Below are 288,358 nucleotides of genomic sequence, written 5' to 3'. Positions count from 1 at the left end.
GGATCGGGTCATTGGTCTGCTCATTAGCATCGGCTGTGTAGTTCTTAAAGTGGTCATTTTTAAAATTGTCATCCCCTCTCTAATTGCTGTTTTTTCTTTGTGTGTGTGCGGGTGCCTGGAGATTCGCTGTTCATCCATTCCCAGTCATCTGTCCTCACCCCCTCATTAGTCTTAGTGTGCCTCTGTATTGCTGCGCTGTCTCACATGCGTGCTTCAAGCTCCATTCTTCTATTTGCCAGCCCTGCCGCCTTCCTTGCCCATGTGTAAACTCCTGAGGGTTGGTTGTCTCATTGTTCCTGTTTCTTATCCCCTTCCTTCTCTCTCTCCCTAACAGGTGAGCTCCTCTGTGTGCTAATGGGTTGCTAACTGGGCATGTCTTTGGAATTGCTCCACTAATTGTTATCTTCATTGCCCCCTCGGTACATATATGGGAGCGCAGGAGGTAACCATCCCATTTGCACTCACTATTATTCACCTGTTGTCCCATTGATCTGGGCTGTGCTTCTATTGCTGAATCATTTGCAGGGCACGCCTCCGGTACATTTCCCCAATCCTTAAGTTCTATTGCCCCTCCCCTGCATCTATAATCATCTGGGGGGGTGTCCAGGTGCTTTTGCCCTACATCTGCTACCTTCCTCGCTAGCAGGTGCGTCTGTCTGGCCAGGTGTCATCAACAGGGTATATCGGATCTTTTCTCTTTTCTCCGGTGTGTATGTATGCCCCTCGGGGGAAGCCATCCGGTGGTACCTGTTCATTGGTCTCCTTCCCTCGTCCTGACTGGATTGAGTTGTTTGTGCTTTGGATGCCTGTGGGATATATTTCCCTCATGCTTTTTCTCATCCTCCTTGTTACTCCACCAATCTGGATATCAGCCCCTGGGGGTGGGTTGTCTGCTAGCTTTGTGTCATCCCTCCTCTCCTCTTTCATATATAAGTGGATTGGAGATGTCATTTTACTTGTTGGGTGTATCCCCAGTTCACCGCTCTCTCTCAGGGTTGTGGTTACCTTTCCTGTCATCCCCTCTTTCTGATCTTGTACAGAGTGAGTTGGCCACCTGCATTTCCAATTAGCACCCCGTCTTTCCCATCCCCTTAGTATGTGATATGCTGGAGGGAGCTCTATGTGGCGATTGATGGAATGTTTGTCTGACAGCCAGGCTTCCTTGAGCAGGTGGCCTCCCTTGGTGTTATCTTGGGATGTGGCCTCAATGTTGGTGAGGTCAAACCCATGGCCATAATCGGCCATGTTGGTCCACACCTGTGAATATTGCTGTCTTCTCTTAACTGCCAGCTCATGCTCATGGACCCTAGTCTTAAGTCTCTTGGAGGTTTCACCAACACAATTGCAGGGGCAATCCTTGCAATTGGTTTTATATATTACCAAGGACTTTTCTCTAGTGAGGAATGGGTCCTTGGGGCGCATGATCCTTGAGAGTCTGGTCTGGTTTGTGGGCTACCTTCACATTGAAGGGGGCTAGCAGTCTGGTCGTTGCTTCTGATACTCCATTAAGGTAAGGCAAGGTCGTTTGTGTGGGCTGTGTGCATGTTGCCTTATCTTGTGCATCCACGTGTGGTCGATGTGGTCTGCTGTGCCATTTAATAAACTCCATCGGATAGTCATTACGTCTGCATACACGGTAGACGTAACTTTTTTCTTCCATCCTAGGTCTGTCCGTGTTGCAATGTGAGCCAATACATTTAAATAAGGTCTTAATGCAGCTAATCTTGTGTGCTACCAGATGGTTGCTTCTATAATGTAGCATCCTATCCATGTGAGTTGGCTTCTGATAGATGGCCATGTGCAGCGATCCATTGGATTGGCGTTTAATCCACACGTCTAGAAAGGCAAGGGCACCTTGATTCTCCTCCTCTGCTGTAAACCGGATATCCAGGTAAGCAGAGTTCAATTTATCCATAAAGTCATTCTTGTCTTGTTTTTTAATCACCACGAAGGTGTCATCAACATACCAGACCCAAAATTTGGGGCGGTAATCTGCCATCACCGCAGTCTCTAGTTGTTGTAGGACTGCCTCTGCCACAACACTCAAGATGGGAGACCCCATGGGTGTTCCTTTAATCTGTTCATGTAAATCCTTGGAAGGTGAAGTATGTCTTAAGGCATAAAGTTATCAATTGCACTAAGTCCTCGGTACGGAGATCTTGTCGTTGTCCTTGTGTCTCTTGGAGGCGATCTCTCAATACTGTGATCACCAGTTCTTGTGGGATGGAGGTAAAGAGTGAGGTGACATCATACGACACCATCACCTCATCATCCTCCACCTTCAGGGCTCTGATTTTCTCCAGGAACTCCTCTGCCGATCTTACGGTGGTCTCATTATTGTCCACAAGGTGGTTAATTCGGCCACTCAGCCATTTGGCCAGTCCCAAGGTTGGGGTGCCTTTAAATGAAATGATGGGGCATAGAGGCACTCCTTCCTTATGGCAGGCCATAGAATCTGGCTATGGCTGAATCACTCAGGCGTATTTTCCTTAGCGTATCATCATCCACTCTTCCAAGGCACTTCAAGTTGTTAAGAAACTTATTAATATGATTCTTAAGTGCTACAGTGGGGTCTTTGGTGATGGTTTTATAAGCCTTGGCATTGTTAAGTAGCATCCTGGCTTTGCTTACATATTCCATTCTGTCCATAACGACAGTTGCCCTACCCTTGTCTGCTGGGAGGACAATGATGGTATCATTTTTTCTCAGATGTTCTAAAGCCTCCTTCTCCTTCCTAGATAGTATCTGGCAGCATTGATGGCCCATCAATAGGCCTGTAACGCACTGCCTGACAGAATTCTTGATTTCGTCTCTGGCTTCAATGCATTGCAGTGTAGATTCTAGGGCTGCTACAAAATCCATCGCCCAAGCGTCCACCAAGTTATGGCCAGCATCTCACTCCAATACAGTGGTCTGTTTGCGAGTTAAAGTTACGGAGGAGAGGTTATGGACTAACCTGTTGGAGTTTCTCTGGTTGTCTAGCATTCGTAGGGCGTCCATCTTGTGTTGAAGCACCACGGACTCTTGCTGACTTGCCCTTATGGTGGCCTGGTGAATTTGCAGCTCTAGCGTCCGGAAATGTTGGCATGTTAGCATCCTATTGCAGTATGCGCGGCAATCTTGGATTACAGTCTCCAGGGTTCCTATGCATCTATGCTGGTCGTTCATTAGGGCGTGCATGGTGCGGCACTGGAATTGGCGGACAACTAGCTGGCATTCTATGGAATCAATCAGCGGCTTTCTTCTCAGTGACTTGGGGGGAAGGTCTCCTTGGACGCAATCATGTACTGAGGGGGCAATGAGGGTAACAAGTAGTGGAGCAATTCCAAAGACATGCCTGCTTAGCAACCCATTAGCACACACAGGAGCTCACCTGTTAGTGAGAGAGAGAAGGGGGGATAAGAAACAGGAACAACGAGACGACCAACCCCCCAGGAGTTTACACATGGGCAAGGAAGGCGGCAGGACTGGCAAATAGAAGAACGGAGCTTGAAGCATGCACGTGAGACAGTGCAGCAATACAGAGGCGCACTAAGACAAATGAGGGGGTGGGGACAGACGACTGGGAGCGGATGAACAGCGGATCTCCAGGCACCCGCACACGCACAAAGAAAACAACAGTAATTGGAGAGGGGAGGACAACTTTAGAAACGGCCACTTTAAGAACTACACAGCTGATGCTAATGAATGGACCAATGACCCAATCCAGGGTCAGAGCGCAGAGGCAGCCAGCCACATAAAAATGGACTCCCGGATCCAGCATTTTATACCCTGACGATGTTGGTAGTGTGACCAATGAAAGCTTGGTTTTATAAATTAAACATTTTTGTTTATGATTTCATCCTGGTGATCACCTTTATTTATTTCACATTATGTGTATACCTGGGATTCGTATTTTTAATATTATTAAGGACACACACACACACACACACACACACACACACACACACGTGTGTGTGTGTGTGTGTGTATGTATGTATGTATGTATGTATGTATGTATGTATGTATGTATGTATCTTATCTGTTTGGTGAGGCACCCGGTCTACCAAATATAAATCAGTCTGTTCTGCATTTCGCTCCAATCTAGAAGCATATAATCTAGGATTATATATATATATATATATATATATATATATATATATATATATATATATATTCTTAAAAACTTGAATCCCAGGTATATTCATTAAAATACAATAGAACCACTGAACTCTAGATAGGATAGAAAAAAGTTTGCATTTCTAATAATTGCATTTCTACTGTACCTTTCAACTACAATGAAAAGGAAACCATAGACATTAAGATTTAGTTGTCATTGCCCACTTGAGGTCTTTACAATGGGCCCAAAACTTTGGGTTTAGGAATATCTGAAGATTTAGGTTTTCTATATGAATCTGGTAAAACGTGGATGAAACATTTCTAGAGAAAAAAATTAAAGTAACAGAGAAAAAAGCAATTTATAATATGGAAGAAAAGGAATACTTGGAGTTCTCTCAGTTGTTTGCAACCTTTCTATTAACTAAAGTAAGGAGGTATTTACTGAAGCATTGTACAAGCATTTTATGTATTTTAGATATCTATAATTCACACACAAAGTTTTAAATTATAACAATTTTATAATATGTAAATATTAAGTGAAAGGTAGGAAAAATATTTATTAATTCCAAGAAAGAAAGAAAATTCCCACAATTTAGTGGCATGCACATGACATCTTACTTATATTCTGGTTATATATTATAATCAAAAGCCAACATGGGTTTGTCAAAAACAGATCACGCCGAACAAATTTTATTTTATTTTATTCTTTGACAAAGTGGCTAAATTAGTGGGTCAGAGAAATGCAGTGGACACAGTAAGGCATTTGACAAAGTAGACCAAAGCCTCCTTCTTGGTAAACTAGAAAAATGTGGGCTAGACAGCATCACCACCAGATGGATTTGTAACTAGCTGACAAATCACACTCAACGTGTAGTTCTTAATGGAACTACATCTACATGGAGGAAAATAGCAGTGTAGTCCAAGGTTCCATCTTAGACCCAGTACTCTCCAATATCTTCATAAACAATTTAGATGAAGGGGCAAAAGGGGAACTCATCAAATTTGCAGATGACACAAAATTAGCAGGAATAGCCAACACCCCAGACAATAGGCTCAAAATCCAGATGGATCTCAACAGATTTGAACACTGGCCTCTATCCAACAAAATGAAATTCAATGTACAGAAAAGTAAGGCCTTACACTTAGGGGAAAAAAACCCAAAAATACAGGTACACATTAGGCGAAACCTGGCTCAATAAATATAACTGTGAGAAGGATCTTGGAGTCCTAATGGACAATTATTTAAATATGAGCCAGCAGTGTGCAGCAAGGTCTCTTTTAACTTTGATATTCTATATTCTAATACTTTAAACAGTAGATTCGGTCTTGTAAAGCATATTATTGCACATGTAGCTAAAATACAGCAATTTGTACTTTTTACTTATCAAAGAAATAATGTGAGATAAGTTACTTAGTGGTAATAAGTACAGTTAAACATAGCAATGAGTCATTATAGTGAATAGCACATTTGTATTTGGTAAATTTAAATGAAAGAAATGCCTTGAATATTTATTTCCTAAATAAATAGAGGGGAAAAGAATTGAGGGGGAGGGAGAATCCAATGCTGTGCTGTAGCAATGCTGCAGTTGCTATGGAAACAAAAAATACTTGAGTCTCTTTTATCACCTTTGTCTTCCTCAAGCATGCCCTTTTTATATCACTTAGATGTAATCCCACACCTGCTTATCAGAAAGTAAGCCCCACTGACCTCAATGAAGTCTAATTGTGAGTACAAATGTATTGGATTCTTCCATAATAAAGCAATCAGTAATAGCAAGACATTTCCCTGTTCCTTTTTGCTGAAACCATATCCATTTGTTTCATTATGTGTTTATTTTAGAATTGTTTTTTTATTGATTCTATATGTTTTAATTGATATGGCAGACAGCTGTATCTGTCATTTCTAAAGGCAAGATATATTGTAAATATGTACAAATGAGAATAAAATATTTTCCCTTAATGTAACCTATCATTATGTTAAATCAAATAAATCCTTACTGTGGTCATTAATAGCATCAGCTAATTATACAACCAACGCTCAAGAAACGTATAGGGGTAGTCCTTGACTTAAAACCTTTCATTTAATGACTGTTCAAAGTTACATTGGCACTGAATATACTGATATACTGATTGTATTTAAGTACATATAAGAACATTGTTTAGTCATAGCAAAAGGCTAAATGCATTCACTGCCTTAAGCAGATAAAAAGTTAGGTTTATCTGTTTCCATGCACATATGTACTTTCTTGTATATATCTACCACAGTGGTTCTCAACCTGTGGGTCGGGACCCCATTTGGGGTCGAATGACCATTTCATGGGGGTCGCCAAACAACACAGTCCGCCATTTTTTTTCTCCTTTTCCTTAGCTGTGCTACTCCCTTTTATTCTATTGGCTTTTGAAAGCCAATAGAATAGACTCTCTTGAATAGAGTCTAATTCTATTGGCTTTAAAAAACCAATAGGAATTGCCCAGGCTGTCTCTGCCCTGCTGAACCCACCAAAAGTCCCATTCTGCAAACGGTGCTGCACCAGTTGAGTAGTCCTCGACTTACAACCAGTTGAGTAGTCCTCGACTTACAACCAGTTGAGTAGTCCTCGACTTTTAATGCCTTGACTGGGGGTCGCAGCATTAAAAAGTTTGAGAACCACTGATCTACCATGAAGTAAAATTTAATGAATGGAATGAGAGGCAGAGCAAAACTTTGAGAACATGTTTAGAAATCCATTGCTGGTGTTTGCCTGCCTGCCTGCCTGTCATGTACATGGTGCCCACTCTTAAAGGATCAGGGCACTTTTCCCTACAGATACATAAATTTAAATAATAAAATATACGAACACCAGGAAATTACAAAACTATAAAAAGTTTTAATAGAATAAAACCAAGCTTTCGCTGGCAACTGCCAGCATCATCAGGGTAGCATCCAGTCGATGGGAGAAGCTATTTATAAATGTGGTGCTCTTTGCGCCCGGCTTCTTGACCTCGTCATAGGTCCCAGCCAATCCACCTGCGTTTTGATCGTAGTTTCTGTATTGCAAGCTGTATTGCTTGTGCCGATACCACAACTCTTCCTCCCTTCTTCGTATAACTGTAAGTCGGGGGGACCCTTTAATTCTACATAGTTAAATGTGCACTGTCTGTGTTTGTGGGTGCCACGAATTCCAGGGAGGATGTTAAAATTACCCCCATTGAAGAGAAAATAGAAAGGGGAGTTAACAGAGTGATACGAGAGATCAGGAAACAGAATGATACGAACACAATGGAATCCTGGGCTACAGAGACAAACAATGAGGATATAGTTGTGAAGGAGGATCGTAGACAGAGAGATAGGGGGAGGAGAACAAAGATAGGGAATACTAAGAGGGAGGATGAGGAGAATAAACAACATAAACACAGACAGTGCACATTTAACTACATAGAATTAAAGCGTCCCCCCGACTTACGGTTATACAAAGAAGGGAGGAAGAGTTGTGGTATCGGCACAAGCAAAGAAAGTGAGGAAATTACAGCTTGCAATACAGAAACTACGATCAAAACGCAGGTGGATTGGCTGGGACCTATGACGAGGTCAAGAAGCCAGGCGCAAAGAGCGCCACATTTATAAATAGCTTCTCCCATCGACTGGACGCTACCCTGATGATGCTGGCAGTTGCCAGCGAAAGCTTGGTTTTATTCTATTAAAACTTTTTATAGTTTTGTAATTTCCTGGTGTTCGTATATTTTATTATTTAACATGAATCTACCCAAGAATCACCGTTTTGTTTTTAATATTCTTAAGATACATAAATATTAAAATCATATATGTGAACATTTAAAACTGAACTGCATAAAATCAGCTGGGGGAATGACTATAGTAAATAGACCAGACATGTCAAACTTGCGACATCACATGACGTCGTGCGACATATCAGAGCTTTTTTCCCATTGCTGGCAATGGGGTGGGCGTGGTTTCCTAGTGACGCATCCAGCCCATGGGCCAGCAGTTTGACACCCCTGAAATAGACCCTTCAGCAAAAAGCTGCCATTAGCATATTTTTTTAAAAAATTACATTTATTTACATCTGATAAATACCATTTGTCAGACTAAAGCCACTGCTCCAAAATGATATCTGCTAATCTATCATTCCTTCCTTCCCAGACATCAGGCCAGCTTCTAATATTTTGTATTCTTCACTGGTATGATGTCTTAGGATTTCCATACTGTACAAGGCATATACAAAAAGAGGAGAAGGTCAAAGAACACGAGGCGGACCCAGAAGATGGAGAGTCAACATCAAGGACACACAACAACAGCATCAAATAACAATGGTTGAGGCCACCAGAAGACAAAAACCAGAACAATGTATTTCCCTCAACACCCTAAGTGGTAAAAGAGGAAGTAAGGAAGAAAACTGGCATGATGAGATTCAAGAACCATTCTTCTACTACCTTTAGTTGAATGAGGAAGAATCTGATATACAAGTTCTCATGCACTGCATTGTTGACTATGAAGTAGAGGAATTACTAAACTATTCTAGTGAACAAGCAGTGTATTGTGGGGTTGCCATAAAAAGAGCTCATATTCATCAATCACTAATTACCCAATATAGTTTCTACGAATAGCAACAGTGGGCATATGTCCTGCATCTATGGTAGCAAAGTTATCAATGTGGATTAATCATGTAGACATAATACTAAAAATACGGCCTAAGAGAAAATCTACACAGTATAATATGAAATAAATATCTACTTATAAATCTTTATTATCAGGAAGCTAATTAATGAGCTGAAACTCTATAGAATGTTGAATGAATAAACAGACTGTGAAAAAGAACTGTTATTTTTCTTTTACAAAAACTTATGAAATCGAGTGCTCTTCTATATGTATCAGAAGAAAATATAATATTTATTGAAAGCAATACCATAATCAATTTGAAAAGACAAAAACAGGATGAAGAGAGGCAATAGAATACCAGATTTGGGGAGAAAAAAGACAGATTATTCTACAAGTACATTTTTACAAAAGGAACTGTAAATCTATGTAATCAAAATAGAATACTCATAGAACCTAAACTAAAATTAACAATTTATATAGAAGAAACATACAGGTAGTCTTCAAGTTATGACTGTAGTGGAGCCTGCTCATTATGGTTGCAAGTTGTGACAGTCATTAAGTAAGATTGCCTTACTTAATTACCTCCCACCCCTGCTCTCCCTGTTAGTCATGAAAATCATTCAGAGAAAAAGTTAGAAAATTTTCAAGAGCTTCTTAAAATACTGTGTGGGTCATTAAATGGAGCAAGTATGCCTCATGAGTGGGGGAGACCCTGGGAGACCTAGCACAGGACCAGAACTGTCTGTTCTGAGCCTCCCAAGGCCAATCACCATGAGACAGCCCATGCTTTGCTTTCCGCTTCCCAGGATCCCTGCAGGCCTTGAGTCTGCTTCCCCTCAGGATCAGTGTTGGAATACATGTAAGAATATATTTTGTATTGCAATAACTATAGAATTATTCAGCCAGTAGATGGCAGTGCTTAGTTTGCATCTATGGTTATTTATATTCTGAGGAGAGTTTCATGTGACAGTTGAAACCCTTAAGCAGCAAGGCCAATGGTTACTGTACAATGTACACTTTATTTGATCTATTTGGCTACGTAACCATCCCCTGCTACCAATCTGTATGGATATATAATAATCCTCTGCTACCATTTCTATATAATAAAACAGAATTTCTAAACGGTTATGGGCCCAGCCCAGGTAAACTAGAGATAAATCAGGTAAACCAGAAATGAAACCAGTATAAACCCAGTACCCAGAGATAAACCCAGAGATATAAACTCAGACTAACCCAGCTTCAACCCAGTATAAACCCCAAATAAACCCAGTATAAATCCCAAATAAACCCAATGTAAACTCAGTATAAGCCCAGATTAGAGGAGAAATATAAAGTTCAGCACAGAACAGAGCAAACTGCTCGGAGCCAGTTACAGCAAATAAGTGCAAGATACAGCAACAGAAAAAGAAGACTATCAGAATAAAAAAAAATGGCCAGAAACAAAGCTGAAACAAAGATTTAATTTGCAAATCGGACAAATCAGAACTACCAGTCTTGCAAATTCAAGATGGGAAAAGTTACATGGAAATGTATAAATGAAGCTAGACCCAAAAACCCTTCAGGTGAGTGGATAGAGAAAGCTTAGAAAGCTCAGAGCACAATCTCTCTTAGCATAGAAAATGATCACATCATTACATATACAATATGTAAATGTGAAACTGCTAAAGAAATGTGGGGAAAATTACAAAAGGTGCATGAAAGAGCTAATCTCAGTAATGAACTATATTTGATTAGAAAGCTATACCAAACCAAGCTGATGAAAGGCCAGGATATGCAGGATTATAGAAGGCACACCTTGGAAATGGTTGAATGCCTGAGAGGTATAGCAGAAGAAATAAAAGATTTTCATGTCACAGCACTATTAGTGGTTTACCAGAAAGTTATGAAACACTTGTCACAGCACTTGATGCACATCCAGTTGATGAGCTAACATTGGAATATGTTAAGGGCAAGCTTATAGATGAATATACGTGTAAAACAGAAAGCATTAATAATGATCGTGCTTCTGTCGCAGAGTCTGTTTTAAAGAAGAAAAATAGGAATAAAAATAGTTATATGAAGCAAAAAACATGTGAATACTTTGTGTGCAAGAAAAAGGGTGATTTAAAACCAGATTGCAGAATCTGGAAAGCTAAAATGCATAAACTACAAAAAGCGAAAAGTGTGAAGGAAGAAAGTGATTTTTCTTCAGATAATGAACATATTTTTAATCCATAAGTTGCACCTAATTTTTGCAGGCATGATATGTTGATTCAGGAGCTACAAGTCACATGACAAATGACAGAAATTTCTTTACTCATCTTGACCAGAGTAAAACAGAAAAAAATCACCACAGCTAGTGGGCAAATAACAGAAGAAATAGGAGAGGGTTTTCTTTACTATTGTAAGGACCCACCCCACTTTGCATCTTAAGAAGACAGAACTCTTGGAATAATTCTTCCAACAGGAATCCTTTATTAAGAGAAAATGGTTGCAGGCATGCTAGACAGGACTTGGGGTTCAAGCTCTTCCATTCAAGGTTTTAAGGGGTTCCCCAGTAGTCCCACCCAATCAACCCCCCTTCCAGTGATAGTTTCAAGTATCACAATTCCGCCCCCTTTCTTCTTTCTTCCGTCTGGATGGGGACTTCAGATAACTACATGAAAGGCAACTACCCTCCTTTGGTATGCTAAAGCTTCGAGGTTACAATAAACACACATTCAGCATTCCGCTCTTTGAAGTGTAAAGAAGGAAGTGAGGGCCATAAAGCCCCTTTGTTCTCCCCCTTCTCTCCCTCTTATGGCAGAATCCAGAGAAGGCAGAATTGGGAGTTTCTATATTTGATAATTTAAAGATGAAATATAATTGGATTCTGACATCCGGCCCCTCTTAACAATAAGAGAGATCCACCTGAAAGAAAACACAAGTATAAAATTTAGTCAGGCTTGTTAGGATACTCTGTGTGAAACTTCTTCAATAGCTTCGGGGCTCTGACATGACGTTTATGGATCCACTCATTTTGTGAGGGAGGTAGGTGTTTCCAGGCAACTAGGTACTGAGTTGCCCAATGATATCTCCTAGGATCAAGGATTTCCTTTATTTCGAAGTGTTGTTCACCCTCCACCATGAGTGGAGGTGGTGGTGGGGGGATTTTTGGCTGTAGATGTGACTGATGCTCTCTTTTCAGCAAGCTGCAATGAAAAATTGGGTGTATTTGCCTGAGGTTTTTGGGTAATTCTAATTCTACTGTTATTGGATTTATGATTCTTTTAATTGGAAAAGGTCCTATATATTTTGGTCCAAGTTTTTTACAGGGCTGTAGGGACTTTAGGTATTTTGTAGATAAGTACACCATTTCTCCTATAATGAATGGTGTAGGCTCAACCCTTTTTTTATCGGCTTGTGCTTTGTATGCCCGCCTAGCTTCATCTAGTGATTTCTGACTATTGGCCAGGTGTTTTGTAGGTTTTCCATCCATTCTTTCAGTGAAGGGATCGTTGGTTCTTTTGGGGTTAACTCTGGCATAGGGTTGAAACTTTGACCGTTGGCTATTTGAAAAGGAGTGTAGCCTGTGCTGGAGTGGACTGCATTATTGTAGGCAACTTCTGCAAAAGGAAGTAAGTCCGTCCAATCACTCTGTTGGAAATTTAAAAAACATCTCAAATATTGCTCAAGTACCGACTGGCAGCGTTCCGCTTGTCCATCTCCTTGAGGGTGGTGGCTAGATGTCAATCCCTGAGTGGTCCCTAAGAGGGATAAAAATTCCTTCCAAAATGCAGACGTAAATTGCACTCCCCTATCAGAGATGATGCGTTGGGGTGCCCCGTGCAATCTGTAAATGTGCTGGATGAAAAGTTTTGCTAAGGCCTTTGCAGTGGGAATTTTTTGGCAAGGGATAAAGTGCACCTGTTTGGAAAATAGGTCCGTGACTGTCCAGATAACAGTATTCCCATTGCTTTCTGGCAATTCCACTATAAAATCCATGGCTATTTCCCTCCAGGGGGCTGAGGGACTTGCCACTGGTTGTAATAGCCCTGGCGATTTCCCTTGCAACCTCTTTGCTGATGCACAGGTTGGGCAGCTGGCAACATAACTTTCTATGTCCTTTTTTATTGATGGCCACCAAAATTGCCGTTTAATTAAGTGTAAAGTTTTTACAAATCCAAAATGCCCTGCTGATTTTGTGTCATGGCAAAGTGCATGAAAGTTAGTCTTTGAGTTGTTGGTATATATAACTTTTCCCCTACCCAAGGCAATCCGTCTCTCATTGTGCACACATGTTTGTTTTTCTGGAACCAATCATCTGTTTCCAAACTTTTTCTGAATTCAATCCCAGTTTGGCTGTCCAGTTGTGGTTTTATTTTGGCTTGGGTTCTTGTGGTTACTGGCGCTGCCAGTTGTGACTCTGCCATTATTGGTCTAGAGTCTGTGGTTCGTGCGCTGTTATATTGGGGCATGCGAGATAGTGCATCTGCCAGGAAGTTCTTTCTTCCTGGTAAATGTTTGAGCTTAAATTGGAATTGGTGAAAATGCTGGGACCAGCGGGCTTGTTTGGGATTGAGTTTCCTGGAAGTTTTCAGGGCTTCTAAATTTTTGTGATCAGTCCACACCTGGAAGGGGATTTTGTTGCCTTCCAGGAACTGTCGCCACGTGAGTAATGCCCAACGTATCCCATAAGCCTCCTTCTCCCATACGGGCCAGCGCTGTTCTGTTTCCGTGAGTTTCTTGGATGTATATGCACAGGGTTGCAATACTGCATCATCATTTTCTTGTAATAGCACAGCCCCCATTGCCACATCACTTGCATCTGCCTGTATTATGAAGGGCTTGTCCATGTCTGGGTGCCTTAGTACTGGTTCGGCAGAAAAAAGTCTCTTTAGTCTCTCAAACGCTGCTTGGCACTCCATTGTCCATGTTAGTGGCTGGCTAGGTTTTACTGAGGATGTTCCCTTCGTTTTTAGTAAGTTAGTGAGGGGCAAGGCTATCTGTGCAAATGAGGGGATGAATTGGCGGTAAAAATTTGCAAAGCCCAGGAAACTTTGTAGTTGCTTTCTTGTGCGGGGTGGTGCCCAATTTAGTACTGCTTTGACCTTCTCGGGTCCATTTCAATGCCCTGTGGGGATATGCGATAGCCTAGGTAGTCTATCCTTTCCTGGTGGAATTCGCATTTTGAGAGTTTGGCATATAGGTGAGCGGCTCGCAGCTTCTTTAAAACCGCTCTGACAAGTTTGACGTGTTCTTCTTTTGTTTCGGTAAAGATAAGAATGTCGTCCAAGTAAACAAGGACCCCCTTAAACAGGTGCTCCCTTAGAACGTCATTGATTAATTGCATAAAGACTGCAGGGCCCCCTTATAATCCAAATGGCAAGACTTTGAATTGATAGCACCCCATGGGGCAGTTAAATGCAGTCTTCCATTCGTCCCCTTCCTTGATTCTCACGCGATAGTAAGCTTCCCTTAGGTCTAGTTTAGAAAAAATTTTCCCTTTCGATAGGTGTGACAGCATGTCTTTCATGAGGGGCAGCGGGTATAGGTTGCTTTCACTGATTGTATTCAGGGCCCTATAATCCACGCATAAACGTAAAGAGCCATCCTTCTTCTCTCTAAAAAGGACCGGGGCAGCCACTTTAGGCTTGGCTGGCTCAATGAAACCTCTCTCCAGGTTTTTTTTTATAAATCTTTCCATTTCCTCCTTCTCCTTTGGGCTCATGGAGTATAATCTGGGCTTCGGGAGTTTTGCCCCAGGCTTGAATTCAATGGTACAGTCTGTGGGTCGGTGGGGGGGAAGCTCATTCGCCCTCTCCTCACTGAAGACTTCAGCAAGGTCCCTATATCCTCTGGTATTTCTTACTCTTTTTTCCTCTCCTATGGATGCTTTTTCTATTCTTGATTCTGGTAGCCTCCCTTGGGGTTTTAAGTCCATAGGGTCCCCCTTCGGGAATTTGATTTCTGTCGTCCTCCAATTTACCCAGGGGTTCCATTTTTTCAACCATTCCATCCCTAGAATCATTGGGCATTCCATACCTGGGGTCACCACAAACGTTAAGTCCTCTTCATGGTTGCCCAGGGAGAGGTGTATTGGCAGAGTGGCTAGGGTAGCTGGCACCCCCCCTGCTATGGATCCATCTAGCTGGCCAAATGAGATTGGTTGTTCCAGTCTCCTGGATGGGATGCCCAGATTCCCCACTAGTGTTGGGCTAATGAGGCAGCGGGTGCAGCCAGAGTCTATTAAGGCTTTCACCTTCACAGCTTCGGGCATGGGGGGGATTAATATAGTCACTGTTTTGAAGATGGGTGTGATGCATCCACTTACCAGGGGTTCGCCCTCCGAGCTGTCATCTGAGGCATCCACCGTCCCTGTGGTGTAGGCTGGAGTTCTTTCCCCTTGGTGAGCAGAGGTGGGGGGTTCTGCAATTTCCATCATTCTCATGGCCGTTTCTTTTGGCTTAGCTGAAGACTTTCCGGGTTTGTTGATTGGGATCTGTCTGGGTTGTGCTGGGGGGCCTTTGAGCGGCATTCTACAGCTCGATGCCCTTCTCTTCCGCACTTGAAACACCCCATTTGCTTCTTGGCTGTATCCGATGATTTCACCGGTTGGTGTGTCAGCTCAGGTGGGGGGCGGCTCCATTGTTTTCTTCGGCGGTGCCTCTTCAATATGTTGATCTCTGCTTCCTCTGCCAAGACGTACCATTCCTCAAGTCGATGTGGGTCCCCTCGGGGCAGGCAAGCATCATATAGATCATAGTTTAGTCCGTCTTTGAAATGGCCAAGGAGGATGTTTCTGGCCAATTCAGTTTGCTGGCAATGGCCCGGAATTCTTGTGTATACTCGGCCACTGGGCGTTTGCCTTGCCTCATCGTTGTTATTCTTTCACGGGCTTTGCGATCAGCCAGGGGGTCTTCAAATCGTCTTCTCAAAGAGGACATGAAACGGTTGAAGTTACTGAATTCTGGGGCATTGGAGTCATGCAAGTTCACTACCCAATCCGCAGCTGGTCCATCCAGGGCAGATTGCACGATCCGGATGCGGGCTTTGTCGCTGGGAATGTCCTGCCCATATTCCTCCATGTAGCTGAGTACTTGGGTTAGGAAAAACCCCAAGCGTGTTGGCTCCCCTTTGAATTTCACCTCCAACGGTGGACGTCTTGGAATGGATCGGTGCCTCCGTTGTGGGTGGTAGTGTCTTCCGTCCAGATTGCCATCTGTGGTCCGGTAGGGGGTGGGGGCTCCTGGATCAGTAGATGTCCCTGGGGTTGCAGGTTCCACGTCCCCCTCGGTGTCTCTCCCTTTGTGGCTCCAGGAACTGGGGCGGCCGTAGGGCTCAGTATTCTCCTCTCCTAGGGAGCTGAGAGTTCTCTTCATCAGGTCAATAGCTTTCTCTAGGATCCAGTCTGAGTACGGTGCCCAGCTTCCTCCCTCTTCACTTGCGTGCAGGGATTTCTCCATCTCCTGCTTCCATTCTGGTTGCTTGGTCCCCCGTCTCAGGGTCACCTTTCTTGATTCCTTTCTCCACTCACTTTTCTTTCCAACGTTCATCGACCAGCGAGGCTTGTGGTCCTGTGTCTCCACCACTTCTTCTCCCGAGGAATCTGACCTCTCAGATCCCAACATCTGGCAAGGTTCCAACTGGGTCAGCGGCTCTCTTTCCAGGGAGTTTTCCCCCTCTCTTTCTCCATTGTCTGACATGGTAAATTTTTTGCAAAATCCCCCGGCAAGGGTCTCCCTTCCAGGTGGATTAATTTTGCAAGTCCTGTCTAATGTAAGGACCCACCCCACTTTGCATCTTAAGAAGACAGAACTCTTGGAATAATTCTTCCAACAGGAATCCTTTATTAAGAGAAAATGGTTGCAGGCATGCTAGACAGGACTTGGGGTTCAAGCTCTCCCATTCAAGGTTTTAAGGGGTTCCCCAGTAGTCCCACCCAATCAACCCCCCTTCCAGTGATAGTTTCAAGTATCACAATTCCGCCCCCTTTCTTCTTTCTTCCGTCTGGATGGGGACTTCAGATAACTACATGAAAGGCAACTACCCTCCTTTGGTATGCTAACGCTTCGAGGTTACAATAAACACACATTCAGCATTCCGCTCTTTGAAGTGTAAAGAAGGAAGTGAGGGCCATAAAGCCCCTTTGTTCTCCCCCTTCTCTCCCTCTTATGGCAGAATCCAGAGAAGGCAGAATTGGGAGTTTCTATATTTGATAATTTAAAGATGAAATATAATTGGATTCTGACAACTATCCTGTTTCTCAGAGTATCACCAGAAAGATGCTTGTGAAAAAATGTACTGTATGTCCCCGCTCTTGAAACTAATCTTTTGTCAGTGAAGAAGCTCACAAAACAAGGCAATGTAGTGACCTTTAAAATGGACAGTTGTATCATCATAAAAGGGGATATCTTACTTGCAAAGACTAAAATTACAGATAAACTGGTAGTTAATACTGCCAAGGAGGAAAAACATTCAAACTGCATTCAAACATGTGTGGGGGGAAAGGGTCTATTGTTTTTACAGAAACTGCAGAAGACATGCTAGCCTGTGAAGAAAATACATTGTATATATTTTAATCCTATGAGCCTAGCTGAAGCTTGAGAATTGTATCCAGGAAGGTCTCTGCTACACTGAAAACTGGTCTTAATCAGAATTTACTGATATGGTAGTAACTTTAGAGACAACCCCTAGGAACTAACAACCATTAAAGGTAATTTGTAAATAAGGACAGGGGGTGAGAGAATTAGAGTAGTGGGAGATGTACTGGGGGCGGAGATAATGTATTCACTTTAGGCCACAGGTCGGCAATCTGCGGCTCTGGAGCCGCATGCGGCTCTTTGAGCCTTCCCCTGTGGCTCCCAGCCTCCTCTGCCTTTGCAGAGAGAGACAGAGAAAGGCAATTGCACTTCCCTGCTTCTCTCTCTCTCTCTCTCTCTCTCTCTCTCTCTCTCTCTCTCTCTCTCTCTCTGTGTGTGTGTGTATGTGTGTGTTTGTGTGTATGTGTGTGTGTGTGTAAAAAAGAGAGTGCACTCACAGTGTTCTCCGAGGAGCTGAGAAGCTTAGTGGGCGGACCTCCTCCCTTTGCTGCGTCTCTGCAGGAAGCAGGAAGCAGGGAGGGCAGGAGAGAGCTAGCTAGCCCAGCTAGGCTGACTCAGGAATTCTGGGAGTTGAAGTCCATGAGTCATAAAAGAGACGAGGTTGCCTACCCCTGAGCTTGTTGGACAACAGCTTGAAGCTTGCCAGGTGAGCAGCAGATAGGAGGGGGGGAGAAAGAGAGAGAGAGAGAGGGAGAGAGAGAGAGAGAGAGAGAGAGAGAGTGGGGGAAGAGGAGTGGCAGACCAAGGGCAGATAGAGAGGGAGGGAGGGAGAGAGAGAGACAGACAGAGAGAGAGAGACCCTTTTGACATCTAAAATGAAGATAACACTGCATATATCTTTTTTTTACCTTTGTGTGTATGTAATTTTATTCTCTTAAAGTATTCTCTTGGTGATCATTGTTTTAATAGTATGGATATTCCCAAGAGTGATATTTTTACTTTTATTTTTAATGTGTGTGTGTGTGTGTGTGTGTGTGTGTGTGTATACACACACACACACACACCTATAATAAAGGTAAAAAAGGATATATGCAGTGTTATCTTCATTTTACATATCAAAAGGGTTTTGCGGCTCCCGGTGTTTTGTTTTTGGTGGGAAACGGGTCCAAGTGGCTCTTTGAGTGTTTTGGGTTGCCTACCCCTGCTTTAGGCAGTGGTGGGACTGAAATATGTGAACAACCGGGTTCTCTATGTGGATGCTGCTTCCGGAAGTCCATTTTGGGCCTGGGCAACAAAAAATTAGCTACTGGTTCTGCTGAACTGGTGCAAACTGGCTGAATCCCACCACTGGCTTTAGGAGCTTTGGATAGGTGTTCACAACAATTACAGCATAATTACTAAGCCAATGAAGAAGAGGTGGGAGGTAAATTTGTAATGGCAATGGGTAATATAAAGAAATAATATTGATGATTTAAGGTATGTCTACTATGTGCTTGCATGTACAAGGAGTACCGTCTTTGCAAAGGAGTATAAATAAATTACCATTGTTTTGTCTTGGAAGTTTTGGCTGGTGATTGTTTATTTCAACTAGACAACGAATCCCACACATGGCACAGATGACTTGGGCACAGAAGTCCTGACATAATAAATAAATTAACTAAGAAAGACTATCCAAGTGGAATAAGAGAAGAAACCAGGCCACAAAAGGTTTCAATCAGGAGGTCCACCACAAACAATAAAGGCATCCCAGCCAAATGTCTGCCCTGTGTTGCTTGCAAAGCATTAAAACCCAGAGACAGGAAGGAGAATCCAAAAGAGACTGCAGCCGCCACCCTGGTTCCCCAGCCCAGCCAGAGCTAGAGCCAGAACCCCAGCAGCTCCAGTGCCAGCTCTTTGGCGAGTCCAGGCTGAAGCTGGAGCAGTGCAAGCTCAATGGACAGCCAGAACAGCAAGAAGAAGAGGAAGAAGAAGGACAACAAGAAGAAGAAGAAACAGGAAACAGAATTAAAATCAGAAATGGGACTATTATAAGGAGTAGTTGTTGAGTAGGGGTGTTAATACATGTTAGGATATATTTTGTATTGCAACAACTACAGAATTATTCAGCCAGTAGATAGCAGTGTTTAGTTTGCATCTATGATTATAATCTATATTACTTTATTTTCTGAGGAAAGTTTCATGTGACAGTTGAAAACATTAAGCAGCAAGACCCATGGTGATTATATAATGTACACTTTATTTGATCTGTTTGACTATGTAACTATCCTCTGCTACCAATCTGTATGGATATATAATAATCCTCCGCTATCATTTCTATATAATAAAACAGAATTTCTAACAGTCAGCATGCTGAACAGAACAGAATAGAGCTGGAAGGGACCTTGGAGATCTTCTAGTCCAGCCCCCTGCTCAAGCAGGAGAACCTATACCATCTCAGACAGGTGAATTTCTGGACAAATAAATGTCCAGTCTCTTCTTTAAAATCTACAGGGATGGAGCTCCCACAATTTCTGGGGGTAAGCTGTTCCACTGGTTGATTGTCCTCACTGTCAGGAAGTTTCTACTTAATTCCAGGTTGTTTCTCTCTTTGATCAGTTTCCAACAATAGTTTCTCATCCTTCCCTTTGGTGCTTTGGTGAACAATCTGGCCCCCTCTGCCTTGTGGCAGCCTCTCAGATACTGGAATACTGCTATCATGTCTCCCCTATTTCTTCTTTTCTTTAGACTAGCCAAACCCAAGTCCTGTAGCCATTCTTCATGGTGTCATCTGCAAATTTGATGAGTTCCCCTTCAGTTCCCTCATCTAAGTCATTAATGAAGATATTGAAGAGTATTAGGCCTAAGACAGAACCTTGTGGTACCCCACTGTTTACTTCTCTCCCTGTGGATGTAGTGCCATTGAGGACTACTCATTGAGTACTGTTTGTCAGCCAGCTACAGATCCATATGGTAGTGATGTTATCTATTCCACCTTTTTCTAGCTTACCAAGGAGTAGCTTGTGGTCTACTTTGTCAAATGTCTTATTGAAATCTAAGTATACTACGTCCACTGCATTTCGTTGGTCTACTAGTTTAGTCACTTTATTGAAGAATGAAATAAGATTGGTTTGGCATGATCTGTTTTTAACAAACCCATGCTGGCTACTAGTTATAACTTTGTTTGCTTCTAGTTGTTCGCACTCCTTCATGGATTACTGCCCTGTTGTGGCGAAGGGGCTTATGTAACTCAAGCTATGAGCTATGCTGTGCAGAGCCATCCAAGATGGACAGGTCATAGCAGAGAGTTCTGACAAAATGTGATCCACTGGAGAAGGAAATGGCAACCCACTCCAGTATCTTTGCCATGAAAGCCCCATGGACAGTACCAAAAGGCAAAAAGATATGATGCTGGAAGATGAGCCCCTCAGGTCGGAAGGTGTCCAATATGCCACTGGGGAAGAGCAGAGGGCTAGTACTAGAGGTGCCAGAAAGAGTGAAGCGACTGGGCCAAAGCTGAAAGGACGCTCAGCTGTGGATGCATCTGGTGGTGAAAGGAAAGTCCGATGCTGTAAAGATCTTTTCTCCACAGGAACCTGGAATGTAAGATCCATGAATCAAGGCAAACTGCACATGGTCAAACAAGAGATGACAAGACTGAACATGGACATCTTAGGAATCAGCATACTAAAATGGACAGGAATGGGTGAATTTAATTCAGAAGATCATCAGGTATACTACTGTGGGCAAGAATCCCTCAGAAGAAATGGAGTAGCCTTCATAGTCAATAAAAGTAGGAAAAGCAATACTGGGATACAATCCCCAAAATGACAGAATGATCTCAGTGCGAATCCAAGGCAAACCATTCCATATCACAGTAGTCTAAGTCTATGCCCCAACCACTGGTGCTGAAGAGGATGAAATTGACCAGTTCTATAAAGCCCTACAGCACCTCATAGAATCGACACCAAAAATTAATATCCTTATCATTATGGGGGATTGGAATGCTAAAGTAGGAAGCCAAAAGATAACTGGAATAACAGGCAAGTTTGGCCTTGTAGTACAAAATGAAGCAGGGCACAGGCTGATAGAATTTTGTCAAGAGAATATGATGGTCATAGCAAACACTCTTTTCCAACAACCCAAGAGATAGCTCTACACATGGACATCACCAGACGGTCAACACAGAAATCAGATTGACAATATGCTCTGCAGCCAAAGATAGAGAAGCTCTATACAGTCAGTAAAAACAAGACCAGGAGCTGACTGTGGCTCAGATCATGAGCTTCTCATTGCAAAATTTAGGCTTAAATTGAAGAAAGTAGGGAAAAACACTAGGCCACTCAAGTATGAATTAAATCATATCCCTGACGAATATACAGTAGAGGTGACAAATAGATTTAAGGAATTAGATCTGATAGACAGAGTGCCTGAAGAACTATGGAAGGAATTTCACAACTTTGTACAAGAGGTAGCAACTAAAACCATCCCAAAGAAAAAAAATGCAAGAAAGCAAAATGGCTATCTGAGCAAGCTTTGCAAATAGCTGAGGAAAGAAAAGGGAAGCGAAAGGCAATGGAGAAAGAGAAAGATACACCCAATTGAATGCAGAATTCCAAAGAATAGCTAGAAGAGATAAGAATGCCATCTTAAATGAACAATGCAAAGAAATAGAAGAAAACAATAGAATAGAGAGAACCAGAGATCTCTTCAAGAAAATTGGAGATATGAAGGGAATGTTTCATGCAAAGATAGGCATGATAAAGGACCAAAATGGCAGGGACCTAACAGAGGCAGAAGAGATTAAGAAGAGGTGGCAAAATTACACAGAAGAACTATACAAGAACGAGCTTAGAGTCCCTGATAACTATGATGGGGTGGTCACTGACCTCGAGCCAGACATCCTAGAATGTGAAGTGAAATGGGCCTTAGGAAAGCTGAGCAACAACAAAGCTAATGGAGGTGATAGTATTCCAGCTGAGCTATTCAAAATCTTAAAAGACAATGCAATAAAAGTGGTACACTCAATTTGCCAGCAAATTTGGAAAACTCAACAGTGGTCACAGGATTGGAAAAGGTCAGTTTACATTCCAATTCCAAAGAAAGGCAATGCCAAAAAATGTTCCAACTATCGCACCATTGCACTCATTTCACATGCTAGTAAAGTTATGCTTAAAATCCTACAACCTATATTCCAGCAGTATATGGATCGAGAACTTCTAGAAGTACAGGTAGGATTTCGAAGAGGCAGAGGAACTAGAGATCAAATTGCCAACATACGCTGGATCATGGAGAAAGCTAGGGAGTTCCAGAAAAACATCTACTTCTGCTTCATTGACTACGCTAAAGCCTTTGATTGTGTGGATCACAACAAATTGTGGCAAGTTCTTAAAGAGATGGGAATATCAGACCATTTTATTTGTCTCTTGAGAAACCTATATGCGGGGCAAAAAGCAACAGTGAGAACTGGACATGGAACCACTGATTGGTTAAAAATTGGGAAAGGAGTCTGGCAAGGCTGTATTCTGTCACCCTGCCTATTTAACTTATATGCAGAGCACATCATGAGAAAGACAGGGCTAGATGAATCAAAAGTTGGAATTTAGATTGCCAGGAGAAATATCAAGAACCTAAGATATGCAGATGATACCACTCTAATGGCAGAAAGTGAAGAGGAACTAAAGAGCCTCTTGATGCGGGTGAGGAAGGACAGTGCAAAAGTTGGCTTGAAACTCAACATTACAAAAAACCAAGATCATGGCATCTGGCCCTCTCAGTTCCAGGCAAATAGATGGGGAAGAAATGGAGGTAGTGACAGATTTTATCTCCCTGGGCTCCAAGATCACCGCAGATGAAGACTGCAGCCAAGAAATTAAAAAACGCTTGCTCCTGAGGAGGAAAGCTATGGGAAATCTAGACAGCATACTAAAAAACAGAGATATCACCCTGCCAACAAAAGTATGTATAGTCAAGGACATGGTTTTCCCAGTTGCAATGTATGGCTGTGAAAGTTGGACCATAAGAAAAGCTGAGCGCAAAAGAATTGAGGCCTTTGAACTATGGTGCTGGAGAAGACTTCTGCGAGTCCCCTGGACTGCAAGGTGATCAAACCAGTCAGTCCTAGAAGAGATCAACCCTGACTGTTCTTTAGAAGGCCAGATCCTGAAGTTGAAATTCAAGTACTTTGGCTACCTAATGAGAAAGAAGGACTCACTGGAGAAGAGCCTAATGCTGGGAAAGATTGAGGGCAATAGAAGAATGGGACGACAGAAAATGAGGTGGCTGGATGGAGTCAATGAAGCAGTAGGCATGAGCTTAAATGAACTCCAGAAGATGGTAGAGGACAGGAAGGCCTGGAGGAACATTGTTCATGGGGTCATGATGGGTCACACATGACTTCACAACTAACAACAAAAGTTGTTCTCAGATCTGTTTTTTAATTATCTTTTCTAGGATCTTCCCAGGTATAGATGTTAAACTGATTGGTCTGTATTTTCCTGGGTCCGTTTTTTCCCCTCTTTCTTGAAGATGGGGATTACATCAGCCCTTTTCCAAACCTCAGGTACTTCCTCGGTGCTCCAGGATTTATGAAAGATGTGATGCAACAGTTCTGAGATAACATCTGCCAACTCTTTCAGAACTCTGGAATGTAATCTGTCAGGTCCTGGTGATTTATATTCGTCAAGGTTGGATAGGTGTTTTCTTACCATTTTCTTGCTTATTTTAATTTTTGTTTCTAGTATGTCTTTTGTTGTGGGTTTTTTTTTTTGGTATGTTGGGCTATAATTTCTTTTTGTGTGAAGACTGATGCAAAGTATGAGTTAAACAGCTCGGCTTTCTCCCTGTTGCCTGCAATTTCCTTGCCATCTTCTCTCTTTAGTAGGCCTACAGTTTCCTTGACTTTTTTCTTTTTGTTAATATGTTGGAAGAAACTTTTCTTTAATTGTCCTTGATTTCTGTTGCAAGTCTTTGTTCATTCTGAGCCTTTGCTTTCCTGACTTCATCTTTGCATGTTCTGGCTGTCTGCTGATAATCGGCCTTAGTTATGTGTCCCTCTTTCCGTTTTTGGTATTTGTCCTTTTTTAAAATATATATATATATTATTGGATTTTTTAAGGGTGGGGAAGGAATAAAATAGATAGGGGTATAACATAGGGTAAAAAACAAGGGTTAAACCCAAAATAGGGATAGATACAATAACAGGGTTACCCCCAACAACAAATCAGCGCTTTAGCAAGCAGACTGTCATCCGGGTATACATATTGAATGTCAATAGTTAATATAATGCTAAACAGCTATGTTAAAATAGATTTATCATTAATCCTAAAGATGAGAAATTAACCAATACATATCATTCATTCTAAAAAATAACAATGATTAATAAACTATTAATAATATACTATTAATTGAATATTATTACTTATGAATACTGATATACTGCTTATTAATTATAATTACTTATAAGTAAATTCGGAAATGTAAAAATATTCAAAACAATCAGATAACATAAAAGTTGAATAAAAAGTATCATTTACCCTATTTAATTTCATGGCCTTTTCTCGTTCTATCGTCTTGCTAATAATTGATAGAATTTTTCCCAAGTTTTAAAATAACTTGTGTCTTCTTTCTCTTTGATTTCTAAAGTTAATCTATCCATTTCTGCACATTCCAATATTTTTGTAATAATAATCTGGTCGGATGGTAGCTTTTCATTTTTCCAAAACTGGGCAAATACTATTATCGCAGCTGTTGTATTTGTCCTTTTTGTGTTTCAGTTTGTTTGAGAGATCTTTGTGCAACCATGCTGGTTTCTTCTTGGATTTCTTGTTTTTCTTTCTCAATGGTGTTGTGCTGGTCTGGGCTTTTGTGATCACATTTTTTAGGGTTTCCTACATTTCTTGAGTTGTTTTCCCCTTTAGGATTTTCATCCATGGGATCTTTCCTAGGTTCTCTCTGAGTAGCTTTCCACCTAGCTACTTAGCCACCCATGGGAGCCTAAGACCGATGACAGAAGACACCTAGGAACTTGCAGGACTTGGCTTGCTCCTCAGCCAGCTCAAGTCACTCACTTACCTTTCTGTTTTTCACAGAGAGGTGTCTGGCTAATGCAATGCAATATGATTGGACCCTTCAGTTTTCCTATAGAGGCTATGTCATGGCAACCACATGCTCTTCTGGAGCCTCCTTAAAATGGAACTCTTACAGATCACAAGAATAGCACCTGTTTGCATAGATTGACTCATTTCAGAACTATTAAATAACAGGGAGCTTCATTAGCTGAAGAACAGACTCAAAAGTCTATTAATCTTAAGTGAACACCATCTCTTGCGATGAAATGATAGACACATGTAACTAGCCTTCATTCACTTGTAGCCTACTTCAGTCTGCCATCTTGTTTAAAATATCCACCCCCTTTTTCAGGGGCCAATGCATCTGCATAAACAATAATCCCTTTTCATAGGCGCTGGATAAGAAACAGAAGGAAAGGAAAAGAACTGATAAATCTAAGAAAGATGGCAGGTCCTTGCCTATCTCCTTGTATATAATTGCTGTGTAGGGTTCTGTAATTGGAACCGGAAAAAGAAATAAATTGTGTTGCCTAGTCTAACTGTTGCTATCTTGCTTCTGTAATCAGTGTTTGTGTCAGGGACAAATTTCATGCAAGCATGGGAAACATGTACATGGATGTGATGTTCTGAAGGTGGGAATATGGGAGTGTATTGGAATGATTGCTCTCTTCCTTATTGTCATGTTTCTGATTAACGAAACACTTCAAAGAACTTTCAGGCATTTTTTTTAACCTAAAAGCCTTTATTAGTATTACAGAGTGTCAGCACAGCATGGTGGATGCTAAGATCTGAATTTCCCTTCCTTTGCACATAACATTCCAGGCATTTCCCCTCCCCTATTTTGGGGTCATGATTCACATCTTCCAATTAACTTGGAGGGCAAAGATTCACTTCCATTTCTTTTTCCCGGACTTTCCTTATATTCTCCTCCCCTTTCCCTGTCACCTGATTTAACTCTAAAAATACCAGACAGTTCTGCATATATTGTCAAAGCAAGAATATTCAATATTAGCAGTGTTGACATCCGGCCCCCCTTACAAAAAGGACAGATCCTGTAATGTAGACAACGCATATGTTAATGACTAGTTCTTGGTTTGTTGGGGTATTTCACATGAAACCTTTTGACGTGCCTGTCAGCTTTCACCTCACTGGATTTCACCCACGTGGCTTCAGACAACGGGTATCCCTTCCATTGTACTAGGTACTGCTAATATTGAATATTTTTGCTTTGATACTTATACTGTAATAACTCTGATGTCTGATTTTCATTGGCTAAAAAAGTTTATAAAGCAATGCTACTAACTTTCTAAGGTGTGGCACTTCTGAATGCAACTGCTGCCATTGTTCAGATTGTGTTCCCACCCAGGATTTATTTCGATCGAAAATAAAGTGCTGTACCTTTAAGAAGCCTCTGCTTGAGTTTTCATGATTGGATTTTTATGATTTCTCAAGTTTTGCCAAGGGCCAGTGACCTTACATATCTGGTGCATCAAATGGGGACTTGAAGGTTTTTTCCTTCAAAGTGGTCCTTCCATTGGGACCCCCTGTGAATGACTCCCTTTGTGACTTACAACCTTCAGCTATGACATGGCATAGCAAAAGAAGGAGGTTTTTGTGGAAAGTTCAATTTGACAAACTGTTGCCGCCAGATTGATGTCCAGGAAAAAGCAATCGAAGAGATCACTGATCCTATGAGGAAAATAGCCCATGTCCTAGTTCAAACCTGGACAGGTGTCATGGACACAAGCTGGTTTGGAGAGATCTTTGGTGATTGGTGAAGGGTAGTTTTTCTGATTGTATTAGCTTTTGGGGATCTTTTGGTTTTGCCATGTTTGATTCCTGTTATCCAAGGAACAGTTATCTCTACCATCTTGGGGATGATGGTCATAGCATCCTCTGTAAGGAGTGACAAACTCCATAAGCCAGCCAAAGTCCTGACTATCACCGCAATAACAAAAGAATATACGTCATTGGTCACCAAGTAACAGAAAGCATTCTGTTGCAAAATTAAAAAGGGAGGAATTTAGGGTTCTGTAACTGGAACCAGAAAAAGAAACACATTGTGTAATCTAGCCTAACTATTGCTATCTTGCTTCTGTAATCAGTGTTAGTGTCAGGGACAAATTTCATGCAAATGTGGGAAACGTACATAGATGTGATATACTGAAGGTAGGAATAAGGAAGTGTACATGAATGATTGCTGTCTTCCTTATATTGTAATAACTCTGTGGTCTGATTTTCATTGGCTAACAAAGTTTATAAAGTAATGCTACTAACTTTGTGTGGCACTTATGAATGCAACTGCTGCCATTGTTCAGATTTATTTCGCTCGAAAATAAAGTGCTGTATCTTTAAGAAGCCTATGCTTGAGTTTTCATGATTGGATTTTTATGATTTCTCAAGTTTTGTCAAGGGCCGGTGACCTTACAGCTGCTATACAGAATGCTGGAATCTGGATCTGGAAAACATCCATAGAACCACTGGGAATTAAAAGATTTTAATGCCATATTTTAAATTCTCCTCCAGTAAATTCTGATGAATGAAAACCCACTTTTGAAATCCTTCAAAGGAAAAGAAAAGAAAAATTTGATGGAAGTTGTCAAGAGCTCTAAGAAAGAAGAAGGAGAAAGGATTCTTTCCGAAGAGAAGCAAACTTTTGAGAAACATTGTTCCTCAAGATTATGATTGCCATATCCCCTGTGATCACATGATCACATTTTGGGGTACTTGTTAACTGGATCACATTTATGAATGGTTGAAGTGTTCCATGGTCATGTGTCCATAATTTGTGACATTTTTTGCCAGTTGTGGCAAAAAACATTCAGGAGAACGGATTCAGTTAACAACCACATGATTCTCTTAATGAAAACGGTGACTTGCTTTAAAACTGTTGCAAAAATAGTAAAATTAAATAAGTAAAATTGAATAAGGTTACATGGTGGTGACTTGCTTAACATCTGCAATGATTTATTAAACTTCTGGGTTCAGTTGTGGTTGTTAAGTGAGAACTACCTGTAGTTTCCATGCACAAGAAGCCTGTCTGCATAGTACCTTACGTAGTAAATGCTACAGCTGAGCATTCTGCTGTTTCAGGAGCATAGACTAGAATATCTAAAGTGCCTTGGGAATTTGGCTCCTCACTATTGTAACTGAAATACTCCTCTACACTTTGAACTTGTAAGTCCCAATTCAGCATATTATATATATTTAAGGTGTGCCAAGGCTTTATTTATTGATAATGCTAAGTAATGGTGTTACTTATGTTTTCATTTTCAGACACCTTCTTTTTAAGTTCCATTACATCATCTATTTTTTATTGTTTAGATGGTTTCAGTGATATCTGTATGCCAGAGTTCATTCTTTGTCATTTCTTCCTTTTTTCTATTCTGTAATCTTCATCTAGAATAGGGGTAGGCAATTATGGCCCCTTTATGAGCTGTGGACTTCAAATCCCAGAATTCCTGAACTAGCCATGCTTGCTCAGGAATTCGGGGAGTTGAAGTCCACAGGTCATAAAGGGGGCCATAGTTGCCTATCCCTGATCTAGAACCTTATGCATATCTACATCAACAACCAACAACCATATACATCTATGTAGGTTTGTCATTTGTTAAAACTAAACTTCTTTATATTGCTAAAGTCTTAATAAACTGTGGAAATAAAACATGTGGTTTCTGTTAAAATCAAGTGTATCATCTATTCTTTTTCCAAATGTGCTTTTAACTATATTAATCATCCTATTTGTTGTAACTGTTGTGTCACGTTTAGAAGCAGAGTCCTGCCGGTGTGAAAAATATTGATTTTCAACTTGCCAACAAACCTGGAGGGAGGGAAGGGATTGGAATGTGAGCTGTGAAGATCAAGAGGCTAGACCATGAGATTCAAGGACATTCTACCAAGTGTCTGGATAGCCTTGAAGATGCTTTATCATAACAACATGTTTCTGCTTGATTGGGCAATGTGACCTGACCAAGAGGGAGGAGGAAGAATGGGGATGTGGGTGAGGTCTGGCCAGAGCTGGTTTTGCTTTCATAATGTGCCAAATTGGTGAACTTAATAAAGTTTTATATTAATAGATTAGAATGTCTTGAAGATGTTTGCTTGGTTGGGTTCATCAGTTGAAACCATGACATTAAACCAGCTCTCCTTTAAAAAGACTTTCTTAAGGAGTCCTGAGCTCCTGCAGCTATCTGGCAACCTCCAGAAGAGCTGTGAAGATTCAGGAAATGATGGCCAGAATGGTTCTAGTAAAGAATGACCAAGCCACAGGCCAGATGGGCTCACGCATTGGCTGTAGGAGTAGTCAGCTCCCTGAGGATCACCATCCCTCAATCTGGCCCAACCCTTGCATAAGAAGCTGCCAGACCTCCACCAGCAACCACCCAGCAACAGAGGCTGGTTGGTCAGTCACTTCTCCAACCTGCAGTTGCTGATGCCCAGCATTGGCCTTTTCCCCCTGGAGGGGGGTGGTTGCCACCGTACTGGGCTACCCCAGGACCCTTGGGTTCCTCTGCTGGTCAAGGTGCTGCATGAACTCCTATACAAAGCAGTCCTAGTGTATTTAGATGACATCCTCATCTATTTTGAAATGATGAAAGAGCATGTGAAGTTATTGTGGCAGGTGTTGAGAAAAATTTTGGACACTAAGCTATAGGTTAGGCTGTCAAAATGCAAGTTTCACAAGACCAGTTTGGACTGTCTGGGCTATAGGGTATCTTGTGAGGGAATGGAGATGGATTTGGGAAAAGTGAAGTCTGTCCTAGAATGGCAAGCTCCCCAAACCCATAAGCAGTTGCAAAGCTTTCTAGGGTTTGCAAATTTCTACTGCCAGTTTATCCCATCCTTTGCAAAAATATCCTTGCCAATCATGGAGCTTTTGAAAAGGGGGGGGAGGGAGATCCTGTCTCAGCCAGCCATTGAATTGAACAATGTAATACCAAGTGACATTTGAAAAGTTGAAAAGACTGTTCACTGCAGAGCATGTCCTAAAGCACCCTAACCCTGAGGAGTCATTTGTAATTCAAGAAGATGCCAGCAATATTGTGGTGGGGGCAGTGCTACTTCAAAAGAACATAGAGGGACATCTGCAGCTGTGTGCTTACACTACTCGAAAGCTAAACGAAACTGAGAGGCAATGGGCAGTATGGGAAAAGAAAGCCTACACTGTGTGGTGGAGACAATTCCTAGAGGGGAGTAAAATCCCCTTTGAAGTTTGGACTGATCATAGGACTCCCCAAAAATTCTCTCCTAAGCAAGTTCGGTGGGCTCAATACTTCAATTGGTTTGACTTCGTTTTGAAATACATCCCAAGAGGGACTTCCTAGTTGATGTGCTGTCCTGCCTACTTCAATACAAAAGTACTCAGGAAGAAGTGGTGAACCCTGTTATCTCCATGAGGCAGTTGGTAGCTTAAGTAACCACCAGGCAGCAGGAAAGAAGAAAGACAACACTCCCCCCCCCCGGTGATGCAGGCTTGGAGCCCACCAAGGAGAGCTAACATTGAGAGAGGAGTTTACCTGGAAGGGAGCAAACTGTATGTTCCTGACAGCCTATGACTACAAATTCTACAGAGAAGTCATGATTCTAAGCAAGCTGGCCACTTTGGATTCTTAAAGACATTGCACTTGACTAAATGACAATTCTGGTGGCCCGGAATGAAGAAGGACATAGAAAGTTATGTGAAAAGTTGTGCCATGTGTGTGGCCATGAAGCGCAGACCAGGGAAGAGTCCGCGATTGCTACAGCAAGTGGCTGACCCGACCTGGCCTTGGGAAGAAATAGCCATGGACTTTATAGTCGAGCTTGCAGAGAGTGGAGGAAATACAGTGATATGGACAGTGGTGGACATGTTCTCAAAGCAGGCCCACTTCATAGCATGCTCCAGTCTCCCATCAGCCCAGAGACTGGCCAGGATGTTCCTGCAATATATTTACTGGCTGCACAGAGTGCCTAAATGCATAATCTCAGATTGAGGGGGTCTAATTTACTGCCAAGTTTTGGTGTGAATTTGTAAAGCTGATAGGGTCCTCCCAAGGTCTTAGTTAGTACCTGCATTGTTATGTCAACTACCAGCAATCTAATTGAGCAGAACTCCTGCCATTCGCTTAAGTGCCATACAACAATGCTGTATACAGTAGCAGGGGTCTTACCCCATTTAAGATAGCTTCAGGAGTGGAGTTCGTGCTAAAAGTAGAATGCCCAAGAAAGACCTCCTCATCAGTGGCATTGACTGATTAGGTAGACTCCTTAAAAGGCACTTGGGATAATGTGAGGAAAGCACTAGCCAAAACAACAGAGAGTCAAAAGAAACAGGCAGATAAGAAACGAGCTCCCCAGGAAATGTTCCATGTGGGGGATAAAATGTATCTTCTATTAAATATTTAAAACAGAGAATTACCTGTAAGAAGCTAGTACATAAGGCCTTTTCCAATCATGAAAATTATTAACCCGGTGATGGTAGAGTTCAAGCTGCCCAAAATATTGGGTAAAGTGCACTCAGTATTCCATTGTAGTTTACTGATGCCGGCTAAGGGGTCTTGTAAGGACCCACCTCAGCTAACCACCCAAGAAAGCAGAACTCTTGAAACAGGCATTGTCTCAAAAGGAAACTTTTATTAGGGGTTTAGTGACAGTAGGGAAGTCAAGGTGAGATTTGGGGAAAATCCCGCTGAAACGGTATAGTTAACCAAGTAATATTCCTCCTCCCACCAAAGTAATAATGTTCATTTGAAATCCAGCCAATCCACAGATGGTATGATGTGCGGATAACTGGCACAGTTGGCACACATCTCAAAGTCTTCTCCAATTTTGTTTCTTTGTAGCCATCTTCCTGATTAGGGAGACACATTCCTTTCTCAAGTGTATAGAGGTGGAAGAAGAAAAGCAGAAAGCGAAAGTTATCCCAAGTGAAAGCAAATACCCCCCCCCCCAGCAGAATGGCAGTCACCAAAACAAAAGCACAAAAGTATATATGCAAGGAAAACAATAAGGCTTTGGTGACCTGATAGGTCTAGGCCTGTGGTGGAGAACCTGTGGCACGCGTGTCACGGGTGGCATGCAGAGCCCTCTATGTGGGCACATGTGCTGTCGCCCCAGTCCTAGGCCTTCAGCTGGGTTTTATAAAAGCTTTTCGCTTTAGGCCTCCGCTGCCATGTGCAAAAAAAAAAATGTTCATCAATCAATTTCAACTTCTCGTGGGGAAAAAAAAGATCTCACAAAGTTGGAATTGATTGATTGAACTTTTTAGTCCCACCCAGTCAGCTGTTGCCACCGCAGCCACGTCCACCCAATGGGCCATGCCCTCCCAATGGGCCACACCCACCCAATGGGCCATGCCCACTCGGCACCCGATGATACATAATTGGGTTGTGGTTTGTGGGTTTGGGGCACATGGTCTCTAAAAGGTTCACCTCACTGGTCTAGGCTGAGGCCAGTTGAAAAGGAACCTCCTGGACCAATAATAGTGGAGGGTGAGAGGCATTATAAGATTATGTGAATCCTAAATTCTAGGATCCATAAGGGGAGACTACAGTATCTAGTAGTACTGCTTCTTAACTTGCCAACAAATCTGGGGAGAGGGAAGGAATTGGAATGTGAGCTGTGAAGATCAAGAGGCCAGACCATGAGATTCAAGGACATTCTACTAAGTGTCTAGTTAGATTTGAAAATGCTTTATCATAACAATATTTTTCTGCTTGATTGGGCAATGTGACTTGACCGAGAAGGAGGAGGAAGAATTCTATGTTTTTACTATGAGGATGTGGGTGATGACTGGCTAGAGCTGGTTTTGCTTTCATAGTGTGCTGAATTGGTGCACTCAATAAAGTTTTATATTATGAGATTGGAATGTCTTGAAGATGTTTTCTGGTTGAGTTCACCAGTTGGAACCATGACATTAAACCAGTCTCCCTTAAAAAGACTTTCTTAAGGAGTCCCGAGCTCCTGCAGCCTATCTGGCAACCTCTGGAAGAGCTGTGAAGACTCAGGAGAAGATGGCCAGAATGGGTCTAGTGAAGAGTGTCCAAGCCACAGGCCAGATTGCTTTGGAGCTCGTGCGACAGCCGTAGGAGCAGCCAGCCCCCTGAGGATCATCGTCCCTCAGTCCGGTCCAACCCCTGTGCAAGAAGCCACTGGACCTCTGCCAGCAACCACCCAGCAACAGGGGCCAGCTGGCCAGCCACCTCTCCAACTCATAGTTGGGTTCATCAGTCAGAACCATGACATGTTGTTCATTTCTTTTTCCACTTCATAACAGGCTTCTATTTTGTCAAAGTTCATTTTTAAAAGCACTTCCCCAGACTCTCCAAAGAATCTTAAGCCAGAAACAAATAAGAAATTTCTACTAGGTTTTAAAATAATATGGTGGGTCCATTCATAACAAAGGAAATATATACAAATAATTTATTATGATAGTTTCCATTCCCTTCCTTCCTTTAAAAGAGAGAGATCCTATTTCATGTAAAAGTTGTTACCCTCTATGAATATAGTTAGAATTTAGGGAAAATATAAAACAGAGATGTTAGATTCTTTATCCAACATATTCAGGTATAACTTACCCATATCTATACAGATAGTCCTCATTTAGCAATTACTTTGAATAGTGCCCATTCACAATTACCATGGTGATGAAAGTGTAATTGGCACCAATTTCTGCATTTATGACAACAAAATCCTTCAGTGTGAAATTGATTAAGATCTGGTCAGTTTCAAGCAGCAGCTGCCTGGGAAGGTTTTAATTAACTAAGGTCACAGAACTGAATTTGTTAACTAGTAGTTAGCACTTTTTAGGGACTGCTGCACAGTGAAGAAAAGCAGCTCAGAAAGAACTTGTTTAAACTATCTCTCTGCCCTCCAAGGGAACAAAAAAGGGGGGGGGGGAAGGGAATAATGAGTGAGGCACAGGCCACTGTACCAGAGAACTTTAAATGAGATGACAGCCCCCAGCAATCTTCACAATGCCTCTGTCTGTCTTTCAGTCACATAGTTTGCTTAACAACTATTTCACCAAAACCAATTGCAGACACTGAATGAGTATTACCTGTGCACATTGTATAAATCTATTATGCGTTACTGGAAGATTATATTCTTTTAGGGATTAATAAAGCAAAGAAATTCACATGCTATTTCTCAGGTCTTAATCCAGCAATTCTATTCTATTTGCTTTCATCTTTTTCCATTTTATATGCCAGCTTTCACCTCTTTTTGGCCTAAATCCTTGGATTCAGTTCAAAGCCTTACTAGATTTCATTTTCAATGCATGTAACTGGCTTCTATCAGTAGAAAAGTAGTTTTTCAATTTGTTTGAAATAATTCAATAAAAGGTTTAAACTGAATGAACAAGGATAGGGCTACCCACTGTGAGCTGCAGAAATTCAGATGACCACTAAATAAAAGATATAAGAAATTCAGAAAACATTAACTCTTTGCTGGCATCTAATACCTGGACTTTTACTAGCCAGATCTGGTAGCCCAAAACAAATTGTTTGTGAACTAAAATAGACTTGCAATACATACATGCAATGGTGTATGAAAATATAAAAGGAAACCAGAATGCCCAAGGATAAAGCTCCAAAGTTTTGATGATATAATTAGGATTATCCTGGAACACAGGGACAAACCTGCAGTTTCTCAAACTGCCATTTTTCGAATTTTCCATGGCAAATGGTAACTGAAGAGTTATGGCCACTATACACCTTCAGACAGCTTTTACGGTCTTTAGGATCTTTGGGAATCTTGACTAATGTTTTAAGATAGCCAGGATCCCTTGAGATAATTATGAGTAGTGGAAAAACAGAATGGGGTGAGAACTTTTTTTCATATCACTGCAAACTCCCAGTGTACAAAAATAGATCAATGGGACAGACCTATATGCCAGACCTTCACATTTATAATGTGACTGAATATTATGCACCCATTACAAATAAAAGAGATAAATATGTTTTACTTTGAATCATCAGAATTTCATTTTTAATGTGTGCCTTTGTCTACATCAGTGTTTCTCAACCTTGACAATTTTAAGGCATATGGACTTCAACTCCCAGAATTGTGCCATGTGTGTGGAATTCTGGGAGTTGAAGTCCACATGCCTTAAAATTGTCAGGGTTGAGAAACACTGGTCTACATGGTGACAATAAAGGTTATCTCATCTCATCTCAATATATCCTACCCTACCCTACCTTACCTTATCTTATTTTTTTAAAAAAATAACTATATCTTCACAGTAAATTAGTAGCGTATGGACTTATTTTTTGGTGAAAATTTATTTACTTTAATTTACTATATTTTTTTATACCGCTACACTCTACAAAGACTCATAATGATTTGCAGTTAACACCCAGTAATCACCAAAACATTGTAATACATAAAACATCAATTATTTACAACAATAATTATTAAAGTTTAAACATTTAAATTATATAAAGTTTATTTCTAAAATTCAGCGTCTGGGAAAGGCTATTGTAATCCAAGATTACCTGTAGCTAGTAACCACATGTAAACCAAAACTAAGAGCAGACTAGCTCTCCTTCTTGAAATTGGTATCCTCTTTGGTACACTAAAAATACAGGAACAAGAAAACCAGACTCTGGTGGTTTTTAGCTGCCCATCAATGAATTCCATGCGTGAAGGCAGTCATTTGCTGGAATTCTTGTATTAGCACGGCAACTTTACTCCTAATAAATCTTATTATCCCAAGCTTAGAGAGAATTGGTCCTTGTTTTTCTTCTCCAGGCCTGTTTGTTGCTAGGCTGATATGACAGCTATTCCTAAGGGATGATACCACAACAGCAAAGCACAACACATCATGCTATAAATTTAGGGTAGAAGGCATTATTAACCATTATCAGTTTTATATTAAGAATTTTATATGAGCTCTGGAAATGTTTAGTTTCTAGTATGCAAATGTAATTTGATGATATCACATGTCCCTACCATTATTCCCTTTTTTCCCTTGTGGCAAAATGTGCATTTGTGATATTAACACACATGATATATTGCATGTAATTTAATTTCAACTGATATTTACAGTCATTTCTGTAATATCATTAACTGTTATGAGAAATCATTTGCTATTTCCTTTTCTCTAAATACTAAGAAAATCATAATTAGATTGTAAGATAGTTTGGCATTTTTTCCTCTTCTCCCTCATCCCCATTTTGTTTATAATTGGCTGCTATTATTCTTTGCAAAATAAAGATGCTGTCACTAGTAGTATTATCACCTAGGAATAATGTCCATGGGTTTTGTATGTATGTTTATAGATGAAAGGTATCAAATAAATTCATGAGGGGCAAACAATGAATGAATGACAATTGACAATTGAAAAGAGAAGCAAAAGATATGAATTTACATTTTGGCAATAGAATAATCCTACAGTAGGAATACCAGAATTGGGTTGCCACTGATTCAATATGATAGCAAGCAGTTCAATGTTTCTACAAGTTTTTGCACTATCTGGTGATCATTACGATTTTTGCAGCCCAGATATTTACAAACCTGCTAATTTATTCCGAAGAGTTCATCATAGACATCCAGAACAAACTATAATGATGAAAAAAATGAGAAAATGTTGTGATGTAATGCCACAAATCCCATCCTTTGTAAATCACACGGTTTGCATTGCAATGCACATTTTATCAGTTGTCCTGTTTTTTCCCCACCCTACCTTAGAAAAAGTGCCCATTTTTCAGACAAGTCATTTAGAATCTTATGATTACAATGGTCTAAAAATTGAATAACAAAATGAAGAACAGCCAGATTGTTTACTGAGAAACCCAAATACTTCAGGGAGTTAGAATAAACGTACTGAAAGATAAACTAGAGAGTCAAAATGGAAATGTTATAAGGTAATCTAGGTAAAGTATCATATATATGTCCATAGGGTGAAGAAAATGCAAAATAGATATCGGTTGCCTGAGTTTCCAGATTTTGATACCCTGAGATTAACTTCAAGAAACTAAAGAAACAATCTTCTGGCTCAGTGGGTTTGGTCCCTAAGAAGAATATTAGGAGAAAAAAGTGTAACTAAATGAAATGAGTTGGAATTATCTGCAAAATTATAGGGTTAGAAATTCTAGAACATGGATGTCAAACTCAATCGCATCACATGATGTATTGTGATGTATTGCAACATTTGTTGCCTTTGCAGAGCTGGGGTGGACATGGCCTGTGCGTGATACATCCGGCCCTGTTCTAAACCAAGAGATTTTTAACTATAGTCCTTTGGTATTGGGAAATTTCTTTGACATAGCCCAGTGATTCAGTCACTCTTGGAAGACTATGTTGTCTTCAGAACACATAGCAAGTGTTTTATCTTAAACTTCCTATTATTTCTCTCCTTTTGCTTGGTCTTTGGCTGAACCTGCTAAGAATTATTATCCAGATATTTAATGTTCAGAGTCACATGTATAAGGAGATAACTTAACTATGTCTTCATATGAACCTGGAGAAACTGTACAGGTACATAACAGTCAATAGGAAGCAGGTGACCTGGGTGAGAATGTTATTACATGAGTTGAGTTTCAGTGAGATGATGTTGGCTTTAGATCTAGGGATAGAAAAGTTCCCTGTTCTGGATAAGTTTGCTTTCCTGCAGAGGAAGCAGGTATATAGCTTTAGGAGACTCATTCATCCAACATATCATCATGGCAAAAAAAAAAACCAATGCCCAAATTTGCCTGGTGTGTGAATAGCAGCCTACCTGGATGGAGTAACCTAACAATGGCATGTCCTAAAAAAATTACCATTGCATTTTTGCATTCTGCATGGAGCAATGCTTGAAGGTGGCCTGGAAATACAGCTGGTACAGCAAGCAAACATCTGATTGCCAAGAGACTAAATGAGACTATACTAATTCTTAAATTCATCTGTGAACTATCAAGCTCAAGTGAAGGTGTTAACATCAAATAGTAAAACTTTTAAATGGCTTAGGACCTAAAACTGTAGAGGACCCCTCCCCAATTATCTCCCAATTCATGTTTTAAGAACAGCTAGAAAAAGGCTTCTTGTGGTCCTAATTCACTGTATAGTAATTAGCACACAGCATCTTATCCTAGAATGCTTTTGTCAGTGCTGTAAACATTGGATGTTCCCACTCTGACAACTGATGAAAATTGCAGCCATTTTCTCTTTTCTTTTAACATGCTTTTTCTGATATTTAGGTGCAGAAGGGGGGGTTTAGATGAAAGCTTGAGCTCAGCTAGCCATAATAATAACGCTGCTTTGTGGGAACTCAAGGATGAGCTGATAACTTTTTGGCGGGCTGAGGAGCTGGCAAGAAAGCCTGCATTTTAAACTAATTGGAGAATGTAATTTATGACAGCTTATAAATGGGAGAATTGCACTTTGTTATTTTGTATCTGGGGAAGGGAATTTAGTTTTTGGGTTCAACTATGTAGTGCCAATACTTTGTTTCCTGAATAAAATGTTCTTTTTGTTGTTGTTGTTAATTGCGAAGTCGTGTCCGACCCATCGCGACCCCATGGACAATGTTCCTCCAGGTCTTCTGTCCTCTACCATCTTCTGGAGTCCATTTAAGTTCACACCTACTGCTTCAGTGACTCCATCCAGCCATCTCATTCTCTGTCGTCCCCTTCTTCTATTGCCCTCAATCTTTCCCAGCATTAGGCCCTTCTCCAGTGAGTCCTTCCTTCTCATTAGGTGGCCAAAGTATTTGAGTTTCAACTTCAGGATCTGGCCTTTTAAAGAGCAGTCGGGGTTGATCTCTTCTAGGACTGACTGGTTTGAACACCTTGCAGTCCAAGGGACTCGCAAGAGTCTTCTCCAGCACCATAGTTCAAAGGCCTCAATTCTTTGGCGCTCAGCCTTTCTTATGGTCCAACTTTCACAGCCATACATTGCAACTGGGAAAACCATGTCCTTGACTATACATACTTTTGTTGGCAGGGTGATGTCTCTGTTTTTTAGTATGCTGTCTAGATTTCCCATAGTTCTCCTCCCCAGAGCAAGCGTCTTTTAATTTCTTGGCTGCAATCCCCACCTGAGGTGATCTTGGAGCCCAGAAAAATAAAATCTGTCACTACCTCCATTTCTTCCCCATCTATTTGCCAGGAATTGAGAGGGCCAGATGCCATGATTTTGGTTTTCTTAATGTTGAGTTTCAAGCCAACTTTTGCACTCTCCTTCTTCACCCGCATCAAGAGGCTCTTTAGTTCCTCTTCACTTTCTGCCATTAGCGTGGTATCATCTGCATATCTTAGGTTGTTGATATTTCTCCCGGCAATCTTAATTCCAACTTTTGTTTCATCTAGCCCTGCCTTTCTCATGATGTGCTCTGCATATAAGTTAAATAGGCAGGGCGACAGTATACAGCCTTGCCGGACTCCTTTCCCAATTTTGAACCAATCAGTGGTTCCGTGTCCAGTTCTCACTGTTGCTTCTTGACCCGCATATAGGTTTCTCAAGAGACAAATAAGATGGTCTGGTATTCCCATCTCTTTAAGAACTTGCCACAATTTGTTGTGATCCACACAATCAAAGGCTTTAGCATAGTCAATGAAGCAGAAGTAGATGTTTTTCTGGAACTCCCTAGCTTTCTCCATGATCCAGTGTATGTTGGCAATTTGATCTCTAGTTCCTCTGCCTCTTCGAAATCCTGCCTGTACTTCTGGTAGTTCTCGATCCACATACTGCTGGAGTCTAGCTTGTAGGATTTTAAGCATAACTTTACTAGCATGTGAAATGAGTGCAATGGTGCGATAGTTTGAACATTCTTTGGCATTGCCTTTCTTTGGAATTGGAATGTAAACTGACCTTTTCCAATCCTGTGGCCACTGTTGAGTTTTCCAAATTTGCTGGCAAATTGAGTGTAGTACTTTTACTGCATCGTCTTTTAAGATTTTGAATAGCTCAGCTGGAATACTGTCACCTCCATTAGCTTTGTTGTTGCTCAGATTTTCTAAGGCCCATTTCACTTCACATTCTAGGATGTCTGATTCGAGGCCAGTGACCATCTCGTTGTGGTTATCTGGGACGTTAAGCTCATTCTTGTATAGTTCTTCTGTGTAGTTTTGCCATCTCTTCTTAATCTCTTCTGCCTCTGTTAGGTCCCTGCCATTTTGGTCCTTTATCATGCCCATCTTTGCATGAAACGTTCCCTTCATATCTCCAATTTTCTTGAAGAGATCTCTGGTCCTCCCTATTCTGTTGTTTTCTTCTATTTCTTTGCACTGTTCATTTAAGAAGGCATTCTTATCTCTTCTAGCTACTCTCTGGAATTCTGCATTCAATTGGGTGTATCTTTCTCTTTCTCCATTGCCTTTTGCTTCCCTTCTTTCCTCAGCTATTTGCAAAGCTTCCTCAGACAGCCATTTTGCTTTCTTGCATTTCTTTTTCTTTGGGATGGTTTTAGTTGCTACCTCTTGTACAATGTTGCGAACTTCCATCCATAGTTCTTCAGGCACTCTGTCTATCAGATCTAATTCCTTAAATCTATTTGTCACCTCTACTGTATATTCATTAGGAATATGATTTAGTTCATACCTGAGTGGCCTAGTGCTTTTCCCTACTTTTGTCAATTTAAGCCTAAATTTTGCAACGAGAAGCTCATGATCTGAGCCACAGTCAGCTCCTGGTCTTGTTTTTACTGACTGTATACAGCTTCTCCATCTTTGGCTGCAGAGCACATTGTCAATCTGATTTCTATGTTGACCGTCTGGTGATGTCCATGTGTAGAGCCGTCTCTTGGGTTGTTGGAAAAGAGTGTTTGTTATGACCATTGTATTCTCTTGACAAAATTCTATCAGCCTGTGCCCTGCTTCATTTTGTACTCCAAAGCCAAACTTGCCTGTTATTCTGGTTATCTTTTGGCTTCCTACCTTAGCATTCCAATCCCCCATGATGATAAGGACATCATTTTTTGGTGTTAATTCTATAAGGGCTTTATAGAACCGGTCAATTTCATCCTCTTCAGCACCAGTGGTTGGGGCATAGATTTGGATTATTGTGATATTGAATGGTTTGCCTTGGATTCGAATTGAGATCATTCTGTTATTTTGGGGATTGTATCCCAGTATTGCTTTTCCTATTCTTTTATTGACTATGAAGGCTACTCCATTTCTTCTGAGGGATTCTTGCCCACAGTAGTATACCTGATGGTCATCTGAGTTAAATTCACCCATTCCTGTCCATTTTAGTTCGCTGATTCCTAAGATGTCGATGTTCAGTCTTGTCATCTCTTTTTTGACTACCTCTAGCTTGCCTAGATTCATGGATCTTACATTCCAGGTTCCTATGGAGAAAAAATCTTTACAGCATCGGACTTTCCTTTCACCAACAGATATATCCACAGCTGAGCGTCCTTTCGGCTTTGGCCCAGTCGCTTCATTCTTTCTGGCGCTACTAGTACTAGCCCTTTGCTCTTCCCCAGTAGCATATTGGACACCTTCCGACCTGAGGGGCTCATCTTCCAGCGTCATATCTTTTTTCCTTTTACTACGTCCATGGGGTTTTCATGGCAAAGATACTGTAGTGATTTGCCATTTCCTTCTCCAGTGGATCACATTTAGTCAGAACTCTCTGCTATGACCTGTCCGTCTTGGGTGGCCCTGCACGGCATAGCTTATAACTTCACTGAGTTACACAAGCCCCTTCGCCACGACAAGGCAGTAATCCATAAAGGGGAAATGTTCTTTAAGGAAGAATTTTTGCCTTGAAGTTCTTTTGATGGGTTTCATCTATCGGAAGCATGACAGCTTTACTGGTAAACTGACCCCCATCCCTTCAGGCTGAAATGGCAACTGAATACCACTTATTTATATCACCATTTACCAGTAACAGGACACCAAGAAAATGATTCTTACAGAACTACATGCAGTATTTTGTCATTCTATTATATGTTGGATTTCTTATTTTTATTATCTTACTCCATAACAGATCTTTTTATTGCTTTCATTTGTTGTGCTATTTTACTATTAATTTTGCCTCAACATGTGGAAGCATTTGGTCAATTTTGTTTAGCATCAGAAACTATTAGAGGCAAGGATAGTTTATACTTGGATGGGAAATCCTTCCTAGGATCTTCCAAGGTTAAATATTTGAGCTGAATAAAGCATCGTAAGAGAAGCAATAGCAAGCTACCTGTGTACTATTATGAAGAAAGCTGCTGGTTGTATCAAACCTAATCTGAGGAAGTAATTTTCATCAACATATAGTCATTACTGCAAAATTGCTATGACACTAAATTGACTTTTCCTTGGAAAATTGCTGACTGAACAATCCAGATTCACTTGTAGAGAATTATCTTTATGAGTGTATATTGCTATGTACACACAGAACTTCTGCATGGTGAATGAGGATCATAACAACTGATTGGATTACCAGCAGAAAGCATGTTGTAACTGGGGAAGAACAGCCTAATGGTCTCAACTGCACACTCATTCCATGCATAAGAGGAAAGCTAGGTAGATTTCCCAAGATGAAAACTCATTTACAGCACAACTAAATCCATTATATAGCAAGGAAGGAGAAACTCTTTTCATTAAATTAAATTTGGAATTAAATTCCAAATAAATTATAACTCTTGTGTAAGATTGAGAAAAAAATATTGTGAAACAATTAGTGCTACTGCTTTGAGGCTTGTTTATTTACTAAATACATCTCCATCTATACACAGCCTAGGGAAACATAGTTAACTCAACATTCAGAAAGGTATTTCATTATAAGCATATCTACATAAATATTAATATAAAGAACCTATCATCTGATAGCTGCATTACATATCTGTAACACAAGGAATTGCATGTCAGACTTATTTTTTTCTCAAGAGGGGTGTGTATCTGTGTGTGTGTGTGTGTGTGTGTGTGTGTACCCACACTTAATAAACCTTGCAGCAAGTCCTAAAATGACCAGCTGTGCAAATCTTCTTTGATAGGACCTTGCTACTGCAACTTGACCTTGTTTTCTTTCGATTAGCCTGTGGCACATACAAGCACAGTTCCAGGAAATAAGGCAGCAGGTGCAAGTTAATTGAATAAAAGAACCATGCTGCTTCCTACTGGAAGAGGAAGGGTCTGCTTGGGTATAAGCCAAAGAATGTTCATTTAGTTATCAGACTCATATCTATACTGCATCTATATCTGTGGCTAGAGTGCACTTGCAGGCAAGGGAAGAAAAAAAATGGTGTGATGTAGTAAATATTTTAATATCTCTTTAAAAAGATCTCTATTGATTTTCCAACTTATTATTGCTCAGTATGAACAGCAACCTTATACACAATTTTGTTAGAAGATCTCAACAGCAGAAAGAGGCCAGGTTTTGAAGAGAAACTGTTTTTCATACCTATGATGATCCAGAAGATATTTGCTACATTTACAGCTTTCTAATTTAATGATGAATATATATAACGATGTATTCTTGAATTCCTTACAAGGTGAATCCCTTGACAAATAAAGAAATGAAGAACATGATGCTCCTACAACTGAAATCATTGCTCCAGAGGAAAGAGTAGAGCATACTGAACTCCAAAGTAAATCTTTCAGATGCAGACCCCAATGGTAACACAGATCAGCCCATCCATCAAAAGCTGCAGCAATTGAAAGGATGTGGGGGGAAAGGGAGAAGGATAGTCACATGACTATTGTGGGTCCACTGCTGCCTTATTATCAGTATCATCAGTAAGGCTGAGATCCATGAGAGTCTCTGTAAGGTCCTGCCTCGACTACTCCCAAGAAAGCAGAACTCTTAAAACAGGCATTGTTTCAAAAGGAACTTTTACTGAGAGATAGTGATAGCAAGAGAGCAAAGCAAGATCTAAAGTTTTTCCACGTGAAATGCTACATTAAAACTTTCATTTCACCAAACCCCACCCAGAGTCCAACTGTCCAGATCGTGTCCAGCCAATCCACAGTTGTGAAGTTGTTATAAGAACCGGAGCTGATAAGGGACAGTTCCCAGGCACTTCACCAGATCTTGCAATGGACTGGAGATAAGGCAGATGGCCCCTGGCACATTCCATTCCCCTTTTCACATCCAAAGAGATATATCAAAGTTCAGGAAGAACAAAAGAGAGGAAGTACAGCCCCAAGCTCCCCTCCCAGCAGAGGAAAACCTCTCCCCTCCTACTAGAATGGCAGAGCCCTGAAAAGAAACATTGAAGGGGTTTCTGACATGCTGCCCCCCTTAAAAGAAGGAGAAATCTGCCTGTAGTCTGCCTCCCTAATATAATAGGAAGGAAAAAGAGAATAATAGGTTAAACAGGTTTATCTGGATAATGAGCATGAAAGTGTTTGAGTAATCTAGGGGCTCTAATATGTTTCTTATATACCCACTCATTTTGGGAGGCTGGAAAGTCTTTCCAGCCACCAAATATTGGACAGCACCATGGTGCCTACAGGAATACTGTCTGGCAGTTCCACAATAGAGTCCATAGAGATCTCTCTACAACAGCTGTTCTCAACCTGTGGGTCACGACCCTTTTGGAGATCGAATGACCCTTTCCCAGGGGTCACCAAGCCCCCTCCCTATTGTCCGGACTACACTGGGGTGGGAGCTTCTTGCCGACCGCTGGAGGGCAGGTGGGGTGACTCTGCCCCGAAGTGCTCCCAGTCGCACCAATCTAAAGGCAGGATATTGGGGAGCTCCCATCCCATTGCAGCCCTTGAGTCTCTTTGCCTGAGCGGCCCTCAGTAGCTCACCGCTCCCGCAGACTCTTTCGCCCACGGCAGTGATGCCCGTTACTTCACCTAGCCGCTTCCCCTTGTACTGGGCCGAGAGGGCGGCGGGGCTGTGCGGAGCAAGCGAGGGAGCCTCCTTCCCTCCGAGCTTGGTGAACCAGCCTTGCCCTTTTTGCTCCCCCGGTGATGATTCTGCCTTTTAATGCCACTGGGGGAGAGGGACCAACCCCCGCCCCCACCTTTATTGCTGCCAACTGAAGAAAGCAGCAGGTGAGAACCGCCGCTCGCCCGGGGAAGTCGGCGTGCTTAAGAGATGGGTGGGCCACTTGCTCCCTTGCTCGCACCAGCCAGCTGGCCAGCCGGCCAGCCAGCCTGCTCACCCTTGCTTTACTTGGCAGCTAGAGAGGCTCGGAGCTTTCGTGGACTTCCGTCCCAGGTTCTCCTCCAACCTTTGTAGGCTGTCTGGGCCACCCAAGCCTCCCAGACTGCTCATACCCAGTCAATAACCTCCACAACAGAGGGTCGGAACTGGTCAAAAGTTCCGCACCTCCAAATCGATCCCCAATCGGACAGAGAGGGAGGGAGGGAGGGAGGAAGAGAGGGAGAGAAACAGAGACGGAGAGAGAAAGAGAGAGGGAGAGAAAGAGAGGGAGAAAGAGAGAGGGAGAAAGAGAAAGAGGGAGAGAGAGAGAGAAGAAGGGAGAGAAAGGGAAAGAGAGAAAGAGAGAAAGAGAGAAAAAGAGGGAGAGGGAGAAAGAGGGAGAGAGAGAGAAAGGGAGAGAAAGAGAGGGAGAGAGAGAGAGAGGGGGAGAGAGATTAAATTAGTAACATGGTTCTTAAGTGAATCTGGTTTCCCCACTAACTTTGCTAGTCAGAAGGTTGCAAAAGGTGATCACATGACCCTGGAAAATGTGTTTGTGTATGTGTGTGTGTTGTAGGGCAAGGGGAGAAGAGAAAAGGTCAGGTTTCCCTTCAGAGCCATAGGTGGAGCAGCTGAAGGTGTGATTCGGCACCCATGCTTCAAGACAAAATTTCATTTATTTGTAATTAGAAATAAATATTTCACAATATATAATTACATATTGTTTTTGTGATTAATCACTATTCTTTAATTATGTTCAATTTGTAACAATGAAAATACATCCTGCATATCAGATATTTACATTATGATTCATAACAGTAGCAAAATTACAGTTATGAAGTAGCAACGAAAATAATTTTATGGTTGGGGTCACCACAATATGAGGAACTGTATTAAAGGATCGTGGCATTAGGAAGGTTGAGAACCACTGCTCTACAGGGTGCTGAAGGGCTCGCTACCGGTTGTAAAAGGCCAGGTGTTTTTCCTTGCCTTCCGTTTCTCTGTGGTGCAAATGAGGCAGCTGGCTACATAACTTTCAATGTCCTTTTTCAATGATGGCCACCAGAACTGCCTCTTTACTCAGTCAAGGGTTTTCACAAACCCAAAGTGTCCCACCAGTTTTGAATCATGGGAGGCCTGCATAGTTTTTAGCCTTTGCGTGGCTAAGACATACAGTTTTCCTCCCATCCACCTCAGTCCATCCCACATTGAGCAGAAGTTCTTGTGCTCTAAGAACCATTCATCTGTCTCTAGAGCCTGTTTGAACACTGTTTTTAAATCTATATTTTATTAATAATACAAAATTTAAAACACATTGGACATAGATATGACATCACTGGTTCCATACATGTTCCGTCACTTTACAGTAATATTAGTACTCATATAGACATATAGTTCTTGAGCTTGCTCACTATTTATAATATAATAATAAACCTTTTCCCCTTATTTCTGTATATTTATTTATCTTTTAAATACACATTTGTCTATAATCTATATTTTATTATAACACTATACATTTGTCTTGGCTACCCTGTTATCTATCCAATCATAAAATTGTTCCCAGATTTTGTAGTACTTAGTTTCACTTTTATTCTTGAGTTCCAATGTAAGTCTATCCATTTCTGCAGAATTGAAAATTTTCAGTAATATTTCCTCTTCGGTTGGAATATCTTTCTCTTTCCATTTTTGTGCGAAGACTATTCATGTCGCTGTTACTATATGCAGTAATAAATTTGTATCTTTCTTATATTTTCTTTCTATAATTCCCAATAAAAAAAATTCCGGTTTGGCCTCTATATCTATTAGCAAAATTTCTTCCAGCCATTTCTTTAATAAATTCCAAAATTTTTGTACCTTTGGGCATTCCCACCATATGTGGTAGTAATTCCCAGCGGTCTCTCCACACTTCCAGCATATCGAGGATTTCCCCTTATTCATTCGTGCTAATCTTGTGGGAGGGAGGTGCCACCTATAAAACATGTTATAGAGGTTTTCCTTATAGGAGGTTGCTAAAGTAATTTTTAGGTTTTATTCCCATAAACTTTGCCAATTATCCAAATCAATATTGTGCCCAAAATATTTACACCAAATTATCATCGTTTCTTTCATCTGTTCCTCGATCATATCTTGCTCTAATAAATATCGTTATAGTTTACTTATGGTCTTGCCTTCCCTAATAAATAAGATTTTATCTAATTCTAAAACGTCTTGCTTTATGCAAGATTTACCTGGCAGGGGAGACACCTTGATCACGAAGGAGGTTTTCCCAGGGTGAGACTCATCCATTGCACTTCGGGTGTGCTGACCCCTGCGATTTCCCCAAATGCGGGAAACTCGACTGCATAATTTGTGGTAGTGGGCCAGGTGGGCGGGGCCACATGTCTAGAGAGAAGGCTGTGCGGAATGGCTCTCCATCTATGAAAGTCGAATACATAGCCTTTTCCATCCAATTGGCAGATTCTTTGGAGTCCCAGATTCCTTGGAGGGGAATCAGAAGAAAGAGGCACCCTGTAGCGCAGCTCACAGCGGCAGTTGAGAGTGCAGATGGCAGGAAAGCCTCGGAGAAGTCGAGCGGCAGAAGGAAGGCCGCCCATAATGGTGGCCAGGAAGAGACAACAACGGGCAGCTGGACAACATTAGCGGCGGACTAGCTGGACAACAGAGAGATGGACCCGGGCAAAATGATCCTGGCAAACCTCTGTGAATGACCAGGGGTGAAAATCTTCTTGGGGGATTGCAAAGAGGGAAGAATCAGAAGGAGGCCTAAGGAAGGAGAAAATTTCCTCCATAGCAAAGTGGCAAATAGCAAGTGGGGGCAAAGAAGAGATCATTTCAGCGTGTTAAATTTTCACTGGGGAATGAGGGAAAAGAGGAAGAAGAAATCTACTATTATTGCTGATAATTTAGCTCGGGAGTGAAAGTGCTGACTAATCGGAGAGCACAGACATGTTGAAGCAAGATTGACTGTTAACTAGGATGATATGGAGCAAGAGACACTTACTGGCTGAGGGAAAAACTGGTGAAAATTTAAATAAGAAGAGGAAATTTAAAGAGAAACAAGACCTATTTTGGATGGCCTGCTAATAACTGACTTATAAATCAAGGAAACTCAAGGAGTAATTTTAGATGTGGGAAATTTAATAAAATAGTATAGTGGAACTTTTTTCAAAAGGAAATCATCTTTTTAATTATTACTGTTCTTGTTATGCAAGCCTTAGATTACTAGTTTATTAATTTCACCACCTACTGCACCAATTATTGATATCATCAAGGGATCTAAATATAGATTTTGTTATTAAGTAACTGTTGACTAAGGGGAAGGTTTGCAACCTGTAGTTGGGGTAGGAAAGATTAAGAAAGGAAGGTAAAGAATATATAAGAGCTAGTTGAGAGAGTGACAGTTGAAGGGTGCTGGAGGATATTAAGAGAAATATAAGGAAGTGGAGAAGTCAATTTAAAGCGGTATTAAAAATGATAAGTATCTCAAATTTGACAAAAATTGGTGCAGGAAAGAGGCAAGGAATCCAAACTATAACAATGAAACCAAGCCCAGCAGGGCAAAGATCTATGGAAGGACTTTTACAGAGAGAGAGAGATCAAACTCATTTAAGGATCTACAACAGATGTTACAAACAATGCAGGAGGTTATGTTAAAGAACCATGAGGATTTGAAACGAGAGATAGGAGAAGTAAGGAATGACACGGGAGAAATGAAAGAAAAGATGAGATCGATGGATGATAAATTTGAATGCTTCCAACAACAACTTTTAAAAAGTGATCAAAAACTATAGGAGATGGAAGATAGAATGGGAAGGGAAGAAAGAAAAGTGGAGGAGATGGAAGAAAGACTAATTCAAGCTAATAGAGACCTTGAACAGACAATAATCCAATTGGAAATAGACAAGGCTACCCATTTTCTACGATTTCAGAATGTGTGGGAGGGAAAGAATGAGGATCTTCCGGAGATGATGGCAGAGCTATTGGCAGATGACTTCCAAGGTCCCTTCCAACTTTATCAAAATAATACAATATAAATTCATGGGCAGACCATAATCCCATTAAAATTAAATGGAAAGGGCAAAAAAAGATAAGCAGATGGACCCTAAAAAGAGCAATTTTGAACCAAAATGAATTTAAATTAAAGATGGATGATCAAATGAGTTTGTTCTTTCAAACTAATAAGAAAGAAGATGCAAACAACCAAAATCTGTGGGACACAGCAAAAGCTTTTATGAAGGGTATTGCAATATCATATATGGCCAAAGACAACAAACAAAAAAGACAACGGCAAAAAAACTTAGAGGACGATCTTAGCAAACTGGAAATGGAGTTGCAGGAAGAACCCATAAAACGGGAATTGAAACATCAAATAAACATAATTAAACATAAATTAAATATCATCAAAAAGGAAAATATGGCACAACAAATTAAAAGTATTAAACAAAATTTTTTTGAAAATGCAAATAAGCCGGGAAGATGGCTGGCTTATAGACTAAGGAAACGGAAAGAAAAGAACCAGATTAGCAAATTATATAATGAAGAAGGAGAGTTAATCTAACAAAATGAGGAAAAGAGGAAGGTAGCGTATGAGTTCTTTAAAAACCTTTATGAGGATAAGGAGAAGGTAGAAGAAGGCAAGATGGTGCAATACCTTCAAAAATCAGATTTGCCCAGAATCTCGGAGGAAGGTAAAAATTCACTAAATAATGAGATAACAGCAGGGGAGATATCTGAGACAATTAAAAAACAAAAAAGTAACAAAACACCAGGCCCAGATGGTCTACCTTCAGAAATCTATAAAAATCACCAGAAATTATTAAGCCCACTGTTATTAGAGGTTTATAATGATGTACTGAATAAAGCTAAGATACCTGAATAGTGGAAAGAAGAAACAATCACACTGATTCCCTCAAAAAATTCTGATCTGACTTATATTAAAAACTATAGGCTGATATCTCTACTAAAGTCGGACTATAAAATCTTTATGACAATTATGGCAGATAGATTAAAGAAAATTTTAGAGAATTTTATTCATACTGACCAAAACGGCTTTCTTCCTGGACGGCATATAAGGAATAATATTAGGATTATTTTGGACACGATAGAATATTATGAAGCTCATAATGAAAAACAGATGGCGTTGATATTCATTGATGCGCAAAAAGCATTTGACAACGTCAAATGGGACTTCATACTAGAACAATTAAAATATATGGATTTTGGAGGAAAATTTATAAAGATGTTCAAAACAGTCTATTCCAGACAAGAAGCTAGAGTGGTGATAAATGGGGAAACGACAAAGAACTTTTTAATCCAAAAAGGCACAAGGCAAGGCTGTCTGCTATCTCCACTGCTTTTTATCTTATCATTAGAGGCTTTAATTAGAACAATTTGAGAAGACAAACAAATCAAAGGTTTAAAAGTAAGAAAACAAAGTTTTAAGGTACATGCATTTGTGGACGACCTTGTATTTATTATTGAAGAGCCTGTACAATCTGGTCTTAGGCTGATGGAAATGCTGGAGGACTATGGGGAAGTAGCAGACCTGAAAATAAATAAGGATAAAACAAAAATGATAGTTAAAAATATGACTGAAGAGCAAAAAAAAAAAAGAAAGAATTGGAGGGAAAGATAAATATGCAGACCACGAAAAAAATAAGATATTTGGGAATCCAGTTGACAGCAAGATGCACCACACTGAAAGAAGATAACTATGATAAATTAATGGTGCAAATTAGGTCTGATTTGGGAAAATGGGGAAAACTACAGTTATCTTTAATGGGTAGGATAGCCACCATTAAAATGAATGTTCTTCTGAAAATGTTGTTTCTATTTCAATGCATACCAATTTGGCTTAAAAAGGATTTTTTTTTACAAATTTGGATACACTCATTTCAAAATTCATATGGCAAAGGAAACGACTGAGAATCAGATTAAAACTATTACAAGATGCTAGAGAAAGAGGAGGATTTGGCCTACTAGACTGGACAAAGCCTACCAGTCTAAGGCAACGGTGTTGGTTTGGCTGAATGAGTGGATGCATCTCAAAAATACAAGATTATTAGCACTAGAAGGTCATGACCTACAGACAGGGTGGCACGCTATTTTATGGGAAGAAAGACATTTAGCCCAGCAGTGTTTCTGGAAGCATTATATTAGGAGAGCATTATTGGATATCTGGAAAAAAATAAAAAGAAATAATTATATGAAAATTCCCAGCTGGGTGTCTACATTAGAAATGTACATATATCCAAATTTGATAAAAACTGGGGGTGCTGCCACCTATAAAGATATTTTGAATGAGAAAGGAGAATTAAAAGCTAGAAATAATTTAAAGGAAGAAGGAATTGAATTGGAATGGTGGGCGTATCTTCAAATCCAATCCAAATTTAATAAAGACAAAAAGGAACCGGGCATAAAGCAAGGCTGTTTGAACATTGTTGAGGCAGCACTGTCCAGTTGGGTGAGGGTTCTCTTCTGTGATTTTGTAATGACTGGTGCTGCCAATTGCTGGGTTGGTAATAGAGGTTTGACCACCTCCGTTTTGGTGCTGTTATATTGTGGCATCCTAGAAAGAGCATCAGCTAAGAAATTCTTTTCCCCCAGCAAGTATTGGAGAGTAAAATTGAACCAGTGGAGGTGTTGTGTCCACCACACTTTGGGGGACAACTTCCTAGATGTCTTTAGAGCATCTAAATTTTTGTGATCAGTCCAAACTTGGAAAGGAATCTTGCTCCCTTCCAGAAAGTGTGTCCAGGTGAGGAGGGCGCAGCAGACTGCATAAGCTTCCTTCTCCCAAACTGCCCAACGTTGTTCAGTCTCTGGTAACTTTTTGGAGGTGTAAGCACAGGGCTGCAGTTTTCCTTGTTCTGCTACATTGCTGGCAAAGCCTGCATTATAATTGCCTTTGCTGGGTCTGGGTGCTTCAAAATTGGCTCTGCCAAGAAAAGTCTTTTTAAGTTTTCAAATGCCGCTTGGATTCTATAGTCCATTTTAGGGGCTGGCTGGGTCTCAGTTTATCCACTTCTTTTGTTTTTAGCAAGTTTGTGATAGGTAAAGCAATCTGGGTGAAACAGGGGATGAACTGTCGGTAGAAATTTGCAAAGTCCAGGAAGCTTTGTAGCTGCTTTCTGGTGTGTGTGGGGGGGTGCCCAATCTAGGATGGCACATACTTTCTCCAGGTTCATCTCCACCCCGTCGTATGAAATCCTGTAGCCTAGGTTGTCCATTTTCTCTTTGTGGAATTCACACTTTGACAATTTTGCATAGAGCTTAGCTGCTCGGAATTTATTTAGGAGTGCTCTGACCAACTTCACGTGTTCCGCCTTCGTTTCAATATAAATTAATATATCATCCAAGTATACCAAAACTCCCTTATACAGGTGCTCATGGAGCACCTTGTTGATCAGCTGCATGAACACAGCTGGGGCTCCTTGTAGACCAAAAGGGAGCATTCTGAATTGAAAACATCTGAGGGTGCAGTTGAAAGCAGTCTTCCATTCGTCTCCTTCCTTAATCTAAACTCTATAATACGCCTCCCACAGGTCCATCTTAGAAAATACTTTTCCTTTTGATAGGTGGGCCTGCAAGTCTTTCATGAGAGGCAAGGGATACACATTTTCCATGCACACAGTGTTCAAACCCCTATAATCCATGCAGGGAGGAAGAGACCCATTCTTCTTCTCCCTGAACAACATAGGTACAGCCACCTGGGATCTGGTTAGTTGTATGAACCCACAAGCCAGGTTTTTGTCAATGAACCTACGTAGTTCACCAAATTCCCTGAAGGTCATCAAATACAGCTTTGACTTTGGTAACTTCGCCCTGGGGACAATCTCGATAGCATAGTCTGTGGGCCAGTGGGCGGTTAGTTCATCAAACCTCTTTCACTGAAAACCTCAGTCAGATCCTGCTACTCCCTGGGTATGGTTTCCATGGCCTCACCGCTCAAAGTGGCTGCTATCTCCCTGATCTGTTCTCTTCCCAGGCAGATTTGTTTGCTCAGTAAGAGATTCTTTTCTACGGGGAATTTCAAACATCCCTCTCTCCAGTCTATCGGTGGGTTCCATTTTTTCAGCCACGCCAACCCTAGGATGAGAGACCACTCCATTCCAGGTGCCATGATGAAGGTTAAAGTCTCTGAGTGGCTCCCTATGATTAACCCAGGGGTTCTGTAGCTAGCATGGCTGGGACACCCCCATGACAGACCCATCAAGTTCACAGGAGATGGGATTTTTTAACCTCCTTAACTGGTCATCTGGTGCATCCTGAGTCTAAAAAGGTTCCTTCTCTGCCCAGAATTAACAGTTCTATGGGCATGGTCATTGGTGCGATCAGCCCATTTACCAATGGGTCATTGTCGTAGTCACTTTCTGGTGCACAGATTAATCTTCTGGTGGGGTCGGCGTTCCACCCTCTGGTTTTGGGGCTGGACGGAACTCCATGATCTCTGCACTCCTCAAGTTTGTGTCTTTCTGGCATTGGCTGGGCTTAGTCAGCTTTCCCGCAGATTGCCAATCACCTCTTTGGGTCGGGGTTTTTCTGTGGCATTCCACAGCATGATGACCCTCTTTGCTGGACTTGAAGCAGGCGGGGGGACAAAGTTGAGGTTTTTGCTGTTTCTCTCTTCTTCTTCAACAGAGATTGTTTCCATGTTTTTCTGGAGTGGAATGGGTTTCGGTGCTGGTCAATCACCTCCTCGGCCAGGAGGCACCAGTCATGTAGCCGAACCAGGGCATTTCTAGACACATAGGCATTGTACAGGTCATCATTCAGCCCATCCTGGAAACAGCTATTTAAGAGGTCTTCATGCCAGTTAAAGTGGCATGCCAGGTCTCGGAACTCCTCTGTGTACTCAGCTGCTGCTCAACAGCCCTGCCTCATGGTCTTGATTCAATCCCATGCCTTCCAATCAGCCAGGTGGTCTTTGAACCTCTGTCTCAAGGAGGTCATGAAACGGTTAAAGTTTCAGAGCTCAGGCACGTTGCAGTCATGCACGGTAACCATCCACCAGGCTGCAGTTCCTTCCAGGGCTAGGGTGACAGCCCTGACTCTGGGGAGGGTTCTCCCATACTCTTGCATGTAGGTGAACACATGAGCCATGAAGAAGCCCAGTTGCTGGGGATCTCCATCAAACTTCACCCTTAGGGGAACCAGTTTTGATTCCTCTGGTGGGGCTCTCCCTCTAGGGGCTGGTGGAGCATTCCCCTCTCTGGGAGCTGCAAGCTGTTGTGCCAATGGGCTGCCATCATTTCCATAGCTCCAGTTGCCCCCGCTATGGCTTCAGTGGTTCCTGACTCACTCCCCCCGCATTTGGTGTTTTCCGGTTGATCCTTCCTTTTGCTTCTGCATTTGCCTGGATTTTGTCTTTAGGTCCTGAAAGGCTTCCACCATGTATTGCATGGCTTGTTTCAGGATCTGGTCAGTTGACTCCTGCTCTCCTTCAGATTTGTCCCCACCATTGAAGAGCAGCTCCATCTCCCCGCTTCCAGCCCTTTTTCTGGCTGCCTCGGATCAATGTTACTCACTGGGCTTTCTCTTCCCAATCTTCTCTCTTCCCTACTCCAACCAACCATTCTTGGAGCTTTCTGTATTTACTATTTCTTCCATCCATCCAGAGGAACTTTCTTTTGGGTGGGTCTTTGCAGTGGACTCTCTCCAGCACTTGGTCTCATCTTGTTTGCTGCCATGGAGGTATATGATGCATGGTCCCCATGTTAGGGTGGCTGCCTCTCCAGGTTAACTTTTTTGCAGATCATACTTAATGTAAGGTCCTGACTCGACTACTCCCCTGAAGAAAGCAGAACTCTTGAAACAGGCTGTCACGGTTCTGATAGATCAGGAGTGTTAAACTGCCGGCCTGCGGGCCGGATGCATCACATGGAAGCCCACCCCATTGCTGGCAATGGCAAAACCGGCCTGATATGTTGCACAACGTCACATGACGTCGTGAGTTTGACATGCCTGCGATAGATGAAACCCATCAAAAGAACTTCAAGGCAAGAATTCTTCCTCAAAGTATATTTTATTCAGGAAACAAAGTATTGGCACTACATAGTTGAACCCAAAACTAGATTTTCTTCCCCCAGATACAAAGTAACAGAATGCAAGTCCCACCCCTACAAAGCAGTCATAAATCACATTCTCCAATTAGCCAGGAGCACGGGCTCTCTTCCCAGCTCCCCAGCCTGCCAAAACATTATCAGTTTGTGTCTTTGAGTTTCCCACAGAGCTGCATTGTTATTATGGCTAGCTGAGCTCAAGCATTCACCCCATTCCCCCCTTCAACATCTGATTTCTAAACAGAAGAAAAAGCATGTTAAAAGCAAAGTAAAAATGGCTGCAATTTCCATCAGTTGTCAGAGCAGGAACATCCAATGTTACAGTGTTGACACAGGCATTGTTTCAAAAGGAACTTTTATTGAGAGATAGTGATAGCAAGAGAGCAAAGCAAGATCTAAAGTTTTCATGTGAATTGTTACATTAAAACTTTTGTTTCACAACACCCCACCCCAGAGTCCAACTGTCCAGATCACGTCTAGCCAATCCACAGGTGTGAAGTTGTTATGGGAACCGGAGCTGATAAGGGGCAGTTCCCCGGTGCTTCACCAGATCTTGCAATGGACTGGAAATAAGGCAGATGGCACATTCCATTCTCCACTTCACACCCAAAGAGATACATCAAAGGTGAGGAAGAACAAAGTAGAGGAAGTACAGTCCCAAGCTCACTTCCCAGCAGAGGAAAACCTCCCCCCAGTAGAATGGCAGAGCCCCAAAGAGAAACATTGAAAGGGTTTCTGACAGTCTCCCTTGAGAACACCCAAACAAGCTTGGGTCATTCTCATTTAGATTCACCACATCTAGGCTGCAGTAACCTACACTAAGTGACAGCAAAACATTTTCTCTTTCTATTTTTCTATTATTTTTGCTGCATTCTACTGGTTGGGTTGCAATCCAAATATCATCAACCTATTTTCTTGCTTTTGTTTCTTCATAAGAGGAAGGAAAAAATAGAGCAAGAACAGGTAACAATGAGCATCTTGGAAGGTTTTCTCTTTCTTGGCTTCAAGGCATTTTTCATCAGTTTTCACCATATTTGCACTCCTACATTGTTCAAAAAGTTTGCTTCTGTTTCTTGATGGATTAAGTGAAGCCACCTTAAAATCCAGCTAGTTGTTGCAATATGCCCAGTAGCAGCTACCTATTGTTACCCTGTTTATTAATTCCTTTAGTAGCCATATTAACATTGTTTTCCTGTGTTATGCTGCAGTTACAATGCTCATGATAGACTTACAAAATATTGTTCCACCTAACCACATTCTGAAACTGATAATTGGATTTTCACGAATAATTAAGAAAACAAATTTTCACATTTACACAGAATTTGATATTGGAATGGAACGGAATGGAATGGAATAGAATAGAATAGAATAGAATAGAATAGAATAGAATAGAATAGAATAGAATAGAATAGAATAGAATAGAATCTGGAAGGGACCTTGGACCTTCTAGTCCAGCCCCCTGCTCAACAGGAGAACTTATAACGTTTCAGACAAGTGACTGTCAAGTGTCTTCTTATAAACTTCCAATGATAGAACACCCACGATTTCTGAGGGTAAGCTGGCCCACTGATTGTCCTCACTGTTAGGAAGTTCCTCCTTAATTCCAGGTTGTTTCTCTCTTTGATCAGTTTCCAACCATAAGTGCTTAATAAACAACATGTTGTCTGGGTTAATAACATGTAGTAAAATCCTAATATCTACCCTGTTTTTCCAGCCATTGATAAAATACATTCCATATTTGAAAATATTCTGTCTTCTTTTTCTTTGATCTTCAATGTGGACAGGCAGCAAAGGCTGTAAAGAGCTCTTCCAAAAGTAAAAGTTTTTTTTCTTAAATTTTTATTTTATTCTATTTTTATTTTAACTTTTTACCCCTTTTTAACTTTGCATTTTTAACCTACTTTTAACCCATTTCAACCTATTTTTAAACCCATTTTAACCCCTGCTTCACTTTTTATAAATGTCACAGACTTTTTATAAAAGCATAGGAAAGAGCCCAGAAGCTGGAGTCTAGTGGAATTATAATGCAGCTGACTAAATGGACATTGGCCTGATTGGAAAAACATGACTGCAACAATGCCCAGACAACCCAAGATAAAAGATTTTTTTCAGATAATGGATACTGCAGGTAAGTCTCCTTTTCTCTTTTCTTCCCCCCTTGTGACCCTGGCAAACAAACCTAGCCCCCTTCTAGACTGGGAAAAGGAAGACTGCTTCTCTGTGGAGGAGGGAGTTGAAACTCCAGGGGAGAACAAGAATAATACCAGGAAAAATTCTAAAGGAGACTTGGAGTTTGTTCCTAAAAATTGTCTGCTAACAGTACAAACAGTCTCTGCTATATTTGACCAGCTCCTGGAAGCAAATGGAGGGATTAAAGAACTAAGTCTCTAATGAGAAAACTCATCAATGAGCTAGCTGAAGAAGTAAATAGCAAAGCTCACATTCCAAAGCTTACTCATGATGTTCGGCCAGCCTGTGTGGACTGGGGGTCTCAGGGCGAAGAGGATGCGGTAAGAGGCTGGTCTTGCAGAGACACAGGATCTTACTCCAAGTTGTTAACACTCCTCTGAACAGGGGCAGGTGGCATAACAGGAGAGTGGTTTTGATCTCTCTATCCCAACTCTTACGCTGTAGGGTATATTCTAACGAGCTAATAGAGATTTCTTGGCTCCCCGATAGACAAGACTGCAAAAGAATATTGCTAACCTTTGGGCAGATTATTTTGCCATCAATGTTATTCAGGCTTGAGACCTTATTAAAGAAATTTGGTATTTGGCCAAGACGGGTATTTCATGCCACTCAAATTCAGTCCCTGTTAAAGTCTGGGCAGAGAGCCAAGACAGTGAGGGAGGTTGACATTAATCTTGGGAACTCCAAAACACCAACAGCCAAACAAACAAGCCCTCAATTAACAAGGTTAGGAAAAGACAAGGACAATAAAAAAGAATATTTAAACCTACACAATGGAAAGCTTCCGTTCATGGATGATGAGGAAGAGCTAGTTCACCAGTTTGCTACCCTCTGACCAGAAGATCAGGAGATGGTATTGGAGAAGACTGATACAATTAGTCAAGCATTGAGGTTGGCAGCTGGTGTAACAGAAAGCTTGAATGTTTTGCTTCCTTCTGGTAGCTCCTCCATGGAATTGCTATCAAGTCTGGCTTCTGAAAGCACTCAGGCCCCAACAAATAAAAAGAGAAGGTGTACTAGCCCAAAACAAAAAGAGGAGGAAAGGGACATCCAACAGGACTTGGTACTACAATTCCAAATTGACCATCCAGCATGTCAACCAGACAAGGAGAGGGAAAGCAGGAGTACCCGCACACCTGGAGAGGTGCCAGTCTTGGAGCAGAAACAGAGGCATGCTGACAGTCAGGATAGAGAGGAGCAACAAAAAGCTCTGCAACCCACGAGGAGAAATATTGAACCGCACAATAACTGTGTTTATATGGGAAGCATAGTTGATATCGGCCCTGCTCCAACATCAAGTTGACATCTGGCATTTCTACCCCCTAGCCAATCAACCAAGCCAGACCACTTTGCCCCTTGGAATCCCATACAGATGCTGACTTGGAATGTGGCTGGCTGGAAAAGGAGGTTGATGGTGGTCTAATGAATTTCCTCTCTAGATTTGATGTAATAGCCTTTCAGGAAACCTGGTTAATTGAAATGGATGAACCAGTACAATTGTCAGGCTTCCAGGGATGGACTTCCCCAGCCCAAAAAACAAAGGGACACTCTCTGGTGGGTTATCCATTCTTATAAAGCAAGAATTGCAATGGCAGGGGGGGAAATTATATAACGAAGACAAGTATTCGTATTTCCTAGCTGTTAAATTTGGATATAAAGAGTTCAAGTTAATGTGTATATCCCTCCAAACGCATCCCGGTATTATAACTCTGAATACTGGAAGTTATCCTAGATGATATATATGTATTGTACCTTCAGTCCATAGTGGTTCTACTAGGAGATTTTAATGTAGGTTGGGTCCCTCTTTGTATAAGCTAGCCCAGAAGAAGGGAGTCCCAGGGGAGTTTTTTGATAACCATCCTCAGTGGTTTTCGAGAGACCACAAAAGTAACGCTGCTGGCCTGGTCTTAGTCACCTTAGTTTTTAAGGGTAATCTCCAAATTCTGGGAGGTAAGGATAAGAATTACACGTATCCTTACACATACAACTCAGCCCATTCAAGTAGCATACTGGATCATTTTTCTGTGACTAGAGACAAAGTCGATCTCTTCTTGGAGGTCACAGTACACTTTAGTGACAATAGTGATCATCAGTTTGTAAGTGTGATATTGTGAGGCGCTCAGGTTTGAGACATATAACATGGCTGACAGATGGCTCACCAAAAATGTAGAGGTGACCCAAAACAAAAGGATAACTTGAGCCAAAGTTAACACTAAAGCAATATTAGACTGCCTTATAGCAGAGACTGCTACCAACTGGGCCAGAACAATCCAGTCACCTACTACTGACTAGCTGTTGGCCTTAATGTGTTTTCTAATCTCTGTAACTCCCTAAAGAACACCTAACAACTAAACCTGCTACAAAAAGAGTCCAAGTGGGTAGATCCTGTTGGTTTGATCCTGAATGCCAGCGCCTAAAAAAGAAATTGAAGGTAATCATGAGGCTCGCACAGAGGAATCCTACTGCTCATACACAAACTGAGATGTTGCACACAAGAAGGGAATATAAAAAAATTATAAAATTAAAGAAAAAAAGTTTTGCCATTTCAATCTGGTCAGAACTTGAATTGGCTGCCAAAAGTCATAACTCAGTAATATTCTGGCACTCTGTAGCAGGAATCCTAAAGGAATGGAGATTTGCATTTGATATGCCAATCCCAGCTGAAGACTGGGAAAAATATTATCAATGTCTGTTTGCTTCTACGGAACCTATAGAGAAACTGTTTTTGAACAGTGACTTAGTAAATACTAGAACTCTGCCCCTTTGGCCCCAGTCTAGGTAAAAGAGATACAATCCATCATTAAAAGCCTAAAGAGTAATAAAGCCCCAGGTGAAGATTTTTTTGCCAGCAGAATTATTTAAGAAATTCCCCGACTAAAAATGGAAAATGTTTGTATAATAATGTATAGTAATAATAATACGTATTATTCTTAATATGAAGTATAGTATGAAGGAAGAAAAATGTAAATAAGAAACAACAGGGCAACAAGGACAAATATTCTAAAGAAGAATAAGGGGGAAAAATGTAAATAATAGAAGACAGCGTTACGAAATCGCTGCTAAAAAAAAGTGAGGAGTATACACTATGTGTGTATGTGTGTTATGTTTTGTTTTGTTTTGTTGGTTTTAAAAAAAAATTAAAAAAAAAAAGAAATTTCCCAACTGGTGGGGTCCAGTACTGACAGATCTTTTTACACATATAAATAATACCTGCCGTATACCAGATGGGTGGAAGATGACAATAATTGTCCCCATTTAAAGAAAGGGAATAAAAAGGATCCTAGTAATTATAGGCATATTAGTCTTATTGACATTGTAGCAAATATATATGCTAGATTCCTTTTGATTAGAATTGAAATCTGGGTAGAGGAAAATAATATCCTCACAGAAGAACAAGCAGGTTTTAGACAAAACCGATCTACCATCAATAACCGCTTTGTCCTGAACCATCTAATTGCCAAATATGCCTATAAGAGGAGACTCCTGCTTGCTGCTTTTATAGATCTTACAGCAACATTTGATAGAGAAGTACTATGGAGTAAATTGATATCTCTTAAAATAGAACCTAGATTGCTAGCTTTGATTAAAGCCCTTTAACACAAGTACCTGTTTGAAGGTGCAGTAGGGGTTAATGGGGCCCTGACTAACAGCATTCACACAAATAAAGGGGTAAGGCAAGGGTGTATCCTGGCCCCATTATTATTTAATCTATACATTAATGACCTGCCATTAACCATTAACCATCACTGCACATTCCAGTATTTTCTTAATTATGTCATCTTCAGATGGTGTTTCTTCATTTTTCCAATTCTGTGCAAAAACAATACTTGCTGCTGTTAATACATGTACCATTAAATATACATTTTCTTTCTCATATTTTCCTGAAATTATACCTAATAGAAATCATTCTGGTTTAAAATCTACATGCTTTCCTAACATGTTTTCTAACCAAGTATGAATTTTTATCCATTTTTTTTAATTTGGGGCACATCCACCAAAGATGATAGTATGTGCCTGGTTTTTGCCTACATTTCCAAAAATTGCTAGACATATTTTTAAACATTTTTGCTAGTCTGGCCTGTGGTAAGTGTCATCTATAAAACATTTTATACAGATTTTCTTTATATGCAGTTGCCATTGTTATTTTATAGTTACCGGTACTTTCCCAAAGATTATGCCAGTTTTCTAACTCTATATTGTGCCCAAAGTTTTTAGTCCATGTCATCATTTTTCTTTTACTTGATCATTTTCTATCTTTAAACTTTACAAAAAAAATTATACAATTTCTTAATCAGTTTTTCATCTGATGTTAATAGTACCTGGACAAACATTATCTGCTCTGTATAGAAACCATATATTTGGTTATCTTTCTCATATATTGTTTCTATTTGTTAAGTCGGTGCCCTGTTTTTCCAACTCTTGTTTGGTTTTTAAGTTCCCTTTGATATTCAAGATATCTTTGTACGTTACAATTTTATCAGGATTAATTAAATTTGGGTGAGTGAACACTTCCATTGTTGAAAGACACCTTGGAATTTTCATATATATTTTCACTTTTATCTTTTCCCATATTAAAAATAAATTATTTCTAACATAATGGTTTTGAAAGTATCTATGAATTTTGTTCTTCCCATACCATAAAAAGCGTGCCATCCCAATTGTAAATCATGTCCTTCTAGGTATAGTAGTCTTTTATGTTTAAGAGTAATCCATTCCTTTAACCATGTTAATGCACATGTTTGGTAGTATAAAACCTAGTCCAGGAGTCCAGAGCTCCATTTTCTTTAGATTCTTGTAACAATTTCAATCTAATTCTAGCTTTTTCCCCTTGCCAGATAAGTTTCAAAATCAATGTGTTTAACTCATTAAAAAATGTTCTCTATTTTTATAGGTATTGTTTGGAATAGAATCAGTAGTTTTGGAAGAACATTCATCTTTACCATAGCTATTATTCCTAACATTGACAATTGTAAATTTTTCCATTTTTCCAGGTCTAGTTTTATTTGTTTTAATAGTTTTATATAATTGTTGCGCATTCTTTTATTGTTGCGCATCTTGCTGTGAGGTCTATTTAACTTTCTTGACTATCTGGAGATCTATTTTTCCTGACAGTTGGCTTTTTTGTTTATCTGTATGGTTCTTAACTATAATCTTAGTCTTTTCTCTATTTATTTTCAATCCTGCTTGTTCTCTGAATTCTTTCATCTTTTTTAATAATTTATAGCTTGTCTCCAAGGTTTCTTCTAGTATAAATACTAAGTCATCCGCAAATGCTTGTAGTTTGTATTTTTCATCTTTTATCTCCATTCCCTTAATTTCTGGGTCTTGTCTAACATCTTCATCAACGATTTGGATGAGGGGATAGATGGGGAACTCATCAAATTTGTGGATGACACCAAGCTGGCAGGAATAGCCAACACTCCAGAAGACAGGCTTAAGATACAGGAGGACCTGGACAGACTTGAACTCTGGGCACTATCTAACAACATGAAATTCAATGGTGAAAAAAGTAAGGTTCTACATTTAGGCAAGAACAATCAAATATACACGTGATCTTGATTACAGTAAGTATTTAGGATCATCAGCATATGTACCATGGGATCCTTCATTAACCCTGGCAAGTCATTGATATATAAACTATCGTCCAGGTAGCATTGCACTCGCACCGGCATCAGTCTGAGATGGGCCACTAATACCGCCAATAGCTTTGTGAACACCCGAGGAGCCGATGAGAGGCCGAAGGGTAGAGCCCTGTACTGATAATGCCTGTGCGCATGGCAAAACCGAAGGAATCTGCGGTAATGCAGTCTGAACATGAAGATAAGCCTCTGTCAAATCTATGGAAGAGAGGAAATCTCCCTTCCTGATGCTGGCCAGAACGGACCTGAGGGACTGCATCTTGAACCTCCTGTAGGTTAAGAAGTAGTTTAGTCCCTTCAGATCCAAAATCGCTCTCCAATCCCCCGAGGCCTTGGGGACCACAAACAGAATGGAGTAAAACCCCTTTCCCCTTTGGTCCAGAGTTACTGGTTCTATGGCCTCTATTTCTAACAAGTGGGATATGGCCTTGGACACTAACTCAGTCTTGCTTGCGTGCCTTGAGGATGGGCACTGAATGAAGCAGTCTGGGGAAATGGATCTGAATTCTAGGGCTAGACCGAATCTTATGGTCTCCCTTACCCAGGTATCATTGGTGGTAACCTCCCAAGTGTTGCTGAACAGAGCTAAGCAACCGCCTATAGGAGGATCCATTTGGCATCACTTAGACTTCCTGTATGGGCAGCCCCCAGTTCCTCTGAAGGGACGCTTGGTTTGGAATTGACCCCTGGTTCCTAAAGTTTGGCGGTCCTGTTGGCGATCCTGTCTGGGGGAAAAGGATCAGGAACCTCTGGGCCAATCCCAGGACTGCCCTGTTCGAAAGGGCTGCCTCCATTCCCAAGAACTTACGGAGCCACATAATGGAAGTCCTCGCAAAAAACAATGAGGACATTGCCACCTTGATTGCCCAGGCTGAGGCCTGGTGAGCTCTGCGGAGAGAAAACTCGAACCTTTTATCTTCCGCTTTGACAGCCTCCGCCATATCTCCAGGAATCGTGGATGTGGAGAACAGTGAGGTTAAGGGAGTGTCTACTGTAGGTACCTCTAGGAGGGAAGAAAATGCAGATGAGACATAAAACAGTTTCTTTTCCATGCTATTGGGTGGAGGTAGAGTGGCCAATGAAGTCCACTGCTTCTCCACTGTAGTGCAGAAAACAGCTGGGCAAGGGACCTGTTTTTCCTCCACAACCTGTACCACAAACAATGGATTAGACTCCTGTGCAGGGGAGGTAGATGGTTTAGGCTCCTGCTCTGTAACCAAATTGGCCGTGGTGCATGCTTTTAACAATAGTGACCTAAATAGAGAAGGATCAAAAAGACTCGATAATGGAGTCGGATCCGGGGCCACCTCTTCATCCTCTGACATAGGGATGTCAGTTGTCTCCAGGTCCACAGATTCCGCTTCACCTAGCTGAGACGAAGTCTCAGAAATACCCGAGCCCGCTGACTGGACCTGCCCAGTGCAACCTACGGACAAGGGTGGAGGAGGCGGTATCTGTGAAGACCTTTGTCCCATGGAAGATGCCATAAATTGATCAAAGACCTGGTGCATAAATGTCTGGAACTGTTGTGCCCATAAGTTTTGCTCTGTAGAACCAACACCAGCTGCAGTGGTTTCAGGAGCCTGTGGAGTGAAGGTAGCAGAAGGAACCGAAGGAGTAGGAGGAAGAGGTGGAGGAATAGGAGGAGGGAGACCAACCTGTTCAGTTCCCCCTTGAGGAGACCAAGCTCGGGGAGCCTGATAAGACAGCACCAGTGGAGGCTCAAATGGTGAGTTATTCAGTGAAGCAGGGGGAACCACTTCAGTTTCACTGGACCTGAGCCTTTGAACTTTGGAGAATTCTCTCTCCAGTGCCAGATGTCTCCTCGAGGCCTCTTGCTCAGCAGCCTTGGAGGATTCTTTGGTGACCAAATGCTTGGTCTTAGCCTTTTTCTGTCCCCCCATGCTCAAATCAGAAGATCTGTGTTTAGATTGTGTGGGGGGAACATCAGAACCCTGCGATGTCTGAGGAGTATCACTATCTGCCATTGCGCACTGGACCTTCCAGACAGGAGAAGCCCAGGAGTGGGGATAAAAGCACGCAGATCTAGTTGTCCGGGAGGGAAGCTTCCCATGCCCTGAACAACCGCAATGACAAACAGCCAGACAGTTCACTAGAACTGTCCTCTTAGGCCCTGCAACACAGCGCCACGAGCTAATAAGAACAGGTCTTCCAAAATTCTCCCTCAGAATTATCAGCCAATAATATGTAGGTGATCAAATAGATATCCTCTAATGAGGCTCGCACCTCCGTTCTGTTGAATCCTTATGGAATAATGATATTTAATATCTTCTAGAAACCCCCCTGAGAGCCTAGCATAGCAGGCTACTTGAAAGAAAAACAGCCAGATCTAGGCCTCAATCCACGTTTCTTCAAGATGGCGGCCACACCCAGGGTGTGGGTCAAAATGGCAGCCGCTAGTTTCTTCACCACCCAAAATGGCGACATTAGAGAGAATCTCAATTAAGTCTCCGCAAGCCTTCTTTCTGTTCTGGAGCCCAAAGGAGCCTTAACAAGTCTCTATTTCCCCTTCTTAGTTATAAGGCAACAAGACTTGTGGTTAAGCTGCGCAGCCCTCGCTGTGGTCAGATTCTTGCTGGAACCTCATGGCCATGAGGTAGGCAGGCTGCAGCCCAGCTGGCCGCTCCGATCGCTTCCCTAAACACCGACAATGGAACCGCATCTGCTTTGCTCATCCGGAAACCTCCATCGTCGCGAAAATCAGCTGGGGAGAGCTAAAATTGACTAAGTCTCCTGCGTGGCTCCAATCGATCCCCTGAGGCCAGGCAGGCCTCCTGGCAACGAAGCTCTAACACTAAACAAAAATCCTACTAACTTGAACAACCACAACTATCGATTAAATAAAAGAACATTCTGAAACAAAAACTCTTCTTCCTATCCTAAAACAACTTTTTTTGAATTAGCCTAACTGAGGAGCTACAAAAATTGTGTCCTACTGAGCTGAGACTAAGACAAAACTGGGGAAAGGACCAAGGCATGGCTAAAGTTCTGTCTTAGTCTCAACTGAGCAGGAAGGCTGAGATTACCCACTGGTGGATGCTACATCTATCATGCTGGAGAACATTATATTTTCTCTACAGATTTAAAACTCTTTCCCTGGAAAAGGATTTCCCAAAGGCAAGAAAAGCCCCCTGACGGTGCTTGGGTCTTTTCAGCCTTGTCTCTGCTGTGGTCAGGCCTGCCATTCAACTTTCCAGTCAGCTCAGCTCTGCTGTCTGGTCTGCTCCACTCAGCTGGCAACTCAGCTTTACAGATCAGAGCTCTCTAGCTCAATGCACCTCTACTGCTGCTGTTGCATTTCTCCCCTTCACTGATTCTGCTGCTGCCTTTCTCCCCTCTAGAGATTTTGTCACCAATTTCTCACGCCACCAGTTCCCTTTGTTGGACAGGTTGCTCCAGGCCCTTTGTCCCCCTGCTGGGCTAGCAGGAGGCAGGGGGGCTGCTGAGTTCTTTGGGGAGGGAATGTTGATCAAATCCTCCACAAGTCCTCCACCTGGGATAGGTCACTGGGGATGGCTGGATTATGGGTCTAGGCAATTACTGAATATACTGTGACCCAATGGTTTACTGCCTCCAACATCCTCCCTTCTTGTCTGCTGTTCAGCCACTGGTTTGCTGCTCTCAGTTGGATCTATCATTCTCTGTTGCCGGCTGCCTCCAACTCCATGTGCAGCCATTCATTCGCTGTGCTGTTTTGCTGGTGTTTTCCTCATTACTCCAATTTCTTCTTTTCCTTTATCCTTTCTGTCTTCTTTATTTAACTTTCTGCTCCTTTTTCTTTCCTTTTCCCCCCTTTTCTTGTATTTCCTACTTAGTTTAGTAACTTCTTTCCCCGTGATCTGATACTGCTTCCTACGCTGCCACCATAATCCCCAAGGACAATTATACCTGCCCCAAATGTCTAGCATTTTGTACTAGAAATGTTACTGCTACTATCTTTACCTAATCTATAGACTATATTATTATTAAAAAAAAATTCCATCTGAAAAAACAATATAACATTAACATCACCATGGTCTATTATGGTTATTTTATTTTCTAAATGTCACTGTTGTAGTTTGCAGCTATGTATTTTTATGCTATTATCTTTATATCTAACCTTATATTCCTATTAAGTGCATAGCGTATACATGGAATGTACAGGTCTTTAAATGAAGACTGTTTTATCTTTTTTGCTGACCCATTTGATTGTAATAAATGATATTTGCTATTTTAAAGCCTGAAATTCAATTTTTCAATATATATATATATATATTATCGGAAACAAAAGGACAATTCTGAGCATCTTGCTTCTTTTTCTTGTGCTATGTTCAGCAGTGCAGTGAGGTAATAGATTCATAAAGATGCAACATGCCTAGGGATGATCAGGACATCAGACAAAAGGTCATCCATCTTCTAGCCTCAATTTCTTAGGAACAGATATGACATTTAAATTGTATATAATTTTGTTTATAACAAAATACCATGTCCTACTGGGATCATTTTACATACATTATGTAGTCTTATATAAGCTATTTGGATAACTCATTATTTACTTCATAATATAATGTCATGTGCCATCAGCATGTCATTAGCTGCTAAGCACAATAAATATAACTCTTCTGAAACTGGCACTGATTGTAGGAGCTGTCACAGACTGTGCCAGCATATTCTGAGATGTCAAACATCAGTTTAGGAGGATTTTTACATACACAGCTGAAAAATAATAAACTGATGAACTAATCTATATCTGGACTGTGAAATGAGACTGTTTAATTTGTAGATATATTTGCACATGAAACCAGACATTCAGACATTTCCTGAAAAGTACCATATATAATCACATTAGAAGGATTGCCAAGAAAAAACAGGCTTTAATTCAAACCAGTAAAGATTTAAAATTGTATCTTTCTTCTATGTACATTGATTTAGAAATCACATTATAGTACTCTAAAAAAAACTTCATAGAACTATACCTTAGAGTAGACAAAAGTGCAACACCACCATTGAATTTATTTGAATCCACTCATGAAGCCATGAGTCTTTCTTTTCATATTTACTCCTTTGTCTTTTGTTACAACTCTTGATTTTCTAACATGAATTGTTATAGTATAATGAATTGTATAGTTTTTATTGCTGCTCAGTTTTCAGTTGATAGTACTTCCAAAAATATTTCAAAAAATGTTATAAAATGCACCCTGATTATTAACATGTATCACAAAACTGACCCATTTATCTGAAAGCTTTGGAAGAGATCTACAAAACGGAACAATGAACATGGCATTTGGATATAAAAGAAAGCTTTCTCTCTAGGATTATCTAATAAAGAGATAATTAATAGGATTGATACAATTGCTAAATAATGTGGATTTAAGGGAAAAATATTATTTTTTCAGCAATGGATGGCATGTAGTCTAAAATAGAAATGAGAAATGTTTGACCTCCAGAAATTGACAGCTTCTACCAGTCATATCAATATGGTCAAGAAGAAGAATAGTGTTAAAAGTATACTGTTCTATAAAGTTTCTGTAAGAGTGGTCCACAAGTAAACCTCTATAAGAGTGTATCCAGTTATATTGAAACTACTTTCAGAAATCTTTTTTTATTCACCTTGGGAGTCTTGAAATCAATAGATTATGAAATGACTGTAGGATATAAAATTAGATTGCATCCAAATTCTGTTGCTGAATCACTACTTATGACAGAAATTTACAATAGGTTATTTATTATTGTGATTAAAAATGTATTTTCCTATTATAGCACTAATTGGTATCATAAATTCTGTACTAATTAGGTAAGCCAAGGACTGCTAGAAGTGCCTGGTTACATATAGGCCTGGGCATCCACATATGAAAAATAATAGTTTTCTATACATTTTTCCCAGCATTTTACAACAGTGTGTATCTTTTAAAAAGATGAGACAAGAAAAATTATTAGAACGTTATGTTGAAATCATCCATAGAGCAAATAATAATAATAATAGTAGTAGTAAAGTTGGAAGGGACCTTGGAGGTCATCTAGTCCAACCCCCTGTTCAGGCAGGAAACCCTACACCATTTCGGACATGTGTACCCATAATATCAGCACACAATAACAAATAGCATGTGTACCCATAATATCAGCACACAAATAATGCAGTTTAGAGGCTTGAACCAGATGTTGTGACACATTCACATTATTTTCATCAAGACATATATTTTGTCACTTTAATATCATTGCTGAAAATATTCCATGTATTCTAGAAAGGGAAAGAGAAGTAAATCAGAAGAATTAGAATGCTGATTATCCATCCCAACATTACCTGGACAAAATGGTCCAATTCCATAAATCATATTAACAAAGTTTGCTTTCTCTAGAGCAGTGATTCTCAATCTGTGGGTCGGGACCCCATTTGGGGTCAAACAACCATTTCACGGGGGTTGCCAAACAACACAGTCCGCCATTTTTTCTCCTTTTCCTTAGCTGTGCTACTCCCTTTTATTCTATTGGCTTTTGAAAGCCAATAGAATAGACTCTCTTGAATAGAGTCTAATTCTATTGGCTTTCAAAAGCCAATAGGAATTGTCCAGGCTGTCTCTGCCCCGCTGAGCCCGCCAAAAGTCCCATTCTGCAAAGGTGCTGCAAGTTGTCTGCAGCGAAGGCGAGCTGTCTGGAAGTTTCCACCCCTCCCTGCTGAGCAACTACTAAAAATGTAAGTAAAAGAGGGCCAGGGGTGGGAGGTGGGAGGCCGGCGGGTGCAGGGAGGGTTGCTGGCACGTGTGGGGCCCGGCGGGTGCCTTACCTCCCTTGGGCTGGGCCAGCTGGTGGCCCAGCCGGTGGTCGGCCTGCGCCATCTCTGCCGCTTGCCAGCTATGCCTCGGCCGGTGCAGGGGGCGGCACCATGCATGTGCGGCGCTCCCAGGCAGGGAAAGTCCTCGACTTACGACCGGTTGGGTAGTCCTCGACTTACAACTGGTTGGGGGTCACGGCATTAAAAAGGTTGAGAACCACTGCTTTAAAGTCAGTTAAATTACCCTTTTCTTACTGTTTAGTAAAAACTTTAAATAAATAAGCAAACTTATCCATAGCATAGGAATTTAGGAAGAAATCTGGAGCAATATTTTCCTCATGCTAGATTGTTTCCAATTGCCATAGACAGAACAGTGTCACATGCATGGGAATTCCATTCCCATTATTATACCCTTGCTTACTGCTTTGTTGAATTTGTTGAACTTCTTTGTTGAATTCAAGTGTTTCCCAAAATATTGTATTATGCTATAAATATTAGGAAAAGGGGGAAACTTCAGGGCTTTCTGCAATGTATCCATTTTACTTTGTTCCTCTTTTGCTTTGATGTATCTTCCTGGGAAATGGGAGGGGGAGGGATGAGCCTAGGGCCATGTGCTTTGTCTCATCTCAGAGAACCAAGGTCATGGTGCCTGAGAACAACTTATCATCTTTTCAGCTTAGAGTTCTCAACACTTTCGCACCTCTGGATTGGCTCCCGATGGACTGGGCAGTTGGGAGGGGTCTGAATAATAGGGGTTTAACCTAACTTTTTGCGTGGGAGTTTTAGATCCTGCTTGTCTTCCCTGCAATCACTATATCTCAATAAAAGTTCTGTCAAGATTCCAATAGACAAGATCAAACAAATCAGAACTCCAAGGCTAAAGATTTCCTCAAAGAACATGTTTATTGGTTACATAGTATCAGCACAGTCAAAGTGAAACCAAGTCTGAAATCCTCTTCAAAGAGAAACACTATTACAAAGTTGAACTTCCCACTCCATTGCTATGCAATCAGCTACATTACCCAATAGAACAGTTTGGCGGGCTTTCTCACCAAATGCTCAAGTCCCCCCTCGAACCAATAGAAATTACTTTGGTTCCCACAGGACAGTGAAATGTTTAGATTAGCAGAAATCCTCCATACCCTTTCCCAATTCTGTGGCAACTTAGAATGAGCAAGATGGCTGCAGCCAGGTTCATTGTAGAGTTGACAGTTGGACTCCCCCTAGGAAGAAAGCAAACATAGGCACAGGTTAGGAATTCCCCTGTCTTCTGAGGATGCTTATCATGGAATTTCTTTATTAATCTGTCTGCCTTCACATCGGTATGTTTTACCCAGGTAGCTTCCGACAAGGGGTAACCTTTCCATTGCACCAAATATATTTTTCCCTTATGTAATCTAGAGTCAAGAATGTATTTTATCTCATAGTGAGTTTCTCCCTCTACTAAAATGGGATCAGGTGGTTTCTTAAGGACTGCTCTTAAAGAAGACTCTGTGATTGGATTTAACAAGCTGCAATGAAACATGGGGTGAACCTTCCCTAATAACCATGGAAGTTTTAACTGAACTATGACAGTATTTATAATTCTGATTATGGGAAAAGGACCGAGAAACCTAGGTCCTAATTTCCTACTTGGTAATTTTAGCCTTATTTAGTAGAGAAGGAAACCTTCTCTCCCACATGGAACGGCTTCTGGGGAGATCGCTTTTTACCAGTCTGTTCTTTATATGTCTTAGCAGCCTTCGCTATAGCTTTTTTTTACATTTGCCCAAACAGTTTGTAAAGAGGTCACCCACTGTGAAGCAGGAGGTTCTTGGGGGTATTTGGGCATAGGGACAAAGTCCCAACCAGTAGCTATCTTAAAAGGAGTAAGTAATCCTTTTCGGTGCTGCATGGAGTCAATAGATATGTTTTAACAATCTGGCTAGTTTGGGGGCAGATGGGAGTCCTGAACAAGTGATGAAATGAGCTTGCTTTGAAAAGAGATCAATTACAGTCCAAATCACTGTATTTCCCCTGCTCTTGGGTAATTCCACAATAAAATCCATGGCTATCTCCTTCCAGGGTTGGCAAGGATCAGTCACTTGTTGAAATAAACCAGGAGGTTTTCCCAGGCGGTTTTTCATGGCTGCGCAGGTAGCACAGCTTCACACATAGCTTTAAATGTCTTTTTTCATGCCTAGCCACCAAAACTACCACCGCACTAAATGCAAAGTTTTGCATCATGACTGCGTTAAAGGGCTTGAATTCTGAGGGATGCCAGAAGATATAGTTTTGACTCCTTCCAGGCTAGTCCATCTTGAAAAGTCAATAACGATCTATTGACTCTGAACCAGGGGTCTGTTTTAATCCCTCTTTGAGGTTTTTTATGAGTTGACTGTCTGGCTCATCGAATTTTCTGAGTTTGCCCTCTCATGGTTACTTGAGAGGCTGATTGTAGTTGAGGAATGATGGAATTAATAATTTCCTCCCGGCAGCTTTTATATTGGGACATTCTAGACCAGGGGTAGGCAACCCAAAACACTTAAAGAGCCACTTGGACCCGTTTCCCACCAAAAACACAACACTGGGAGCCGCAAAACCATTTTGATATCTAAAATGAAGATAACACTGCATATATCCTTTTTTACCTTTATTATAGGTGTGTGTGTGTTTGTGTGTGTGTGTTTGTGTGTGTGTATGTATGTGTGTGTGTGTATATATATATATATATGTATATGTATGTGTATATATATATATACATACACACACACACACACACAGGTAAAAAAGGGATATATGCAGTGTTATCTTTATTTTAGATGTCAAAAGGGTCTCTCTCTCTCTCTCTCTCTCTCCCCCTCTCTATCTGCCCTTGGTCTGCCACTCCTCTTCCCCCGCTCTCTTTCTTTCTCTCTCTCTCTTTCCTCTCTCTCTCTCTCTCTCTCTCTCTCTCCCTCTCTCTCTTTCTCTCTCTCTTTCTCCCCCCCCTCTCCTATCTGCTGCTCACCTGACAAGCTTCAGGCTGTTGTCCAACAAGATCAGGGGTAGGCAACCTCATCTCTTTTATGACTCATGGACTTCAACTCCCAGAATTCCTGAGTCAGCCTAGCTGGGCTAGCTAGCTCTCTCCTGCCCTTCCTGCTTCCTGCAGAGATGCAGCGAAGGGAGGAGTTCCACCCAGTAAGCTTTTCAGCTCCTCGGAGAACACTGTGAGTGCACTCTCTTTTACACATACACACACACACACACACACACACACACACACACACACAAACACAGAGAGAGAGAGAGAGAGAGAGAGAGAGAGAGAGAGAGAGAGAGAGAGAGAAGCAGGGAAGCGCAATTCCTCTCTCTGTCTCTGTCTCTCTCTGCAAAGGCAGAGGAGGCTGGGAGCCGCAGGGGAAGGCTCAAAGAGCCGCATGCGGCTCCGGAGCCGCAGGTTGCCGACCTGTGTTCTAGACAGAGAGTCTGCCAGGAAGTTCTTTCATCCAGGGAAGTATATGAGGGTGAAATTAAAATGGTTGAAATACTGTGCCCATCTTACTTGCCTGGGAGACAATTTTCTAGGAGCTTTTAGTGCCTCTAGGTTTTTATGATCAGTCCACAATTCAAAGGGCATTTTACTCCCTTCCAAGAAATGGCACCAAGTTAACAAATCCCATCTCACCATAAAAGCCTCCTTCTCCCAAACAGCCCATCATTGTTCTGCGCCTGAAAGCTTCCTTGAGGTGTAGGCACAAGGTTGAAGGTTGCCCTTTTTATTTTTCTGTAGAAGGAGAGCACCCACAGCAACATCACTTGTATCGGCCTGAATGACAAATGATTGCTCTGGTTCGGGATGTTTAAGAACGTGTTCTGCTGCAAATAGTCTTTTTCAATGTTTAAAAGCTACTTGGCATTCCATTGTCCATTGTAAAGGCTGACAAGGGCGACCCCCCTTTCCCGGTATTTAACAGTTCAGTAATTGGCATAGTGATTTTCGCAAAAGAGGGGATGAATTGTTGATAGAAGTTCACAAACCCCAAGCTTTGGAGTTGCTTATGGGTTCGCAGAGGTTGCCATTCCATCACTGCTTTGACTTTGGCAGGGTCCATCTCCACTCCCTCACTAGAGATTCGGTAGCCCAAAAAATTGAGGCATATCTGGTGAAATTCAAATTTAGAAAGCTTAGCATAGAGGCTGGCTTTTAAGCACCTCTCAGACTAACTTGACATGGTCTCAGTGTAGGTGAGGATATTGTCAAGACTAACGTGACATGGTCTCAGTGTAGATGAGGATATTGTCAAGGTAAACCAAAACTCCCTTGTAAAGGTGATCACGCAACACCTGGTTTATCAGTTGAATTAATATAGCACGGTTAGGGTTAGGGGACAATTGAAGGCTGTTTTCCATTCATCCCCCTTCTTAATTTGCACCTGTTAATAAGCGTCTCTTAAGTCCAACTTTGTAGGCCAAGTAGGCCAGTATGTCTTTCATCAGAGGGAGTGGGTACATATTTTCTATGCTGAAAATATTTAATCCTTTAAAATCCACACAGAGCCCCAAAGACTCATCTTTCTTTTCTTTGAACAGCACTGAGGTAGGCACACGTGATTTAGCAGGCTGGATAAAGCCTCTGGCCAGGTTCTTGTCAATGTATTCTCTCAGTTCCTCCATTTCTCTAGGCATCATAGAATACATCTTGGGCTTTGGGAATTTGGCATTTGGTAGAATTTCAACTGCACAGTTGGTGGTTCAGTGAGGAGGAAGTGCGTCACACTCTTTCTTGCTAATCCCCCCCCCCCCGCTAAGTCATGATATTCATTGGAACAAGTTGGAACCCTGGGCTCTGGCTCCCAACTGCAACAGCCCCCTTTACTTTGCTAAAGTCAGTGGGTGGGAGGAATCCTGTCACCAAGGTCAGAATCTTCACACCGTTCTCCCACCAGATGTTTGGTTGCCACTTATCGAGCCATGCCAAGCCTAGAATCACTGTCTCTTTCATCTTAGGGATCACCACAAAGCGGATGATCTCCCAATGCTGTCCCTGTCTATTTATTTATTTATTTATTTATTTATTTATTTTATTTATATGCCGCCCAATCCCAAAGGACTCAGGGCGGCACACAAAATTAAAACAATCATCTAACAATAAAACAATAAAATAATACAATCATACAGCATGTCTGATCATATCCCGCCCCCCCCCAGGGACATCAGCCCCAGGCCTGCCGGAACAGGAGAGTTTTAACGGCTTTCTTAAAGGCCGGCAGGGTGGGAGTAGTTCAAACCTCGGGGGGAAGTTGATTCCACCAGGTTGGAGCCACCACAGAAAAGGCCCTTCCCCGACGGCCCACCAGCCGACATTGTCTGGCCGACAGGACCTGAAGGAGGCCCAATCTATGGGACCTCACCGGTCTCTGGGAACTGTGTGGCAGTATGTGGTCCTGTAAGTAACCTGGCCCTATGCCATGAAGGGCTTTAAAGGTGATAACCAACACCTTGAATTGCGTCCGGAGACCCACAGGAAGCCAGTGGAGCTCGCGGAGGATAGGTGACATGTGGGCATACCTTGGCGTACCCACAATCACTCTCGCGGCTGCATTCTGAACCAACTGCAGCCTCCGAACGCTCTTCAAGGGTAGCCCCATGTAGAACGCGTTACAGTAATCCAGTCTTGAGGTGACAAGGGCATGAGTGACCGTGAGTAAAGCCTCCCGGTCCAAATAAGGCCGCAACTGGTGCACCAGGAGAACCTGGGCAAAGGTCCCCCTGGCCACAGCCGATAGATGTTGTTCCAAATTTAGCTGCGAGTCCAGGAGGACACCCAAGTTGCGTGCCTGCACTGAGGGAGGTAAATTTGCCCCCCCCAGGACTAATGATGGACCATTGGGAGGCAAGACCCAGAGCGACTCGGTCTTGTCAGGGTTGAGTCTAAGCCTGTTCACCCCCATCCAGACCCTCACATCTTCCAGGCACTGGCACATCACGTCGACTGCTTCACTGAAAAGACACGGGGTGGAGATATATAATTGGGTATCATCCACGTACTGATTATACCTCACCCGGTGTCGCCGAATGATCTCACCCAGCGGTTTCATGTAGATGTTAAAAAGGAGGGGGGACAGGATCGAGCCCTGAGGCACCCCATGATCGAGGCGCCTAAGGGTTGATCTCTGTCCGCCCGCCAACACCGACTGCGACCTGTCAGAGAGGTAGGAGAACCACCGCAATACAGTGCTGCCCACCCTCACCTCTCCGAGACGACGCAGAAGGATACCATGGTCGATGGTATCGAAAGCCGCTGAGAGGTCAAGAAGCACCAGGATAGAGGAATGACCCCTATCCCGGGCTCGCCAGAGGTCATCGGTCAATGCGACCAAAGCAGTCTCAGTGCTGTAGCCGGGCCTGAAACCAGATTGAAAAGGGTCCAGATAATTGGTTTCATCCAAGGATCACAAGAGTTGGGACGCCACCACCTTCTCTACAACCTTCCCCACAAAGGGGAAGTTGGAGACAGAACGAAAGTTCTTCAAAACAGCTGGGTCCAGGGAAGGCTTCTTGAGGAGGGGCCTCACCACCGCTTCCTTTAAAGGTTGCAGGAAAGACCCCTCCATCAAGGAGGCGTTGATTATCGCCTGGAGCCAGCCTCGTGTCACCTCCCTACTGGCAGAAACCAGCCAGGAGGGGCACGGGTCCAATAAACAGGTGGCGGCATTCATTGCCCTCACAGCCTTGTCCACTTCAACAGGGGTCACAGGTTCAAACTCGCTCCAGATAACATGAGTAAGACCAGCCCCCGGCAACTCGGCTGGCACTGCCCAGTCGGAGTCCAGGTCTCTCTGAATCTGAGCAATTTTGTCCTAAAGAAACTGAACAAACTCCTCAGCTCTCCCCTGCAAGGGTTCCTCCGCCTCCTCCACTTTAAGAAGGGAGCGGGTCACCCTAAACAAGGCGGCCGGGTGAGATTCTGCGGACGCAATAAGTGCGGAAAAGTGAACATGCTTTGCCGCCCTTATCGCCACTAAATAAGTCCTAAGATAGGCTCTTAATAGTGATCGGTCAGATTCAGAGTTACTGGCCCTCCAACGTCGCTCTAGACGTCTCTTGTGGCGCTTCATCTCCCGGAGCTCTTCAGTAAACCAAGGTGCCCTCCGGGGACCACCACCACAGAGAGGTCACAAAGGCGCAATTCGATCCAGGGCCCCGGACGCCGCCTCATTCCAGGCCGCAACCAGGGACCCGGACGAGTTGTGGACAAGGGAGTCAGGTATTTCCCCAAGCTCCTCCTGGAACCGATCTGGGTCCATTAGGCGCCTGGGGCGGAACCACCTAGTCGGCTCCCTCTCCCTGCGATGGGGGAGTGATGCTCTGAAGTCCAGCCTCAATAGGAAATGATCTGTCCATGACAAGGGCGAGATCTCTATTCCCCTTAATTCCAGATCATGTCTCCATTGCCCCGAGAGAAACACAAGGTCGAGTGTGTGACCACCCCTATGAGTCGGATCCTGAGTTACCTGGGTCAGGTCCATGGTTGCCATGGAAGCCATGAACTCTTGTGCCGCCTCTGAGTGATCACCGAGTGATGGTAAGTTAAAGTCCCCCAGTACCATAAGTCTGGGGAACTCCACCGCCAACCTGGCTATTGACTCCAGCAACGCAGGCAGGGCTGTTGCAACGTAGCTGGGAGGTAGGTACGTCAGCAGCAAGCTCAACTGAACCCGTGAACCCAACTTCAATAGGAGGGACTCACACCCAACAACCTCCGGGGCAGGAATCCCACGAGGACTCAAGGACTTCCGAGCGATGACTGCCACTCCCCCACCCCTGCCCTGATGTCGAGGCTGATGAAGCACCACAAACCCGTCCGGGCATATCTCCGAGAGGGAAACACCCCCCTCAGGGCCCAGCCAGGTTTCGGTTATACATGCCAGGTCCGCCCCGCTGTCCAGTATTAAATCACGGACAAGGGGGGGCTTTGTTGACAACGGACCTGGCATTAAGGAACAGCAGCCTACAACTAGGGCCCTGTACTCCCGTCACCAGTACTACAGGATGAGCCTTTTGAGGGGCCGGAACAAGAAATCGCTCTAATATAGCGAGTCCTCGTTCCCCAAAGATGGCCTGCCCCTCAGCTCCCGCCATATCTGCCCATCCCAGTCATAACCCGGATGCTCCGACCTTCTCCCCTCCCCAGAGTACCCCCACCCTCACCAGCCTTCTCTCTTCCTGACCGGACTAGCTTTCCATACAGACCAAGCCCAAGGGTAAGTCCTGCCCCCCCAATTTTGCTATTGCACTCAGCAGAGGGGGTACCAGGCTCCACCCTCGACTCCACCATTCTCATACCCCAAACACTCAATACACATTCACACTCAATTTATATACATAAAAATAAAAATATTCACATTCATACGCCCTAAATACAATAATAAAATTTATACCTAACAGGGCCACCGTTCATCTACATACATACACATACCCACAACAAACATTCTCTAAAAAATATTGCCCCTCTGTGTCCCAGGCTGGTGCAATGTGGCCGGCTAGGTGATCATTAGGTATTTGTCTTGGGGCAGCCCGTACTTGGCCTTATGCTCCTCAAAGAGCTGGGTCAACTTCTCCAAGTACCTCTCGTGCAGCTCATCAATGGCTTCTCCGGACATCCAACAATTGTGTAAAGTCAACCCAGCCACAGCGGGACTGAAATTCGTCTTCTTCCACGGGGTGCCAGTGTAGGCCGGCTCCTCCGGCCTGCTCGACATCCTCCCCATGGGTCCGTTCCCCAATGCCGGCCCGCCGCTTTCCCCGGCAGGACCCAGCAACAGCGTACAATTGAAGCTGAAGGTGCTGGCCTTGTTGTCGCGCTTCCTCTTGTTGCTGGCCGTCACCGCAACGGCGGCGGCGGTGGTTGCCGCCGGGGCAGCGGGCGAAGTCACGCGGGGAGCCCAGGTCACCAGAGAAGGCCCCGCCGCGGAGCCTGAGGAAAACGACGGGGCGGCGGCGGCGATGATGGCGGAGAAAAAGGAAAAGGAAGCCGCGCGCGGGGCAGCGAGGGTCGGCTGAGTGCCAGGCCGGATTGCCCAGGCAGGCGGCTGCGGCGAGGCCTGCCGCCGCGGGGGAGGCTGCGGCTGCTGGTGGGGCAGGCCGGAACTCTCCAGCAGCAGAAAGTCGGGCCGTGGGTCGCTGCCACACGGGACGCGGGACATGCCGGGCGGCAGGGACGAGGCGGCGGCGGCCTCCAGGCACAACGAGGCAGCCGAGGCGGTGGACAAAAAAGTCAAGGAGGAGGCCGGGGTGGCGGGCTGGGGCAGCGGCAGCGGGCTGGGGCAGCGGCGGCAGCTGCTACTGCTACTGGCAGGCGAGCTGGCTCCGAGGCCTATCTCCTCTTCCCTCGGCCAGCTCTTCCAGCCCTTCCAGCTCAGCGGTGGAAGAGATCTTCGGGGTCTAAATGCAATGGTTTGGTTAGGTGCGTCACAGGGGAACCTCCGATTAGGGACCCATCTGCCTGTTCAAACTTCATGGCTAGGGGCAACAGTTTGGCACAAATTCCCAGCTTAAGTACTGTAGGTTGATTAGGCACCTAGTGCAACCTGAGTCTATTAGAATGTCTACGTCTATTTGGGCTCCTGTCTTTGGCACTATAATTTTAGCAGGGATAGCGAAAGATGGAATGGGTTGACTTACCATCAGATCATCTTCACCATTTTCATCACTCTCATAAGGAGCCAGAAGGAGCAGGTGTTCAGTTGGAGCTCTTGCTTCTCCCTGGGTCAGAGAGGAAATTTTGAAAGCTTGTTCTTGTTTGCTCCAATTAGACTTCTCTCATCCTGCTCGTGGTGGTTTTCTCGACTTGGCAGCTAGAGTGGGTGCACTCTTGATTTGAGGGGCAGGAGCTAGGCACTCTGCAGCTCAGTGACCCTACTGACCACATCTGAAGCACTTGATAGGAGCTTCAGTGGGTGCTCGGGAAATGCTAGCTGCAGAGGCAGGTTGGAGGCCATGACCAAATAAGCATTTCTCTGGTCCTCACTTTAGCTTAAATTCCACAATGGTCAGCTTGTTGGGTCGATCCAGCTCGGTGTTTATGGTCGCTGCCATGCTGTACCACTCTTGGAGTTGATTTGGAATCCCCTGGTAGATACATGGTTGGAGTAGGTCATGGTCCAGCTCCTGCTTGAAGTAATGAATCAGCAATCGCTCTGACCACTGTCCCAAGTGACCAGTGACTCTCTGGAATTCCTGGACATATTTTTTCTCTGGGCAACCAACTTGTTTTAAACAGTAGATCTCTTTTTCCGCCTGCAAGGCTTGGGATGCATCCTCAAACCTTGCCCTCAATTGCTCCATAAATAGGTTTGTGTTCAGCAATTGTGGAGTTCCCTCATCATGCATGCTGGTCACGCACTCAGCTGCCTCCCACTCCAAGTTAGCTGTCACCACATTCACCATTGTGGCATTGTCAGAGTAGGCATAAGCATAGAGATCGAGGTGGACCCATATTTGGTTTAGGAAGAAAGGTAACTTTTTGGGATCTCCATCGAACGTTGGCTTGATCAGAGGTGGCTCGAGGTGTTGCGGTGCTAGGTACGCTGTGTAGCTTGTCAATCCTGGAGCTGTGCTCATATTACTCTCTGGAACTCTCTCTGTTGGGCTCTTGGGCTCATGGCCCAAGGCTGCAGCAGCGGGCTGAGTTGTGATCAAGGCCTTGAGATAGCTGCTGACAGGGGAGCGGGCAACACAGCATGGGCCCCGGCAATGGGACTGGGACTTCGGCGAGGAGGTGGCTGCGACAGATAGGGCTTTGCTTTAATCCCCATCGAAAACTCGCATTGGGCAGCAGGGGCCACCTCTCTTCCAACCGATTGAACTTATCCTTCAGAAGCTCACCTGAGGGAGTGTGGACTGCCATCTGGTACTTCCAGTCCATAGAGTCATCCCAGCCAGTTGGCCCCTTCCCCTTCTTCCATGCTGCAGTCGAAGAACCTTGGAGCAGAATCACCAAAAACTCTCTTCCGCAGTCTTGGGGGTGGTTCTGCGCTCTGGGGCTGCCTCAACCTGAGAGCCGCTAGAGTTGTGGTTCCCTCCTGTGGTACCAACTTTCCAGGTTGAATTATCCTGCTCTTCGGACAAGCCCCTGTCAAGCACATCTTCAGCAGCCGAAGCAGCCACTTGTGCTCCGATGGCAAAATCCCCACTGTGACCAGTGGCAGATGCACAAAGATCTCTCTAACAAACTAAAAGACAAAAAGGACAAATACAAAAAATCAGCAGACAGCCAGAACATGCAAAAAAGAAGTCAGGAAAGAAAAGGCCCAGAATGAATAATGACTTGCAACAGAAATCAAGGACAACAAAAAAAGTTTCTTCCAACATGTTAACAAGAAAAAAGTCAAGGAAACTGTAGGCCCACTAAAGAGAGAATATGGCAAGGAAATTACAGGCAACAGGGAGAAAGCAGAGCTGCTTAACTCATACTTTGCATCACTCTTCACACAAAAAGAAATCATAGCCCAACACACCAAAAAAACCACTGCAAAAGACATACTAGAAACAAAAACCAAAATAAGCAAGAAAATGGTAAGAGAACACCTATCCAATCTTGATGAATTTAAATTACCAGGACCCGACAGATTACATCCCAGAGTTCTGAAAGATCTGGCAGATGTTATCTCAGAACCATTGCACTGTAACAATGCTAAGAAAAAGACTCAGGCATGTCTTGAGCAGAGGTTTGAAGCTGCAGAACACAGCTTCACAAAACTGAGTTTATTGTTTCTTATATACTTTTTACATACATAGGCTTTACCATTAACTGCTGACATTTTACATTTAGAAGTTTAATCTTTAGCTGTTGACATAAAGTAATTGAAAAATTCCTTTATATAAGCAATTATTTTCTAGTAACATATTACCTGCTGAGAGCAGGTAAAAACAAATACAGGTAAATTAGAAAAGGAGAAAGAACTGATAAAGACAAGAAGAGATAAAGATAGGAAGAGATAAGGGGAAACTTAAAGCATATTATTTATTTAGGTAGGTAAGATATTAAGTCAAAAGGGGGTGATCTTTTGGCTGCTTCCTTGGGACAAAGGGTATCAAAAGGTTATGAGGTTTGTGGGGGGGGAATGCATGGCAGTTTGCTGCGCGTGCAAATTCCTCCACATCTCACTTTCCTCTATTTTATTAATGAAGACATTCCAAGCAGTAGTAGTTAGTGGGTCTTAGCTTAGTATGGAAGATTGCAAGACATCTTATTAAGTAAAGAAAAAAGACATTGAAATAAACAACAACAAGGATAGCAACTATTATAATGAGATATTGAACAATCTTTCCAAGAAGGCCAATGGGAAGCCATGACTATAGAGCACTCCACCAATTTCCTAAGGTATCAATTTTTAAATCCGAAGCCAAATTATGTAATTTGTTTTTGAATAACGCCAGATTGATCAGAAACATTGAAACAACACATAAAACTGAAGCTGGGACACACACAGGTATAAGACAGGTAGACAGTAGATTTTCCATGTCATATGATTCAGAAATACAAAAGTCTGTCACTTGTGTTACATTAGCTAATTGCACCCAAATATTATATTTCATCCGTGATTCTAAAGGATGAGGTGGGAGAGCTTCACCCCCCACGCAGCAATTAAGAAGGAAAGAGAGGCAAAGAATGACTAAGGAATTTGCAGTCAAAATCGCAAATATGGCAGCACATAAATTCTCTGGTGTAGGTTCTTTTCCCTGTTGTCTCAGAACCTCCTGCGCTTTGGATGTTAGGTTCTTCACATCGCCCCAGGTTGTTGGCCGACTGTGATGGTGAGAGCAAAAGGGATGTTGTGCTGTCTGAAGAGTCACCTTCTTCATTTCCAGTATTGGGTTCTGGACTTGATGCCACAACATCTTTGGCTGGTCACACACACTGGGCTGGAATCCAGAGAGGGCCTGTAGGAGCAAGCACAGCCGCATAGCTTCGTCCCCATGTTAATAAAGGAACTGGACCTAGCCAAGTTTTATCAGGCAATTGCCGATAATATACCAATGGATTAGGAAGCACAGTTTTCTGCTGAAAGTGACGCTGGTAGGCAGTAGTGTTTTGAAAAGAAATATTTAGCTGGTTTAAAGTTATTAAGACTTTATTGACGTGATGCAAATTGCAAATTAGGTCCCCTTGATTCCTCCTTTTTTAATTGTTTATGAAGGCAGTCCTTAAAGGACCAATACATATGTGAGAAACAAAGGATAGCTGCTATAAAGTTAAAAACAAAGCCATAAGATTGGAGTTGATCCTGGGTGTGATGTAAGCACCTATAAGATTAAAAATAAGTTGGCACACATAATGAGAATCAGAGATTAAGTTAAAAGTCTGTTGAGAAAAGGTGTGGAAAGCTAAAATAACAGCAGATAATTCTGAGTGTTGTGATGAGGATTGCACTGCAGTGTAGGCAGATGATATGAAATACAGCCTATATATTCAGCATTGAAGAGATAAGTTATTCTGAAAATAAAATTGAAAATCAAATTTTGGGATAAGAAGAACAATATTAATTAAATCAGTCCCATTTTAAGGACAAGCTTGATTGTGTCCTAAGGTTATTTCAGCAACAGCCTGGATAAAAGATAAAACATTTTGGGATGGGATAAGTAAAGCCATTCAATACAATATACTTTTTTGCGGTTCTAACACAGTTAATACTCCTGTAAGTATCTTACTAGTAAGAAATATCAAAAGTGTTAAGTGACAATTCCTATGTTGTTTTCCTTTGGTCAATAAGTTAAATTCCAAGTTAATCAAAGATGGAAACAAATTTCTATTAAGTAGGTTAAACATTTACAAAACTTAAGTTTTGCTAGCTGAAACTGCAAGAGTGGGGATTAAATTTCATCTCCATTCGCAAACTGGAATTCTAAGCAGAGAGGGGAAAAAAAGTTTAAAACGAACAGTTCCCCCCCCCTTCTTTCTTTTGCTCTCTCTTGCTCTTAAAGCAACACAGCCAATTGAAAAACAAAAGAGACAGGAAAAAATTTTGTTACAAACTTCTCACTACTTATTTTTGATAACGAAAACTGGAGTGTTCCATGGAGTAGTGGAAGGGGCAATGTGTTTGGCTTGTAATTGTTCTTGAACAAGAATTTTTAAGGCCTGTAATTTGTACAGAGGAAGAGGCTATTGTTCCACCCAAACAGGGGTAGTAGTTAACCAAGTTAAGGGTAAGGCCTACTTTATTCATCGAAGGTGACGGTAGCTCCCCATTTACTAAGCAAGTCTCTTCCCCAAAGGTTGACATGAATGTCAAGAATGAAAGGACGAAGTTGAACAGTTACAGTAGAATTAGGAAGACTTGCAGAAAGAAATTGTGTACTTTGTAGTGCACCTTGTCGCCCTCCTACACCCCAGACACTAGGGCATGGGTCAGTGGGCCAAGATGCAGGCCAATCTTTAGCTGAAATTACTGAAACATCAGCCCCTGTATCAATTATGCCCTCAAAAGGCTCACCCTGAAAAAAGACTGTCTGACGGGGTTGCTGGGTGGTGATTGGGGTGGTTAATGCAATTACAACAGGATCTGTGGAACCAAACCTGCCGTCCCCTCGATCCCTATCACGACCCCCTGCAGGGACAAAATAGGGCAAATGGAGTAATTGTGCAGGACTAGTATTACTTGGCAAAGTCTGTGGCATGTTAGTCCATAATTGAATAAAGATGACACCTGTATAGTCAGAATCAATTACTCCAGGTATTATAAAAATTCCCTTTTTTCCCATGCTAGATCGAGGCAAAATTAATCCAACATATCCAGAAGGGAGAGGTCCAGAAAGTTATGAAGGAACTACTTGTACTTCTCCTGGAAATTTGAAACACACTTCTTGTTGGATAGCTAAATCTATTCCAGCACTCCCTCTAGTGGCAGCAGGGCTATTGTTAATTGTTGATGGAATTACTGAAGGGTCTCTGTTTGGATCGGGGCCAGAGACCGGCCCGCTTTGAAGTTTCCCGACCGACATTCATCAGCCCAATGAAATCCCTTATTACACTTAGGGCATTTTGTTTTTGGACGTCTCCCAGCATTATTTTTAAATGGTAGGGAGGCATACTTTCCTCCCCCAGGATTTCTGCAATCCTGTTTAAAGTGTCCAATTTTACCACAATTATAACATTTCCCCTGAGGTTTTGTAAGAGCTGCAGCTAAGAGATTTGTTTGAAAAGAAACAGTCCCTATGTCCTGACATGCTTTGATCATTTCTGCTAAATCTGGTTGAGCTCCCAATCCAATAATGTCCCGTTTACATTCAGAGGTGGCATTTTCTTTAGCCAATTTCATAAGCAATTCAGCTTGGGCTTCAGGATTATCAATTTGTCGTCTCAAGGCATCTTGCAGACGGTTAATAAAATCTGCATATAGTTCATTTGCCTTTTGACGAATATTTGAAAATGCTTGAGATGGTTTCCCAGTTATAGGAACTTTTCCAAAAGCTTTGTAAGCACATTCAGAGGATATCTGAAGAGTAGCTATAGGCAAAACAATTTGTGCATCCACTGGAGTGTAATCACCAGAGCCATATAACTGCTCTGGGAGGTAAGCACCTCCAGAAGTTGTTGCTCTTAATGCACATTGATGTCTAAACTCACTATCCCATACCACATACTGAGCTGGTGTTAATAACATACGAATTGTTGTTTTCCAATCTTCTGGTACCAAAACATGATTCCTCATTGTTGCTTCTAACATACCTTACACATATGAACTACCTAACCCAGTATCTCTTATACCCTTATGCAATTCTGTTAAGATTGCATAAGAAAGTGGTCGATATTCAACCACTGGGGCTCCATTTGCATCTACCTGCCCAGTCAAATGTACAGGACAAACTGAGAGCATATCTACTATTTCCTGCATATCTCCCTCTCCTTTTGCCATTTGATTTTCTAATACATGGCAAATAGAAACATAAGATCTAGAATTCTTTTGCTCTGAAGGTGTTACATCTATCGTGGAAGATATAGGAGCTGATGGAACTGAAACCTTTTCATGATTAAAACCTGGAGAGGGAGTAGAACTTAATTGTACTGCATCAGCCCCATATTTTTCCACTGCATGGCGACATTGATGCCAACAATGCAAAACATCCACTGAGGCTCGGGGTTCCTGATGAAGGGTGTTACCTATTCTTTCCCAATCCTTAAGTTGGAGTGTCCCCCTTTCAGGATACCAAGGACAGTTTTTTCCTATCTCACTCACCAGCTTCCTAAGCTCCCTTTCAGGCATGGTCATGCCCGATTTGTGTAAGAGAAATTTTAACTCTCTTACATGCTTTTGCTGATGATGAGATATATCGCAGCCCATACTTACAGTTTGAGAAATCTCGCAGGACGAGAAGACGAGAAGGTGCACCAAGGGGTCTGTTCCAGACGACTGTAAATATGTTGGTTGCTGCTTTCCCTTGGAAGGGGATGTCCCAGTTCAAGGCGCCATTTGTAACAATGCTAAGAAAAAGACTCAGGCATGTCTTGAGCAGAGGTTTGAAGCTGCAGAACACAGCTTCACACAGTTTCACAAAACTCTGAGTTTATTGTTTCTTATATACTTTTTACATACATAGGCTTTACCATTAACTGCTGACATTTTACATTTAGAAGTTTAATTTTTAGCTGTTGACATAAAGTAATTGAAAAATTCCTTCATATAAGCAATTATTTTCTGGTAACATATTACCTGCTGAGAGCAGGTAAAAACAAATACAGGTAAATTAGAAAAGGAGAAAGAACTGATAAAGACAAGAAGAGATAAAGACAGGAAGAGATAAGGGGGAACTTAAAGCATATTATTTATTTAGGTAGGTAAGATATTAAGTCAAAAGGGGGTGATCTTTTGGCTGCTTCCTTGGGACAAAAGGTATCAAAAGGTTATGAGGTTTGTGGGGGGGGGGAATGCATGGCAGTTTGCTGCGTGTGCAAATTCCTCCACATTGCATCACATCTTTCACAATCCTGGAGACTGGGGAAGTACCCGAGGACTGGAAAAGGACTGATGTGGTTCCCATTTTCAAGAAAGGGAAAAAAGCAGACCCAGGAAACTACAGACCAATCAGTTTAACATCAATACCTGGGAAGATCCTAGAAAAGATCGTCCTTTTCCTGTAGTAGTTCACATAATTTGCATCTGATGCATGTATAATTTGGGGGTTCTTTGGGCATCAGTGCATACATGGAACATGTATTGCATACCATAATAGCCTCAGTTGCCTGTTCCATGAGTTTGGTGTTTGATAGTCTCTGTTGTGCTGCTTTGCCGCCACCTGTAGGCCTTTGGTCCACCATTGCCTCATTGCCACCACCTGCAGGCCTCCCGGTATGCTGCTGCTGCCTCGCCTCCCAGTCTTCCCGGTATGCTGCTGCTGCCTCGCCTCCACCTGCAGGCCTCCCGGTTCGCCACTGCTGCTCACAGCGGGCCTCCCAGTCCACCGCTGCCACTGCCCGTCTCTGTGCTACCCCCAGCTGCCTCACTGGTCAGCTGCTTTGCACTGCCATTGGCTGCCTCCTCTCCACCATTTGAGCTGCCGGTACATCACATGGCCTGGTTTGCTGTGCCGGTTGTCGCTTCATTGTGCCAGGTTGGGTTGCAGGGCTGCCAGGCCTTTCAGGTAGGCCTCCATTGGCCTAGAAGTCCTCCAGTGTCCTCTTTATTATCCTGTGTGGCCATTGTGTTGGATGGGGGGAGGCGCTCTGGTTCCAGTTTGCTGCTCTTGGTTGCCTTTTTTCCAGCATTGAGCTGCTTAACTGTGCTCTTGAACTGGATCTCTTGTTCTCTGCTGCTAGCTGCTCTGACTCCACGTGCAGCCGTTCGTTCGCTGAGCTCCTGTTTGCTGGTGCTTTCCTCCTTGCCCCAATTTCTTCTTTTCCTTTGTCCTTTCTATCTTTCTTAACTAACTTTCTGCTTCTTTTTGCTCCCTTTTTTTCCTCCCTCTCCTAGTACCTTCCTACTTAGTTTGGTTACTTCTCTCCCTGTGATCCAATGCTGCTTCCTACACTGAGTGCAGACAAAAGGAAAACTTTCAATAGACAGTGATGTGACTTCCATCCTTAAAGCTGCACTAACAGACGACCAATGGTTCAAGACACATACTGTGCTTCCCCAAAAATAAGATCCGGTCTTATATTTTTTGGCCTCCAAAAAAGGCACTAGGACTTATTTTGGGGGGATGTAGTCTTTTGCTGCCACCATGCAAACCCAAGCACGAGCAATACTGGTAGCAGCTGCACCTTCTCTCTTCCAAAACACGCCACAATATGATCTGAATAACACCCAGCTTGACCTGCTATTGAAACATTTTCTGGCTCTTTCCCAAAATGTGCTTACAGCGGCTGCCTAAAACATGCTTGTAATGGCTGCTAGACACGGAGCGGGCAGCCCCATGCCTCTGCCTCTGCCTGCTGCAGCCCGAAGCGGTTCCAAAGGAGGTTTGCAGGGGCCAAGTGCTCACTCTCTCTTTTTAAAATAAATCCTGCAGTCTCTTGTCACCACATGCAAACCTGAGCACAAGCAATAGCAGCTGCACCTTCTCCCTTCCCGAAATGTGCTTGTAGTGGCTGCCTGAAATGAGCTTGCAGTGGCTGCTGGACAGGGAGTGGGGGGCCCCCAATTTTTTTGCTGCCTTCTGCAATGCAAGGGATGGCGGGCGAGTCCTGCTTTTCAATTTCCATGCCCTTGCCGCTCGCTTGCAACTGGGACCGCTGCAGGTGGCACTGGCAGCAGGTGGAGGCAGAAGCATGGGGCTGCCCACTCCATGTTTGATGCCCTGATTTCTATAGGAAGTATACAGTTAAACGACACATCAGTTTTCAGTTTCAACTTTTCAGTGAAACTGACCATGGCAAACTTGTGAAAACATCAGCATCAGATATGTAAACAAAGCAACCAGCTGCTTTTTTATGTATTTTAAATTAAGAACAATGCCTTAAGCGAGAACTAGATTTGATTATTTCTGACATATTTCAAGTACGTTTTAGGTTGTTCTTCTTTGTGGGCAGCCGTTTAATATAGCCAATGAAGCAAGACAATTGTAACATGTCACATTCAAAAAAATCTAACATAGCATTATTCTCTTGCAAGACAGGGAGAAATTATCAGGTAGAGTTTTTGCACGCAGAATTCTTCAAATACAAGCCTTGCTATATGCACAATGTGGTGGTTCAGTGGTAATCATGACCATAATATAGCAAGGGCTAGAAACTGCCCAGTACTACAGGCATATTCCCTCTCATCTTGTCCTTGATGACTTCCCTTCATAGCTATTTTGGTTTTGATAGGAGTGAACAAGTACTATACATCTGCTCTCATATGCTTGCCCAGTGCCTCACACTCTGGTCAGATATTATGTTATCTTTATATCATTGTGTGCAAAAACAAAAAAACCCTGTGACCTAACTTTGTTTCACATAACAAAGCATTGCTTTGTTGCCAGGTTGTTTTTACACACAATGACTACAGCAAGAGGGTGAGCAAGTGAGGGAATGAAAGAGTGCACAAAACAAATAAGTAAATGAAAGAATGAGCAAGACATATTAATACAATGGGACAGACAAGCAAGTGAGAAAGAGAAGAAAATAAGAGAGAGCATCAGAAACCATAGAGTAAGTGCAAGAAACAGAAGAGGGAAAAGTAAGAGCAATAATGAAACAAGAGGAAACATGAGGGATGAAAAAAGCAAGTTAGAGAAACTAGAGAGACAAATGAATGTAGAACTAGACATAGGAATAAGGGAGAAAAACCTTAACAAATGACAGGATGAGAGAGCAAGCAAGACAGAGAGATAACCCAAGAATATTCTGTGGGATAAGAGCTCTTTTGCAGTACATGACAGTGCATGGCAAGGATCTTGTGGAAATATTACTACCATCCACTTTCCTTTAACATGGCCTGCATTAATCTTTAGGGAAGCCCCACTGAGAGGTGCACTAGTACAATAGGCTGGAATTACTATGGATGTTACCCTATAGCAGATGTCACCAACCTTTCTTGGTTGGCAGACCAGAGGGAAAGGAAGGGGGCAGCATTTTACACGCATGCAAGAATGTGCTCACGAATAGGGCTGTGAGCATGCACACGATGCAAATGGGGTGGTGCTAGCACCCATGTGACACTCGCAAGCCCTGCCCCGTTCTTGCATGGCTTGGCATCCTATTTTCGCACCCCATTTTTGTGCCCCACGGCATGGCAGCATCCCATTTTCACAGCCCAAGGTGCGGCATCATCCTGTTTTTGCGCCCCATGGCTGCGGCATCCTGTTTTCACACTCTGCGGCCATGGCGCTAGCATGAGTGGGGGGTGTACACACATGTGTGCGCACTGACCAGCCTGTCCCATGGCCAGCAGGCCACAGCGCAGTAGTGGGCTATGGCCCACAGGTTGGAGACCCCTGTCCTATAGGCCACTGGACATAACAGGCTCCCAGAAGAACTCAGTCCAATGATAAATCCTCTTACACACAGGTTTTTGGAAACATGTTCATCTAATTCTTTTTCTTATTATGCTAATGGTATCTTTAATCAGAAAAACTGCTATCTGCAATGGTACTTCTGCAATGTATAGAAGGTCTAGAGCAGAGGTCCCCAACCTTTTGGGCACAAGGGAGAGAGGTTTTTCCGTGGACCAGGGGGTGTGTGGTTTTGTGTGCTGCCTGCATGTCGCGGATGGGGCTCTGCTTGTTTGTGCGGACCGGTTGCTGGCATGCCACGGTCCAGTACTGGTCCATGGACCGGGGGTTAGGGACCTATGGTCTAGAGTCCTAAAAATAAGTTAGTTTAAGTGTGGCTAGAATGATTCATCTTACTAAAACAGAATTTATACTAACTTTAGTTTATAAACTATCTTGGGCTATATTTTCAAGCAATTAAGGAAAGTAGCAAACATCCCACCGCTGAGATAGCTTGCCATGATTGTGTACTACAACACATTATGGGAAGATTGGAAGTTGATGAAATTAGATAGCCCAGGCGATTTCTCGTAGTGATTTTTAAGGCAACAAATCCTTCGCTCACATATACGGGCCATTCCAAATAAAATATACGACCTCTGGGTATCCCTATGGTGACCATTTCCAGCTTTATAGCCATTTCTCTTTACTTTGCCTCGCGGTCGTTCCCCTTTTCTTCCGGCTTCTTTTTCGCTCTGCCCTCTCGGTCCCTTCTCAGAACATCAGCAAAGAAATACAATCCTACCTTCCTCCTCCTCCACGGAGTAACGCCACTCTTCGCAATCCAACTGTCTCTCGAAAATGCATTTGCCTGGGAGGAGGGGGAGGAGGGGAAAGGGCGCGTGCCCGCCTACTGCTTGCGCGCCCCAAGCAGAGGTCAGTGGCGCGTGCCAGCTCCCGCTCTAGCCTTAGCCTCTCCCGCCGATGGCAGGCATGCGCCCTAGTCATCCACCACCAATTTGGAGGCGGGCACAGGCGCTGAGCTTATTACTGTCCTGCCCCGCCTCTCTTCCCTCCCCAGAGAGAGCGAAAGACTGACGGAAACCAGGGTTACTCAGACGTCAGACAGCAGCGGTGGTGGCAGCAGTAAGAGGGAGGAGGAGGAGGAGGAGGAGGAGAGGAAGACAGCAGGCCTGGGCAAAGCAGGACAGGGAAGGACGCCTGATAGTGGACGTATATTGGTTCCTCCTTCCCAATCCGGAGCCGCTGGCAGAGCCTGACAGATACGTATGCTACAGGGACACGGAGGGAAGGGAGGGGGTCCGTCATCTGTTCCAGCTGCAAGAGGGGAGAAAAGGCTGCTGCTGCTGCTGCTGCTCTGTTGGCGAGGTTGCCCGGTCCACTGAAACAGCTAAAAAAAAAACCAAACCCAGGCGAAGAAGCGGAGGTAAGGGGCTTTGAGATCGGAAACAAATGGGGGAACAACTCCGGAGCTAGAAAAGAGAATTGGGAGATATGTCGCCGCCGTTCTCCTTCCCTTTCCAACGCCTCCCCCTGCCGACGCTGTGAGCTGGGAAGGGAGGAGGACTCGGGAACTGAAGGTTAAATCAGGCGGAGCAGGCGCAGGTTTGCCTGCTGCGGGGACGGAGTGATTTGGTGCTGAACTGGGCAGACCCTGCAGGGCGGAGTGGCGGACAGCCCGTGAGTGACAGGTTGCTGAAGCTCAGGGCGGAAAGAGCATTCCAGCTCCGGGCCAGAGGATGCTCAGTAGAGACCCGGGAGATGAGAAGGCAAAACTGTTTGTGCATTTGAATGGGACTAGATGAAACCATGGTGGAGGAAGACCTTGCCCACTGTAATTCAGACTCATCTTCATCCGATTTGGTCTGGGAGGAGGAGAGTAGGATTGTTGTGAAGCATCCATTTTGCCATATGATGGGTCTTGAAAGAGGGCAAGCTTAGTTTTCAAAGGGATGCTTTGGACATCTCTAACTGCCTGTTCCCTGAAGATTCTTTCTTTGGCAGGCATTGCTGTGAAGTTTTATTTTTGCTAAATTATTTGGAGAAGGAAAGGGGGTAAACTCCCAGCACCTGACTTTTGATGTAGTAGTCCCAAATTTGATCTGAAATATCTGCATGCATTTTTCAAGAATGGGTCTTCTATGCTGTTTCTCAGCATAGAATGAGGAAAGAAAAGAAATCTAAAAGGTAACTTTAAAATATGAGAACGACATAGCTTTTACTGAAACAATGTACATAATCAACTAATTATATTGTATCTTTCCATGGTTATGCTTCTATGGTAAAAAGTTGAACCAATGAATTTGGATCCACTTGTGTTTGCCCCCCACCCCCAATGAATTTATCTAATAAAATAGCGGTTATTGTTTCTCGCTCTTCACTGAAAGAGGCCTGGATATTTAGTGAAATGAAATCTGATTGCATTTGCTGTTTAGGGTTAGAAATGTTGCCAAACAGCTGCTGCTTTGTGTTTCAATTGCTGAGGTCCCAGGAGTGGGTTTTGGACAGGGGCATGGTTTGTAAACGATGAAGTCAGGGAGACAAGGGTCAAGTGTAGATTTATGGGTCAATAGTTCTCCTTCTGCTAAACTTTAAGAAATAATCATTTGGAAAAAATGGTAAAATACCACAGAAAAGGCTTTTAATGTGTAACATTTTACCAATAGTAACATTTCCTTTGAATTTGAATTTGCATTCATAGTTTTCCTTTAATTTCACCTTGGGTTTATTTGTTTGTTTTGGACAAAATAATTGTACAGTTTTGTTTTCTTATATTTAATAGATTTAATGTTCTTTATTTTGATGATTGAAGCATATGTAAACACAAGAAAATGTTTTTAATAATACCTTGCGTAATAAATATTGCAGAAAAATAAACATTGCATTTATCACATTTTGTCTTTTTTGAGCTGTATTATGTTCTTTTATTTCTAATGGTATGCATTTGCTTTTTAAAGTAAATTGCTTTTAAGAAAAAATATTTTAGGAATATTTTGTACTAAATTTCTATTTTTCTTGCTGCATTATATTTTATTCTTGAAAGGTTTTAAAATAAGAATAGTACTTAGCACTAGATAAATTTATTTTAAAATGTTTCAGAAAGAGAACATAATAGCACCCATATATTCCCAGTTTCAGCACATCTTGCTTACTATTTTTGTTCTTAAAAGTATATTTGGTTTGTTTGGTTTTTCTATATTATATGTTCAGGAATGGAGATAAGAGGTCTTGTCTGTGAAATGGAATATTGAAGATGAGCACAGAAAGTTCTGTTGGATCCAACAAAGCATGGAAGTTGTTTACAAAATAAAAATATGTTTTATCAGACTTGTGATAGTCTGGAGGAAACAGCAAACTTAGTCATTCCCTTTAATATCTGTACTACAGATCTACTGCCAGAGACCTACTGAATTGTCCCTTAGACCAAATTAAAAATTGTAAATATAAGAGAGTCAGAAGGTGAAGTTGTGGTCTTCAACATTTCATAGCAATGAAAATGTGTCAAAAAATCTGGGCTATTTCCATTGCAAAAATTGCTAATTGAAGAATAGAGAAGCCAGTAGAAATAAAGTAAGAATGCATATCATTATCTTTTCCAGAGAAGGAGAAATGGATTTCACTTACAGGTGAATCTTGAAAATAGTTGCAGTTTACATACAATAGCATATTCTATTATCAGGGAAGAAAACAATTATGTTAAAATTGTTACAAAGCAGCACAGTATGCCAACCAAAAATAGGGCAGCTCAAGAATAATATTAGATGAAGATCACCAGGAATTTGGTTTGTCTTGAGTGAAATCAAAGTGCTCCCACTTCTAACATTGCAACAAGTACCCAAGACTAGATAAAAATTACCATAGTAAAGAATATCCTTGAAACTGGACAATTAATGTTTGGTTTCAAGGATAGCCATACATTTTTGGAAAATGACTTCAAATTTCTCCGTGAATCAAGGCTATGCCCAAGAAATGCTGAATTATGAGCAATTAATTGCTTGATTGTTAACTTGACCATTATGCAGAAAACAGCCTAGTTAGTGCAAAAAATGCTACTGTTATTATGGATGTCCTGTCACCATATACACTGTTAGAAAAGTGATAACTTTTCACACTTTCCACTTCATAACTGTGGATTGACCAGACTAAGGTTTTTATGTCTGTTTATTAGCAGTATGGCTGCTCTTAATCAGTTACACATTATAAAATGATATTTTGGGAAGTCCCTATTAGGTTATGATTAGAAGGTATCAATGATCTTCTTAATGCATGGAAATAACAGATGAACAATCAACACATTTTGTTCCTAATGTCACCAACTTTTTATCAGCTGGAACTACTACTTTTCAGAACAAGAAGCTGATGACAAAACTTTGAGCCAAAGTTTCTGAGGAATGTAATTAATACAAAGAATGTAATTAATGTAATCAAGGTCCCTTCCAACTTATTATTGTTGTTGTTGTTGTTGTTGTTGTATGTATTGAGCATCAAAATGCAGAAATCCAGTTTATCTGAGTTCTTTAATACCAAAAATGCCAATAGTCTATGAGAGTTGGTGATATTTTATTATTTATTTGAATTTATTTGTCTAATGAAGTTTATAGTGAACAATTGGATTTTCAAAATAATAACATAATGATAGCTACTGATTCTTTTTTTAAATAAACAAAACTGACTCCAGTTATGCCTAAACTCAATTAAAAACCACCTAGATTTTATTGATACAAATTTATATAAGATGTTTATATATGCAAAACTATAAATAGATTTGAGGAATTTTGTGCAGCAAAAATATATACTACAGTAATTATTGCACATAAGCCATATGTGTAATAATAATAATAATAATAATAATAATAATAATAATAATAATAATAATAATAATAGAATAGAGCTGGAAGGGACCTTGGAGATCTTCTAGTCCAGCCCACCGCTTAAGCAGGAGAACCTATACCATCTTAGACAAGTGATTGTCTAGCCTCTTCTTAAAAATCTCCAGTGATGGAGCATCTACAATTTCTGGAGGCAAGCTGTTCCACTGGTTAATTGTCCTCACTATCAGGAAGTTCTCCTTAATTCTAGGTTGCTTCTCTCTTTGTTCAGTTTCCAACCATTGTTTCTTGTCCTTCCCTCTGGTGCTTTGGAGAATAACGTGACCCCCTTGTCTTTATGGCAGACCCTCAAATATTGGAATACTGCTATCATGTCGCCCCTGTTTCTTCTTTTCTTTAGACTAATCAAACCCAAGTCCTGCAGCCATTCTTCGTATGTTTTACTCTCCAGGCCTTTGATCATCTTAGTTGCTCTTCTCTGAATTTTTTCTAAACTCTCAACATCTTTTTTTGTGATATGGTGATCAAAATTGGCTGCTGTATTCCAGGTGCGGTCTTACTAGGGTTTATAAAGCAATACTAATACTTCACGTGATCTTGATTCTATGCCTCTGTTTATACAACCCAGGATTGTATTAGCTTTTTTGACTGCTGCTGCACACTGCTGACTCATGATTAAGTGAGGACTCCAAGGTCCCTCTCACAGTTACTGTTTTTAAGCCAGGTCTCGCCCAGTCTGTACTTGTACCTTTGATTTGTCCTGCCTAAATGTAAAACTTTGCTTTTCTCCAGATGTCAGCTGTGTAGAGACTTGACCCTCATGACTGATTGTTTCATACAAGTGGTCCTTGGTGCTATCTAGGCTTGGTTGTTTTCTTGCAGATGTTTCATTACCTAAAATAGGTAACATCAACATGATGGTGTTACCTTGTTTGGGTAATGAAATGTCTGCAAGAAAACAACCAAGCCTAGAGAGCACCAAGGGTTCCTCATTTCAACCTTGAGCTACAAATATTCTCCTTTATCAGTTTCATATGAATGCTTGAGTTCCATGCCATATGACTTCAGCAGATCACACCCTTTTTTAAATTTCTTCCACTTTCTCTTTTTAATAATAATTCAAAGCATTTTAATACAGAAATAAGTTCTGTTTTTAAGCTTTATTTTTATGCATGAAAATTATTTGTAGCAATATGTCTTTTCTCCAGGTTTCTGCTCATATATGTGTTTCTTTATAACTTTTTTAATTACTAAGCTATTGTGGTCTGAAGTTCCATTTTACTAGTTATTCCTTTCTGCTCTACTGCTCTCTGACACAAGTATCTTAAATGTTTAGCAACTAGAGTCCCCACATCCCTTGATACATTACAGAATAAGTATAGAAAGATTCTTTTATATTTCATGTAAGGGCCAAATTTGTCTCTTGAAGGATGATAGAATATTGCTATATGCTTTCTGTGGAAAAATTCCACAGATGTCATCTGAAGAAGACTTTAGTTTTTTAGAGAATAGCTCAGAAGGCTGAGCAGGAATGTGAATTAATACTGGAAGGGATGAAAGCATGTTAGCTGGATAAAAGCTCAATTTAGTGACATACAATTAATGCTTTTCAACTATATAATAATTTACTATGTTTTGTAAATCTTTGATTAAACACTGATGACTTTAATTTGAAGAAGTTTGGGTCAAAGTAAAGATATTTCATTTTCATGCAATTGACAATGGAAAATTTGATTATATTGCATTGAGAATTAATATTTGTAAAGGAGATCATAAGTAATCTGAAATCAAGTTCTGTAAATGGATTCTGTTTTCATAATAAACATTAGGCTGCCATATTTGGCAATTGAACCATTCCTCCCAGGTGCACTTTTATTACTATGTAATAAAAATCACTGTGTGGCTTGCTAAAAGAGGGAATGGTATCTAAAATCCTTGAATTATGTAAATATTTCTGCCAAAAAGCATTGATTATCTCTAACTCAATAATCTCTAATTCATCATGCAGTAATATTTTATACCACTTACAGCACAGAGTATCAGAATTCATAATTTACTGAGTTACTTCTGTGGGGTTTTGTTTTCTATTTTTAGGTGGGGAAAGAAAGAATTAAAATATTTTATCCAAATGCAGATTGTATTTAATATTCTTTAGCCATTGCCTGAATCCTCTTGTGTCTGAATGTCTTGGGAGTTCAACTCATAGCTTATTTTAAATACTGAGAATGCCAGCTTGGCATTCTCAGATGCGTGGAGGTAACAACTCTCAAAATACCCAGGTAATGCAGTCTTCAAGGTTTGCATCCAAGTGACATAGATTTTTAAGTAAGTTGTTGCTACTACTATCCAAAATTTTTTTCCTCTTAACCTAACATTTTAATGTTATGATTGGAAACAATTTTCCTCCTATAACATTTGGTTTTAATGTGCCCTGATAGGCTTGGACTTTAAAGTGATTGGAAGAGTTAACAGTATAAATATAGACATTTATTTGCTTGCTTCTCAGTTTCTAATTTATTTTAACAGCTAGTTTCCTTGGGAGACAATGTTTGCCCATTGAGACAATTTCAAGAATTCAATCTCCTTTTTGAAAGATATTCAGTTTCCCTTTTGACCTTGCATTAGCTAAAATTTTATTGCATATTTAAGGCTAATTTTTGTCTCTTTCTTCATTAGGTTAAGAGTCCTTCTTTAAAATTATGACTGAAATTATGCTCATATAAATATATTATAGGTAGCCCTTGACTTATTACTGTAATTGAGCCTGGAATTATAATCATAAGTCATGCAGGTTGTTAAGTGGGTCACCATGTGACTGTGCTCGATGTTACTTTTTTCGTGGCATCTATTAAGCAAACACCATGGTCTGTAAGCAAATACAATGGGCTTTTTTCCCCTGGAAACCAAAAGTAAGTGCCAATTTATTATTGATGGCTAATTTGTCTGAATACCAGGCCTCCATGAATTCACTAATGTTCTTGGACTTGGACCTACCTAGATCTTCAACAGACACAATCCACAGGCACATAGGAATAATATCTATATACCATTCAAAATAGACAATCAAAAAACCAAAAAGGAAATAAAAAGATTAAAACACCTCCTCACCAGCAATCAACATCCAGATGAGCAGAGGTTATCACCAATATCAGGGGTCGTCAAACTTGGCGCTTTTATGACTTGTGGACTTCAACTCCTAGAATTCCTCACCCCTGACCAAGATTAACATTAGACCAACAATCAAGAAGCAAACAATATTTCAATCAAGGAACTATCAACAGAATGGTTGTGCACAACACAAACACAAACACTCCCATGCATGATAATTGCATACATTTGTTACATAGGAGGTTAGGTCATGCAAGTTTAGAATGCTGCAAAGAATGCCAGGCCTAGCAGAAGGACTACACATTAAGCAATGCAACACATATTTAGATTGTGCTATTTGTAAGGAGTCAAAGTCCAGAGTATATCTTATAAGTAAGAAAAGCTCAAAGCAAACAAACCAGAGTTTTGCAGTTAGTGCTCGCTGATTTAATTGGTCCTATGGTACCCTCTCTAGGAGGGGCTAGGTACGTACTAGTCTTAGTACATGACTACATCAGATACGGGTTTTGCTATTTATTAAAGAACAAAACAGAAGTTCTACAACAGTTCAAGCAATGGTGAACTGTGTAGAACGAACATATGGCCATAAAATATGCTAGCTGCAAACAGACGGGAACAGAGTTCATGTCTGACAATTTCCAAAAGTGGCTGAGGAACCTAGGCATAAGGCATAGATGTACGAATCCGTACTCACCAGCAGAAAATGGAGTGGCTGAATGGAGGAATGGCATATTACAAACCATGAAAGACTCACTGCTGGCAAATGCAGGAATGAGTAAAACATACTGGGGAGAAGCCATGAAAACAGCAAACTATCTAGTAAACAGGGTATGGAATGTTGTTATCAATGAAACTTCATATTAACTGTTATATGGAAGGAAACCTTCATTGGCTCACCTAAGGACATTTGGCAGTTATGCTTGGATGCATATTCCCAAAAGCACCAGAAGGAAGGGACAGAAAAAGGCCAGGAAACAGGTTTGTTGGATATGAGCCAGGTTCCAAAGGCTATAGATTCACAGATGGAACAAAGAAGGTTGTGATTTCAAGATCTACTAGTTTTGCAGAACAAAACAATTGGGACAGGGTGCATGCTAACATTGAGGTGTTCACGCCAACACGTAATGCTAGTTCTGAGGAAGGAGAAGCTACACAAAGCCCAATGAAGGAAAAAGAGAATAGCAGGTCAGAAATAATAGGAATAGAAGAGTATAGACCTGAGGTAAAGAGAGAAGTCACAGAAACACAGGAACAGATGATACCGAGGTGGTCTGAACATAGCAATAAAGGTGTACCTCCTGATCAGTTCTCAGCAAATGGGGTTAGAGCATGTAGTGTAAGGTATGAATCCCATAATTACCAAGAGATGTTATCATTGCCTAATGTAGAACAGGATAAATGGGAGGAGGCTATGAACAAAGAAATGGAGTGTATGAATGTGCATCAGGTGTTTACCCTTATGAGATTAACAGAAGGAAAATGTTGAATGCATAAATATGGCAATGGGAGAATGTATCGGGAGCTGAAGCAAACATGTAGACATAAAATACTGTAACGTCAGGGAGCTGTAAAGGATAAATTGATAAAGTTACAGCATTGTTCCACTGACAACAATATAGCCGATATATTGACTAAGTCTTTAAATGCAGGCAAGCATCAAGAGTGTATAACAGCATTTGGGTTAACAGCTGTTTAGCTTTAAATGTGAGGAGTGTTAAGGTACTGATTTAACAGCTAACCATTGTAATGTATGCAATGATGGGAATGACTCAGCAGGGTCTGTGTCTCTTTAAGAGCCTTTGTGTAAAGGGAAGGCTCTGCTGATGTGTTCTTTCTTCTTCCATTTCCTGCTGGATCTTGCTGTACTAGCTCGTGTATGTATATTGTTCCTGGTGTATGATATTGTAGATAGTGTAAGATAAACCACCATTTACTATAAACCAATGTTTACTATGTTTACTTCTGAGTTATCTCATGCAATAAGACTGTGCACGCTCTGATAGAGAGGAAGTAATTAACTCCATTATTCCTCCACCGCAATCTGCTTCTCAAATAACAACCAGATCACACAGAGACCCCCTGCTGGTCCTGATGATCGCTCGCTAAAGGAATTAAAGGAGAAGTTAGAGACTGATGCCTGGTTTAAAGATAACAAATCTATATTAAACTTAAGGGGAGGGCTAGCTTGGAAGGGTTCTAAGTTATACCTCCCAAATGGCCTCAGGCTCCAGGCATTGCAGTGGAGTCATGATGCTAAGCAAGTGGGTTACTTTGGTTTTTTAAAGACATTGCATCTGGTGCAAAGGCAAGAATGAAAAATGACATTAAGAGTTATGTTAACAGTTTATTTTATTTATTTTATTTAGTTTATGAGACTTATATACCACTTTAAGTGCAAGCACTCTCTAAGCGGTGTACACCAGTAAGCAATGTATGTATATATTTTACATTGCCCCCAACAATCTGGGTCCTCATTTTACCTACCTCGGAAGGATGGAAGGCTGAGTCAACCTTGAGCCAGTGAGATTTGAACCGCTGACCTGCTGAACACAGTCAGCTAAAGTGGCCTGCAGTTCTGCACTCTAACTGCTGTGCCACCTCGGCAGTTGTGCTGCCATGAAAAGGCATCCCGGAAAACCACCAGGTTTATTACCAGGTGGCTGATCCCTCTGAACCTTGGGAGAACATAGCCATGGATTTTATAGTGGAATTACCTGAGAGCAAGGGGAACATTGTAATATGGACTGTGATTGATCTATTTTCCAGACAGATGCATTTCATTGCTTGCTCGGGTCTTCCCTCTGCCCAGAAGCTAACCAAACTATTTTTGAAGCACATATACCGACTCCATGATGCCCCAAAGCAGATTATTTCTGAAGAGGGGTCCAGTTTATTGTGAAATTTTGGAGGGAGTTTGTTATAATGATTGGGTCCTCCCAGGGGTTATCATTAGCTTTTCATCCAAGTACTAATGGAGTTTCTGAGAAAGCTAATGCAATGGTGGAACAGTACTTTAGATGCTATGTAAATTACCAGCAGTCCAATTGGGCTGACCTGCTGCCTTTCGCATAGGTAGCCTAGAACAACACGGTGCACAGTAGCACTGGACTCACCTCATTTAAAATAGTAACAGATCGAGACTTTGTGCCCATGTCTGAGCATCCACAGGAACCTCCTACTTCCCAGACTCTGGACCCATGGGTGACATCCTTCCAGGGGGTTTGGGTGAATGTGAAGAAGGCATTGACCAAAGCTACCAAGGTTTACAAAGAACAAGCTGACAAACGACACTCCCCTCAGAAACCTTTTCATGTTGGACAATTAGTTTATCTTTCAATAAAATATTTAAGGTTAAAATTACCCAGTAGAAAATTGGGGCTGAAATTCCTTGGCTCTTTTCCTACCAGTAAAATCATTACCCCTGTCACAGTGGAATTGAAACTACTACGACTGTTGAGGAAAGTTCACCCTGTGTTTCATTGCAGTCTATTGAAACCTGTGTCAGAATCCTCTTTGAGACCTGTCCCAAGAAAGCAACCTGGTCCAATGGTGGTGGAGGGGGAGACACATTATGAAATTAAATGTATTCTTGATTCTAGGTTGTACAAGGAAAAGTTACAATACCTTGTTCAGTGGAAAGGTTACCCCCTTTCAGAAGCTACCTGGGTGAAATGTACAAATGTGAAAGCAAATAGATTGATAAAGAAGTTTTATAATAAATACCCTCACAAGCCTCAAGGGAATGCTTAACCTGCTTTTTCTTTTCCCTTCAGGAGACTCTCTCTCTTTCTGATGGGGAGCCAACTGTCAACTTTAAAATTGAGCATGGCTGTAGCCATTTTCCCTATTCATTTTTGGTTGACACATAAAAAGGGGAGAGGGGGAATTGCCAGGTGTTTGGCTAGTCAAAATATTCTTTTGTCCCATGGGAACCAGACTGCAGGCTGGGGTTTCGTAAAAAACCCGCCAAGATGTATTGGGCAATGTAGTTTCTTGCATAACTTTAGAGGTGGGTTTTCTTAACTTTGTATTGTGGAATTGTTACGTGTGTCTTAAGACTTGGTTTCACTTTTGACGTGCCAATACTTTGTAACTAATAAACATGTTCTTTGAGGAATTTCCAAGCCTCGGAGTTCTGCTTTATTTGTCTCTCTCTGTCAGAACCATCACAAGTACTACATCTACATGGAAGGAAGGAAGCAGTGGGTTACCACAAGGTTCTGTCTTAGGCCCAGTATTCTTCAATATGTTCCTAAATGACTTAGAGGAGGGAATAGAAGGGGATCTCATTAAATTTGCAGATGACACTAAGCTGGCAGGAATAGCCAACTTCCCAGAAGACAAGCTCAGAATCCAAAAAGATCTTGACAGACTTAAACAATGGGCCCTATCCAACAAAATTAAATTTAATGTGGAGAAAAGCAAAATTTTACAACTGGGCAGGAAAAACCAAAGTTACAAGTACAGATTAGGCGAAACCTGGCTCAAAAACAGTAATTGTGAGAAGGACCTTGGAGTCCTAGTAGACGATCACTTGATTATTACCAGCACTGTGCAGCAGCAGCCAAAAAAGCTAATACAATCCTGGGTTCTATAAACAGAGACATAGAATCAAAATTACCTGAGGTATTAGTACCGCTTTATAAAGCCTTAGTAAGGCCACATCTGCAATACTGCACATTACAAAAAAGATGTTGGGACTTTGGGGAAAAAAAAGTGCAAAGAAGAGCAACTGAGATGACTAAAGGCCTGGAGACTAAAACATATGAAGAACAGTTGCAGGATATTGGAATGGCCAGTCTAGAGAAAAGAAGAACTGGAGGGGAGGACATGATAGTAGTATTCCAGTATTTGAGAGGCTGCCACAAGGAGAAGAGGGTCAATTTATTTCCCAAAGCACCAGAAGGCAAGACAAGAAACAACCAATGGAAACTAATCAGGGAAAAAAGCAACCTGGAATTAAGGAGAAACTTCCTAACAGTGAGGACAATTAACCAGTGGAAAAGCTTGCCTTCAGACATTGTGGGTGCTTCATCACTCGTGGTTTTTAAGAAGAGACTGGATAACCACTTGTCTGAAATGATATAGAGTCTCCTGCTTGAGCAGGGTTATGGACTAGGAGACCCCCAAGGTCCCTTCCAGCTCTATTCTGATTGATTGATTGATTGATTGATTGATTGATTGATTGAAATTAGATCCCTATGACTTCACTTCACTTAAAACATTGTATAAGAGCTGAGAAAAATCCCCCTAACACTTGGAGAAAATGACTTGAGTTAGTTCCTAATAACCACTTTTATTACTATTCAAGGATGTGTATATATAACAAAATTTTAAAAAAATATGTCTGAAGCAGCAGCTAAAGTAAATCTTTTGTGTGCTGCTCAACTCTTTCTGGAGAGAAGATTGAAGAGCGTCATAAATAAGAACAAGGTCTAAGAGGAGATAATCAATCAGGCTTTATCCAGAGGTGGTTATTTTTTATCATTTTCAACCAGCAATGGGGGAGATGAGTCTCAGGCTTTTGCCTTTGTGAACTATGACAGGCTGTGAGATAGCCTTTTCTATTCTATTTCCTCCGTAGTCCTGCTGCAACCTTCACACAATTCATTTATTTTCATGAGAAAATCAGCTTGCTCTCCTTGAAAAATTCATAACTTTTATATGGCTGTTTGGAAAAGTTGCAAATTTATAGTTTGAGGTAAATCTAGCCTTTTACCAAAATTGAATATCAAATTAAGCAATACTTTACTTAAACATGGTGTATTGGCTAAATCACAATTGGTTGGGTTCACATATTAAGCTAAGCCATGCCTTGTCAAACAATATGCCTTGTCAAAACCCAGACTTCCAGTTTGATGTTGTAGTGACACAGACGCAGAAAGGCAGGGCTCTGCTTTCCGCGCCCGATTTCGCCCTGCTGAGGGCCCTAAAAGAGCCTAAAATTGCCCCAGAGAGGCGATGAGTAAGGAGGGGTGCCTTGTCGATCATGGAGAGACAGCGGTCGATCCGTTTGATCTGAGGAAAGGCCTCCGAACCAGCAGGGGGAAGACTGGCTGCATTCCTGTGGCCAGCCTCCAGCTACTGACAATTGAAGAAAGAAGCACTAATTAGCAGATCGTAAACAACATGTTTGGAACTGGGTGAGAATATTGATCTTTTCTTTACTATTTTACAACTGGATTTCCTGGAAAAGGCTCCCAAGAAGCTAAAAACCTCCAAACACGAGAAGGAAGGGGATTGCAGCCCCACCCTTCCAGAGTGGACAGAAATATTTAACATTGAAGTGGAAGTAATATAAAGCTATAGTTTTGACAAATTTGAGAACTGAGAAAATTGTTAAGATTTTCTCTTTGAAAGAATACTGGGGTGAAATACAAGAAATTAACCTTCTGTTTTAAGAGTCAGAAAATGGATATTTAATGATATCTAGTGGTGGATGAGAGTATAGCCCCATAGCTGCAATGACTGATGCAGGCCTGGCAAAAAGCCTAGAAATAGATAACCTAGCTTCTTTGTTGTTTCGTGACTTTTAACTCAACAGAGAACAGTTGGCAACAGAGAAAAATATTTTGGCATACTTACTACAGTGTGAGAACTTAATTGTTTTGAAACCTGTTGATCTTCTTGGATTATAAACATATATTGAACTCGACTTTTAATCTTAAGAACTATTTGGAGAGAAAGAAAAACTTGACTTCTGGCTACGTTTGTCTGGGGGAGGTTTTTGGATTGTTCTTAGGGTGGTTGAACATTTTGAACACTTTGAACATTTTGGATTATAAATTTTGGCTGATTGACAATTTCTGGATGCCTGAGCAGAAGGATTACTACAAAATATTGCTTTCAGTGGTGGACCTATATCCTGGAACCTATTGGATTATAAAGGCTACATATAAAGACCAGAAGAACCAGACGAGACTTTGTTCTATGGACATTAAGATTGGTGGTATTAGACAAGACTAGCATTCAGGGATCACAACAGTTCTGATAGAATATCTGGAGGGGGAAAATAAAATGGATCCTTTATATCTAGCCAAAAGTGGTAGGAAAACATACTTAATACTTCCATCTGAAGCCCCCAGCCAGATTTACCAGGGATCTTCAGGAGTGATGCCTCAAGAAGAAGTAAACATTTTACAGAAGGAAATACATTCTATGTTACAATTAATTCAGGAGACAATTATTTCACATAAAGAAGAGGCAAGAAGAAACCATGATGAGATTAAAACAATTTTGATAATATAAATGAGCAAATCTCTAACTTAAACTTGCAACTAGAAAGTTCCCAGAAAATGACTACAAAGAATGAACAAACAAGTCAGAAAACAGAAGATGAATTAGAGAAAATTGATCCAAAGACACAAGATATAAAAGAAGGGAAACATAAATTGGCACAGACAAATAAAAATCTGCAAGACTTAGTTACAACAATGGAAATGGAAAAGGCACCCTATTCTTTAGGTTTTCAAAATATACCTGAGGATAAAGATGAAGATTTTTAAAAATGGATTATAAAGCTGTTAGGGAAAATGCCAGAAATTGGGAGACAAAAAAATGAAAAGAGAAACTGAAGGAGAAGGAAAGTGAAAGTTGTTTAATGAATACAACTGGGCGGAATTCCCCCTCAAAAATATGATACTTAAATTGTTTTTCCCTTTCCAAGCAATATTCACAAAAACAGGAAGAATTTTTTGGTGATTAATTACTTTGACCTGGAAAGCCAATTGGCAAAGGAAGAAAGCTAGAGTTAGACTCAAAAAACAGATCTGACATACCAGATGGGGTATTATATGATCCAATATTTGTTTGAATTGGTCAAAAGAATAAATAGCACATAGATATAAATAGATTTTTATAATAAGAAAGATATGATTTATAATTAGAATAGCACCCTTTCTTTTGATATGGGAATTATAAAAACCCTAGGATGGCTTGTATAAATGAAATTTCCGGCTACACAAATGTAACTAATTTTGAGAAAATCATAATTGACAAAGATATTTTGAATACTGATGGGAAATTAAACTTAAACAAGAGCTCAAAAAACAGGACATTGATCTAATGAGACTTTAATTGCAAATACAATTTAAATATAAAGTAGTTAGAAAAGCAATTATAAATTGTTATTTGTATAACACTAGAAAAATATGAAGAGGATGTGTATACCTAATTTTATATGTATTAATAGTAGTAAGAACTGTATTTATTCAATGTTGAGAAAATGAAAACACTATGGGAAGAAGAGAGGATCGGGGGGGGGGAACACTGGATTGTGTAGCATTGAACAGATTTATAATGAAGAAGTTAAGATGAAACATTGAGTAACAAATGTACCTGGGCATCACGTTATTTACTAAGCATTTATGTTTTGTAATAATAGAAAATGAATAAAACATTTATATAAAAAATGCCTCGTCAAAACCCAATATACCATGTTACAGTTTAATGTGTAATATTTTCAGAAATTCATGGCCTTATAAGAGTACATCTTAGATCAAAGATACATCTTTTAACCAAGAAATATGTTACAGAAATAAATACAAAAGTTTACTATTTGTCACAATACCCTTCCTGCTATTATGTTAATTAAATATGAGTTAATTCAAATGATGTTTATAATTGGCTAAAGGAATATATTGGAACTGCCTGAAATGTAATTAAACATATCCTATGCTCTTTCAAATAAGTTTTAATTTCAGTTTAGTTTTTTTAATAGAAAAAGCTAATCATGGTCTCCTCCCCCAAGATGGCTGCTGAATGGTAGGAACTTTTTCCTGCCAATAACTTGTTGATTTTGTTGCCGAATCTGGTTCTTTGGTGGTGCTCCCTAGAGTTGAGTGGGAACATTTAGGAGTGACCCAAGATGATTTTTGGATGACCATGGACCCACTCAGGATGAGGAATCTTAAAGATTACAGTTCTTAGTGGGAACAATGGAAAATCAGGTCATCCATCTTTTCCTCTTGGCAGATTGTTCTCTTAAGCACACCTGAGGTTTAACTTCACTTTTTGAAGCTTTTGTTTTACTCTGTTCTTTCTCTTTAAAAGTTGATCAGTTGGTTGAATGCTGATTTATTTTAATCCCCTGCTGGAGTTTATCTGTGTTTTTTCCCTTTTCTGTTTGATTTGTGTTGTTATTTTGAATATGTTCGTGGGTGGTGAAAATATTTTCACTTGATTTATATCTGTATTGCACTCTCACCACAGGGATTTTACATTTTATTAATTTGCAAAACATTTGGAGTTCAATTTTTAAATTTTCTTTTAATTTTGGATCAAAATATCCAGAAAATATCTTTCCTCTTTCTTTATGTACTTTTTTTTACTCTGAGTATTACTTCAACATTTTCTGTTTACTCTGCTCTCATATCCATCATTGCTAAGTTAAAACAACAACTTATCAGATTACAGACAACCAATATAACTGGTATCTGAAAAAAAGACCATACAATCCCTAGTTCAGGGGTAGGCAACCTTGGCTCTTTTATGACTCATGAACTTCAACTCCCATAATTCCTGAGCCAGCCATGCTGAGGGGAAAGGGAGAGGTTTCCAAGGTGAGCCATGCTGGCTCAGGAATTCTGGGAGTTGAAGTCCACGAGTCATAAAAGAGCCAAGGTTGCCTACTCCTGCCCTAGTTGAAAGTTTTTTTAAAAAAAAAAATTGATGAAATGATAATGGTCGCAAAAAATGTTCAGATGCAACTAACTGTAGAAAAATCAGATCTATAAAAGGATTTGTCCAAAAGTAGAAAATTTGGTGGTGCTTCAAAGAAATATAGATCTTACAGACTCAGTACTAACTGAGTGGGTTGTACATGCTTTCCTGAAGTTCAAGCCTACATTCTTTTAGAATAGCAGAAAACTGACTGGGTGATAAATTACTTTACCCTAAGAGGATTGGAGGGGATTGGAGAGTGGATTTATCATATTTAACTGGAAGACAACTTCATTTGGATTTTTTTGGGAAGATAGATCGATTTCAGAGAATGGCCTTATTATATTTAACCAGACAGCAATGGATAAGAGATGGTATTAAGAAACATATGTGCATAAATAATAATAATAATAATAATAATAATAATAATAATAATAATAATAATAATAGTAATAATAATAGTAATAATAATAATGTTAGAAGGGACCTTGGAGATCATCTAGTCCAACCCCCTGCTCAGGCAGGAAACCCTATAACATTTCAGACAAATGGCTGTCCAGTCTCTTCTTTAAAACTTCCAGTGTTGGAGCATTCACAGTTTCTGGGGGCAGGTTGTTCCACTGATTAATTGTTCTAACTGTCAGATAGACATGGGAGGGCTAATTCAGAAAATGAAACTAGAGAAGAGCCTTGTCTTCCTTTTAAAAATCTGAACACTCATGGAGAAAACATCCAATCAGGTAAAGGCCTAAGAGATGACCAATATAATTACAGTCTGCAAACTAACCGGGTTACCTTACAAATTTATGACAAGAGAGTGAATGGAGCAGTGTTTCTCAACCTTGACAATTTTAAGGCATGTGGACTTCAACTCTCAGAATTCCACAGCCAGCAATGCTGGCTGTGGAATTCTGGAAGTTGAAGTCCACATGCCTTAAAATTGTCCAGGTTAAGAAACACTGGAATAGAGGGTGTTGAGGTAATAGAGAAGCTGTTAAGCTGTCCCTGAGCCAGCTGCTTCGCTGTGAGAGATCTTCTACATGCAGAGTGGCTGCCAGCAAGAAGGCAATATATGAGAATTCTCCTATCGTTTAAGCAGCCCACAATTCCCTCCATGCTCTTTAAAATGAAGCCCTTTCTGAGCCTTTTCAATATTCCCAATAAGGGTTTTTCGCTCAGATAAAGTGTGTTCACTCCTGAAACAGCGTCATCAAGAGGGAACTGTTGCTTTACATCCAGGCTGCAACAGCCCTTACACTGCTAAGCCTGAGGCTGCTGCAACTGAATTGACCCTGAGAAAACAAAGGAGCGATATACAAACAACGTTAACTACAGCTGCAGGAACTGTTGAAGATGTGCCAGAAAAAATGCTGATTGATCTATTCAGTGCACTGCCGGAACCTGAGCAAGTTAATATCATTCAAAGATTGGATGACCTAAAAGAGACACTGACAACAACTCAATTTACAGCAAAGCCTCTATTTAAGTTGACTCCACTAATCACACAACCTTATGACAATATACTTAATCAACTTATTTATCTGAAATGGCAAAAATTTCGGCTTATCTGAAAGATCAATCGCAAGAGAAATATATTTTGGTGTGGAAAAGATGGGTGAATTTTATACAGAATAAATATGAGATTAGAAAGTATTACTTAGCTTTTGAATAATCTATGTTTAAGGGTAATGGTTAGAATCTCTGTTTTTATGTACTGGAGTTAAAGTATTTAAAATTTTGTTTTTGGGATGTATGTATAATTGCTTGATGTTCATTTAAGTTGTATGTTTTTTGTTGTTTTTAACCCTGTATTCAGCTCTGGGAAGGAGGGGGGAGGGTGATGGCGGGGTGGGAGGGGGGGAGTATTTTATTGTAAAACTTTAAAAATTCTCAATAAATAAATATATATATATATACTTAATCAACAATCTGCCTTTACCTCAATAGTAAAAAAAGGTAGCGTCACACAGACGGACAGTGGGGTAACTCCACTGACTGACCCTGCCTCTGAGAAACAACTGAAAGACAAAGGGCTTCATCACACAGTGACTCCTAAGCCGACAAACACTAAGGATATAATCCAGCTTCCATCCTCATTTGACTTAGAACAGTGGTTCTCAACCTGTAGGTCGGGACCCCATTTGGGGTCGAACGACCATTTCACGGGCATCACCAAACAACGCAGTCCGCCATTCCCCCCCCCCTTTTCCTTAGCTGTGCTACTCCCTTTTATTCTATTGGCTTTTGAAAGCCAATAGAATAGAATCTCTTGAATAGAGTCTAATTCTATTGGCTTTCAAAAGCACCAGTTGAGTAGTCCTCGACTTACGACCGGTTGAGTAGTCCTCGACTTACGACCGGTTGGGGGTCGCAGCATTAAAAAGGTTGAGAACCACTGACTTAGAAGTTCCCACAACATCTCCCTACAAGATGAATTCTCAGCTATGCCCCTCCAAAAATGGACATAAATCTACATTTGTAGATTTAAGCCAGAGTACCTGCCCATTTGAAAAAAAATTATTCCTGGAGCAAGGGCAGAGGCACACTGACAATCAAGATATAGAGGAGCAACAACATGTTCTGTAACCCACGAGAAGAAATACCGAACCTCACAACTACTGTGTTTATATGGGAAGCATAGATGATATCGACCCCGCTCCAATGTCAAGTTGACATCTGGCATTTTTACCATCTAGCCAATCAACCAAGCCAGACCACCTTGCCTCTGAGAAGCCCATACAGATGATGATCTGGAACATACCCAGCTGGAAACGGATGGTCAATAGTGGACTAATGAGCTTTCTCCCTAGATTTGATGTAATAGCCCTTCAAGAAACCTGGTTAACCGAAGTGGATGAACCAGTACAACTGCCAGGTTTTCAGGAATGGGCCTGCCCAGCCCAAAAAACAAAGAACAAAGGGAGACCCTCTGGTGGGCTATGCATTCTTATAAAGCAAGAGTTGCAATGGCAGGGGGAGAAACTATATAATGAAGATAAGTATTCGTACTTCCTAGCTGTTAAATTTGAATATGAAAAGTTTGAGTTAATACTGGTAAATGTATATATCCCACCAATCACATCCCGGTATTATAACTGAATGTTGGATGGGCTTGGAAGTTATTCTAGAAGATATATCTGTATTGTACCCTCAGTCCATAATGGTATTACTAGGAGATTTGAATGCTCGGCTGGGTCCCTCTTTGTATGAGCTTGCCCAGAAGAAGGGAGTCCCAGGGGAATTTTTTGATAACCATCCTCAGTAGCTCAAGAGAGACTGCAAAAGTAATGCTGCTTGCCTGCTCCTAGTCTCCTTAATTTTTAAGGCTAATCTAAATTCTGGGAGGTAAGGATAAGAATTACACATATCCTTACACATACCACTCGGCCAATTCAAGCAGTATACTGGATCTCTTTTGTGTGTCTAGAGATAAAGTTGACTTCTTTTCAGAGGTCACAGTACACCTTAGCAACAATAGCGACCACCAGCCTGTAAGTGTGACACTGCGAGGCTGCTCAGATTTAAGACCATATAATATGGCTGATAGATGACTCACCAAAAAGGTAGAGGTGACCCAAAATAAAAGGTTAAGATGATACTAAGGCAATACTTGTTGTTGTTGTTAATTGCAAAGTCGTGTCCAACCCATTGCGACCCCATGGACAACGTTCCTCCAGGTCTTCCTGTCCTCTACCATCTTCTGGAGTCCATTTAAGTTCACACCTACTGCTTCAGTGACTCCATCCAGCCATCTCATTCTCTGTCGTCCCATTCTTCTATTGCCCTCAATCTTTCCCAGCATTAGGCCCTTCTCCAGTGAGTCCTTCCTTCTCATTAGGTGGCCAAAGTATTTGAGTTTCAACTTCAGGATCTGGCCTTCTAAAGAGCAGTCAGGGTTGATCTCTTCTAGGACTGACCGGTTTGAACGCCTTGCAGTCCAAGGGGACTAATAATAATATAATAATAATAATAATAATAATAATAATAATAATAATAATAGTAAACTTGGAAGGGACCTTGGAGGTCATCTAGTCCAACCCCCTGCTCGGGCAGGAAACCCTACACCATTTCGGACAAATGGCTGTCCAGTCTCTTCTTAAAAACTTCCAGTGTTGGAGCATTTACTGCTTCTGGAGACAAGCTGTTCCACTGATTAATTGTTCTAACTGTCAGGAAGTTTCTCCTTAGTTCTAGGTTGCTTCTCTCCTTGATTAGTTTCCACCCATTGCTTCTTGTCCTGCCTTCAGGTGCGGCCTCAATTCTTTGGCGCTCAGCCTTTCTTATGGTCCAACTTTCACAGCCATACGTTGCAACTGGGAAAACCATGGCCTGGACTATACGCACTTTTGTTGGCAGGGTGATGTCTCTGCTTTTTAAGGCAATACTAGAAAGCCTTAAAACAGAGAATGCTAAAGTGGGCTAGAACAATCCAGTCATCTACTACTGACTGGATGTCAGCCTTCAATGCATTCTCCAATCTCTGTAACATTCTAAAGAAACATCTAACAGCTAAACCTGCTACAAAAAGAGCCTGAGTGGTAGACCCCGTTGGTTTGATCCTGAATGCCAGCGACTGAAAAAGAAATTGAAGGCAGCCATGAGGCTTCCCCAGAGGAATCCTACTGCCCATATACAAGCTAAGATGTTGCACACAAGAAGGGAATATAAAAAAACTATAACATTAAAGAAAAAAAGCTTTGCCATTTCAATCTGGTCAGAACTCGAGTTGGCTGCCAGAAGTCATAACTCAGTAATATTTTGGCATTCTGTAGCAGGTGTCCTGAAGGAACGGAGATTTGCGTTTGACATACCAATCTCTGCTGAGAACTAGGAGAATTATTATCAGTGTTTGTTTGCTTCCACGGAACCAGTAGAGAAATTCTCTTTAAGCAATGATTTAGTAAACTCTAGTAAATGCAGTGTTATTTAGTTTATATATCAATGATTTACCAGGGTTAATGAAGGATCCCATGATACATATGCCGATGATCCTAAATACGTACTGTAACAGCTTGCTTTATGCCGATGATATGATTTTATTATCATATTCACAAGTAGGATTACGTAGGCTATTAAGAAGATTCAGCTCTTACTGTCAGGATAACTCCCTAATCATTAGTAAAACTAAATCAGAAATAATGGTGTTTGGAAGACATCATCAGAGACATAAATGGCAAATAGATGGTGAACCAATTGAACAGGTTAACACCTTTGTATATCTGGGCATAACTTTTTCCAAGACTGGATCTTGGGCTTGCCATCATCAACGAAGTACATTTAGCGCAAAAACCCGCCTGAATCTACTGCTTAAACTAAAGAACCATAGTTACCCAGGGTCCTTAGCCCCATTAATTAAGGTATATAATGCTAAGGTTACCATTATGCTCTTGTATGGAGCAGAAGTTTGGGGTCTTTACTCAACCACAGTCTTAGAACAAACACAGTCCCAGCAGTTGAGATGTATTCTGGGTGTAGATCCAAGAACATCTACTGAATTGGGAATTCATACAATTCATGCTCTATCCAAAACTAGAGCTTATAACTACTGGTGCAAAGTCTATGAAATGGAGACTGATAGACTCCCCAAGTTATGTCTAATAAAATTACAATCACAAATCTCCTGGATCACTAAATTAACAAATTTTGTAAAAAGTTGTGGTCTTCCTGTCTCTTGTATAACAGGAGAACAATTAAAAAAAAAGAGCTGCCCAAAGAATTAAGGATATAGAAGCACAAAATGATATAGCGATCCTTAGTAAGGTGGGTAACTTGAAATGGCTGAGTTAATACAAATGTACTTTTCAAGTAGACAGCTATTTGAAGTTACAACTGCCAAAAAACCTGAGGGAGATATTTATGCGAGCAAGATTTGAACAGCTTGACACAATGGTCAGATATGGGAGATTCTATTCTATACCTTACAATGAGCATCTCTGCATTTGTGGATGGCAGAGGTAGAAGACCTGGCTCACATACTATTTGATTGTTGCCTGTACAAGAGGGTGAGAGACAGGTACCTTGGTCTATATACCAAACAAATGACTCATAGGGATCCCCATATAAAAACAACTTACCTTATGTGCGGCCAGAACTTGAAAATAACATTTAACGCAGCACAGTATTTAAACAAAATGGTTCGGTTGAGATCTGCATATGTGGGACTGATTGGGGTAGATTGCAAGGGTGACTCCAAGATATAATTTTATCATATTTTATCTATATTTTAAATTATTGTACTCTATTTTAATTTCATTTTAGACTGTATTTTACTCCAATTCCATTTTAAACTGTATTTTATCAAATTTCATTTTAAATTGCTTTTATCAAACTTTAGTAATAATTTGTTGCTGGAACCTTGCACTTTGATATGGCCCAAGGGCTAATCAATAAAGATTTATTATTATTATATGAGAATGGGTCTCATTTTTTTACTTGTTTCAATGTGGCATACATTCAGTAAGTATCTTGTTGCCTGCAAGAGGTTGCTATACAGGTCAAACTAAGCTACAAATCTTGACATTTTGCAGGATATGCAGTAATAATCTACTATACACTATATACACGAGGCTTCAATGCCTGGTGTATGCTAGTAATAAACCTGTTTTCACAAGGTTTTCCAAAATAATTATCTTGTATAAAAGTACAATATTAGTAGAGAAGAAAAAGAATAGATGAACAGGATTCATTTCATGTGATTGTCCCTGCCTTTTAAAAAGCCAATGTCTTCTTTTAAAAAAATTCCAAAATGAAACCTCTGCTTTAATGGATAGGAGAGCATCTATATACACTGACAGTAACTTTTATCACAGTTTTGTGAATTTAGTTTATTCGCTTAAAACAGCATGTGTGTGTGTGTGTGGTGTGCGCGCATGCACATGGGCGCAAGTCTTCAAGTCAGTCTTGAAAAAACTGCCTGGCTTTAATTCCTTTTTTATTTACTGTATTCAGCTGGTTTGTTAATGTCAGGAAGTAATTAACTTCAGATCACAGTAATGTGAGTTTTGTAGCCTACTATTCTTGTGACAGGACCATCCTAAGTAATTGCAGGGGAGTTGTTAACTTTTAGTTGCAGCATGACTCCAATCTCATGAAGAGCTGATGCCCCTTTATGCCCCTTTGAGAGTTCTGAAGTAATTGTAGTATGCCAATAGAAAATCACTGCTATTTCTTTTCTCCTGCTAAGAAAGGAGGAATAGAACACCTTGGCAGGATGTGTGGCAGTCTACACTTGTATTATGCTGGCAACAGTAGATTCTGACATGCTGCTATTAGTATGGACACAAATCTGGCTTTTCTCACTCTATAATCCCCCTTGAGCAAAAAAAGCTCACTAGTTTTGTTATCTTTTTTCCTAGACATTCTAACAGAATTCAAGGTGTTTTAGCACAATACCATAACATTTTCCTTGATTATGGGCATATGTTTATTCTCAAGGCTCCATTAAACCTCATTCATTCTTGCAGTACTTGTACCTTGAGAGCTAATAATATGTACTATTAATTATTAATAGGTGAGTTGGATAAAAGCCAATAAGTACAGTACATCAGTGTTGAAAAAGGAAAGTTTCTCCTATTACAGAAACAAAACTATTCCTTCCATGAGAATAAGGGAAAAATTAATATGTATTGTGGTTTAACTTCATTTTCTTGTTTCATTTCAGATTGGTTAGGGAAATTATGTCACTGCATAATCTGTTTTATTTGTCTTGGTCAAGTCAGAGTATAATAAAGTCAGATTATCATCATCACCACCATTATAACCACCACTATTTTAGTTGATCATTATAAATAGGAAAGATATATAAATCTAAATGCATAACTGCACCCAGACTCTGAAACAAACATAAAACGTTTGTTAAGAATAGTATCCATAGTTATCAATTAATAATAAATTATGTATAATATGCTTTAATTCAAAGTTTAAACATTTCTAATTTTTCATGATATTGAGCACAGAGGAATATTTCAGTTTAACCTGAAACTCAGTGTATTAAAAATGCACCCTTTTAAAAAATGCAAATTTTTATTTGATATTAATACTCTACTTTTTAAAACATTCTAGGGTTCCTTAAAAACAGTGGGAAAGTATTTGATTTGGCATACTTTTTCTTCTCAGCACGACATAATTACTGATGGAGAAACTTGAAGGAACAAACTTCATAGTAGAAAAGAAAAATGACTTTTTTGGCAGTTTGGTTTGCAGTTCTACTTTCTGTTAATACCTTAAGGAACATTGTTTCCTGAAATGGTCATTTTGATGGGTTGCTGCAACCTTAAAATTTAGTACTATATTTTTTCCTATTCAGTTTACTTATAACGTGTTTTCTAATGTAAAACTCTCCTAAGGAAAGGGGGCAGTAGAATATGTTCTGATTTTTCTATTGTATCATTTTTCTCTGCTTAATGTATTGTATCATTTTTCACTGCTTAGTGCAGTGATGGCGAACCTATGACACACGTGTCAGTGCTGACACGCGTAGCCATTTGGGGTGACACACGCAGGATTTCATGCGATTTTATGCAATTCATCCTCAGCTCCTGCACGCAGAGGATGAAAGAAATTTTTTTTTTTGTTTTCGCCACGGAAGAGAAATCCCCACGGATACCTGGCGGGTCACCAGGTTATGTGGGACTCGAACCCACTAAAACTCTCCCATTATGACTACCGCCCCCCTAGAGCAACCGTACCACTACGGCTTTGGATCCAGGAAGGATGAAAGAAATACGCTCTGTGCTGGAGGAATGGGGGGCGGGACATGTGATCTCCCCCACCCACATTCACTCATTCACTGTGTCCCCGCCGCAAATTTCAGCCTGCGCCGCCGCCAACTGACAGGCAAGCACAGGCACAGCCTCTTTATCAGCGCAGGGGCTGCTGGTAAGGCGTGCGTGCCGTGTGTACACACTTCATCAGCACGGCTGAGAGTACGTTAGGGAGGACCCCCAGGAGAGGAGGCAGGAACAGTGCGCGCCTTTCTCCAGTCAAGCTGCAATTAGTGAGTGCCACACAGTAAGGGGGACCTGTGAGCGCCATTAGCAGCAACTATTGGGGTGCCATGGACTTGTAATTGCCCACAATAACTGAGATAAGTGAGGGGGAGGCTGTGTTAGGCTAGTTAACCCCTAATTGGCTAACAAGCTATCTATAATTCTATCTGCTGTCACTGGCCCACTGATGGAGCACCCAAAAAATAAAAAACAAAGGTTAAGTAAAGGGAGTGGTAGTAGCAGTGGCCGACCCTTTCAAGAGACATGGAGCGAGATGTATGGTATTATAGAAAAAAATGGCAGATCATTTTGCATTCTATGTACTGAAACGGTAGTAAGCAGAACGTGGAATATAAATAGACATTTTGAAACTAATCATTCCCAGCTCTTGGAAAAAAGTGAGGATGAAAGGAAGGAATACATTTCCAGGAAGCTACACCTTTATAAGAGCCAATCTAACTCCATCCTTAAATTTATAAAAGGCTGTACAAATTTAACATCTGCAAGTTTAAGCATTGCTCACTCCATAGCTCAGCATGCAAAAGCACTTAATGAGGGAGAATTTATTAAAGAAACTCTCCTAAGATGTGTGCCACTTCTATTTCACAATATGCAGAATAAAGATGCAATTATTAAGAGAATATCTGAGTTACCACTCAGTAGAAATATCATAAAAGACCGAATAATGAGACTGAACACAAACGTACAACATCAATTAAAGAGAGACATAAGGAATTGTAAATATTTTTCCATCTGTCTTGATGAAACTACTGATGTCATGTCACATGCTCAGTTGGCCATTATTGGTCGATATTCTGATAGTCACACAATGAGAGAAGAGTTGATAAAGTTAGTATCAGTTCCAACAAGTACATCAGGAAGCGAAATATGTAAGGTTGTTATGCAAACATTCTGCGACCTAAGCATTGATATCTCTAAAGTTGTGTCAGTGACGACAGATGGTGCCCCAAACATGGTGGGGAAAAAAGTTGGATTTGTGAAATTGTTTACAGAAGCTATTGGACATCCGATTGTGCCTTTTCATTGTATTATCCATCAGGAGGCTTTATGTGCCAAGGCAGGATTCACTGACTTAAATGACTTAATGTCAGTTGTTACAAAAATAGTTAATTTAATAGCTGCTCGCCCCCTTCACAAGCGAGAATTTTCAGCACTTTTACTGGAGGTTGATTCCACCTACAGTGGACTGCTGATGTACAATAATGTAAGATGGCTGAGCCGAGGCAAGGTTCTTCAGCGCTTTGTGGAGTGCTTTGAAGAAATTAAGATAAGGATCTGGGAAACTTTCCTCAGCTCAATGATGATAAGTGGGTCAACACCCTGATGTTTTTTACAGATCTCTCTGTTCATGTTAATGAACTGAACTTAAAGTTACAAGGTTTTGGCAAAAGTATTGATGTTATGCTTGGATACATAAAAGCTTTTGAAAGTAAAGTAAAAATTTTCAAGCGAGATGTAGAAACTAAAACATATAAGTATTTTCCTCGAGTACAAAAGCATTTTGAGAAGGCCAGTGCAGCTGTACGAAATGAAGTGGAACTCTTGCATATAAAGTGCCAGCATGTTTTAGACTCGTTACTTGACCAGTTTACTGATAGATTTAGTCAATTTAGAAGCCTAGAACAGAACATGAGAATAATTAAGTATCCTGATGTAGTAGTCTACAATAGTTTGGAATTAAATGGTTTCCAATGGACGCAAATAGATGATTTGGAGATGCAGCTTGCAGAATTTCAAGACAGCATCTGGGCTCAGGTGTTTGTCGACTTGAGGTCAAAGCTTGAGAATCTGGAAAGGGGCCGCTTGGAGAATCAAGATGAATGCCACTATGAACAGGAAATTTGGAGTGCCTGGAACAGACTACCAGACACTTTTAGCACCCTGAAAAATATAGCAACAGCTTTACTCACAATTTTTCCTTCTACGTACTTTTGTGAGACCTTATTCTCAGCATTAAATAATATCAAAACCAACAAAAGAAACAGATTGACAGATGAGGTTAGTAGCGCTTGCTTGGGCCTGAAGTGTACAAAATACCAACCTTCAATTGAAGATTTAGCCAATGAAATTCAGCAACAAAAAAGTCACTAATATGCAGGTTAGTTAAAGAATTCGCCCTCCCCCTCACTTATCTCAGTTCACGGCACCCCAAACAAGTTCAATAATATCAAGGGCAACATACGAAATCGACAGATTGATGAACAAAGAAGTTACTAAGCAGGTATGTTAAATAATTTGTTTTTGGTTTATTAAATACAATTATATATTGCAATTATACATTTTTGTAGTTTAAACTATAAATTGCGCAAAATTATGTTTTTTTGTCGAAGTGACACACCACGCGAGTTATGCTCGATTTTTTGCCGAATTTTGACACACCACGCCGAAAAGGTTGCCCATCACTGGTATAGTGCATACTCCTGAGTCATTGACTGGTGTTATTAGATAACATTTATTTTTATATGGTATGTGGAAGTTGCTCAATATAAATTAGAAGCATATTTTTAAAAAATCATGAATTAATCAATGTTGTTTGTTTTTTCAGTGTTGAGAAAGAGTCAGACAAAAATGTGTTTTTCAGGGCAATATATAATTTTATGTGATGTTCCATAATTACTGTTCTCAATTATGAAAATTTTATTTTTTCCAAATATGATGAGTTGTATTTATGCATCAACTTCATCTATAAAAAAAATAGTCTTAAATTACATAGTTTTTCTTTTTGTCTTAATTCCTTCATAGTGATGTACATCAACTGTTGATATTTTCATTAGATCTCCACTCCAAAATGGCATAAAATAACGATATTAAGTAATAGTAATAATAGTAATAGTAAATATTATCTTAAATGCTCTTTTATCATTAGGGAACACAAATTGCACATTTGCTCCTTTCCCTTGTATAGGGGAAGAATAAAAACATTCATCTCGCTGTCAGATACAGATAATAATAATAATAATAATAATAATAATAATAATAATAATAATAATACGGAAAACGCGTAAACTTCTGAATATGCACCATGCTCTACATCCACAAAGTGACATCGACAGGTTGTACCTGCCGAGAAAAATAGGGGGCAGAGGACTATTGCAAATCCACCAAACTGTAGAAGGAGAAAAACAAAGTTTGAATGACTATGTGAATCAAAGTACAGAAAAACTGCTGCAGGCTGTGAAAACAGAGAGCACTATAAAAATAACAGAAACAAAGGCAGAAGAATATAAAGAAAAACGGCTGGATAACAGATTAAATAGATGGAAAACCAAAGCTTTGCATGGACAGCATTTGAAAAGCATTGAAGGAAAATGTGATAACAACTTGACATGGGCATGGCTTAAGATGGGAACCATCAAGAAAGAAACAGAAGGCCTAATACGGGCTGCTTAAGAACAAGCACTACAAACTAATGCCATGAAAGCGAAGATACAAAAATCCACTGACAATCCAAATTGCCGGCTTTGCAATGACAAAGTTGAAACTGTTTCACACCTAATTTGTGAGTGCAGCAAAATCACACAAACTGATTACAAATCTAGGCATGACCGAGTTGCTAAATTAATCCACTGGGCATTGTGTAAAAAATACAACTTGCCTGTGTCCGAAAAGTCATGAGAACATAGAGTGGAAAAAGTTATTGAGAATGAGAGGGTGAAGATCTTGTGGGACTTTCAAATACAGACAGATTGCCATTTGGAACACAATATCACAGTTGTAGAGAACCGAAGTGTACAGCTGATTGATATCACTGTACCAGGAGATGCCAGAGTCGAAGAAAAAGAACTGAAAAAAATTACAAAGTATCGCAATCTGGCCTTCAAAACTGCACGATTGAAACATGTAACAGTGGTACCCATTGTCATCGGGGCACTGGGAACTATGTCCAAAAATTTTGCAAAACACATCAAGAAACTGCAGCTTCCTGCAATAACTCCAGCAATGTTACAAAAAACTGCGCTACTCGGAACATCTTATATTTTAAGAAGATACCTTGTTGATACCTAGGATGCTGGTAGTAACCCGTGTCAACTATCAGCACCAGCCAATTTGAATGTTCAGTTGACTGAGGTTCATGTTTAATGAATAAAAGTATAATAATAATAATAATAATAATAATAATAATAATAATAATAATAATAATAAACCCCCAGTGAGGCACTACCTTGACGTGGTTGTGGGGCTTGTGTACTCTGAGGAAGATGAGAGCTATGCCAGAGGTTCAACCATACTGGACAGGTCTCATCAGAGGAGTCAGACAAAGAGTGTCTCTCCCATAAAAAATATGGTGAGACGTAAATTGCAGAATGCCATACCGGCTCGGACGTCGCCCGGGTTAACAAGGTCCGCACTAGATATTGGAGTTCCTGGATATCTGGTGAAAAATGGGTTACAGGACTCAGGACTGTTGGCTGAGCAACCAGGGCCAGCAGCTGCAGAACTACTGGAAGAAAAGGTGTTTACCCGTCGCAGATACACAGTGATGGAAAACAAAGAAATAATGATCTGTTACTACAGATCAAGTCCAACAAGACGAGGATATCTAAAACGAATGCACCAGTTCTGGAAAGAACAACATCCAGAATCAGAAATAACAGAACAGAGACTAGCAGATCAACGCCGATTTATAACACGAAATAAAGTATTACAGAAACAGAATTGGACGAACTGCAAAGGTTTACCCAGGGCAAAGAAATCAAAGCCTTACAGAAGTAATTCAGAATGTAGAGGCAAACCAGGGGGAGTTGGCAGTGAAAGGAATCCAGCAGAGATATACAACTGTTCTCATTTGGAAACCAGGCACCTCTTCCTCAGGAAGAACAAAACCCTCTAACTAAAGAAATAAAAGAATTGAAACAAAGAATAATTGAGCATCTAGAACAGCACAAAAACAACAGAATAAGGCTGCCTGCATTGAAGCTTGTTCCAAAGAAACAGCTAGCACAAGCATTAAAAGATGCAAATACTGCAATATCAAGTATAAGCACCAATTCACTGCAAGAAACAAACCAACTAATGTACAGCACAGCTGCAGTTATAACAGAATACCTGGGATGCAAAATCAACAAAAAAGAAAAACAAACAAACAGTGCACCACAAAAATGGAAGGTTAGACTAGAAAATAAGATCAGCAAGTTAAGATCACATGCAAGCAAGCTAGAACAGATGAAAGAAAAGAAGCTGAAGAACAAGAAGACCAAAGAATACCTAATCAAGAAATACCACTTAGAAACAAGGAAGATCAAGGAAGCACTGGAAATAATAAAGCAACAAATAACAGCTATAGCCAGGAAAATCAGTAGATATGAAGCTCGAATTGCAAACTATAGGCAGAACCTCCAATTTCAATCCAATCAGAAACGTTTCTACCAATCCATCAATGGAGAAACTGCAAGGAATCAGTCAGTACCTGACAAGGAAGAAACAGTGCAGTTCTGGAAGCAGATATGGGATAACCCAAAGAAATACAACAAGGATGCGGCTTGGTTAAAAGAGGTGGATACAAATAAAACAGAAGTTGAAATGAAAGAACTAGTAATAACAACAAAAATGGTAGAAAAAAGAGCAAAGAAAATCAAAAATTGGTCAGCACCAGGTGAAGATGAACTGCATGGGTTTTGGTTGAAACATCTAACTGTTATACACCCACTCATTGCCAAGCAATTCAACAATATACTACAAGGAGGAGAAATTGAAAAGTGGCTAACAACTGGGAAAACCTACCTAATAATGAAAAATCCAGCAAAAGGGGCAACACCAGGTAATTACAGGCCAATTACCTGCTTACCAACAACCTTCAAATTACTAACTGGTGTGGTAGCTGATGCAGTACAACAGCATCTAGTTGAAAACAATCTCTTTCCACCTGAGAAGAAAGGAAACCGCCCCAATAGCAGAGGAACAAAAGATCAACTCCTAATAGACAAAATGATCTTGGAAAACTGCAAGAGAAGGAAGACCAACCTGAATGTGGCATGGATTGACTACAAAAAGGCATTTGACTCTCTGCCACATGATTGGATAATCAAGTGCCTAGAAATAACAGGAGTCAGTAGAAACATCAGAAAATTTGTGCAAAGATCGATGGCACAATGGAAGACACAGTTGCAGATCAATGGTGAGAGGCTGGGAGAGGTTAATATCAAGAGAGGAATATTTCAAGGAGATTCATTATCACCATTACTATTTGTTATTGCACTATTTCCTCTGTCAACAATACTGAATAACTTAGGACATGGCTATCAAACATCAAAAACATCTGCTAGACTATCCCACCTCCTTTACATGGATGATCTGAAGCTGTATGGAAAAACATCATCTGAAATAGAATCGCTGCTCAACACTGTCCGTATATATAGCCAAGATATTGTAATGGAGTTTGGCTTGGACAAATGTGCCACACTTACTATCAAACAAGGAAAAATAGTGAAAACTGAAGGAATCAAGATGCCCCACGAAAATAACATTAAGAGTCTGGATGAGGAAGAATACTACAAATACTTGGGTATCCTTCAAGCTGACAACATCAAGCACACTGAAGTCAAGAAAAAGATTAGAGGTGAATACATCAAGAGAGTGAAGAAGATCTTAAAGTCCAAACTCAATGGAGGAAATACCATAAAGGCAATCAACACCTGGGCAATCCCAGTCATTAGGTACACAGCTGGAATAGTGGACTGGACTCAAGCAGAACTAAAAGCAATGGATAGGCAGACCAGAAAAATAATGACAATGAATCATGCCCTTCATCCACGCAGTGACATTGATAGACTTTATCTACCAAGGCAAATAGGTGGGCGTGGAATGCTACAAGTACATCAGATGGTTGAAGAAGAAAAAATGGCTTTGGAAGAATATCTGAAGAACAATGATGAAGATGCACTGAAATTAGTATATCAGGAAGGCTTACTGACTACTGGAGAGACCAAACTGGCCTACAAGAAAGACCAAATGAAGAACAGAATAGAGGCATGGGAAGACAAAGCACTACATGGCCAATACATGAAAAAAATAGCTGGGAAAGCAGATAATAATAAAACCTGGCAATGGCTAAGAGCAGGAAAATTGAAGAAAGAGACCGAGGGACTAATTCTGGCTGCACAAGACCAAGCCTTAAGGACAAATGCATACAAAGTCAAAATTGAGAAGACAGCAACAGACAGTAAGTGCCGCCTATGCAAAGAAGCTGAAGAAACAGTGGACCACTTGGTAAGCTGTTGCAAGAAGATTGCACAAACTGATTACAAGCAGCGGCATGACAAAGTAGCAACAATGGTGCATTGGAAGATCTGCAAAAAATATCATTTGCCTGTAAGCAAAAACTGGTGGGATCATAAAATAGAGAAAGTCATAGAAAATGATAAAATTAAACTGCTCTGGGACTTCAGAATTCAAACAGACAAGCACCTGCAACATAACACCCCAGACTTAACAATTGTCGATAAGAAAGACAAAAAAGTCTGGATAGTGGACGTGGCAGTGCCTGGAGATAGCAGAATAGAAGAGAAAGAACTGGAGAAGATAACAAAATACAAAGACCTACAAATAGAAATAGAAAGACTGTGGCAAAAGCAAGCAAGGGTAGTACCAATAGTCATAGGCTCCTTGGGTGCAATCCCAAAACAACTGGAGCACCACTTGAACACCATTGGCATTGACAAATTTGCTATTAGTCAATTGCAAAAGGCGGCCTTACTAGGAACTGCTTCCATCCTGCGACGATATCTGTAATACCATCAAACATCCACATCTGCCTATCCCAGGTCCTGGGTAAGGACTCGATAGGTAGACAAAATGCCAAATCCAGTCTGAACATCTGGCTGATTGTGCGATAATCCATAATAATAATAAAGTTGGAAGGGACCTTGGTCCAACCCCCTGCTCAGGCAGGAAACCCTATACCATTTCAGACAAATGGCTGTCCAGTCTCTTCTTAAAATTTCCTGTGTTGGAGCATTCACAGCTTCTGGAAGCAGGTGGTTCCACTAATTAATTGTTCTAACTGTCAGAAAATTTCTCCTTAGTTCTAGGTTGCTTCTCTCTTTGGTTAGTTTCCATCCATTGCTTCTTTTCCTGCCTTCAGGTGCTTTGGAGAATAGCTTGACTTCCTTTTCTTTGTGGCAGCCCCTGAGATATTGGAACACTGCTATCATGTCACCCCTCGTCCTTCTCTTCATTAGACTAGACATTCCCAATTCCAGCAACTGTTCTTTATATGTTTTAGCCTCCAGTCCCCTGATCATCTTTGTTACTCTTCTCTGTACTCTTTCTAGAGTCTCGACATCTTTTTTACATCGTGGTGACCAAAACTGGATGCAGTATTCCAAGTGTGGCCTTATCAAGGCATTGTAAAGTGGTATTAACACTTCATGTCATCTTGATTCTATCCCTCTGTTAATGCAGCCTAGCACTGTGTTGGCTTTTTTGGCAGCTGCAGCACACTGCTGGCTCATATTTAAGTGATTGTCCACTAGGACTCTGAGATCCCTCTCACAGTTGCTACTGTTGAGCAAGGTACATCTATATTATATCTGTATATAGATATATATTTTGTTCTTGCCTAAATGTAGAACTTTACTTTTTTTCACCATTGAATTTCATTTTGTTAGATAGTGCCCAGTGTTCAAGTCTGTCCAGATCCTCCTGTATCTTAAGCCTATCTTCTGGAGTGTTGGCTATTCCTGCCAGCTTGGTGTCGTCTGCAAATTTGATGAGTTCCCTATCTATCCCCTCGTCCAAATCATTGATGAAGATGTTGAAGAGCACTGGGCCTAGAACAGAGCCCTGGGGCACCTCTCTAACACTTCCCTCTATGTAGATGCAGTTCCATTGAGGACCACACGCTGAGTACAGCCGGTCAGCCAGCTACGAATCCATCTGGTGGTGATGCTGTCTAATCCACTTATCAAGTAGTAGATTGTGATCTACTTTATCAAATGCCTTACTGAAGTCCAAGTAAATTATATCCACAGCATTTCTCTGGTCCACTAATATTGTCACTTGGTCAAAGAATGCAATAAGATTTGTCTCGCATGATCTGTTTTTGATAAACCCATGTTGGCTTTTGGTAATGACTTTGTTTGCCTGTAGGTGTTCGCTGATTCATTGCTTGATTATCTTTTCCAGAATCTTCCCAGGTATTGAGGTCTGTAATTTCCTGGATCCATTTTTTCCCTTTTTTGAAGATGGGAACTACCTTAGCTCTTTTCCAGTCCTCTGGTAGTTCCCCAGTGCTCCAGGATCTTTGAAAGATATAGTTCAGTGGTTCTGAGATCACATCTGCCAGTTCCTTGAGAATCTTGGGGTGTAATCCATCTGGTCCTGGTGATTTGAACTCATCTAAGGCTGGACAGGAGCTCACTTACCATTTTCTTGCCTATCTTAACTTGTGTTTCTAATCTATTTTTTATGGTACTGTTTTTGATAGGTTGGACTGTTTTTTCCCTTTGTGTAAAGACAGATGCGAAAAACAAGTTAAATAGTTCTGCTTTCTCCCTGTTGCTTGTCACCTTCTTGCCACTTTCACCCACTAATGGACCAATCATTTCCTTAACCTTTTTCTTGTTTTTTTCATGTTGGAAGAAATTTTTTTTTTGTTATTTTTTTACTTTGGTCGCAAGCCTTAGTTCATTTTGAGCCTTAGCTTTCCTCTCTTCATCTTTGCAGGCTCAGACTATTTGCTGATATTTTGCTTTAGTTATGTGCCCCTCTTTCCACTTTTTATACTTGTCCTTTTTATCTTTCAATTTATCAGAGAGTTCTTTATGCAGCCATGCTGGTTTCTTTGGAGAGCTGTTATTTTTCTTCTTTGTTGGTGTTGTGCTAGAATGGGCTTTTATAATCTCACTTTTCAAAAATTTCCAAGCTTCTTGAGTTGTTTTCCCTTTGAGGATTCTCATCCATAGAATCCTACCCAAGTTTACTGAAATTAGCTCTCTTAAAATCCAAGACTCTATTGACTGTTCTGTTCCTTGTGCTTCCATAATGTTGAATTCCAATATTGCATGATCACTTTCCCCCCCCCCCCAAGGTTCCTGTGGCTTCAACACCTTCTATTATTGCATCTGTGTTAGTGAGGATTAGATCCAATATGGCTGATCCCCTAGTTCCCTTCTCTACTTTTTGGGAGACAAAGTTGTCTGCTAGGTTTGTCAGGAATCTGTTTGATCTTCCACTTGGTGCAGAGTTTCTCTCCCAGTTGATGTCAGGGTAATTAATGTCCCCCATTACTATTGTGATGTGCTTCCTACACAACTTAGTTAACTGACTAGCAAAAAGTTCATCTATTTCCTCTGTTTGGTTGGGTGGTCTATAGTATACACCTATGGCAATGTCATTTCCCCTGCTTTTATATTGACCCAAATATATTCAAGACAATTTTCATCATTGTTGTGCTCTATTTCTGTAGAGATGTAGTTATTTCTTATATAGAGAGCAACTCCACCTCCTCTTTTATTTGGTCTGTTTCTTTTAAATATTTTAAATCCCTCTAGCTGTGTGTTCCATTTGTGGGTTTCATCCCACCATGTTTCTGTAATGGCAACAATATCATGTCTGCCCTCATTTACCTGAATTTCTAGTTCACCCTGTTTACTGTTCATACTCTGTGCATTGGTGTATAGACCTTTAAGTCCTTTATGACTGACCCTGTGTTTACTTTCTACATAACCTGTGTGGTGCCTGAGTTCCCCTATTTTCTTACCACCTGTTTGGTTAGTGCACTTTGTGTGGCACTCGCTATTAAAAGCTTGATTTTGCTTGACAGCAAGGTTGATATTCTTGTCCATGCACACATCTATGTTACATGTACTGCTAATCCTATAATTTTTTGATTGCTGGGGACAGGGATGTTCTGTATCAATTAACTCACTGTCCCCGTTGTTTAGTTTAAATATTCCTCCAGAAAATCTGTGAGTTTATTGCCAAGTAACTCAGCCCTTTTCTTTGATGGATGCAGACCATCTCTTTTGTACATTTTTTCATTAGACCAGCTACAGACATCATGACTAATATAACCAAAGCCTTCCCCTTTACACCACTCCTTTAGCCTCATATTGAATTCTGCTATACGCTGGCCTTTTCCATTTTGCTCCTTATACACTGGTAAAACCTCTGAAAAAGTAAGCCTACAGCCTATCCTGCTAAGTTCCTGCCCCAAGCTCTGGAAATCATTCTGCACAGAGAGTATGTCTTTTTGGGAAAGATTGTTAGTGCCAAGATGTATAATAGCATCCATATCACAGTCCTTGCTGGCATTCTTGACTATTTTAAAAATACACTTTTTTGTCCCTACTGGCAGTAGCACCTGGAAGACACCCGACCACTTTCGAAACCTCTGTGTCCTTTCCTAAATTTACGTCCCTTATAGTTGAATCACAAAGCAGAAGGTGGCTTCTGTTTTTGGATGCCTTTGTGTTCTTGCATGATTGATGTGTAATACCTGATTCGCACTTCTCCCTATCAAAAACAAGTTCTTCATCTCGGACCATGATTCCCTGCTTATTTGAGTTATCATCACAAATATCTGTTGTGCAGGGACACAGTGAAAGTTTTGTGTTTATGATTCACAGCTCTCAACCTGCCAGATCCCACGGTTGTCCACACTGCCCTTCTCCTGCAGGATCTTTGTGGTAGAGGCAGCTGATAGCGCGGAGGCTCAATAGAGTAGAAGGGCTGAACTGGACACCTAATTTCTGCCTGAAGAGCACAGATTACAGACCCTAGATAAATAATTTGTCCTTGTAGACTAGTGATATATTTACAGATAAGATAATTTCCAAGTTTGAAAAGAGTACTGCGAAAGACAGCTGCAAAACAAGTGACAAACCATATATTTATAACACTGGAACAACTGCAAAACATAACTGGCAGTTAGATCTCAAGGTCTAAATAGAATCCTTATATGAAATAAAACTTGACACAGTATGATTTTTTTTCGTGAAATCCATGAAATGATTTATTGAAATATTTCAGTTACCAGTCAGGTCCAGTTTGTGTTCATGCAGTTCTTCAGAGATGTCCAAATAACTCATTAGAAATTTCACAGTTTTTGTTAATATGGATGCTATCTTTCATTATATCCTAATATGTAATCAAGTTATACTTTTATATTACTGATTAATGCATGATTTTTTTTAGCTTATAATGTGCTTCAGTTGCAACCATAATGCTTTGAGGATTATGTGAAAATGCACAGATTATATTTCTAGGATCACAAAAGAAGCCTTTTAAATTGTGGATGTATGTAGAGGAATATAAGCAAATCATATTTTTAAAATAAAAGTATGCTTATACGAATAGAAATGAAAATAAACAAGTTATTTGAAGTTTCTGTGAGCATATAAAATATTAGGAACATATCTGCTTGTGATTAATGAATGTGGCAGGTAGTTTCTATTAGGTTTCCTGTGAAATTATATTCATCAGAAAGTGTAGCATTGATCCCACATTTATTTTCACTGCTATAAGTACATAATCATGAATAGTTCTGGCGTGATTGTTCAGTGTTTAGCAAGAATGTTGACATACTTATTCATCTGTTGTTATTATATTTATGTTCTGCTTTTCTTTTAACAATCATTGGCATCTTCACTATAATAACTGTGCAATATACCAGATGGAGCACTGTGAAATTATATCCTAAGCACTCCATAACTATATTTTACAGTAACTTTTATAAGCTCTATTACATAAAGGAAAAGAGTTTATCATTGTCATGATGGGTACTTTTCCACCTGTGCTTTTTTCAACAATTTTGATGAAATATAATTCTGTAGTAAAATGTGAAAATAAAATTAAATAAGCTATCCTGTCAAATATGATCAAATATCCAAATGTCTTTTTTTAAAGCTTCCTATAATCCCAATCTCTACACAGGTTTGGAGCATATTTAAAAGACTTCAGAGCAGAAGTTGTCCCCTCTAATATCACATCATGATGATAATTTTTCAACATGCACAGTATCATGATATCAGAGGATATATTATATACAATTATATGGAATGTAATTATAAAGTAGGCACTGATCCAGTGTATTGTCACTTAAGAATGTGTAGCAGATCAGCTTAGATATTACCTTATTTTTTGTTTTTTGTTTTAAAGTTTTTTTTTATAAAACAGTTAAAACAAAGATGGACATAACGTAACATTCCAGTGTATATATTCCTAACAATTTGTTCTTCATCATACATATAATTCTTAATCTCTCTATATACATATTTTTCTATACAATACAGTCTCTAATTTGTTCCTCTATATACTAACATACAGTTTTATATATCTCTATCTTAACACTAACTTAAAACCCGAACTGTTCTCCTTGATTCACACCAACAATAGAATGAGCAGCAATGTAGAATGTCCAGAAGATTAAGGGAATTAGCTGCTTGGCTGCATGGCCTCAGAAGTCTGATGAAATTACTGAGTTACCATGTCTGTTACAGAGTACTTCAATGTCATAGTATATCTGATAAGTTTTGTTCATAAAATCCTGTTCTCTGTAATTCCTCTATTTTTTAAATTGGTTAGCCAGAAGGATAAAAGTAAGGTGACCAACTTTTTTACAATATAAAGGAGGACACAAATAAATTGAAGAAAAAAATATGGTAAATAAAAGAAACATTTTATTCATTGCAACAATAATACAGACAACTTGCATGTGCACAGTTTGCCAGCCGGGTGTTTTGGCGCGCTCAGCAGCAATTCCTATTGGCTTTCGAAAGCCAATAGTGGAAGTAGCACAGCTCATGCAAAAGTTGAAAAAAAAAACATCAAAAAAAGGTGCCGGAACGCCGTTCTGAGTGTTCTATGAGGGAAAAAAAGCCCTGCAGATTAGTCTTCAAATATCGAAAAGGAGGACATGAAGGAGGATAGTTTTTGATGGAGGACAGAACTTACAAAAGGAGGACTGTCCTCCCTAAAGGAGGATGGTTGGTCACCTTAATAAAAGGCCTCTTGAGTTATACTTGGTCATAGTTGTCACACAAAGAATATGATTAATTAAACTGCAGGATACATAAAATCCTAAAGATACAGTGACTTTTTAGGATAAAGCAGGATTTAAATGTTATAGATACATTGTACTAATTCAGGGGTAGGCAACCTTGGCTCTTTTATGACTCGTGGACTTCAACTCCCAGAATTCCCAGAAAGGTGCTTTACGGTCTATAAAGCACTTCTGAGCATAATGAAATATTACGCTTACCCTTCTCCCCTCAATCACATGACAGCATTTCAGGTTGTTCATATTTATGATTGGTTGCTAAGCATCTCTTGTCATGTGATTGCTATTTGCAATCTTCTCTGCTGGCTTCCCCAGAAAGTCAGCAGGGAAGCCGGCAGGAAGGTAGCAAGCTGCTACCTCCTGTCAACTGGAAAGTTAGTGAATGCCATTATTCTGAAGGCTAGGAAGATTGATAGGTTTCAGAATGATGGTGTTCATTAGCTTTCCTGCACTCTTCTGTTCTGAAGGCTAGAAAGCTGTCTGACCTTCAGAATGGTCATGTTTGCTAACTTTGTTGCTAGTGAACTTGATCATTCATGCAACAGTGTGGAAGGCCCCCTTCTCCAAATTACATAATTTGGAAAGGAGCCATCGAATGATCATAATGGGATCCATCTGCTGGGTGGCACAACATGGCTGTGTAGGAAAACTATGTCTTGGGTATGCCTGCAGCTGCAGAAAAAGGCAAAGGTAAGGAGAACAAGTCATGATGGGGCAGGAAGAAGGCCTTCTCCCAGCACTATGCTTAACAACCTATGCATTTGCTTAATGATCATAACTGGGAGAGTCGAGATTGTAGTAATTGAGCAGAATGGTCAAGTGGGCATCTTGCTTTTCAACCACTGTGCTCAAAAATTGAGATTCTGCTCTCAACTGTACCTGTATTTTGCCTTAGACTATGACTTTAAATTTTGTCTGATTGGGAACTTATACATTCTGTTGTAATTGTGTCACTTCATTTACAAATATTGGGTGCATATCATCTATTACATTATAGCCTTTTTTGGTCAACCACTTTTTCTACATGCTATAAATTTATAATGAGAATATTCATTAATGAAAATATAACTGTCATTCAAAAGAATAATATGCCAATCCAACCTATTCTGCATCTTATATACAAAAGTTCAATAACTGGCCTGAATAGTTCATGATAAATTTGTATTAAATTAAGTAGATAGCAGTTTATAAAACATATCGATATGTTCACAGTATATAGCCAAAGTGTTTTTTTCATTAAGAATTTAATTTGTAAGGTGAATATCTTTGTGTGTGTGTGTGTGTGTGTGTGTGTGTGTGTTGTACATAATTATAATATAGAGACAGAATGACAGAAAACATGTCACTAAACTTTTTCCAATAAAATATCAACTTACATTTAATTCTAAATGTAATATTTTCCGGCATATAAGACAACTTTCTAAACCGTGAAAATCTTCTCAAAAGTCGGGGGTCGTCTTATACGCCCAGTCGTCTTATACACCGGAATATACCGTACTTGCGGAAAACCTCCACCTCGCTGCGGCAAATCTAGAAGGACGCGAGACAGAGAGCAGAGGAGGAGGGGGGAGAGGTTCGACTTCCACGGGAATGGAAAGAAGTAAAATTGCCTCTTTCTTTCCTTGCATGCTTCTTCCCCCTCCCCTCGTTTTGGGATAAAAACAGATCGACTCGATGTTATACAGACGTAACGTACTCTTTCCACGCAGGTTCACATATTTTGTTGCATTTCAAGCACACTAATCTCTCTCTCCCTCTCCCCCCTCTCTCTCCCTCTCTCTCCCTACCTCCCTCTCTCTGTCTGTCTCACGCCGCCCACCAGAGTCCTCTTCTCCTCACCCACCTGCGGTAGCTATTTCTTTAGAGGAGAGTTAGAGCACCCACCTCCTTGCCGGTACGCTCTGCAAAAGAAAAAAAATGCTCACTCACTTTGCCCGCGCAATGCCTCAAAGTTCTTCTCCTCCTCTCGTAGCCCGTCCTCTGTAAGGACCCACCCCACTTTGCATCTTAAGAAGACAGAACTCTTGGAATAATTCTTCCAACAGGAATCCTTTATTAAGAGAAAATGGTTGCAGGCATGCTAGACAGGACTTGGGGTTCAAGCTCTCCCATTCAAGGTTTTAAGGGGTTCCCCAGTAGTCCCACCCAATCAACCCCCCTTCCAGTGATAGTTTCAAGTATCACAATTCCACCCCCTTTCTTCTTTCTTCCGTCTGGATGGAGACTTCAGATAACTACATGAAAGGCAAATACCCTTCTTTGGTATGCTAACGCTTTGGTTACAATAAACAACATTCAGCTCTTTGAAGTGTACTGAAGGAAGTGAGGGCCATAAAGCCCCTTTGTTCTCCCCCTTCTCTCCCTCTTATGGCAGAATCCAGAGAAGGCAGAATTGGGGTTTTCTATATTTGATGATTAAAGATGAAATATAATTGGATTCTGACATCCGGCCCCTCTTACAAATAAGAGAGATCCACCTGAAAGAAAACAAAACAGGTATAACACTTAGTCAGGCTTGTTAGGATACTCTGTGTGAAACTTCTTCAATAGCTTCGGGGCTCTGACATGACGTTTATGGACCCACTCGTTTTGTGAGGGAGGGAGGTGTTTCCAGGCAACTAGGTACTGAGTTGCTCCATGATATCTCCTAGAATCAAGGATTTCTTTTATTTCGAAGTGTTGTTCACCCTCCACCATGACTGGAGGTGGTGGGGGGGGATTTTTGGCCGTAGAGGTGACTGATGCTCTCTTTTCAGCAAGCTGCAATGAAAAATTGGGTGTATTTGCCTGAGATTTTTGGGTAATTCTAATTCTACTGTTACTGGATTTATGATTCTTTTAATTGGAAAAGGTCCTATATATTTTGGTCCAAGTTTTTTACAGGGCTGTAGGGACTTTAGGTATTTTGTAGATAAGTACACCATTTCTCCTATAATGAATGGTGTAGGCTCAACCCTTTTTTTATCGGCTTGTGTTTTGTATGCCTGCCTAGCTTCATCTAGTGCTTTTCTGACTATTGGCCAGGTGTTTTGTATTTTTCCATCCATTCTTTCAGCGAAGGGATCGTTGGTTCGTTTGGGGTTAATTCTGGCATGGGGTTGAAACTTTGACCGGTGGCTATTTGAAAAGGAGTGTAACCTGTGCTGGAGTGGACTGCATTATTGTAGGCAACTTCTGCAAAAGGGAGTAAGTCCGCCCACTCGGTCTGCTGGAAACTAAGAAAACATCTTAAATATTGCTTAAGTACGGAGTTCATTTTTTCAGCCGATCCATTTCCTTGAGGGTGGTGGCTAGATGTCAGTCCCTGAGTGGTTCCTAAGAGGGATAAAAATTCCTTCCAAAATGCAGACGTAAATTGCACCCCCCTGTCAGAGATGATGCGTTGGGGTGCCCCATGCAATCTGTAAATGTGTTGGATGAAAAGTTTTGCTAAGGCTTTTGCAGTGGGAATCTTTTGGCAAGGGATAAAGTGCACCTGTTTGGAAAACAAGTCCGTGACCGTCCAGACCACAGTATTCCCATTGCTTTCTGGCAATTCCACTATAAAATCCATGGCTATTTCTCTCCAGGGGGCTGAGGGACTTGCCACTGTTTGCAATAGTCCTGGCACTTTCCCTTGCAACCTCTTTGCCGTGGCACATTTTGGACAACTGGCTATATAACTTTCAATGTCCTTTTTCATGGATGGCCACCAAAATTGCCGTTTAATTAAGTGTAAAGTTTTTACAAATCCAAAATGCCCTGCTGATTTTGTGTCATGGCAAAGCTGCATGAACGTGATTCTTTGGGTTGTTGGTATATATAACTTTTCCCCTACCCAAGGCAACCCGTCTCTCATTGTGCACACATTTTTGTGTTTCTGGAACCATTCATCTGTTTCTAAACTTTTTCTGAATTCAATTCCAGTTTGGCTGTCCAGTTGTGGTTTTAATTTGGCTTGGGTTCTTGTGGTTACTTGTGCTGCCAGTTGTGACTCTGCCATTATTGGTCTAGAGTCTGTGGTTCGTGCGCTGTTATATTGAGGCATGCGAGATAGAGCATCTGCCAGGAAGTTCTTTCTCCCTGGTAAATGTTTGAGCTTAAACTGGAACTGGTGAAAATGCTGAGACCAGCGGGCTTGTTTGGGATTGAGTTTCCTGGACGTTTTCAGGGCTTCTAAATTTTTGTGATCTGTCCACACCTGGAAGGGGATTTTGTTGCCTTCCAGGAACTGTCGCCACGTGAGTAATGCCCAACGTATCCCATAAGCCTCCTTCTCCCATACGGGCCAGCGCTGTTCTGTTTCTGTGAGTTTCTTGGATGTATATGCACAGGGTTGCAATACTGCATCATCATTTTCTTGTAATAGCACAGCCCCCACTGCCACATCACTTGCATCTGCCTGTATTATGAAGGGCTTGTCCATATCTGGGTGTCTTAGTACTGGTTCGGCAGAAAAAAGTCTCTTTAGTCTCTCAAACGCTGCTTGGCACTCCATTGTCCATGTTAGTGGCTGGCTAGGTTTTACTGAGGATGCTCCCTTCATTTTTAGTAAGTTAGTGAGGGGCAGGGCTATCTGGGCAAATGAGGGGATGAATTGGCGGTAAAAGTTTGCAAAACCCAGGAAACTTTGTAGTTGCTTTCTTGTGTGGGGTGGCGCCCAATCTAATACTGCTTTCACCTTCTCTGGGTCCATTTCAATGCCCTGTGGGGATATGCGATAGCCTAGGTAGTCTATCCTTTCCTGGTGGAATTCGCATTTTGAGAGTTTGGCATATAGGTGAGCGGCTCGCAGCTTCTTTAAAACCGCTCTGACAAGTTTGACGTGTTTTCTTTTGTTTCGGTAAAGATAAGAATGTCGTCCAAGTAAACAAGGACCCCCTTAAACAGGTGCTCCCTTAGAACGTCATTGATTAATTGCATAAAGACTGCAGGGCCCCCTTGTAATCCAAATGGCAAGACTTTGAATTGATAGCACCCCATGGGGCAGTTAAATGCAGTCTTCCATTCGTCCCCTTCCTTGATTCTCACGATAGTAAGCTTCCCTTAGGTCTAGTTTAGAAAAAATTTTCCCTTTCGATAGGTGTGACAGCATGTCTTTCATGAGGGGCAGCGGGTATAGGTTGCTTTCACTGATTGTATTCAGGGCCCTATAATCCACGCATAAACGTAAAGAGCCATCCTTCTTCTCTCTAAAAAGGACCGGGGCAGCCACTTTAGGCTTGGCTGGCTCAATGAAACCTCTCTCCAGGTTTTTTTTTATAAATCTTTCCATTTCCTCCTTCTCCTTTGGGCTCATGGAGTATAATCTGGGCTTCGGGAGTTTTGCCCCAGGCTTGAATTCAATGGTACAGTCTGTGGGTCGGTGGGGGGGAAGCTCATTCGCCCTCTCCTCACTGAAGACTTCAGCAAGGTCCCTATATTCCTCTGGTATTTCTGTTAATCTTTTTTCCTCTCCTATGGATGCTTTTTCTATTCTTGATTCTGGTAGCCTCCCTTGGGGTTTTAAGTCCATAGGGTCCCCCTTCGGGAATTTGATTTCTGTCGTCCTCCAATTTACCCAGGGGTTCCATTTTTTCAACCATTCCATTCCTAGAATCATTGGGCATTCCATACCTGGGGTCACCACAAACGTTAAGTCCTCTTCATGGTTGCCCAGGGAGAGGTGTATTGGCAGAGTGGCTAGGGTAGCTGGCACCCCCCCTGCTATGGATCCATCTAGCTGGCCAAATGAGATTGGTTGTTCCAGTCTCCTGGATGGGATGCCCAGATTCCCCACTAGTGTTGGGCTAATGAGGCAGCGGGTGCAGCCAGAGTCTATTAAGGCTTTCACCTTCACAGCTTCGGGCATGGGGGGATTAATATAGTCACTGTTTTGAAGATGGGTGTGATGCATCCACTTACCAGGGGTTCGCCCTCCGAGCTGTCATCTGAGGCATCCACCGGCCCTGTGGTGTAGGCTGGAGTTCTTTCCCCTTGGTGAGCAGAGGTGGGGGTTTCTGCAATTTCCATCATTCTCATGGCTGTTTCTTTTGGCTTAGCTGAATACTTTCCGGGTTTGTTGATTGGGGTCTGTCTGGGTTGTGCTGGGGGGCCTTTGAGCGGCATTCTACAGCTCGATGCCCTTCTCTTCCGCACTTGAAACACCCCATTTGCTTCTTGGCTGTATTCGATGATTTCACCGGTTGGTGTGTCAGCTCAGGCGGGGGGCGGCTCCATTGTTTTCCTCGGCGGTGCCTCTTCAATATGTCGATCTCTGCTTCCTCTGCCAAGACGTACCATTCCTCAAGTCGATGTGGGTCCCCTCGGGGCAGGCAAGCATCATATAGATCATAGTTTAGTCCGTCTTTGAAATGGCCAAGGAGGATGTCTTCTGGCCAATTCAGTTTGCTGGCAATGGCCCGGAATTCTTGTGTATACTCAGCCACTGGGCGTTTGCCTTGCCTCATCGTTGTTATTCTTTCACGGGCTTTGCGATCAGCCAGGGGGTCTTCAAATCGTCTTCTCAAAGATGACATGAAATGGTTGAAGTTACTGAGTTCTGGGGCATTGGAGTCATGCAAGTTCACTACCCAATCCGCAGCTGGTCCATCCAGGGCAGATTGCACGATCCGGATGCGGGCTTTGTCGCTGGGAATGTCCTGCCCATATTCCTCCATGTAGCTGAGGACTTGGGTTAGGAAAAACCCCAAGCGTGTTGGCTCCCCTTTGAATTTCACCTCCAACGGTGGATGTCTTGGAATGGATCGGTGCCTCCGTTGTGGGTGGTAGTGTCTTCCGTCCAGATTGCCATCTGTGGTCCGGTAGGGGGTGGGGGCTCCTGGATCAGTAGATGTCCCTGGGGTTGCAGGTTCCACGTCCCCCTCGGTGTCTCTCCCTTTGTGGCTCCAGGAACTGGGGCGGCCGTAGGGCTCAGTATTCTCCTCTCCTAGGAAGCTGAGAGTTCTCTTCATCAGGTCAATAGCTTTCTCTAGGATCCAGTCTGAGTACGGTGCCCAGCTTCCTCCCTCTTCACTTGCGTGCAGGGATTTCTCCATCTCCTGCTTCCATTCTGGTTGCTTGGTCCCCCGTCTCAGGGTCACCTTTCTTAATTCCTTTCTCCACTCACTTTTCTTTCCAACGTCCATCGACCAGCGAGGCTTGTGGTCCTGTGTCTCCACCACTTCTTCTCCTGAGGAATCTGGCCTCTCGGATCCCAACATCTGGCAAGGTTCCAACTGGGTCAGCGACTCTCTTTCCAGGGAGTTTTCCCCCTCTCTTGCTTCATTGTCTGACATGGTAAATTTTTGCAAAATCCCCCGGCAAGGGTCTCCCTTTCAGGTGGATTAATTCTGCAAGTCCTGTCTAATGTAAGGACCCACCCCACTTTGCATCTTAAGAAGACAGAACTCTTGGAATAATTCTTCCAACAGGAATCCTTTATTAAGAGAAAATGGTTGCAGGCATGCTAGACAGGACTTGGGGTTCAAGCTCTCCCATTCAAGGTTTTAAGGGGTTCCCCAGTAGTCCCACCCAATCAACCCCCCTTCCAGTGATAGTTTCAAGTATCACAATTTCACCCCCTTTCTTCTTTCTTCCGTCTGGATGGAGACTTCAGATAACTACATGAAAGGCAAATACCCTTCTTTGGTATGCTAACGCTTTGGTTACAATAAACAACATTCAGCTCTTTGAAGTGTACTGAAGGAAGTGAGGGCCATAAAGCCCCTTTGTTCTCCCCCTTCTCTCCCTCTTATGGCAGAATCCAGAGAAAGCAGAATTGGGGTTTTCTATATTTGATGATTAAAGATGAAATATAATTGGATTCTGACATCCTCTTTGCCTGAGCAGCCCAACCATAGCAGCGCTACCGCCACTGTTCATACTTCTGATCTCTGTATACTTGGTGCTCTCTTTGGGAAAGCTTTTTGTTTCCGCCAGAAACAGATTTCCTACATTTCATCAGTCCACATAGATGGAACGGAAGTTTAATGCTGACTTGAGGGAGGGGAGTAGGGGGTGGCATGGGGGGGGGGATGGAGGGGAATAGAAAGAAGCGCCGAAACGGCAAATGCAGGTTTACCATAGAAAAGAGAGGGGTATTGAATTACATACTCTGAGCAGAAACTTTGGACTGAGAACCAGCCAGTGTTTATTTATGTTGCTTCCAATGTGCTGAGAGGAGAGCTGACTTTGAAAAGAATGCTGGATGGGATTGATTGGGAACATTTAACGACACTTACATGCAGTAAAATGTTTTAGCAGGGGGACATCAGGAGCCAAGGCGAACTTTATTCCTTTAAGCTCACTAGGCAGAATCCATATCTTCTTGAGGCCAAGGATAGTGTTCCCACAGATGGAAAACTGGGGGGGGGGATTTATTTAATATATTCTGGCATAAACTTGCCTGGGTATACTTTTTTTGCAGAGCTACAAGTGAATAGAATAGAATAGAATAGAATAGAATAGAATAGAATAGAATAGAATAGAATAGAATAGAATAGAATAGAATAGAACCTTGGAGGTCTTCTAGTCCAGCCCCTGCTCATGCAGAAGAACTTATACCATCTCAGAAAAGTGGATGTCCAGTCTCTTCTTAAAAATCTCCAGTGATGGAGTGCCCACGATTTCTGGAGGCAAACTGTTCCACTGGTTGATTGTCCTCACTGTCAGGAAGTTTCTCCTTAGTTCCAGGTTGCTTCTGTCTTTCATCAGTTTCCAACCGTTGTTTCTTGTCCTTCCCTCTGGTGCTCTGGTGAACAACCTGATCCTTTCTTCCTTGTGGCAGCCCCTCAGATACTGGAATACTGCTATCATGTCTCCTCTATTTCTTCTTTTCTTTAGACTAGCCAAACCTAAGTCCCACAGCTGTTCTTCACATGTTTTAGTCTCCAGGCCTTTGATCATCTTAGTTGCTCTTCTCTGATTTTTTTCCAAACTCTCAACATCTTTTTTGTGATATGGTGGCCAAAATTGGCTGCAATATTCCAGATGTGGTCTTACTAGGATTTTATAAAGCAGTGCCTCTGTTTATACAACCCAGAATTGTATTAGCTTTTTCGCTTGCAGCTGCACACTGCTGGATCATAGTCAAGTGATTGTCGACTAGGACTCCAAGGTCCCTCTCACAGTTATTGTTATTAAGCCAGGTCTCGCCCAATTTGTACTTGTACCTTTGGTTTTTTCTGCCTAAATGTAAGACTTTACTTTTCTCCACATTGAAACTCATTTTGTTGGATAGGGCCCGTTGTTCAAGTTTGTCAAGATCTTTTTGGTTCCTGAATTTGTCTTCTGGGGTGTTGGGTACTCCTGTCAATTTGGTGTCATCTGTAAATTTGATGAGTTCCCCTTCAGTTCCCTCATCTAAATTATTGATGATGATATTGAAGAGTACTAGGCCTAAGACAGAACCTGTGGTACCCCACTGCTTATTTCTTTCCATGTGGATGTAGTGCCATTGAGGACCACTCATTGAGTACAGTTTGTCAGCCAGCTACAGATCCATCTGGTGGTGATGTTATCTATTCCACCTTTTTCTAGCTTACCAAGGAGTAGTTGTGGTCTATTTTGTCAAATGCCTTACTGAAATCTAAGTACCGTATTTTCCAGCGTATAAGACGACTTTCTAAACCCTGAAAAACTTCTCAAAAGTCGGGGTTCGTCTTATACGCCCAGTCGTCTTATACGCCGGAATATACAGTATAATAGCAATAGCACTTTTATATCGCTTCACAGTGCTTTACAACCCTCTCTAAGCAGTTTACAGAGTCAACATATTGCCCCCAACAATCTGGGTCCTCATTTACCGACCTTGGAAGGATGGACGGCTGAGTCAACCTTGAGCTAGTAAGAATCAAACTGCCGAACTGCTGGCAGTCAGCAGTCAGCAGAAGTAGCAGATATAGACTACAGTACTGCATTCTAACCATTGTACCACTATAGCTCTTAATAATGATATTTATTGCGTTTTTCATCATTTTGTGCTCTTTCTCTCTACATACACACACATGTACAAACTATGAGATTTCTTTTAATGATATATTGCTCTGGTTTGTTTGTTTCACTCCCCTCTCCCTCCTTCTATTATGGTTTCTTGTGGAATTTGACCTTTTTGCTTGCTGTACACTAAGATCTTGAATCAGATTAATGGTATATTGACATAATGTTGGCTTTGGGAAAAATTTTGTTCCTAAAGGCTATAAAATCTAATGAGCAGATCAATATAAATCATAAAAAACAAAATTGTGTGACTATATTGTTGTTTGGCTAAAACACTGTTAAGAAACATCTTTTACTGGAATTAAAAATATAACATTATGTCAGGATCTCCATCATCAGCCTGGCACCTTGCTGGGTTCCTGCCATCAAAGAGGAAGGGAAGAGGGAGGCACACCTGTGTATCTAATGGTGCGAAATGGGGAGGGGGAGCTGATGTGAAGAAGACTAGAGCTGTTTATACCAGTTACACCGGGCATCTTCAAGGCCGCTTGCCCTAAGTGTGAAATTCCAGCAGCCTAAACAACCCAGAGTTTTCCAAACATCATGGCAATCCCAGATTGGGTGGCATTGGACCAGACATTGGGGGGAGGGATGGGGAATGTTGGGTTTGACTCTTTGTATTGGTGAGCGGGAACTTCACTTTCTGCCTCATCTTCCTGTAACCAACATTTTTAGTAAAAGTCCTTTCAATTTCAATTGATTGAAGTCGAGAGTCTGCTTTCCTAAATGATTGTTCTGGGGCAGGTTTGACATTAGGCGGAAAGTGCAATTTTGGTCAATCTGGAGAGGACATTACCTCTATCATGGGGACCATGCATGCAATGGGAGGGAGTGACCAAGAAGAAATTGAAACCTGGGGAGAGGCATCTATGAGACCCCCTCCAGGAGGACTGGATCTGTCCAAGTGGCTGGGGGAAAGTGACCTGTGAGATCCCAATGGTCGCTATGAGTCAGAAGAAAAGAGGAGTGGGAAGAGAAATCCCATTTACCCATAGGGGTGGGGGCAGCTGCCAACTTGAAAAGGGAGCCGAACTGGAAGGGCTGGAGGAAGTGATGAGTACACAAAGAGAAAACAGGTGGACTGGATGATGGAACAGGCCATAAAGTTCATGCAAGGAGCCTTCAAGAACTCAAAGCATGCGAAACCCTGGCTTGAATGGGGCAGCCTGATGCACATCCACCCTCCACCACAGCTGGTGATGGAACATTCATCCATGCTGTGATGGCCAGTACCTCAGCCAGCCCAATGGCAGTGGCTGCCACTACCCAAACACCAGGATTGGCTGCCCGGCAGGCAGCACCTGTGGGACCAGCCTCAGGGGGAAGGAGAACCTGCAAGACACCCCCTCTAGGTATGAAGTTTAATGGAGATCCTCAGCAACTGGAATTCTTCCTGGCCCAGATCCGGACCTACATGGTGGAGTATGGCCTAGAAATAACCACCAAAGGAGCCAAGGTGAGATGCGTTACCATGGTCCTGGAGGGACAACTGCCCAGTGATTAATGACCCTCCACAATGACAATGCCCTTGAGCTGAAAAATCACTTCATGGCAGTTCGAAGATCCCTTGGCCGATCGCAAGGCCAGGGACCGCATCAAAACCATCCTGCAAAGGAAGAGGGGGGTGGCTGAATACACCCAAGAATTTTGTGAGCTGGTGTGCTGACTGGCTACAAGACATCCTCATCAGCTGCTTCAAGGATGGACTAAATGATGAAATCTATAACACCTGTATCTCAAAGGGTGCTCCCCCTCTCTATGGATGGTACATCCTGGTGGAGGAAGTAGAGATCAACCTGGCCCGGAACAAACATCGACCGGGACATGGATGGCAAAATATTGACCAGCCCACTGACTGTTCCATAGAAATCCTGCCAGGCGACAAATTACCCAAACCCAAGCTATATGTCCAGAAAGCTCATCAACATCAAGTATTGGTAGGCCATTTGAGAAAAAAAGCCATACAGAATGCAATGGGCATTGCTTACATGGAGACATCTCCTGGAGGGGGGTAAGATTTCTTTCAAGGTTTGGATGGACCACAAAAATCTAGAGGCCTTAACCCCCACCCCACCCCCCGGAAAGCTGTTGCTCAAACAAGTCCGATGGGTGCAATACTTTAATTGCTTCAATTCCATTCTGAAATACCTCTGAGGGGGGGAAATTTCCTAGCTGACGCACTATCTAGAATGCCTCAGTATAATAGCTCTAAACCACAAATAATCAGACCAGTCATCCCTTCCCACCAATTTGCAGCACCAGTAACCACCAGAGCATAAATGAGAGTGAAAGCCACCAAAACAGAAGGCATTAAAGCCACCTTAAAAGGAGCCCTGGAGGGAGGCGAATGGTTTCAGAAACATAAGGATGAGTGCACCATGAGAAATGGCTTGGCATGGGTAGGAGCTAAACTGCACATCCCGAAAAGCCAGAGACTGTTAATTCTAGAGAAAAACCATGACTCTAAAACTGCATGACATTTCAGGTTTGTAAAAACTGTCCATTTAGTCAGACAACAGTTTTGGTGGAAAAGGACATTGGGGGGTATGTGGTAAGCTGCCCAATATGTGCCTTGGCCAAACAATGGCAAGGGAAAACACCAGGGCGTCTTCAAACAGTAGCGGAGCCTAGCACTCCATGGAAAGAAATCTCCATGGACTTTATTGTAGAACCCTCTGACAGTTCAGGAAATACGGTGGTGTGGGTCATAATGGACCTATTCTCCAAACAAGTACATTTCACAGCCTGCCTAAAGATCCCATCTAGCCATGCCTTGGCTAAACTTTTCATTCAACATGTTTATAGACTGCATGGGGCTCCACAATGAATAATCTCTGACCGTGGAGTGCAATTCACCTTGAAGTTTGGGCAGGAGTTTCTGGGATTTTGGGGGACCTCCCAAGGACTAAGCTCCAGTCATCACCCCCAAACTAATGGGTGTGTGAATGGACCAATGGGGTTCTAGAGCAGTACTTCAGGTGTTATGTAAACTACCAGCAAAACAACTGGATGGAACTCCTCCCATTTGCTAAAGTAGCGTACAATAATTCCATCCATAGCAGTACAGGCTTTACCCTATTCAAAGTGGCCTCAATGCCTGAATCATGCATGGTCACACCCCCCTCTCACCTCTCTCAGACTGGGTAATCCAATCACAAAACGTCTGGCTAGTGGCTAGAAAATTGCTAGAAGAGGTGAGGGACGCCTATAAAAAGCAAGCAGACAAAAATGCACAAAACCAAGTACTTGCAATCCAGGCAACCCTCAAAAAAACTGGGGCCCAAGTATGTTGGACCGTTTCCCATTAAATGCCTGATTAACTCAGTCACAGTAGAACTTGAACTTCCCAAATCACTCAGGCGCATCCACCCAATCTTTCATTGTACTCTGCTGAAACCTGAGGTGCTCTCTCCCCTGCGCCCAATGCCACCACCTCCACCTGAGCCCCTCATGATCAAAGAGGAGCAGCATTTTGAAGTCAAGGACTTTCTGGATTCCCACAAACACCGTGGGAAGGTCCAATACCTAGTGGTATGGAAAAACTTTCTCCCTTCCAAAACAGAGTGGAACCTCAAACATGTTAAAGCCGCCAAACTTCTTAAACAGTTCCACAATCAATACCCTGACAAACCAAAGTGATCTAACCCCGTTTTTCTTTGTTTTGTTTTTTTCTCTCTCTCTCCCTCTCTCCTTTTGCAAGACTAGCATCCTTGTCAAAGGTGTCAGGCCTGGCACCTTTCTGGTATCCTGCCATCAAAGGGGAAGGGAGAGGCATTTTGGGCAATCCACACCTGTTTATCTAATGGTGGGAAATAGGGAAGGGGAGCTGACATGTGAAGAAGACCAGAGCTTTTTGTGCCCGTTACACTGAGCATCTTCAAGGCCATGTGCCCTGGGTGTGAAATTCCAGCATCTTAAACAATCCAGAATTTCCTACAACATTACAGCGATCCTGTTTGGGTGGCATTGGACCAGACTTAGGGGGGAGGGATGGGGAATGTTGGATTTGGCTCTTTGTATCGGTGAATGGGAACTTCAGTTTCTGCCTCACTTTAGCAAAAGTCCTTTCAACTTCAATCAATTGGAGTCAAGAGTCTGTTTTCCTAAATAATTGTTCTGGAGCAGGTCTGACACATTACTTTTTAAGAACAGATATCAGATAATACTAGTAGCAGTGTTACCATGATATACTTTATGACAGAATAATTTGTGCATAGGTCTTTAAGGATGAGCAGACTTGCTCTGAGATGTGAAAAATGTTCATGATTTACAATAGAAGAAGTTTTATTTCTGAAAACTTGTAGTTAAGTTACATCAGAGTACATAGCTGCTTTGATATTAAGTCTTGAAGATTTTATAAGTAAAAACTTTGTATTTGTATGCAGTTGAATAGGTCTAAATGGAAGGGATGCTGAACAGTGAAGCATCAGTATTTGTAAATTGTTGAGTGGTTTGTCTACTATGGGCTATCACTTAATGCTGTCTTTGAGCATATTCCAAAACAGGTTTAAGAATATTGGCAGCCAAGCAGAATGTGATTCTTTTACTGTAAATAAAGCTTTCCAAACTGCAATAGATAATTTTATCATGAATTATTTTTAGGGGACCTCAATTCTGGGCTGTTGTTGAGTGTAAACAGTGCAGCTGCTTCCATAAGTCACATGATACCGTTATATGAAGCTTTGTTTAAAAGTATAAAATAACAATCTGGATTCTTGCTCTGCACTCGAACAATTTTTGTAGCTGCTTCAGTCTTTAAATTATCTTTGTTTACTACTTAGTTATGTTCCCTAGGACTCTTCATATAACACTCTAGAGATATATGTTCTCTATGTAAGCATATACTGTACCCATACCTAGGACACTGTGTGATTAAAAGCTCTGCCCCCCCCCCAAGCTAGAAACTGTTCTATTTTGGTGATAGGCACCCTTTTAAAAACTTGCAAATGTTATTTTAAGCAAAGGATTTATGCATTGCTTAAAACATGTCTCTGTTTTGCAGACCAGATAGTGTTGATGTGGATACTTTGGGCAGCCTGGAGATAAAGTGGATGTCAATGACAGCTATGTAAACTACAATTCTGCAAAACTCCAGAAATCCTATATAATGGAGGAACTATATAAGGACACACAAAACCTACCCATGGATGTTACCACTTCACCCTCCGCTATTGCTAACAACAAATTAGAAAATGGAGTAACCCAGCTGATAACAGCCGAAGCCTGGAATATCAATTCATCAGATCTGATGAAGAAAGCACTTTCACCACTTGTAACTATGCCTGCTCCATCAATATTAACACCACCAGCAGAATCCCAAAGTGGGGTTGCTCTCAAAGTAGCTGCCACAGTGCTTCAGCCAATTTGTTTAGGAGACAGTCCTGTGGTTCTTCCAATACATTTGCAAGTAGCAGGAAGCACTACTCCTCAGATTGCTCCCAATAGTAATACTCCATATGTTATGACCACCCAAGGTCCAGTTCCACTGCCTGTTCTTTTAGAGCAGCATGTATTTCAGCATTTAAATTCTCCATTAGTATTACCTCAGAGTTCACCATGTGCTCCCAGTTCCATTCATAGCAATCTGTTCCAAGGTTCTGCTGCTCCTATTGGAAATCCCCAACTGTTAGATCAAAAACCTTCCAATCCAACTCAAGATCCTGTCCTGCCCCCTGTATTTCAGACACCAGGATTTGCTGCTGTGTTACAAGACCTCTTTCCTACTCAAGGAGCTTTGAGCTCTTCACCCTATCAGTCATCTCCAGAATGTCCCCTTCCATCTCAGCCCTTCAGTTCTCCTTTGTCTCCATTGGTGCCCCCAGCCACCTTATTGGTGCCATATCCTGTGATTGTGCCTTTGCCAGTCCCAGTCCCCGTCCCTATTCCCATTCCCATCCCAGTTCCTCATGGCGTTGAATCTAAGGTTAACTTAGACTACTCCAAACCAGCTGCTTCCTTCGTTTTGCATTCATGCAAAGGTACCCAGACTCCTTTGGAGAAGGAAGAAACAAAACCATGTGATTTTATCCACCCCAGAGGAATTTCTCAGTTGAATCGGCATACTGTCATTAAGATGAGTAATGAAATTGAAGTCCTTGATCTTTCTATGAAAACAACTCCTTTCCTTAAGGAAAACTATATTAGTTGCCAGAATGCCCCCAATGATGGTGCTTTGGACTTGTCAGTTACATCTTTTCCGAAAATGAACAGTATTGAGACAACAAACTTGAGCTGCTCTGGATCCATGATGGACAGAACTTCTCATTCAGTGGCAGATAAACCTCATGACATCCCAACCAAGGTTGAAAGCAGAGTGATCAGTTCCAGCTCATCTGAACTCCTGAGACAACAGTCCAAATGGCTGGTGGATCAGAATACTGCAACTTGTGAACCCACAACTGGCAATAATATAGAAATTGTGAGCACTTCACAGACAGCCAAGGTGATAGTTTCTGTCAAAGATGCAGTACCAACTATTTTCTGTGGTAAGATCAAAGGCCTCTCAGGGGTTTCCACTAAGAACTTTTCCTTCAAAAGGGACATGCCTCAGGACTCAGGGCTGCAATGTTACGATGTGAAGAATCAGCCTGAAGTCCAGGATAATGCAGAAGCTCTTAGAAAACCTATCAAAAACAGGAATGTCAAGTTAAAGAAAATGAACTCGCAAGAAATACACATTCTTCCTATTAAAAAGCAACGACTTGCAGCCTTTTTTCCAAGAAAATAATTTATGAAGTTTTAGAATGTTTTAAGGTATAATAATTATAAGTACCGTAATGATGCACTTCATTTTAAATTACATTTAAATTTTAAACTATATTTAAGTTATTTCAAGATGGAGGATTAAAGAGGGGTGGGGTAGGGAAGACAGAAGAATATATCTTGATATATCTTTCCAATGCAATGCTTCCCTCCTCACCATGTTTTGTCCCAACTTTTCATTAAAGTAAATAAAAAGCAACATATTTTTCAAGTGGATTGCACATTTTCAGCTTTAATGGAATACAATGAATGAGCAAGTCAGAGGAGTAAGAGCTATTTTCACTGCCATAAAGTGCTTTGATGATGTAATTCTGAACAGTAAGTAGAATGGAACTTTCAGAATAAATGTTTGTATGTGTTAGCATAGTTGTTGCATTTCATATTTTTATAATATGAATAACCTGAAACTGTATTATGGCTAGTGTATTCATATTTATTTGTATCATTTTTCAGATTGTTGGGTTATTTAGCCATTTTCATCCTTGGTGCTCATCCCCCATGTATAATAATGATATAGTTTAAATAATCTTTATTGAGACAAAATTCTATTACCAGTATTAATTTTATAGCAATGATTTCTATAGCAAAAATTGAGGCAGTCTAGCAGAAATGCTTAAAAGGATGTAGAGGTAGACCTGGAGAAACAACAGGCCACTTAATAATGGTTCAAAGCTATGACTGACACCACAAAACTACATACAACTCTGTTTCAAAGTTATGACAGCTACAGTAGCCCCATGATCATTTGCCCTTATGATAGACCACAGGGATGCTGCATTGCCCCCCCATACCTCTCTCTCCTTCCTCCCTGTTCCAGATCTGCTGTGCTCGGGACTGCTCTCCATGCCTCCTGGAAGCAGCCACTATTTTCCAGACCCCAACAAATCCTTGAGGAAATGACAGTTGCTTTCAGACCTTTCTGTGCTGGTCAGGTGGCCATCAGAAAGCTACAAAGCTCTCCTGCCTCTGCCTAAGCTTTGAAAAGCTGGTGCCCTGCATAAAAGGTGGTAGCTTCAGGACAAGCTTCCCAAAACCTTTCTCTTGCTTAACTCCTTCCCTCTCTCCCCAGAAAGCCACATTTCTTCAGTAAAGAAACAAATAAACAAAAAAGAGTGGGAGGGACAGACTTGTTAATTCCCCCCCCCCGCCCCAATTAGGTGCTAAAACTAAACTCTCTACCTCTGCTCTCCAATCTCCATCCCTTTTAAAAACCTTCCCTTGACTCCAGGTTGAAGAGCAGAGGAGCAAAAGCAAGAAGGAAAGAAAATCTTTCCTCAACTTTTTCCTTTAAACTGGAAAAGAAAAAAAATTATCTCAAAAAGTACTGTAAAAAATACTACAACAAAATGGAGGAGGCTGGGTCTTTGCAAGCTTCAGCTCTCCGTCTGAATGCCTGTAGAGCCCAACTAGGTCTTAAAGGCTAGACTGTAGATTGTAGACTATTTTGATATCTGTTTTTGCTGTGCTATATTTGTGCCTTGCTAAAAAATTCTAACATTCCTTGTATTGGATTCCTATGATTTAAGATTAAATTTAGAGTCATAGCTCAATAATGCTGTCTTCTGTGCAGATGTCACTACAATGAAAAATGCTATGCTTTATTCTACTTTACACTGCATCCTGAGCCACTATACCAGGGGTAGGCAACCTCGGCTCTTTTATGTCTCATGGACTTCAACTGCCAGAATTCCCAAGTCAGCTATGCTGAATTCTGGGAGTTGAAGTTCATGAGTCATAAAAGAGCCAAGGTTGCCTACCCCTGCACTATACTGATAATAATATTGATATTTTGAAAGATAACAAAATAAGTAATACAGTGAAATTTGAAATGTAAGTCTGACACCAGGTTTAACCACTTATCTCTAATTTATATGAGCATGGCATCCTAAAGGCTTACAAATCCTTATGGATTCCTAGTAATTTGGGGAGATATTTCTAGTTATGTACCTTGTTTTTAAAATGAGGGACTTTTCTGAGCATACATAAGTAGACTGAAGATAGGACCTTGAATTTTGGTAATGAAATGGATGGGTAAATGATTGAGTGGTTGATGATCTCTGATGGATCCTACTTGTTATAAAGACTCATCCATTTTAGAAACTATTCTAGAATGGGAAGACAAAAATTACTTCTTGTATCCTTTGAATTTGGAAGGAGTTAATCAATAGAGCTTTTTAGAATAATTTTATCTTTTATATCTAAAGTCACAGGAAAGTTGGAATATTGTATCTATCTTAATCTTGCATCTATGAAGCATTATGAATATTGTTAGACTTGCAACATCATAATGCTTCATAGATACAAATCTCTGATGCTTATTTTCAGTTTGGTTCTACATTCAGGGAACTGACGGATGAACTTTCTCCAATTGTTCATTCTATGATTATGGCTTTGAGGGTATGACTATGGTCCTGGATCAATGAAAATATTAGCATATTTTTCTCTTGATTTAAGCAAGTTAACTGGAAAATGAATGGTCAGAACAAAGTCTTTATTATAGAAGGATTCTTAACAAGATATCATTCACTTGGACTTGAAATCTTCCTTAAACTATAATTAGAAAATCAGTGATATAAAAAAAATTCTACTTTGTAAAATATTAGTGCATGTGATTGTGATAAAAATAATCAATGGATGGCTCACTATGGTTGGCTTTTACCTTGGTTTGAACATGAAAATAGTAGCCACAATTGATTTTCTAGCTAAATCCACATAAAGAAAAGATACGGTCTTATACTATATTTCTGTTGGACTTCTGTATGGCTTATAACACTATTGATCATACTATCCTTTTAGATCTTCTTGGTGGAATAGACAGTTGGGAGATTATGAACATAACTCATGGTATGTTAACTTCTGACATCTGCAGGACTGAGTTCTTTGTGCATTCAAAGAGCAACATGACATAATTGGAACTTTCATCTAAGAGGTTAAGTGAATTTTCATTAACTTATGCAGATAACGTGTACTTCTATACATTTTCCTTATCTTAATATGGAGATGATGTAAGATTTTAAACATTGGTGAAATAGCATTGATGAAGTATTGTTTGAAATTCTGGTGGAAATCTTTTTGTAACTGGTGCACTGCTTGTTTCTATGAAATGTTTATTTTAACAGTGGTTTCTTGGGTTTTGATTTTATTATTTTGCATGCACTAACCAAAATTTTGCAGTCAAATAAAATTGATTTTAGCTCCTTTTAATGTGTTGACGAAAAAAAATAATGTCCAAGAAACTTTGATCATAATAATGAAAGTTATGTTGTTTTTTATCTATCACAGTAAGTACAGGCTGCGCTACTCAACTGTCAACATAAGAAGCTATAAATCACATCAAATTACAGTGCTGGTTATAGATGACTGCATTCATTAAGACACTCATATCATAAAATGTAATCAGGATTTATCCATTTACATTATTTTTGTTGGGATGGTGCCACTCCAATCTTGTTTTACATTAAAAGGGGCTATTACCTTTTTTTATTGCAGGCATTGAACTGGGAAGTCTTAGATTCGTTCTCAATATGGAATAAATAATTCATTTATTTATTGGGTGGGAAGGGGAGGAATCAAGTAATAGGAACTCAGATTTGAGATAGATAGATAGATAGATAGATAGATAGATAGATAGATAGATAGATAGATAGATAGATAGATAGATAGATAGAGTCTCTAATTATGCTAAAAATACGAATCCTGGATAAATCCATGCTATAAAATAATCCGAACACCAGGATAATACTAAAAACAAAACTTGTTTAATAAAAGCTAAGTCTTTCGTCGGTCAACATCACCAACATCATCAGAGCATAATGCAAGATTGCTGGGAGTCCTTCAAAGCTGCCCGGCAGCATAAGAAAGACTCCCAGCAATCTTGCATCATGCTCTAATGATGTCGGTAGTGTTGACCGATGAAAGATTTAGCTTTTAATTAAACAAGTTTTGTTTTTAGTATTATCCTGGTGTTCGGTTTATTTTATAGCATGTGTGTGTGTGTGTGTGTGTGTGTGTGTGTGTGTGTGTGTGTGTAATGTATATATATACACCAATCAGTAAAAACATGATTCCTGGGTATATTCATATCACAAAGATTTAAACAAAACACGAGCACCAGGAAGAATTCAATACTAGAAAAAATTTAATAAATACCGAGCTTTCATTGGAAACTACCAACATCGTCAGGGTTCAGTGTTAGTCAATGTGAGAAACCTATATAGGATTAATCAGCACTTGCATCCGGCTCCTGGACCTCATTACCGGTCCTAGCTGATTGGGCTGTATTCTGAAAGTATCCACAGCACCAATATCCACCCTCTTCCTGCTTCCCTTTCTTGCACATGCATCACTGCCCATCCCCTCATCACAAGTTCTTAGGCTAAGCGGAACCTTTTCCCCCCCCTTTTTGGGTAATCATTACCTCTGTGTCTCCCCCATTCCCCCTTACATTGTTCTCCTTACCAGGGGTTCCTGAATATCACTTACTCATTCCTCCCTTTCTCCTGTTGCACATCTCATTCCAACTCCAATCAGCTCCTCCCACCCCATTTGGCTGTAAATTGGACATTTCTCCCTGTTCTATGTCTTCCACTCTCCTCTTACTCTTTACACCAACAACATCTATGTACGTATTATCTCCCCCGGTTTCTGTCCTCTTCTCCCCTTTCCCATCATTCCCTACACCCACGGCATCTTCTTCAGCACTACCCTGTGACTTCTGTTGGTGTCTACCACTCTCACTTAACATTAAATGTCCACGTTTGCCTTCCATAGAGAGATCATCATACTGTGCGTGTAGATGTAAACACTTTTCATCCGTGGTCCTACACATGCGCATCAAACGGGTTGACAGAGTAACTCCCTCTTCTCCCGGATGCAGTGGGCTGTCATTGCAGAGCCTTTAGCTCTGCATCCGGGTGATCTCTCCTTGGTTCCGCTCCCGTCTTTGTAACATAATGTGACATAATGTCCATATAGACATCCCAGGTGCTATTCATCCGACAACCTAGACCCTCCATCACAGGGGGCCATCGGTGCACCCCAGTCCCTCTCCCCTTATCAGGGGGTAGTGTTCCTTCGGGACATGACGGGGAACACAAAAAATCCCCCGCCATGCTGGGCGTTGTTCCTTCACCATCTGGTAGTCTTCTGGTTCTCCGGAGAAGCATACCTGTCTCCGGAGGTGGAGAATTCATCAGCTGGCGGTCAGTCACCAACAAAACATCTGAGGACTGCCGAGGGATAGTTGTTCCTACTGTGATCTCATTCTCTCGGTTATACGGCACCCCACCTAATTGCCTTCATTGGATTGGACAACGACGTATACTCCACGTCCTCAATGTCTGGTGCGCTAGACAAAGGTCAATGTGTCGATTAATTGATTCTTTATCAGAGAGCCATGCTTCTTTAAGTAGCCGGGCCCCTTTTGTGGTATCACTAGACAGAACATGCACTTTGTCAAAATCAAACTGGTGGCCAAATTCAGCCATGTGCGTCCAAACTTGAGAATATTGTTCACCCCTTTTTATAGCCAATTTGTGCTCATGGAGCCGAGTTTTTAATCTTTTGGAAGTCTCTCCCACATAGTTACTGCAGCAGTTCTTTTTTTAAAAAATATATTTTATTGGTTTTATAGTTTTAACAGAAAGTGTTTGAGACACACCGAGGTGTTTGGGTAAACACAAATTCCAACATAAAATCACACAATAACAACTCAATTTAATACATTCGCTATAATCTCTCTATTTCCCTCAAGTAACATAATAAATTTAATATATTTTATTTCTATCCTACATTTCTATTACTACTAAACCTGTTTATTAAAACTTTATCAATTTTAATTACCATAATCAAATGTTTTACATCAATATATTACCCCTTCAAATATCTCTTGCAAATATATTCAAATTCTTAATCTCTCTCGTCCCTTTTTTATCACCAATCTTATTTATTTCTTCCAATAATAACTAATTTAGTTAAAAAAGACAATATTATCATATCATATCAAATCGTATTATTATACACAAATATCTCTTAATTAATTAAACATTACACATATATATAGTTATCATTTTCTTACTTCTAAATCTAGATCATTTGACTTATTTCATTTCCATTCATTAAACAAACAAAATTCCATCCAATTAATTACCATATCAAAACATATTATTATGCACAAAAATCTCCTAATTAATTAAGCATTTCAAAGTTCCAGTCTAAATCAATCTTTTACTCCAAGAAATGCATTCTTAGTCTCTGTAAAGCCAAGTTTCTTTTTTCATTTCACATTTAACTTTCATATTTCCATACCAAACATACTTCCATAAAGCAAAAAAGTCATCAAACTAAATTAAACACACGAGTATAGTTGTAGATTTCTTACTTCTAAATCTAAATCATTATCCTTAAAACAATCCATAGAACCAACATTGCCTTTTAATCCATTCAACAATTTTTACTAATTTAAACACGCATATGTATAATTGCATTTTCAGCTCTAAATCATTATCCTTAAAACAATCCATGAAATCAACATTGCCTTTTGCTCCATTAAACATTTTTAAATTTGTTTTTGAATCTAATTCTGGGTTTCTTTCTATGCCACACCAGCTTCCATAAAGACGCTTCCCTTTCAACCAGTAAATCCATTCTCGATGCTTGTAGTAATCTTTGAGCAAATGTTTGTCCCCTTTCTCTGTAGTAAGCATCTTTTTTCTCTTTCAACCAATAAATCAATTCTTATTGCTTGTAATAATCTTTGAGAGAGTATAAATTTCTTCCTCTGTAGTAAACGTCTTTTTCTGTTCTCTTTGCGATGTAGTTGCTTTGTATTTTGAAGTCTTAGTCTTTGCTTCTTCTGGTTCTCTAAGTTGTTGAAGAAGGGATTGTCAGATGAAGTAAATTCCACTTCTATCTCTGTAAATTCCTCTTCTGGCACATTTTTATTTATGCCATAATCAGTTGTAACCTGGACATCAGTTTGGGCAAATATAGTAGAGTCTCTGGATTTTAATTCTGAAGTACAGTTTTTAAATGTAGCACAAATTTCACTGCAGCAGTTCTTACAGTCGATTTTATACACCATTGCAGATTTCTCCATGTTGGGGAGTGAGTCCTTAGGACACACGATCTTAGAACATGTCTGGCTGGGTCTATGGGCCACCTTCATGTTGTGGCGGGCCAGTAATCTGGGAGAAAGGGGGGGAAAGGTTCTGCTTAGCCTAAGAACTTGTGATGAGGGGATGGGCAGTGATGCATGTGCAAGAAAGGGAAGCAGGAAGAGGGTGGATATTGGTGCTGTGGATACTTTCAGAATACAGCCCAATCAGCTGGGACCAGTAACGAGGTCCAGGAGCTGGATGCAAGCACTGATTAATCCTATATAGGTTTCTCACATTGACTAACAGTGAACCCTGATGATGTTGGTAGTTTCCAACGAAAGCTTGGTATTAAATTTTTTCTAGTATTGAATTCTTCCTGGTGCTCAGGTCTTTGGTTATTTGTGTTTTCTCCCACGTAAAACTGGAAGTGTCTTGGCGACGTTTCGACGAAGTCTCATTCATCATCTTCAGGCTGGTGCCTTCGGCTTCGTGCTTCTAGGAGCAATGTGTGTTTGTAGCTGTTTCCTCCTTTTAACTGCCAGTGGGGGTATGAACTGATTGGATGAGAGCTTGGCTGTATTCTGATTGGATGGAGATGTATTCTGATTGGTTAGGATCTTGGCTGTGCTCTGATTGGCAAACACCCGCGAAAACCTCAGAAAACACACATATATATATATATATACATATATATACATACATATATATACATATATATATACACATACATACACATACATACATACATACATACATACATACACACAACACACACACACATACATACATACATATAGGTCTTTGGTTATTCGGGTTTTCTCCCGCGTAAAATTGGAAGTGTCTTGACGACGTTTTGATGAAGTCCCATTTGTCATCTTCAGGCTGGTGTTTTCGGCTTCGTGCTCCTAGAAAGACGAAGCCGAAAACACCAGCCTGAAGATGACGAATGGGACTTTGTGAAAACGTCACCAAGACACTTCCAATTTTACATGGGAGAAAACCCGAATAACCAAAGAACTACAAACACCCACGAAAACCTAAGAAAAAACACACACACACACACACACACACACACACGCTATATATACATGTGCATGTTTTTAGTAGAAACTGATGCTGCAATTTTCCTAATACTGCTATAGATTGATCTACAGATTTTGAATTCAGACATCTATTTGCTTTTCCATACTGGAAAAGCTACTGTGTGGTTCATTTTGTTTGAAATAATGTCACTTTAGAAACTTTTTTTATGTACCAACTTTTCATAATTTGGTATGTGGTAAATGCTGAGTAACTAGAATTCCTATGATAAATCTAAGATGTAAACATAACTAAAGAACATAGAAACTGCACAGAACTATATGGACATTTTACATCTGGGCAATAAAATCTTTCTTATAAAGAACCTTTCAAAAACTAACTCTGAGCAATTTTTTTTGATATTGCCATAATCTGAAAAATTAGTGATGGTTTGAATTATAACAATAATACTAGAGTTTGTGTCTAACATTTGGAACCTATAGCAGTTTATCTAGTTTTGATCTCTAATTAGACACCTAAAGAACATCTTCATTCTCTGCCTAGCAATCCAAAATCCTTACTGAACTTAATTGTTCAGGAGGTTGGTTTTCCCATCACCGTATACCTGCTCATTGCTCCTAGTGTTACACCAATTGTCCAATAAACTATTTTTCTTTGATCTTTTCATTGGTTTGTAGCAAAAGTATTCTGCAGAATCCAATCTGAGTCAATCAATGGGACCATAGGTGTTGGTGACACCTCTGGTCCTGGTGACCGACTCAGATTGGATCCTACAAAATTATCCTGGGAATGTATATTTGCCTTCATTTGCAATTCTACTAGCTGAACTACTGTTTTGATTACATCTAATGCAGTATGTTCCTATAAGGAGACAGCAGATACTATTTTGATACCATCTTGTTTTCATTTCATGATCAACTGATTACATCTTTGCTAATCATATGGTTCATCAGCACAACAGGGGAATTTAGAAAACCTACTGCTATGCACCAAAAAGCACCATCCACATTTGCAAGAGGCCTAAGCCTTACTGTTTGAACATCATTTCAGATTTCTGCAATTGTTCTTATTCTCAGAAAAAAATATCTAACCTAAACTAGCCTAGTTTTAGGCTTAAGAGTAGTAGACATCATTAAGACTGCTTCAGCAACAACATTGCATTGTTTTGTGTACTGCTTTATTGGGATAGCTGTTTGGCATTCCATTCTGTATTGCAGGGCATGCAAAATGTAGCAAATTCTGGGGGATCAAATGCCCTTTGTTTTGTTACATGTGTTCTGTGAGCAGACAAGAAACTCTTGACTTACAAATTTAGTGCTATTTATAGTGTTTGAAATTCCTTGAAGCATCAGCACTGAATCTAGGACTTTCTGTATGCAAATAATTTGTACTTGAACTATCTTCTCTTCCTGTCATTTCATGTGTACTAATAAAAGGACAGTTAGAATGTTCCAATTTATTTTAGATTTATATTCTGCCTTTCTTTCAGGGACCTGAGCAGTATGGACACCATTCTCTCCTCCAATATTTGTCAGAACAATCCTGACTAAACCGTGACTAAACCTTCACCACCACACTGCATCATCTGAACCCTACACTTACAAGCATGTTAAAAATTCAGATACTTCATGAAAAGTATATCACCATACTACATTTGTGTGGGGTCTTCAGATGATCTTTAATTTTAATTCTGGAATAAGGAATTGACCAATAGCCTGCTCTCTAGATTTTATTCTTGCCTGTTCTAACAAATTCTGTGGATTATGCAAAAAGAGCATTTAGAATTTTCTAAGCATTTGAGTTATCTAATTAGATAGCCATTACAATCATCAGTAAAACCTTTCTATTTCAAGAAATATTCATATTATTTTCAAAGAAATCTGATAATTTACAGTATGTTAACATCAGTGTTTAGAATTTCACTCAAAGATTATTTCTGTAAACTGTTTCAAAGATTAAATCCCTTCAAACCATGTATTTTATATTAAAGTATATTTTAATCGATGTATTAGTAGCTACCAAACACGGTAATGAGATTAGTCAGTTACAGATTTAAGACATTACATTACAAAAATAATTGACAAGTAAATATCAAGCAACTTTTATTTTTCTTTAGATGAGAACATCCAGTTGAAAATAATGAAAAATGTACCTAACATAATTTGTATCATGTCATATATAAAGTTAAAATTTCAGTAGCATTCTTGTTTCATAAGTAAGTTTGTATACATGATGTAGTATACATTATTTGCACTATTCAAAGACATATTAGCAAAATGAATAAGAGAAACCTCATGGTCTAAAATATTGTGTTGTTTTATAACCACTTTTAACATATAAAATTACTTGAATAACATTTGTGACATTTTATCTGCAATCCAGAAAACAACTAGATTTTTGTAAGATTGTTTGGTATTTGAATACAATTTTGAAATATCCTTTAACAGTGTCTGAAATAAGTTATACTAAATGTCTTATTTAGTATCAAATTTGACTTTTCTCCCATTGCCAACACACCCTTCAAATCTGCTGCAATCTCTAGAACAAATTTATGAAGCATATAGATGCAAGATGAAGAACAAGAAAAATTCCAATGGTACCAGTGGAAGTTCATTGGCGTAATATATGTCACCTTTAAAAATTACAAACACAATTATGTGCCAAATACAAGCTATCACATTTCACAATGAGATAAATAGGTGTGTTTATGTAACTTTGACTGAGAGAAATAGGCATCAAAAGATATAAAAGATATCACATACCTGAGCATATATAAATAACTGTAATGGTTAAAGAAAGTTATATATTGGAGATGTTGTACAGTCTTATGAGAAGTAAAGTATAATATGAATGCCAGAAGTTCATCAGAAAATAGGATATCACCAAAGTGATCTCATTTAAATTCAGCTTCAGTAATTTAAAGAAATGCATCGCTTCAAAAAAGATTTGCAATTTTGCCATTTTTAGGTAAACCTGAGTAATCAGTGTATTATTAATACACTAATATAATAAACAAGGCATTTTTAAACAACAAATGTGTATTTTAACTATTTTTCATATAAAAAGTCAGTAAAAAATATAAAAACTACATTCCTTTCTATATCTTATCTAGCAACACTTGGACAAATAGAATGTCTGATCCTCTATTCAGCAAAAGTACATAAATTGTCCCTCATATTATATTGGCAGTGACAGCAAAGTATTTTATTATCAAAACTTTTTGTAAGTTGCAGATAAAGCACCAAGATTCAGATGAATTATACATCCAAGTGTAATTCAATTCCTTTCTTAAAAGAAGTCACTAACTTTTTTTATATCTGAAAGACATTAGAGAGGCATCCTATTCTTTTCCATATATTTTCCCAGAATAAAATGGCACAGCGCCACATAAGAATTCATAGTGCCAAATATTCCATAGTGCCAGAAGTTGCCCTGTATGTATCTGTCCATTAATTATTTCTTCTCCTCCCTTCCCCTTCTCTCCATCCCCCACTATAAAATGAGAAACAAACCAGACAGGCATTAATGAACAGTATGAGGATATATTCATCCAGCAAAGGCCATTCACATGCAGTGGAAAGTGACTGAAGGTAAAGTTTTGCAATTAATTAGAAACTTTACACAGGCTGAAATCCTTCTGGATCCTACACAAGATGGTGTGTTTCATTGTGTTCCTTCCTGCTGACATAAAATCATATTTTAGAATGCAAAAGGAAATCTGTTTAGGCAGTTATTTTCCACACTTCACCAGGTCCTCATTAGGGAATCTCAACATTATGTGACCCCATGTTTTATTGGAACAAATGTGACTGGTCTTAGGACACAGCTTTATGATATATTAACACCTATAAACTAGGGAGAAAATGTATAATGCAGATTTTGTTTATGATTCAAAACAAACAAAAACCTGCAGTTTATCATCTGTCACAGTGCAAAAATACTTTTAAAACGCACTCTTAAAAAAACTTGAACACTATGTACAATATATCTTTATATTAGATGGAATTTTAGTACAATGTTTCTTATATAGTCGTGAGCAAAGTGAAAGTTATTGCTCACTTGGGAGCTGGATGCTCATATCAGCCATAAGAAGTTCCTTCTTAAAAAAGAAATTATTTTCTCCTTAAATTGTCAACATGCTGTAAAAATGCATTTTCATAATTTAAAATTGTAAAAAGATAGCTTTTTTTGCACACAACATATACTTACAAGTATATGGCTATTGTTTTTATGGAAATATGCTTCACATAATATATGTATGTGATTATAATAATAAAAGAATTAATTAATTAAAAATAATACTTCACTCATCCCAGCATAGAAATTCAGCCATTTTGCAAAAAAATTCCACATTTGATTTTTAAAAAATAAAAAATAAAGATCCTTTGGAATTCAGCTGTTTTGGTTCTGAATGAAAATGCATCAACTGAAGCTGAAGAAGTGAGAATGTATTTTTCAGTTTTTCATATAAATACTCTTAGCACTACTTCTTCCCTGCATATTTTAAAAAGTTATTAAATACAATAATGTGAAACTTTTAACATTAAATTCTATATTTAAGAAGTATCTATAAAACAATGCTGATTTAGGATATTTCTTTCTGATTAGATTAGTAGAACCAACATGCTGGAAATTTGTGAGCTGAGTGAGATTATTTGATCCATTCGATCAGGCAAAGTTTCTGCCCTATTATATATAGTTGTCTTTTTGAAGCTGACTGGTTGTCTATTTAAAATGCAGCACTATCACTGCATTTGCTGCCTAGAACTTTCTTTTCTTAAGTCTTTCTATATGATAACACAGTTTTAATGCTGGGCCCAGTTTCAAACCCATATACTTCATTATCATATCACTCCTCAATAACAGAAGAGCCTTCCCATCAATTTCCTGTGAGGAAACAAGATGACAGTAATTAATGACTAGTTTCAGAGCAAGAATATTACTCTAGACTGACACAACACAACCCTCTCTCTCACTTCATCTCTTCCAAGAGACAAACAGAAATTCAAATCTGAACATCTTGGAAATTTTCAGAAGAGACTGACAAATCTTCAGAATTTATATTATAAAATTTACAATTTATAATTATATATAATTTATAATGTATTTCTAATCAGTTATATATAGAGAGAGCTGCAGTATTATGACTTGAACTAGGCAAAGAAGCTTTGGATCTGGTATGGTTACACCCTATCCATTTCTCAATGCAGAACATGGAGCTTTATGACCTTGTCCAGATCTTGTGACCTCAGGAAAAAGTTCATTCAAGCCTTTGGGGAGAGAGAATGAGATCCCTCATGTCATTCCATCCGGATGACCCCACTTGTCATCTTTTATCTTTAAATTTAATTACTGTTAATAATTGTTTAATTATAATTTCTTTGTTGTGAGTTCCCAAGTTTATTGGGAATCAGGTAACATACAAGTTAAATAAATAAATGCTTTATTTATTTATTTACACCTTTAAGTAGGAACATCAAAGGTGTACATACCAGATGAAAAGCAAATTTGTCTGCTTTGGATCTGCAGAAGCCTGAATCTGTGTTCTTTCAGTTCTCATTTTTGTTTAAACAATTTATTTTACTAGCTATGAGAGCTACACTGAATCCATCTCCATGCTGGTGATGGATAAACATTTAACATTGTTTCAAGGTCAAGTTATTAGTGGCCTGAAACATCTCCCAACCCTCAGGTCTTCCCAACCGACATCCATCATATCCCTTTTTGGCCTTTCTAATGTGAAGAATACCTGACTTCTAATGCTGATGGGGGAAGCAGCATCTGGAATTTGACAATCTGGTTTTCTTTTTTTCAGTCCCATCTCTGATCAAGAGAAGTGCTAATAAATTATTTGCCCCCATAACATTATCCCAGTTACCTTACTCACATATATCAGTTTAGAAAACAGAGACTAACAAATAGGTAAACTAATTGGAATCCATTTTAATCCTACCAAATTCGTCAACAGAGCAGGAAGAACATTTCACACATATGAAGTTATGTTTTCCTGTTCTAAGATTTTTCTCTGTATATTTTTATGTAATTAATAATAGTTTCCCCAAAACACAGCAAGAATTCATGGGACCTCAAGAGTAAGTTTATGTTTAAGGATAATTCTGTATCAAGCAGAACTTACATTGACACAAAATCTTTTCTAGTGCAAACTACAGTGATGGTTTTCTGCTTTCAATACTCTTGGAGGAAAAAAGCCCATTAGATTTCAGAAATATATTGGAATTTTTTTATTTCATGTGATTCTAGGCACTATTAAAAATAAATTATACTTTTCTTACATGTTTCCTGAAGAGTTCGGCATGGGGTGCTAATGCCTGAGGATCTGCTTCTTGTACAAATCGCATTACTTCATCAATTGACCATGTCGAAGGGTCTTTGCTGAAGAGATGGGAAGATTCCTGTTTTAGTGCACTGAGATCAGGTCCTGTGGTAGAACTTGCAGCTTAAACACACAAAAGGATGAAACTGAAGAAGCTGGAGAAATAACCAAGGCATTTTGAGGGTACATTCAAATAGCTTTTATTGGTGAATAGAAAGCAAAAACCTCCACATTATTTTCCCATTTTATGAGCGTAATCTGAAAATATCTTGCTATTGTTAATGTAGTGGTGACCTATACATTAGACACACACACACACACACACACACACACACACACACACACACACAATATGGGAAGGAATCTTTCCCAATCTAGTGGCTTCCAAATGTTGGCTCTCCAAATTCCTATTTATGACAGCTTCCAACTAAACATTCTGTAAATTGTTATTTTAGCACACCTGTACTAAGTTAGAAAGGCCATGATAGTAGCTTGTTTCTGTTAGTTATTAATCATACATGTTTATTCTTAAAACTCCTCTGTATTGGATTTTCCTTCAAGGACCAACGTGTATAATAACACTTATAAAACAAAGCAAAATTGCTCATTTTGACAAAAATAATAGATTATGGTTTGATTTATGTTGTGATTCAATTATGACAGAGATTACCTCAAAGAGAAATCCAGAAGCAGAAAACAGACAAGTATAATCTATGTAGTCTTTCTTTTTCTTTCTTTCTTTCTTTCTTTCTTTCTTTCTTTCTTTCTTTCTTTCTTTCTTTCTTTCTTTCTTTCTTTCTTTCTCTTTCCTTTCTTTTTCTTCTCTCTCTCTCTCTCTGCTAAATTAGCTACCCACGTAAGGATGTCAATAGAACAAAGTGAAGATTATGGTTTGGGCATGTCTGCTAAATTTGCTGATTCCTTTTGTAAACTTAGAATAATAAAGTGATTTTAGAGCCAGTTTTATGAATATACATATTTATGTGCACACAAACAAAGCATGGATTTTGAAAAAGCTTGAGAATACCTTCAATCCTCTGTTGCAATCTCTTTCTGGCAACTTCACAAAAACTTCTGTTCCCGGTAGCACTTGATAATTTATGTAGATTTGGTTCTGTGTTTGAGGTAGCAGATACTGAAGGAAGAGAATGCCTAAAATAGGCTGTGTTCCCTGAGGTATAATATTCAGTGGAATTCTGATTGTTAGGACTTGACAGGGTGACTGAATTAAGTGCAGAATCCATTGAATTCTCAGCAAACCTGTGCTCTTTGGATGTTTCTTCATTTGGCAGGGTTTCTGCTATACAGAATTTAACACAATCAGATTATTAGTAAAGTGATATCTACCATAAAGGTTTTATTGAAAAGTTTGCTTTAATATAAGTATTCCCTACTTAAGAAAACTTTACCAACATAAATAGATTAACAACTCTACAAGGAATACAGTATTACTAACTATCCAACTTTACTGACCATTCTATGTTATTTGATGCGAAAGATTAATTTTGGAAAAAAGGAAAAAAGAAAAATGCTGAAAGAGAAACACAAAAGAAATTGATCCAACTTATCAAATGTTTTGACATTGATAATGAACTGTCTAAAAGGTGAAGAAATAAGTATGGATTGTCATGCTGAAACCAAAGTATAGGAAAGGCATTTTTGCATGCTTTGTTCAACGAAGAAGAATCCTGTGTGTCAACTGTCCCACTGGGTTAGATATCAAAAGAAACTCCTGGGACATTTTTTTTTTACCAAGAATATAACTTTACTGAAGATTCCATATGGGTACAGAAGTAGAAAAGCCAATTCTAACGATTTCATGCTCAAACAGCATAGGAAAACATTCCCTTTCCCCCCTGGACATCCCATTGTCCATTCTCCACCAATCATTTGCACTCGCTTTGTTTTGGGAATGATCTGTCTGTCTCAGATGTTCCCAGCCGGTGACCCTGAGATGTTGGATCTATCTCAGGCTTCCAGTCAGCACCCTTGCATTCCAAATTTCCCTCCCAATCTTCCCTTACATTCCAATGCCTGTCCTCCCCCATCCCATTACTGTTGTCTGATTGCAAGTGGGGCTGCATAGGGAGTCAACCATGACATGCTGACCCTCCCAAAAGATGATTAATCCTACAAGGAAGCAAAAAACATTCGTATTACACCATGATTTCTTTGCACTATTTAACCTATTGGGGGAGGTCCAGGTACCTAACATGGAACCTCTGCATGAGTCTAGAGGCATGGACATTCGTTGCTGTCACCCATTCTGCCTCTGCCAAGGGAAACCCCTTCAATAAGACTAAATATTACAACTTCCCTTTGTAACATCAAGAGTCAAGAATCTCCTTGCTCAAAATGTCTCTCTCCTTCCCCTATAGGAGGGGGAGGCTCAATGGTCGGCATCAGCGGTGAGCTACGGAAGAGCTTTAACAAATTACAGTGAAACACTAGGTGAATGTGCCTGAGGGTTTTTTTGGGCAATTTCAATTTCACCATTACCAGATTCATAATCCGGATGATAGGGAAAGAACCTATATACTGATGCTTCAACTTCTTGCAGGGCTGCTCCAACTACAAGAACTTCATGGACAGGTACACCTCATCCCCTATTCTAAACTCTTTCTGAGGTGCTCTCTTCTTGTCAGCCTCTCTCTTCTGCACTTCCCTTGCTGCTTCTAATTTGTGCACCACTCAGGCAATGAAGTCAATGAAGGGGTCTCCTTAGGGAGCTCTGGCATAGGCACAAATTCCACATTGATGGTCACCTGAAAGGGGGTAAACCTGGTGCTGCTAAGTACATAGTTATTGTATGCCACCTCAGTGAAGGGCAGAGGTTCAGCCTAATTATCTTGCTGGTAGTTCACACAGCATCAAAGGTATTGCTCCATGACTGCATTCTTGTATCCACAGACTCCATTTATTTGAGGGTGATGGGTGGAGCCAAGTCCCTGGAAGGAGTCTAAAAGCTCAGGAACTCACACCAAAACGTTTATGTGAATTGCACTCCGCGATCTAAGATTATGTGTTTCAGAATGCTGTACAAATACTGTATGAACAATCTAGCTAGGAACTGAGCAGAAGGGATACTTGGGCACACTACAAAGTGTGCTTGCTTAGAGAATAAGTCTGTAATGACCCAGATCACAGTATTCCAAGAACTCTCCAACAGATCCCCAATAAAGTCCATAGATATCTCGCTCCAAAGGACCGTGGGCTTGGCCACCATCTGTAACAGTCCTGGAGGCTTGCTGGACAGCCTCTTTACCAAAGAACATACAGGGCAGCTGGCTATGTAGGCTTCTACATCTCTTCATCCATGGCCACCAAATCTCTCTCTTTACAAGATGAAAGGTTTTTACAAATCCAAAATGCCTTGCTGCCTTTGCATCATGGCTCCATTGCAGTACAGGTAGTCCTCGAAGTACGAACCTAATGGAGCCTGATTCATCAAATGAATCAGATTCAATTTTACAAATGTTTAAAATCAAATTAATTAATTAAATCAAATGGATTGTTAAATGAACAAAGATCTGACTTACTATTTCTTCAACTTTGTTCACTGATCTCTGCCTGAACTGAGAGGCCTTCCCGCTGCTGTCACTGCCCATCAGCTATTTGCTTCCACTCAGGAACTAAATGCCTGTAAGCAGGCTGCATCTCTTTTTGCAAAGAATTTTGCAGTTGCCATTAATTAGCTTAAGTCTCTAGCCAGGCACTCAGTGAGATAGGGGAGGGGTTTACAGAACTGTTGGTTTGCAACAGTAACAGAGATGGAAGGGACCTTGAGATCATCTAGTCTAACCCACTGCTCTCACAAGAGAGTAGTGTATTTCGGATAAATGCCTATCCAGTCTCTTCTTAAAAGCTTTCAGTAATGGGACACCCACAACTTCTGGAGGCAATTTAAATTTAAAACCTACAAACTACAATAATATATGCTAATCTCCAAAATAAAAGCAAGGAAATACAACATTACAGAATGCCTTGTGAGGAGGTTGGCTAGCATTTCTACAAGTATTGTACTTAGAAACAAATAGTAAGTACTTAAAAAGAAAAGCAGTTTCCAAACAGTTTACAAGCATTCTAGAGTAACAACAACAAAAAAAATTAAAATACTTACAGAAGCAGTTCTAGTCCTGAAGCAGCAGATTCTCCTCCAGCACTAACAAAAAAAAAAACTAGGTGCCATTTCAGCTCGGCTCGTTTGGCCATGTGACCAGAGACAAAAAAAAAGCCCTGCCTGCTTCATAAGCCGAATGGCCCAGGCAAATCACAGAGTTCAAAATGGCTTCGGCTGCAGCACGGACTGAATTCAAGTCACATGGCTACACAGACCTCTTTTTGCTTGCAGTTTTGAATTTCTAACGTAAGTACCCTTTCTGAATTAATTTATTTTTGTGAAAATTTGCTAAATAATCCTCTGGGGGATTACTTGTATTAAGATCCTCTGGCTCAATGGGATGTATAGTTTGCTCCCCATCCATGCCAGTCCGTCCATTAAGGACAGCTCACCTTTCTGTTGTTGGAACCACTCTTCCCCTGCCAAGGCTTCTTTTAGGTCTTTGGTCAGCAGTGATGGTGATGCTTCCTGTTCTCTTGTGAGGACTGGTGCTGCTACTTGTTTGCAAGGAATGATGGAATTGATGACCTCCTCTGATGTACTGTTGTACTGTGGCATTTGTGAGAGGGCATCTACCAAGAAATTTCACCCTCCCGGTGGATAGCGGAGAGTGAAGTTGAAGCGGTTGAAATATTGGGCCCATGGGACCTATTTTGGAGAGCCCTGAATGCTTCTAAGTTCTTGTGGTCTGTTCACACCTTGAAAGAAATCCTACTGCCTTCCAAGAATTGTCTCCAGGTTAGGAGAGCCCAGCAGACTATGTAGGTTTCCTTTTCCCAGATAGGTCATCGTCTCTCATTTTCCGAAAACTTACGGGACGTGTAGGCACACGGCTACAATTCTCCTTTGGCTTTCTTCTGGAGCAGCACAGCCCCCACAGCCATATCACTAGTCTCTCATTGTTTCAGATACATTAGGACTCTTTATACAGGTGCTCATGCAGTACGTCATTTATCAGCGGAATGAACATTGTTCGGGGCCCCTGTAGTCCAAACAGCATCACTCAGAACTGGTAACAGCCCAGGAGGCAGTTAATTGTAGTTTTCCACTCATCCCCTTCCTTAGTTCTCACTCAATAGTATGCCTCCCTTAAGTCCACATTAGTGAAGATCCTCCCCTTTACAAGGTTTCCCAACATGTCCAGGCACGATCTCAATTGCATAATCTGTGGGGCGGTGGGGCGGACTCCTTCTTGCTAAAGACTGGCTAGATCATGATATTCTTTTGGAATCCACGGCTCTAAGCAATCTTCTTCTAGTTTCCATTTTTGCTTTCTTAACCGCAGGCACATGACAGCTTCTTAGCACTTACACTAACTCTTGCTGGTTGGATATTTTCCTCTGCATTCGCCACTTGTTTCTATCCCAATGAACAAATGGGCTCCATTTTATCTGTCATGCCAGGTCTAGGACCATGGCCTATGTCATCTCAGGGGCCACAATAAATTGAATAACCTCTGTGTGGATCCTGGCTTTCAGTTTCACAGGTTCAGTTAGCTCGCTGGCACTCTGCCCATTATCAAATTGTATAGCTGGGAAAATGCTATAGGCTTCTTTAGCTTCCTTAAGCCTCATCCCTAGCTTCTCTACCATTTGGGGGCTGACTAGGCATCTGGTGAACCCTAAGTCCAATAAAGCTGTAAGGATCCCCTTTATTCCTGAGGAGGACACTGAAATATCCACCTTAGCTGTCAGATGATGGGGCTACTTACCATCGGGTCATCTTCTTCCTCACCGTCGCTCTTGTAGAAGAATGGCCAAGTCTTGGCAGAGGTTGAAATTCCTGCCCCCTCACTGAATGGAGGGGAGAACTCTATGACCTGTTGCCCTGCTTGAGTTTTCTCCCTTGGCCTTGGGGGAGTTTTTTTCTTCTTCAGTTGGCTCAGAGGCAGGGGAGCGGTCATCAGTCACGGCATGAAACACTTGGCACTTGGTTCCACCAAGGTTCTGGCAGGGTCTCTATCCTATGGCTGGAGGTGCACCCCTTTTTCCCCTTCTAGGAGCCACTCACTTCTCCACAGGGCAGGACTGACTCTCCTGCCCAGTGTGTTCATGGAACTCCATCAAGTTGATCTCTACCTCAGTGGTCACATGGTACCACGCTCGCAAGTTGCCCAGCACCTCCCCAGAGTAGGCAATTCTGGTACAGTTTTTTGTTCAGTCTCTGTCAGAAATGATAGACTAATAAGCAGTCAGGCCAGTCTCCCAAGTGGCTGGCTAGGTAGTGGAAATCTTGAATGTACTCCATTACTGGTTGCTTCCCCTGCTTCAGGGCATCGATGCAGGCTTCCGTGCCGGGCTGCTGTGGGCTCTTCAAACGCTCTCGCAGGGCTTGCATGTACGGGCCAAGGTTCTCCAGCTCTGGGGCATTTTCATCATGCAGTGACAACAAACATTTCAAAGCACTTTCTTCCAGATTGACCACAATGACATGGATCCAGGCCAAAGTGTCTGGCTATATCACTCCATAAAGCTCCATGTGGTGCCAGGCTTGAGCCAGGAAATGGGCTAGACGGTTTGGGCACCCATCAACAAGGGCCACCAGGGGAGTGGCTGGCACTCCTCCTGTATCAGGATGAATCCTTGGGGGGGAATACCAGCTGGACCACCGGTGCCAGGATTCCAGTTGCGGCTGCTTGTGCCAGAGCACCAACTGCAGCCAGGGCTACTGGTGCTGCTGGCTGCAATGGAGGAGTGGCAAAGCCTACTGCTGCTTGTGCAGGGGCTCTGGTTGTCGGTGCCACCAGCTGAAGAATAACAGTAGTAGTCAGTACCGCCAGGGTTCTCATGACTCCTGGCCTGTTGGCAGCAGTTGTGGCTCCCGGCATTGGTGTACTATGACTCTTCATCCCTCCAAACTTCTCCCCTCAATTGTTTCATGGATGGGCTGTGGCCAGTGGTCAGAAGATCAACAGGGTTGTCCCATTCAGCTAGTCACTTCGCTTTGCACTTGCTGCCTTGAACCACGTTGACCGCAGAAGGGAGAACTGGGTCTTCAGCCTTCGCTGCCTTGTCCACATTCATTGCCCAGCCTTTGCCAGATTTGTTGTCTTTGGCCCCTGCTATGGAACATCCCTCATTCACTCCTTAGTGGCTGCAGCCAGTTGCTCAGATTTCTCTTTGGTTTCGGGTGCACACTGGCTGGTTGCACTCCTGCTCCATACTGAGGTGGTGCTGGTTTACCCAAGCCAGGACCCCTCCCGGCTTCTTCTTCTCTTCTACGTTTTTGCCCGTAACCAATATTTCGGGGTTGACCTCCTGGTGGGATCCAGGTAGGCTATTTCTGTGAGAACTGGCGTAATGTCAACCATCCCAAAATAAACTCCTGGGACATTTTTTACCAAGAGTATAATTTTACTGAAGATTCCACATGGGTACAGAAGTAGAAAAGCCGGTTCTAATGATTTCATGAACAAACAGCATAGGAAAATTTTCCCTTTCCCTCCCCCCCCCCCAGACTTTCCACTGTCCATTGTCCACCAATCATTTGAACTCACTTTGTTTTGAGAATGGTCTGTCTACCTCGGACATTCCCAGCCAGTGACCTTGAGGTATTGAGTCTGTCTCACCTTCCAGGCAGCACACTTGCATTCCAAATTTCATTCCCAAACCTCCCGTATATATTCCAATGCTTTCTCTCCCCCCTCCCACTACTGTTGTCTGGTTCAGAGCGGGGCTGCATAGTGAGTCAACCATGACATGTATTAACTCCTAAAATAATAATTTGTTACCTAAATTGATGCCAGTTACTTTTTCAGAAATGAAGAAATTGAATGATAAATTGAAAATTGGAAGAACATTGGGGCAGGTGAAGATTATCTTCTAAACTGTTTAAAAGGATTGTGAATTGGGAATCTGTGGTAGCTCTCTACATATGGAAAGACAGTTTGCTAACTTCAAAAATGATTTGGAAAGAGTTATTTGGGTCTCAAGTACCTCTCTGATAAAAGAGATAAAGCAGAATGTCTTCTCTATGCTTCCATGAGATGCTTTACTCCGACTTACCCATTTCCATTATTCAGACACATCATGATCTACAAGGAGGGAATTTGCACAGCCTGAAGCAAACACATATCAATTCTTACGGCATGTTGAGTGATACCCTTCCCCCTAATAAGGGAAGGCTGCTAATTTCCTTTGACATACTGTCTGGATTTAGATCTCTCAGTAATTTTCAGGTAATCAATTTCCAATCTGATGCCTCAGAAGAGCTTCCTTCTCTCATCCCTTGTTATTTTTGTCTGGAAGGATTGAACTCATTTTGATATTTAAAATGCATTCCTGAATTTAGAAATATTTAATTCTAATCTGATTGATGGATCTGAAATTTCTATGAAGAAATAACAGTAAATTCTATGAGACTAAATTCTTCTGAGTGTATGGAAGCTTTGATTGTTTGTAAAATTTTGAATGTGTGTAATTCTGGATGGGATGCCCAGAACTGTAGTGAAGTGTGATTGACTGTCTTCACTTATGTTGTACATTATAACATTTGTGGCAGGATCATATTTATGTCCTTTGGGTGCCTTAAGTCTTGCAAAGTTTTAGCATCTCTTTAAAAGAAAACCAAATAAGTGGGGGGAGGGCTGTTTTCTGGAAAGAACTTAAAGCTTCACTTTACAAAGAGTTCAAATGTCTATTGTAGCAAGTTTAGAAATAGTTTAGAATCACTAGATACAACAGTATAGCAGTCACAACAGGTTCAGGAAAGCTTCTCTAGAGACAGATATGGAATACAAGATGGATGGGTGAAGGGCCACCTTAGTTAATAGTACATGCCTCATGGAAAATGCACATAGACCTTTAATTGTGATGCAATTCCTCCTGTCCATGTATTTTTCTATAGTATTTACTTCAAAGCATTCCCAATGAGGAACTTAATTATGAAATTAGAAAATTAGAAATCAGAATTCTTTATTGGCCAAGTGTGATTGGACACACAAGGAACTTGTCTCCAGTGGATAAGCTCTCAGTGTACAAACAACAAAGTGACAGGTCATATATCATAGCTCATAGTTACAATCATTAATCATAATATACAACAAATGATAAATCATAGATGATTTGAGATGAGAAATAAATATATCATTCATACAAAAAGTGGGCACTTTTTCCATAAATGAAAATTGAATCAGAAGCACATAACAAACTAATGAACTGAAATTAATGTTCTCATCTGTGTGTAATTGAGGGGGCAAGGTGGTTAAGGATGCTTTAATTATTGCCTATTTTGTATGTTTAATATACAAGGTTTGGTCATTGGTCAATGATAAAAAAGGCAAGAATTAAAACATCCATACTTAACCACCTTGTCCGTTTTTTGTGAACGTGCTGATGTTAAGTATACGTTAATTTTCAAAAATGGGGAAAGAGACAAATAATTCTGGGCATATTTACTTTTTCTCCATTTCTTTATTCTCTAACTTTTGCAAGCTACAATTCTGTCAAGCCCCCTATTTGTATATTAAATAGCAAAGCACATAATTACAGGACAATATAAAATCCATCAAAGTCTCTGGTAAACCCCCTAACTCTCTGAATGTTACCATTCAATTACTATTTTCTTTTTTTATATAATATTTTATTAATTTTGCAATTTTACATTTAGGTATTTAAAAAGCAACGTGGTGACTGGGTTAATCAATAGCTCAATAACAAAATCTTAGTACAAATCTCAAGCTACAACATCAAATATTTCTTCTCTTTTTCCCTTAACAATTACTGTCTCATGTTCAGATTGGTACATTTCTAATTATATCAATTCAATAAAGGCATCACTGTTACATTTATCAATAAATTTTTAGCTTATACATATCTTGATTACATTCAATCTTCATAAACAATCCATATCCTGTTATTAATTTTATTAAATTTTTAATTTCTTATCAATATTCCAATTTAACCTTTAATATTTATATTTTTCAGTCTTTGGGTAACCAAAATTTCCCTTATCTCACTTCATACCAAATTATTATATCCAAAATACATATTTTATCTATTTAAATATAATCTTGTTCTATTTCCTAAGAGTTATCTATTTCCCATCATATTTAATCATCTACTTAATAACACAAAATCCCCTTTAATAAATCAAGACCATTCTATATATTGCTTGGGTTAATCAACAAATCAAACATATTCATAGTATTTAACTTTCTTTTCCATTTTAAGTCCAATTTTTAAATATTGAGCCGATAAAATCCTTATTTTCAACTAGTTTCCAAATATTATAAATCTAAAAACCAAAATTCCCCTTATCTCAACATTTCCCCTTAACCCTCTTATTGGCAATATAAAATCCCCTCTAATGAGTCAAAGTCCCAGTTTTTTCAATTCTAGCTTTCTTCCTTTGCCATTTAGGCTTCCCTATCAACGCCTTTAAATCAAACAGATCTCCCTCTATTCTTACATGTGTTGTTTGAATTAAAGGAGACTATTTGATTACCATTTTTCTGGGAGAACTAGCCCATTTGTATCCATTAAATTGTCTCCCTGTTATTTCAGTTCTCCCTATTTGCTCTAATGTATTTGTCTTCAATTCAATCTGTTCCATTTTTTTCTCAAACTTCTGATTTATAAATAAAGTCATTTCCGTTTTCCATGTTGTCGCTTCCTTTTCTGGATTTTCTGTCAGGTGTACTTGATGATCAATTGAGTCCTCTGTCTTCATCTTTGGTTGTCCCACTTCTTCTGTTTTCTTCTGCATTGTTGGTTCTTTAGTTATGGTCAAAATTTGGCTTTATGCATCTAAGGTGGCATCTTGGTCTTTTGTTTTCGGTCTTATTTTATCACAAGCTGCAAGAATGCTTTCATGTATTGCTTTCATCATAGCAAGGGTTTTTTTCTTGTCTTCATCCATCTTTCTAGTAGAAGTTAGTTGTTACACAAAGATCAGTAAAAGTTTATAGTCACAGTTTAATTTTGCTGCCCAGCTGTTCTCCTACAGCTGAATCTTCAAACAAGTGACTCCAAGGTCAGGAAAATCTTATCTGAGTCAGGGCTTTGAGCCAAGTCTCTTTTTAGGAAATAACAAATTGCAATACCAAGCTTCACCACCAGATGCCACTGATACAGTTTAGATTTTTTTAAATCCCAAATTATTTAGAGTTTTTTAAGTCTGAATTATTTCTTTTTTGTGAGTAAAAACAAAAGTCTCCAATAGAAATAGGAAAAGTTTTAGTCCCCAAGTTTCAAAAACATATAAATCCAATTAGATTAAAGTTGTTCTTTTTAATGCTTTGATTCCCCTGGGTAGTCAGATGCCGCTATTCTTAGAGGGGGACAGAAATTCCTTTCCCTCTCTCCTCTGGGGGAAGATACTTCAAACAGCCTTTACAGGAAAAGAAGGTACTTTGGGCAAAGAGAAGTTCAAATCTCACCCAGTTTCATCCACGTTGCTTTCAGAGTGCTTACTAGTAGATTTGACTTCAGTTGTCTGCAGCCTAACGATGAGCCATATTGCTATGGCTGGTCTTTTCTCCATCAGTTTGGAGGGCTGCCCCGGATCAAGCAGGAGGGCTGCTGCCTTCCCACGATCAGGTGGGGGGTCCCCTCTTGCTCATCGCCTCTACAGGGCGACTTTCGACCCTTTCCAGGGTCCCCCAGCAAAAGAAAATCAGACATGGAAGACGGAGTCGCCTTCCAAGTGTCCGCAGCGGCAGTGGCAGCAAACCGAAAATCCCCATTCAATTACAATTTTCAATGTTAATAAAATAAGTAGAAAGAAGCTGTATTTCTGTCTTGGTATGACCTATTAACTTGAATCCTACTCAAAGGTCAGTTGTAGTCCTCAGAGTGAACAAGCTTTTGCATCCAGCCATTGAGGAAGAACAGTTTTGTGCATTCTATTATGGTTACAGAAAAAAAGTGGTGATGAAAAAAAGTTAAATATAGCTCTAAATTAATGTTATACAATGTACATTGTACAAAATACATCATAATATTAACATTCAATAAGAGACATGTCTGAGCCCTGTTATCTGGGAGAAGTTTGATCTGGTTGATCTTAAGGGTCCTCCCTCATAGTTGTGAGTTTGGCCATCTGGACCCATGCTTCTCCTGGTTAGTTAAGGCCTCCCAGGAGGTAGCATGTGGCTTGCTCCATGGCAGTTAATGCCTCTTTATAGGAGGTGGTGGTAGTAGTTGCATTGGGGGCAGTGGTGTGCCCTCTTAGATCCAGCAGTATTAAGACAACTTTTGTCCAGCCTTCAATTTACTATTTCTGTAGAAAGTTGTTGAAAGGGTGGTTGGGACTTAACTTCAGCACTGAATGAAAAGGATTATCTGGATTCTTTTTGATGACTATAATAAAAATCCCTCTCCATAATTTAAAGGTAAAATACAGCTATAATTAAAGCTTCAGGTTCATGACAGCATTCAATCAATTTCAAAAATATAAGGGTAGTATTTCTTTGTCCAAAATGTGAAGACCCCAAATATTGTTTTGAAAGAATGTCTTTTCTGCTTTTTATGTACAGTATGTGGAATTAAGATAGGTTTAATTATACTTAGCATACATTAGACTTGTTTCTTTTCAATTCTAATAGAAATCCTAATATATTTAAAGTTAACTGTAATTTGTCTGCAATCCAAACATTTGACATTATACTTAAGGCTGTAGTCCAGCTCAGCTTGAATCCTGATCCAAATGCTGTAAGTCAGGTGGTTTTTAATTCTCCTGAAACAGGACATAACTAATTCATCCAGTTTCTGAATCAGAATTCTAATATACAGCGATACCAAAAGACAGACCCCATAGGCCAATCACAATATTTTTTTCAGAGAAAATATTACTGTGCTTAGGAATGTTTAAAAGTCATGCATGAAAGAAGTAAGAATGTATTTAGAAGTAAATATAATGTTAACACAGTTTATAAAATAAAGTGTCTATGAGATCTGACTTTTAGAACCCTATATAATATTCAAAAGATCAATGTGCTGTTAAGGGCATGGTGTTGTACCACATGCCAAAAATAGAAAGAAAGCGTAAAACAGTCATTTTGGGCACCTGTTCGTATCTTAGTAAGCAGTAACTGGTTTTTCTCAATGAATGATTGTTGCAATTGTCATTATGACTTAGATGGGTAATGAATTGTTGTTGTTAGTTGCGAAGTCGTGTCTGACCCATCACGACCCCATGGACAATGTTCCTCCAGGCCTTCCTTACCATCTTCTGGAGTCCATTTAAGCTCACGCCTACTGCTTCAGTGATTCCGCCCAGCCACTTCATTCTCTGTCCTCCCATTCTTCTATTGCCCTCAATCTTTCCCAGCATTAGGTTCTTCTCCAGTGAGTCCTTCCTTCTCATTAGGTGGCCAAAGTACTTGAGTTTCAATTTCAGGATCTGGCCTTCTAAAGACCAGTCAGGGTTGATCTCTTCTAGGACTGACTGGTTTGATCGCCTTGCAGTCCAGGGGACTCACAGGAGTCTTCTCCAGCACCATAGTTCAAAGGCCTCAATTTTTGGGCGTTCAGCCTTTCTTATGATCCAGCTTTCACAGCCATACATTGCAACTGGGAAAACCATGGCCTTGACTATATGTACTTTTGTTGGCAGGGTGATGTCTCTGCTTTTTAGTATGCTGTCTAGATTTGCCATAGCTTTCCTCCCCAGGAGCGTCTTTTAATTTCTTGGCTGCAGTCCCCATCTGTGGTGATCTTGGAGCCCAGGAAGATAAAATCTGTCACTATCTCCATTTCTTCCCCATCTATTTGCCAGGAATTGAGAGGGCCGGATGCCATGATCTTGGTTTTCTTAATGTTGAGTTTCAAGCCAACTTTTGCACTCTCCTTCTTCACCCGCATCATGAGGCTCTTTAGTTCCTCTTCATTTTCTGCCATTAGAGTAGTATCATCTGCATATCTTAGGTTGTTGATATTTCTCCCGGCAATCTTAATTCCAACTTTTGATTCATCTAGCCCTGCCTTTCTCATGATGTGCTCTGCATGTAAGTTAAATAGGCAGGGTGACAGAATACAGCCTTGTCGGATTCCTTTCCCAATTTTGAACCAATCAGTGGTTCCGTGTCCAGTTCTCACTGTTGCTTCTTGACCCGCACATAGGTTTCTCAAGAGACAAATAAGATGGTCTGGTACTCCCATCTCTTTAAGAACTTGCCACAATTTGTTGTGATCCACACAATCAAAGGCTTTAGCATAGTCAATAAAGTAGATGCTTTTCTGGAACTCTCTAGCTTTCTCCATGATCCAGCGTATGTTGGCAATTTGATCTCTAGTTCCTCTGCCTCTTTGAAATCTTCCCTGTACTTCTGTAAGTTCTCGATCCACATACTTCTGGAGTCTAGCTTGTAGGATTTTAAGCATAACTTTACTTGCATGTGAAATGAGTGCAATGGTGCGATAGTTTGAACATTCTTTGGCATTGCCTTTCTTTGGAATTGGAATATAAACTGACTTTTTCCAATCCTGTGGCCACTGTTGAGTTTTCCAAATTTGCTGGCCTATTGAGTGTAGCACTTTTACTGCATCGTCTTTTAAGATTTTGAATAGCTCAGCTGGAATATTGTCACCTCCACTAGCTTTGTTGTTGCTCAGCTTTCCTAAAGCCCATTTCACTTCACATTCTAGGATGTCTGGCTCGAGGTCAGTGACCACCCCATCGTGGTTATCAGAGACACTAAACTTGTTCTTGTATAGTTCTTCTGTGTAATTTTGCCACTTCTTGGGTGATGAATAATAGAGATATAATAGTTGTTTTCTTTATGCTTAGTGATATGCTCAGTAACCCATTACTGTGAACAGATTTCTTTCTGAATTTCTCCTATTTTCACACAAGGCTGGCATCTCAGTCAAAGTGAACTGGCAAAGGATTGCTGGGAATGCAATGGAAAAGCTGTGAAAAAGTATGTGCTATGCTCAGAAGACATAGAAATCCTCTGCACTATAGTTTATCTGTCCTTTTGTTCCATTTTGGTGAAGAATAAAAAGATTATGGACCCTAATAACCAAATTTGTAAAGTATAAAAGTTGGGAATAGATGCACTAATTTCTTCACTAAATTCCATGCAAATATTATTCCATGCTAAAACCACCTTTAGGGTGTTTTTCCACTTAATGTTGGATAATGAAAGTTCTAGTTTTTTTTAAATTCACCATTGATTTTTAAAAGAAACGAGATAAGACTCCTTCCCTAGGACAAGGCAAGTCAGTTTCCAAGCTGCTAGATCTTTCTATAAAGCAGGTGGTAAGTCTTTGACTGTCCTAATTTTGATTATATCCATTGAAATAAACTAAATCCTTGGTAGATGGCTATAATGCTAGTGGCTATTTGGTCATGGAATATACAGTAAGGCTAAAAGCCAGCATTGCACCTGTCATGACTGACTATAAGCAAGCAAGCAATGTAAAATCAGGACTGAGTAAGCTGAGCATTTAAACACATAAAGATATTTCAGATTTATAGATTTCAACAAGCAACAGTAAATTAAAGAATTTATCATACTATTTTCTTACCATAGCAGTTGCATATCCATAATAATGCTATCCAATGTAGAAAAAGTATTTCTGTATGTATATGGTAACTCACACAACAACTGTCAGCAACTTTTTAAGGAAACTGCATTTTTCCAAGGAAAGCATATTTGATTTAAGAATGTGCTAGTAGCTATAACATGCATATTCTTAACCCCACTTTCCTCTTTGAATATGGATTGTTTTCTAGTCCTAATACAGTGATTTTCAGTATACCTTACTTTTAATTCTGCAGTGAATGGCAACAATGGCTGACCTTTTTTGGGGCTCAGAAGCTAAGTAGGGTCAATCCTCCTTGGTATTTGGACATCAGTCTACTAAACGCCATGTCTGCAGAATACACTGGGAAATAGAAGTCCCTGAAAAAAGTTTCTGAATTGTTGCCAAAAAATTACATAAGCATGTCCTGTAAGTCAAAGTATACTTTAAAACTTTAGAACTTGTAATTACACACATGTGGAAAAAAGTAAAACTATCTATTTTTTTAAATTCTTACTATATCACTGTGCACTATGATTCAAAGGAATTATTAGACTATTTTAAATTGCTTTTTTTTTATTCTAAACACAAGCCATCAATGCTAAAATACACAAGAGCTACAACAAGGAGGAGAACTAAAGAAATCAGAACATTACCTGGCTTGTTTGTATCATGTTCAATGGGACTATGTGCATTTCTCATGTAAGGACTAAAGGGCTGGCTACTGAAAAGATTATCACACTGTAGGCTGTGGCAGAGTTTCTCCAAGAAGCGCAGAACAAAAGATGCACTATTCACAGAAGGAAGATTGATGGTATGTTTCTCCCCATCAAAAGAAGCTGTCAGTAAAAAGATTTTTAAAAATACCAGTATTATTACATACAATGAAATATCACCAGTGTCTAACAGAAGCTATCTCCCTTTTAATGAATCTTGGGAATAAAAAGAAGGCAGCAGTTTTTATACTTTCCTCTATCAGGAGGTTTTGGACCATTTGCAGTATCTCTATGCTAATTAATGTGCATTTGTTTTGCCAAGTTTGAAAAGTACATTTTTAAAAGCTATTAATTTTCAATAATGTAATACTACTCAAATGCAAGGAGTTCATAGGGTTCCTCTCTATCTCTCTGAAAATATATGTTCCTCTGGGCTATTGGGAGTGATTAGAAGCACCAGCCCATTTCTACTGCCCTATGACCAGTATTGCAAATCTGAAACTATTTGTTTTATATTTGGGAATGGATGGGCAATTGATTCCCAGCCGGGAAAAACACAATGACCAAGACTGAGAACTCTTATTCTACTGTCATGATATTAAACATTAATTTGAAATATATATGTATGTATGTATGTATGTATGTATGTACGGTATGTATGTATGTATGTATGTATGTATGTATGTATATAAACACCCCATGAAGAAATAGACAATATGCAAAATATACTCCACTAAAATATCACAGTAAGTGAAGAAAGTATTGTAATTCAATATGGAAAATTAAAATATTCTGTCATATTCCATTATGGCAAAAATATTAGGGTTGTGCAATGCTTCATGTTCAAAAACAAAAAAAAATGCTTTGGAATACAGAGGGGTACAATGTACGATCTGTGTATAACTCCTTTAAGGACTTTTTCTAAGGCTGCTGCCTATAGCTGTCATCAGTCCTGGAAGGGAAAACATGTTTTATATAAGTTGTAGGCAGCTGGTATGTTTGTGCCTGCATTATGCTCCAAAGCTCCTTTTAATCTTTGAACCAAAGCAGTGCACAGCCAAATAAATATTCCATAACCTTATCCTACAAGCAAGCATTATTCATAGCTCTTAAATTTTGCTATGATATAAAAAGCCTATCTTTATGTGTAAAAGCATATGTCGAAGATCTATATGAAGATTCAATTTAATAGTGCTAGATATAGGGTGTGACAGCTTAATTAACCACAGAAAACTATCTCATCTGGCCTCAGTATAATGTAATAAAGTAAGGCAACCTTTTTTTTTAATCCCAGAATTATAAACAGGCATCCAAATGTGTATCCTGAAGACTGCTTTTGCTAGAAACAAAATGGCAAGGAGCAATTCTAATTTAGAACTAGAGAAATATTGACACCATAGTTGTTAGGGCAGAGCTATGTAGAATTCTGACTTTTCTAAAACAGCATTCAGCTAAGACATAAGCTTACTGTAGGAAACAAAACACAGTCACAGTTTTAAATCAAATATTTTCCTATAAAGCAAAAGGAATGGAGGTGCTTTTGCTTTTAAATATTTTTTCTGTTTACTATTTTGGAAGATATGACAAATGTAGGTCAATTTAAATATAACTCATTTAATAATAAAGGAAGTTAGAGGTTTTGTCATTACCAAGCATACAGAGTTTTTATTGGCTTTCAAAATATTGATTCTGCTATCTCCTACTGTTTTTTTTTTAATACTGATTTATTGTGGTTAGTTTACAAGAATCACTAATTGTATCGCACGTACAATTAATAGGCCAGAAGTCTGGATTATTCTGAATGTCAACATTATGCTAGTGAGAAAAAAACTCATTTGTTTTCACCTCTTTGTACAAAAGGGTAAAGCCAATTGGAAATAAAAAACTTCATATAATATTAAATTGGGCACAATTAGCTAAATAATCAAGACTCACAAACCTAAAGGGATCATTGAAATGAAAATATTCATTCTTAGGCAGAATCCCAAAGGTGCTTTTTCAAAAGACAACTAGACTTTCTCTGTTTTTCCTTGAAGATGTTTCAGTTCTCATTTAAAAAGCTTCTTCAGTTCTCATCCAAGAAGTTTCTGGATGAGAAACGAAACAACTTCAAAGAAAAATAAAGAAAGTTGGCTTAAAAAAAGCACCTTTGGGACAACCATGACCTGGATGAGTGAGAATCTCCATAGACATTCTTAACAGAAGATAAAGCAGAGTTGCTGATTTGTTATTCACAAATGCAATCTATGCCCAAAGTTGAAGTCTAAATATAAATTAGATAAAATAATTTACCAGTAATAATCTCTCCTGCATGATGCCCAGCCTTGAGGAATCCAAAGACAATTTTTGATTGATAGGCACAATCTACACAAGCTTGGACAGCCTGCTGAAGTACTATATTCACAGGACCTGGTCCAAAGTGATCAAGAAGTTGCTGAATTTTCTTTTTATCAAGATGAGGCCCGGAATTTCCATGCTTGTTAACATAGACACAAACTAAAAAACAGAATAGAACAAAACACAATGTAGAATACATCTTTATCTACCTTAAAGGCATCCCAGTGGCATAAAATTTAGGTTCTGACAAATGAACAAATAAAACTCATCTTTGTCTACCATCTTTCTTACCCAAGTAATTCTTGCTTTGCCTTATAACACCAAAAGGAACTGGAATCCCAAAATTTCACTTAGAGTACATTCAAATGAATTACAATGTCCACAATAAGTATGGTACATGTTCATATTAATTGTACTTCAGTCCTGTTTTTTGCTACATTTTCCAGAATTAAAGAGAAAATAGAACCCTTTCAATGTAAACAGTCTTCATTTTGTTTTCCTTTATCAAACATCTGGTCCCCTCATCCCTCCCTGTAGCACTCCAAGATTTTGCTTCCAAAACCTTACAGGGAATTTGCAAATATTTTGTCAAAATCACATTGAATTAATTCACAGCATAGAATCTTGAAAGAAATTGTTTACAATTTAAAGCAAAACAACTAAACAGCTGGACTAAAACAGAACCAAAGATGCCAAACAACGATTAGCAGTAGGAAAGAAATTATTTTTTCTGCTCTGGGAAGATTAAAATAGATTAAAATGTTTAGCAAAGGATAATAAAGGTACACATAGCCAGGAAACACAATGGGGATAAAAAAGAAAAGAAAAATTTGAAAGCAAGATTATAGAAGTTGGAATGAACATCTAAACATGTAAGAGAGTAAAAGAAAAAAGTGGAAAAGTCGTTTAGTAGTTGCACAGAAATTTAGAAAAACAAGAAAATAGTTGTGAAAAAATAAAATATTATCAGGATATCAGACAGACAGAAAATTCACAGGTAGAATAAAGAAAGTTCAGGGGGGGGGGGAATAATGCCACAGAAGAAACTAGCAGATTTCCGAAGATGCACAACCTGAATTCCATTTAACCCTATATACAATGTTTAATATACACTGTCGCTTGCATAAAGTATTGCTTAAAAACTTGATAACACATATTCTATATTTTTAAAATTGATGTAAAATGGCAAAGCGTATCTAGTGCAAAGCCTTATAGCTACTTTCAGAATTGTTTTTGCACCTCTAAAACATCTTACTACCTTAGAGTAAATCAAGAATCATCAGAATTTGTCCCCACTAAATTTTTTTAAAAATAGATAAATGTACCTGTTGAAATAACAGCTGCTGATGTACCAGTGATATCAGGTGTCTCTTTGTATATCGGAGGATTGCCATTGTCGATTTTTGCAGAAATAGGAGAAAAAGAGGGAGGTTGCATTGCTATGTTTTTTTTCTGTTGAAAAATAATATATTTTACTACATTAAAAATATTTTTTGCAAATAGTCAAACCATATTTAGATCAATATCAGTTGATATAAAATTCTGATATAGTGAATTATTGAATGCTGTCAACCAAGCATAAAATATGTTGCTTTAGATTTACAGTTTATTCCTGATTTGAGGTTCTCCAGAAGAGGCAGAAACATAATCTCAGCTAGAACTAGCAACCAGATAAGAGCTTTCAGAAGCCAGGCCATCACATAAAACGATAACCACTCCTATATTGAAATAAACATCTTTGGCAGGTTTAGTCAACTGTTATAAATATCTGCCTCAGCAAGTTTTTAAAACCAGAGTGTATAAATATAGTAAATGTCCTTTTGACCATTTACAGAAACATGCTGATCTATGGGACCACTATTCTATTCAAATTTTCTTTAAATACCTCCCACTGGAAGGAAGTTCCAATAAGTTAAAAGATTGTGTGTGAGAGTGAGTGAACGAGTGAGTGAGTGTGTGTGTGTGTGTAGTCATATACATGGGGAGGAAGGGAAATGTAGTGTAAAATTTATCAAGTTTAACTTGTCTGCATTAAAGAAACAAGACAAAGAAAATGTGAAGACTTCTTTTTGGCAGTCACTTTTAGATTAAGAAAAAATAGTAGCTTAGGAAAACAGATTTTAAACTCTGGCAATTTAAGACCAAGTAAATATGTTTTAACACATTAAAATACGTAACAAAATCTGTAAAATTTACAAATCATAATTTGCATTTGGACAGCAATAGAACACTTTGAAAACAGTTTTCAAAAATAATAAACAAATCTAGGAAAAGTGGATTCAGTAAAGAAACTTTCACACATGGGGCAGGAGTATGCAAGTTATTAATCAACAAAACAGACTATCACATCTATGATAAATGTATACTAACTTTTCTTTCTGGTTTTAAGTCCCTTTTCCTTTTTTTGAGGTTTTCTTTGTGAGAAATGTTTTTAACCACCGGAATATTTTTAGGAGGCTGGACTTTCCTAAGGACAGCGGATGGAGCCAGTGGTTTTGCCCGACCGAGTTTCCTGCCTTTGGCAGTTGGAACAGGTGAAGCTGATTTTGGTGGAGACTGCATTGAGCTCCGAGTTCCTTTGGAAGGAGAGGTCTGTGCTTTGGTATTATTCTTTGTGCTAGAAACTGTGGAAAGACACATAGATCATCTTTATGAAATTGTTAAAGTAATATCCTACCAGTGGGATCCTCACATATTTTTAAAAATTCAGTTATACTTTAAAAGAGGTTTACAATCAACCATGAATTAATTTTAGACTAACTTTTCTGCAAAATAAGGAAGGCCTGCTTCCTTATCCAATAATTGTCAGAAATCTGCTAGTGCACCTTTATTTCTATGCTAAGAAAATCTTGTTTCTGTACATAAAACTTTCTGGAGGCACAACTACAGGCCTCGTTCTTTTCCTACCTCCCAGCCCTGGGAACTTGAGCTGGGATATAACTGGATTATAGGAGAACTTAAGGCCAAACTACACATTACTTTAAAGACGTAATCAGCTTTTCAGTTTTTTACTTAAACTAAGTGAAATGAACTTGACTGGATCAAGAGAAATTGTGGAGGGAGGAGGGCAGTTTTAGCTTTTCTAGGTCCACAATATTTCCTGTTTGGAAGACAGTCTCAACTTAGCAATTTATTTTGTCGAAAAGTGATGCAATGGCGTAAGCAGCCACTTTAAGAATTAAATACATATAAATAATAAAAAATGTCAAAATTATGCATTTCTAAATACATTTTTTTATTCCTAAACATCTACTACTTAATTACCAGCATGCATTTTATACTTAAGTTGCTGTTTAAAAGTAAGACAAAATAAATACTTCATATTGGAATGTAGGATTAAGATGGGATCTATAAAGTTCACTCAAGCAGAACTTAATTCTGTATAATCACCTTATATAATCTGACATTAGTTTTGACAAATTAAAAAAATGATTAATAATAAATGATAATAGCCTACTTTGCTTGATAGTCTGCAGTATTTATAAAATAAGTACAGACATTATTATATATACAATACATGCAGGGAGTTAAGAAGTACAGAATAAGCAAAATGAATAAACATAACCCTTAATAGTTCTATCCGGTGGATTCAGATATGTGAACAACAGGTTCTCTGTGTGGATGCTGCTTCCGGAAGTCCATTCTGGGCCTGGGCAACAAAAAATTACACTAGCTACCGGTTCTGCCGAAGTGGTGCGAACCAGCTGAATCTCACCACTGGTTCTATCAGTTTTAAAAGTAGTTATCATACAAGAAAAATCAATACAGCAAACATATAAGAAATTATTACACTAGACAGATGCATACAAATGTATCTCAGGAACAAAGCAATAAATCTGTTTAAAATACTGTAAGACCAATTTCTTTATAACATGCCTGGTAAATGAATGCCAATTGTTAAAAGTTATATAGCATGAAGATGTGTGGGTTACTGTTTTAGCTGGATTATTCTAAAATGTCATAAGCTGTTAGACCAACAAATTTCAAAATACAAAGGAAACAATTTTCAGTGTCAAAGGTATAGAAGGGGCGTTGTCTTACCTGAACACCTTTTCTCAGCATGATGATGGATAATCCACGGATTGGGTTTCCTGAAGTCTCTTCTACTCAATTAGACTAAGACTAAGAGATAGCCACGCCTCTTGCTGGGTCACATTTACCCAGTTCCGACGAAGGCGAAGCAACAGACAAACCCATAAACGTTGGTTTCCAGACTCCTGCCACAGTGCCCAATAATCAGTAAAGGGAGGGAGTGGATTATCCATCCTCATGCTGAGAAAAGGCGTTCAGGTAAGACAACGCTCCTTCTCCAGCATGAGGATGGATAATCCACGGATTGGGACATACCAAAGCCTGCCTGTCCCTGGGGGGGGGGTAACAGATGGGGCATGTGATGCAGGAGATGACACTACCCTCTGTAATACTCTACGGCCAAAGGCAGCGCCAGCAGAGGCAAAGCTATCAATTTTATAGTGACGGATAAATGGGGAAGGCGATGACCAGATCACTGCCCTACAGATGTCGTCAATGGGCGCCTGCGTGGTCCAGGCCGCAGAGGTGGCAGCACTACGAGTAGAGTGAGCTGTGATACGTGAAGGAATGGCTAAAGACTGCAATTGGTATGCCCTGGCAATACAAGCCTTAATCCACCTGGCAATAGTGGAAAAAGAAACCTTGAGCCCCATAGAGGCAGGATTGAAAGAGAGGAAAAGTTCCTCTGACCTACGAAAAGAAGCAGTCCTTTTAATGTAAATGTGTAGCGCCCTGCGAACATCCAAGGTGTGCCATGTGCGTTCCAAGTCACAAGATGGACTAGGGCAGAAACTCGGCAACACCACCTCCTGTGACCGGTGAAACAAAGAGTTCACCTTAGGAATGAAGGTGGGATCCAAACATAGGATCACGCAATCGGGGCGAAACAGGCAGAGATCCTCCCTGACCGAGAGGGCGGCCAATTCAGATATGTGCCTGGCCGAGGTCACTGCCACTAAAAAGGCCACCTTCATAGATAAGAGATTGAGATCACAGGAACGAAGTGGTTCAAAAGGCGACCCGGTAAGGGCCTGCAAAACTCTCGAAAGATCCCAAGAGGGGTACTGATGAACCGTTGGAGGTCTACTATTAATTGCCCCCTTTATGAAAGAACGGATTACCAGATGGTGTGCAAGTGAGGAAGAGTCGTCACAAGAAAGAACCGTGGCCAAAGCCGCAATCTGTCTCCTGATAGTACTAGGAGACAAACCCTTATCCATCCCGTCCAGTAAAAACTGTAGCACCTGAGGCACCGTGAGAGATGACAACTGGACATGATGCTTGGACATCCAAGATATAAAATTCTTCCAAGTAGAGTCATAAACTCTATTAGTTGACGGGCGTCTAGACACTTGGATCATATCAATGACCCTTGGAGGATAAGCTTTCTCAATCAGATGTCTCCGCTCAATCGCCATACGGTTAATTGTAGCCATCGAGGGTCGGGATGTCGAAGTGCCCCTTGACTGAATGCTATTCGGTCCGGGGGTATCTTCCACAGAACCAATACTAACAGACTCATGAGATTGGCGAACCACGGGTGCCTCGGCCAATGAGGGGCTATGAGGACAATCTCTGCCTTCTCTCGCAGAATCTTGCAGATGACGGCCGTAAGTAGAGGGAGCGGAGGAAAGGCGTAAAGAAGTTCCCAGGGCCCCGGAATGCGCAGGGCATCTACCCCCTCTGACCCCAGGGACGGAAAACGGGAGAAAACCTTGGAAGTTGGGAGTTTGCTGCCGAGGCGAATAAGTCTAGAACTGGGTGGCCTACTCTGTGAGATATTGCTAGGAACAGTGCTGGATCCAGTCGCCCTGCTGAGAGCGTCCACCTGCTGGTTGATTGCCCCCAAGATGTAATCTGCCTTTATCGAGGACAGATTGGCCTCTGCCCAAGAGCAGAGCAGTCTGGCTTCCATCATCAGAGAACTCGACCTGGTGCCCCCTTGTTGGTTCACATGGGCTTTGGCCGCTATGTTGTCTGTGAGAACAAGAACATGCTGGCCTCTCACCTTGTGACTGAAGTGACACAACGCCAGGTGAATTGCCCTGAGTTCCAGCCAATTTATATTGTGTTTCAAATCCTCCTTGGACCATCTCCCCTGGGCTATCTGAGACTGGAGGTGAGCCCCCCAGCCGAAGAGATTGGCGTCCGTGGTGAGCACGATCTGTGATGGCTCCCTGAACTTTGAGCCCTTGTTGATGGCTCAAGAACTCCACCATCGGAGTGAACTCGATACCAGAGGGGTCAACCTCACCTGCTTGTTGGAGGATGTTAATTTTTGCCTCTGAAAGGGGGGGAGGAACCACTGAAGGGCTCTTGAATGTAGTCTGGTCCAAGGTACGATGGCGATGCAAGAGATCATCTTGCCTAAGCGTTGGGAGAGAGTGAGAAGCGGAACTGTCCTGGTGCATTGCACCTGGCAAACAAGGGCCCTGAGACTGGCTATGCAATCTGGCGACAGGAAGACCATTCAGCGTGTTGTATCTATCACTGCTCCCAGATGAAGTAGCCGCGTGGATGGAATCAGTTGGCTTTTGAGAAAATTCACCAAGAATCCATGGTTCTGGAGCACCTCTATTGTACGGGCTACCTCTGACCGCGCAGCCTGAACCGACACTGACTGGATGAGGATGTCGTCCAGGTAACACTGGATCCGAATGGACTCCAGTCTGAGGTGAGCTGCCAGAACCAACAAGATCTTCGTGAATACCCTCGGGGTGGATGAAAGGCCAAATGGAAGCGCTCTGTATTGATAGTGATAAGATCTGTAGCAGAATCTGAGAAAGCTGCGATGTGATGGGAATATTGGGATATGTAGGTACGCCTCCGTAAGGTCGATGGACGTCAGGAGGTCGTTCCTTCTTATGCTGGCCAAGATGGATTGCAGGGTCTGCATTTTGAATTTTTTGTATACCAGGTAAGAATTTAACCTTTTTAGGTCCAGAATGGCCCTCCATCGTCCTGAAGTCTTTGGAACTATAAAGAGGATTGAATAAAAACCTTGCCCCCTCTGATCGGGAGGGACCGGTTCTACCGCTTTTATTTTGATAAGATGGGAAATGGCCTCCTTCATGAGAGCCCGTTTTGACGGGTTTGAAGGTGTTGGACAAGAAATGAATCGGTTTGCCAGTTTTGAGAAAAACTCCAAGGTCAGGCTGTTGGTAACTGTGGACAAAACCCAGGCGTCAGTGGTAATGTTCCCCCAGTTCTGAGAGAACAGGGAGAACCAACCGCCTATTGGGGGTCTCTCCCTGGAGTCACTTATTCCTCCGATAGGGACAGCCCCCTGCGCCTCGAAAGGGCCGCTTAGACTGCTGTTGTTGCCTGGGCTTGGGTCCAAAACATTCCGTTTGATGATCCGATCTTGGAGGAAATGAACATTTGGGTTGTGACCAGTTAGAACCCTGGGTATTGCCCCGGAATCCCTGACGGCGATAAAAAGGAGCAAACTTCCTGTCCGATCGCCTGGCCTGGTGAGCAAGTACCTTTTTCTTATCCTTGTTTTCTATCAAGTATGATTCCAGGGCTTCCCCAAACAATTTTCCCCCCAAGTAAGGAGCGATGGCCAAACGCCCTTTGGATTTTAGATCTGCCCGCCATTGCTTCAGCCAAAGCAGTTGCCTGGTAGAAACATTGGCTGCTATCACTCTGGCTGAAAATCAGGCGGCACGCAACATGGCATCGGCCGTGTATTCTACCGTCGCTAATAACTTACCCAACGTCTGATGGGCACGTACCTGATCCTGCGGGATCATGCCCTGAAGCTCCTGGAGCCAGGTGATAGAAGATCGTGAGAAGAAAGAGGCTGACATGGAAGCCTTTACCGCCCACCCTGATGCTTGATGCGCCCTTCTTAGTGTGTACTCAGATTTCCTCTCCTCCAGTCTTAACGCCTCTGCCATATCTCCAGCGATAGTGGAGTTTGAAAAAATGGGAGTAAGGGATGTGTCCACAGTTGGGACCTCCAGGAAGTTGGTTAAGGATGGCACCACACTAAATAGCTTTTTGTCAGAGGACCCTGGGACAGGAGAAACCCCAAGATTGATCCACTGTTTTCTTATTGTGTTGGCAAAGAATGGAGGACAAGGAATATGTCTTTGAGTCACTGTGGGCTCAGCAAACAGAGGATTTGAAGACTGACTGGTGGAAGGGGTGGGTTGTGGATCTGACTCTGGGGCGATCTGGGATGTGTCCGTGGCCTTGGCTAGAATGGTCTTGAATAGAGTGGGATCAAAGAGGCCTACAAAAGGGGAGGGCTCCTGAGGAGCATCCTCATCGTCTGATAGAGCTGTCCCCCGTGATTCATCAATTTCCGAATAAGAAATCCTCTGTGAGGATTGATCGGAAGTAATGGAATAAGCGTAATCAGGGGTGGTAGACCGACGCTGGGAGGGTGTCAGGGTTTGGGATTTCTATAGGGATGAGAGACTCTCTAATACCTGCGTGAGCATGGATTGCAGTTACTTCAGCGCAATCATCTGTGACGAGTCAGGACAGAGACCGGTGGCCGTGGGTGTGAACGTGGCCAATGGAGTAGGTTGAGGATTAAGTGAGGGAGCCCCCCAGCTTGGACTAGGATTAGATGTCATGGGACTAATGGGTCGAGATTGAGACCCACCCTCCAGAGACAATGGCCTATGAACCTGTGCAATTGTGGTTACCTGAGGGCTGAAAGGAGAAGTCTCACATGCAGCTTGCACATGTTGTGATGGAGCTATCTTTTGAGCCCTGGATATCTGCCTCTCTAGGGCCTGATTTCCCCTAGCGGCCTCCTTTTCCACCACCTTGGATGGCGCTTTGCTGGATAAGATCTTTGTTTTTGCTTTGACTTTGCCGGCTGCCTCCGCTTTTGTAGATTTGTGTCTCCTTTTACTTGGAGGACTGGTGGATGCCAGAACCAGTTGAGGCTGCTTGTCTTCAGCCATTGCTTGTGTACCCTTCAGCGCAAGTCTGAGAATGGGTCTAAGAAAAGCAAGAAGTAAGGTCTTAAGGTGAAAAACAGTAGAAAACTGGTAAAACCAGTATGGCTCTTGGCACAGCAGGTAAGACCTGAAAAACCCTTCAGCAGAAGTCTGAGAATGGGTTGTACCAGGTAGTAAGGACTGGAAAACCAGTATGGATTCCTTGCAAAAGAGCTAGGCCTGAGACCCTTCAGCACAAGTCTGAGAATGGGTTTGTACCAGGCAGTAAAGGCTGGAAAATCAATATGGACACCTTTGAAAGGAACTAGGCCTGAGATCCTTCAGAACAAGTCTGAGAATGGGTCTAGAACAGGCTAGGAGCTGAGGCCCAGTGTGGGACTGCAGAGACTGGTGAGACCAGTATGTGAGCTCCTTGCCAAAAAACAACTGTGAAACACAGTATATGACAAATAGGTTCTTAGTAGGCAGTAGAGGTGAGAGAATCCAACTCCCAATGAAAGACAATTCAATTATACTGTTGCAATAAATTGCCAGAGGCAATGACAAGTGGATGTGGCTGGAGAAAAATGCTTGGAGATTGTCTCCACTAGGTCATCCCTCCCCAGAAATGGGGGGGGGACTGTTCCAGCCACTCAGTAAGACCAGAAAGGTTAATTTAGCCTTAAATCTCTCTTTTGTTGCTGACAAACGAAGTTGAGAAATTAAACTGCGTAATAAGTATTTTTTTTAAATTCCAAAATGGTGACTGCCAGCCACATGGCGATCAACCTATGGCCCTAACGCCGGCCCTGCAGTACAGGCCTCGCCCCAAAAACAAAATGGCAGCCGCCAGCCACGTGAAGACTCACCGGTAGCCACGATCGTCCGGACAAAGCTCGGACGGTCAGCTGTCGTTCAGAGCTTCCGTGGCAGTCCCTCGATTGACCAAGCCGATCAGAAGTCTCCATGGTTCTGCAAGTCTTGCAAATAAAGTGAAACAGGCCCCCCGCTAAGGCCTCAGCAGTCCGGGATGAACTACCGTCGCCCTGGGCCTCCGCGGAGATCCTCCAACCAGCTGGATCGAATAGAAAGCTCCGCAACTCCCCAAAGCCCCGAAAAGCAAAAGGTAAACAAAGAAATCTCATGCTGCAGCTACAGGCTTCCCAAAGCCCTGAGCACTCAACCGGAAGAAACACAAGCCTCGTGCTGAGGCTGCAACAGCCAGGGAATGTAAACAAAAAGGACTCGGAGGGGAGGACCCGAGGGAGGAAAGCACAGGAAAAATACAGTGTTTTGAAGAGAAATTAAAGGGGAAAGGAAGGATAATCCACGAATAGGAATAAGGGAAAACAATTTTTTTTTAAATAAAACCTGAGTCTGGGTAAAGACTAAGACGGAACTGGGTAAACGTGACCCAGCAAGAGGCATGGCTATCTCTCAGTCTTAGTCTAATTGGGTAGAAGGGACTTCAGGAAACCCAATCCGTGGATTATCCATCCTCAAGCTGGAGAAAAACATGTTTCAAACTTTTACATACACATATTTGCATTTGTTTTCTCTTCTGCAGTCGCTGCTCTTCCTAAAGTACAGAAATAATAATTAAGTCTCCTAAAATGCCATATAAATATTATTTCTTTCTCCTAATATATATAGATATTTAAAAAAAGAAAATATTATTTTCTTTTTTTAAATACATACATACATACATACATACATACATACATACATGGGCCAAATATCACTATGGAGGCGATTGAACATGCAATAAAAATAGCAAAAACAAGAAAAGCCACAGGACCTGATGATATCCCAATAGAAATTTTAAAATTGCTGGAAGACAATGGGAAGAATTTTTTACTTCAGCTCTTCAATCGGATATATGAAACAGGAAAGATACCAAATGATTGGCTAAAATCAACCTTTGTGACAATCCCCCCAAAAATAAATGCAAAGAAGTGTACCGAATACAGAACAATAAGCTTAATGAGTCATGCCCTGAAAATATTCCTGAGAATAATTCACACAAGAATATACAGCAAAACTGAAGAGCCTCTAGGTAACACACAATTTGGTTTCAGAAACAATCTTGATACACGAGATGTGCTATTCAGCATTCAAGTTCTTGTACAGCATTGAAGAGATGTCAATCACAGTGTTTACATGTGCTTCATTGATTTCGAAAAAGCTTTTGATAAAATAAGACACAGCAAACTATTAGAAATCCTGAAACAAGGGGGACTAGATGACAAAGACATCCAAATCATAAAGAATCTGTATTGGCATCAGGTAACAAATGTGAGACTAGGCCAAAAATACTCAGCTGATGCAGAAATAAGAAGAGGGGTCAGACAGGGATGTATTCTGTCTCCACTGTTGTTCAATATCTACTCTGAGTCAATCTTCAATGAGGCACTGGAGAATATCGATGCTGGCATCAAAGTAAATGGTGTTTGGATCAACAACTTAAGATATGCTGACGATACTTCATGCTTGCCAGTAAGCATGAAGACCTTCAGCTCCTCATCAACAAAGTCACAGAAATATCTGAAAAATACGGCTTGAAGCTTAACACCTCAAAAACCAAGATCATGGTCGTCAGCAAACAACCTGTTAATTTACCACCAAGAAATTCAGAAGGAATACCACTAGAAAAAGTTGAAAGGATCACACACCTCAGTTCCAATTTAAATGAAAGCTGGGACATGACCACTGAAGCAAAGACAAGGATAGAAAAAGCTCGAACAGCATTCTTCAAAATGAAAAAGGTCTTCTGCAGTCACGACATAAGCCTAAGACTGAAAATCAGTCAGATGCTATATTTTTTTTATCCTGCTCTATGGAGTAGAGAATTGGTCTCTGACAGAAGGCCACCTGAAGAGACTAGAAGCATTTGAAATGTGGATTTACAGGCGGCTGTTACATATAAGCTGGGTTGACAAGATCAGAAATGAAGAGGTAATAAGCCGCCTGGGAAAGCCAAGGAAAATCATCAAAACAATTAAAAAATGAAAATTAGAATATTTTGGACATGTGATGCGACATCCAGAAAAATACGGCATACTCCATTTAATCCTCCAGGGAAAGATTGAAGGCAAATGAGGTCCAGGCAGAAGAAGAACATCATGGCTTCAAAATCTAAGGGACTAGTTTGGACAAAACTCAGCAGCACTTTTTCGTGCGGCTGCTGATAAAAACAGGATCACTAACATGATCGCCAACGTCCAATAACGGATATGGCACAACAAGAAGAAGAAGATACATATTAGCTATTAAAGAGATTCAGAACTAAACTACCAGGAACTTTTTTTTTATAAGACCTGAGGGAGGAAAAAGCACAAGGATCTGAAATGTTGCTGTGGCAAATCAGGGGAAAGTTATTTGCATTTGTTGATTTAAGAGGAGGGGAACAGAGTGGAATGGAAACTGTTAAAGCAATTTACATATTGTCTATGGTCTCTATTAACAGTGACCATGACTCCCCTGCTTCTACTTCCTTCACTCTGCCTCTAGGAGAAGAGCAAATGAGGGGTTCAGAAATTTAGAAAGCAGTGAAAAGACATGCAAAAAGATTCAGCTACCAATCTACATCTGCAGACAATTTTTTCTCAAAGGAAGGAGCTAAATATCCTAAAACAACCTGATTACTTTAAAAGAATGTGTTTTTAAAAACCAATGTATTACAAAGAGAAATGTCTCTTTGAAATTAATACAGTGTGTGCAGAAGGGGAAGGCTAGAAAACATTTTGTTCTTTTCAGGGCATTTCTTTACATTACAATGGCCCTTTTAATTCCACAATGCAAACAAAACATTGGTTGTCTGCTGTGCTACCAAACAATTAAGACACCATTTAATCAAGTCATTTGTGCACTATCTAGATATGCAGCAATCTGCTTATGTATTATCAACAATTCTAAAGAACAAATTAAATAAAAAAGATTTAACTTGAAATTGCTTGAAATTACTAAAGATATTAATGCAGCTTCCAAAAAACACTAAACTGGTACACAGGAGAGCAGATTTTCAATAGCACAATAATAATTCTTTAAATTAATACATAATATCAAGCAGAATGTTTTAATCTCTTGGCTTTCCACTAAGGAGATAAGCTGTATTTACAATTTTGCCTTTTAAATGACTTTTAGTGGTTCTGTATTTTAATGTTCTAATGCAGTGGTTCTCAACCTGTGGGTCGGGACCCCATTTGGGGTCGAACGACCATTTCACGGGGGTCGCCAAACCACGCTGTCTGCCATTTTTTTCCCTTTTCCCTAGCTGTCCTACTCCCTCTTATTGGTGGCCACACCCATTTGGGGGTCACCACAACATGGGGAACTGTATTATGGGGTCACAGCATTAAAAAGGTTGAGAACCACTGTTCTAATGCAACTTTTTAAATAGGTCTTCATTAATTCAACTAGCTAGCTGTATATCTTGAAGAATATCAAGTATCATACACCAATATCAAGTCTATTCACCAACGCACAGAGCATGAGAAACAAACAGTGTGAACTAGAAATTCAGGTTAATGAGGGAAGATATGATATTGCTGCCATTATGGAAACTTGGTGGGATGAAACCCACAAATGGAACACACACCTAGAGGGATTCAAATTATTTAAAAGAAACAGACCAAATAAAAGAGGAGGTAGAGTTGCTCTCTATATAAGAAATAACTACATCTCTACAGAAATAGAACACAACAATGATGAAAACTGTCTTGAATGCATTTGGTTCAATATAAAAAGGGGGGGGGAATGACATTGCCATAGGTGTATACTATAAGCCACCCAACCAAACAGAGGAAATAGATGAACTTTTTGCTAGTCAGCTAACTAAGGTATGTAGGAAGCACATTACAATAGTAATGGGGGACTTTAATTACCCTGACATCAACTGGGAGACAAACTCTGCACCAAGTGGAAGATCAAACAGATTCCTGGCAAACCTAACAGACAACTTTGTCTCCCAAAAAGTAGAGAAGGTGTTGGAATATTCATGAACAGGAAGAGTCATGTGGTAACTCAGTCAGCCAATGTGAAGAAAGTGCTATTGAGTCTGTGCAAAAAAAGAGTATTGAGTTAGGAGCTGGATTTCCAGTCTAAAGTTTTGTCTCTGATCTGTCTCTATAAGAAGTCTTCGTTAAGCTATGTTGCTGTAAAGAACAATGGTATTGTAAATATTTTTATATAAATATAAAGTTATTTAAATCAGCTAAATGCAGTCAACTGTGAGAGCTTCTGATTTATTTTTCACCAATAGAGAATTTAAAATTCTCTAACAGGTTATGGGCCCAGAGCTTACTAAGGTCTGCATTGTAATTTAAAGCTGGAAGAAATTGCCTGTGTTTAGAAAGTATAAGAACAAGGCAGAATAAGCAGAATGGCTGCAATGGAATTTAAGGAAAGCTGTGTGCCTCGTTTGGGCCAGAAGAATTACATTGTGTGGGCTGCAAAAATGGAATGTTTGCTGAAAGCAAAAGAGCTGTGGTATATTGTTGAAAATCCACCACAAGTGTTTGCAGCAGCAGATCAGAAAAGCCATGATCAAACTATGGCTTATCTCATCTTGAATTTAGATGATGCACAATTTCTAAATGTTGCAAATTTAAAGACTGCAAAGGAGATTTGGTTGAAGTTGAGAGCTGTGCACGTGAATGTTTCTGCATGCAATATAGTGCAGTTATCAAGAAAACTTTACAGGGCCTGTTTGCAACCAGGTGAATCTGTGGAACAGCATTTAAATAAAATGCAAAGTTTGTTTTTGGACTTAGAACAACGTGGGATTAAATTCCCTGAGTCCCAGAAGGTTTTATTGGTGTTGAACAGTTTAGATAAAACCTGGGACACAGTTTCTGCAATATTTGAATGCAAAGAAGAGCAACACTTAAAGTTTGAGGCTTTAAAGGCATGTTTGCTTAATGAAGAAGAAAAACGCCATTTTAGAAGCAGCCACGAGGAGGAGAAATTCCTGAGGAGGGGGTCCAGACTGCAAGTCTCCAGAGAAGAAAGAAGCAGATCGGACCCGGACCAAATTGCAACAAAGGAGAGATTTTGCAAGCAGAGAGCTTTACCAGTAAAGAATTGCTACATTTGTGGAGCCAGCACACATTTGCAAAGGAACTGTTTGCAAAGGAACTGTTTGCAGCAAAGGACATTTGTGCAAAGAAAAAGGACTGCTTTGCAAAAGGAACATTTTGGTGTTGCAAAAGTTTGCAATAGCAACAACAGAGACAAGTGGCTAATAGATAGTGGGGCAAGTCAAACAATTGTTAATGAGTCTAAATTATTTTTCAGGTTTGTTCCAGTAGCACAAGAAGCTGTGGCTTTGGCAAATGGCCAGAAAGCAAAAGTCATTGGAAAAGGTGATGTAAAAATTCCATATTTGGAATCAAAGTTTACCAATGTGCTTTGTGTACCTGAGATGGAACATAATTTGTTAAGTGTGTCTAATTTAGACAAACAAGGTTTTGAGGTCATTTTTGTAAATGGGAAATGTCTCATCAAAAGGAATGGGAATATTTGTGCAGAAGGCATAAAGGAAGATAATCTATATGTATTGCAGGGACAAAAGGTTCAATGTTCCCATATATTTAAGAATGTTGCAGAGCATGATTCATGTGTTCATCTTCTACATAGAAGACTTGGCCATGCAAGCTTTAAAGTTTTGCAGCAAATGCAAGATTTTGCAGAAGGGCTAAATTTGAAGGGATGCAAAACATATTTGGACTGTGCAGTATGCAAAGCATCAAAGTCAAAGGCATTCCCAGTTAGTAAATGTAGCACAAGACAAACAAAAAGAGTTCTAGAGCTGGTCCATGCAGATCTGGTGGGACCTATGCAAGCCAGCTTGGGAGGAGCAAAATATGCACTGGTAATTGTTGATGATTATAGCAGGTATTCATTTTGCTACTTGCTTAGAGATAAGATAGAGGTGCTACAACAATTCAAACAGTGGGTAAGTTTTGTGGAGAGAAGGTACAGACAACAAGTGTGTCAGTTGCAAACTGACAGAGGTACTGAATTTATGTCAACTAAATTCCAACAATGGTTGGGGCAGTTGGGGATAAGACACAGACGTACAAATTCTTACACAGCAGCAGAGAACGGTGTAGCTGAAAGAAGGAATGGTGTTTTGCAAACAATGAAAGATTCATTATTGGAGGATTCTGGTATGAGCAGGTCATATTGGGGAGAAGCCATATTGACTGCTAATTATATAGTTAACAGGCTGTGGAGTTCCTCCATTAATAATACTCCATATGCCATTCTATATGGGAGAAAGCCATCACTGGCACATTTGAGAATTTTTGGAAGTACTGCATGGGTACATATTCCAAAAGCAATCAGAAGAAAGGGACAGCAAAAGGCAAGAAAGCTCAGGTTTGTGGGCTATGAGCCAGGGTCAAAAGGATATCGCTTTAGCGATGGAAGTAAAAGAATTATAATTTCAAGGTCTGCTAATTTTGCAGAACAAAATTGGGACAGAATTAATGCAAATTCTGGGTATGTCTCACTTAATGACGGTGATCTGTTTAGTGACAATAACTCATCTAATGATGAAAAAATGATTATTGAAGATGTCAATGTTCAGGGAGGAGAGGCTAACAAGACATGAAACCAGAAAGACTTGAGACACAGGAGCAGTTAATACCACGTAGGTCAGAGCGATGTAATAAAGGAATTCCTCCTGACAGGTATTCTGCCAGCAAGGTAAAGGTTTGCAATGTGTGGTATGAGCCAAGAAGTTATAAAGAAGTGTTGGCATTACCAAAAGCTGAACAAGAAAAATGGAAGGAGGCCATGGATAAAGAGATGAAATCCATGGGAGACCATGAAGTATTTAAATCAGTGACTTTGCCACAGGGAACCAAAGCTGTGGGTTGTAAGTGGGTATATAAGAAAAAGGTATTGCCAAATAATGATGTACAGTATAAGGCCAGATTAGTGGCACAAGGTTTTTCATGATTAAAGAATGTATTAAGTTAATAGATCTGATGTCTCTTCCTGTCATGAAGGGAGGAGTGTTGGAATATTCATGAACAGGAAGAGTCATATGGTAACTCAGTCAGCCAATGTGAAGAAAGTGCTACTGAGTCTGGGCAAAAAAAGAGTATTGAGTTAGGAGCTGGATTTCCAGTCTCAAGTTTTGTCTCTGATCTGTCTCTGTAAGAAGTCTTCGTTAAGCTATGTTGCTGTAAAGAAGAATGGTATTGTAAATATTTTTATATAAATATAAAGTTATTTAAATCAGCTAAATGCAGTCAACTGTGAGAGCTTCTGATTTATTTTTCACCAATAGAGAATTTAAAATTCTCTAACAGAAGGGAACTAGGGGATCAGCCATATTGGATTTAATTCTCACTAACAGAGATGAAACGCTTGAAGATGTTGAAACCACAGGAAACTTGGGGGAGAGTGACCATGCAATATTGGAAGTCAACATTATGCAAGCACAAGCAATAGAACAAGTCAAACTAGAGTCTTGGACTTTAAGAGAGCTAATTTCAACAAACAGCTCTCAAAAGAAACCAGCATGGCTGCATAAAGAACTCTCTGATAAATTGAAAGACAAAAAAGAAAAGTATAAAAAGTGGAAAGAGAAGCACATAACTAAGGCAGAATATCAGCAAATAGCCCGAGAACTGCAAAGATGGAATGAGGAAAGCTAAGGCTCAAAATGAACTAAGGCTTGCAACAAAAGTCAAAAATAACAAAAAAAGCTTATTTCAACATGTAAAAAACAAGAAAAAGATTAAGGAAATGATTGGTCCACTAGTGGGAGAAAGTGGCAACAAGCAATAGGGAGAAAGCAGAACTACTCAATTCGTTTTTTGCATCCGTATTTACACAAAGGGAAAACCTATCAAAATCAGTACCGTAAAAATCAGATTAGAAACACAAGTTGATAGGCAAGAAAATGGTAAGTGAGCACCTATCCACCCTAGATGAGTTCAAATCACCAGGAACAGATGGACTACACCCTAAGGTCCTGACGGAACTGGCAGATGTGATCACTGAACTATATCTTTCAAAGATCCTGGAGCACTGGGGAACTACCAGAGGACTGGAAAAGAGCTGATGTAGTTCCCATCTTCAAAAAAGGAAAAAAAAAATGGATCCAGGAAATTACAGACCTATCAGCCTGACCTCAATACCTGGGAAGATTCTGGAAAAGATAATCAGACAACGAATCAGCGAACACCTAGAGGCAAACAAGGTCATTACTAAAAGCCAACATGGGTTTGTCAAAAACAGATCATGCCAGACAAATCTTGTTGCATTCTTTGACCAAATGACAAAATTAGTGGACCAGAGGAATGCTGTGGATATAATTTACTTGGGACTTCAGTAAGCCATTTGATAAAGTAGATCACAACCTACTACTTGATAAGATAGAAAAATGTGGGTAAGACAGCATCACCACCAGATGGATTCGTAGCTGGCTAACCGGCTGAACTCAGCATGTGGTCCTCAATGGAACTGCATCTACATGGAGGGAAGTGTGTCGTGGCGTGCCCCAGTGCTCTTCAACATCTTCATCAATGATTTGGATGAGGTGATAGATGGTGAACTCATCAAATTTGCAGACGACACTAAGCTGGCAGGAATAGCCAACATTCCAGAAGATAGACTTAAGATATAAAAGGATCTTGACAGACTTGAACATTGGACACTATCTAATAAAATGAAATTCAGTGGTGGAAACAGTAAGGTTCTACATTTAGGCAAGAAAACCAAATGTACAGGTATAGTATAGGTGGTACTTTGTTCAATAGTAGTAACTGTGAGAGGGACCTTAGAGTCCTAGTGGACAATCACTTAAATATAAGCCAGCAGTGTGTTGCAGCTGCCAAAAAAGCCAACACAGTGCTAGGCTGCATTAACAGGGATAGGGATAGAATCAAGATCACGTGAAGTGTTAATACCACTTTACAATGCTTTGGTAAGACCACACTTGGAATACTGCATCCAGTTTTGGTCACCACGATGTAAAAAAGATGTCGAGACTCTAGAAAGAGTACAGAGAAGAGTAACAAAGATGATCAGGGGACTGGAGGCTAAAACATATAAGGAACAGTTGCTGGAATTGGGAATGTCTAGTCTAATAAGAGAAGGACGAGGGGTGATATGATAGCAGTGTTCCAATATCTCAGGGGCTGCCACAAAGAAGAGGAAGTCAAGCTATTCTCCAAAGCACCTGAAGGCAGGACAAGAAGCAACGGATTGAAACAAACCAAAGACAGAAGCAACTTAGAACTAAGGAGAAATTTTCTGACAGCTAGAACAATTAATTAATGGAACAACCTGCCTCCAGAAGCTGTGAATGCTCCAACACTGGAAGTTTTAAAAAGAGACTGGACAGCCATTTGTCTGAAATGATATAGGGTTTGCTGCCTGAGCAGCAGCGGGTTGGACTAGATGACCTCCAAGGTCCCTTCCAACTTTGTTGTTGTTATGATTATTATTATTATACCCATATCTCACATGACCACAAGCTATTTATATGAGCCCACAATTAAAATAATTCTACAGATATTGGAATATTATTTTTATGTATCAACTTTAAGATCCACATTAAGATAATTCAATATAATCAGCATAAGCTAGCTGCTTCTATTGTCATTTAAAATTCCATTTGGATACAGAAGATAGGAAAAGAAGAGACCCCATTGAATCTGCCTTACAAATAGCTACATTTAATCCATTTCTTGAAGTTTTAATGTTGGCTACTAAACAGTCTACAATATGTGTTTAAGAATGTGTGCTTGACTTCAATTGATTTTATTGCCCTTAGTTTTGAAAGCGCTTATATAATGTACTTAGTAGCATGAAAAAATACTCCAAATAAATAAATGGTCGAGCAGCTGAACTTATTTCATTTGAATATAGTTAATTGACAAATTGGACAAACTGGAATTCCCCCACCCCACCCCATACATACATAAAAGAGAAGGAAAGGGAATGGCAGTAGGTTAAGCTCAGTGGTTGTCATTACTTTAAAAATGAAATTATGATCCCTGACAACTTAAACTAATATAGACATGCTTACAATATAAAACTGCATATTGTATAGTAAGCCCCACCGAAAGTGAAGGTTAAATTATTTTAAAATCAAACCAGAGAAATACCTTTTTGTTGCATTTTATGGTATTTAGAATTTCAAAATATATACGATAAAGATAGAAATTTAAAAGCTTAAACAATTTTGTTAAACACAATTTTAACACATAAAGATTCTTACCACTATTTCCTGGTGGTTGTAGTGCATCCCCTGTTAAATCACACCATCCAACTGGAAAAATATCTCGAGAATCATATTTACACCAATAATCAAATGCTCCACGCCAACCATCAAAGGTTATAAAAACTTCATCTCCTCTGACATCCCCAATGGTTGCAGGACATATTAAATAAGGATTTTTTCTGTCTATTGCTTCTAGCTTCATTCCAACTTTTAAAAAGTTTTGAGAAGGCTTTGGAGGTTCCTATCGAAATAAGAGAAAACAAGCAAATATATGTATATGAACCTTTTACTTAACCAAATTGTTCCACATTTCTTATTTATGCTCTAAAACATAAACTGGTTTGGAAACAAAGTATTATAATTTTTCCACCCTTATCAATTTCTTAAGTATTCTTTTCTCAATGCCAGAAAATTAATATGCACTGAAGTTTTTTACGTGAAGGTTTCACAAGAGCATTAGAAACTATGAACATTTTTATATTTTTGAGAATGTAATAAAGATTATAATACAGAAAGATATTATTAAAGAGTCAAAAACAATGTTCTATTATCTTATTAATGAAAAAGTTGTTAGAAAAGCAGAAGTTTTCAATGTCATACCTGTCAATGTCAGAAATATGAATAGATCATTTACAATCTCTAAAATGATACAAAATATTGTGTTTTTAAACTAGCAGGGCCTGTAAAAAAGCCACTCATACTTGAAAAATGTGAGTTTAATAGTTGTTCAAGTGATAAATTACTATCAGGATTTTTGTTCTTTCTTAATCTTTTTGGTTAAGTTGCAAGTTCAGCAAACAGAAACTAATATTTTCTATTAACTTATTTTAAGTTAATATTATATCTACCTAATTTCTAAATCTTTTTTTATATAAAGATGTATATATGTTACCAGCAATGTGTGAAAAGCTGGCAATGTGTAGAATGTCTAGGAAATTTATAGATTGTGCTATGCTTTTAGGCAAAATATGAAATGTCTGTTATTTTAATATGCTATATACTAGTGATGGCGAACCTTTTAGAGACCGAGTGCCCAAAAACTGGCCCCACCCTTGCTCCACCCCCTGCCCCGCCCCTGCCCCACCCCCTGCCCCACCCCTGCTCTGCCCCATTCCCCGCCCCGCCTGCCCACAGGACCACTCATCACCTCCAGGGCCCGCCGCAGATCGCCCAAGCAGCCCAGCAGCACTATGGCGGCCATGCCCTCTGCCCGTGCCCTGAAGCATTAACTGCATGATGGGGTGTGAGGACAGAGTCTTGTCTATGCTGCCTGGCTGCCATGTCCTTGGCTGTGCTGCTCCGTATGGGCCACGCTCGGGGGCGACTCTCCTTCAGAGATGATGATGGAGAGGGGGGTGCGGGGGGAGGCAAGGCTGGGGCAATGGCACATGTGCCCACAGAGAGGGTTCTGAGTGCTGCCTCTGGCACCCATGCCATAGGTTCGCCACCACTGCTATATACAGTGCATTCAGAAAGTATTCAGACCCCCTTCACTTTTGTCAATTTTGTTATGCTGCAGCCTGATTCTACAGTTGTTGAAATTCATTTTTGTCTCATTAATCTACACTCAGTACACCATAATGACAAAGTGAAAACAGAATTTTAAAAATGTCTGTAAATTTATTAAAAAGAAAAAAACTGAAATATCACATTGGCATAAGTGTTCAGACCCTTCACTCAGTACTTCATTGAAGCACCTTTGGCATATAACCTGACAAGCTGTACACAACTGGCTTGGGGAATTTTCTGTCATTCTTCATTGCAAGTCCTCTCAAGCTCAGTCAGGTTGGATGACGGTCATTGGTGAACAGTCATTTTCAGGTCCCTCCAGAGATATTCAATAGGGTTTAAGTCAGGGCTCTGATACAGTTGTCCCTAAACCACTTCTGTGTTCTCTTGGCTGTGTGCTTAAGATTGTTGTCATGATGGAAAGTCAATCTTCAGCCCAGTCTGAGGTCCTGAGAGCTGTGGAACAGGTTTTCATTGAGGATATCCCTGTACTTTGCTCCATTCAGCTTTCCTGCCAAACTTCTTCTGAGCTGAGGTGGCGCAGCAGTTAGAGTGCAGTACTGCAGGCCACTTTAGCTGACTGTGTTCAGTAGGTCAGCGGTTCAAATCTCACCGGCTCAAGGTTGACTCAGCCTTCCATCCTTCCAGGGTAGGTAAAATGAGGACCCAGATTGTTGGGGGCAATGTAAATGTATATATACACTGCTTACTGGTGTACACCGCTTAGAGAGTGCTTGCACTTAAAGCGGTATATAAGTCTCATAAATAAATAAATAAATTTGAGAATTATGGAGGCCACTGTGCTCTTAGGAACCTTTAGTGCAGCAGAAATTTTATTGTAGCCTTCCCCAGATCTGTGCCTTGAAATAATCCTGTTTATGAGCTCTGCAGGCAGTTCCTTTGAATTAATGCTACAGTATGCATTGTCAGCTGTGAGGCCTTCTATAGAGAAGTGTGTGCCTTTCCAAATCATGTCCAATCAGTTTAATTTACCACAAGTTAACTCCAATCAAGGTATAGAAACATGTAGCAATGATCAAGAGAAATGGGAGACACCGCAGCTAAATTTTAAGTGTTGTTGGAAAGGGTCTGAATACTTATGCCAATGTGATATTTCAGTTTTTTCTTTTTAATAAATTTACAGACATTTCTAAAATTCTGTTTTCACTTTGTCATTATGGGGTACTGAGTGTAGATTAATGAGAAAAAAATGAATTTCAACAACTGTAGAATCAGGCTGCAGCATAACAAAATTGACAAAAGTGAAGGGGGTCTGAATACTTTCTTAATGCGCTGTACTTTCCCTAGGCATTGTATATAATGCCTAGGCATTATGCAGACTGACAAGAACTATTTAGATAAAGTATGAAAAGAGAATCATGAAAAGGGTTACGGTTACAGTAACAGTTGGCTAGCTCTTTATATTGAAAAGATGTAAATGAAAATGAAAGAAGAAATGCAAAATAAAGTACAGGACTTTCTTACTGAAAATAAACAAGAGAAAAAGACAAGTATTAAACTACATATTGCAACAAGGAAGGCTAGAATGGTATTTTTAGCAGGAGTACTTTATATTTTGCCAGTTTTTCTTTTGGCATTGCATAGGGTACCTAGGACGTGTGAAATATTAAGCATTTCATACATTTATGTCTCATTTTGGCATCTATAGATTTCCTAATTAGGCATCTATAGATGCCTAATTTTACACACTGAAGGTAACATAAATAACATTGACAATGTTGATACCATTAGTTTTACCATTGATAATTTGGAAGCATTATTTGATAATAATTTGATAATTTGTACCTTAATTCATTCATTTTCTGATAACTGCCCATTTGACCTTTTATTTCTTCTACCCTGTATACTAGTTATACTCAGTACTTTTGATGCATTGCTTTTTCTGGATAATGTGAGAATACTGAGCAGTCCCAATACCTTAATTCCCAGAAATCTGAAAGCTTACATTGACTACTGTTCCATTTGCCATTCCTTGGCGCAGAACACTCCTTCCACTTACAAGATTTGTTTTGCTTCTTATATAAAAGATAAAAAAATCTCATTAATACAGCAATATTTTATTCAGTCTGACTGAATATCCTTGACTTTGGAACAAGATACAAATTGACTACATAAGAAATAAATTATATTTTTAAAATTAATAAACTACTGAAGGGCAGTTTGGAAATCATTTCTTACTCATTTGAAATGAATTTATTAAGAAAAATATTTCTAGACAGAACTGTATGTACAATGAACACGTATTTAATATTTTAAAGAGCAATTAAAGTATAAATTGTGTGTGTGTGTGTGTGTGTATTTGTTTTCTGAGGTTTTCGCGGGTGTTTGTATGTAGGTCTTTGGTTATTCAGGTTTTCTCCCGCGTAAAATTGGAAGTGTCTTGGCGACGTTTCGATGAAGTCCCATTCGTCATCTTCAGGCTGGTGTTTTCAGCTTCGTGCTTCGAGGAGCAAAAATATATATAGAGAGAGAGAGAGCAAAATGAGCTCGAAATGGCCATCTTAGTCTCCCAATTTAATTCTTTGTCAGAAAAAGAAATTTGGATTTGTAATGTTTCGCAGTTGCGACTTAAGCCTGCTTAACTCGCGGGTATTTGTATGTAGGTCTTTGGTTGTTCGGGTTTTCTCCCGCGTAAAATTGGAAGTGTCTTGGCGACGTTTCGACGAAGTCCCATTCGTCATCTTCAGGCTGGTGTTTTCAGCTTCGTGCTTTGAGCAGCAATGTGTGGTCTTAGCTGTTTCTTCCTTTTAACTGCCAGTGGGGGTATGAACTGATTGGGTGGGAGCTTGGCTGTGTTCTGATTGGGTGGAGGTGTGTTCTGAATGGTTAGGGGCTTGGCTGTGCTCTGATTGGCTGGGGGAGTGTTCTGTTTGGTTGTGCTCAGGTTAGTCTGAGTTGCAGAGGGGTTTGAGATTTTGGGCTGCCTTGCTATTTTTTGGCTTCGCGTTCGTGGTCGTGCTCCTCTTCATGGAGGGTGTCAGTTTGCTTCATGTATGGATTGGAGGGGTTTAAAGTGGCTAATGATGCAGCTGTGGTCTGGCTTCTGGTTTGTGGTCGTGCCTCATCATCGGTGTGGCTTTGGGTTTGTTTTTTGCGTGGATGTGTGGTGGTGACATCCTGTGTGGTTTTTGTGAGTGTAGGTCTGGTATCATTTTTTGTGTTAGGGAGTCGTTTGTCAATAAGGGCGGGTTTCCAAATGGCTGGTAGGCGGGAGGTATCATCTCACTTGTTCATGCTGTGTGGGCGTTTTTCTATCTCGATGGCTTCTCTGATTATTCTGTTATTAAAATGTTCACTTTTGGCAATGGTTCTGGTATTTTTAAAGTCAATTTCATGTCCTGTGGCTTTAAGGTGTTGGACCAAGAACTCAGTCAAAAAAGAGGAACCAACATCTTCCTGGTCCAACACCTTAAAGCCACAGGACATGAAATTGACTTTAAAAATACCAGAACCATTGCCAAAAGTGAACATTTTAATAACAGAATAATCAGAGAAGCCATCGAGATAGAAAAACGCCCACACAGCATGAACAAGCGAGATGATACCTCCCGCCTACCAGCCATTTGGAAACCCGCCCTTATTGACAAACGACTCCCTAACACAAAAAATGATACCAGACCCACACTCACAAAAACCACACAGGATGTCACCACCACACATCCACGCAAAAAAACAAACCCAAAGCCACACCGATGATGAGGCACGACCACAAACCAGAAGCCAGACCACAGCTGCATCATTAGCCACTTTAAACCCCTCCAATCCATACATGAAGCAAACTGACACCCTCCATGAAGAGGAGGCACGACCACGAACGCGAAGCCAAAAAATAGCAAGGCAGCCCAAAATCTTAAACCCCTCTGCAACTCAGACTAACCTGAGCACAACCAAACAGAACACTCCCCCAGCCAATCAGAGCACAGCCAAGCCCCTAACCATTCAGAACACACCTCCACCCAATCAGAACACAGCCAAGCTCCCACCCAATCAGTTCATACCCCCACTGGCAGTTAAAAGGAAGAAACAGCTAAGACCACACATTGCTGCTCAAAGCACGAAGCTGAAAACACCAGCCTGAAGATGACGAATGGGACTTCGTCGAAACGTCGCCAAGACACTTCCAATTTTACGCGGGAGAAAACCCGAGAACAAAGACCTACATATATATATATATATATATATATATATATATATATATATATATATATATATATATATATAATATATATATTTTCAAAGCAATCTTTTGTTTTTTCACTCTCACTCTTATTTTATTAAGTTGGATTTTATATAGGAACTGACATATTTATGTAAGGATTTGCCTCAACCAGATCTTCCAAGAAAACAGAACTCTTGAAACAGGCATTGTCTCAAAAGGAACTTTTTATTGAGAGTTAGTGATGGCAAGAGATCAAAGCAAGGTCTGAGATTTGGCATGTAAAGGATTACATCAAAAAGGCAATTTACAACTCCTCCCCCCAGTGTCCAACCGTCTATTAAAATCCAGCCAATCTACAGGTGCCACCGTGTTATGAGAAGCTGGAGATTCAGTGGGCTTCTCAAGGTCTTTCTTGGTTTTGTTTCCCAACGATTCAGGCTCCGTTGTCTGGAGATAAGGCAGATGTTTTCAGGTCGCATTCCTCTTGCCCAGAGGGAGGGCATCTCATACAGAGCAGAGCAAAGCAAACAACAATTCCCCTGCAAGCACCCTCCCCCCAATAGTATGGCAAGCCCCGAAAATAAATAGGTAAAAGCAAGAAAGGGAAAAAAGGGAAGGGTTAAAGGCAATTATAATTGAGGGGCTCTGACAATTTAATATGTTACTTCTGATTTGTAAAATGCCTCTCAAATGACATAAACTCAGACCATAAATGAAATTTTATCTTGAATTTGTTTTATGTAACGTAAGTCAAGTTTCCTTTATAGTTTATATGGCACTTGCCAATGATTGGAATCATAATTTGGGATTTCTATGCTATAGTAGACAACAGAACACAGGGGACTTCTCAGCAACCAAGCTTCTTACCTTCTTAAAAAATATAGCAGGTGCCATTTCAGCTCCATTTAGGGTTCTTAGGAGGAACATTGGCCAAGAGGATGCATTCATCTGGAACCCTAATGTGACAATAAATACATAATGGATATGATTTAAGACAAAAAGCAAAATGGAGATGGGATGGAAGCAAAGCACGGTTGACCCATCACCGGTGCAAAGCACTCCAAATACAATCTATAACATTATATCCATTCTTTTTCCTCTTGATTTATGACTATTTCATTGTTTGCTATTTCCAAAAATGATCCCTGTAAATCAAACTGTTGAATTATGTTTTCTTACCCAAAGGAGGCTGAAGCATTCCTCCTTTCTTTTCACACGTTCCAATTTGCTGTATATCAGAGGAATCCACTAGCCTCCAGAAATCATTTTTGTTATCACTTCCATCAAGACGCAGCCTTAATCTAGTACCTGAGATTCCAATAACTGTAGCTATACACACAGAGGTAACATTCCGGGGGTCATGAGCTTCCAACTTCATACCCACTTTGAAATCATTGCTAGGGGGAATCTTAGACTACAAAAGGAAAGATAACAAAAGGTTTGCAGTATAGTTTAACAATCTATTGGCTTAGTTTTCTAAATAGTAATATATATATAGATAAAGCAGTATGTGGAATTTAATGAGCATTTTTGCACATGCACCAGTTTGATATTATACAAATGCGTCATTTTACATTTCAATAACAAATCAACACATGCAATCTAAATTTCATGATATTCTTCTCTGTGCAACAAGCATTTAGTAGTACTTTGTGTTTTGATTAGAGACATCAAAAATGGTGATTGTTATTTTCAACCACATGAAGAGGCTATAAGTCCAACAGTAAAGCTTCTTATATTAATAATTCTTACTAACATGAATACACCATGTACCACATTAAGTGCATACTACATTAAATACTACACTTATAAGTAAAGCAGTTCAATAGTTAACAAACACATTAATTTTAGGAGTGGCTCTTAATATTTTAAATTATCACCTGTCTGAAACACTGTGAAGGAGCAGCTACAGACCCAGTTTCTTTCAAGTAGTTGTCCCACTTAAAATATTCTATGAAAAAAATGGAAAAATTTAAACTTTCAAACAGCAATATAAATACTACATAAATATACTTCAGGCTATAGGAATATAAATAAAATCTTAAGGAATTTACAAAAATTAAGAATATTTTTTTCCCAAACATGTTAAAAAATAATTATAACAATTGTGAAAAATGCATTTTTAAATTATCTTTTTAATCTGGACTTGAATTTAATTGCTATATTGTAGCACATAAATTATCAAATTAATTAACTGGAATTACTTGAATGTTAGTGTAGTCAGCTTTTTCCCATAAGATTCCATCTCAAAGAAACAATACACTGAATGTGACCTTTTAAATATAGGAAAGTGCTAAAAGTGGGAATTTGGATTAAAGCATGCAAGACAGATGGTTGCCAAGCCTTTCCCCTTAATATCTATATCCAGCTAAGGTGAACTCACCATCACCCTGATAACTGGTTCTACTATCACTATTCTTACTGTTTGGAAGGTTTCCAAATATTCAACTGCAATATAAACTGTAATGTTTTTCTTTGTCCTGAAGTACAGGACATTCAAGTATTTGAGGAGTGCTTGTATATTCCCTGTCTTCTCTTCTAAACATTAAACCTTTCAAAACACTTTAATCTGTCCTCAAAAGACTTAATTTTTTTTCGTTCAATGATCATCCTCACTGCCATTCTCTGAACACTTCTTAAAATATGATGCCTGGAATTGGACATACAGTAATCAAGATGTAGTCTGACCAAAGCAGCATGTAGTGGAATTAGTAATTTCTGATTATTTGGAAATTGTACAGGTAGTCCTGACTTTACGACCAGTTGCTTAGGAATAGTTTGAAGTTACGATGGACCTTCTCAGGACTACTTATGACCCAGATTTGAAGTTCTGTTGACTCCCCTTCCCCCCCCCCATGGTCCCATGATTGCATTCTGGGCACTCAACAATAGGCCCACATTTACAGATGTTTGCAGTCATGTGAAACCGATGTTTCCTTCTGGTTCCAGAAAAAAAATGCCCACTGTAGATAGTGTATTCTCTTAACTACTGCCACATTCTCTTAATAACCAGGCAGTAGTTAAGAGAATACACTATCTACAGTGGGCATTTTTTCGGGCAGTCAAATGGTGACCCACTTAACAACCAGGATAACGTACAACCATAATTCCAGGCTCAACTATGGTTATAAGCTGAGAACTACCTATACATGAATAGATCTAGTCTAAATTTACATTTGTCTTTTTAGCATTCATTATTTAATATATGATGTTTTAATACTTCATGTACTGGAGGAATATTTATACAGAAATAAAAAGAAACACTGTTTATACAGCAATGAGTTAACCTAGGGCAACAGCTCAGATATTATAAAGTAATAAAATGTGGAGGTGAGAGCATTCTGCAGAAAAAGACAAATTTACAAGATTTATCTAGATGAAGATTTATTCAATGCAGTTATACCTCACAAACCAATTTACAAGTCAATAAAGGTATTGGAAGCAACATATAATATGTAACATTCCTCTGCTATCTATATTAATTCAAGAACAAGGTTGCTACGACTATTAAAACATGTTTAAACAATCGAACAATAAAGGACCCATATAAAATATTTGCGGATTTCCTTCACACATCTTGCATCTCAACTCATTTAATCTTTACTTGTAAAGCAAGCGGAGGTTAATCCATATTCTCTATCACAGGGATTTGATAAGCAGTTTACAATATGCTATCTATATAGAATCAATATAGATGAAAGTGTATATATAACTCAGGATTGAACTGTGGAATACACTTATGATGTTATCTAGTCAGGTAATAAAACATGCAAGCAACCAAGCTCAGAGAACACTGAAGACTCCACAGAATCAGAATAATCTATATTGCCAAGGTAACCAGGATATCCAGAAGGTTGCACTCCAATTGTCTACTGTTTGTTAAGATCACTCAACTAAGACAGATTCTTCAGATGAAATGGAACTACAGCAAAATAATCTAGAATTTTGGAGAGTCACTGAAGCAGAAAGCTGATTGGAACTTTGAACAGAATAATTCTAATGCTACTTGAGGACACCAGCTCAGGAAAGGCTGTCCTAAATCCACCAAAACCTGGCAATAATCTACATGAGATTTAAGGTAGCTTTTTTTTCAGTTCAGTAAGCACAAGGCATTTTTACTCTGTAGACATGCATATATCACTACCAATGGCTTCTGAATTTTTTTTAACAAATATGAAAAACCACAATCCAAAATGGCATATAGTGTATGAAAGGCTTTGAGCAGCAAAGAAGGTGATAGAAGGTAAAATATATTTAGACTTCAAATTCTTGGCCAATAAATCTTCATCCAACAGATTAGAGCCAAATTATTGCAAATGTCTGCAGTCTGCACTGGTGATGACCATAAAACTGTTCTGTTTCCCAGCTGCAAGCAATTGCAATATATACAGATGGCAGTATAGACCATCTGTCGAGCCAATCATATAATCTAAGTAAAAGCTACAGCATGAGAATAAGTAATATGCTACATATTTTTCAAGATACTGACACCTCTCAGTGAATTTAATCTTTACAGAGACTTGCTTTATTCCTTTGCACCTACCTTTTTTATTATTTTTCTTTTTTTTCCCCACTTGACTTTTATTATTTTATCAATATATATAAAATACAAAGAAAAACAAAAATAGGAAATTAAGAGAAGAAAAAAGAGAGGGGGAAAGAAAATATGAGGTACAAGGGAAGAAAGAAAAAAAGCACTGACTTCCAACTGTTTTTAGCATGGTACAAGATAAGAACATTCCAGCCTCCACTTTTTACATTTACACTTTATTATGTAATGAAGGGTTCTGTAACTGGAACAAAAAGAAATTGTTTGGCCTAACTATTGCTATCTTGTTTTTGCAATCAGCGTTTGAATCAGGGACAAATTTCATGCAAGCATGGGAAACATGTACATGGATGGGATGTACTGAAGGAGGGAATAAGGGAGTGTACAGGAGTGAGTGATGTCTTCCTGATGATGTAATGGCTCTCTTGTCTGATTTTCATTGGTTAACAAAGTTTATAAAGCAATGCTACTAACTTTCTGAGATGTGGTACTTCTGGATGTAACTCTGTCAGCATTCCAGATAGTTTGCCACCCAGCTGTTTTATTTGATCAATTAAAGCACTGTTTCTTCAAGAAGCCGCCTTTTGAGTTGCCTGATTAGACTTTTAATGGTATCTCAAATTTAAGTAAGGACCGGGGACCTTACATTTCTGGCGCCCGAACAGGGACATGGAAGGCAGAATTTGGAAGGTAGAAACAATTATTCTGGAATGAGGAGAAGGGTGAGAGAGAGAGAGAGAGAGAGAGGGAGGGAGGGAGGGAGGGAGGGAGGGAGAGAGAGAGAGAGAGAGAGAGAGATGCCTGAAAGGCAGGTTAGTTGCCTGCAATGTGATAGAGACGAATGACTGTTAAGGAAACCACCTGTTAGGGTATCCCCACATAAGAGGGCATGGCCAGCCCCTATATCGAAGAAAAAATATCGAGAAATCTCTAGGGAGTCATTCATTTGCACTGAGAAAATGAACTGGTGTTTAAGGGAAAAGGAGGGGCCATGTTTCCAATAGGCTGCGTGTTAGTCCATTGGAAAGCACTGAAATTGTGGCAGTGAAATAATCTTCAAGAATGCAATGTTGCAAAATTTTGTACACCTCCATTTGGCTAACTTCAGCCACAGAAGAAAAGGAAAGAAAAATTCAAAGAACTGAATGCAAGTTTTTTTTCCTCTCTAATCTGGCTCTTTGGATGTACATTCAATTCCTTTCTGTTAGACACTGGTGCCATTTACTGTCCTTAGAAACCATTCATGTTATCGGACATAAAGAGAGAAGGCTGGTCTCTGCAGTTTTCCCCTCCCCCTTCTCACCAGCAAAGGGCCCCAAATTCAACATTCCTTTTGGCCCTTCCCCACTGTCATTTGAATTTGCTGGGGAAAACTGGAAGCAACCATAAATGTTCCCCTCCTTTTTAGAGAAAAGTTAAAAAGAGAGGCGTGCTTTGGCCTCAAACCCCAAATTGATGTGTTTCTTAAATATTTGGCCATCTAGAACATTAATCTTGGACTTGGAATGGTAAGAAAGGTAAGAGGTAGTTAAGAGCCCTCAAAAATCACATCTTGATTTTTCTCACTTCTTGGAGGACAAGCAACAAGCCCGGAAATGTTATCTTAATGGTATTTGTGTATGTGTGTATGTCTGTGTTGTTTTGTGTTATTTCCAAGACTAGAAAGAAGGAGAAAACCTTCTGATAACAACAAACAAAAAGACCTTATTTAAAAATAAATGGTTTGCCTGGAAAAAGTATGAAATGAAATATCTATATATGAAATTGTTTATGCAAGCAGTTTGAATGGAAGTGAACGTATGAGTATGCTGAATGTGCAAATGCCTCTCTCTGTGTGTGCGTGTGTACGTGTGTACGTGTGTGTGTGTGTGTGTGTGTGTGAATCCCACACCCCAGGCTCTGAAAGAAACAGTAAATTGCAGATTTTGTTGTTGTTGTTGTGGACTAAATAAAACGTGTTTGCATGAGAATGAGAGAAATTCAAAAGGGGCCAAGATCCCTGTGCAGTTTTTTTAAAAAAATTGTTCAGCCTTCTTCATTACCAGCTTGCTACATTTTTTTCCCTTTGGAAGAGAGAGACGGAAAAAGGAAGAAGGGGGGGTTGATTATTTTAAAACTTTTTTTTTTCTCTGCTTAACTATGGCCTCAAAGAAGGAGGGAAGGAGTGGGAAAGTGAAATCTGAGATCTGTTCTTGCAGGTTTTGGCTTGTAACTTTGCTCAGGAACACAGAACAAAAAGAAATCTTATTCAGGCAAGACATAATGTTACTTGTAACCAGATAAGAACTCAGAGAAAAATTTGGCATTGGAACATACTGAAAGTCGTTTCAGGTTTAAAATGTTAGTTAACTCTAAATACACTCATCAACCAAAGGAAATGATTCCGAAGTGTTTTGCTTAGATTTGTAAATGTTTTTAAAAATTTGATGCTCTACTTTCAGTCTTTGCATACACATATATTTTCAGTACATTAACTCAAAATACCTCATTAAGCTTTTTTTTTTCTTGTGAAGTTGCTGTTTATTTTATTGGGAGCACCTCTTTTGAACCTCCCCAACTTAGAGAAGCCTTTTTATCTCTTTATGAATGTTGATTCTGGAATAGCGAAAGATGTGTTAGCTCAGAACTGGGTTGGGAGAAAGAAACCAGTTGATTTGAACCCTGCCCAGTTCTTGAGCTCAATGAACTAGTCTGATTAGAATATGAAGTGATAGAATTGTAGACAACGTTTTGGCTGATTTGTTTACAGATGGATCTAGCAAAATAGCTGAAGGGAGGGCATAATGGATGTGTGGTGTCAGAAGTGGAGAAGAGAATGTTGGTGGAGGCTGGGGGGAGGCTCTCCCTGCCTTTGGTTAGCTCAAGCCTGTGGGCTCTGAGTCAGGCTCTGAGGTTGTTCATGAGGAAGAGACAAAAATGTGGTTACTTTTCAAAAATTTGGAAAGAAAGAAGATTAATAGTAAAAAGGGAAAGAGTTAACTCACGTGAAGTTGGTGCAGAAGCAGCAGAAATGGCATACAGAAGGAAGTGAATGTTTGAGAAGGAGGAGTTAAAGAATGTGTTTAGGTTGTTGTTTTTTGAAAGCTTATGTTGTGGATGGTACATAGTGGCTGGACAGGTTGTGACATCTAGTGGTGAGGCCATTTCAATACAGGCCTCAGCTCTGGAAAACTTGCTTTGAAATGATGTATGGGAATTGCACGAAGGTTCAAGAATGTCAATGAAGAAAAGAAGAAAGTTACTCAGTATTTGCATAATCTGGCACAGGTTTTGTCTTCTATCTCAGTACAGGCCCAGGCTGTCCTACCATCTGTCTCTGACCATCATTGTTCCTGGAGAATGGGTTCAGGTGAAAGAACTGTCACCTAAAAGTTCCAATCCTAGTGGTTCCATCCCTGTCAAGTCCTCCTGAGCACCTCAATTGCAATGAGAAGTGGAAGGAATCAAGGCAGGGCCACGAAAAGTTCCATCTTCCCCTCTCCAATGACAAGCCCAGTAGCTGGACGGCCTAACTTTGACCTGCCTTGCCTGTTGAACTGTTTCCATCTAACTAGGAGGAAAACTTCAGTGGATTGGACTAACCTGGAAATCGTGTTTCTGGTATCTGGACTGTATATTGCTACATTTTTCTTATGTAACAGTTGTTGCTGCTGTTTCCCCCACACCTTCTTCAGACCATGGGCCCAATAATTAAAGGAACAAAAGGAAGTTGTGTTTATAACAAGACTACATATTCCACTTGCAAACTGGGGGATAGGGTCACTTGTTATGCTCCTGTCAATACAGTAAAGCCCTACCAACAATTTCGAATCTGGACATATGGCGGGATGCACAGATAATACCTTTTGGAAAGAATAACACAAGACTTATGGATAGTGCCAGCGTCTTCTTTGATGCATGTAAAGCTATTGACTGTAATCATGCTAAATGGACTAAGTGTGGAGCGATGGGGTGGAAACAGGCCTACTTATTTCATGCAAAATAAGTTTATACATTTTACCCAACCTGGCACAATCAAAGAAAATTCAATGTGATTAAAAGAGCCAGCACTTCCCAGTGCAACGCTGATTCCTGCAACCTGGTGTGCTTCAAGATAACCAGACCAGCAGATTTCTCAGCATCATTTGGACTAGCTATCGATAGAACCGGACACAAATATGGCTTCAAGTTGACACTATTATACCACAATCCCAGAAATATTTTAGAATTTTTCATTCTTTTTATGATCAACTGAAAATCACAATTGAGATCCCCTCAGTAGCAAAGAACCTTTTTATTGATCTGGTGGAAGAAATGCTTCATCTCTAAATGTGACTAATTGTTTTACATCTGTGTGTGGGTACTAACATGGGTGAACAATAGCCTTGGGAAGCATGTGAAATAAATCTTACTCCCCTGACTAGTCAAAATCTCACTTGAAAAGCCACCAATAGACCCAATGTGTGCACTCTGACCACTTCCATAGTGGGAAACCTCTGTTATTTTTTTTTTTTTTAAAAAACAACCAATGTTTTGGTAAAGCCTTAGGTGTGAACATCTCTTGTAGGTGAGCACCTCAGCATCCTTTTGGTGGATTACTACCGATTTGGCCCAACCCCCAAATCCCCTGGCAAACATTCCCCAATTGTCTACCTTATGGACCAATCTAACAGATGCAATCCTCACCTTGACCACTCCAGACGAACCTGTTACTTGGGCAGAAGATGGAATATATGGTTGTAAGACTTTTGTTTAAAAGAATTATTAGATTGCAAACTGTATTAGAAATAATTACAAATGAAGGGCATTTAGAATAACATGATGCTTTTTTGCTTTTCTATACTACGCTTGCGCAGGAACCTCCATTAGCCCGAAGCAAGAAGCACATGTTCAGAGAGATAAAGAAAACGGATTGGTTAAAATAACACTACAAAAGAAAGTTTTGTGAAAACAAGGTGGTGTGGCTTTCCTTTTACACGCTGCTGCCTGCTTGTGGAGGAAATACACCCAGCTTCTTCAGAAACCTGGACAGCTGCCATGGACACAAGCTGGTTTGGAGAGTTCTTTGGTGATTGGCAAATGGAAATTTTTCTGGTTGTGTTAGCTTTTGGAGGTCTGGTTTTGCCATGTTTGATTCCTGTTATCCAAAGAACAGTTACTTCTACCATCTCAGGGATGACGATCATAGCATCCTCTGTAAGTAATGATAAACCCCATAAGCCAGCCAAGCTCCTGACTATCACCACAATAACAAAGGAATATACATCATTGGTCACCAAGTACAGAAAGCATTCTGTTACAAAATTAAAAAGGGATAAATGAAGGGTTCTGTAACTGGAACAAAAAGAAATTGTTTAGCCTAACTATTGCTATCTCGCTTTTGTAATCAGTGTTTGCATCAGGGACAAATTTCATGCAAGCATGAGAAACATGTACATGGATGGGATGTACTGAAGGAGGGAATAAGGGAGTGTACAGGAATGAGTAATGTCTTCCTTATGATGTAATGGCTCTCTTGTCTGGTTTTCATTGGCTACTGAAGTTTATAAACAATGCTACTAACTTTCTAAGGTGTGGCACTTCTGAACATAACTCCGCCAGCATTCCAGATTGTTTGCCACCCAGATGTTTTGATCAATTAAAGCACAGTTTCCTTAAGAAGCCTCCTTTTGAGTTGCCTGATTAGACTTTTAATGGTATCTCAAATTTAAGTAAGGGCCAGGGACCTTATAGTAATTAGCCATTTCTATAACAACAAATCTATCTAATCGGCAAAACCAAACTCGAAGTTTTATTTTTTTTTCATCACAAGCACAAAATCCAGAAGTGATATCCAAATAAAAAACATAATTAAATAAATTCTCCTCTTTGAATAAAACAATCAATTTAATCATTTCTGCTTTATCTTTCTTGCTGTGGAAATAATGGGTATTTCTATTTGCACTTAATAATCTTTATAAAGTATCACTATTTAAAATAAGAATTCACTGTATTCTTTCAGATTCTTTAAAGGGAAAAATATTTTTTCATCCATTTTAAAACACTAAACTTTTCTTTAAAAATATTTCTGAAATCAAAACTTTCTAATACATCTTTTTTTAACTTCCTCTTAACATGCATACTTTAAAGTTCACTATTAAATTTAGGTCACTCCCTCCAAGTTACCCTCATAGAATAATTTTTCTTCTTGTATACATCCTTTCTAAAAATTTCAACTTTCCTTTAAACTAATACAACTTTCTCTTTAATTTTCTCTTAACACAAATACTCTCAAGTACACTTTCAATAATATTTTACAAACTTTAGGAATTAAGCATTATATATAAAGGAAAAATACATTTTCAAACTTTAGATTAAGACTTTCTTTCAGTTACAAATATCAAACTGATAAAAATCCATCCTAATTCCAAATTGATTCATTAAGTTTAAGTCACTCCTTCTAACTTGACTTTATGGAGTAAAGTCTTTTTCTTCTCTCGAATTTTTGTCAAGTAGTTATAAGCGGTGGTGGGATTTAGCCAGTTTGCACTGGTTCGAGTCAATGAGTAACTTTTTTGTAAATCACTTAAGAATTGCTGGCTAATCAGGAATCATAAAAATCAGAAAGTTTTAGTCACCCACAACAAAGTAGACCAAACTACAAATTACTAAAAATAATAAACTTTCTACCCTTACATTTCTCCGTCAACTTTTTTTTTTAAAGATACTCCACACTTCCTTATATTTGGCTTGCCTTAGCAGCCTTCTTCCTTGTTGTTTAACACTGAATAAACCCCTAAAATGGTGCAGATCTTCAAAAAGGAGTAACAGGCTGTGACTAAAGAGAGCTTCTTTTAGCCTAATAAAGATTCGGCACACAGGCTGCTTCGAAGCACAGCTCCTGAAGCTACTTTCAGACCTTTACTGTATCGGAAGATCTTGAGGGATAATTCTAGGACTTTCCCTAACTCAGGAGAGTCATATAAACTAAAGGAATGTCGGTTCCTTCTGTTGGTAGTTGAAAAAAACTACTGCCCGAGAAAAAATTCTTCAGGGATCCCTCCCTGCCTTGTAGTCAGTTGGTCATCTTTTCACCGGAAGTCCTTTGCATTTACTTTTCTAACAGTAGCAAGGCAGCCAAATAGAAAAAGATGTTCAGATAAATGTTCATAGTGAATGCAAACCAAAGTATTTTATATATTGCCCAGTAATAAATTATTGGTTTTGCTAATAGTCTATGTACAGTGAGCTATCATGTAGCTGTGCAAAATGGCCAACTTCTATGTATTTCACGCCATTAATTGCTACACATAAGCTAATAATACTATGCTGCCATCTTGTGTTTCCAATGGCTAGGTCTCCTTCAAGCTGACCTTGACTCCTGGTATAACTTTCTTGGCAATTATACCAAAGTTAGATACCACGGAATAATAGGAAGTTTCTTAGCAAGAAGCTGAAGTTCTTCCAAAGTAATTTAAGGTTTCACTGGTTATTCAACAATAACTTGTTGAAGCATTGACTTATTAGGCTTTATTGCAACTTTTGTATCCAACTTTTCTATTGTTTCTAAGCATGAATGAACCACAAATAACACAACTGTATACTATGCAAATTCACCTCATAGATTTACTCAAGGGTAAGCAAATTGTATGAGAACAAACACTATGTTTTATAATTTCATTTTTTTTTTTTTTTGAGAATCAGGAAAGAAAATACATCTCATTCTGCAATACAGGTAGTCCTTGGGTTACAACCAATCATTCAAAGTTATGATGACACTGAATGAGTGGTAGTTATGACTGATCCTCAAAGTTCCAGCTGTCACAGCACCCAAGTGGTCACATGATTGCAATCTAGGTGCTTGGCAATCAGCTCATACTTATGATTGTTGCACTGGCCTGCAGTCATGACTGCAATTTTTAGCTTCCCCACCAGCTTCCGATTAGTAAAGTCAATGGGAAAACAGCAGAGGTCACAAATTGCTCTGATAAGTCTCCTCCACCCATGCACCTCACCTAGCCCCTCGGCACTCATACCACATCAGCCACCTATATACCTTCCCAAACTGCTCGCACTGCACCTCCCTGGATATCTGCACATTTCCAACTGGCAGCCGCTCCCTTGCACATTCTCCTTCCTCATTAATTGTGCATACTCCAAGCCACATAATACTCATGCCATACCTCCTCAGCCACTCATTTACCTTCTCCCACTTGGCAATATCCACCCCAAGTCCTGTTGAGCTAACATACTGTTCCTGAGCTTCAGTGTGCTCCTTCCACAGGCAGCAGCATCCTCGTACACCCTCCCCAAGCCTTGTACTTGTGCCATGCCTCCCTCACTTAATGATGGCACACCAGGAATTGCAGGAATTTCTCTCTAAGAAATGCAGTTTTGTTTACGACTGTGTCACTTAGTGATGAAAATTCTGGTCCTATTTGCTGTCATAACTCAAGGACTACCTGTATATTAACAGTACCAATTTTAATAAAATTGTAAGCTGTATGTGTGTGTGTAATACTTGCATATATAGTACCTAAACACATTCCCAGAACAAATTTCCTATTTTATTTGACAGAATGGTATCTTCTCTAATACGCTTTATTACCTACAATTTTATCAATATTCAGATTTTAAAGCAATTCTTTCACAAAAATGATTTATCAAGAAAGTTCAATTTCCATTTGCCTAAATGCTACAGTATTATTCTGTATAATAGCAACCTTTAATGGAGACTACTACCAGAATTATAATCAAAACATCGAGAAACAGATACGACCGTACTTTTTGTAACTGCAAGGCTTATACATTTAAAAACTAATTTATAAAACATTTAATGGGATTAAATGTTAAATTGCTTTAAATATAATTGTAGTTCTTCAAGTGTTCATCTCTGAATGCAATCTATGCATTCTTATTCGATTCTTCCATATCTGTGGCATATTTTTAAGCAGGAAATGCTTTTGTCCAATGTGTGCATGATCCTGGGGATAGTTCCTACCTTTCCTCTTAATTTCTAACCAAGCCAAGGAGAAATGTTTAGATTGCTATTAAACTGGATGCCTAAAGTGAAAAAAATGAGAGGATTTTATGAATGCAGATGCCCAAAGAGGTAAAGTTGCATGAAAAAATAAGATTTTATATTTTGTTTTGCATTCTCTCTGCCTCCAATATATAGTGGAATAGCAAATGTACCTCATGGTAGGAGCAGATGGCAGAAGAATCCAAAAAGAACTGTTCAGCTAAAGAAGGCATTCAAACAAGCTTGAGCACTGAAATCATGATATCTAGAAAAGGTTGAATGTTGAGATCGTGTGAAGGCCCTACTTAGAGTGTTACTTTTATGAACATTGTGAATAAAGCATTTCTAACAGGAAATTTATAGAAAATATAGTTATATAATCTATAGAGTTGCCCACAGCCCAACAGCTATCTACTGCAATATAAGAACTTTTTAAGATCATAGCTGTTTGTAGAAAAAAGATTAAGAGAATAAGAAACTGGCTCAAATGGACTCCAACACATTTTATGCAGAAGGCAAATTAGGTTTTCTGTCAGTATGACTCTAAGGGGCATCTGTCTATATACAGGTAGTCTTCAACTTACAACAGACCTCCCCAAAGCTACTTATGATTCATTTTCAAAGTAACAACAGCCATGCATATGCCACCATGGTCACATGATCACATTTCAGGTACTTGGCAACCAGCACATATTTATCACTGTTTGCAGCATCTCACGGTCATGTGACTGCAATATGTATTTTTTTTTTTTTTGCTGTTTTCTAGCATTTACTTCAAGAATACCCATTGGGGGAACAATCTACCTGCTGCTACACATTCTGACTGCAACTAGGCTTGCTTTTGTGCAAAAATGGAAGAGCAAGGAAATTCCCACAGAGGAAGAGTTAATACATAAAATATTAGCATGTGCAGAAATGGACAGGTTCACAATGATATTAAAAGACAAATGTGGATCAGTTTATTATGAAACCTGGAATAAATTTTACCGCTAGAGGAATTTGAAGAGGACGGTTGGGGTTAAAGATGAATGTTAAGATAGAAATATATGTTATTTTAGAATAAGCATTGTATATAAAACTTAGATGAAGAATTGATTGTAAAAAGTGGAATAATCTGATAAGAATGTATATACTGGAATGTCACGTTAAATCCAATGTTTGTTTCTTTTTAACTGTATTATAAATAAAAAAAAATTAAAAAAAAACACCCATTGGGGGAAATTTACTGATTGATGCCTCAACCCACAACTGTAATGATTTAGAGCTCTATTACAGTAGTAATCTGAGAAGGGGCGTTGTATTACCTGAACACCTTTTCTCAGCATGGAGACGTAGAATCCACCAATGGGTTAACTCTGCCTTCCTGCACAATAGACCAGGTCAGCCAACTTGTCACACCCATCCTGGGGTAGCCACTCCCCCATTCTTGACGAAGGCGAAGCAGCTGACTACAATTCGACGTGATGGCTCCCTGTTCCCTAATATGACTTTTAATGATTTTAAGGGTGGGAGTGGATTCTACGTCTCCATGCTGAGAAAAGGCGTTCAGGTAAGACAACGCCCCTTCTCCAGCACCGGAGACGTAGAATCCACCAATGGGACATACCAAAGCCTCACTGTCCCAATGGGTGGGAAACAGAAGAGGACGAAGTTGTGTTTGTAGAGATTACCTGTTGCAGGACCCTCCTTCCGAAGGAGGCATCCGCGGAGGCAAAACGGTCTATCTTGCAATGTTGTATGAAAGGGGAGAGCGAAGACCATGTCGCCGCCCTGCAAACCTTGATAGAGGCCTATGTGGCCCACGCCACGGAGATCGCAGCGCTGTGAGTGGAATGCACTGTGATTTGTCCTGGTGTTGATAGAGAAAGTGATTGATATGCTTCCGCAATGCAAAGTCTGATCTACCTACCTATGGTTGAGGCAGACACCTTCTGTCCACTACAGGTGTGATGAAACGAAATGAAGAGAGCTTCTGATTTGCGTAATGGTGCCGTTCGCCTGATATAATGTTGTAGTGCCCTCCGGACATCCAGTGTGTGCCACTGTCGTTCCAGGGAATGAGACGGGTTGGAACAGAAGTCTGGTAGGATGATTTCTTGGGCCCTATGGAACAGGGTGTTAACCTTGGGGATAAAGGTTGGGTCCAATCAGAGGACCACCCGGTCCCGATGAAAGGTGCAGAGGTCCTCCCTGATCGACAGGGCCGCGAGCTCGGAAATGCATCTGGCCAAGGTTATGGCGACCAGAAAGGTAACCTTGAGAGATAGAGCCCTCAGAGTACAAGACTTGATGGGTTCGAATGGTGCCTTGGTGAGAGCCTGAAGAACCCGTGGTAGTTCCCATGAGGGATACCTGTGGACCACAGGTGGTTTTGCATGGGAGGCGCCCTTTAAGAACGTGCAAATCCTGGGGTGCTGTGCCAGGGGAAGTGTATTGACGCAGGTGAGTAGAGTGGATAATGCCATGACCTGCCTGCAAATGGTATTCAGTGCTAGGCCCCTGTCCAGGCCATCAAGCAAGTATTCTAGTACATTTGGAACTGTTAGGTCCGAGATATCGAGTGTTCACTTCTTGCACCAACTGCAGAAATTTCTCCATGTGGAGTCATAAATGCGCTTGGTTGCCGGTCAGCGGGATGCTTGGATCATGGAGATTACTTTTGGCGGGTATGACTCCGTGCTCAAGATTTGGCGTTCAAGTGCTAGGTGGCTAACTGAAGCCATTGGGGTTCTGGGTGTTGTAGATCCCCCTGGCTGAGTGATGCCTGGTCCGGGGATATCCTCCATGGAGGGGATCTGGAGAGATTCACCAGGTCCGCGAACCACGGTCTTCGTGGCCAGTGTGGGGCTACGAGTATGATCTCCACCCGTTCCTGCAATGTCTTGCGGATGGTTGCCGGGATCAGCGGAAGAGGAGGAAATGCGTAAAGTAGTCCCCTTGGCCATGGGCAATGTAGGGTGTATGTTTCCTCCGCCCCTGACGATGGGAACCTTGAGAAGAACCTTGGGAGTTGGGCATTCGTCAGAGATGCAAACAGGTGTACCACTGGTCGCACAACTGGTCGCCTGAACCTCTGTGTTATCTCCGCGAATAGGTCCGGGTGCAGACTCCATTCGGCGTGATCCACAGTTGACTTGCTTAGGAAGTCCGCTTGTCTGTTTGCCTCCCCCGAGATATGCTCGGCCCTGATGGAGGCGAGGTTCTCCTCCGCCCAGTCTCCCAGTGCTTGGGTCTCTGTCATGAGAGACCTGGATTGGGTTCCCCCCTGCCTGTTCACGTGTGCCTTTGCGGACACGTTGTCTGTGAGGACTAGTATGTGTTGTCCCGCTACCCTGTTGTGTAAGTGCCGGAAAGCTAGGTGTATAGCCCTTAACTCCAACCAATTGATGTTGTGTTCTAGGTCCTTCCAGGATCATTGGCCCTGCACCCACATGGACTGCAGTGCTCTCCCCAGCCAAACAGGCTGGCATCCGTCATAAGCGTGAGACGGTCGGGTTCCTTGAAGTGTGACCCTCTGGCTAGTGCTGGCGAAGACCACCACTTGAGGGACCATAATGTTTCTGGAGGGACCCTTACCTTTCTGTTGGAAGAGCTGAGTTTCAGCCTCTGGAATGGAAGGAGGAACCATTGGAGATTCCTGGAATGTAGTCTCGCCCAGGGCACTATTGCTATGCACGATACCATCTTCCCCAGCAGTTGGGAGAGTACGACCAGGGGAACTGTTCGTTCCCTGCGTTACCTGACTAGGGAATGTATGCTGTTGTGATGTTCCTGTGACAGGTAGACCTGCCCCCTGACTGTGTCTATGATTGCGCCTAGGTGTAATATGCAGGTGGTTGGGCTGGTCTGACTCTTTTGAAAATTGATTGAGAATCCGTGCTCCTGGAAGACTGATTGTCAACGCTAGGTCTGATTGCACTACCTCTGGGGACGATGATTGGATGAGGATGTTGTCCAGGTAGCACTGGACGCGCACCAGTATCGTTCGCAGGTGTGCAGCCAGTACCGCCAGGATCTTGGTAAAGGCTCATGGGCTGACGATAGGCCAAACAGCAGTGCCCTGTACTGGAAGTGGTGTCCCACGTAGCAGAACCTGAGGAACCGTCGGTGACTGTGGGCAATTGGGATGTGAAGGTATGCCTCCGTAAGATCTATGGACGACAGGAAGTTGCTGTGTCGAATGTTACCCAAGATGGAATGGAGGGTTTGCATTTGGGTGGGCTGAGAGAAGGTCGAGCCCTATCCCACCCAAAAGGACTGCCTTCAGGCATATGGGGTTGAACGCCTGTCGGCCCGTCTGCTGGAGTGGGCTAGTTTGTCCTTAGTTTCAGTGAGATAAGGATTCAGCGCCTCCCCGAATAATAGCCCACTCTGGCAGGGGGCTGTGGCTAGGCGCCACTTGGCCTTTGGGTCAGTTTGCCAGTGCCTGAGCCATAGCATCCTGCGTGCTGAGACGTTGGATGCTATTGCTCTGGATGAAAGCCTGGCTGCATGCAGCGTGGCATCAGAGTCGTATTCTGATGCTGCAGCAAGCTTGCTCAGGTCCTGTTGTGTCTGTACCTCTTCCTGAGGAAGTCTGGCCTGGAGTTGGCAAATCCAGAGTAGGGAAATCCTTGCAAAAAAGGATGTGCAGGTAGCGGCTCTTACCACCCATGCTACTGCCTGTGGGTTCTGCAGAATGTGAGTTCCCACCTTTTGTCATAGGATTTCAATACCTCCGCCATGTCTCCCGACACTGCAGATGGGGAGAAGAGGAATCCAAAGGGCTCGTCGACCTTTGGTACCTCGAGGTCCTTTGACTGTTCTGGTGTTGTGCTGAACAGCTTCTTGTCAGTTCCCCCAGAGTGGGGAAGGTGCCCGGTGAAGACCATTGTTTCTTAATGGTAATTTGGAAGAGCGTCGGATAGGGGACGTGGTGTTGAGCTACCACGGGTTCTAAGAACAATGGATCTGAACTGGGCAGTGGTTCTGGCTAAGGGATATGGTCCGGGCCAATGTTTGCCGTTGAACTGGCTCTGCGGAGCAGAGTCAGGAAAAGGGTAGGGTTGAATACCCCTCCGAATGGAGTGGGGTCTGAAGGAGGGTCCTCCTCCCACCATGACATGTCATGTTGGTTGTCCTCCGTGGGAGAGGATTCCCTACTGAGGAATGACCGTGATGGGGAGGGGGGATCCTGGTATGAGGTGTGCCCTGGTTGTGACTTGGGTGGGGGCATGGCCATCACGGATTCGGTTCCCGATCCATGGTTAGCCCTAGCTGCCATCGTTCTGAGAAAGTCTGCTCAATCAGGGTTTGCAAGTGATCCTCGGAGGGGTTGGTCTCGGACTCCGCCCACCTGAGACCTGCCGCTGTGGGTGTGAATGTGGCCTTAGGTATGGATGTAGATGGACCTGCCTCAGAGGCCTGAAAGGACCCTTCCGGGAACCATACTCTTTGTGTGGAAGGGCCCAATGGGAGGTCAAAGACCATTTCCTCTGTTTGCTCCACTTTTGCCCTGGCCTGCTTTTATGCCTTGGAGAATTCCCTCTCCAGGGCCTGGTGCCTTCTGCTAGCCTGTTTCTCACCCAACTTGGAAGGTTTTCTTCCAGAAATGGACTTGGCCTTTGCTTTGATCCTGCCTGCCGCCTCCTGTTTGGAGGATTTTTGTCTTTTGCGGTTGGTGGGAGGGGAGGTGATGCTCAAGGGCTGAGACACCATGGACTCCTCCATCCTAGGTGAGCTTTCTCAGTGACTCAAGAGGGAGATCTGGCAGGGGATCAGTTGGCGAGATGGGCAAGCAGGTGTAGCAGGGAGTGGTCGTCCCACTCTCCTGACCGCCTGACCAGTAAAGGGATCGCTGCTGTCCCACCCGTTTGGGGTCCGGCCCTTCTTACGTTCACCCAGGTACAGCATATGGAGTTGAAATACTAGGGAGATGCGGTCAGGGTATGTGCACCAGGGTTGGCCAAAGTGTTAAATGTCACATGCTTATTTTCTTTCTTTTATTTTTATCTATTTTATTTATTTATTTATTATTATTATTATTATTATTATTATTATTATTATTATTATTATTATTATTATTATTATTATTATTATTATTATTATTATTATTATTATTATGGATCATCGCACAGTCAGCCAGATGTTCAGACTGGATTTGGCATTTTGTCTACCTATCGAGTCCTTACCCAGGACCTGGGATAGGCAGATGTGAATGTTTGATGGTATTACAGGTATCGTCGCAGGATGGAAGCAGTTCCTAGTAAGGCCGCCTTTTGCAATTGACTAATAGCGAATTTGTCAATGCCAATGGTGTTCAAGTGGTGCTCCAGTTGTTTTGGGATTGCACCAAAGGAGCCTATTACTATTGGTACAACCCTTGCTTGCTTTTGCCACAGTCTTTCTATTTCTATTTGTAGGTCTTTGTATTTTGTTATCTTCTCCAGTTCTTTCTCATCTATTCTGCTGTCTCCAGGCACTGCCACGTCCACTATCCAGAGTTTTTTGTCTTTCTTATCGACAATTGTTAAGTCTGGGGTGTTATGTTGCAGGTGCTTGTCTATTTGAATTCTGAAGTCCCAGAGCAGTTTAATTTTATCATTTTCTATAACTTTCTCTATTTTATGATCCCACCAGTTTTTGCTTACAGGCAAATGATATTTTTTTGCAGATCTTCCAATGCACCATTGTTGCTACTTTGTCATGCCGCTGCTTGTAGTCAGTCTGTGCAATCCTCTTGCAACAGCTTACCAGGTGGTCCACTGTTTCTTCAGCTTCTTTGCATAGGCGGCACTTACTGTCTGTTGCTGTCTTCTCAATTTTGATTTTATATGCATTTATCCTTAAGGCTTGGTCTTGTGCAGCCAGAATTAGTCCCTTGGTCTCTTTCTTCAATTTTCCTGCTATTAACCATTGCCAGGTCTTGTTAATATCTGCTTTCCCAGCTATTTTTTTAAGGTATTGGCCATGTAGTGCTTTGTCTTCCCATGCCTCTATTCTGTTCTTCATTTGGTCTTTCTTGTAGGCCAGTTTGGTCTCTCCAGTAGTCAGTAAGCCTTCCTGATATACTAATTTCAGTGCATCTTCATCATTGTTCTTCAGATATTCTTCCAAAGCCATTTTTTCTTCTTCAACCATCTGATGTACTGGTAGCATTCCACGCCCACCTATTTGCCTTGGTAGATAAAGTCTATCAATGTCACTGCGTGGATGAAGGGCATGATTCATTGTCATTATTTTTCTGGTCTGCCTATCCATTGCTTTTAGTTCTGCTTGAGTCCAGTCCACTATTCCAGCTGTGTACCTAATGACTGGGATTGCCCAGGTGTTGATTGCCTTTATGTATTTCCTCCATTGAGTTTGGACTTTAAGATCTTCTTCACTCTCTTGATGTATTCACCTCTAATCTTTTTCTTGACTTCAGTGTGCTTGATGTTGTCAGCTTGAAGGATACCCAAGTATTTGTAGTACTCTTCCTCATCCAGACTCTTAATGTTATTTTCGTGGGGCATATTGATTCCTTCAGTTTTCATTATTTTTCCTTGTTTGATAGTGAGTGTGGCACATTTGTCCAAGCCAAACTCCATACCAATATCTTGGCTATATATACGGACAGTGTTGAGCAGCGATTCTATTTCAGATGATGTTTTTCCATACAGCTTCAGATCATCCATATAAAGGAGGTGGGATAGTCTGGCAGATGTTTTTGATGTTTGATAGCCGTGTCCTGAGTTATTCAGTATTGTTGACAGAGGAAACAGTGCAATAACAAATAGTAATGGTGACAATGAATCTCCTTGAAATATTCCTCTCTTGATATTAACCTCTCCCAGTCTCTCACAATTGATCTGCAACTGTGTCTTCCATTGTGCCATCGATCTTTGCACAAATTTTCTGATGGTTCTACTGACTCCTGTTATTTCTAGGCACTTGATTATCCAATCATGTGGCAGAGAGTCAAATGCCTTTTTGTAGTCAATCCATGCCACATTCAGGTTGGTCTTCCTTTTCTTGCAGTTCTCCAAGATCATTTTGTCTATTAGGAGTTGATCTTTTGATCCTCTGCTATTGGGGCGGTTTCCTTTCTGCTCAGGTGGAAAGAGATTGTTTTCAACTAGATGCTGTTGTACTGCATCAGCTACCACACCAGTTAGTAATTTGAAAGTTGTTGGTAAGCAGGTAATTGGCCTGTAGTTGCCTGGTGTTGCCCCTTTTGCTGGATTTTTCATTATTAGGTAGGTTTTCACAGTTGTTAGCCACTTTTCAATTTCTCCTCCTTGTAGTATATTGTTGAACTGTTTGGCAATGAGTGGGTGTATAACAGTTAGATGTTTCAACCAAAACCCATGCAGTTCATCTTCACCTGGTGCTGACCAATTTTTGATTTTCTTTGCTCTTTTTTCTACCATTTTTGTTGTTATTACTAGTTCTTTCATTTCAACTTCTGTTTTATTTGCATCCACCTCTTTTAACCAAGCTGCATCCTTTTTGTATTTCTTTGGGTTATCCCATATCTGCTTCCAGAATTGCACTGTTTCTTCCTTGTCAGGTACTGACTGATTCCTTGCAGTTTCTCTATTGATGGATTGGTAGAAACGTTTCTGATTGGATTGAAATTGGAGGTTCTGCCTATAGTTTGCAATTCGAGCTTCATATCTACTGATTTTCCTGGCTATAGCTGTTATTTATTGCTTTATTATTTCCAGTGCTTCCTTGATCTTCCTTGTTTCTAAGTGGTATTTCTTGATTAGGTATTCTTTGGTCTTCTTGTTCTTCAGCTTCTTTTCTTTCAACTGTTCTAGTTTGCTTGCATGTGATCTTAACTTGCTGATCTTATTTTCTAGTCTAACCTTCCATTTTTTTGGTGCACTGTTTGTTTGTTTTTCTTCTTTGTTGATTTTGCATCCCAGGTATTCAGTTATAACTGCAGCTGTGCTGTACATTAGTTGGTTTGTTTCTTGCAGTGAATTGGTGCTTATACTTGCTATTGCAGTATTTGCATCTTTTAATGCTTGTGCTAGCTGTTTCTTTGAAACAAGTTTCAATGCAGGCAGCCTTATTCTGTTGTTTTTGTGCTGTTCTAGATGCTCAGTTATTCTTTGTTTCAATTCTTTTATTTCTTTAGTTAGAGGGTTTTGTTCTTCCTGAGGAAGTGGTGCCTGGTTTCCAAATGAGAACAGTTGTATATCTCTGCTGGATTCCTTCACTGCCAACTCCTCCTGGTTTGCCTCTACATTCTGAATTACTTCTGGTAAGGCTTTGATGTCTTTGCCCTGGGTAAACCTTTGCAGTTCGTCCAATTCTGTTTCTGTGAATATTTTATTTCGTGTTATAAATCGGCGTTGATCTGCTAGTCTCTGTTCTGTTATTTCTGATTCTGGATGTTGTTCTTTCCAGAACTGGTGCATTCGTTTTCGATATCCTCTTCTTGTTGGACTTGATCTGTAGTAACAGATCATTATTTCTTTGTTTTCCATCACTGTGTATCTGCGACGGGTAGACACCTTTTCTTCCAGTAGTTCTGCAGCTGCTGGCCCTGGTTGCTCAGCCAACAGTCCTGAGTCCTGTAACCCATTTTTCACCAGATATCCAGGAACTCCAATATCTAGCGCGAACCTTGTTAACCCGGGCGACATCCGAGCTGGTATGGCATTCTGAAATTTACGTCTCACCATATTTTTTATGGGAGAGACACTCTTTGTCTGACTCCCCTGATGAGACCTGTCCAGTATGGTTGAACCTCTGGTATAGCTCTCATCTTCCTCAGAGTACACAAGCCCCACAACCACGTCAAGGTAGTGCCTCACTGGGGGATTATTATTATTATTGTTTAATTAGTTGCTAAATTTCCTACTTATATATCTGATTATTGTGTTGATAGTCAATTGCAAAGAAATGTGGCTGTGTGACAAGGAGGGGGTGGAGAAGGAATGGAAGCATAAGGATATCACTAACGCTGGCCTGAGTGGCGACGCCGTTGTCCCTTCCCCTGTAAGAAGCCTGAAACTAGGAAAGGAAAAAAAATTGATGAGAGCTCTCCACTCCAGCAGATGCCTTTTCGCTCCTAAGGAGCTTAACTCTAGCCTTTCTTTCTTCCTAGTCTCGCTTGTCCTGTTTTTTTATCTTTAAAAATGGCGGCCAGGCTATCTCCGTGAAAATGAAGAAGGCGTAAGTGTCCCCTTCGGCTGCCAGGGATTCGGCGCAAAAAAGGGAGGAAGATTTCCGCCTACACGGCAGGACATTTGAATGAAGAAGATGGAAATCAGATGACTTTGTTCCCACGTGCCCCGGCTTCAAAAATGGCGACCGGGCACCGCCACCAAGATCAGGACACTTAGATGATTCTCGAGAGAAGCGGTAGCTTCCGAGCTACTGTGGCAAGTCAGGAATGACATGAGCTGGGCTTTCGCGCGCCCCCAAGCCCCACCGATTCTATCATTCTAGAGATGAACGCGGAATGTGGAACGAAAAGGGAAACCCTCACCCCCGTTCGGAGAAGCTCCGCTGCCGCGCTGAGTGGCTGGGGGAGATTTCCCTTAAGAAGGAACTGAAACGAGTGGCTGGGGGGAAATTTCCCTTAAGAAAGACTGAAAAGAGTGTGGAGGTAGGGTTGGATAGGCTCCGACTGTGGCCTGAGCAGCTGAAGAGGGGTTTCCCCTGGGATGATCTTAGACCTCAGCTGTAACTGTAAGACTGATAAGACCCCCCTCCCCAAGCCCTCCACAAGTTATTTTACACAGTGCTGGTCCCAGCGCTGTAGAACTAATTGTGGAAAGGAATAAGTAGAATCCACCAATATTTTAGCCTGTATTACCTGCCTTAGACTGGGAGCCAAAATTATCATGTCCGCCTGGGCTGAAGACCGAGTCAAGAATGGAGGAGTGGCTACCCCAGGATGGGCGTGACAAGTTGGCTGACCCGGTCTATTGGGCAAGAAGGCAGACTTAACCCATTGGTGGATTCTATGTCTCCAGTGCTGGAGAACTACCTGTAGCATACAATTCACCAATCTAACAGATGAGCATCAACTGCAAAATGCTTGCAAGTAAGAAACTTAGCATTCATGGTAGAAAGAAATTCAAACATACCATTATAGAGAAGGCAGCTGAAAGTACCAGAAGTTTTACTGGCAGAAATATTCAAAATCCCTTGAGAGATTGTTTTTGTGATTGATTAAGAAAACACTGAATTAATTATGTCCACTATAGGATCTGCTATATAGATTTAAATCAAAGTATCATCTATATTACTTTGTTTCAACTGGTGAAGAATCAAAAAGATCAGTTACAATGAACTGTTAATAGGATTCATTCTGAGGTTTGTTATGAACAATAACACTGATACATAAATTACTTCCATACTGATATTAAAAATCTTCCTGGCATCCTCTGTGAAGAACTGTGAAGAAAAACCACAATGAGAGTTGTGTAGTACAGATGGGCATTTCTGAGCAGATAAAAGTTTTTCCAAAGAAAGTGTTATAAACTAGAGTTGCCTTGATCATCAATAGCTGAGCCTATAAGGCTATAAACATCCAGAAGCATTACTCGAGGGCATATTTATAGGAAAAATTCAATCCGTATATCAGTGAAATTATTTCCTATACTTGTTCCATGCAGACAGTGACCTTTTGTCACTGTCTGCATGGAACAAGACCTATGTCATTATATATTTGTGGGCACACAAATGTACAGGCTGAGCTGGCAAAGAGATAGTTCTGGACAGTGTATGTTAATAAAAAATGCAAATGTATTGTCTGAAACTGTTGGATAGTATAGTTTTGAACAATGGGTATAGAAATCCCAATACTGTACTTTTCTGTGTTAATTTCTCTAGAATTGGTATGTAAAAAAGCTACATCTATTTGATTGATAGTGAGATCAGCTTACCATCTATTATCAGTGATAATGTTCTCATCTCTTTGGTAATAAATCTTGTCTAACTACATGAAGGCCATCTCTGCAAGATGGCAGTCTTCCCCTCATTGCAATAATTGACAAAACCAGCTAAGAAGGAAAGAACAGATGGAGGCAGGATGTAGTTCTGATAAGAAGTGGTCTAGTAACTGTTGCTAAAGATTCACACAAAGTACTACAACAATACAGGTCCTGTAGCCTGACATAAGGAATCACAACTATGGAAGTGTTTGAAACTGACAGACCTGTACTTACAGAATGATTCAAAGTATCATCTTAAAAACATTATATTAAACATTAGCATGAAAAATACTGGAAAAAAGGATTTATAGGCATAATTTTACATAACAATTAACCAAAACTGAAATACTTTCAAATTTAATTAAGTCTGTTGGTTTGAAACTCTGTGGAAATGTGACCAAGAATATTTTTCCCTCCTACACTCTTGTAGTTGTCTGTTCGCCTTTAAAAACTCCCTTTGAGACTGGAGACTGTTTAATGTATCTTCAAGAAAGCTGGAATGCAAGAAAACGATTGATTCAAAACTGGGACAAGGCACCTTCTAGAGAGATTTTTCAAGGACGGCAGAAGATAGGAGATGAGAAAGTTTGCTTTTAAAAAGTCTGCATACACCAAAATTTGTTCTCTTTACATTTCAACATATACTAGTGTATTATGCAACAGTTGGTTCCTTGACAGATTACGTTGCCATGTCTTTTTTAATAGACTTTAAATCTAAAATAAACATAATTGTAAACATGTTGCTATACACCTCTACCAATATCATTCTATACATTTATAGAATTCTATTAATATATCATTACAGAATTCTATTATTCTCAATAGGATTCATTTCTAGGTAAATAGATATAGGATTTGGGCTTAAGATGGCAACATTAAGACTATTTCAAAATATTTGAAATCTAAATTGATTCTCAACTGAATCTACATTGTTAGATTTATTTCTAAAATTAAATCTGGCAGTAAATCTATCATAATGCATTGACTTTTAAAAACTCACAAGGGTAACGCAAAAAAAGCAAATTTTTTGACAAATTTAAAAGTCAAAATACTTTCAGTGAGTATTATGTAATAAATTATAATCACAATGTGTTCTCTATAATTATAATAGTGATTTCAATTTAAGTACATTGTCCAAAGTGCTAAATACTATTCTACATAATCCTTTTTATCCAGTGTTATATAGACACCATGCACACATTCTAAAGAATATGATCAAACTACCTAGTATGACCTTTGGCTTTTTAACCAGGCAAGGAAGATTAGAAGATACTAGCACAAAATAGAACAAATACTTAAAAAGAGTTATTGAACAACTCATTGTAGATCATTCATTTAATGCATAATGGATTATCAGTCGAAACCTGCATGGCTAGAGGAGAAAAGAAGCAATGGCAATAAGATAACCAGTTCCATTCAAAGTCACAGTTGCTGAATGGCTAATACCTCCAGTATGGATAGATATTCTGACACTGGCAAGATGGAAAAGGGTAGATATTTCTTTCCCTGAAAATTTCATCTAGCATATTTCTTCACTTGTTATTACTGAGCATTTTTTTATTTCAACCCAGGAAGATAAATGAGAAAAAGTTTTTTGACAGCCATATGTACTGCAGAAGAAGCAAGGATGATTATATCTTTCAGTACTATGTTTTTACAGTATAGAAATAATATAAATAGAATACGTAGTCAATTCAGACATCATAAGAGGCAAAAGATGACAGATTTTGGATCTCTTTCAAGCCAGTGCTTTAATCATAACATAAATAGTATTTTTAATATATATAAAGGCTAAATTAGCCTATTACTGTAATTAGTACTCTGCCATCTACAGATAGCAGTACTGCTCACTGTACAGAATGTGAGTTCATAGTACATTTTACTTGAGTATTTTGATTTTGTTAAATAATGAAAGAAATATTTGAACATAATTATATGCATATGGTACTTTTGTGAGTTTTTATTGATACGCTTGAATATAAGACATAACATTAATAGCTAGAAACAACTTAGAATGCTTATCAGATATTTTAAAAATGCCTACTTTATGGGAAAAAAAATCTATCAAGTTATTAGACTGGTGCAGAAAAGAAAAGGCAATTTAAAGCACATCCAATAGCTCATGCTGTCATTTCCTTACATCTAATGTATCTTTTTCACTTATCAGCAATAGCTATACAATCCCAGGAAAAGGTGCAACTTTTTTAAGCAGCTGTCAACAGCTGTTAAATGAAATCATTCCAAATAAACTGTCTAGCTTCAAATCCAGTTTGCCTACTATTTGATTGTAAATTAATTTAATAAAACAGCATATTTAAAGACTTTTGCACATTAAATTTGCAATTTTACGAAAATATATTTTCTTTCACAAATTAAATTATATCTAGCAGATGCCATTAAATATTTCCCCAACCGGTTTTAGTTTTTCCCATGATCTAGAAAACAAATTAAAATTTGAGTTCAGAAAAAAGTTGTTTATATCAATAGCTATTCTACAAACATCTACATCTCTTTTTCATGAAATTATATTTTTATCCTAGGAAATTATATTACTAATTGTCAAAATTTTCCCAATTTAGGTACTAGGGGTACCCATTTGATCTTATTAAACTCCTGAAACTAAAAGTCACACTTTAAATGTCTGGAAATTGTGACTTCTGGTGTTAATGTTCCCTCTTTTACTATCTTATTGTTTCAACTTTACCTGTTTTCCCCATGGTTAAAAGTCTGGTCCTCCCTGTCACAATAAAAATACAAATGTTGCCTGAAAAGTTCACTCTTCTGTTTCAGTAGAATTGTTTCCTGTAAAGCAGTAATACAATAGATTAGGAAGAAAGCACACACACACACACTCACACACACACTCACACACACATATATAATATATACACATATATAGACATATATACTTATGTCTAACTGTACAAAATTAGTAAGTTGATAAGGAATGGAATTAAAAATAAAAAACACCTTATCTCTGTTCCTACGCTGCATGTTTTTTCCAATTTTAGGGTCTTTAAATTTCAGATTTAGACACTATTTACAACAGATTTATTGAAGGATTCTTATTATTTCTAAGCATATATACACACACATACATATATATACATATAACACATACATATGCATACACACATACATATGCATACACAGACACAAGTAGAATTGCATTTATATTAGAATATTATAGTAATTATAAGTTCAATGCTAGCAATATTTAACATTACATAGAAATTGACATTATTCGCTTTAGTTTTTTTTTACTTTAGCACATATACAATATATTGTTCTTTTGACTGACATTATAAAACAGTTGCAACAATGAAACTGTAAATGTATCATTTTATTTACTGCACAAGTACATCCAAGATAAAAATGTAACTGGTCTTAAGTCAATTAGATCTCTTTTAAGTCTGGGGTTAAATAATGCCATTTATTGCCCCAACCTTCCTGAAAAGTACAATCTTGATAAATGCTTGAAGGTAATAATCCACAACATCTTTTGTGGTCTTTATATCTTGAACTAATAGTGTTCAGTAATTCTGTATATGTTACTTAGAGATTATTGCTGCTAAATTACATATAACATATTGCAAGGTAAATTGGGATATATCCTAAAATGACCCTATTGGTATTAAAATAGATACTGCCCAAAGTAAGAAATTGTTATTAATATTATGACATAAAAAACAGGAACAAAAAGGAATATCACAGCTTTCCAATAAGCTACAAATGAATTTAACCTTGCAACTGGTTTACTTTTCACTTTGAACTGTACAATTCCAATTTGTTCATTATCAAACAAAGTCAAACATCAATCAATAAACTATTTTTATGTGCATGGGTTAAACCCCTGCCTCTTTAACTGATTTGTAAAATGTAACAAAGCATATAATGTGCGCACAATTTGCTGAAACACTAAGGAACATACATTTACAAATAACAAGTTATACAAATATAAATGTTCTATATTATTTAATTGTGGTATAAATTATGTACTAATTTAAAAGTTTTTAAGAATTGCATATATATGAATACATTAACAAATCTTTGTGCTCACTTATAAACTTGCATAATACATTTAGAAAACTAAAATCTGACTAAATTAATCCTCATAAAATATTTGAGAATCAGCTAGAATAGTTAAAATATGAAACTTGAAATGTTTAATTTGGTTATTATGCATACTGGCATAATAAAATGAATAAGAATATTTATTCTTCATGATGGCACTAACTTTCAACTTTCACACATGGATTTTAGGGGGAAAATTATAAATTTTAAATATCATTTTGATAAACCTTTAAAATTGATGTGCATTGTATATAGATTGTAATAAAAATCATTATTTCTTCTCAAAAAATGAAATTCCCTAGGATGATGTCTGATCAAATACAGGAATATTTTACACAGGAATAAAAAGAGTAAATATTAATGTATCTATTTTTAATTTCAAAAGCTCACATGCAAAAATGATAACATGAATACAGTAAAATATACAAATAAAAGAGAACACTTTTCTATGAAATTAATTCAATAAATGAATATCCATTTCAATAAAAAGAAATAAGAGCTATTACAAAAAGCTATTGAACTCAAACAGATTTCAAAGCTATCTTACAACTGAAAGGTGATCCAAGTTATCCTCTTTATGAGCAGTCAATTTTAAACCACTTGTGTTTATCTTTCTATTGTTGCTTTTCTAGCCAGTAGCAGATTACACTTGCTCCTGTAATAAAAATTCCAGTTCAATAGTGATTATGTCTCTCAAGCCACTGAAGTGCTTGCTGGAAAAACATAAAAAGAATTCCAGCATTTCAGACAAGTGAGCATGTAGACAGAGACAACAAGGTTGTCAGCTAACAGAGAAACTCCATCCAAAGGCAGATGACCAGTAATCATTGCCAATAACCTATTTCATAGTCTATGAAATTCAGCCCACAAATTCGTCCTAGAATTTTAGATCTAATGTTGAAGAGTAGGAATCATTTATATATTAACTTCCTAAAGCAAAGTGCAATGGACAAAAATGTACCTGCCTCATCATATATTGCAGATACAAATTTTCCAAAGATGGGGATTAATTTCTCTTCTAAAAAGAAAAGTTTTCCATCTCAGATTCAATATAGAAAAAGCGGTCAACTCTTTGTTACTATAAATCATAATTACATGTCAGTGCATCTACAACACAGTATTAATTATTCATGTGGCTATTTCCTTCTCCTTCTCATTTATTCATTAAAAATCTAATACATTATCAAATACATCTCTTGGGCTTTGTTTACAAATTGCCACGATGTCACATACTAGGGCCATGTATTGCCAAGGGTATTTTTACCCTTAATTGCCAGAAGAGAGAACAATAAAAAAATGTCAACCTGAAAGTACGAGTTTAATCAAATGAATCCATCTCTAATAACATAGAATAACATAGAACATCTGTATGAACTGTTCAAAATCTAAATTCAAGACTGCAAAATTAACAAGAGGATATTTGACCATTATTATTTTTTAAAGAGTTATGTGCCTTTAAATGAGTTAAATAATTGAGTCAGCTTTATAGTTTTATAAGGTAGGATATATTTTGCCTTATTCCAGATTGATAAATGATATAAAACTTGTGACTGAGGAATAAAAAGCAAAACACTAGCTAATCTATTAATTTTAAATGTGTAATATCTTAAATTCGCCTATTACATATATCTCAGTACATGGGGGAAGGGGTGCAGACAAGAAGCTTTAATAATAGAAAATAGGCCTTAAGTATCATTTTTAAAATGTGCCACATTATTACTTTAATTATCAAAAGTTATCTTCCACACTGGAAGGTGAAGTGATTTATTTAAAAAGTTGCGACAATAAATTCATTTGCAGCAGTTTACAGAAAATCCATTTTAAGCATATATTTCAAGCAAAAGTATTTTGGTAATTAGAAAAATTAATGACATTGCTCTTATTTATTGATATGTACTTTTTTTAAAAAAAAGTTAAAAATATGTGTACCGATAATCTTTTTTTATTCATATAATTTAGTATTCTAAATTACAGTGATCTTAACAAGATTAGAAGGAGCATTCTTCAGACCAAGAAAAGAAGTAACATTTATTCAGAATTATAATTAAACTACTTTGTGAATAGTACAATGTTCAGAAATCATACCTGTTCAAATTGCTTTTTTGCCATGCTACTCACTGATTTGTATATTGAAATCTCTTTCTTACATATGCCTTCTTATAAAGTTACTTTAGAGGAGGATAATTTTGTAAATACATTTATACTAACTACAATCTTACATCTGTACTTTAAGAGTCTTTTTGGAGTTTGATGTCCTTAGCAAATCTAATCAAATTAAATTAAAATCTCAAAATTGTTTGTTGCAATTCCAATTCAGTAAAGAGAAATTGCTTTACTAAGGGGGAAAAAAGCCCTTAATTGCAGGGATCAAGCACAGTTGTTTTCCCACATGCTGCATAACTGTTTGAATAGCTGTGTACTATTTAAACTAGAAGTGAGACAGGAGTTTTTATATTGCTCTGAGACTAGGATTAGTTTTCTGAAGGACAAACCCAATTTACATTTGCACCTGTTGCTTTCAAAAAGCTCTAGATCTTTCATTTAAATATTTTCATGATAGTGCTTCATATCATAAACTTTAAACTTTTTAAACAACAATTTTCTACATAAAGAGCACCATCAATCCAATCCAGTCATATAAATTTAGTTAGAATTATCTGAATGCAGATTTTATTTTATACTACATACAAGTGGATAAGCAAGTAGTGGGGAAAAATACAATAATTAACTACATATAACTTAACTTGCCCTCAATCAGCCATGTGTACTATATGTGAACATATATAAGAAAAATGAATGGACTTGGGAAAGTCACACTTGCAGGTCCGCAAAAATCATGTATCTTTTAATCTTGTGTGATTTTTACTCATTTTTCACAGCTAAATTATAGAGCAAAGAGTTCATTACTTTGGATTGATTTGCTTTCTACTAAACGCATTACTACTGGAATATTACAGCAGCAAACTGCATGGACAAGAATAAAGCGAAATAAGCTTTAACACAGAAATTGCTGCAATAGCAGAATTAATTACTAGTATATAATTCAACCATTATGGGGCTGGAGGGAAGAGAGAAATATCAACAGTGAATTAGCCCTTAAGTTCTATAACTGTATTATAGTATTCCCTATCCTTAGGGGAAAAAAACTCTGTAAAAAATCTATTTTTATGCCATTATCCCAAACATGCTTTTACCTTAATACCATTTTTAATGTATACTTGGGTATAAGCCTCAAAAGTTATCCAAACTTTTACACAAATTAAATAAAGATGTTTAGGAACTTAAACTTGGGGAGACCATGTTCTTATTTATAGGACTAAGATTTAGAATAATTGCATCAGTACTTTAAAATTACACTTTGAATACAATTGTTTTTTAAGTTTTCCCTAAACTCTTTTTAGCAGCTCAAGAGACAAGGATCAACTGATCTAATTCAACCACTGCTGAATAACGTGAATTTTCATCTAAATTACAATTGAGCTGACACATATTGTATTAACCCAATGGATCACCATATTTATACCATAAGTTACTGAAACTTTACATTTTAAAAAAATCTTTGTTGTTCAATAATATTAGATTTTTATTTAAAATGATTATCCGTGCAATCCTACTACTTAGAAACATACTCAAGATTTTGTGCAAGGCAAATAAAAACATTTTAGTGGAGACTAACCACTGTAGTTTGGAAACACAAAAAGCAGTTCTATGTATTATTACTTACAAATATTTCTCAGTGTGCTCAATGGGGCTTGTTCCTTGGTAGGTACTTTCAGTATTAAAACCATGCAGTGCAATGTTTTGCATGCTGTCTCAAAAGTAAGCTATCCTAAATTGTACTGAGCATGCTTCCAGGCACTAGATTGCACCCATGGTCAAAATTGACAAAGAAAATAGGCACAGGCTGAAACTGTTTCTTCGAAGCGATGAATGGGATCAGAAGTGTATTGTGGCCAACATACATACAAACCCAAAGTAATAAATGTCCTGAAACTTCTTGTTCCTGCACGGAAGACAATTTCTAGGTACAATTTTGCACTAGAGAAGCATCGTGTTTCTCTGTTAATATACCTTCCACTCGTCTCAAGGCTCTTTAGGCCAAGTCTCACTGACTTCGGAGAAAGATTGCCCTTCATTTACAAGAGGAGAAGCAGCAAACACCGCACCCAACTCATTGGTTACCAGAAGCAAAGAAAACGCATCTATTCCTTGGGTGCCTATTTGTCCGGCCAACCAAGATAAAGTAACTGTTGCAGCAATAGTCGGTCCACGAGGCCCCACTCGCATTTAGTACTCCATGCCAAAGAAGAGGAAAGGGAGGAGAGTCCTCAGCCAGAAGAAAGCTACATCTCGAAGAGGTGTGTCCACGTCTACGCTCCTGTCAAACCACATCCAAGCAAGCCAAAAATAAGAGCCCACTCAAAATACGCACGGGGGGGGGTCAAAAAAGTGCAGAACTGCCGCGAACAGCTTTAGTCCTTGAGCGTTTAGCCCGAAAAGCTTGGGGGGGAAAGATTCACCTCTTCTTCAGTGCCCACGCTTATTCCCGCCCTACTAAAGTTAAATGCGCGTTAAGCAGCATGCCCAACAGAAAAGCCAGCCTTGTTACCAAATTTACCTAGGGCTAAATGCGACAGCTGTGCTGGCTCAGCTCTGGTCAGGAGATGTCAGCCGCTCCTCTCTCCTCCCCTTTCAAATAAAACCGCGCAGCATTCAAAGCGCAGAACTGCCCGTCCAGAACCGGCTCTCCGGCCGGCCTCGACCTAGCAGTGCTTTCCAGAGCGAGAAAACGAGCGAAAGCGGGAGAGAATGAGACCTGCCATGCCCCCAGGCTAAATGCAGGGGTGAGTTCCCCCCTCGCAAGATCTCCCACCTCCTCCTGCCCCTCCTCAAAGAGGAATGCAACGTTTTCTCTCTTCTCCCTTTGCCTTTTGATCATCAGAAAGGTGGACGTGAAGGTTTAGCTGAGGAAGAAGAGCGGGGGGGGGGAAGAGTCACGTTTGCTGGATTATAAATCCCCTCCGACCCGTTAAAGTAAACAACTAAGGGCAGCGCGTCCTCCAAACTGCCCTAGGACCCAAAGAGGCCGAGAAGAGAGGCAGCTCGGGAAAACCTGAAGGAGAAAAGACAGCCACTAAGAAGACTTGGTTGGGGGAGGTCGAGGACGAATATCCGGAACAAGTGACCCCGACCTCGCATACACCAAATACTCTGCGAGGGGCGGCGGATGACTGCTGATCTGACAACAGCGTTTTCCCTTCTCAGTCCGCGCTTTAGAATGCAGGACCCGGGAGATCCCGCAGCTAATAGAGGAGAAAATTGCGGCGAAGGGGGGAGGCGAGTCCAGCTCCGCCTGCTTTTCTTCCTCGGAAGCCAAAAACGCTCGGTCCTTCACTCGGGAACCGGCGCCACTCACCGAACACGAGGAAGTCCCGGCCTCGCGGCACGCCGTGCACCCAACTCGCCCGTCTGTCAGCTGCGCGGTGCCGCAGCCGCCACCAACAGTCACGCTGCCACCTCCGCCATATTTCTGGGGCGTCGCGCATGCCCGGCAGCGGCCCTAGGGCTTCTCTTCGTCTTCGCGTCTTGTCTTCGCGGCCCCCTGATGAGGGGGCGGAGGCGGAGGGGACTGGTGGCAATTCAGCCGCTGCTGCCACAGTTGCCGTTATGATAGTGGCCCGCGAGAGCGAGTTGGGGGACGTTCTAGCGCGCGCCACGCCACTCGTCGTACACTTGCTGTTTATACCGCTGCAGTGCGCTTCAAGTGGCTGCCGCCGATACCCCACTGTAGGTTTTGTCCCGAAACGATATAAATATGAGCTTTCTCTGAACAGAATTGTTCTTGAATTGACAGATAATATTGGATATTTATGTACTAATGCGTTTTGTAAATTAGAAAAATGAACGGTGCAAAAATGAAACAATGTGCAAATTGCATTTCTAACTTGTCTGAAATAGATAAGCTGTTACGCATGCGAAAAGAGATTTTCAAAGCAAACTGGAACCAAAGCCAAGAAGGACCAAGTTCTCAGGAAGAGGTTCAACAAAGAATATCAGAGAACTTTTAGAACAAACAGTATTACAACAGCACCTGCAATGAGATTAAAAATTAAAAAAACACAGAAAAATAAATTTTCCAAAGAGGGCTGGAGTAAGAAAGAGATTGTAACTTCAAGCTGATATGGTGAACAACACTAAAGAACAGATAGTACAGATAGTCCTTGACTTACATTCATTTAGTGCAGCGATTCTCAACCTTTGGGTCGCGACCCCATTTGGGGTTGAACGACCATTTTACGGGGGTTGCCAAACAACACGATCCGCCATTCTGTCCCTCGGGGGTGGCGCCTTGCATAGGGGCGGCGCTGTGCATGCGCGTTGCGCATGGGGGGCGGCGCGCATGCGCGACACTTCCTTATGACCGGGATCGCCGTATAAAAAGGTTGAGAACCACTGATTTAGTGACTGTTCGAAATTACAAGGTCACTGAAAAAGTGACATCAGTTTTCAAACTTGTAACCATTGCAGTATGCCCATGATCATGTGATCAAAATTTGTGTGTTCATCAAATGGCATGTATTTATGACAGTTGCGCTGTCATGTGATCACCATTTGTAACTTTCCCCACCGGTTTTTGACATTAAGCAAATTTGGGAAGCCAGATTCGCTTAATGACTGCAAGATTTATTTAACAAAGCAGTGATTTGCTTAACAACTGTGGCAAAAATATTGTAAAATGAGGCACAGTTCACTTAACAACTACCTTGCTTAACAATGGAAATGTTGGACTCAATTGTAGCTGTAAATTGAGGACTACCTGTAGCAGATTGAAACAAATATGGAAAGAATATATTGAAATATTTTCAACATCCAAGATAACTTTTTCCTTATTTACAACAATCTCTATTATCAGAAGACTAAGTTAGGTTAAGGTTCCAGTCATTACCAAATTGGAAGACTACAGGAATTGATGGAATATCTATGGCAGGGGTAGGCAACCTTGGCTCTTTTATGACTCGTGGACTTCAACTCCCAGAATTGCTGAGCCAACTCAGGAATTCTGGGAGTTGAGGTCCAAGAGTCATAAAAGAGCCAAGGTTGCCTACCCCTGATCTATGGAAACATGGCACTCTACAAAAAGCAATAAAGGTTCTAACCAAACTAGAGTAGCAAATCTGAAGAATGTTACAATGGCCAACAGATTAGAATAATAATAACCAAGAAAAGACAGTTAACAGAGTGCATTATTGCATAATGTTTAATTTCACATGCCACGGAAATAACACTTAGGATTATCTAGATTAGAGCCTTACATGGAAAGGGAGATGTCAGACCTTCAAACTTTTTTGCTGAAGCATATGAAAAAAAGCCAAAAGATACTAAAAAGAAGTCAATATGTGCTTCATACACTATAGGAAGACCTTCAGTTATATTGGCCATGTCAAGCTGAGGAAAGTTCTTAGGAAAATGGTATTCCTAGAACATCTCATTTTCCTTGTGCAAAATCTCTACACAAAAGAAAAATCCCCACTACAGATGGAACAGGCAAAACAGAGTGGCTCCAGGTTGGCAAAAAAGTGAGGCAAGGTATTCAGTTTACAGGCTGAATATATATTGAAGGAGGCTGGATTGGATAAGATAAGATAACCTTTATTGTCATTTTTTTACTGTGGGCACTACGGCACACATCAAAAATGAAATTTAGTTGCCTGCTCTCAAAGTGAAACACATACATGACATAAACCTAAACATACTATGAACAACATATGTATAGACCCACATCCCTACATATACGTAGCAAATAAACATTAAATACTGCCCATCTTGAATATATAACGGAAGGAGGAAGCTTGAGAGTTCACAAAGTTAATGCTGTATGGAATGAAACTATGGCTCAATCTGGATATTCTGCTAGAGATACCACGAAGCCTCCTCCCAGAGGGTAACAAGGAAAAGAGGTCACGAAGAGGATGTGTAGTGTCCCAGATAATCTTACGGACCCTGCTCAAGCAATGCTTCTGTGCTATGTCCTGGATGGGAGGGAGGGGACTGCCAATGATCTTTTCAGCCATCCTCACCACTCTCTGCACCGCCTTCCTGTCTGCAGCAGTGATGCTTCCAAACCAGACTGTGATGCTGTATGACAGGATGCTCTCGATCGTCCCTCTGTAGAAAGTGGTCAGGACAGGGGAAGGAAGATGTGCTTTTTTTCATGCAACGCAGAAAATGCAGTCACTGTTGAGCGACCAAGCCAGTCTACTCGTTAGCTGCACACCCAGGAATTTGATGCTGGTAACCATCTCCACAGGTGAATAATTAATCCACAGAGAAGTGTGGCGGTGCCTGCCTTTTCTGAAATCGACAATGATCTCTTTGGTTTTTCTGGTATTTAAAACTAGGCTGTTTTTCTTACACCAGTTCGCCAACCGCTCAACCTCCTTGCAGTAAGCTTCCACCTTGTCATCCTGAATAAGGCCCACTACTGTTATATCATCTGTGAACTTCACAATATGGTTGGTGGCAAACCTAGCACAACAGTCATGGGTCAAGAGGATGAACAGCAGCGGACTTAAGACGCAGCCCTCAGGAGAACCTGTGCTCAAGAAAATGGTATTAGAGGTATTTGTTCCAACTCGCACATATTGGGGCCTGTTGGTAAGAAAATCAAGAATCCAGTTGCACAAAAGAGTGTTTAAGCCTAAAAGGCCCAGTTTGTCTACTAGATGCTGGGGAATGATTGTGTTAAACACTGAACTGAAGTTGACAAACAACAAGTTGAACAGCCTTAGAGGGTTTAAAGCTTTCTTCTCTGTCTTTATTTAGTATTTTAGCTTTTTGCCGAACCATGTTTCTAGATTAGTTTTTTCCAATGTGATGCCCTCCAAATGCATTGAGCTACAACTTATAATCTCGGTTAGTATGGTTTTCTGTTTGGGAATTCTCAGAGCTTTTGCACAATATACGAGGGGCACATCATATTGGGAAAACAAAGACTGTTAATGAAACAAATCAGAAAGTAGTGATGGACATTGTGAATATTGTCTATAACTGTCCAAATTCTAACAACCTGTCATAGAAAAATGAGCCACATGGAAATAAAGTATCATTTTTCCTCACTACTTTGATAAATACTATAAGTCTTTTGATTTGGCAGTATACAAAATCATATACTATATACTATTTCAGAATAACTATGGAAAACTGTGGAATGACATTAAAAGAATTAACCAGGTGGGATAAATTAAAGATATTCATGTTAGGTAGAATTTTAGTTATAAAAATAAAAAGAATGTTTCTTATTTCAAACTATACCAATCATGATAACTGACATAACTTTTAAACAATAGCAAAAGGATATTTCTAACTTTGTGTGGCAAGGAAAAAACAAAAACTAAATATAAATTGATTTAGGATTCTCCTTCCCCTTTTCCTTTATTTTAGTTTGCATTTTAATGTTTGATGTTGAACATTTAAAATTTGATGTTGAACAAATTGTGTACTAAAATTGTGTATTAAAAAAGTGTACTAAAAAGTAGATAGTATTAGATATTATTTAAATATATTTAATTGACATTGGAAAGTGTTCTCTCAGACAAGTTGTTGCAAAAAGATGGGTGGGTGAGTAAAAACCAAGGAATTCCAATCAAATTTATTTTTTATTTTTTGGTTTCCTATCTTCCTCATAGAGGGAATTATTAATCTGAGGGATTCACAATCGTGGGAAACGTTTTCAAATGTATAAAGTATCAAGATAACTCATGACCTGTTGGCTCATCATTTCAGAGATATTTCCTTACCTAAACAGAGAAACAATGACCACAAGCAGGCAAAAAAATCAGTGGGAGTGGGAGCGACTTCGAACTTCCTGATGACTTTTACATGAAGTTTCCTTATGGGAAGCTGGCAGTGAGCATTAGGAATCTTCTTTCCTTCCCACCTCCTCTCTCCCCTTTTTCTTCCCCTCTTCCCTCCCTTTCTCTTCCATTCTCCTTTCTTTCTTCCTCTTTCCTGCTTTACCTCCTTATCTCCCTCTTTCTTCTCTTCCTTCCTGCCTCTTTCTCCCCCCTCCCTTTCTTCCATCTATTCATCCATCCTCACTCTTTCTCCCTCTCTGTTCTTTCCCTCCCCCTTCCTTTATTCCTTTCCCCCTCCTTCCTGTCTTCCTCTCTCCCTTGCTTTCTCTTCTCAGTAGGCAAGGAAGTGGCTTCCTTTCTCTCGTTCTTGCCTCGCTTCTGTTTCCTTTCCTTCTTTCCTCCTTTTTTCCCTTCCTTTCTTCCTCTTCCCTCTTCCTTTCTCCCCTTCCTTCCTAACTTCTTTCCTCCCACTCTCCCTGTTCATTTCTTCCCTCTCTCCATATTCCTCCTTCCTTTCCCTCCTTCCTCCCCTTCCCAGCATGCAGGTAAGTGACTATTGCCATGTGGGTGAGGAAAAATGGAGTGTGAGCACAGAAGGAGTGAACCATTTCTTCACTGATCTTCTCTCTGCAAATTTCCCACAAGCAAAGACTTTGCTAGTGAGAAGATGGCAAGGAGCATTGATGCAATCCTATAGTTCCCTCTGGGTTCCCCATCAATTTATGGGAAGCTGTCAGAGAACATTGAAAATGAGAATCACATGACTGTGGCTGATTGCAGCAGTGTGGTAGTGGCACTGAAGCAGTAAAAAAAAATCCCAAATTTCATTCCTTCAGGATTCTATGTTAGCTCATTTGATGTAGCTTTCTTGACAAAGGTTTGCCCTATGATGCTATGTTTCATCCAAGTGAAAGTTACAGAGTGTCAAACATAGAATTTTAGTACTATATAGATAGTAATGAATGCTGCTTTGCTCTCATTGTATTAAGAGAATCAAGAAAGTTCAGGGAATATAAGAAATGTTAAATGTAATCGTAACGATAGAAGAAAAATTACTACTTGTTGTCAAGTGCCTTGCAATCATATGATCTCCATTTTCAGTCTTCTCTGCCAGTTTCCCCCGAATGTCACTAGGGAAACTGGCAGGTAAGGTTGCAAGAAGAGGCCACATTGAATTTTAGGTCTGTTTCACCAGCACACCAAGTGAATTTCCCCTCCCCTCTGTGCATGAGGGAAAATACTCCTGCAACCTGGAGAAACAGTGAATATGGTGAAAACTCCAGCTAACACCATATTCTGAGCCTTTCAGAATGAAGGTATTTGTTAGAATTTTAGTGAACACCATCATTTCCATCCCTTCAGAGGGGAAAATGCTGGCGAATGTCAGAATTCTGAGCCTTCCAGAACAATGGCATTCATTAGCATTCAATTTCAGAAAAGGCAGGCACAGCCACACTTCTCTGTGCATTAATGATTCACCTGTGGAGATGGTTACCAGCATCAAATTCCTGGGTGTGCAGCTAACGAGTAGGCTGGCTTGGTCACTCAACAGTGAGAAACTAGTGAAGCGGGCATAGCAGCGCCTGCATTTTCTGCGTCACATGAGAAAAGCACATCTTCCTTCCCCTGTCCTGACCACTTTCTACAGGGGGACGATTGAGAGCATCCTGTCATACAGCATCACAGTCTGGTTTGGAAGCATCACATAACTACATCTCCACAGAAATAGAGCACAACAATGCATTTGGGTCAATATAAAAGGTGGGGGAAATGACATTGCCATAGGTGTATACTACAAACCACCCAACCAAACAGAGGAAATAGATGAACTTTTTGCTAGTCAGCTAACTAAGGTATGTAGGAAGCACATCACAATAGTAATGGGGGACTTTAACTACCCTGACATCAACTGGGAGACAAACTCCGCACCAAGTGGAAGATCAAACAGGTTCCTGGCAAACCTAGCAGACAACTTTGTCTCCCAAAAAGTAGAGAATGGAACTAGGGGATTAGCCATTTTGGATCTAATTCTCACTAACAGAGATGAAATGATAGACGGTGTTGAAGCCATAGGAACCCTGGGAGGAAGTGATCATGCAATATTAGAATTCAACATTATAGAAGCACAACCAATAGAACACAGTCAAACTAGAGTCTTGGACTTCAAGAGAGCTAATTTCAATAAACTTAGAGAGGGCTTGGGAAGGATTCCATGGATGAGAATCCTCAAGGGGAAAACAACTCAAGAAGCTTGGGAAATTTTGAAAAATGAGATAATAAAAGCACAGTCTAGCACAATACCAACAAAGAGGAAAAATAACAGCTCTCAAAAGAAACCAGCATGGCTGCATAAAGAACTCTCTGACAAATTGAAAGATAAAAAGGACAAGTATAGAAAGTGGAAAGAGGGACACATAACTAAGTCAGAATATCAGCAAATAGCCCGAGCCTGCAAAGATGAAGTGAAGAAAGCCAAGGCTCAAAATGAACTAAGGCTTGCGACCAAAGTCAAAAATAACAAAAAAAGCTTCTTTCAACATGTAAAAAACAAGAAAAAAGTGAAGGAAATAATTGGTCCATTAGTGGGTGGAAGTGGCAAGAAGGTGACAAGCAACAGGGAGAAAGCAGAACTATTTAACTCATTTTTCGCATCTGTCTTTACACAAAGGGAAAAAGCAGACCAACCTATCAAAAATAGTGCCATAAAAAACAAAACAGAAACACAAGTTAAGATAGGCAAGAAAATGGTTATTGAGCACCTGTCCAGCCTAGATGAGTTCAAATAGCCAGGACCAGATGGATTAGACCCCAGAGTTCTCAAGGAACTGGCAGATGTGATATCGGAGCCACTGAACTATATTTTTCAAAGATCCTGGAACACAAAGATCCTGGAACAACTACCAGAGGACTGGAAAAGAGCTGATGTAGTTCCCATCCTCAAAAAAGGAAAAAAAATGGATCCAGGAAATTACAGACCTATCAGCCTGACCTCAATACCTGGGAAGATCCTGGAAAAGATAATCAAACAACGAATCAACGAACACCTAGAGGCAAACAAAGTCATTACTAAAAGCCAACATGGGTTTGTCAAAAATAGATCATGCCAGACAAATCTTATTGCATTCTTTGACCAAGTGACAAAATTAGTGGATCAGAGGAATGCTGTGGACATAATTTACTTGGACTTCAGTAAGGCATTTGATAAAGTAGATCACAACTTACTATTTGACAAGATAGAAAATGTGGGGTAGACAGAACCACCACCAGATGGATCCGTAGCTGGCTGACCGGCCTTACTCAGCGAGTGGTCCTCAATGGAACTGCATCTATATGGAGGGAAGTGTGTAGTGGGGCTCTGTTCTGGGCCCAGTACTCTTCAACATCTTCATCAATGATTTGGATGAAGGGATAGATGGGGAACTCATCAAATTTGCAGACGACGCCAAGCTGGCAGGAATAGCCAACACTCCAGAAGACAGGCTTAAGATACAGAAGGATCTGGACAGACTTGAACACTGCGCACTAACTAACAAAATGAAATTCAATGGTGAAAAAAGCAAGGTTCTACATTTAGGCAAGAAAAACCAAATGCACAAGTACAGCATAGGTGGCACCATGCTCAATAGTAGTAACTGTGAGAGGGACCTCGGAGTCCTAGTAGACAATCACCTAAATATGAGCCAGCAGTGTGCTGCAGCTGCCAAAAAGGCCAACACAGTGCTAGGCTGCATTAACAGAGGGATAGAATCAAGATCACGTGAAGTATTAATACCACTCTTCAATGCCTTGGTAAGGCCACACTTGGAATACTGCATCCAGTTTTGGTCACCACGATGTAAAAAAGATGTTGAGACTCTAGAAAGAGTACAGAGAAGAGCAACAAAGATGATTAGGGGACTGGAGGCTAAAACATATAAGGAACGGTTGCTAGAATTGGGTATGTCTAGTTTAACGAAGAGAAGGACAAGGGGGGACATGATAGCAGTATTCCAATATCTCAGGGGCTGCCATAAAGAAGAGGGAATCAAGCTATTTTCCAAAGCACCTGAAGGCAGGACAAGAAGCAACGGGTGGAAACTAATCAAGGAGAGAAGCAACCTAGAACTAAGGAGAAACTTCCTGACAGTGAGAACAATTAATCAGTGGAACAGCTTGCCTCCAGAAGCAGTAAATGCTCCAACACTGGAAGTTTTTAAGAAGAGACTGGACAGCCATTTGTCCGAAATGGTGTAGGGTTTCCTGCCCGAGCAGGGGGTTGGACTAGATGACCTCCAAGGTCCCTTCCAACTTTACTACTATTCTTATTACTGCTTCAGACAGGAAGGCGGTGCAGAGAGTGGTGAGAATGGCTGAAAAGATCATTGACAGCTCCCTCTGTCCCATCCAGGACGTAGCACAGAAGCGCTGCTTGAGCAGGGTCCGTAAGATTATCTGGGACACTACACATCCTCTTCATGACCTCTTTTCCTTGTTACCTTCTGGGAGAAGGCTTCGTGGTATCTCTAGCAGAATATCTAGAATGAGCCATAGTTTCATTCCATACAGCATTAACTTTGTGAACTCTCAAGCTTCCTCCTTCCGTTATATATTCATGATGGACAGTGTTCTGTTTCCAAGTAAAAAGCATTGAGACGAGGCAGGAGTAACAAACAGTCTTGTCTTTATTCAATTCACAACAGAACCAAAACAAAATGGCACGGATTCCTTTTATACCCCTTTTGCAGGGACAGTGTCAACCTATCAATGCAACATATTTCTCCCGCTTGCATATGCGCAACAGGCTGGAGACAGCCTGTCTGGTCCCGGGCATCCACGTGGTCTGCCCGGGCCTTTCTGCAGCCTCCTGCACCTGCTGAATGACTCAGCAGTCCCAGGACATAACACCCCTGCCCTCTTGGATCAAAACATAGTACTTAAAATTTTACAATACTACAGCTCTAATACCTTGTCACTCTCTTATTCACAGCACAATAATACTTACTATTTTGCATTACTATACATCAAACATTTGTTCTTTTGAGCATGTTCTGATTTCTAAGCACCCTTACGCCTGCCCACCTACTGACAGGAGTCTTACATACTCCTGTAAGTGCTTGAGTGGACCTCTGGCTCGCTCTGACTTTCTTGGAGTGGTTGTGATTGCCTGGCCTGCAAACTCGCCTGCCAGGCTCATCAGGCCAGGACTTTGATGCCCCCTAGACGCAGGCAACCTCCCATGCTGCTGACTGGCTGGATCCTCTAAACCCAGGCCAGAGTTCCTTGGTGGGATGGAATTCCCCAAGTCCATTGGTGGGGTGGAATTCTCCAAGTCCACAATGGACCCCTTTTGGGAGCATTGTCCCGTGAGCCCAAGACCAGCAGATGGATTGGCCTGAAAATCTGGTTGCGAGCAATGTCCCATGGACCCGGTGCCAGGGTCAGGAGTGCCAGAGTCAGGAGCTGCCTCCATGGCAAGACCCCCTACTGGCGCCTGGGAAGTTCTGCTTTCATGGACTGTGGTCCACAATTGTAATTGGGGTCCTCCTTCCCCCCCCCCAAGAGCAGAGCCAGGAGCGGAAGTGTGGCTGGGAAGCCTCCAGCGCAGTTGGTCGATGTGTCAATGGATCACCCAACCATCATCCAAGGCTACTTCGAATGACAGCGGCCCAGAGACCTTGCATATTGCTGTCACCCAGAGATGTCCAGGTCCATAGTTTCTTGCCCAGACCGGATCGCCCACCTGAAGTCTCCTAGGTGCCCGCGGCTGTGACACCTATGAAGATACCCGGTCTGCGTGCAACCTGTCCAGTTTTGTAATGAGTCTGCAACCCCAGCCAAGTTCAGCTGGGCTCTTGCCAGTAGTTGTGCAAGGTGTGGTGCGGTGGCACAAAAGAAAGTCAGCTAACCTGTGATGCCAACTGCCATGAGTGATCCTCTTTAAAACATCTTTGGTTGTGCGCACCATACGCTCAGCTTGGCCATTGGATGAAGGATGAAATGGTGCTGATGTGGCATGATGGATCATGTTGGCCTGTAGAAAAGCCTGAAACTCAGAAGAAGTGAATTGGGGTCCGTTGTCATAGACATCTGGAAGCCCATGAGAGGCGAAGATTCCTCTCAACACCTGGATGGTCCTGGCAGCAGTAGTGGAGGAGACAGGAACAACCTCTAGCCACTTGGAATGGCTGTCCATGAGGAGAAGGAAAAATTGCCCCTGAAAGGGGTCAGCGTAGTCGATATGAACCCTCAACCAAGGGGCTTGTGTCACCTCCCACCTATATATGGGAGCCTGAGGCATTTCAGGCCTAGACTGTTGGCAAACAGTACACCTGTGGGCCTAGCCCTCGATCTCTTTATCGAGCCCAGGCCACCAAAGATGGCTGCACACAAGCACCTTCATCCGGACTATACCGGATGTCCCTCATGCAGAGAGAGCAAGACTCTAGTCCTCAATGAGGTTGGGATCACTACCCTACTACCCCAGAGGACACAACCCTTGAAGGTGGATAACTCGTGCTTCCTCTTCCAGAAACTCTGGAACTCTGTGCCAGGACATGTGTCAGGCCACCTGGACAGCACCCATGTCAGCACGCGTGTTAGCGTGTGATCAGTGGCTGTTTCTGCAGCCACATCCCTAGCATTGAGGGGAGACTCAGGCAAATCCTGAATGGAAAGTATGTGGCTAGCTGGAGCAGGATCTGACTCTACTAGCTGTAGAGATAGTCTGCTGAAGCCATCTGCATGGCCCATTTCTTTACCCGGTTTGTGAACCAGTGTGTAATCATATACAGAAAGGAAAATTGACCATCTCAGCATTCTAGGAGAGATTATGTGTGGGGTTTGCTTGTTGGTTGTAAACAACCCCAGCAGTGGCTTATGGTCTGTAAAGACCATGAAATGGCGGCCATATAAAAAGTCATGGAACTTTTTTATGCCAGCTACTATGGCCAAGGCTTCCCTATCTATCTGTGCATAATTACGTTCAGCAGATGATAGGGTCCTAGAATAGTAGGCTACAGGGACTTGTGTCCCATCAACCTTCAAGTGACTCAACACAGCCCCAATGCCATAAGGGGATGCATCACAGGCTATGCATGCAGGCAAATGCTCATTGAAATGCACTAGAACTGCATTTGAAGATAGCAAGGCCTTGACCTCCGCAAAACTCTTTTTGTGGACTTTTGTCCACAGCCATGGAGCCTGTTTATCCAAGAGCCGGTGTAATGGCTCAGCCACTGCAGCCTTGTGAGGGAGGAATAAATGGTAAAAGTTTAACAGTCCCAGAAAAGCCTGAAGTTCGCTTTTGGACTTGGGACTTGGGGCCTGCTGAATTGCTTTAAGCTTAGATTCAGCAGGATGGATGCCTTCAGCATCAATACGGAACCCCAGAAACTCTGTGGAAGTGACTCCAATCTTACATTTGTCTTGCTTTAGTTTCAGCCCCGCTTGGCGGAAATGCACCAAGACAGCTCTAAGCCTTTCAGCCAGATTTTCAGATGATTTCCCAGCGATGAGGATATCATCAAAGTACAGGCAAATGCCTGGAATATTGCAGAGCATTCGCTCCATCACACTCTGGAAGGTGCCAGGGGCTACATTAACCCCAAACCGCAGCCTTTTAACTTTAAATGCTCCCCAGTGCATTACAATTGTTTGGGCCTCTGCCATTGCCTCATCAACTGGTAATTGTTGATAGGCCTGAGCCAAGTCAAGTTTGGCAAAAACGCGGGCTCCTTTGAGGGAGGCCAGAATGTGGCTCACCACTGGCACCGGATATGAGTGCTGCTGCAATGCTTTGTTAAGTGCACACGTACAGTCCACACAAATTCGGACTTCTCCATTGGCCTTCAGTGGCATGACTATGGGGGTTTCCCATGGACTGCTGTCCACAGGCTCTAAAATGCCCTGCTGGAGCAGCTTGTCCAGCTCTGCATTAATCTTGTTCTTCAACACGAAGGGCACCCGTCTGGGCTTAATCCTAATGGGTGTGACTGCTGGGTCTAAACGTAAAGCAATGGGAGGCCCCTTGTACGAGCCAAGCTCTGAACTAACACATCAGCAAACTCCTTGCAAACTTCTGCAAGGCCTGTCATTTGCAAACTGTGAAATCCAGTCACTTGGATTCCAAGAGCCTCGAACCAATCGAGTCCAATACGACTCATGCAATCACTCCCAATTACCACCACATCTAACAACCCTTCATTCCTACGCTGCACCTAGAGCGTGGCATCCCCCTTCACGCTGACTCGGGAATTCTGGAAGTCAGTAAGAATTAAATTTGAAGGCCTGAGTTTAACTCGTAGGCCACTTCTACAACAAATCTTTTTGAAAGTGTCTTGGGAAATGATTGATAAAGCGGACCCTGTGTCCAACTCCATTGATAAGGGAACCCCTTGCAACTTCACGTCAATGTGAAGCTTCTCCCTAAGTGGCCTATAGGCCCTGGTTTTAAAAATGCTTCTGTGGGACGCGCAGAAACCCACCCTGTTCTGGCTGGGGATCCTGGTACCTTTCTGAAGCAATTCTTCCGAAGACTGGTCCTTCTGGCGACCCAAACAGATGGAGGCAATATGGCCTTGTGTACAACATGCCCGGCAAATGGCAGAGCGGAAACGGCAATCGGAGCACTTGTGGCGTCCTCCACATCTGAAACACCAAGGGAATGAGGTTGCCTTGTCTTTGCGCTCTTGAGGCCTCCTCTCCGCTGGCTGCTCTAGTCGGTCTACCTCCATCTCCTGTTTGGCTCCTGTTTGGATTCTTCTCGAGCAACCTCTTGATGGATGGAGATCGAAGTTGGAGGGTTCTTGGTGAGCCACAAGGCCTTCACAGCTCCTCCTGCCACTTCTTTGGCTGCAATTTTTCTCAAGGCATCTTGGAAAGAGATGTCTTCCCTTGCGAAGATCTTCTGTTGCAGCTCATGACTTCTCAGTCCACAAACTAAACGATCTCAAAGTCTCTCTTCCAGATTCTTGAATTCGCATGGCCTAGCTGCTTGTTATAATACAGCAATAAAGTCCACAGCAGACTCACCAGGCATCTGGTCCCTCTGCTCGAATGCGTGTTGCCATGCAATCACCAAAAGCTTCGGTTCAAAATGTTCTCGCAACATTCTTTTCAGCTCAGCATAAGCAATTGATTCAAGTGGTGCTGGGGCGACCAGATTCTCTGCAATATCGAAGTCTCTTGCCCACAGATACACAGTAGTGTAGCAGCTTTAAGACCATCTTCTCTGATTTGGTTTACCCGAAAGTAGTTCTCTACCCAGGCCACGTAAGAACTCCAGAGTTCCAGATGAGCTGTGTCAAATTCAGAGAGATGGCCTAGTTTGGACATCGTTACTGCCCGGTAGCCTTGTCAATGCCTCGTGCTGCAAAGGTTGAGAAGGGGATCACTTTTGCCAAGCTCTCCTCCAGCGTTCTCGTACTGGAGGCAGAGTTGCACTCTCCGGATGCCGAACGTCCCAGCACTTCAGGTCTCTCTTGGTGAATTAGCCTATCTTCTTTCATTGTTCCCCTTGCAGCATATCCCACCTTTGTTGCCAATGTTCTGTTTCCAAGTAAAAGGCATTGAGACGAGGCACGAATAACAAACAGTCTTGTCTTTATTCAATTCACAACAGAACCAAAACAAAATGGCGCGGATTCCTTTTATACCCCTTTTGCAGGGACAGTGTCAACCAATCAGTGCAACATATTTCTCCCACCTTGCGCATGCGCAATAGGGTGGAGACAGCCTGTCTGGTCCCGGGCATCCACGTGATCTACCTGGGCCTTTCTGCAGCCTCCTGCATTTGCTGAATGACTCAGCAGGCCCAGGACATAACAGTCACTATTTAATATTTATTTGTTGTGTATATGTAGGGGTGTGGATCTATACATATGTTGTACATAGTATGTTTAGGTATGTGTCATGTATGTTTCACTTTGAGAGCGGGCAACTAAATTTCATTTTTGAAGTGTGCTGTTGTGCCCACAGTAAAAAAATGACAATAAAGGTTATCTTATCTTATCTTACCTTACCTTATCTATGTTGTCAGCTAAAATTTGTTCTACATCTGACATTTCTTCAATAACATATTTTGGATATAGTCTGTCCTTGGAAGCAGACATCACTGGAGATTTTTAGGAAGAGACTGGACAGCCACGTCTGAAATGGTATAGGGTCTCCTGCTAGAGCAAGAGGTTGGACTAGAAGACCTCCAAGGTCCTTTCCAATTCTATTCTATTCAAACATCATTACTGATTTTTTATATTGTGGCAACAATTTTCTGATTTCATTCTTCAAAAATCTCTCAGTATTTTCATTGTTAGAACAATTTGTAACATTTTGCGGGGTTGTAAATCTTTCCTGTACCTAAAATCTTTGTCTTCTCTAGTGTAATTTTTTTTAAATAATCAAATTACTTTGTTTTGTCCAGCAAAACCCCAAATTGAATCTATTTCCCATGAGAAGCTGTGCACTTTTTGAAATTAATTCAAAATTATTGTAAAACTTTCAATATTCCAAATCCCTTAGGCCATTTATAACTTTCTAAGATTAAAATTTTATTTAATATTTTGCTGCTTATTTTTAGATACTTTAAATTCTTAAACTCATGATCAATATTTTCTTTCATTCAGAATTAAAGGCAGACTCACCCAGCATTTTCAGACTGTTGGCCTGAAGGTCTTTAATGATTTAGAAGTAGTTAATGATCAATTTCCAAAAGTGATTAGAAAATGATATTTGCAAACCTAGTGTCTTTTAAAAGTATCTGCTATGGTTATTAGGAAATGGTTAATCCTGCCATCTCCCGGTGCTCAAACCTATGGAAAAACACTGTCCCACAGTCTCATGAGGAACAGTTGTCTGAAGCACATGTGGGTTATCTCCCATCTTCTTCTTATCCAGAGAAGGAACCAATCTAGTCATTAGCAATAGCAACAGCACTCAGATTTATATTTTTGTTGCTAAGAAAGACAGTTGTCAAATGAATTTGCCCCATTTTACAATCTTTCTTGCTACAATTGTTAAGTGAATCACTGCAATTGTTAAGTTAGTAACACAGTTGTTAAGTGAATGGCTTCCCCATTGACTTTCTTGTCAGAATGTTGCAAAAGCTGATCGCATGACCCAGGGACACTAAATATGAACCAATTGCCATGCATCTGAATTTTTATCACATGACCATGGGGATACTGAAGCAATCATAAGTATGGAAAGTTACCTTTTTCAGTGCTGTTGTAATCTTGAATAACTTGTTTTAAGCCGGGGACTATCTGTACACTATAAGTCCTGGAAATGTCCTCCACTGTGGGGATATCATTGTTCATCTATCATTGTGAATGTAACAATGTAGCCACCCCAGCATCACTGTGCAAAGTCCTAGCTACACCACCATTTTATATTCTGCGGCCCTACTATGACCAGCTGACCTTTGCTGTCTTTCTACTACTACTGATGAGGTGCAGCTGACCTAACTCTACACAAGGCAGCTGCTATCCACACCAGGCCTTCTTCCTGACATCATTCTTCAAATAGCATATGCCATTCTTGTGATGCTTTGGAAAGCCTTCAGAAAGTTTGGAATGGTTGCTTAAAGAATGGTAAGTGAGGACTATCTGAATTATATAAACTCCTTTCCATCTCCTTATTGGTTATTTCTGCTATAATTTCCAGAATTTCTGTTTAGGTACTCCAGTTATTTTTTTATAGAATTCCCCAATCTTTTTTTCCATAGTTACTTCTCTTCCAACTTTTTTCTAAAATGATCAACTTTTCTTCAACCACTTTAACTGATGCAATAACACTGTTGCTAATTCCTTAAGCATTTTTTGTAAAGTGTTTTGATTAAACTCTTCTTCTGCCATTTGCTGACCTTCTCTAAATGATCCTTCCTTGTTGTGATGTTTTTCTTGTAGTAGCCACTTTTCTCTTTTAACTATTTTGTAATCCAGAAAAGAGAAAAGGGACCTGTGTGACTCAAAAGATAAGATAAGATAACCTTTAATGTAATTTTTTTACTGTGGGCACAATGGCACACCTCAAAAATGAAATTTAGTTGCCCGCTCTCAAAGTGAACACATACATGACACACACCTAAACATACTATATAAACATATGTATAGACCCACACCCCTACATATACATAACAAATAAATATTAAACACTGTCCATCTTGAATATATAATGGAAGGAGGACGCTTGAGAGTTCACAAGTTTAATGCTATATGAAATGAAACTATGGCTGAATCTGGATGTTTTGCTTCAGATACCACGAAGCCTCCTCCCATAAGGTAACTAGGAAAACAGGTTGTGAAGAGGATGTGTAGTGTCCCAGATAATTCTAAATAAAATATATAAAATCTTGTACTTCTGGGTAAACTATTGTGACTAACATTTATGTATTTTATTGATCACCAGTTGTAAAATTATTTTACTTTTGAAATTCACCACATACATAACTTTATAAATAAAAGAAATAGTAGACACATTTCAAATATATAACTAAAGGATTTTGAAAAAGTGAAATTCATGAGAGCAGAAAGCCAAATTTGTTTTTATACTTTGTACAATTTATGTAAATTCCAAATCTGTATATTTCAGCAATGGGAATCCATAACCTCCATATACTGCAGGAAAACATAATATCTGACATAATCCCTGGCCTGGAATAAAGAAAACAGATGTAACAATTGGAGAGCCACAAATTCCATATATCTCATATATTTACCATAGTATGATGTGGTAAAGGCAATTCGTGTGTCAAGCTCTGGTTGAAAAGCCCAACTTAGAAAAATACCAGAGCAATTGCATTCTCTAATGTAAAGTTTATTGAGCAATAATATCATACCGGTAGGATTAAAGTGAAAGCTCGCTCTGAAGAAATGGCAGGAAGCAGTTAATTAAAAGAATGAATCTTCTTCTCTCCTCTCTGACAGTTCAGGTCACATTGTCCAATACATCTTCCGGTAATTATTATGAGAAGAAACTCTAGTTCACCAAAACAACTCTTTGGCTCTCACGATGACAATAGCATCTGTGGATCCAAAGTTCTCCCTGTCTCCCTCCCCGCTGTGTAGGCAACCTAGAAGCACGCAGCGGTCCTAAATGCAGTAGGTTTCATAGCTTGACAGGTTGCTCCCCTAGGAAGGAAAGGGAACCTGGAAAAAATAGACTGAATACACCTCAATGCTTACTAATGTGGGAAGTCAGCCCCTCAGAGAAGGAAATATTAAAAGGGCAGAAAAATATATTTCCTCAAAAGGATTTTAAGAGCAAAAACCAACCCTGCCCCAAGTCTCTGTCCCAAGCAGAAGCCAGCTCTATACAAATGCAGATGTAAACCATCAGGAAAGTTGGAGCTAGAAACTAGGAGAAGACAAAGACACCTAAAATCTGCATACCCCACCCAAACTCTAAGACTCATTAGCCCCAGCACCTGGGAAGCAGGACATATAATAGGATTAACCCACCACCAACAAGAATACCAGAAAGGCACACCCAGACTCAGGTCAGAATACATGACACAGGAAATACAAAGCCTGAAACAGAAACAGGAAACTACTTCAAACAAAAGGCTCAAGAGGAGTATAAAAACCTACTACCCACATGTGCTCAGTCCTTTTTCTCTCCTCTTTCCTGCCAGAACCATCTTGCTGTCTGGATCTTCAATAAACTGCAACCTTCTTTCTAAAGCAGTCGCCATGTTGTTTATTTATCCCCAGCTTGGATGAACCAGGATGAAGACTTTTTTTCCCTCAATTATCTTTCCCTTGCACCGGTCCTGGCTTCCGAGGATACCTTGCATGGAATCATTTTACCAAACAATCCACCCTTACATGCTGCACTTTCACCCATCCAGATTCTGGCATTGGGTAACCCTCCTATTGAATTAAATACTGCAGTTTCCCCTTATGGATTCTGGAGTCAAGGATTTGCTTAACTTCATAATGAGTTTCCCACTCCACCACTATTGGGGCAGGAGTTGCCATCCCAGCTGGCCTCAGTGTGGATTCCTTGTATGGCTTTAGCAAACTGCAATGTAATACAGGGTGCACTTTCCCCATCCACCTTGTCAATTTCAGTTCAACTGTCACTGGATTAATAACTTTCACTATGGGGAATGGACCTATGTATTTCGGGCCTAACTTCTTGCCCTTCTGTTTCAGCTTAATATACTTTGTAGACAGATACACTTTACCCCCTACATGGGACATCTCCTGGGAAGCTCGTTCCTTATCTGCCTGTTTTTTCTGACTTTCAGTTCCCTTCACTAGGGCCTTCTTTGCATTGTTCACTGGAATGAACTCACCCAATCGCCCAGGGTGCTCAAGGATGAGGGTTCTTGGGGGCATTCTGATATTGGCACAAACTCCACTCTTGTGGCTAACTTAAATGGACTGAAACCGGTGCTACTGTGCACTGCATTGTTGTATGCCACTTCTGCAAACAGCAGCAACTCTGCCCAGCTTGTTTGCTGGTAGTTGACCTAGCAAAGCAGGTACTGCTGTGCTATGGCATTGTCTCATTCTGCAGATCCATTCATATTCAGATGGAAAGCAGAGCTGGGCCCTTGGGAGGACCCAATCATCCTCAGAAAATCCCTCCAGAAGTTGGCAGTAAACTGGGTCCCCCAATCTGAAATGATTTGTTTGATTGCCATGTGCAGTCAGTAGATGTGCTGCAAGAACATCTTCGCTAGCCTCTAGGCCGAGGGGAGAGGCACAGGGAATGAAGTAGGCTTGCTTGGAGAAAAGATCTATCACAGTCCAAATCACAGTGCTTCCGCCCACTCTCTGGCAGCTCTACGATAAAGCCCATGCTATCTCTTCTCAAGGTCTGGTCAGGTTGGCTACCTGCTGTAATAGCCCCGAACTCTTCCCTGGTAGTCTCTTTCTGGCTGCACAAACCACACAACTCCCCACATAGTTCTCAATGTCCTTCTTCATCTTTGACCACCAGAACTCACAGTTCAAAAGATGTAGAGTTTTCAGGAACCCAAAGTGGTCTGCCTGCTTGGCATTGTGACTACGTTGCAGGACTTGCAACTGCAGGTGGTCTGGGACATAAAACTTGTCCCCCTTCCACGCCAACTCATCCCTCATAGTCAATTCTGCCTAATAAGCCATAAATCATGCATCAGTCTGCAATTCTTGCTTCAGCTGCTGGGCAAATGCATCAGTGGGCTCCTCTTTTTCTCCTGTCACCTGTTTGTCGCTTGCAGCACTTGTTGTCTATTGGGGATGACCAAACTCACCACCTCCTGCCAGGTGCTTTTGTACTGAGGCATGTAGGACAGGGCATCAGCTAGGAAGTACCCCCTCCCCCAGGATGTACTTCAGTTCAAAATCAAATCTGACTTGCTTAGAAGAAAGCTTGCAGGGGGTTTTCAAAGCCTCTAAGTTTTTGTGATCAGTCCAAACTTCAAAGGGGGCTTTGCTCCTTTCCAGGAACTGCCTCCATGTTAGCAGTGCCCATCCTACCACAAAAGCCTCTTTCTCCCATACTACCCATCTCCGTTCTGTTTCATTCAATGTGCGGGATGTGTACACGCACAGCTGTAGATTTCCCCCCTGTTGTTGCATTGGAGGAGGATGGCTCCTACACCCACATCGCTGGCATCCACCTGGATCATGAAAGGTCCTTTGGGGTTTGGGTGTTTTAGCACAGCTCTTCTGTGGTGACCAATTGGTACCAATCCCCAAGTCAGTTTGGGATTTCTCAGGCCAGACACAGGTAGAAGAGGTCACAGCTCAGGCCTTCTTGGAAGCACTGGGTCAAGAGCTATTCTGGCCAGTGCCTCAGCCTCCCCATGATCCTCCTGAAGTCTCAAATGTACTTGACCACAGGTCCTTTGTTTGACTTTATGGACCTACAGCTCTGCTCATTGGGTTTGCACAGGATCCCCAAACTGAGCCCTGAGGCCACAGAGAAATGTGTCTGGGTCTGCCAGCTCAGGGGCACCTTCATCGTGGAGAATGGTCATCCACTCTGCTGCCTCCCCTTCGAGGTTAGCCACTATAACATCCACCCAGGACACATCATCAGGGTAATCATTTCCATGTCGATCCAGGTGGGCTCAGACTTGATTGAGGAAAAGTACCAGCCTTTCTGGGCTTCCATTGAATGTCACCCTCAGTGGTAGGAGGGAGATGGCCTGGGTGGGCCTGCACCCACACTCCATATTTGTGCCTCGGTGGGGGTTGACAATCCACTCCCACAAGCTGAGGAACAGGCGCTGGTGGTGGGCTGCAGGCTCTCCAACCTGGACTGGTTCCCAGAAGGTAAGGTAGCCCAGGCAGAGGGCTAATGTTGCCCATCATTGCAGCTGCCACTCCCACCAAGTGTTGGGATGAAGGGATCAGTATCGGTATCAGTGTCAGGGTTGAACCCACCCAGGGTCTGGGATCCAGATGTGGGACCAATCCTCCTCCATGGACCTCCAGGCTGCTGAACTGCTGTCTCAGGTGCTCCACTGACTGGCTGCCACAGCTTGGCAGGTAGCGCTCCCTGGGTGCCATTCCCTCTGAGACTTCACATTTCCACCAGTCCAACCCTCTGGCTCCTTTGGACTGGGGGCAGTACAATCGGAACTCAGCTTCAATGGCTCTCTGCAACTCCTCTCTCCACCTCGGGCCAGTTGAATACTGTCACTGCCCCATCTGCTTCAGGATTGGCTCCCTCCATTCAACTCGCTCCTTGGGTTGGATCGAGGTTCATGGGGTTACAAAGCCACTCTCAGTTCCAGCTGGAGTTCTACTGATCAATCCCGAGCTGGCTTGATCCGGCTTCTCCATTTCGGGCATCTTCTCCTGAGTCTTCACTACCCCTCTGGAAGCTTTCAGCAGGGTGTAGGGGCTCAGGACCCCTTAATGGAATTTAAATTGTTGAAAGAACTAGCTTAGTGTCAAATTCCGGCTGAAAAGCCCAAGTAAGAAAAAACACCAGAGCCATTGCATTCTCTAATGTAAACTTTATTGAGCAATATCATACCAGTAGGATTAAAGTGAAAGCTCGCTCTGAAGAAATGGCAGGAAGCAGTTAATTAAAAGAAGGAATCTCCTCCTCCCCTCTCTGACAGTTCAGGTCACATTGTCCAATACATCTCCCAGTAATTATTATGAGAAGAAACTCTAGTTCGTCAAAACAACTCTTCAGCTCTCATGATGATAAGAACCTGTGGATCAAAAGTTCTCCCTGTCTCAACTTCCAGTTCCAGGTCACGGCATGTGCAGTCATGCACAGAGACTCCTTTCTTCGCTGGCTGCTTTCTCTCTGCCGGTAGACCCTTAATCAGGTCGAAAAGTCGCCTGGAGGGGTGACTACCGATGAGGAGGACTCTTGTCAATCGCGGGGGGAGGTGGCAGCTCCTTCCGTGGTTTGAGGCAGCTCCTCAGGGCCGACGGAGAAAAGATCGGCCAGTAATATGGCCGATCATTTAGCTGCACCAGCTGAAAGTCAAAAGAACACCTAAGTGTCAAGAAACCACCGTGGATGATCCGGGTGAGACCTTTCCCTTTCTCTTTTTCCCCTAACTACTCTCCTGTTAAAAGCCTTTTGGAACTATTTCCCTGCTTTGAAAAAGCTGCCTTTGTCTATCTGGGAAAAAGAGCTTTAAGAAAAGAAAAAAAGTTAACTTTTTATTGACTATTATTATTTTTGGTCACTTTGGGGTCTTGGAAAAAGTCCTATCATAGAACTTTATTATTTTCTAAGCTAGAGAATATTGTTTTCCTATTTCTTGGATTTTATTTTTTAAGGGATAAATCTTTATTGTTTGGGGGGAAAAACTTTATTGGAAGCAGGAAAAGAGATTTTACAGTTTACTGAGGCCATCTTGTGGCAAAAACTATTACTGCAACTACATTTCCTCTTTGTTTTTGAGGTTGGATTTGACCTTCAAATGATGATAAAAGTGAAAAGATAAAGGATTTGAAACAGCTGGGTGGTGAAGTTGCTTACTAGTAATTGTGGAGGTGGATAAGTGCTAACTGTTTGTATGTGTTGACTGTTAGTAAATATAGCCTCCTCTAAAAATGTAAAAGACTATCTCACCACTGAAATGGAGGAATTTCATCCACAGCTTGATTATGAACTTATATTAGAAGCAATTTTGGAAGCAACAATATATATGAAATCCTGGAGAAACATTAAAGATGACATCTCTAAACCACAAATTGAATCTCAAATCCTAATGGATCGACTTCCGGTGGATTTTGCGTGCGTGATGGCGGCTACTTTGTAGCCGTCCTCCTGGGTAAGTGTAAGAACCGCTATGAACAGCAGATATCAGCTGTTCAGCGGTTCAAAATCCCCCTCCCGGGCAAAGGGGGGGGGTAGAGAGTGTCTGAATAGTGGTAGAGCCTCTTTCGCACCCCCCAAGTTTTTTTTTTTGGGGGGGTGAAAGGAGTGCTCCCACGGAGTTCAGACTTGTCTCCGCTTCCCAGCTGTTTTTGTCCTCAGGGACAAAACGAGCCGCCGCAAACACCTCCGTGCTTAAAGAGAACTGGTGAGTTTTTTTTTTTAAATGGACAGAGCTGAGTAGAGGATTTAGTTTTTGCTTTCTTTGACTTATTTGGATTTTAAGTTTTAAGATTTGTTTCTATTTTTATTCTCTCTTTTTATTTTTTTTCTTTGTTGAAAGGGAAAGTAAAATGGCGATCGGCAAACTCCTCGGTGTTTTTTTTTCTGGAAGTTAGAATGCTGACCGGCAGGCTTTTTGGTGTTTTTCTTTCTTTCCTTTCCCTTTCTCTTTTTATTTCCTTATGATTGGAATGGTTGTTTTTGGTATCTCTAAGTATTTTTTTTGGAACGGACTTTTTTTATTTAATTATTTTTTTTTTCCCCTTCTCCCTTTTTTTTCCTTTGAACTCCCCTTTTTTTTTTTATTGTAATGACCCTTTTTTGAAGGACTTTTTTTCTGTTTAATTTTTTGTAATTTTTAAGAAGGAGTAAAACTTTTTTTTAATTCTTTTTCTCTTCCTTTTTTTCCCTTTTTTCTTTTTATTATAATGACCTTCTTTGGAGGGAGTTATATTTTTGAAGGAATTTTTATAATTGCTTAAGAAGGACTAAAGGTTTTTCTTTAAGATGGCTCCAAAGCGTCCAGGGATTTCTACAGTTTCTAAATCAACAGTTTCACCCTCTTCTGGGGGTCAGCTAATAACTATGAAGGACTTGCAAGACATGATGGGAGATGTTATAATTCAAATTAGGGCAGAAATGAAAAAGATTTTAGAGGAAAACAATAAGATCTTGAGACAAGATTTTGTTTTGGCTTTAGAAGGTGTTGCTTCTGTTCTTGAAAAGGTGAACTCCCATGTGGAAGAGGTAGCTGAAAAAGTGGACATAATGGAGGGGAAAATTGAAAGTATGGAAAAAGAAATGGAAAATGAGATTCTTATGCTTCAATATGGACAAATGGAATATGCCTTAAGAATTAGAGGCCTGGGAGAGTCTTTGCAAGGAGATCTGAAGGAGATGGTTGCAAAGGACTTTGCATTGATTTTGAATAAAGAAAAAGAGGGAATACTTAATGAAATTGAAAAATTATTTAGGGTTAACTCTGTGGTGGCAGCACAGAAGAATCTGCCAAGAGATGTGGTAATTTACTTTGGTAAAAGATCTTTACGCAATGAAATTGTGCAAGCCTATTATAAGAAGAGATTTCAAATTGCTTCACAAGATGTTATAATTTTTAAAGAGATCCCATCTAAAATTTTAAGAAGAAGAAAGGAGTTTGCTTTTTTAGCAAATGAACTTAAAAAGAGAAAAATTTCATTCAGATGGGATGTTCCGATTGGAATGGTGGTGAATTACCTGGGGACATGTTATAGACTTAATACTGTTTCTCAAGCAAAAGATTTTTATACTTCGGTCCTGGGGGTATGTGCATCGCCATCAATTAAGTTTAAAGCTTTGGAAGAAAAGAATGTAGAATCACAGTTTGAAGAGCCTATATTTATGAAAACTGGAGAATCTTTGTGTGAGAGGCCTCAACAAGTCCAGGTTGAGGAGCAGAAGACAACTTGTGTAGTATATAATCCCAAAGAAAAGCAGCAACAGAAGAAGGTTAAGGAAGTTTCATATTTAGTGGTTTCTGAATCTCTGGGAGATGTTAGACCTACAAAGTCTTTGGAGCAATCTTTAAGGGTGGAATTGTTGCCTGAAATGGAAACTGGGAAATCTCAGTCTGAGGGGCATCAACAAGAGAGGAACGGGCAGAGGATAACTTGTACAACTTACAATTGTAAAGATCAATACAAGGAGGAATTTAAGGAACCCTTATTGGCTTCGGAGTCGATGGGAGATTCAGGAATTTTGGAGCAGTCTCCTAAGGCAGAACTTGCAGCATTTCTTACGAGTTTGATACAAGAATGGAGAAGGGAAATGGAAGAATGGAAGAATGGAGAATGGAAAAAACTGGAATGTGAATAATTAATAATACTAATATAATTGAGATTGATAAGGATGTAGTTTTTTACGGATGGAATTAGTTATTGGTGAAGATTGAAATGTTTAATGTGTTTATTAACTTTGTTGTTTTAAGTTTTGAACCTTTAATGATAATATTGTTTAAATTTGTGTTTTGAAGGGATTATAATTTGCTTATTTTAGTGAGTGGATTCTAATATTTTAAATTTTAAAAATTTGTGGTTTTGGAGGGAGTTTATATAGAGTGATGATTGTATTTAGATTTGTTTAGGATTTAAAAGTGTTTTTAGTTTTTAAATATTATTATTAATATTTTTAAGACAAAATAATTTGTTTAATTAAATGTGCTTAGATTTGTTTAGGACTTATAGGTTTTTTAAGTTTTTGTTTTTTGTTTTTTTTTTGTTTTTTTTTTTTCTTCTTTTTGGATAGGAGAGAAGATTATGAAGATTGAAGGAAATATGTACTTACTTTAAGTTCTTTAAGAGTATTTAGCTTTAATGGTATAACAAAGATTTGTATGTTTATTTTTTCGTTTTAGGATAAAGAAAGAGGGAGAAATTAGATTTTATATTATAGATATAGATATTCAAAGAAAGTAATGTTTAAATTTGTGTTTTTGGAGGGAGCTTATATAGAATGATGATTGTATTTAAATTTGTTTAGGTTTTAAAAGTGTTTTAAGTTTTTTTTTTTTTTTAATTAAGCCTGTACTCAGCTCTGGGAAGTCCAGGGGAGGGTTTGGGAGGTTGGGAAGGGGGGGGGGTGAGGTAGGGGGGGGTATGGGAAGGGGATTTGTTTTTGTAAAATGTAAAAATTTTCAATAAAAAAAAAAAAAATCCTAATGGATCAATCTACAGGCCAAGGAACTAGCTCTAGAGAGGCCTGTATGCAGCAATATACACAATTTAAAGAAACAGAAGAACAAGTCATTGAGCAAATGGATGTTAATCTACAATTTATGGAGAATTTTGAAGATCAAAGAACGACTCTAACTGAGATACTTGTAGTGTTAAAAGTAGCAGGAACTGACTCTCAGATACAAATTACTGAGAATAGTGACATCATGTATAATCAACTTGTGACTATAACATGGAAACAAACCGTCTACACTATACAGATGATATTGGGAGAAGGGAAAGAGAACTTGACCCAGATTAAAGTATTGATAAGTACCCTCACTCAAATATCGAGACTCGACGATATAGAAGCTCTATTATGGAAACCGGACTGGCACAGAAAGAAAGCCAGAGTTAGATTTAAAAATGTGATTTAAAACTTTACTTGACAGGTAAATAAGGCTTTAGAGATCTTGATTGAATAAAGATTAATCAAATATGTGAACTTAATAAGAAGATGTTTTCTCTATATTAATATGCTTGTTGTGGATATAACAATTATTTGGATCAGATTTAAACTTTATCGAGTGGGTTAAAAGAGTTTTTCATAGATATATATTGATTGATAGATTACAGATTTAAAATAGAGTAGAAATATATTTTTGGAGTAATATTCTTATTCTTAGGAAGGATAGCTATTTTGTAATGGAAGGAGAATAAGAGGGATTTCTGATAAAAGAAGAAATGGTATTAATAAATGAGTTACTAGATTAAAAAATAGAATACGTATAGAAAATATAAGAATGTTATGGTTGAAATAATATGTGTATTTTAGAGATAAGTATTATGTTAAGGAAAAAGGGAAAGGAGGGACACCTGAAGTGTTAATAATATGTTTATTTAAAAGCCAAATTGGAATATGGTAATTGTAAATAGTAAAGCTTAAAAACAGGATTTGGATTTATATAGATGAAATGTTATTGATGATTGTTCTGATTGATTGAATTTTATTGAAAAATACATTAATATGAATATATTATATTATTTGAGGGAAATAGGGAGTTTCTAATGATTTAATCTGAGTTATATATGTATGATTTTATTTTTGGATGATTGATTACCCCATCATCACGTTGTTTCTCAAGCACCTTGTTGTAAAAATAAAAAAAATCAATAAAACTTGTTTTTTAAAAAAAGTTCTCCCTGTCTCCCTCCCTGCTCTGTAGGCAAGCTAGAAGCATGCAGCAGTCCTAATGGCAGTAGGCTTCATAGCTTGACAAATGACTTACAATCATTTGTTATGATAGCACTGAAAAATGTGATTTACACTCACACTGTCAGATCCACCAGCTTCAGCTTGGTGCCTTGCTGGCGTTCTGTCATAAATTGGGGAAGGGAGGGGGGAACAAATGGGCAATAAAGCTGTATATCTTTTTTTAAAAAAACAAATTTTATTGGTTTTTTAATTCTTAGAACAAAGTGCTCAAGACACACCATGATGTTGGGGGTAATCAAACATCCAGAAATAAAACCATAAATGAATAACTCAAATCAATACATCAAATATTCCCTCTCTATTTCCCTCAAATAGCATAATATATTTAAGATAATCCATTTCTAATTTAAATTTCTATAAATCCTAAACCTGTTTTAGAGCTGCAGTCCAGATCAAGCCATTTTCTATTCTTTATAACCCACTTTCTGGAATGAGGCAGTGTTCCATTCATGAGAACTGATTTTAGATTGGCAATTAAGGTTTCAAACCCATGTAGATATAATCCTTGAAATTTACTTTCTACGAGATATGCATACAATTTTAGAGTCTGAGGCTTGCATCCATTTGATGACTTCAGTTGCATTTTTCTCAGTCCATTTAATTCTCACCTGAGTATTATAATTATCAAGCCTGGGTGGATAGATTGAGTTAGCTACCTCCATCTTCTGTACAAAATTCAAAAGGTCACATAATACTATCCAGTAATCAACTGTAGATTTTCTTCCTGCACCCCAATAGGTATATTCTGCTGGGTGGTCTCCATTGATGGAACTATTAAGAATACATAGGTCCAGATGTGCAATCATTTGCCTTGCACATAGACTTGCCCTGTTAGCTTTTAGGTCTTTAAATTCTCTAAAATATAAGAGTTTGTCTAGTACGTTTTCCTCATAATAGATCTTAAATTGGTTAAGTAGTGTATAATCATTTGGTCCCATCCTAACATTTAAATTGCCGCCTATAATTATTGCAGCTGTGGGATATTTGCCTAAACAACTAGAGATACAATTTTCTATGTGCTCCCAAATATTGTTGACCAGATTGTTCTTATTAAGAGGGGGAATATAAATATTTAAAAGCAAAATCTCCACCTGTTCGGATGAGAGAAAGGTAGTCACAACCCATGGCAGTGAGACACATTTAAATTGCAGAGCTGTGCTAACTAGGATCACTGTACCACCTTTAGATCTCCCACCCGTCCTGCTCAGGGCAGCTGGGATAGAGTTAACCCAGTAGCCATCTAACTCCTCCTCTGAAGAGACCCAGGTTTTCTGTAGAAAGAGGACATCAAATTGTGATATATATAGTCAAAAAAAAAAAAGTTGGTCTTTTGATGGGACTGACCAGCCAGTGATATTCCAAGTTAGAAGGGAAAGATGAAATATGGTTTTGACAAGAAGAAACTGTGAGATTATTATATTGGGTTGGGAGGTCATCAGCAGCCATTATGGCTTCCTCCAAGGGATGACTTGATCCATATACATCCTGCATCAGCTCTTGAGAATCTTCTTCGAAGTGGATGACATTGATACCATTTAACATTGCTTGCCTTGTGAGGGGCTTCTGCAGAAATGTTGGGCAAAAAGATGTTAAATCATGCTGCATCTGGCTCTGTGTCATCGAGATTGGCAAGTATCACCTGCCCATCCCCTGATTTGTTATTGGAGTCCCCATTGAATACCTTGATGAAAGTAATGACTCCTCCACAAGTGCAAGATCCTCTACTGGCCCAAGAGAATTCAGATTTCTACTTTTTAAATAGATATTTTATTAAATTTTTATAGTTACAAATCTTTTTGTTGTTGTTGTTGTTGTTAATTGCGAAGTCCTGTCCGACCCATCGCGACCCCATGGACAACGTTCCTCCAGGTCTTCCTGTCCTCTACCATCTTCTGGAGTCCATTTAAGTTCTCACCTACTGCTTCAGTGACTCCATCCAGCCATCTCATTCTCTGTCGTCCCCTTCTTCTATTGCCCTCAATCTTTCCCAGCATTAGGCCCTTTTCCAGTGAGTCCTTCCTTCTCATTAGGTGGCCAAAGTATTTGAGTTTCAACTTCAGGATCTGGCCTTCTAAAGAGCAGTCGGGGTTGATCTCTTCTAGGACTGACCGGTTTGAACGCCTTGCAGTCCAAGGGACTCGCAGGAGTCTTCTCCAGCACCATAGTTCAAAGGCCTCAATTCTTTGGCGCTCAGCCTTTCTTATGGTCCAACTTTCACAGCCATACATTGCAACTGGGAAAACCATGGCCTGGACTATACGCACTTTTGTTGGCAGGGTGATGTCTCTGCTTTTTAGTATGCTGTCTAGATTTGCCATAGCTTTCCTCCCCAGGAGCAAGCGTCTTTTAATTTCTTGGCTGCAGTCCCCATCTGAGGTGATCTTTGAGCCCAGAAAAATAAAATCTGTCACTACCTCCATTTCTTCCCCATCTATTTGCCAGGAATTGAGAGGGCCGGATGCCATGATTTTGGTTTTCTTAATGTTGAGTTTCAAGCCAACTTTTGCACTCTCCTTCTTCACCCGCATCAAGAGGCTCTTTAGTTCCTCTTCACTTTCTGCCATTAGAGTGGTATCATCTGCATATCTTAGGTTGTTGATATTTCTCCCGGCAATCTTAATTCCAACTTTTGATTCATCTAGCCCTGCCTTTCTCATGATGTGCTCTGCATATAAGTTAAATAGGCAGGGCGACAGTATACAGCCTTGCCGGACTCCTTTTCCAATTTTGAACCAATCAGTGGTTCCGTGTCCAGTTCTCACTGTTGCTTCTTGACCCGCATATAAGTTTCTCAAGAGACAAATGAGATGGTCTGGTACTCCCATCTCTTTAAGAACTTGCCACAATTTGTTGTGATCCACACAATCAAAGGCTTTAGCATAGTCAATGAAGCAGAAATAGATGTTTTTCTGGAACTCCCTAGCTTTCTCCCTGATCCAGCGTATGTTGGCAATTTGATCTCTAGTTCCTCTGCCTCTTTGAAATCCTGCCTGTACTTCTGGTAGTTCTCGATCCACATACTGCTGGAGTCTAGCTTGTAGGATTTTAAGCATAACTTTACTAGCATGTGAAATGAGTGCAATGGTGCGATAGTTTGAACATTCTTTGGCATTGCCTTTCTTTGGAATTGGAATGTAAACTGACCTTTTCCAATCCTGTGGCCACTGTTGAGTTTTCCAAATTTGCTGGCAAATTGAGTGTAGCACTTTTACTGCATCGTCTTTTAAGATTTTGAATAGCTCAGCTGGAATACTGTCACCTCCACTAGCTTTGTTGTTGCTCAGATTTTCTAAGGCCCATTTCACTTCACATTCTAGGATGTCTGGTTCGAGGTCAGTGACCATCTCATTGTGGTTATCTGGGATGTTAAGCTCATTCTTGTATAGTTCTTCTGTGTAGTTTTGCCATCTCTTCTTAATCTCTTCTGCCTCTGTTAGGTCTCTGCCATTTTGGTCCTTTATCATGCCCATCTTTGCATGAAACGTTCCCTTCATATCTCCAATTTTCTTGAAGAGATCTCTGGTCCTCCCTATTCTGTTGTTTTCTTCTATTTCTTTGCACTGTTCATTTAAGAAGGCATTCTTATCTCTTCTAGCTACTCTCTGGAATTCTGCATTCAATTGGGTGTATCTTTCTCTTTCTCCTTTGCCTTTCGCTTCCCTTCTTTCCTCAGCTATTTGCAAAGCTTCCTCAGACAGCCATTTTGCTTTCTTGCATTTCTTTTTCTTTGGGATGGTTTTAGTTGCTACCTCTTGTACAATGTTGCGAACTTCCATCCATAGTTCTTCAGGCACTCTGTCTATCAGATCAGTTCCTTAAATCTATTTGTCACCTCTACTGTATATTCATCAGGAATATGATTTAGTTCATACCTGAGTGGCCTAGTGCTTTTCCCTACTTTTTTCAATTTAAGCCTAAATTTTGCAACGAGAAGCTCATGATCTGAGCCACAGTCAGCTCCTGGTCTTGTTTTTACTGACTGTATACAGCTTCTCCATCTTTGGCTGCAGAGCACATAGTCAATCTGATTTCTATGTTGACCGTCTGGTGATGTCCACGTGTAGAGCCGTCTCTTGGGTTGTTGGAAAAGAGTGTTTGTTATGACCATCGTATTCTCTTGACAAAATTCTATTAGCCTGTGCCCTGCTTCATTTTGTACTCCAAGGCCAAACTTGCCTGTTATTCCGGTTATCTTTTGGCTTCCTACCTTAGCATTCCAATCCCCCATGATGATAAGGACATCATTTTTTGGTGTTAATTCTATAAGGTGCTGTAGGGCTTCATAGAACCGGTCAATTTCATCCTCTTCAGCACCAGTGGTTGGAGCATAGATTTGGACTATTGTGATATTGAATGGTTTGCCTTGGATTCGAATTGAGATCATTCTGTCATTTTGGGGATTGTATCCCAGTATTGCTTTTCCTATTCTTTTATTGACTATGAAGGCTACTCCATTTCTTCTGAGGGATTCTTGCCCACAGTAGTATACCTGATGGTCATCTGAGTTAAATTCACCCATTCCTGTCCATTTTAGTTCGCTGATTCCTAAGATGTCGATGTTCAGTCTTGTCATCTCTTTTTTGACTACGTCTAGCTTGCCTTGATTCATGGATCTTACATTCCAGGTTCCTATGGAGAAAAAATCTTTACAGCATCGGACTTTCCTTTCACCACCAGATATATCCACAGCTGAGCGTCCTTTCGGCTTTGGCCCAGTCGCTTCATTCTTTCTGGCGCTACTAGTACTAGCCCTCTGCTCTTCCCCAGTAGCATATTGGACACCTTCTGACCTGAGGGGCTCATCTTCCAGCGTCATATCTTTTTGCCTTTTAGTACTGTCCATGGGGTTTTCATGGCAAAGATACTGGAGTGATTTGCCATTTCCTTCTCCAGTGGATCACATTTTGTCAGAACTCTCTGCTATAACCTGTCCATCTTGGGTGGCCCTGCACGGCATAGCTTATGGCTTCATTGAGTTACGCAAGCCCCTTCGCCACGACAAGGCAGTAATCCATAAAGGGGTACAAATCTTTAGTGCTTAATAAACAATGTGTTGTCTGGGTTCACATATTTGACATTAATAGTAATGCAGCTTCCATTCCTACCCTCTACTCCATTTTTCTAGCCATTTATAAAAATTATCCCATGTTTGAAAATATTCTGTATCTTCTTTTCCTTTTATTTTCAATGTAAGCCTATCCATTTCCTCACAATCCAAGATTTTCCTAATTATGTCTTCTTCCAATGGTGTTTCTTCATTTTTCCAATACCGTGCAAATGTAATTCTCGTTGCTGTTAATACATGTAATATTAAATATATACATTTTTTATCATAGTTCTCTGTGATTATATCTAGAAGAAATAGTTCTGGCTTAAAATCTACATGTTTTCTTAACATTTTCTCTAACCACATGTGTATTTTTGACTAATTTTGTTTTGCTTTAGGGCATGTCTACCAGAGGTGATAGTACATGCCTGGCTTTTGCCTACATTTCCGACAATTACTAGACATGTTTTAAAACATTTTTGCTAATCTTGCAGGTGGTAAATGCCATCTATAAAACATTTTATATAGATTTTCTTTATAAATAGCTGCCCTTATTATTTTATAGTTTCTTTCCCACAGGTTTTGCCATTTTTCTAATTATACATTGTGCCCAAATTTTTTTGCCCAAGTTATCATTGTTTCTTTAACTTGTTCATCTTCCATCTTCAGGTTTAACAAAAATTTATAGAGTTTCTTAATCAGTTTTTCATCCAATAGTATCTGGTCAAACACTGTTTGATCTTTATAAAAACCATATGTTTTAGCATCTTTTTCACATCTTATTTGCATTTGCAAGTGTGACCACCATGAGAGCTCAATGCCCTGTTCTTCCAATTCTTGTTTAGTCTGTAATTTTCTATCAATATTCAAAATGTCTCTGTATGTCATAAGTTTCTCATAGTCGATTAAATTTGGGTGCATTAATGCTTTCATTGTTGAGATCAATCTTATATTTTCATACAGTATAAATTTTCATTTTTATCTTTTCCCATGTCAAAAGCAAGGCATTTCTTATATAGTGATTTTGAAAGTATTTGTGGATTTTGTTCTTCCCATACCATAGAAAAGTGTGCCATCCAAGTTGTAGGTCATGTCCTTCTAGGTATAGTGATCTTTTTTTGTCTAAGGGTTATCCACTCTTTTAACCATGTTAATGCAGCTGCTTGATAGTATAGAACCCAGTCTGGTAGCCCAAATCCTCCATTTTCTTTTGCTTCTTGTAGCAATTTTAGTCTCATTTTGGCTCTTTTCCCTTGCCAGATAAATTTCAAAATCAATGCATTTAACCCATCAAAAAAAATTCTCTAATTTTATAGATATAGTTTGGAATAGAAGTAGTTTTACCATCGCTATTCTTCCCAACATTGATAGTTGTAAATTTTTCCATCTTTCCAAGTCTAATTTTATTTGTGTTAATAGTTTAAGATAATTATCTTCTTTTAATATCCTCAGGTATTTAACTTTCTTAAGTATCTGGAGATCTGTTTTTTCGACACTTGGTTTTTTTTGTTTATCTGTAAATTTTTTGACTTTCACTTTAGTCTTATCTCTGTTTATTTTCAATCCTGCTACTTCTCCAAATTCTTCAATCTTTATCAATAATTTAGGGCTTGTCTCCAAGGGATCGTCTAATATGAATACTAAATTGTCCGCAAATGCTTGTAATTTATATTTTTCATCCTTTTTCTCTATACCTTTAATTTCTGGGTCCTGTCTAACATTTCTATTCAGCACTTCCAGAATTAAAATAAATAATAATGGAGATAGTGGACACCTTTGTCTTGTGCCTTTTTTAATATTAAATTTCACTGTAAAATCTACATTTACAATTACTTTAGTCATTTGTCTATGGTAATTTGTTTTGATTATATTTATAAAGTTTTCGCGAAAGTCCATATAGTTTAATTGTTGTACCATAAATTGCCAGTTGTCATTATCAAAAGATTTCTGCGCATCTAAGAAAATTAATGCCATTTGTTTCTCTGGATGCATTTTGTAATATTCCAGAGTATGTAAAATCATTCTTAGATTGTTCTTTATTTGACTCTTTGGTAAGAATCCATTTTGGTCTGGATGTATAAATTCAATCAAAAATCTCTTCAGTCTTTTTGCTATTATTGAAGCAAAAATTTTGTAATCCACATTTAATAAAGATATTGGTCTATAATTCTTTATCTGAGTCAAATCTGAATCTTCTTTTAGTATTTTGGTATTTGGTAGTTTGGCCTCTATTAATACCTCATTACATACTTCTTGCATTAATTAATTTATTTATTTCTAAAAATTTATATGCCGCCCAATCCCAAGGGACTCAGGGCGGCGTACAAAATTAAAACAATAATCTGACAATAAAACAATAAAATAATACAATCATACAGCATGTCCGATCATATCCCCCCCCCCCGGGGATATCAGCCCCAGGCCTGCCGGAACAGGAGAGTTTTAACAGCTTTCTTAAAGGCCGGCAGGGTGGGAGTAGTTCAAACCTCGGGGGAAAGTTGATTCCACCAGGTCGGAGCCACCACAGAAAAGGCCCTTCCCCGAGGGCCCGCCAGCCGACATTGTCTGGCCGATGGGACCTGAAGGAACTGTGCGGCAGTATGCGGTCCTGTAAGTAACCTGGCCCTATGCCATGAAGGGCTTTAAAGGTGATAACCAACACCTTGAATTCTGTCCAGAGACCCACAGGAAGCCAGTGCAGCTTGCGGAGGATAGGTGATACGTGGGCGTACCTTGGCGCGCCCACAATCGCTCTCGCGGCTGCATTCTGAACCAACTGCAGCCTCCGAACGCTCTTCAAGGGTAGCCCCATGTAGAGCGCGTTACAGTAATCCAGTCTTGAGGTGACAAGGGCATGAGTGACTGTGAGTAAAGCCTCCCGGTCCAAATAAGGCTGCAACTGGTACACCAGGCGAACCTGGGCAAAGGTCCCCCTGGCCACAGCCGATAGATGTTGTTCCAAATTTAGCTGTGAGTCCAGGAGGACACCCAAGTTGTGTGCCTGCACTGAGGGAGGTAAATTTGCCCCCCCAGGACTAATGTTGGACCATCCAGTTGACCTTTGGGAGGCAAGACCCAGAGCCACTCGGTCTTGTCAGGGTTGAGTCTAAGCCTATTCACCCCCATCCAGACCCTCACATCTTCCAGGCACTGGCACATCACGTCGACTGCTTCACTGAAAGGACACGGGGTGGAGATATACAATTGGGTATCATCCGCGTACTGATGATACCTCACCCCGTGTCGCCGAATGATCTCACCCAGCGGTTTCATGTAGATGTTAAAAAGGAGGGGGGACAGGACCGAGCCCTGAGGCACCCCATGATCGAGGCGCCTAGGGGTTGATCTCTGTCCGCCCGCCAACACCGACTGTGACCTGTCAGAGAGGTAGGAGGAGAACCACCGCAATACGGTGCCGCCCACCCCCACCTCTCTAAGACGACGCAGAAGGATACCATGGTGGATGGTATCGAAAGCCGCTGAGAGGTCAAGAAGCACCAGGATAGAGGAATGACCCCTATCCCGGGCTCGCCAGAGGTTATCGGTCAGTGTGACCAAAGCAGTCTCAGTGCTGTAGCCGGGCCTGAAACCAGATTGAAAAGGGTCCAGATAATTAGTTTCATCCAAGGATCACAAGAGTTGGGACGCCACCACCTTCTCTACAACCTTCCCCACAAAGGGGAGGTTGGAGACAGGATGAAAGTTCTTCAAAACAGCTGGGTCCAGGGAAGGCTTCTTGAGGAGGGGCCTCACCACCGCTTCCTTTAAAGGTTGCGGGAAAGACCCCTCCATCAAGGAGGCGTTGATTATTGCCTGGAGCCAGCCTCGTGTCACCTCCCTACTGGCAGAAACCAGCCAGGAGGGGCACGGGTCCAATAAACAGGTGGTGGCATTCATTGTCCTCACGGCCTTGTCCACTTCATCAGGGGTCACAGGCTCAAACTCGCTCCAGATAACAGATAATGGGCTCAGTATATCTTGTAGGCTTTTATAAAATTATGTGGGTAGCCCATTTGGGCCTGGTGTCTTGTCATTTTTTTTTCTTTTTATAGCTTCAATCAGCTCCATCATTGTTATTTTCTCATTTAACATGTTTTTGAAATTCTCTGGAATCTTTGGTAGGTTAGCGTTTTCTATTATATTGCTTTATTTTTTCCCGAGTAGTTTCTTCTTTATCATAAACTGTTTCATAAAATTCTTTAATTTTTTTTATTGTATCATTTTGGCATTGTAAATCACCTCTCACATCTTGCAGTTTGTTTATCTGTTTTTTCCTCTCTTTCTTTTTTCAGTTTATAAGTTAACCATCTACCCGGCTTATTGGCATTTTCAAAAAAAGTTTTGTTTTGCTCTTTTAATTTGTTGGACCATTTTTTCAGCTTCTATTCAATTTAATTTGTGTTTTATCATCTCCATTTGTTTTTTAAGCATCTTTTTTTGTGGGTCTCTTTGTAGTTCTAATTCTAATTTCGTCAATTTTTCCTTTAGCTTTGTTTGTTCTTGTTTTTTTTCCTTTTTCTTTTTTGCCATGTGAGTTATGGCTAATCCTCTAAAATATGTCAAATACACATTTGGCTGTGTCCCAAATGTTTTGGAGTGATGTATCTTCTTTCTTATTTTCTTTAAAGAAAAATTCCATTTCCTTTACTACTTTTTGTATACATTCTTTCTCTTTCAGTAAAGGTTGATTCAATGTCCATTTTAGTTTTTTCTTTGTTCCTCTCCAAGTCATCTTTATTGGATTATGATCCGCCATATGTTAGTTTCTATCTGAATCTCTTGTATGTTCATTCTTAGTTCAGTAGATATCCATATCATATTGATTCTAGACCATGATTTATGCCTATTTGAGTAAAATGTATATTGAGATTTCTTTGGATTTTCCTCTCTCCACATATCCTGTATACAAATTTCTTCTGCCATTTTAAAAAAAAGATAAAATGTTCCTACCTTTCCCCCCTATTTTACTACTTCTGTAGTCTAGCTTTCCATCTATAATTGCATTAAAGTCTCCTACTAAGCAAATATTTTGATATTCCATTTCCACTATTTTCTTATGTAATTTTTGATAAAATTCTTCTTATTTGTTATTCAATGCATAAATTGCTACCATCAATGTCTGTTTTTGGTTTAACGTCATTTCCACTATTAGTATTCTTTCTTCTTCATTTGCATAAATCTGTTTGAGGTTCATTGTTTCTTTAATATATAAAGCTGTTCCTCTTTTCTTTTGTTGTGCTGATGGAAAGAAAAGCTTCCCAATTTTTGGACATTCCAGAAATTTATAATGTTGACTTTTAATATGTGTTTCTTGAAGTCAAACTATATCCATTTTTAGTTTTTGTAGTCGTGTAAAGTTTTTTTTTTTTCATTTTTAAGGGGGAGTTCAATCCATTTATATTCTTTGAGAGAATCCCATTATCCTTCTCTATTTTCTTCAGTTATATTTAGGTTTTATTCTTCTAGTTGTTCTTAACTGTTCTTTTTTCTTTGCCCCTTCTTCTTGATTTATGTTTTCTGTGTCTTCTTCTTCCTTTTGTTTGGCTGCCCCTTCTATTGCTGTCTCTTCCTGTTTTCTAGATTCCCATTCTGGTTGAAATTCCAAGCTTTCTTCTTCAAAAAACGCTCTATGTCTCTCATAAAATTCCATTGCTTTAAAGACAGAATACAATCTGTATCTTTTGGAGTCCCAATTGAATAGTATTCCCTCCAGCATCAGCCATCTAAAGTTCACTCCTTTTTTAATTAGTTTTTTTGGTCAAGAATTGATAGTCCCTTCGTGAGTCCCTTATCCTCCTAAGTATCTGCTTCAAGACTACAATTTCTTTTTCCTTGTATTGCATTGGGTCATCTCTGACTCTTCTCAATATCTCATCTCTTATTGATTTTTTGACAAATGTGTGCCTCTCTAAGCACTTTGTGTTTTTTTGCATAACGTGAATAAATGTCTGATAAATCTCTCTTTCCATTTCCTGTTTTCCAATTTCCAATGGTCCAGCCAGCAGTTCTGTCATCAAGTCAGCAAGATTTTCCTTGTCTTCCATTATGTTCTGAAATCTTAAAAAATGAGATGCCTTTTCCATTTCCAAAACCACTATTGAATCTTTCAGTTCTTTATTTGCTTGCATCAATTTTTGATTTTCATCTTTTATTTCTTCCAGCTTTTGATCCATTTTTACTGATTTATCTTCTACTTTCTGAATCATTCTTTGTAATCTTCTGTTGAAAGTTTTCTAATTGGAATTTCAGGTCATGAATTTCTTCTTTCTTTTTATCAAGTTATCTTTGGTCTCTTCATGATTTCTCTTCGTGTCTTCTTTGTGTGAGGTAATAGCCTCCTGGATTAGTTATAATGTGTTTGCATTTCCTTCTGGAAGCTGTTGGTTTTTTAATTGCTGTAACATAGCGTCAATTGATCTCTGATACACAGGACTGGGGATAATAGAAGATGCTGAGGATGGTTTTTTGCTAATTTTAGCTAGATTATAATAATAATAACAACAATAATAAAGTTGGAAGGAACCTTGGAGGTCATCAAATCCAACCCCCTGCTCAGGCAGGTAACCCTATACCATTTTGGACAAATGGCTGTCCAGTTTCTTCTTAAAAACTTCCAGTGTTGGAGCATTCACTGCTTCTGGAAGCAGGTTGTGCCACTGGTTAATTGTTCTAACTGTCAGGAAGTTTCTCCTTAGTTCTAGTTGCTTCTCTCCTTGATTAGTTTCCATCCGTTGCTTCTTGTCCTGCCTTCAGGTGCTTTGGAGAATATCTTGACTCCATCTTCTTTGTGGCAGCCCCTGAGATATTGGAACACTGCTCTCATGTCCCCCCTCATCCTTCTCTTCATTAAACTAGACATACCTAATTCCAGCAGCTGTTCTTATATGCTTTAGCCTCCAGTCCCCTAATCATCTTTGTTGCTCTTCTCTGTACTCTTTCTAGAGTCTCAACATCTTTTTACATTGTGGTGACCAAAACTGGACGCAGTATTCCAAGTGTGGCCTTACCAAGGCATTGTAGAGTAGTATTAATACTTCACATGATCATGATTCTATCCCTCTGTTAATGCAGCCTAGCACTGTGTTGGCTTTTTTGCCAGCTGCAGCACACTGCAGCTCATATTTAAATGATTGTCCACTAGGACTCCGAGATCCCTCTCACAGTTACTACTATTGAACAAGGTACCCCCTATACTATATCTGTACATTTGGTTTTTCTTGCCTAAATGTAGAACCTTACTTTTTTCACCATTGAATTTCATTTTGTTAGATAGCGCCCAGTGTTCAAGTCTGTCCAGATCCTCCTGTATCCTAAGCCTGTCTTCTGTAATGTTGCTATTCCTGCTAGCTTGGTGTCATCTGCAGATTTGATGAATTCCCCTTCTATCCCCTCGTCCAAATCATTGATGAAGATGTTGAAGAGCACTGGGCCCAGAACAGAGCCCTGGGGCACTCCACTACACACTTCCCTCCATGTAGATGCGGTTCCATTGAGGACCACATGCTGAGTATGGCTGGTCAGCCAGCTACGGATCCATCTGGTGGTGATGCTGTCTAACCCACATTTTTCTATCTTATCAAGTAGTAGGTTGTGATCTACTTTGTCAAATGCCTTACTGAAGTCCAAGTAAATTATATCCACAGCATTCCTCTGGTCCACTAATTTTGTCACTTAGTCAAAGAATGCAATAACATTTGTCTGGCATGATCTGTTTCTGACAAACCCATGTTGGCTTTTAGTAATGACTTGGTTTGCCTGTAGGTGTTCGCTGATTCATTGTTTGATTATCTTTTCCAGAATCTTCCCAAGTATTGAGGTCAGGCTGATAGGTCTTTAGTTTCCTGGATCTATTTTTTTCCCCTTTTTTGAAGATATGAACTACATCAGCTCTTTTCCAGTCCTCTGGTAGTTCCCCAGTGCTCCAGGATCTTTGAAAAATATAGTTCAGTGGTTCTGAGATCACATCTGCCAGTTTCTTGAGAACCTTGGGGTATAATCCATCTGGTCCTGGTGATTTGAACTTGTCTCGGCTGGACAGGTGCTCACTTACCATTTTCTTGCCTCTCTTAACTTGTGTTTTTATTCTGGTTTTTATGGCACTATTTTTGATAGGTTGGTCTGCTTTTTCCCTTTGTGTAAAGACAGATGCGAAAAATGAGTTAAATAGTTCTGCTTTCTCCCTGTTGCTTGTTACCTTCTTGTCACTTTCACCCACTAATGGACCAATCATTTCCTTCACTTTTTTCTTGTTGTTTACATGTTGAAAGAAGGTTTTTTTGTTATTTTTGACTTTGGTCACAAGCCTTAGATTAGGAACACTCATTTTTGTTCCCATCCTTCAGACCTTCTCAGTTCTAATATATTCCCCAGTTATCAATCTTTCACAAAATCTTCACTCTTATAGTCAATATTACAATATGTCTTTTAAGTTCATTTCAAAAAATTCTTGTAGTCTTTATCTGTAGTCTCTTGTAATACAATAGGCTCCCCCAAACAGGGGAGAAAGGAGGAAAGAGAGTTTGTAGTCCAGTTCTGTCTTTCAATCTCAACTCCAAATAATTATCCAAAAGTCCAGCATTATCAATCAGCTCCAATTTGTAATCCCAAAAGTCCTGTTGTGTAAAGTTAATAGTCCACAGGGGCTCCCCCAAAGGGAGTCACCAAGAGTCAGATTTTTTCTGTTTATAGATAGCTCTTGAAAATAAAGATCTATAATCCAATAGGTTCCCCATTTAAAAAAAAAAGGAAAAAAGGGGGAGGGAGAAAAAAAATTGTAATCCACTTTTGTCTTTCAACATCAACTCCAAGCAGTTATCCAATAAACCAAAATCATCAGTCAGCAAGATTTGTAATCCTCAAGGCCCTACTGTTCTGAGTTAATAATCCATAGGGCCTCTCCCAAAGAGAATAACCAAAGGTTAGATTTCTTCTGTCTCTGAGTAGTTCTTGATACTGCAGCTCAAGCGATGTTTATAATCCAGGAAAGCCAACTGGCTTCAGAGTAGTTTATATTTATAATTCATCCTGCAGAAAAACAGACCAAAGAGTTTTTCTTCAGACTGCAGTTCAGCTGCTATCTGAAAGGCTGAGAAGTTCAGGCACATCAAAGAGCCTAGCTTGCTATCTTTGTCTGGGCTTCAAGCCAAGGTCATTCTTTTCAAACAGAGTGCAAAACAAAAAAGTCTTACTGCTGTTCCTCTTTTCCACCACTAGATGTCATTAAAAGTCTATGTTTCAACCATGACTTATTTTTCAAGAGTTCAGTCTGATATAAAATAAAGTTTCCAAGATATGTTGAGTCTCCCAAATTTTTCAATGTTACAACTTTAAATTATTTCCAATTAGGTTTTATAATCTGACTATTTTTCTCCCCAAAGATGTTAAACCACCGCCATTCTTCTAGGGGGAGGGGCACCAAACCCCCCTCCCATCTTGCTTCTGGGAGCTTTGCTTTTTGGAATTCTTTTCTCCAGGGAAATTTTTTTAAAGTAATAGAGCAGGAAAAATACTTTCACCATTTCAAACGTGTTGCTTAAATTTTGTTAGTTAGTACTTTTTTCCTTGGCTGTCAGTAGCTTCTGACTGGCTGCTGAACTGCAGCCAGTCTTTCACCTGCTGGTTCAGAGGGCTTCCTTGGATTGAATGGATTAACCACCATCTCTCTGTGAGCTACGAGGTCCCCTCTTTCTTTGTTGCCTCTCCAAGGCGACTTTAGGCCCTTTTTGGGCCTCCAGGACGAAATTGAACGTGGAAGGCAGAGCCCTGCTTCTCTGCATCCATCTTGCTACGGCACAAAACTGGAAGCCCAGATTTCTATTTTTTATAGGGCCATTTTCAGGTAATACATTATTTGCTGAGGGGAAAGTGAGAGGCTCAATATTTCGAGATACAAGGTCTATAAGTGGCTCAGTTGTGGCAACTGTGACCAATAAAGTATTCTTCAGATTGTCTAGTTTAAACAGTATATTGTCGTTCTTTTTGTGCTAAGGAACCAAAAGCATTAATAAGGCCAACTTCTGTGCTGAGAATATCTTCATCAAGTAAGGCTGATTGATTCCCACGATCTTGCTCTCTCAAGGTTGGCAGTGAAGGAGCAGTGACCTTGGAACTAGTATTTGTGGTATCTGGAAGCCATTCAACAGCACATAGATCAATCTGCCCACTTTGGCAGTGAAGAATCTGACCTAAAGAACCTAGGATTGCTCTCCTGTTTAAGTCTGTTCATGCAAATTCTGAGAGCAATCTCTTGTGTTTGCAACGAACAATTTAATTTGGTGGAGAATACTTTGCTGGCTTCCAAGGAATCTTTAACATTTGTATGTTTCCCTCTTTTTGCTTTATCAGAAGATAGTGAGTTATTCTTAGAGAGCTGCAGCTTTTTGACAATTCTTTAACTATTACTTTTGCTCTTTGCTCCTTATTAGCACACTTGCCCCGAGTGGGAAATTTGACTGTGTCTGTTACAGAAGCTTTTATGGGAGTAGAGCACGGGTGTCAAACTTGCTGCGTCACGTGACGTGTCACAAAGTATCACAATTCTTTTCACATTGCTGAAGCTGAGGTGGGCACAGTCTCTGCATGATGCAACTAGCCCATGGGCCGGCAGTTTAACACCCCTGGAGTAGAGGGTCCTTGCTGTTGAAGAAAACCAGCTGTATCTCTTTTTAATGTCTCTAATTCGTGTTTTATGGCTATAAGCTACTCAAATGTTGAGAGAACAGTTTGTGCTGTGAGTAGGCATTGATTTTGTTGTGTAGTGGGAACAGCGAGGCATTGAAGGCACAGTAGAATTAACAGCTCTTTATTAGGTTCTCACAGAAGCCAGCTCTAGCAGCTGCCTGACTTATATTTATATGGACCACCACTAGGCGTCGGCCAATCAGTTTAAAATACTCATTCCCACCTAAAACAACAGGCTTAAAGTTATACAGACACACAGTCTATCATTCAAATAAAGCAAACATTAACCGTTTCTTTATAACAGACCCTTTGAATTACTTAATACATAACACCCCTTCCCCCTAAATCAATACATATCCATAAACTGTAGATGTTCATTTAGATAAGTAGGCGGCTTCCGCAATCGTTTCGATCACCTCATTTCTGCCTGAGGTTCCCAGTCTACCCTCGGTTGGCTGGGTAGACCAGAGTCTTTTTGACAGGTAGACCAGTCTCTGTTTGCTTTGCCTGGCCAGGTAGACCAGTCCATGTTTGTCTTTGCTGGCCGGGTAGACCAGTCTCCTTTCAGTTGGTCTTTTCGGGTAGACCTGTACACCCATCTGTAAGCAGAGCAGTTCTTGAAAGGCTGGGAAATAAGTCCTCCAGCATGCTCTGATCTACAGGCACTGTTCCTTCAGTTGGAATCAACTCACCCATGGCTGAGTCGTCCAGCATGTCTCTTTGAGTCACACAGGACTCCAGAGATCGAGACGCACTGCCACTGTCAGGCAATCCTCAACTCTCCTCCTGGTCAGTGGCGAGGGTTAGATTAGCCTGCCGTCAATGCAGCTGATTGATGTGGCAGCACAAAATGCACCCATCTTCCAGAACCACTTTGTAAGAGAGTGGTCCTGACACCTTACAAACCACAGCTACCACCCACAGTGCCCCTTGACCGTAGTTCCTTGCCCAAACTCGGTTGCCGACTCACAATTCCTTGGGGGCTTGGGCTACACTGTCTCTGTTGCAATTCTGTCTGGATGGAGATGGTCCAGCTTTATGGTCAGCTGACGTCCCCATCTCAGCTCTGCTGGACTATGACCCGTTGATGTGCATGGAGTAGTGTGTTGGCAGAGCAAAAAGTCTGCCAACCTGTGATGCCAATCGCCCCTGGTTTGTCTTTTAAGTGCTTCTTTGGTTGTCCTGACCATTCTTTCAGCTTGGCCGTTAGAGGCCGGGTGAACGGGACAGAGGTGGCGTGTCTAATCATATTAGACCTTAGAAATGACTGAAATTCTGCAGCAGTAAATTGTGCCCCATTATCTGATACAATTACATCGGGTAAGCCATGTGTAGAGAAGATTCTGCACAGTTCCTGGATGGTCCTGGAAGTAGTCATAGAAGGGACAGGTGCTACCTCAAGCCACTTTGAGTGACTGTCCACTACAATGAAGAACACCTGTGCTTGGAAGGGTCCTGCATAGTCTATGTGAATCCTAGACCAGGGAGTTTGCGTAGTTTCCCAGTGATGTACTGGGCCTTGAGGCATTTCAGGTCTGGATTGTTGGCAAACCTGGCATCCTTTAACTTGAGCCTCAATATCTTTATCCAATCCTGGCCACCACAGGTAGCTTCTCGCGAGTGCCTTCATCCTGACTATTCCATGATGACCCTTATGTAGAGATTCTAAGACTATTTCCCTGAGCATGTGTGGGACTACAAACCTGCTCCCCCATAGAATACATCCCTTGTGTGCAGACAGCTCATCCTGTCTTCTCATTAAGCTCTGAAACTCTGTTCCAGGACTGGTTCCTGGCCACCCCCTTAGCACCCAGTTCAAAACTCTGCTGAGAGTTTTGTCAGAGGCTGTCTCAGCAGCCACATCCCCTGCGTGAAGGCAAGATTCTGGCAAGTACTGAATTGACAGGGTGCATGCAGCAGGTGTGGGATCTGGCTCTGAGTTTGGCAGGGGCAGTCTGCTGAGCACATCAGCATGGCCCATTTCCTTGCCCAGTTTGTGAATTAGACTGTAACTATAAGCAGCAAGAAAGATGGACCATCTCAGCATCCGTGGAGATAGGATCTGAGGAGTTTGTTTGTCTGTCGTGAACAGACCAGGTAGTGGCTTATGGTCGGTGAAGACTGTGAATGGGTGACCATAAAGGAAATCATGAAATTTTTTGATGCCGGCCACAATGGCCAGTGCCTCTTTATCTGTGTAGGTGTAGTTGCATTCTGCTGGTGATAGTGTCCTTGAATAATAAGCTACGGGAGCTTGTTACCCATTTGCCATTATATGGCTCAAAACTGCTCCTATCCCGTATGATGACGCATCAGATGCAATACTGATAGGCAGCTTTTCGTTAAAGTGTTAACACTGAGTCTGACAACAGCAGTGATTTGTCTGTTTTGAAACTGTTTTCATGGGCGCTAGTCCATTGCCATGGTGCCCTTTTATCTAAGAGCCTATGCAGAGGCTCTGCTAATGCAGCCGTGTGAGGGAGAAAGGCATGATAAAAGTTAAGTAACTCCAGGAATGCTTGCAGCTCCACCTGTGATTTTGGTCTGGGAGCCTGCAAAATAGCTTTGAGCTTTGAATCAGCTGGGTGTATTCCGGCAGCGTCGATGAAGAAACCCAGGAACTCTGTGAAGTTGATTCCAATTTGACATTTCCCCCTTTTTAGCTTCAGCCCCACTTCACGGAAGTGCTAAAGAACAACACTTAAGCATTCAGCAAGTATCTCTGCTGACTCCCCAGCAATTAAAATGTTGTTGAAATAAGGACACACACCTGGAATGTTTTTTAACATGTGTTCCATCACACTCTGAAAGAGCCCGGGGGCTACACTGACTCCAAACTGCAGGCAACAAACCTTGAATGCCCCTCTATGGGTAACTATTGTTTGAGCCTCAGTGGAGGCGTCATCCACAGGCAGTTGCTGATAAGCCTGTGCCAGGTCCAGCTTTGCAAATAAGCGACCTCCTTGTAAGGATGCCAGAATGTGGCTAATTACAGGTACTGGATACGCATGCTGCTGCAGTGCCTTATTAATAGTACACTTATAATCAGCACAAATGTGCACCTCTCCGTTAGGATTGACTGGTGTAACTATGGGGGTTTCCCACACACAGCTATCAATGGGTTGCAAGACTCCCTGTTGAACGAGCTTATCTAACTCTGCATCGATCTTGGGCTTAAGGGCAAAAGGCACTCTACGAGGCTTTACTCTGATTGGGGCTATGGTTGGATCAAGGTGGAGAGCAATTGGTGCTCCTTTGTACTTCCCTAATTTGGAACTGAATACGTCTGCAAACTCATGGCAGACAGCTGCCAAATCCGTTGTTTGGGTTCTGTTGATGCCAGTCATATGGATGCCCAGGGCATCAAACCATCTAAGCCGATCAGGCTTGTTCGCTGGCCTTCCATCACCACGACACTGAGGAGACCCTCAAATTCTTTGAATGTCACTTTTATCGTAGCTTCTCCTTTAACCGCTACATGGGAGTTTTGAAAATCTGCCAAACCAAATTTGATGGCTTGAGTCTGACTCGTTTTCCTCCATTTCTGCATATGAAGTTAAACATCTTACAGGAGATTATAGACACAGCTGATCCAGTGTCCAGTTCCATGGAGTATGCAACTCCTTGCAGCTTGAACTTTAGTCTAAGCTTTTCTTTTAGGGGGCAATGGGCTCCAGTTCTGAGGATGCTCCTTCTTCCAGAGCAAAATCCTACTCTATTCTGCTCCGGGGTCCCATTACCTCTCCTGGGGAAGTCTTTGCGTGGAGATTCCCTCTGGCGACCTTTACAGATGGTAGCGATGTGGCCTTATTTGCCACATGCTCAGCACACGAAACTATGCGAAACTATGCGAAACTATGCGAAACCGGAATTCTGAGCGCTGGTGTCATCCACCACAGCCAAGACAGCTAGGGAAGGGAACTGCCTTGTCAAGTGGCTGCTGCCTTCTTTCTGGGATCTTCTGCACCCGGTCAATCTCGATGTTTACATCTGGGTCTTCAGTTCTCTCTGATTCTTCATGATGCACAGCCGTCTGGCTGTGAAGATTTTTTTGAGGGATGTAAAGCCTTGACGGCTCCACCTGCAGCCTCTTCTGCCATCACTTCTTTCAGTGCGTCCTTGAATGTCAGGGTCTCTTTAATGAGCAGCCATTGTGTA

At 40.4% G+C, this 288,358-nt stretch overlaps 2 protein-coding genes and 1 non-coding gene across 24 annotated transcripts; 2 read left to right on the top strand and 1 right to left on the bottom strand.

Moving 5' to 3' along the window:
- The first annotated feature begins 47,447 nt into the window (after positions 1 to 47,447).
- On the top strand, positions 47,448 to 47,605 carry LOC120314881. Its single transcript, XR_005558559.1, has one exon. It is a non-coding gene; the product is annotated as a U1 spliceosomal RNA (small nuclear RNA).
- Positions 47,606 to 91,433: 43,828 nt separating this feature from the next.
- On the top strand, positions 91,434 to 221,087 carry RAI2 (retinoic acid induced 2). Of its 7 annotated transcripts, XR_005558556.1 has the most exons (4): positions 91,435 to 91,712; positions 145,850 to 150,538; positions 150,892 to 151,001; positions 157,237 to 157,948. XR_005558556.1 is itself a non-coding variant. In XM_039358411.1 (3 exons), the coding sequence occupies exon 2, from the start codon at positions 145,955 to 145,957 to the stop codon at positions 147,572 to 147,574; it is 1,620 nt and encodes a 539-aa protein (XP_039214345.1). In that variant the 5' UTR covers positions 91,434 to 91,712; positions 145,850 to 145,954; the 3' UTR covers positions 147,575 to 147,600; positions 214,425 to 214,536. The 7 variants fall into 7 exon arrangements, 2 of the variants coding, with proteins under 2 accessions (XP_039214345.1, XP_039214346.1); XM_039358411.1 differs by lacking the exons at positions 150,892 to 151,001; positions 157,237 to 157,948 and adding an exon at positions 214,425 to 214,536 and having other exon boundaries at positions 91,434 to 91,712; positions 145,850 to 147,600; XM_039358412.1 differs by lacking the exons at positions 150,892 to 151,001; positions 157,237 to 157,948 and having other exon boundaries at positions 91,434 to 91,712; positions 145,850 to 147,600; positions 150,406 to 150,810.
- On the bottom strand, positions 147,333 to 241,887 carry SCML2 (Scm polycomb group protein like 2). Of its 16 annotated transcripts, XM_039358405.1 has the most exons (13): positions 241,527 to 241,661; positions 234,741 to 234,838; positions 208,470 to 208,540; positions 207,769 to 208,003; positions 207,457 to 207,545; positions 200,898 to 201,141; positions 183,093 to 183,346; positions 182,048 to 182,174; positions 180,678 to 180,881; positions 178,326 to 178,508; positions 163,109 to 163,381; positions 162,041 to 162,204; positions 157,725 to 160,634 (listed from the first exon to the last, which is right to left on the bottom strand). In XM_039358405.1, exons 2-13 carry the CDS (start codon positions 234,751 to 234,753, stop codon positions 160,509 to 160,511), a joined length of 1,983 nt encoding a protein of 660 aa, XP_039214339.1. In that variant the 5' UTR covers positions 234,754 to 234,838; positions 241,527 to 241,661; the 3' UTR covers positions 157,725 to 160,508. The 16 variants fall into 16 exon arrangements, 12 of the variants coding, with proteins under 12 accessions (XP_039214334.1, XP_039214339.1, XP_039214335.1 ...); XR_005558552.1 differs by lacking the exons at positions 157,725 to 160,634; positions 234,741 to 234,838; positions 241,527 to 241,661 and adding exons at positions 147,333 to 147,470; positions 214,123 to 214,431 and having other exon boundaries at positions 162,041 to 162,140; XM_039358400.1 differs by lacking the exons at positions 157,725 to 160,634; positions 234,741 to 234,838; positions 241,527 to 241,661 and adding exons at positions 147,333 to 147,470; positions 214,123 to 214,431.
- Between the last annotated feature and the right edge of the window lie 46,471 nt (positions 241,888 to 288,358).

Source organism: Crotalus tigris, unplaced genomic scaffold (assembly GCF_016545835.1).
Source record: "Crotalus tigris isolate CLP2741 ecotype Arizona unplaced genomic scaffold, ASM1654583v1 scf7180000019016.1132606, whole genome shotgun sequence".
In the NCBI taxonomy this organism is placed as follows: domain Eukaryota; kingdom Metazoa; phylum Chordata; class Lepidosauria; order Squamata; family Viperidae; genus Crotalus; species Crotalus tigris.
Note: the sequence above shows the minus strand (reverse complement) of the source record. Positions and strands in the feature narration are given on the sequence as shown.

Coding starts and splice junctions, on each gene's coding strand:
- RAI2 (XM_039358411.1), top strand. CDS start 145,955: ATGGAGGAACTATATAAGGACACACAAAACCTACCCATGGATGTTACC.
- SCML2 (XM_039358397.1), bottom strand. CDS start 214,393: ATGCAAATACTGAGTAACTTTCTTCTTTTCTTCATTGACATTCTTGAA. Junction 208,004..208,469: donor CTTCACAGTGTTTCAGACAG/GTGATAATTTAA, acceptor TTCCTTTTGTAG/TCTAAGATTCCCCCTAGCAA. Junction 180,882..182,047: donor AGCAGCTGTTATTTCAACAG/GTACATTTATCT, acceptor TCTGTTTTTTAG/TTTGTGTCTATGTTAACAAG.